At 43.8% G+C, this 288,358-nt stretch overlaps 2 protein-coding genes across 4 annotated transcripts; both read left to right on the top strand.

The window, feature by feature from the left end:
• The first annotated feature begins 12,378 nt into the window (after positions 1-12,378).
• On the top strand, positions 12,379-110,543 carry LOC128684418 (uncharacterized). Of its 3 annotated transcripts, none has more exons than XM_070093912.1 (4): positions 12,379-12,453; positions 35,199-35,408; positions 63,414-63,557; positions 105,068-110,543. In XM_070093912.1, exon 4 carries the CDS (start codon positions 108,996-108,998, stop codon positions 110,496-110,498), a length of 1,503 nt encoding a protein of 500 aa, XP_069950013.1. In that variant the 5' UTR covers positions 12,379-12,453; positions 35,199-35,408; positions 63,414-63,557; positions 105,068-108,995; the 3' UTR covers positions 110,499-110,543. The 3 variants fall into 3 exon arrangements, with proteins under 3 accessions (XP_069950013.1, XP_069950002.1, XP_069950023.1); XM_070093901.1 differs by having other exon boundaries at positions 63,414-63,564; XM_070093922.1 differs by having other exon boundaries at positions 63,303-63,564.
• A 48,906-nt stretch (positions 110,544-159,449) lies between these two features.
• On the top strand, positions 159,450-269,794 carry LOC128684245 (clumping factor B). The gene is made up of 3 exons (XM_053770421.2): positions 159,450-159,564; positions 222,723-222,814; positions 268,632-269,794. The coding sequence occupies exon 3, from the start codon at positions 268,655-268,657 to the stop codon at positions 269,792-269,794; it is 1,140 nt and encodes a 379-aa protein (XP_053626396.2). The 5' UTR covers positions 159,450-159,564; positions 222,723-222,814; positions 268,632-268,654.
• Positions 269,795-288,358: the final 18,564 nt, after the last annotated feature.

The raw sequence follows: 288,358 nt of genomic DNA, 5'->3' as shown, positions 1-288,358 counted from the left end.
CTACACACAGTAGAAACTGGTAGTTAGTACTACACACAGTAGAAACTGGTAGTTAGTACTACACACAGTAGAAACTGGTAGTTAGTACTACACACAGTAGAAACTGGTAGTTAGTACTACACACAGTAGAAACTGGCAGTTAGTACTACACACAGTAGAAACTGGTAGTTAGTACTACACACAGTAGAAACTGGTAGTACTACACACAGTAGAAACTGGCAGTTAGTACTACACACACACAGTAGAAACTGGTAGTTAGTACTACACACAGTAGAAACTGGTAGTTAGAACTACACACAGTAGAAACTGGTAGTTAGTACTACACACAGTAGAAACTTAGTACTACACACAGTAGTTAGTACTACACACAGTAGAAACTGGTAGTTAGTACTACACACAGTAGAAACTGGTAGTTAGTACTACACACAGTAGAAACTGGTAGTTAGTACTACACACAGTAGAAACTGGTAGTTAGTACTACACACAGTAGAAACTGGTAGTTAGTACTACACACAGTAGAAACTGGTAGTTAGTACTACACACAGTAGAAACTGGCAGTTAGTACTACACACAGTAGAAGGTGGCAGTTAGTACTACACACAGTAGAAACTGGTAGTTAGTACTACACACAGTAGAAACTGGTAGTTAGTACTACACACAGTAGAAACTGGTAGTTAGTACTACACACAGTAGAAACTGGTAGTTAGTACTACACACAGTAGAAACTGGTAGTTAGTACTACACACAGTAGAAACTGGTAGTTAGTACTACACACAGTAGAAACTGGCAGTTAGTACTACACACAGTAGAAACTGGTAGTTAGTACTACACACAGTAGAAACTGGTAGTTAGTACTACACACAGTAGAAACTGGTAGTTAGTACTACACACAGTAGAAACTGGTAGTAGAAACTGGTAGTTAGTACTACACACAGTAGAAACTGGTAGTTAGTACTACACACAGTAGAAACTGGTAGTTAGTACTACACACAGTAGAAACTGGTAGTTAGTACTACACACAGTAGAAACTGGCAGTTAGTACTACACACAGTAGAAACTGGTACTTAGTACTACACACAGTAGAAAGTTAGTACTACACACAGTAGAAACTGGTAGTTAGTTAGTACTACACACAGTAGAAACTGGTAGTTAGTACTACACACAGTAGAAACTGGCAGTTAGTACTACACACAGTAGAAACTGGTAGTTAGTACTACACACAGTAGAAACTGGTAGTTAGTTCTACACACAGTAGAAACTGGTAGTTAGTACTACACACAGTAGAAACTGGTAGTTAGTACTACACACAGTAGAAACTGGCAGTTAGTACTACACACAGTAGAAACTGGTAGTTAGTTCTACACACAGTAGAAACTGGTAGTTAGTACTACACACAGTAGAAACTGGTAGTTAGTACTACACACAGTAGAAACTGGTAGTTAGTACTACACACAGTAGAAACTGGTAGTTAGTACTACACACAGTAGAAACTGGTAGTTAGTACTACACACAGTAGAAACTGGTAGTTAGTACTACACACAGTAGAAACTGGTAGTTAGTACTACACACAGTAGAAACTGGCTAGTTAGTACTACACACAGTAGAAACTGGTAGTTAGTACTACACACAGTTAGTACTACACACAGTAGAAACTGGTAGTTAGTACTACACACAGTAGAAACTGGTAGTTAGTACTACACACAGTAGAAGGTGGCAGTTAGTACTACACACAGTAGAAACTGGTAGTTAGTACTACACACAGTAGAAGGTGGCAGTTAGTACTACACACAGTAGAAACTGGTAGTTAGTACTACACACAGTAGAAACTGGCAGTTAGTACTACACACAGTAGAAACTGGTAGTTAGTACTACACACAGTAGAAACTGGTAGTTAGTACTACACACAGTAGAAACTGGTAGTTAGTACTACACACAGTAGAAACTGGTAGTTAGTACTACACACAGTAGAAACTGGTAGTTAGTACTACACACAGTAGAAGGTGGCAGTTAGTACTACACACAGTAGAAACTGGTAGTTAGTACTACACACAGTAGAAACTGGTAGTTAGTACTACACACAGTAGAAACTGGTAGTTAGTACTACACACAGTAGAAGGTGGCAGTTAGTACTACACACAGTAGAAACTGGTAGTTAGTACTACACACAGTAGAAGGTGGCAGTTAGTACTACACACAGTAGAAACTGGTAGTTAGTACTACACACAGTAGTTAGTACTACACACAGTAGAAACTGGTAGTTAGTACTACACACAGTAGAAACTGGTAGTTAGTACTACACACAGTAGAAACTGGTAGTTAGTACTACACACAGTAGAAGCTGGTAGTTAGTACTACACACAGTAGAAACTGGTAGTTAGTACTACACACAGTAGAAACTGGTAGTTAGTTCTACACACAGTAGAAACTGGTAGTTAGTACTACACACAGTAGAAACTGGTAGTTAGTTCTACACACAGTAGAAGGTGGCAGTTAGTACTACACACAGTAGAAACTGGTAGTTAGTACTACACACAGTAGAAACTGGCAGTTAGTACTACAGACAGTAGAAACTGGTAGTTAGTTCTACACACAGTAGAAACTGGTAGTTAGTACTACACACAGTAGAAACTGGTAGTTAGTTCTACACACAGTAGTAAGTTAGTACTACACACAGTAGAAACTGGTAGTTAGTACTACACACAGTAGAAGGTAGAAACTGGTAGTTAGTTCTACACACAGTAGAAACTGGTAGTTAGTACTACACACAGTAGAAACTGGTAGTTAGTACTACACACAGTAGAAGCTGGTAGTTAGTACTACACACAGTAGAAACTGGTAGTTAGTACTACACACAGTAGAAACTGGTAGTTAGTACTACACACAGTAGAAACTGGTAGTTAGTACTACACACAGTAGAAACTGGTAGTTAGTACTACACACAGTAGAAACTGGCAGTTAGTACTACACACAGTAGAAACTGGTAGTTAGTACTACACACAGTAGAAACTGGTAGTTAGTACTACACACAGTAGAAACTGGTAGTTAGTACTACACACAGTAGAAACTGGTAGTTAGTACTACACACAGTAGAAACTGGTAGTTAGTACTACACACAGTAGAAACTGGTAGTTAGTACTACACACAGTAGAAACTGGTAGTTAGTACTACACACAGTAGAAACTGGTAGTTAGTACTACACACAGTAGAAACTGGTAGTTAGTACTACACACAGTAGAAACTGGTAGTTAGTACTACACACAGTAGAAACTGGTAGTTAGTACTACACACAGTAGAAACTGGTAGTTAGTACTACACACAGTAGAAACTGGTAGTTAGTACTACACACAGTAGAAACTGGTAGTTAGTACTACACACAGTAGAAACTGGTAGTTAGTTCTACACACAGTAGAAACTGGTAGTTAGTACTACACACAGTAGAAACTGGTAGTTAGTACTACACACAGTAGAAACTGGTAGTTAGTACTACACACAGTAGAAACTGGTAGTACTACACACAGTAGAAACTGGTAGTTAGTACTACACACAGTAGAAGCTGGTAGTTAGTACTACACACAATAGAAAGAGGCAGTTAGTACTACACACAGTAGAAACTGGTAGTTAGTACTACACACAGTAGAAACTGGTAGTTAGTACTACACACAGTAGAAACTGGTAGTTAGTACTACACACAGTAGAAACTGGTAGTTAGTACTACACACAGTAGAAACTGGTAGTTAGTACTACACACAGTAGAAACTGGCAGTTAGTACTACACACAGTAGAAGGTACACACAGTAGAAACAGTTAGTACTACACACAGTAGAAACTGGTAGTTAGTACTACACACAGTAGAAACTGGCAGTTAGTACTACACACAGTAGAAACTGGTACTTAGTACTACACACAGTAGAAGGTGGCAGTTAGTACTACACACAGTAGAAACTGGTAGTTAGTACTACACACAGTAGAAACTGGTAGTTAGTTCTACACACAGGAAACTAGTACTACACACAGTAGAAGCTGGTAGTTAGTACTACACACAGTAGAAGCTGGTAGTTAGTACTACACACAGTAGAAGCTGGTAGTTAGTACTACACACAGTAGAAGCTGGTAGTTAGTACTACACACAGTAGAAGCTGGTAGTTAGTACTACACACAGTAGAAGGTGGCAGTTAGTACTACACACAGTAGAAACTAGCAGTTAGTACTACACACAGTAGAAACTGGTAGTTAGTACTACACACAGTAGAAACTGGTAGTTAGTACTACACACAGTAGAAGGTGGCAGTTAGTACTACACACAGTAGAAACTAGCAGTTAGTACTACACACAGTAGAAACTGGTAGTTAGTACTACACACAGTAGAAGGTGGCAGTTAGTACTACACACAGTAGAAACTGGCAGTTAGTACTACACACAGTAGAAGATGGTAGTTAGTACTACACACAGTAGAAACTGGTAGTTAGTACTACACACAGTAGAAACTGGCAGTTAGTACTACACACAGTAGAAGGTGGCAGTTAGTACTACACACAGTAGAAACTGGTAGTTAGTACTACACACAGTAGAAACTGGTAGTTAGTACTACACACAGTAGAAGCTGGTAGTTAGTACTACACACAGTAGAAACTGGTAGTTAGTACTACACACAGTAGAAACTGGTAGTTAGTACTACACACAGTAGAAACTGGTAGTTAGTACTACACACAGTAGAAACTGGTAGTTAGTACTACACACAGCAGCAGCTGGTATTGCTACACATAGTAGCAGCTGGTATTGCTACACACAGTAGCAGTTGGTATTGCTACACACAGTAGCAGCTGGTATTGCTACACACAGCAGCAGCTGGTATTGCTACACACAGTAGCAGCTGGTATTGCTACACACAGCAGCAGCTGGTATTGCTACACATAGTAGCAGCTGGTATTGCTACACACAGTAGCAGTTGGTATTGCTACACACAGTAGCAGCTGGTATTGCTACACACAGCAGCAGCTGGTATTGCTACACACAGTAGCAGCTGGTATTGCTACACACAGTAGCAGCTGGTATTGCTACACACAGTAGCAGTTGGTATTGCTACACACAGTAGCAGCTGGTATTGCTACACACAGTAGCAGTTGGTATTGCTACACACAGTAGCAGCTGGTATTGCTACACACAGTAGCAGTTGGTATTGCTACACACAGTAGCAGTTGGTATTGCTACACACAGTAGCAGTTGGTATTGCTACACACAGTAGCAGTTGGTATTGCTACACACAGTAGCAGCTGGTATTGCTACACACAGTAGCAGCTGGCATTGCTACACACAGTAGCAGTTGGTATTGCTACACACAGTAGCAGTTGGTATTGCTACACACAGTAGCAGTTGGTATTGCTACACACAGTAGCAGCTGGTATTGCTACACACAGTAGCAGTTGGTACTGCTACACACAGTAGCAGCTGGTATTGCTACACACAGTAGCAGTTGGTATTGCTACACACAGAAGCAGTTGGTATTGCTACACACAGTAGCAGTTGGTATTGCTACACACAACAGCAGTTGGTATTGCTACACACAGTAGCAGCTGGTATTGCTACACACAGTAGCAGTTGGTACTGCTACACACATCAGCAGCTGGTATTGCTACACACATCAGCAGCTGGTATTGCTAAACACAGCAGCAGCTGGTATTGCTACACACAGTAGCAGCTGGTATTGCTACACACATCAGCAGTTGGTATTGCTACACACAGCAGCAGTTGGTATTGCTACACACAGTAGCAGCTGGTATTGCTACACACAGCAGCAGCTGGTATTGCTACACACAGTAGCAGCTGGTATTGCTACACACAGTAGCAGCTGGTATTGCTACACACAGTAGCAGCTGTTATTGCTACACACAGTAGCAGTTGGTATTGCTACACACAACAGCAGTTGGTATTGCTACACACAGTAGCAGCTGGTATTGCTACACACAGTAGCAGCTGGTATTGCTGCACACAACAGCAGTTGGTATTGCTACACACAGTAGCAGCTGGTATTGCTACACACAGTAGCAGCTGGTATTGCTACACACAGTAGCAGCTGGTATTGCTACACACAGTAGCAGCTGGTATTGCTACACACAACAGCAGCTGGTATTGCTACACACAGCAGCAGCTGGTATTGCTACACACAGCAGCAGCTGGTATTGCTACACACAGTAGCAGCTGGTATTGCTACACACAGCGGCAGTTGGTATTGCTACACACAGCAGCAGCTGGTATTGCTACACACAGTAGCAGCTGGTATTGCTACACACAGCAGCAGCTGGTATTGCTACACACAGCAGCAGCTGGTATTGCTACACACAGTAGCAGCTGGTATTGCTACACACAGTAGCAGCTGGTATTGCTACACACAGTAGCAGCTGTTATTGCTACACACAGTAGCAGCTGGTATTGCTACACACAGCAGCAGCTGGTATTGCTACACACAGTAGCAGCTGGTATTGCTACACACGGTAGCAGCTGGTATTGCTACACACAGTAGCAGCTGGTATTGCTACACACAACAGCAGCTGGTATTGCTACACACAGTAGCAGCTGGTATTACTACACACAGTAGCAGCTGGTATTGCTACACTCAGTAGCAGCTGGTATTGCTACACACAGTAGCAGCTGGTATTGCTACACACAACAGCAGTTGGTATTGCTAGACACAGTAGCAGTTGGTATTGGTACACACAGTAGCAGCTGGTATTGCTACACACAACAGCAGTTGGTATTGCTACACACAGTAGCAGCTGGTATTGCTACACACAGTAGCAGCTGGTATTGCTACACACAGTAGCAGCTGGTATTGCTACGCACAGTAGCAGCTGGTATTACTACACACAGTAGCAGCTGGTATTGCTACGCACAGTAGCAGCTGGTATTACTACACACAGTAGCAGCTGGTATTGCTGCACACAGCAGCAGCTGGTATTGCTACACACAGTAGCAGCTGGTATTGCTACACACAGTAGCAGCTGGTATTAGTACACACAGTAGCAGCTGGTATTGCTGCACACAGCAGCAGCTGGTATTGCTACACACAGTAGCAGCTGGTATTGCTACACACAGTAGCAGCTGGTATTGCTACACAGAGTAGCAGCTGGTATTGCTACACACAGTAGCAGCTGTTATTGCTACACACAGTAGCAGCTGGTATTGCTGCACACAGCAGCAGCTGGTAATGCTACACACAGCAGCAGCTGGTATTGCTACACACAGTAGCAGCTGTTATTGCTACACACAGTAGCAGCTGGTATTGCTACACACAGCAGCAGCTGGTATTGCTACACACAGCAGCAGCTGGTATTGCTACACACAGCACCAGCTGGTATTGTTGCACACAGAAGCAGCTGGTATTGCTACACACAGCAGCAGCTGGCATTGCTGCACACAGCAGCAGCTGGTATTGCTACACACAGCAGCAGCTGGTATTGTTGCACACAGAAGCAGCTGGTATTGCTACACACAGCACCAGCTGGTATTGTTACACACAGCAGCAGCTGGTATTGTTACACACAGCACCAGCTGGTATTGTTACACACAGCACCAGCTGGTATTGTTACACACAGCACCAGCTGGTATTGTTACACACAGCAGCAGCTGGTATTGCTACACACAGCAGCAGCTGGTATTGCTACACACAGCAGCAGCTGGTATTGGTACACACAGCACCAGCTGGTATTGCTACACACAGAAGCAGCTGGTATTGCTACACACAGCAGCAGCTGGTATTGCTACACACAGCAGCAGCTGGTATTGCTACACACAGCACCAGCTGGTATTGCTACACACAGAAGCAGCTGGTATTGCTACACACAGCAGCAGCTGGTATTGCTACACACAGCAGCAGCTGGTATTGCTACACACAGCAGCAGCTGGTATTGCTACACACAGCAGCAGCTGGTATTGCTACACACAGCAGCAGCTGGTATTGCTACACACAGCAGCAGCTGGTATTGCTACACACAGTAGCAGCTGGTATTGCTACACACAGCAGCAGCTGCTATTGCTACACACAGCAGCAGCTGGTATTGCTACACACAGCAGCAGCTGGTATTGCTACACACAGCAGCAGCTGGTATTGCTACACACAGCACCAGCTGGTATTGCTACACACAGAAGCAGCTGGTATTGCTACACACAGCAGCAGCTGGTATTGCTACACACAGCACCAGCTGGTATTGCTACACACAGAAGCAGCTGGTATTGCTACACACAGCAGCAGCTGGTATTGCTACACACAGCAGCAGCTGGTATTGCTACACACAGCAGCAGCTGGTATTGCTACACACAGCAGCAGCTGGTATTAATAATGTGTATGATTGCGGTTCGTGTTGTGATAATGTGCGTGAGTTTTCCACTTAGATTACCTGGAGATGATTTCTTGGGTCAGTGTCCTTCCCGGGAAACCACAGAGAACGCCTCCTGATGGATAGCCATATTAACCAGACTGTTAGTGCTAGCATCACGCACTCCGGCATATGCACCATAGCCTGGCTAATCAGGGCCATTCTCTGTACACCTCGAAGAGTTCTGCTGCATTCACCTGTTATGACCTGCTTGGTGTTTATTATATCATCACCACACTCACCAGCATCATCACACTCACCAGCATCATCACACTCACCAGCATCATCACACTCACCAGCATCATCACACTCACCAGCATCATCACATTCACCAGCATCATCACACTCACCAGCATCATCACACTCACCAGCATCATCACACTCACCAGCATCACCACACTCACCAGCATCATCACACTCACCAGCATCATCACACTCACCAGCATCATCACACTCACCAGCATCATCACACTCACCAGCATCATCACACTCACCAGCATCACCACACTCACCAGCATCACCACCCTCACCAGCATCATCACACTCACCAGCATCACCACACTCACCAGCATCATCACACTCACCAGCATCATCACACTCACCAGCATCATCACACTCACCAGCATCATCACACTCACCAGCATCATCACACTCACCAGCATCATCACACTCACCAGCATCATCACACTCACCAGCATCATCACACTCACCAGCATCATCACACTCACCAGCATCATCACACTCACCAGCATCACCACACTTACCAGCATCATCACACTCACCAGCATCATCACACTCACCAGCATCATCACACTCACCAGCATCACCACACTCACCAGCATCACCACACTTACCAGCATCATCACACTCACCAGCATCACCACCCTCACCAGCATCATAACACTCACCAGCATCATCACACTCACCAGCATCACCACACTCACCAGCATCATCACACTCACCAGCATCACCAGCATCACCACACTCACCAGCATCATCACACTCACCAGCATCACCACCCTCACCAGCATCATAACACTCACCAGCATCACCACCCTCACCAGCATCATCACACTCACCAGCATCATCACACTCACCAGCATCACCACCCTCACCAGCATCATCACACTCACCAGCATCATCACACTCACCAGCATCACCACACTCACCAGCATCACCACCCTCACCAGCATCATCACACTCACCAGCATCACCACACTCACCAGCATCACCACACTCACCAGCATCACCACACTCACCAGCATCATCACACTCACCAGCATCACCACATTCACCAGCATCACCACACTCACCAGCATCACCACACTCATCAGCATCATCACACTCACCAGCATCATCACACTCACCAGCATCACCACACTCACCAGCATCATCACACTCACCAGCATCATCACACTCACCAGCATCACCACACTCACCAGCATCACCACCCTCACCAGCATCATCACACTCACCAGCATCACCACACTCACCAGCATCACCACACTCACCAGCATCATCACACTCACCAGCATCACCACACTCACCAGCATCATCACACTCACCAGCATCACCACACTCACCAGCATCACCACACTCACCAGCATCACCACACTCACCAGCATCATCACACTCACCAGCATCACCACACTCACCAACATCACCACACTCACCAGCATCACCACACTCACCAGCATCATCACACTCACCAGCATCACCACACTCACCAGCATCATCACACTCACCAGCATCACCACACTCACCAGCATCACCACACTCACCAGCATCACCACACTCACCAGCATCATCACACTCACCAGCATCACCACACTCACCAGCATCATCACACTCACCAGCATCACCACACTCACCAGCATCACCACACTCACCAGCATCATCACACTCACCAGCATCACCACACTCACCAGCATCATCACACTCACCAGCATCACCACACTCACCAGCCTCATCACACTCACCAGCATCACCACACTCACCAGCATCACCACACTCACCAGCATCATCACACTCACCAGCATCATCACACTCACCAGCATCACCACACTCACCAGCATCATCACACTCACCAGCATCACCACACTCAGCAGCATCATCACACTCACCAGCATCATCACACTCACCAGCATCATCACACTCACCAGCATCATCACACTCACCAGCATCACCACACTCACCAGCATCATCACACTCACCAGCATCACCACACTCAGCAGCATCATCACACTCACCAGCATCACCACACTCACCAGCGTCTAGAACTGTCTGTTACAGTCGCTTCTAGCTAAGTCATCTTCCTGGCACCTCTTGCGTCACTAGCAGTTATCTTCCTGGCACCTCTTGCGTCACTAGCAGTCATCTTCCTGGCACCTCTTGCGTCACTAGCAGTCATCTTCCTGGCATCTCTTGAGTCACTAGCAGTCATCTTCCTGACACCTCTTGCGTCACTAGCAGTCATCTTCCTGGCACCTCTTGCGTCACTAGCAGTCATCTTCCTGGCATCTCTTGAGTCACTAGCAGTCATCTTCCTGACACCTCTTGCGTCACTGGCAGTCATCTTCCTGGCACCTCTTGAGTCACTAGCAGCTATCTTCCTGGCACCTCTTGAGTCACTAGCAGTCATCTTCCTGACACCTCTTGCGTCACTAGCAGTCATCTTCCTGGCACCTCTTGAGTCACTAGCAGTCATCTTCCTGACACCTCTTGCGTCACTAGCAGTCTTCTTCCTGGCTCCTCATGCGTCACTAGCAGTCATCTTCCTGGCACCTCATGCGTCACTAGCAGTCATCTTCCTGGCACCTCATGCGTCACTAGCAGTCATCTTCCTGGCACCTCATGCGTCACTAGCAGTCATCTTCCTGGCACCTCATGCGTCACTAGCAGTCATCTTCCTGGCACCTCATGCGTCACTAGCAGTCATCTTCCTGGCACCTCATGCGTCACTAGCAGTCATCTTCCTGGCACCTCATGCGTCACTAGCAGTCATCTACAGTGTGACGGGTGACACAGACGAGATAGGGATGCTGACAGTATCCAGCATCATCTGATGATCACAGAGTTTTAATCTCACAAAGGTCCCATACATATTCTCGCTCAGGAGACTTGAAGTGTTCATTATGTAGTGTACTGTCTCCTCTATGTATTTCTATAGTCTCCATACAGTATCCATATTTTGAGAACTAATTATTAGAGAAATGGACGTCGTGTTATTGGAATATTTAATTCCTTATCGTATTTTTTTTAACATTTACATAAAGTTATTCCCAAGTTTACCTGTATTATTATATTTATTTTTTTATTCAACTTTCTGAAAAGCTTTGCAAGGAACTTGTGTCACGAGAACAAAAATGCAGAATACCGTGACGGGAACAATACATAAATAACTCGCACGTAGGAGAGAGCAGCTTACCACGACGCCTCGGTCCGACTTAGAGCATTTACAAAGTCACATTCTGTAAACTTAGAAGGCCACTGAGTGTGACATTGTACATGATCCAAGTCGGTCGACGTGGTAAGCTCCTCGTCTCTCCTGTGTACGGGTTGTGTATTGTGTCGGGAGAATTATCTCATTGATAGTTGTTTACTGATAAGAATGAACTCCCCCTCCCCAATCCCAGGTGTTGTATTACCCCCTACAGGATCAGCACTTCTCCATGAATATAATAATACTGACAGCATTCTCTGTCACTCTGACAGCATTCCCTGCCACATTGACAGCATTCCCTGACAACTTTGCAGCATCCCGTAGCTGTCTGCCTGAGGATACGGGATGCTGTTCACCATCTCCAGATATACATTTTGCTCTGAGATGAGGGCGCATAATTCTCTGCTCTGTATCAGGGAATACTGACACGCTGACAGCATCCCCTTCCACACCGACAGCATCCCATAGCTATCTGCCTGAGGCTAGGGGATGCTGGACACCTTCTTAATATCCCTGAGATGAGGATGCAAGCATCACCGCATGCTCAGTTCCACCTTTTAATCTCTCTCCCTGCAGAAAAAATACACCTCTATCAGTTGGAATGAAGACGAAACTTATGCTTCAGGAAACGTCAAAGACCAGGTAGGCTACGGCTGATAAGTGGCATCTCCAAAAAAAGGGTTTGCTAAATGGGGGGGGGGGCGGGGTTATATGGGAAAAGTGTCTCTGGTTAGATGTGTGTCTGTCCATTAGTTTACAAACTCGCATCCCACCAAAGCTAAAGTTAAGCCTCCAGCCTGACAGGACATTGAGTCGTCTAGCGAGAAAAAATGAATGAATTATCAGCTCATTTTTTATATTATAGATATCGTGAGACAGTCCTAAATAACTGTTATTTATATTACTACCAGACGTCAGTAAACAAAAAACTTCATTCTTCCAAAGATCTTTTCACAAGAAATGTTGTCCGTCCTCTGGACATTCAGAATGTATCGCATAAACAGTAATTCTGAAATAAATAAATATTCTGTGGCTTCTCAGTTCAGAGATTCATACATTGTTTTAGGTGTGACTCAGAAAAGTGTCTCAGTGGGTAGCGCAGTTTGACTAAAGTAAAGTTTAACACCGTCAAGACACGAAGACACTCCAGACTTCTTAATCCTGAGTACATAATGCAGTCTGCAGCTGTGAGTAATGTAGTCTCTGAGAGACATGCTGCGTCACAGACACATAACTTGAGCAGCTCAAGAAGATGTGATGTAAATTTAATATCCTTCGCTGAAGCAGTTATCTAGGCAAGATTATTCCTACAGTCCAACTTTATCAAGAGGAACATGTGTACGACACAGGAGGTTCTCCAGCTCTCTCTCGGTTGTACAGGAGACCATCTTGTACTTGTGGTCCATCCTGTACTTGTGGTCCATCTTGTACTTGTGGTCCATCTTGTACTGTGGTCCATCTTGTACTTGTGGTCCATCTTGTACTTGTGAACCATCACGTCCGTGGTTCATCTTGTGCTTAAAGATGGTACCCAACATCAATCTCGAAGCTGCCTGTTGTGATCTGTAATCAGTGGAAATTTACCTTCTTTCACCTTCCCACAGGGTTAACTTGGCAAGTGCAACTCCTCCACTGTGCTAACATCTGTCACCCTCAGCTACAGTTCAGGACATACTTTACTGGAAATGTTTTACCATCACTGGCTTCTCTAGTTCTAATATAGAGAAAACTAAGAAGCGAGTTTATATAGTGGCAGTAGTCAGGAGGAGAGCCCCGGGGATGGTAGCACATCTTGTCGGTATCACCATACCATTTCTTAACTAAAAACTATTTCCTCAGTTCAAAGGACCAGTTGCATGAGAATATGTCTGTACTACACAGACAAGAAGATCAGAAACCGCATCCAATCATGGCAGGAAACCGTCACAACACAAAGTTTAATTCTCTACTCGGGAAATCCATCTGATCACTCTCACCAAATAATAGTGAGCAGTCCTATAACAGACATGAAAATGGAGGATGGGCAGTACAGTGAGTGATAACAAACACTCACAGAACGAGGACTCTACCACCTCGTAACTCTACTTCTGTACCACGTCGTAACACTCTACTTCTGTACCACGTCGTAACACTCTACTTCTGTACCACGTCGTAACACTCTACTTCTGTACCACGTCGTAACACTCTACTTCTGTACCACGTCGTAACATTCTACTTCTGTACCACGTCGTAACACTCTACTTCTGTACCACGTCGTAACACTCTACTTCTGTACCACGTCGTAACATTCTACTTCTGTACCACGTCGTAACACTCTACTTCTGTAGGCTGCTTGCCACTAATGTGAGTCAAAGTTGACAGCTGTAGTGATTCTGATGCTACAACTTGAACCATAAGTTCAACTTGTTCAGGCATAAGTTTAACTTGTTCACTAGTGAGTCTGATGTTCCAACTTCAGCAAGAGTTTGTCAAGATTCACTTTACTAAGGCTGCTAGAAGTGCTACACTAGCAGTGTGCGAAACATAGTAGACAATGGGAACTTCGGATGAATCTTCCCTGCTGGACACATCTTTCTCTAACATATAAAACTGTTGAACTATAGCTCACGGTCAGTTTAACTAAATTTTTCATATCCTTTCAAAAACTGATGGTTATATCTGGGTACATGTGGAAGAAGAGTCAGGTGAGTGGTTAACATCCCACCTGGAGTATACCTGGAGAGGTATACTCCAGGGGAACATAACCACAACTTTGTATTAAGAGGCGTCTGACTCTCCCTGGTTCCTAACATCATATTTATTTTTCCAGTATAATCTACCGTGTCCATAATTAATCTCACATTTGCTGTGTCTGCTTCGTAAGGTGAAGTCCAGGATGTTTCCTTAGTTCCCGACCGTCAGCAAAAATTTGTTAAGTTATACCATGAATTAAAGAAAGATCCTGGACTTCACCTTACGAAACAAAGTAAATATGATACTAATTATAGAAAACGTAGATTATAGGGGTTAAAATAATATATTATTAGATAACAGGGAACCTGACGTGCCCCAAAATGGTTTTGAAAACTGATAAGACACTAGTACAACATTTGAGATTCTACATTCTTCAGTTCAATACTGAACACATCGACTCCAGGCTGAGAGACTCATTACTTCGAATTCCTTCTCGTCTTCCACCGTTCTCAGTACTGGACTGAAGAAGCCTCTGAACAACGCCTCCCACTGAGTGTCACTTATTCTCCCGGCAAAAGACACAGTCGTATCATCGCCACTGTATAGAAGAAACAAGCAAGTTAACTCAGAAAGTTAATTTCGTTAATGCAAAATGCCCAGAATTATATTTACGTCAAGTGCTGAGGAAAGATCCCAGAAGATTATCATATAACTGTCTAAGTCTAAGAAACAGGAGATGCAAAATCATCGTTCTCAACCAATGTTTGGGGTACGGTAGCTCATCTGTGTAGCTGTGTCATCACCTGTGCTACAGTGCGTAGCTACTGCATGATCAAGACTCTTCAACATATTCCAACTTTATTCTCTGTGACAGACGAGGCTCTGGAACCACCTGTGAGGCTGAGAGTCTACCATCTGCTCTGTTGAGATGCGAGTTTGTAACAACTGGGGCTGTCAGGGATACGTCTGTCCTCAGGTGGGGAAGTGTTCACCCACAGGTTCACTAAATGGCTGGCAATGGCGTGTCTACCCACAGGTTCACTAAATGGCTGGCAATGGCGTGTCTACCCACAGGTTCACTAAATGGCTGGTTCATTTAAGAGAGCTTTGATATTTGTCATAGTCTTTTGCTCAGTATATGTAGCGATGCTCTCCCATTCCTCGGATCAAGCAAGACTGCCAACCATTCTCCACGCCCTTTATCACCTGATGGAGTGTGGTATACTGGACACCAAACTGATGGAGTGTTGCATACTGGACACCCAACTGATGGAGTGTGGTATACTGGACACCCACCTGATGGAGTGTTGCATACTGGACACCCAACTGATGGAGTGTGGTATACTGGACACCCACCTGATGGAGTGTTGCATACTGGACACCCAACTGATGGAGTGTGGTATACTGGACACCCACCTGATGGAGTGCGGTATACTGGACACACACCTGATGGAGTGTGGTATACTGGACACCCACCTGATGGAGTGTATTATACAGGACACACACCTCATGGAGTGTGGTATACTGGACACCCAACTGATGGAGTGTGGTATACTGGACACCCAACTGATGGAGTGAGGTATACTGGACACCTACCTCATGGAGTGTGGTATACTGGACACCCAACTGATGGAGTGTGGTATACTGGACACCCAACTGATGGAGTGTGGTATACTGGGCACCCAACTGATGGAGTGTGGTATACTGGACACCCACCTGACGGAGTGTGGTATACTGGACACGCACCTGATGGAGTGTGGTATATTGGACACCCACCTGATGGAGTGTGGTATACTGGACGCCCTCCTGATGGAGTGAGGTATACTGGACACCCACCTGATGGAGTGTGGTATACAGGGCAGCCACCTGATGGAGTGTATTATACAGGACACACACCTCATGGAGTGTGGTATACTGGACACCCAACTGATGGAGTGTGGTATACAGGACACCCAACTGATGGAGTGAGGTATACTGGACACCTACCTCATGGAGTGTGGTATACTGGACACCCAACTGATGGAGTGTGGTATACTGGACACCCAACTGATGGAGTGTGGTATACTGGGCACCCAACTGATGGAGTGTGGTATACTGGACACCCACCTGACGGAGTGTGGTATACTGGACACGCACCTGATGGAGTGTGGTATATTGGACACCCACCTGATGGAGTGTGGTATACTGGACGCCCTCCTGATGGAGTGAGGTATACTGGACACCCACCTGATGGAGTGTGGTATACAGGGCAGCCACCTGATGGAGTGTGGTATACTGGATACCCACATGATGGAGTGTGGTATACTGGACACCCACCTGACGGAGTGTTGAATACTGGACACCCACCTCATGGAGTGTGGTATACTGAACACCCACCTGACGGAGTGTGGTATACTGGACACCCACCTCATGGAGCGTGGTATTCTGGACACCCACCTGATGGAGTGTGGTATACTGGACACCAAGCTGACGGAGTATTGTATACTGGACACCCACCTGATGGAGTGTGGTATACTGGACACCCACCTGATGGAGTGTGCTATACTGAACGCCCACCTGATGGAGTGCTGTATACTGGACACCCACCTGATGGAGTGTGGTATACTGGACACCCTCCTGATGGAGTGCTGTATACTGAACACCCACCTAATGGAGTGTGGCATACTGGACACCCACCTGATGGAGAGTGGTATACTGGACACCCACCTGATGGAGTGTGGTACACTGGACACCCACCTCACGGAGTGTAGTATACTGGACACCCATCTGATGGAGTGTGGTATACAAGGCACACACCTGATGGAGTGTGGTATACAGGACACACAGCTGATGGAGAGTGGAATACTAGACACCCACCTGATGGAGTGTGGTATACTGGACGCCCACCTGATGGAGTGTGGTATACTGGTCACCCGCCTGATGGAGTGCGGTATACTGGACACCCACTTGATGGAGTGTGGTATACTGTGCACCCTCCTGATGGAGTGTGGTATACTGGGCACCCACCGGATGGAGTGTGGTATACTTGACACCCACCTGATGGAGTGTGGTATACTGGACACCCACCTGATGGAGTGTGGTATACTGTGCACCCTCATGATGGAGTGTGGCATACTGGACACTCACCTGATTGAGTGTGGTATACTGGACACCTACCTGACTGAGTGTGGTATACTGGACACCCACCTGACGGAGTTTGGTATACTGGACACCCACCTGATGGAGTGTGGTATACTGGACACCCAACTGATGGAGTGAGGTATACTGGACACCCATCTGTTGGAGTGTGGTATACTGCATACCTACCTGACGGAGTGTGGTATACTGGCCACCCACCTGATGGAGTGTGGTATACTGGACACCCACCTGATGGAGTGTGGTATACTAGACACCCACCTGATGGAGTGACATATACTGTACACCCACCTGACGGAGTGTGGTATACTGGACACCTGCAAGATGGAGTGTGGAATACTGGACACCAACCTGATGGAATGTAGTATACTGGACACCCACCTGATGGAGTGTGGTATACTGGACACCCACCTGATGGAGTGTGGTATAGTGGACACCCTCCTAATGGAGTGTGGTATACTGGACACCCACCTGATGGAGTGTGGTATACTGGACACCCACCTGATGGAGTGTGGTATACTGGACACCCACATGATGGAGTGTGGTATACTGGACACCCACCTGACGGAGTGTTGTATACTGGACACCCACCTGATGGAGTGTGGTATACTGGACACCCACCTGATGGAGTGTGGTATAGTGGACACCCTCCTAATGGAGTGTGGTATACTGGACACCCACCTGACTGTTGTATACTGGACACCCACCTGATGGAGTGTGGTATACTGGACACCCACATGATGATGTGATACTGTGATGGAGTGTATACTGGATGGAGTGTGGTATACTGGACCCACCTGATGGAGTGTTGTATACTGGACACCCACCTGATGGAGTGTGGTATACTGGACACCCACCTGATGGGGTGTGGTATACTGGTCACCCACCTGATGGAGTGTGGTATACTGGACACCCACCTGATGGAGTGTGGTATACTGCACACCCACCTGATGAGTGTGGTATACTGGACACCCACCTGATGGAGTGTGGTATACTGGACACCCACCTGATGAGTGTGGTATACTGGACACCCACCTGATGGAGTGTGGTATACTGGACACCCACCTGATGGAGTGTTGTATACTGGACACCCACCTGATGGAGTGTGGTATACTGGACACCCACCTGATGGAGTGTGGTATACTGAACTCCCACCTGATGGAGTGTTGTATACTGGACACCCACCTGATGGAGTGTGGTATGCTGGACACCCTTCAGATGGAGTGCGGTATACTGGACACCCACCTAATGGAGTGTGGCATACTGGACACCCACCTGATGGAGTGTAGTATACTGGACACCCACCTGATGGAGTGTGGTATACTGGACATCTACAAGATGGAGTGTTGTGTACTGGACACCCACCTGATGGAGTGTGGTATACTGGATACCCACCTGATGGAGTGTGGTATACTGGACACCCACCTGATGGAGAGTGGTATACTGGACACCCACCTGATCGAGTGTGGTATACTGGACACCCACCTGATGGAGTGTGGTATACTGTGCAACCACTTGATGGAGTGTGGTATACTGGACACCCACCTGATGGAGTGTGGTATACTGGGCAACCACTTCATGGAGTGTGGTATACTGGACACCCACCTGATGGAGTGTGGTATACTGTGCACCCTCCTGATGGAGTGTGGTATACTGGACACCCACCTGACGGAGTGTTGTATACTGGTCACCCACCTGATGGAGTGTGGTATACTGGACACCCACCTGATGGAGTGTGGTATACTGGACACCCACCTGATGGAGTGTGGTATACTGGACACCCACCTGATGGAGTGTGGTATACTAGACACTCACCTGATAGAGTGTGGTATACTGGACACCCACCTGATGGAGTGTGGTATACTGGACACCCACCTGATGGAGTGTGGTTTACTGGACACCCACCTGATGGAGTGTGGTATACTGGACACCCACCTGATGGAGTGTGGTTTACTGGACACCCACCTGATGGAGTGTGGTATACTGGACACCCACCTGATAGAGTGTGGTATACTGGACACCCACCTGATGGAGTGTGGTATACTGGACACCCACCTGATGGAGTGTGGTATACTGGACACCCACCTGATGGAGTGTGGTATACTGGACACCCACCTGATGGAGTGTGGTTTACTGGACACCCACCTGATGGAGTGTGGTATACTGGACACGCACCAAAGGTACAAGTACACTGGACATGTCCCCATTGTAGAACAACGCTGGACATGTATCTAGGGCAATACAACACTGGACATGCCACCAATGACATAGGGGACACGTACCTCCACTGGACATGCCACCAGTGACACAGGAGGCACGTACCACCACTGGACATGCCACCAATGACACAGGGGATACGTACCACCACTGGACGTGCCACCAGTGACAAAGGTGACACATAACACAACTGGATATGCCACCAGTGACACAGGGGACACGTACCACCACTGGACATGCCACCAGTGACATAGGGGACACGTACCTCCACTGGACATGCCACCCATGACACAGGGGACACGTACTGCCACTGGACATGCCACCAGTGACTCAGGGGACACGTACCGCCTCTGGACGTTCCACCAGTGACCCAGCGGACACGTACCACCACTGGACATGCCACCAGTGACATAGGGGACACGTACCTCCACTGGACATGCCACCCATGACACAGGGGACACGTACTGCCACTGGACATGCCATCAGTGACTCAGGGGACACGTACCGCCTCTGGACGTGCCACCAGTGACCCAGCGGACACGTACCACCACTAAACATGCCACCAGTGACACAGGGGACACGTACCTCCACTGGACATGCCACCAATGACACAGGGGACACGTACTGTCACTTGACATGCCACCAGTGACACAGGGGACACGTTCCGCCACTGGACATGCCATCAGTGACATAGGGGACACGTACCACTACTGGACATGCCACCAATGACACAGGGGACACGTACTGCCACTGGACATGTCACCAGTGACATAGGGACGCGTATCTCCACTGGAAATGCCACCAGTGGCACAGGGGACACGTACCACCACTGGACATGTCACCAGTGACACAGGGGACACGTACTGCCACTGGACATGCCACCAGTGACAAAGGGGACACGTACCACCACTGGACATGCCATCAGTGACACATGGGACACGTACCACCACTGGACATGCCACCAGTGACATAGGGGACACGTACAACCACTGAACATACCACCAGTGACACAAGGGACACGTACTGCCACTGGACATGTCACCAGTGACACAGGGGACACGTACATCCACTGGACATGCCACCACTGACACAGGGGACACGTACCACCACTGGACATGCCTCCAGGGACACAGGGGACACGTACTTCCATTGGACATGCCTCCATTGACACAGGGGACACGTACCACCACTGGACATGCCACCATTGACACAGGGGACACGTAGCACCACTAGACATGCCACCAGTGACACAGGGGACACGTACCACCACTGGACATGCCACCATTGACACTGGGCACACGTAGCACCACTAGACATGCCACCATTGACACTGGGGACACGTAGCACCACTAAACATGCCACCAGTGACACATGGGACACGTACCACCACTGGGCATGCCACCAGTGACACAGGGGACACGTACCGCCACTGGACATGCCACCAGTGACACAGAGGACACGTACCACCACCGGGCATGCCACCAGTGACACAGCGGACACGTACCACCACTGGACATGCCACCATTGACACAGGGGACACGTAACACCACTAGACATGCCACCAGTGACACAGGGGACACGTACCAACACTGGAAATGCCACCATTGACACTGGGCACACGTAGCACCACTAAACATGCCACCAGTGACACATGGGACACCTACCACCACTGGGCATGCCACCAGTGACACAGGGGACACGTACTGCCACTGGACATGCCACCAGTGACCAGGGGACACCTACCACCACTGGACATGCCACCAGTGACACAGGGGACACGTACCACCACTGGACATGCCCCCAGTGACACAGGGGACACGTACCACCACTGGACATGCCACCAGTGACACAGGGGACACGTACCACCACTGGACATGCCACCAGTGACATAGGGGACACGTACCTCCACTGGACATGCCACCCATGACACAGGGGACACGTACTGCCACTGGACATGCCACCAGTGACTCAGGGGACACGTACCGCCTCTGGACGTGCCACCAGTGACCCAGCGGACACGTACCACCACTAAACATGCCACCAGTGACACAGGGGACACGTACCTCCACTGGACATGCCACCAATGACACAGGGGACACGTACTGCCACTTGACATGCCACCAGTGACACAGGGGACACGTTCCGCCACTGGACATGCCATCAGTGACATAGGGGACACGTACCACTACTGGACATGCCACCAATGACACAGGGGACACGTACTGCCACTGGACATGTCACCAGTGACATAGGGACGCGTATCTCCACTGGAAATGCCACCAGTGGCACAGGGGACACGTACCACCACTGGACATGTCACCAGTGACACAGGGGACACGTACTGCCACTGGACATGCCACCAGTGACAAAGGGGACACGTACCACCACTGGACATGCCATCAGTGACACATGGGACACGTACCACCACAGGACATGCCACCAGTGACATAGGGGACACGTACAACCACTGAACATACCACCAGTGACACAGGGGACACGTACTGCCACTGGACATGTCACCAGTGACACAGGGGACACGTACATCCACTGGACATGCCACCACTGACACAGGGGACACGTACCACCACTGGACATGCCTCCAGGGACACAGGGGACACGTACTTCCATTGGACATGCCTCCATTGACACAGGGGACACGTACCACCACTGGACATGCCACCATTGACACAGGGGACACGTAGCACCACTAGACATGCCACCAGTGACACAGGGGACACGTACCACCACTGGACATGCCACCATTGACTCTGGGCACACGTAGCACCACTAGACATGCCACCATTGACACTGGGGATACGTAGCACCACTAAACATGCCACCAGTGACACATGGGACACGTACCACCACTGGGCATGCCACCAGTGACACAGGGGACACGTACCGCCACTGGACATGCCACCAGTGACACAGAGGACACGTACCACCACCGGGCATGCCACCAGTGACACAGCGGACACGTACCACCACTGGACATGCCACCATTGACACAGGGGACATGTAACACCACTAGACATGCCACCAGTGACACAGGGGACACGTACCACCACTGGACATGCCACCATTGACACTGGGCACACGTAGCACCACTAAACATGCCACCAGTGACACATGGGAAACCTACCACCACTGGGCATGCCACCAGTGACACAGGGGACACGTACTGCCACTGGACATTCCACCAGTGACCAGGGGACACCTACCACCACTGGACATGCCACCAGTGACACAGGGGACGCGTACCACCACTGGACATGCCCCCAGTGACACAGGGGACACGTACCACCACTGGACATGCAACCAGTGACACAGGGGACACGTACCACCACTGGACATGCCACCAGTGACACAGGGGACATGTACCACCACTGGACATGCCACCAGTGACACAGGGGACACGTACCACCTCTGGACATGCCACCAGTGACACAGGGGACATGAACCACCACTGGACATGCCACCAGTGACATAGGGGACACGTACCACCACTGGACATGCCACCAGTGACACAGGGGACACGTACTGCCACTGGACATGCCACCAGTGACACAGGGGACACGTACCACCACTGGACAAGCCACCAGTGACACAGGGGACACGTACCACCACTGGACAAGCCACCATTGACACAGGGGACACGTACCACCACTGGACATGCCACCAGTGACACAGGGGACACGTACCACCACTGGACATGCCGCCAGTGACACAGGGGACACGTACCACCACTGAACATGCCGCCAGTGACACAGGGGACACGTACCACCACTGGACATGCCACCAGTGACACAGGGAACACGTACCACCACTGGACATGCCATCAGTGACACAGGGGACACGTACCACCACTGAACATGCTACCAGTGACACAGGGGACACCTACTACCACAGGACATGCCACTAGTGACACAGGGGACACGTACCACCACTGAACATGCTACCAGTGACACAGGGGACACCTACCACCACAGGACATGCCACTAGTGACACAGGGGACACGTACCACCACTGAACATGCCACCAGTGACACAGGGGACACATAGCACCACTGGACATGCCACCAGTGACACAGGGGACACGTACCACCACTGGCCATGCCGCCAGTGACACAGGGGACACGTACCACCACTGGACATGCCTCCAGTGACACAGGGGACACGTACCACCACTGGACATGCCGCCAGTGACACAGGGGACACGTACCACCACTGGACATGCCACCAGTGACACAAGGAACACGTACCACCACTGGACATGCCGCCAGTTACACAGGGGACACGTACCACCACTGAACATCCCACCAGTGACACAGGGGACACGTACCACCACTGGACATGCCACCAGTGACACAGGGGACACGTACCACCACTGAACATGCCGCCAGTGACACAGGGGACACGTACCACCTCTGGACATGCCACCAGTGACACAGGGGACACGTACCACCACTGAACATGCCGCCAGTGACACAGGGGACACGTACCACCACTGAACATGCCACCAGTGACACAGGGGACACGTACCACCACTGAACATGCCAACAGTGAGACAGGGGACACGTACCACCACTGGACATGCCGCCAGTGACACAGGGGACACGTACCACCACTGGACATGCCGCCAGTGACACAGGGGACACGTACCACCACTGGACATGCCGCCAGTGACACAGGGGACATGTACCACCACTGAACATGCCCCCAGTGACACAGGGGACACGTACCACCACTGGACATGCCGCCAGTGACACAGGGGACACGTACCACCACTGGACATGCCGCCAGTGACACAGGGGACATGTACCACCACTGAACATGCCGCCAGTGACACAGGGGACACGTACCACCACTGGACATGCCACCAGTGACACAGGGGACATGTACCACCACTGAACATGCCGCCAGTGACACAGGGGACACGTACCACCACTGGACATGCCACCAGTGACACAGGGGACACGTACCACCACTGGACATGCCGCCAGTGACACAGGGGACACGTACCACCACTGGACATGCCACCAGTGACACAGGGGACACGTACCATCACTGGACATGCCGCCAGTGACACAGGGGACACGTACCACCACTGGACATGCCACCAGTGACACAGGGGACACGTACCACCACTGGACATGCCACCAGTGACACAGGGGACACGTACCACCACTCGACATGCCGCCAGTGACACAGGGGACACGTACCACCACTCGACATGCCGCCAGTGACACAGGGGACACGTACCACCACTCGACATGCCGCCAGTGACACAGGGGACACGTACCACCACTCGACATGCCGCCAGTGACACAGGGGACACGTACCACCACTGAACATGCCACCAGTGACACAGGGGACACGTACCACCACTGAACATCCCACCAGTGACACAGGGGACACGTACCACCACTGGACATGCCGCCAGTGACACAGGGGACACGTACCACCACTGGACATGCCGCCAGTGACACAGGGGACACGTACCACCACTGGACATGCCGCCAGTGACACAGGGGACACGTACCACCACTGAACATGCCTCCAGTGACACAGGGGACACGTACCACCACTGGACATGCCGCCAGTGACACAGGGGACACGTACCACCACTGGACATGCCACCAGTGACACAGGGGACACGTACCACCACTGGACATGCCGCCAGTGACACAGGGGACACGTACCACCACTGGACATGCCACCAGTGACACAGGGGACACGTACCACCACTGGACATGCCACCAGTGACACAGGGGACACGTACCACCACTGGACATGCCACCAGTGACACAGGGGATACGTACCATCAATGTCAACAATCTTTGTATCAAGGTAAGGCCAAACTTGACAGTATTTCTGGCTTCATAAATTAATTTTTAAATTCCTCACTCAAAATTCTACTAAATGAGCATTTTTTTAATTTTTGGTTTGATTAGCATGCTTCTTCTTATTTTGGTGAGGGGCTCTTGTTTCAAGGAACTGGAGCTACTTTCACACAGATATAAGGTGATAATTAACAGATCATCCAGTGTTGTAGTGCACTTACAGTTCTTAATGGAGTGTATCTTGATGCTGGGGTAGGTTTCTTGTTCCCAGGAGCTGGAGCCATCCCCTCTCCTTACTTGGATCATATCTGATCACCAAGTGGTTGTTGGTATAACTTGTAGACCAGGTTATATTTGTGGTATACTAAATTATAGTGTTGAGCTATTGATTTACTGACTGTGTTGAGGCTGTTTCACACACACACACACACACACACACACACACACACACACACACACACACACACACACACACACACACACACACACACACACACACAGGATCTGCTGTTAGGCACTAGGTGAGTACAGGATCTGCTGTTAGGCACTTGAATAGATGTAGCACGCACACACGCATACACACACACACACACATGCACACACACACACACACACACACACACACACACACACACACACACACACACACACTAGGTGAGTACAGGATCTGCTGTTAGGCACTTGAATAGATGTAGCACGCACACACACATACACACAAACATGCAAACATACACACATACACACACACACACACACACACACACACACACACACACACACACACACACACACACACACACACACACACACACTAGGTGAGTACAGGATCTGCTGTTAGGCACTTGAATAGATGTAGCACGCACACACACATACACACACACACACACATGCACACACACACACACACACACACAGGAGCTAGAACTCGACCCCTGCAACCACAAATAGGTGAGTACAAATAGGTGAGTACACACACACACACACACACACACTAGGTGAGTACATGATCTACTGTTAGGCACTTGAATAGCTGTAGCACGCACACACACATACACACACACACACACATGTACACACACACACACACACATGTACACACACACACACACATGTACACACACACACACACAGGCCACTGAGCTCAAGTACAGTAGCTAGTGAAACTGAAGAAATGAAAGCTGCAATGGAGGAAATCAAATTGAATGAGGGGATACACAGGGATATGCAGTGGGAGAATGACAGGGAGAGGTCAGTCTTTGTGTATGGGCTCCAGGAAGTTGAAGGGGAAACATATGAAGCAAGAAAACAAGGGAAAAAAAAAAGCAATTGAAAGCATCATGAAAAAAAAAAGAACCCGGCCAGTGAAAGTGACCTCAAGGCAGAATCGACTCGGAACAGGATACTGCAGGAGAAAGCACGATTAAGGGACATGCCGGCATACAGGAAGGTGTATCTCGACCACGACAGAACACAAGCAGAAAGGCAGAAACAGAGAGAGATGGTACAAAGGCGAAAGGAGGAAAGAGAGAGGATGGAGAAGACAGACAGGAGATCCCAGACACAGGAAGAAGATCAAATACAACCTCCCTCACAGCTTCCTATAGAAGCCTCCCAACCAGGTCAACCCCAGTGCAGCCAAACACTCTAAACCAAAACACCCATGACACATCCAATGCCCCCACCCACTACATTACAAACTCCACCCCCACAGCAACCACCCATAGTTCCTTATCAGGTCTCCCACTTCCCTAACCCCAATTCACCTCCCAGACCACGGTCTTAGAAAAGAAGTTGAAGGTGTGGTATACAAATGCAGATGGAATAACAAATAAGTATGAGGAGTGGCACGAAAGAATCAAGGAGACATCCCCAGACATAATAGCACTCACAGAAACAAAACTCACCAGAATAATAACAGATTCAGTCTTTCCACCCGGATATCAAATCCTCAGGAAAGACAGAGGGAGGAGAGGGGGAGGAGGAGTTGCACTGCTCATTAAAAACCAGTGGGGCTTTGAGAAAATGCATGGCACGGGTGAAAGGGACTACTTAGTAGGAACAATCCAGTCTGAGGGACATAAGGTGATAATTGCAGTAATGTACAACCCACCACAGAATTGCAGGAGACCAAGAGAAGAATACGATGAGAGCAACGGAGCCATGGTCGACACACTAGCCGAGGTGGCCAGGAGAGCACACATGGGGGGAGCAAAGTTACTAGTTATGGGTGATTTCAATCACATGGAGATTGACTGGGAAAACCTGGAGCCCCATCGGGGTCCCGAAACATGGAGAGCCAAGATGATGGATGTGGTACTGGAAAACCTCATGCATCAACATGTTAGAGACACTACCAGAGAGAGAGGAGAGGATGAACCAGCAAGACTAGACCTTGTATTCACCTTGAGTAGTTCAGACATCGAGGATATCTTGTATGAAAGGCCCCTGGGAGCTAGTGATCATGTGGTTCTGTGCTTCGACTACATAGTTGAGCTCCAAGTGGAGAGAGTAGCAGGAATAGGGTGGGAAAAAAACAAACTACAAAAGGGGAACTACTCAGGCATGAGGAACTTCCTTCAAAACATTCAGTGGGAGAGGGAACTGACAGGAAAACCAGTACAAGAAATGATGGACTATGTGGCAACAAAATGCAAGGAGGCAGAGGAGAGGTTTGTTCTCAAGGGAAACAGAAATAATGGGAAGAACAGAACGAGTCCTTGGTTCACCCAAAGGTGTAGGGAGGCAAAAACTAGGTGTACTAGAGAATGGAAAAGGTACAGAAGACAGAGAACTCAGGAAAATAAAGAGATTAGCCGAAGAGCCAGAAACGAATATGCACAGATGAGAAGGGAGGCTCAGCGACAATATGAAAATGACAGCATCGAAAGTCAAGACTGACCCGAAGCTGTTGTACAGCCACATCAGGAGGAAAACAACAGTCAAGGACCAGGTAATCAGACTGAGGAAGGGTGATGGGGAATTCACAAGAAACGACCGAGAGGTATGTGAGGAGCTCAACACGAGATTTAAAGAAGTATTTACAGTGGAAACCAGTAGGACTCCAGGAAATCAGAACAGGGGGGTACACCAGCAAGTGCTGGATGAGGTACATATAACCAAGGAGGAAGTGAAGAAGCTGCTATGCGAACTTGACACCTCAAAGGCGGTGGGACCAGACAACATCTCTCCGTGGGTCCTTAAAGAGGGAGCAGAGATATTGTGTGTGCCATTAACAAAGATCTTCAACACATCATTTGAAACTGGGCAACTCCCTGAGGTATGAAAGATGGCAAATGTAGTCCCAATTTTTAAAAAGGAAGACAGACATGAGGCACTAAACTACAGACCTGTATCACTAACGTGTATAGTATGCAAGGTCATGAAGAAGATCATCAGGAGGAGAGTGGTGGAGCACCTGGAAAGAAACAAGTGTATAATTGACAACCAGCACGGTTTCAGGGAAGGAAAATCCTGTGTCACAAACCTACTAGAGTTTTATGGCAAGGTGACAGAAGTAAGACAAGAGAGAGAGGGGTGGATCGACTGCATTTTTTTGGACTGCAAGAATGCCTTCGACACAGTCCCTCACAAGAGGTTACTGAAAAAGCTAGAGGATCAGGCACACATAACAGGAAAGGCACTGCAATGGATAAGAGAATACCTTACAGGGAGGCAACAACGAGTCATGGTACGTGATGAGGTGTCAAAATGGGCGCCTGTGACAAGCGGGGTTCCACAGGGGTCAGTCCTAGGACCTGTGCTGTTCTTGGTATATGTGAATGACATAACGGAAGGGATAGACTCAGAAGTGTCATTGTTTGCGGACGATGTGAAGTTAATGAGAAGAATCAAATCGTATGAGGATCAGGCAGGACTACAAAGAGACCTGGACAGGCTACAAGCCTGGTCCAGCAACTGGCTCCTTGAGTTTAACCCCGCCAAATGCAAAGTCATGAAGATTGGGGAAGGGCAAAGAAGACCACAGACACAATATAGTTTAGATGGCCAAAGTCTGCAAACCTCACTCAAGGAAAAAGATCTGGGGGTGAGTATAACATCGAGCATATCTCCTGAGGCGCACATCAATCAGATAACTGCTGCAGCATACGGCCGCCTGGCAAACCTACGGATAGCGTTCCGATACCTCAGTAAGGAGTCGTTCAAGACTCTGTATACCATTTACGTCAGGCCCACACTGGAGTATGCAGCACCAGTTTGGAATCCACACCTAGTCAAGCACGTCAAGAAATTAGAGAAAGTGCAAAGGTTTGCAACAAGACTAGTCCCAGAGCTACGGGGATTGTCCTACGAAGAAAGGTTGAGGGAAATCGGCCTGACGACACCGGAGGCCAGGAGGGTCAGGGGAGACATGATAACGACATATAAAATACTGCACGGAATAGACGAGGTGGACAAAGACGGGATGTTCCAGAGATGGAACACAGACACAAGAGGTCACAATTGGAAGTTGAAGACTCAGATGAATCAAAGGGATGTTAGGAAGTATTTCTTCAGTCATAGAGTAGTCAAGCCGTGGAATAGCCTAGAAAGTGAAGTAGTGGAGGCGGGAACCATACATAGTTTTAAGGCGAGGTATGATAAAGCTCATGGAGCAGGGAGAGAGAGGACCTAGTAGCAATCAGTGAAGAGGCGGGGCCAGGAGCTGTGACTCGACCCCTGCAACCACAAATAGGTGAGTACACATATACAGGATTTCACACCTTCCTGTGAAGTGACCCTTTTCTCCCCCGTCTCTCTCCCTCTCCTCCTCTTTCTTCCTCTCTCTCTCTCTCTCTCTCTCTCTCTCTCTCTCTCTCTCTCTCTCTCTCTCTCTCTATCTCATCCTCTCTCTCCTCTCTCTCTTCCTCTCTCTCTTCCTCTCTTCATCTCTCTCTTCCTCTCTCTCTTCCTCTCTCTCTTCCTCTCTCTCACTCTTCCTCTCTCTCTTCCTCTCTCTCTCTCTTCCTCTCTCTCTCTCTTCCTCTCTCTCTCTCTTCCTCTCTCTCTTCCTCTCCCTATCCTCTCTTCCTCTCTCTCTCTCTCTCTCTCTCTCTTCCTATCTCTCTTCCTCTCTTACTCTCTCTCGTCCTCTCTCTCTCTCTCTCTTCCTTTCTCTTCCTCTCTCTCTCTCTATCTCTCTCCCCCTTTTCCCTTCTTTCCCCCTCTCTCCTTCTACCCTCCCCTTCTCTCTCTTTCTCCCTCCCTCTCACTCTCTCCCCCTTTTCCTTTCTCTCTTTCTCTCTCTCTCACTAAAAAAAAATGGTTGGGACTCGTAGGAATCAGGGATCAGATGACAATGGTACTGGTAGGGAGGAATGGATGGAGGAGCAGTGGAAAAGGATGGAGCAAGAATGGGAGAGAAAATTAGGAGAGCTTTCTGAAAAAATGGAGAAAGAGCTCTCTGTGAAATGGGAGAAGAGGTTGGAGAAGGAGACGAAGAATTGGGAGGCACAAGTCGAAACTGCAGTAGCCAGGGTAAAGGTCCTAGAATTTGAGGTAAACAGGCTGAAGCAAGTCTCAGGGGCAGTGACCAGAGAAGACACACCATACGAAGCTGAGAGGCTGAACAGGAAGGAAGGAGATATGAATTATGCTAAGGTCGTATCAGCCTGCAAAGAAGGGCCAGGAAGTGGAAGGGAAGAGCAGCTGGGTGCAGATGGAGAGGGAGATAGGTCGAATGCTGAGGCACAACCATGCTACCAAGAGCCACTGGAAAAATCAAGGGAGAAAATGACCACATACAGACAGGAACCAGAGTCACAGAGGGAGAGGCAATGGGAGGAGGAAAGGGCAAAATCAGTGTTTATCCATGGGCTTCGGGAGAGAGAGGAAAGGACACACACTGAAAGATGGCAGAAAGAAAGAAAGGAGATTGAGAAAATCATCACGGAAATAGGGGGAGAAGACATGGACGAGATTGTAAATTTTCAGAGAATAGGGGAGAAACCGACTGATCAAGCTGATTCTCAGGACGGAAACAGTGCAGAGCAGGATCCTCCAAGAGAAACCATGGTTGAAAAGCTCAGAAGAGTACAAAAAGGTGTTCCTAGACAGAGACAGAACACAAACAGAGAGACAGCAGCTGAGGGACAGGACAAAAAAGCGAGCTAGGAAAGGAGTCAAGGATGGAACCATCAGAGGTCAGTCAGAGCAGAACAGAGCAGCAAGGGCAAGCACACACACAACTATCCTCAGAACCCCACGACCTATCACACCATCCCAACACACAATACAATCCATACCCACAGCTTCCACCCAACCCCCAACCATAGAATCCCACAGTATGCTACCAGGTCTCCCACCCCCACAGGCCCCCCAAACCACAGTGTTGGAAAGGAAACTGAAGGTATGGTACACAAACGCTGATGGAATAACAAACAAGTGGAAGGAGTGGCAAGAAAGAGTCAAAGAGGCATCACCAGACATCATAGCACTCACAGAAACAAAGCTTACAGGTATGATAACAGATGCCATCTTTCCAACGGGATACCAGATCCTGAGGAAAGACAGAAGGAACAGGGGGGGTGGAGGAGTGGCATTGCTGATCAAACACAGATGGAATTTTGATGAGCTGGAGAGAGGAGACAGCGGAGAAGAAAGTGATTACATAGCAGGAACCCTTCACTCTGGAGGTCCCAAGGTGATAATTGCAGTGATGTATAACCCACCACAGAACAGCAGGAGGCCAAGGCAAGAGTATGACGAGAACAATAGAGCGATGGTTGACACACTGGCTGCAGTGGCCAGAAGAGCTCATGCATGCAGGGCAAAGCTCCTGATCATGGGCGACTTTAACCACAAGGAGATCGAATGGGAGAACTTGGAGCCGCACGGGGGCCAAGATACATGGAGGGCTAAGATGATGAAGGTGGTACTGGAAAACTTCATGTACCAACACGTAAGGGACACTACAAGAGAGAGAGGAGAGGATGAACCAGCAAGACTGGACTTAGTATTCACCTTGAGTAGTGCAGATATTGAGGACATCACATATGAAAGACCCCTTGGTGCCAGCGATCATGTGGTTTTGAGCTTCGAATACACAGTAGAGCTACAAGTGGAGGGAGAAGCAGGAAGGCCAGGACAAATGAAGCCAAACTACAGGAAAGGGAACTACACAGGAATGAGGAACTTCCTGAATGAGGTTCAGTGGGACAGAGAACTGGCAGGGAAGCCAGTTAATGAGATGATGGAATATGTAGCAACAATGTGCAAGGAGGCTGAGGAGAGGTTTGTACCCAAGGGAAACAGGAATAATGAAAAAGCCAGGATGAGCCCATGGTTCACCCAAAGATGCAAGGAGGCAAAAACCAAGTGTGCTAGGGAATGGAAGAAATATAGAAGGCAAAGGACCCAGGAGAATAAGGAGAGCAGTCGTAGAGCCAGAAACGAATATGCACAGATAAGAAGGGAGGCCCAACGCCAATATAAAAACGACATAGCAGCAAAAGCCAAATCTGACCCGAAGCTGTTATACAGCCACATCAGGAAGAAAACAACAGTCAAGGACCGGGTAATCAGGCTAAGGAAGGAAGGAGGAGAGACAACAAGACATGACAGTGAAGTATGTGAGGAACTCAATAAGAGTTTCAAAGAAGTGTTCACAGAGGAGACAGAAGGGGCTCCAGGAAGACGGAGAGGTGGGGCACACCACCATGTGCTGGACACAGTGCACACAACCGAGGAAGAAGTGAAGAGGCTTCTGAGTGAGCTAGATACTTCAAAGGCAATGGGGCCAGATAACATCTCTCCATGGGTCCTGAAAGAGGGAGCAGAGGCGCTATGTGTACCTCTAACAACAATATTCAATACATCTATCGAAATGGAGATTGCCTGAGGCATGGAAGACAGCAAATGTAGTCCCAATCTTTAAAAAAAGAGACAGACACAAAGCACTAAACTAAAGACCAGTGTCACTGACATGTATAGCATACAAAGTCATGGAGAAGATTGTCAGGAGAAGAGTGGTGGGACACCTAGAAAGGAATGATCTCATCAACAGCAGCCAACATGGTTTCAGGAACGGGAAATCCTGTGTCACAAACCTACTGGAGTTCTATGACATGGTGACAGCAGTAAGACAAGAGAGAGAGGGGTGGGTGGATTGCATTTTGTTGGACTGCAAGAAGGCGTTTGACACAGTACCACACAAGAGATTAGTGCAAAAACTGGAGGACCAAGCAGGGATAACAGGGAAGGCACTGCAATGGATCAGGGAATACTTGCCAGGAAGACAACAGCGAGTAATGGTACGTGGCGAGGTGTCAGAGTGGGCACCTGTGACCAGCGGGGTCCCACAGGGGTCAGTCCTAGGACCAGTGCTGTTTCTGGTATTTGTGAACGACATGACGGAAGGAATAAACTCCGAGGTGTCCCTGTTTGCAGATGACGTGAAGTTGATGAGAAGAATTCATTCGATCGAAGACCAGGCAGAACTACAAAGGGATTTGGACAGGCTGCAGACCTGGTCCAGCAACTGGCTCCTGGAGTTTAACCCCACCAAGTGTAAAGTTATGAAGATTTGGGAAGGGCAAATAAGACTGCAGACGGAGTACAGTCTAGGGGGCCAGAGACTACAAATCTCACTCAAGGAAAAAGATCTTGGGGTGAGTATAACACCAGGCACATCTCCTGAAGCAAACCTCAGAACAGCATTCCGACATCTTAATAAGGAATCATTCAGGACCCTGTACACCGTGTACGTTAGGCCCATATTGGAGTATGCGGGACCAGTTTGGAACCCACACCTAGCCAAGCATGTAAAGAAACTAGAGAAAGTGCGAAGGATTGCAACAAGACTAGTCCCGGAGCTAAGGGGTATGTCCTACGAGGAGAGGTTAAGGGAAATCGACCTAACGACACTGGAGGACAGATGAAATATGATAACAGCATATAAAATACTGAAAGGAATCGACAAGGTGGACAGAGACAGTTCCAGAGATGGGACACAGCAACAAGGGGACACAGTTGGAAGTTGAAGACACAGATGTATCACAGGGATGTTAGGAAGTATTTCTTCAATCACAGAGTTGTCAGGAAGTGGAATAGTCAGGGAAGTGATGTAGTGGAGGCAGGATCCATACATAGCTTTAAGAAGAGGTATGATAAAGTTCATGGAGCAGGAAGAGTGACCTAGTAGCTACCAGTGAAGAGGCGGGACTAGGAGCTGCGACTCGACCTCTGCAACCACAACTAGGTGAGAACTAGGTGAGTACACACACACACACACACACACTAGGTGAGTACACACACACACACACACTAGGTGAGTACACACACACACACACTAGGTGAGTACACACACACACACTAACACTAACACCTCTCACTATCCCTCAGGGCTACAATAACAATTATACCTCTCACTATCCATCAGGGCTACAATAACACTAACACCTCTCATTATACATCAGGGCTACAATAACACACCTCTCACTATCCATCAGGGCTACAATAACACTAACACCTCTCATTATCCATCAGGGCTACAATAACACTAACGCCCCTCACTATCCCTCAGGGCTACACATGGTTGAAGGATAAAGCTGGCTCAGAGGACGGCAGGAAGCAGCAGGCTCGACTGAGAGAGCTTGGCCAGCTGGCAGAGAGGCTTGGCTGCAGCTTAACCCAGCTGTCAGTAGCTTGGAGTATCAAGAACGACAATCTGCACTGTGTCCTTATTGGAGCTGCTACCGTAGATCAACTACTGGAGAACATTAGTTCCCTCCAGGTAATGTTCATCGTCAGCCAGGTAATGTTCATTCTACAGGTAATATTCATCATCCAGGTAATGTTCATCAGCCAGGTAATGTTCATTCTCCAGGTAATGTTCATCATCCTCCAGGTAATGTTCATTCTCCAGGTAATGTTCATTCTCCAGGCAATGTTCATCATCCTCCAGTTAATGTTCATCCTCCAGGTATTATTCATCATCAGCCAGGTAATGTTCATCCTCCAGGTAATATTCATCATCCTCTCGGTAATGTTCATCCTCCAGGTAATATTCATCGTCCTCCAGGTAGTGTTCATCATCCATGTAGTGTTCATCATCCAGGTAATGTTCATCCTCTAGGTAATATTCATCATCCTCCAGGGAATGTTCATCCTCCAGGAAGTGTTCATAATCAAGGTAATGTTCATCCTTCAGGTAATATTCATCATCCTCCAGGTAATGTTCGTCCTCCAGGCAGTGTTCATCATCCTCCAGGTAGTGTTCATCATCCTTCAGGTAGTGTTCATCATCCTCCAGGTAATGTTCATCATTCTAGAGGCAATGTTTATACTCCAGGTAATGTTTATCACCTTCCAGGTAGTGTTTATCATCCTCCAGGTAATGTTCATCATCCTAGCGGCAATGTTTATAATCCAGGTAATGTTCATCATCCTCCAGGTAGTTTTCATCATCCTCCAGGTAGTGTTCATCATCCTCCATGTAGTGTTCATCATCCTCCATATAGTGTTCATCATCCTCCAGGTAATGTTCATCACCCTCCAGGTAATGTTCATCATCCTTCATGTAGTGTTCATCATCCTCCAGGCAATGTTCATCATCCTCCAGGTAATGTTCATCATCCTCCAGGTAGTGTTCATCATCTTTCAGGTAGTGTTCATCATCCTCCAGGTAATGTTCATCATCCTCCAGGTAATGTTCATCATTATCCAGGAAGTGTTCATCATCCTCCAAGTAGTGTTTATTCTCCAGGTAATGTTCATTATCCTTCAGGTAATGTTCATCATCTTCCAGGTAATGTTCATTATTCTCCAGGTAGCGTTCATCATCCTCCATGTAATGTTCATCATCCTCCAGGTAATGTTCATCATTCTTCATGTAATGTTCATCATCCTCCATGTAATGTTCGTCATCCTCCAGGCAGTGTTCATCATCCACCAGGTAGTGTTCATCATCCTCAAGGTAATGTTCATCATCCTCCATGTAATGTTCGTCATCCTCCAGGCAGTGTTCATCATCCTCCAGGTAATGTTCATCATCCTCCAGGTAATGTTCATCATTCCCAAGGTAATGTTCATCATCTTCCAGGAAGTGTTCATCATCCTCCAAGTAGTGTTCATTCTCCAGGTAGTGTTCATTATCCTCCAGGTAATATTCATCATCCTAGAGGTAATGTTCATCCTCCTCCAGGTAATGTTCATTTTCTAGGTAGTATTCATCGTCCTCCAGATAGTGCTCACCATTCTCCAGGTTATGTTCATCATCCTCCAGGTAATGTTCATCAACCTCCAGGTAATGTTCATCATACTCCAGGTAATGTTCATCATCTTCCAGGTAGTGTTCATCCTCGAGGTAGTGTTTATCCTGCAGGTAGTATTCACCATCCTCCAGGTAATGTTCATCATCTTCCAGGTAGTGTTCATCCTCGAGGTAGTGTTCATCATCCTCCACGTAGTGTTCGTCATCCTCAAGGTAGTGTTTATCCTCCAGGTAGTGTTCACCACCCTCCAGATAATGTTCATCATCTTCCAGGTAGTGTTCAAACTCCAGGAAGTGTTCATCATCCTCCAGGTAGTGTTCAGCCTCCAGGTAGTGTTCATTATCCTCCAAATAGTGTTCATCCTTCAGGTAGTGTTCATCATCCACCAGGTAATGTTCGTCATCCTCCAGTTAGTGTTCAAAATCCTCCAGGTAGCGTTCACCATCCTCCAGGTAGTGTTCATCATCCTCCAGGTAGTGTTCATCATCCTCCAGGTAGCGTTCATCATCCTCCAGGTAGTGTTCATCATCCTCCAGGTAGCGTTCATCATCCTAAAGGTAGTGTTCATCATCCTCCAGGTAGTGTTCATCATCCTCCAGGTAATGTTCATCATCCCCCAGGTAGTGTTCATCATCCTCCAGGTACTGTTCATCATCCTCCAGGTAATGTTCATCATTTCTTTAGTTACTAGAAGTTAATAACACTCTTCCATAGAACTGGGAAATAGTGAATAAGTCTTGGAGTGTCAGACTGAACCTCGTGTCATGGAGTGTCAGACTGAACCTCGTGTCCTGGAGTGTCAGACTGAACCTCGTGTCCTGGAGTGTCAGACTGAACCTCGTGTGCTGGAGTGTCAGACTGAACCTCGTGTCCTGGAGTGTCAGACTGAACCTCGTGTCCTGGAGTGTCAGACTGAACCTCGTGTCCTAGAGTGTCAGACTGAACCTCGTGTCCTGGAGTGTCAGACTGAACCTCGTGTGCTGGAGTGTCAGACTGAACCTCGTGTCCTGGAGTGTCAGACTGAACCTCGTGTCCTGGAGTGTCAGACTGAACCTCGTGTGCTGAAGTGTCAGACTGAACCTCGTGTCCTGGAGTGTCAGACTGAACCTCGTGTCCTGGAGTGACAGACTGAACCTCGTATGCTGGAGTGTCAGACTGAACCTCGTGTCCTGGAGTGTCAGACTGAACCTCGTGTGCTGGAGTGTCAGACTGAACCTCGTGTCCTGGAGTGTCAGACTGAACCTCGTGTGCTGGAGTGTCAGACTGAACCTCGTGTCCTGGAGTGTCAGACTGAACCTCGTGTCCTGGAGTGTCAGACTGAACCTCGTGTCCTGGAGTGTCAGACTGAACCTCGTGTGCTGGAGTGTCAGACTGAACCTCGTGTCCTGGAGTGTCAGACTGAACCTCGTGTGCTGGAGTGTCAGACTGAACCTCGTGTCCTGGAGTGTAAGACTGAACCTCGTGTCCTGGAGTGTCAGACTGAACCTCGTGTGCTGGAGTGCCAGACTGAACCACGTGTCCTGGAGTGTCAGACTGAACCTCGTGTGCTGGAGTGTCAGACTGAACCTCGTGTCCTGGAGTGTCAGACTGAACCTCGTGTGCTGGAGTGTCAGACTGAACCTCGTGTCCTGGAGTGTCAGACTGAGCCTCGTGTCCTGGAGTGTCAGACTGAACCTCGTGTCCTGGAGTGTCAGACTGAACCTCGTGTCCTGGAGTGTCAGACTGAACCTCGTGTCCTGGAGTGTCAGACTGAACCTCGTGTCTTGGAGTGTCAGACTGAACCTCGTGTCTTGGAGTGTCAGACTGAACCTCGTGTCTTGGAGTGTCAGACTGAACCTCGTGTCCTGGAGTGTCAGACTGAACCTCGTGTCCTGGAGTGTCAGACTGAACCTCGTGTCCTGGAGTGTCAGACTGAACCTCGTGTCCTGGAGTGTCAGACTGAACCTCGTGTCCTGGAGTGTCAGACTGAACCTCGTGTCCTGGAGTGTCAGACTGAACCTCGTGTCCTGGAGTGTCAGACTGAACCTCGTGTCCTGGAGTGTCAGACTGAACCTCGTGTCCTGGAGTGTCAGACTGAACCTCGTGTCCTGGAGTGTCAGACTGAACCTCGTGTCCTGGAGTGTCAGACTGAACCTCGTGTCCTGGAGTGTCAGACTGAACCTCGTGTCCTGGGGTGTCAGACTGAACCTCGTGTCCTGGAGTGTCAGACTGAACCTCGTGTTCTGGAGTGTCAGACTGAACCTCGTGTGCTGGAGTGTCAGACTGAACCTCGTGTCCTGGAGTGTCAGACTGAACCTCGTGTCCTGGAGTGTCAGACTGAACCTCGTGTCCTGGAGTGTCAGACTGAACCTCGTGTCATGGAGTGTCAGACTGAACCTCGTGTCCTGGAGTGTCAGACTGAACCTCGTGTGCTGGAGTGTCAGACTGAACCTCGTGTCCTGGAGTGTCAGACTGAACCTCGTGTCCTGGAGTGTCAGACTGAACCTCGTGTCCTGGAGTGTCAAACTGAACCTCGTGTTCTGGAGTGTCAGACTGAACCTCGTGTCCTGGAGTGTCAGACTGAACCTCGTGTCCTGGAGTGTCAGACTGAACCTCGTGTCCTGGAGTGTCAGACTGAACCTCGTGTCCTGGAGTGTCAGACTGAACCTCGTGTCCTGGAGTGTCAGACTGAACCTCGTGTCCTGGAGTGTCAGACTGAACCTCGTGTCCTGGAGTGTCAGACTGAACCTCGTGTCCTGGAGTGTCAGACTGAACCTCGTGTCCTGGAGTGTCAGACTGAACCTCGTGTTCTGGAGTGTCAGACTGAACCTCGTGTCCTGGAGTGTCAGACTGAACCTCGTGTCCTGGAGTGTCAGACTGAACCTCGTGTCCTGGAGTGTCAGACTGAACCTCGTATTCTGGAGTGTCAGACTGAACCTCGTGTGCTGGAGTGTCAGACTGAACCTCGTGTCCTGGAGTGTCAGACTGAACCTCGTGTCCTGGAGTGTCAGACTGAACCTCGTGCCCTGGAGTGTCAGACTGAACCTCGTGTCCTGGAGTGTCAGACTGAACCTCGTGTGCTGGAGTGTCAGACTGAACCACGTGTCCTGGAGTGTCAGACTGAACCTCGTGTGCTGGAGTGTCAGACTGAACCTCGTGTCCTGGAGTGTCAGACTGAACCTCGTGTCCTGGAGTGTCAGACTGAACCTCGTGTGCTGGAGTGTCAGACTGAACCTCGTGTTCTGGAGTGTCAGACTGAACCTCGTGTCCTGGAGTGTCAGACCGAACCTCGTGTCCTGGAGTGTCAGACTGAACCTCGAGTCCTGGAGTGTCAGACTGAACCTCGTGTGCTGGAGTGTCAGACTGAACCTCGTGTTCTGGAGTGTCAGACTGAACCTCGTGTGCTGGAGTGTCAGACTGAACCTCGTGTGCTGGAGTGTCAGACTGAACCTTGTGTCCTGGAGTGTCAGACTGAACCTCGTGTGCTGGAGTGTCAGACTGAACCTCGTGTCCTGGAGTGTCAGACTGAACCTCGTGTCCTGGAGTGTCAGACTGAACCTCGTGTCCTGGAGTGTCAGACTGAACCTCGTGTCCTGGAGTGTCAGACTGAACCTCGTGTCCTGGAGTGTCAGACTGAACCACGTGTCCTGGAGTGTCAGACTGAACCTCGTGTCCTGGAGTGTCAGACTGAACCTCGTGTCCTGGAGTGTCAGACTGAACCACGTGTCCTGGAGTGTCAGACTGAACCTCGTGTGCTGGAGTGTCAGACTGAACCTCGTGTGCTGGAGTGTCAGACTGAACCTCGTGTCCTGGAGTGTCAGACTGAACCTCGTGTCCTGGAGTGTCAGACTGAACCTCGTGTGCTGGAGTGTCAGACTGAACCTCGTGTTCTGGAGTGTCAGACTGAACCTCGTGTCCTGGAGTGTCAGACTGAACCTCGTGTCCTGGAGTGTCAGACTGAACCTCGTGTCCTGGAGTGTCAGACTGAACCTCGTGTCCTGGGGTGTCAGACTGAACCTCGTGTCCTGGAGTGTCAGACTGAACCTCGTGTCCTGGAGTGTCAGACTGAACCTCGTGTGCTGGAGTGTCAGACTGAACCTCGTGTCCTGGAGTGTCAGACTGAACCTCGTGTCCTGGAGTGTCAGACTGAACCTCGTGTGCTGGAGTGTCAGACTGAACCTCGTGTCCTGGAGTGTCAGACTGAACCTCGTGTCCTGGAGTGTCAGACTGAACCTCGTGTCCTGGAGTGTCAGACTGAACCTCGTGTGCTGGAGTGTCAGACTGAAACTCGTGTGCTGGAGTGTCAGACTGAACCTCGTGTCCTGGAGTGTCAGACTGAACCTCGTGTCCTGGAGTGTCAGACTGAACCTCGTGTCCTGGAGTGTCAGACTGAACCTCGTGTCCTGGAGTGCCAGACTGAACCTCGTGTCCTGGAGTGTCAGACTGAACCTCGTGTGCTGGAGTGTCAGACTGAACCTCGTGTCCTGGAGTGTCAGACTGAACCTCGTGTCCAGGAGTGTCAGACTGAACCTCGTGTCCTGGAGTGTCAGACTGAACCTCGTGTCCTGGAGTGTCAGACTGAACCTCGTGTGCTGGAGTGTCAGACTGAACCTCGTGTCCTGGAGTGTCAGACTGAACCTCGTGTGCTGGAGTGTCAGACTGAACCTCGTGTCCTGGAGTGTCAGACTGAACCTCGTGTCCTGGAGTGTCAGACTGAACCTCGTGTCCTGGAGTGTCAGTCTGAACCTCGTGTCCTGGAGTGTCAGACTGAACCTCGTGTCCTGGAGTGTCAGACTGAACCTCGTGTCCTGGAGTGTCAGACTGAACCTCGTGTCCTGGAGTGTCAGACTGAACCACGTGTCCTGGAGTGTCAGACTGAACCTCGTGTGCTGGAGTGTCAGACTGAACCTCGTGTGCTGAAGTGTCAGACTGAACCTCCTGTCCTGGAGTGTCAGACTGAACCTCGTGTCCTGGAGTGTCAGACTGAACCTCGTGTGCTGGAGTGTCAGACTGAACCTCGTGTCCTGGAGTGTCAAACTGAACCTCGTGTCCTGGAATGTCAGACTGAACCTCGTGTGCTGGAGTGTCAGACTGAACCTCGTGTCCTGGAGTGTCAGACTGAACCTCGTTTCCTGGAGTGTCAGACTGAACCTCGTGTCCTGGAGACACCACCTGTGGCGAAGTTTGAAGACGACCGGAAGAGTCATTTTCTACAACAATTCTGTTTCCTTGTTTTTTTCACTATTTTACCACATCAACAAATTTCCCTGAACCCAAATTTAATTTCAGTTCTTTTCAAGAAGACTTTTTTGTGTGTGATTTTGTTAATAGAGCAACGCTGGTATAAACATTGACTCAAAACTGAAACGTCCGTGTGTATGGTACTCCCTGATATTGCAAAGATAAAGCCTCTACATGTATAAACTTCTACATTAATAACAATAAAAACATCACGTAAATGTGAAGTGAAAGTAACAGGATTATTTTGCAGTGTCACAGTCATGTGTCACACTGTACATGTGTCACACTGTACATGTGTCACACTGTACATGTGTCACACTGTACATGTGTCACACTGTTTGTACATGTGTCACACTGTATATGTGTCACACTGTTTGTACATGTGTCACACTGTATATGTGTCACACTGTTTGTACATGTGTCACACTGTTTGTACATGTGTCACACTGTACATGTGTCACACTGTTTGTACATGTGTCACACTGTATATGTGTCACACTCTTTGTACATGTGTCACACTGTTTGTACATGTGTCACACTGTACATGTGTCACACTGTTTGTACATGTGTCACACTGTACATGTGTCACACTGTTTGTACATGTGTCACACTGTACATGTGTCACACTGTACATGTGTCACACTGTACATGTGTCACACTGTACATGTGTCACACTGTACATGTGTCACACTGTTTGTGTATGTGTCACACTGTTTGTATATGTGTCACACTGTACATGTGTCACACTATGTTTGTACATGTGTCACACTATGTTTGTACATGTGTCACAGTATGTTTGTACATGTGTCACAGTATGTTTATGCATGTGTCACAGTATGTTTGTACATGTGTCACACTATGTGTGTACATGTGTCACACTATGTTTGTACATGTGTCACACTATGTGTGTACATGTGTCACACTATGTATGTACATGTGTCACACTATGTGTGTACATGTGTCACACTGTCGTGTGGGGGTTCGGATGGAGATAAGATGGATTAAGTAAACACCTTGTTGGATGGTAACACTATATTGTCAGACTGTGGTAAAGGGAGATGGGAGCCAAGGCCTGCCTGCTCGCCTGTCTATGTCTATCCGTCGAGTGAGAAGGAGGCAGCTCGTCTCACTGAGTCATGCTGTATCCCGTGACGTCATACAGTCACTCGGCCTAGGGATCTTCTATATAAAGCACATGGATGGTACTATGATACGCTATACAACACATATAAGGAGATCATCAACTATGCTGACAGCTCGGTCATGTTACATATGTCGTCTCGACATACACTACTATGCTATAGGCTGAACAGGCAGGCGGTTCTGGGCTGATTCTATACAATAACAAATTCATATATAACTTAGAACTAATGGATGGTATCATAATGGATGTTAACATCATGAGTTTTACGTAATGGGTGTTAACATAATCACTATTAACGTAATGAGTTTCGACTTATAAGAACAAATCATTGTACATTATGGATGGAATTGATTGATCGATCTGTATTCATGCACTACGGATTCTGAGGAAATAAATATATATATATATACAAGGTGAAATTAACAGCAAAGGCATCTGGTGCATACTCAGATCATTACTGTCAAATTCTCAGAATACGGAGGGAACGTGAATACGAAAAAAAAAAATTCTGAAAATCTAATCAGTTAATAACAAACAGTTGACAATTTACTTCATCTCGGACATCTAGTTATACAGACTATGTACATTTAAACCCAATTCTGCGAGGGTGAGGTTTACATATGCAGAATGGTTATCATCTCTGGGAGGATCGAATTCCTCTGCAATGGCTAACACATGCCTTGACTGAGGGAGACTTGAACGAGTATCTACAAAAGATACTTGTGGGTTTCTCATTACTTGTCGAGTACGCAAGGAGTAACGACATTCAGGTTGGTTATCTGACTGAGTATTTGAGGTAGAGGGTACAGAGTCAAGAGGATTTTCAGCATCTGTCACATCAGTCTGGGTAGCAATATCATCAACATCGCATACTAACTTCATATGATCTAAATGCGATTCTTTGTACTTAACAGTACTAATTTCTCTACCTTATACTTATTGCCAGAGATATGTACTACAACTCGATAAGGGCCAACAAACTTTTGATCGAGCTTGGGCATTGTGGATGTTTTGTTGAAATTCGTCAGCATTATTCTTGAACCTACTTTAACTTTTGATGGCTTAGCACGACTATTAGTTACTCTAGTAAATTCTGCTGTTGATTTATGAAGTGTTTCACGGATTCTTCTAAAAACACTTTGAGCCATGCTGGTACGAGTTGCTACGAAATCATCAGGGTTGTAATTGGGTTTCGGAGTAGAATATAACAACTCATAGGGTAAACGCTTGTCTACACCATACAATGCATAATGTGGGGTATCACCTATGGAAGCATTGTAAGCAGAATTTATGACACATTGAACATCTGGTATAACTTCATCCCAAGTTTCACTATTGGGGTTGATAGTGGCTCTCAGGACATCAAGTACTTTCTTATTGGTTGTTTCAGCTAACCCATTGCTGGCAGGATGATGAGGAACAATGGTGGATTTAGAGATCTTGTATAAAGTACACAAATTTTCAAGAATCTCATTACAGAATTCACCTCCATTATCTGTTACTAAGGACTTAGGGGTGGTATGCCTGCAGATAATGCGTTCTTTAAACGCTTTAGCTACTGTCTCTGCAGTCTTATCTGCAATAGGAACTAACTCACAATATCTGGTGAAATGGTCTACTATAACACATAGATGTTTGTTGCCTTGGAGGGAACATTTAAAATTGGTTAACAAATCAAGGGCAACTCTTTCCCACGGTTCACTAGTGATTGGGTACACCTGGATTGGATTAGGACCATTGACATTTCCTTTATGTTTCATACAAACACTACATTTCTTATACTCTGAAATGTCAGTTGCCATACGTGGCCAAAAGTACTTCATTCTGCCTTGTTTCACAGAACGATCCATACCAGGGTGTGCAACACCTGGTGCATCATGAACTAGCTGTAGAGCTACGTTCACTAGTGACTGGAATTACTAACTGGTATACTCTTCTACTCGGCTGTTCGATACAGTAATTCTTGGTTCATTACAAAGTCACTAATGGGTGCTGGTGGCTTCACAGTCAGAATAAGATCTTCCTGGAGCAGGAATCGAATCACCAGAACACAAGGGATCGGTTCTTTCTTACTGGAGGAATGAACAATCTCGGTGGAGTGGATGACTCTCCCCGGTTGAAAAAATTAACGCTATAACACGCAATATGAGCAAGGGAGAACGAATTTACTATCTCTCACTACAAGCACAGGGGAAAAGAAATGAACACGGTGAACAATGCTGATATTCAACTGAGTCACACACAGTGACACGAGGTATCAGCTATAAAGAAACTTCACTTACAAACGTTAACAACGTGTGAAAGTACTCGAGAAATAACTTCTTACATAGCACGAATTACTGTCAACTAGGATGGGATCACCATCTGGAACACAAGGAACAACAACAGACACTCTAGTGAGAGTACTAGCCGCAACAGAGACGTCTTTTTGCATACGGCATGTGATATCAACAAGAGATGGCATTACTAGTTTCAAGTAATTGTTTTCCGACAAGGCATCCCCTGTGGAGAAACTACTACTCGAACTAGCAGACATTACAGAGATAGGCTGTGCACTCAAGGCAGTCTGAGTGTCCTCGGACACTTGAGCCAATACACTATCTTGCATATCTGAAGGTGTAGGTGGAACACAGATGGGAGTGACAGAATTACTAGTGCCTGACCGCTCGGCTACGTTAATAAGTAATTCACGGATCTATAGGAACTTAATCTGAACTTCACATTTCGCAGCAATTTAACAAATCTCAGATACAAGCTGTGAGAACAAACACATTGCTCAAGGGCTAGGTATTGTCTTTCAGTCAGTAAGGGAATGTTGGTACTGTGGACTGATTCATATTGACTTTGACTGGCATGATACACTAAGTGAACGTTCAAAAGTGACTGGGACATCTTCTCAGTGAACTTACTCAAGGGCATAAGGCAAAAAAAAATAGAAAGAATAAAAGAAAATGTAACTGAGGAACACACAACACAGTGAACTTAAATGGGAAGAAAATGCTTAACTATTCTGCATAAGTAATTAAAAAATTGACAGGACACACTGTAAGCAAGGAAACTCACACAAGAAAATACTGAAGTGAATAAACAACACTTTGAAAATCAAGAGAACTTTGTACTTTACTCAAATCTAATTTGCTCAACTTTACTTAAAATTGAATGAATGGCACAGTGAGTTGTCTTTACTCTCAGTGCAATAGAGAAATTCAACAACAAATGATGAATCAATCAAAAATGTTAAAATGGACTCAATAAATCTTGTGCAAAATTAAGAAAAACTGGGAAACAATTCACTAAAAAGAAAATAAAATGGCACACAAAGAATAAAATATTATGCACAGAAAAGAGCATAAGAAACTGCACTGAAATAAACTGTAGCAATATTGCAAATAACAATTACTAATCAAAAGTACTGCACAACACTACTTAAAATTTCTGAAAGAAAAATTTTAATGACAACAATGTTTGCACAAGAATTATTGCAAAATGAGTCAATGTGCAATAATAAAAAAATATTACACACAAGAAAATACAGTTTACAAGATTAAAAAAAAAATATATTAGCAAGGAATGAACTGAGTGAACACTTTAACTCTTAACTGCAGCTTAAGCAACACTTACTGAACAAGCAAAAGAACAATTTACTTTAAATGAACAACTTAAAAATTGCACTAAGAGTGAATTTGTTCAATGAAACATGAAAAATAATAGGTGCAAAACACATAACAAAAAGTTTGAACACTTACAGTGATGCAGAACACAACACTTACAGTGATGCAGAACACAACACTTACAGTGATGCAGAACACAACACTTACAGTGATGCAGAACACAACACTTACAGTGATGCAGAACACAACACTTACAGTGATGCAGAACACAACACTTACAGTGATGCAGAACACAACACTAACAGTGATGCAGAACACAACACTTACAGTGATGCAGAACACAACACTTACAGTGATGCAGAACACAACACTTACAGTGACGCAGAACACAACACTTACAGTGATGCAGAACACAACACTTACAGTGATGCAGAACACAACACTTACAGTGATGCAGAACACAACACTTACAGTGATGCAGAACACAACACTTACAGTGATGCAGAACACAACACATCAACATAAACACAATACTAGAATTTTCTTGCTATGAAACTTGAGGTGTGAAAAATTAGATAATAATTATCTTGCTTGCACAAAACAATGTCACTATTGTCTGTGGAAATAAGACAAATTAGACACTGGCTGAATGAAAAGAATTAACACAAAAATGTTCAGCACACAGAGAAAAATGAAATAAACTGGCAAGACTACACAAATGCTGGGATAAAAATATAACAGACAACACTGAGTTGTGATGCAGGATACAAGGTAATAAATTACTGAATTACTTCACTGCGATACTGAGAACACAAGGTGATTCTGAAGTGGAAACACAAATTCTATACTGCTTATATGTTGCACACAGCAAGGAAAAACACTAAGGTACTTACTTCAAGTGTATAAAAAAGAAACACAACACAACAGACATGAAATAATGCACGGAAATTAACACTGAATTAAGAAGAAAAAAAATATTGCAAACAGTATTTAATGAACATTGAGTCTAATCAAGAGTTACTGAATGTCACTAAGAAATCACTGGAAACACGAGAAGAAATGTCTCAATACTCGTAAATGTCTCTATGAAAAATATCATCACTGTAGCGACTTGGTGAAGGATGAGGTAGATGGAGGTGGATGGTGGCGGAGGATGTTTATGTCGTCTTGCGGCTGGCTGCTGTCCACACGTGATCGTAGAATTTTGCACTTAAATCGATGATAGACTCACACAGGAGGCTTTCAACGGTGGTGCCACTGACGAAGACACACTCTAGCTCTTGACCCCCTATGTGGTCCTTAAAATATGGTGCTAGTACCCGTAATAAGAGTACAATAACAATGGTAATGGTTTGGTGAGTGGGTTGAAGCAGGACTGAGGCCGGGCAGTGGTGAGGCACCGCGTGGTGAGTGGGCCTATGGGATGAACGGCGTAAGCCTCACTGGGGACACCCTCACTGGTGCGAAAACACTGAGCAGGCTGGCTTAAAACAAACCCACAAAATACCACAACACCACAGGGATGAAAAAGCACTCAGAATGGCTAGAACTTGAAGCACAGAGCGATGAAGACTGTACCCACATGGTTTGCTTGAGTACTGGGTTAGTCACCTCGGTTAGTCACCTGGGTTAGTTGCTGGCTGGCTTGGCTTAACCCTTCACACAGAATGGCTTGATAACTTCTCACGATGAGCACAGCAGGGGTGGAAAGCTGGTTTGGCAGGCAAAGGCTGGAATGGTGTAGGCTAGGCTGACTGACTCCCTCACCACAGACTGTCTACTGGCTTATTTTGCAAACTCGGGTCAACCCCTCGGGAGTGATGCAAATAAGCAGATAAACACTAATACAAAGAGACTGACCAGTGAATAATGTAGTGGCTGGTAGACGCTTGACTGAGGTAGCTGGCTGGCTTACTGGCTGGGGTAGGTCGGCCTACTGGCGACAGTCGTGCTGGTCGAAAGAAATCTCCGTACATCGGCGTAATTATCAATTTTACGCCCACACCGCTGTCACCAAATTGTCGTGTGGGGGTTCGGATGGAGATAAGATGGATAAGGTAAACACCTTGTTGGATGGTAACACTATATATATTGTCAGACTGTGGTAAAGGGAGATAGGAGCCCAAGCCTGCCTGCTCGCCTGTCTATGTCTATCCGTCGAGTGAGAAGGAGGCAGCTCGTCTCACTGACTCATGCTGTATCCCGTGACGTCATACAAGTAAACCAAGTCCTAACCGATATAAGCTGGGAAGATATACTAAGCAACACAGACCCCAACTTATGCCTAGAACAGATTAACTTGGTGGCACTCGATGTATGCACAAGACTTATTCCTCTAAGAAAAAGGAGGAGTAGATGTAAAATAGAAAGAGACAGGCGCTCTCTTTACAGGCGACGGAAAAGAATAACAGAGCGGCTAAAAGAGGTCAATCTATCTGAAATGCGTAGGGAGACACTGGTCAGAGAAATAGCAAACATCGAACTTAAGCTAAAGGAAACTTATAGGAGTCAGGAAACGCGGGAAGAACTAAAAGCCATAAATGAAATCGAAAGAAACCCAAAGTATTTCTTCTCCTATGCCAAATCAAAGTCGAGAACAACGTCCAGTATTGGGCCCTTACTTAAACAAGATAGGTCCTACACAGATGACAGCAAGGAAATGAGTGAGCTACTCAAGTCCCAATATGACTCAGTTTTTAGCAAGCCACTAACCAGACTGAGAGTCGAAGATCAAAATGAATTTTTTATGAGAGAGACACAGAATTTGGTTAACACAAGCCTATCTGATGTTATCCTGACGCCAAATGACTTCGAATAGGCGCTAAATGACATGCCCATGCACTCTGCCCCAGGGCCAGACTCATGGAACTCCGTGTTCATCAAGAACTGCAAGAAGCCCCTATCACGAGCCTTTACCATCCTATGGAGAGGGAGCATGGACACCGGGGTCGTCCCACAGTTACTAAAAACAACAGACATAGCCCCACTCCACAAAGGGGGCAGTAAAGCAACAGCAAAGAACTACAGACCGATAGCACTAACATCCCATATCATAAAAATCTTTGAAAGAGTCCTAAGAAGCAAGATCACCACCCATCTAGAAACCCATCAGTTACACAACCCAGGGCAACATGGGTTTAGAACAGGTCGCTCCTGTCTGTCTCAACTATTGGATCACTACGACAAGGTCCTAAATGCACTAGAAGACAAAAAGAATGCAGATATAATATATACAGACTTTGCAAAAGCCTTCGACAAGTGTGACCATGGCGTAATAGCGCACAAAATGCGTGCTAAAGGAATAACAGGAAAAGTCGGTCGATGGATCTATAATTTCCTCACTAACAGAACACAGAGAGTAGTAGTCAACAGAGTAAAGTCCGAGGCAGGCACGGTGAAAAGCTCTGTTCCACAAGGCACAGTACTCGCTCCCATCTTGTTCCTCATCCTCATATCTGACATAGACAAGGATGTCAGCCACAGCACCGTGTTTTCCTTTGCAGATGACACCCGAATCTGCATGACAGTGTCTTCCATTGCAGACACTGCAAGGCTCCAGGCAGATATCAACCAAATCTTTCAGTGGGCTGCAGAAAACAATATGAAGTTCAACGATGAGAAATTTCAATTACTCAGATATGGTAAACACGAGGAAATTAAATCTTGATCAGAGTACAAAACAAATTCTGGCCACAAAATAGAGCGAAACACCAACGTCAAAGACCTGGGAGTGATCATGTCGGAGGATCTCACCTTCAAGGACCATAACATTGTATCGATCGTATCTGCTAGAAAAATGACAGGATGGATAATGAGAACATTCAAAACGAGGGATGCCAAGCCCATGATGACACTCTTCAGGTCACTTGTTCTATCTAGGCTGGAATATTGCTGCACACTAACAGCACCTTTCAAGGCAGGTGAAATTGCTGACCTAGAAAATGTACAGAGAACCTTCACGGCGCGCATAACGGAGATAAAACACCTCAATTACTGGGAGCACTTGAGGTTCCTGAACCTGTATTCCCTGAAACGCAGGCAGGAGAGATACATGATTATATACACCTGGAAAATCCTAGAGGGACTAGTACCGAACTTGCTCACCAAAATCACTCACTACGAAAGCAAAAGACTTGGCAGACGATGCAACATCCCCCCAATGAAAAGCAGGGGTGTCACTAGCACGTTAAGAGACCATACAATAAGTGTCAGGGGCCCGAGACTGTTCAACTGCCTCCCAGCATACATAAGGGGGATTACTAACAGACCCCTGGCAGTCTTCAAGCTGGCACTGGACAAGCACCTAAAGTCGGTTCCTGACCAGCCGGGCTGTGGCTCGTTCGTTGGTTTGCGTGCAGCCTGCAGCAACAGCCTGGTTGATCAGGCTCTGATCCACCAGGAGGCCTGGTCACAGACCGGGCCGCGGGGGCGTTGACCCTCGGAACTCTCTCCAGGTAAACTCCAGTCACTGGGCCTAGGGATCTTCTATATAAAGCACATGGATGGTACAATGATACGCTATACAACACATATAAGGAGATCATCAACTATGCTGACAACACTATGTACATGTGTCACACTATGTACATGTGTCACACTATGTACATGTGTCACACTATGTACATGTGTCACACTATGTACATGTGTCACACTATGTACATGTGTCACACTATGTACATGTGTCACACTATGTACATGTGTCACACTATGTACATGTGTCATACTATGTTTGTACATGTGTCACATTATGTTTGTACATGTGTCACACTATGTTTGTACATGTGTCACACTATGTACATGTGTCCCACTATGTTTGTACATGTGTCACACTATGTACATGTGTCACACTATGTACATGTGTCACACTATGTACATATGTCACACTATGTACATGTGTCACAGGTGTCTCATACCATCCTCATATCAGCTATTAATTCTTTTTACCAGAATTTACAATTCAGTTAAAATCATCCTTGTCTTCGTATCACTTGCCAGACTAACTTATTTTTCTAAAAGTCTGATTGTCACCTATGCAATGTAGTATTACAATCTAATATTAAGTAAGAGATCTATCTAACTATCTAGTCTAAGTTTTCCCAAAATTCCACACATGATATGGCCTCTCAATCCTTAGTAATTTTTTTCTGTGTAATGGTTCCGGAGAGAAGAGAAAGCTGCCTCATTATACGTGGATAACACCAGGTTCTATAAATTACTAGAAGCATTAACAAGAACATTAGTTAGTCTAGCAGTTATTTATATGAAAGTTCATTTAGGTACATGTGCACATACGTTCAATTATCATACATCGTTGCATAGGTGTAAATTACTTACCAGAATAACCCATGAAAGGTCAGACAAAATGGCTTATATCCATTGTTACTATGCTCACAGTGTTCTCTTTACATCATTATCCACACAATGAGTAACTCGTCAGAAATTCCCTAAATGTATAAATCCGTGAGATTAGCTGTATTAGAGGGGTCAAGTGGACTGTATTGAAGAATGACACGTAAACTAAACACTGGATTTGATGTGACTGTCGAAGTCAGGATGATGGATAATGATACACATCACTCAGTATACATATGTATCTGTATGTTTAAGACCCGCATCAGGAGACATTTCTGTGTCCTGTGGAATGGTAAGCCATTTTAAGGTCTTGTTGACACAAAATGCGGCATCCATTAAGCAAAAACATCTCCAGAGAATACTTGATCAGCCTATTGAACCCCTTCTAACATGTAGGCTGTTTCTCGTTTTTATAACAGGTTGTCAGTGTATTCTAGTCCAGTTATCTTGTAAATTTAGGTGGCTTCTCAATAGCACTTTGGGATTACAAGTGGAGGAATACAAACCAAATAAATAAAAGTTAAATCTTAAAAAACAGAGGTGTCTCTGTTTAAATTCTTGGAATAATTAAGGAAATAATCTCCTACACAACTCTTGGAGTATATCTTATACTTTAGTATGCTAATTATACTTAATATGTACATATAAACATATTAATATACTGTACACTTTAATATTCTAAATATGTACCATTAGGTATGTTGATATGAGATTTACTCATTAATACAAGAATAATATTTGTGAGTGCATGTGTGTGTGTGTTCAGTAATGCTCTGTAAGACTCGGTTCGACTTAGGATGTTACTGACAAAAATAAGTCCCTAAATAAGCTAACTTCTCAACCATCAAGGCAATCAAACAGCTTGCTTGAACAATATGAAGACATATTCGCCAAACAGCAGTAATGCTCAAAGCAGTAATAAACAGCTTCAGGAAAGGAACAACGATACAAAAACAGTCCTAATTGGGGACCATCAGCAAATCCTTCCTGAGAGCATAAAACTCCCTTATTACTGAAACTGAGTCCAGCAGTTCCAAATTCCCGACTACGATAGTGCAACAGTGTGTAGATGCTAAAACAATGTATGTCGAGAGTTGAACTCAGTACCAGAGATACAGAGAGTCTCAGCACAACCTCTGTGAACAGAGTTGCACACAATTACGAGATGTATGTTCCAGCTCACCAAAGGAGACATACTCTTGTGAAAACAGTCTAAATAACAGTAACTGAGAAGAATGGTATTCTCTTAGGTAGAGCAAGAAACGAGATGTTTCCTCAACAACAGCAGTGAGAGAGGCTGAAGCAAGACCTGCAGATCCGACGTCAGGTGACTGGTAACAGCTTAGCTCTGACACCAACCCCCTCAAGGAAGGTTCCTTGATGTTGGTGAGGGGCTCTTGATTTAGGGAATTGGATCTGTGCTCCAGTTCCCCGAATTAAGCCTGAATGCCTTCCACATCCCCCCCCCCAGGCGCTGTATAATCCTCCGGGTTTAGCGCTTCCCCCTTGATTATAATAATAATAATCTGACACCAACCGTGAAACAAGCGGGCAGGTGGTTTGCAAGTTCTAGCAGCCAATCAAAACTCTCTGACAGTGAGCACAATGAGAGGTGTAGTTGTTACATCCTGCCTACATACATAAGCTAACAATATAAGTCAAATAATATAAAGCATGAAATTTTCATCTTAGCTATTAATCAAAATAGCAGCAAAATTATATTAAAAGACTATATATTCAAAATAGTTACTGTATCCTTTCTCTGAGGTCGCAATGTTTGGTCAGATAACTAGACACTGCAGTGGTGGGTCATCATATAACTAAGACCAGAGTCAGGAAACACTTGTCCTGTTTGCAGACTAATATAACACAAGAATACACACTGCAGTACTCTTAAATATGCTATAGAAATTATATACACTGTATTAAATATTATGGGAATGCATAGGAAAAATATTAAATCATTATTTAACTACACACAGAAACATTATCAACGTCACCTCAAAGGCTGGTTACTTGCTGCCAAATTCTCCGACTGACACTAATCTAACTTAAATCACCGTCGGACCTCCAGAGCGCTGTTTGCAAGTTAAATTAATAATAAGGATATTTCTCAGAAACTGTTGTGCAGATACACCTGGTCACTGGTGTCCATGCTGTCCCACCTGGAGATACACCTGGTCACTAGTGTCCAATTTGGTGACATCCACAAAAGTATCAAGAAGTAAAGCCGCCAAGACATGCTAACAGTTGTGACTTGATGGCACTGACATTCCTACACCAAAGATGCTGCTAAACTGAAGGAGGATATGATTGAAAAGTTACAAATGGAAGAATGGTCTTTACATTTCGATAGAAAGCGTATTGAGGAACATGAATATCAGGCATTAGCACTTAAATATGAAAGAACAGAAGTAAAACTGGATGCACTGCATTTGAAAGATGGCGAGGCTGAAGGAATGGCAAAAATTATTGATGAATATAACTTATGGAATGCAATGAAGATGATCACTGCTGATACAACAAACGTTAACACAGGGAAAAGAGAGTGGAACTGTTGTCAGACTACAACGAGTGTCCTCAGAGAAGGGGATTAGCAAACCACAATTCATCAGTTGTCAGCATCACGTTTTGGACAGGATTCTCTGTTTAGTAATGGATGAAAATCTTGATGTTAAAACCGGTTCTCCAAACATGGAGTATCCATTTGTATCCCAACTGGTGAAGAATTATGAGGAACTTAAGACACAGTTTGTTAATGGAACAGAAGAGATCCTCCATAACTCAGGATGGAGAGATAATAGGTCTTTGTACCATCTAACACGAGTGTTTAAAGTCGTTGAAGAAAAAAAATCACTTTCCTTTGATTAACTTTCAGAAAATTTCCGACATCAACAATGCCAGGTGGAATTTAAGAGTCATTCTAGTTATTCTTACAGTCATTCTTATACTTTTGAAGATGTGCAATATCATGTCTTACACCTGGACACATTATTGCTTTACTGATCAGATGTACCATGAAGATGACTTCAAGAATTTGTCTGAAATATTGAAACCTTACAAAAAAATTACTGAACTCATTGAAAAATCACTGGAAGCAGGAGCCGGCAGCAGTTAATATACCAAGAAGTAATCAGTGTTGAACGTGCAAAGTTATGCAGGAACTGTATGATGCCTGCACAAACAAAAACAAACTGCAACTTTGGTTTATTCTAAGCAATAAGTAGTAATATATGTACAAACATTTAACAATGATACTGTAAACTGTTTTACATGCAATATGCATACAAGTTACTTGTTTTCGTTATTTATTTTTTCCGTAGAGTACAAACTCTCAGGACTGTAGTGTACAAACTCTCAGAACTGTAGTGTACAAACTCTCAGAACTGTAGTGTACAAACTCTCAGAACTGTAGTGTACAAACTCTCAGGACTGTAGTGTACAAACTCTCAGAACTGTAGTGTACAAACTCTCAGAACTGTAGTGTACAAACTCTCAGAACTGTAGTGTACAAACTCTCAGAACTGTAGTGTACAAACTCTCAGAACTGTAGTGTACAAACTCTCAGAACTGTAGTGTACAAACTCTCAGAACTGTAGTGTACAAACTCTCAGAACTGTAGTGTACAAACTCTCAGAACTGTAGTGTACAAACTCTCAGAACTGTAGCCTACAAACTCTCAGAACTGTAGTGTACAAACTCTCAGAACTGTAGTGTACAAACTCTCAGAACTGTAGTGTACAAACTCTCAGGACTGTAGTGTACAAACTCTCAGAACTGTAGTGTACAAACTCTCAGAACTGTAGTGAACAAACTCTCAGAACTGTAGTGTACAAACTCTCAGAACTGTAGTGTACAAACTCTCAGAACTGTAGTGTACAAACTCTCAGAACTGTAGTGTACAAACTCTCAGAACTGTATTGTACAAACTCTCAGAACTGTAGTGAACAAACTCTCAGAACTGTAGTGTACAAACTCTCAGAACTGTAGTGTACAAACTCTCAGAACTGTAGTGTACAAACTCTCAGAACTGTAGTGTACAAACTCTCAGAACTGTAGTGAACAAACTCTCAGAACTGTAGTGTACAAACTCTCAGAACTGTAGTGTACAAACTCTCAGAACTGTAGTGTACAAACTCTCAGAACTGTAGTGTACAAACTCTCAGAACTGTAGTGTACAAACTCTCAGAACTGTAGTGTACAAACTCTCAGAACTGTAGTGAACAAACTCTCAGAACTGTAGTGTACAAACTCTCAGAACTGTAGTGTACAAACTCTCAGAACTGTAGTGTACAAACTCTCAGAACTGTAGTGTACAAACTCTCAGAACTGTAGTGTACAAACTCTCAGAACTGTAGTGTACAAACTCTCAGAACTGTAGTGTACAAACTCTCAGAACTGTAGTGAACAAACTCTCAGAACTGTAGTGTACAAACTCTCAGAACTGTAGTGTACAAACTCTCAGAACTGTAGTGTACAAACTCTCAGAACTGTAGTGTACAAACTCTCAGAACTGTAGTGTACAAACTCTCAGAACTGTAGTGTACAAACTCTCAGAACTGTAGTGTACAAACTCTCAGAACTGTAGTGTACAAACTCTCAGAACTGTAGTGTACAAACTCTCAGAACTGTAGTGTACAAACTCTCAGAACTGTAGTGTACAAACTCTCAGAACTGTAGTGTACAAACTCTCAGAACTGTAGTGTACAAACTCTCAGAACTGTAGTGTACAAACTCTCAGAACTGTAGTGTACAAACTCTCAGAACTGTAGTGTACAAACTCTCAGAACTGTAGTGTACAAACTCTCAGAACTGTAGTGTACAAACTCTCAGAACTGTAGTGTACAAACTCTCAGAACTGTAGCGTACAAACTCTCAGAGCTGTAGTGTACAAACTCTCAGACCTGTAGTGTACAAACTCTCAGAGCTGTAGTGTACAAACTCTCAGAACTGTAGTGTACAAACTCTCAGAACTGTAGTGTACAAACTCTCAGAACTGTAGTGTACAAACTCTCAGAACTGTAGTGTACAAACTCTCAGAACTGTAGTGTACAAACTCTCAGAACTGTAGTGTACAAACTCTCAGAACTGTAGTGTACAAACTCTCAGAACTGTAGTGTACAAACTCTCAGAACTGTAGTGTACAAACTCTCAGAACTGTAGTGTACAAACTCTCAGAACTGTAGTGTACAAACTCTCAGAACTGTAGTGTACAAACTCTCAGAACTGTAGTGAACAAACTCTCAGAACTGTAGTGTACAAACTCTCAGAACTGTAGTGTACAAACTCTCAGAACTGTAGTGTACAAACTCTCAGAACTGTAGTGTACAAACTCTCAGAACTGTAGTGTACAAACTCTCAGAACTGTAGTGTACAAACTCTCAGAACTGTAGTGTACAAACTCTCAGAACTGTAGTGTACAAACTCTCAGAACTGTAGTGTACAAACTCTCAGAACTGTAGTGAACAAACTCTCAGAACTGTAGTGTACAAACTCTCAGAACTGTAGTGTACAAACTCTCAGAACTGTAGTGTACAAACTCTCAGAACTGTAGTGTACAAACTCTCAGAACTGTAGTGTACAAACTCTCAGAACTGTAGTGTACAAACTCTCAGAACTGTAGTGTACAAACTCTCAGAACTGTAGTGTACAAACTCTCAGAACTGTAGTGTACAAACTCTCAGAACTGTAGTGAACAAACTCTCAGAACTGTAGTGTACAAACTCTCAGAACTGTAGTGTACAAACTCTCAGAACTGTAGTGTACAAACTCTCAGAACTGTAGTGTACAAACTCTCAGAACTGTAGCGTACAAACTCTCAGAGCTGTAGTGTACAAACTCTCAGACCTGTAGTGTACAAACTCTCAGAGCTGTAGTGTACAAACTCTCAGAACTGTAGTGTACAAACTCTCAGAACTGTAGTGTACAAACTCTCAGAACTGTAGTGTACAAACTCTCAGAACTGTAGTGTACAAACTCTCAGAACTGTAGTGTACAAACTCTCAGAACTGTCGTATACAAACTCTCAGAACTGTAGTGTACAAACTCTCAGAACTGTAGTGTACAAACTCTCAGAACTGTAGTGTACAAACTCTCAGAACTGTAGTGTACAAACTCTCAGAACTGTAGTGTACAAACTCTCAGAACTGTCGTATACAAACTCTCAGAACTGTAGTGTACAAACTCTCAGAACTGTAGTGTACAAACTCTCAGAACTGTAGTGTACAAACTCTCAGAACTGTCGTATACAAACTCTCAGAACTGTAGTGTACAAACTCTCAGAACTGTCGTATACAAACTCTCAGAACTGTAGTGTACAAACTCTCAGAACTGTCGTATACAAACTCTCAGAGCTGTAGTGTACAAACTCTCAGAACTGTAGTGTACAAACTCTCAGAACTGTAGTGTACAAACTCTCAGAACTGTAGTGTACAAACTCTCAGAACTGTAGTGTACAAACTCTCAGAACTGTAGTGTACAAACTCTCAGAACTGTCGTATACAAACTCTCAGAGCTGTAGTGTACAAACTCTCAGAACTGTAGCGTACAAACTCTCAGAACTGTCGTATACAAACTCTCAGAACTGTAGTGTACAAACTCTCAGAACTGTAGTGTACAAACTCTCAGAACTGTAGTGTACAAACTCTCAGAACTGTCGTATACAAACTCTCAGAACTGTAGTGTACAAACTCTCAGAACTGTAGTGTACAAACTCTCAGAACTGTAGTGTACAAACTCTCAGAACTGTAGCGTACAAACTCTCAGAACTGTAGTGTACAAACTCTCAGAACTGTGGTGTACAAACTCTCAGAACTGTAGTGTACAAACTCTCAGAACTGTAGTGTACAAACTCTCAGAACTGTAGTGTACAAACTCTCAGAACTGTAGTGTACAAACTCTCAGAACTGTCGTATACAAACTCTCAGAACTGTAGTGTACAAACTCTCAGAGCTGTAGTGTACAAACTCTCAGAACTGTCGTATACAAACTCTCAGAACTGTAGTGTACAAACTCTCAGAACTGTAGTGTACAAACTCTCAGGAGGAAACTACTTTAGCCAAGTATCAGATCAACCAGGCTGTGATGACCGCATGGGCCAGCAGGCCACCAACAGCCTGGTTGAGTACCAGATCAACCAGGCTGTAATGGCCGTGTGGGCCAGCAGGCCACCAACAGCCTGGTTGGACAGACTCTAGGGTTTACCTGGAGTTTACCTGGAGAAAGTTCCGGGGGTCAACGCCCCCCGGCCCGGTCTGTGACCAGGCCTCCTGGTGGATCACAGCCTGATCAACCAGGCTGTTGCTGCTGGCTGCACGCAAACCAACGTACGAGCCACAGCCCGGCTGGTCAGGAACCGACTTTAGGTGCTTGTCCAGTGCCAGCTTGACGACTGCCAGGGGTCTGTTGGTAATCCCCCTTATGTATGCTGGGAGGCAGTTGAACAGTTTCGGACCCCTGACACTTATTGTATGGTCTCTTAACGTGCTAGTGACACCCCTGCTTTTCATTGGGGGGATGTTGCATCGTCTGCCAAGTCTTTTGCTTTCGTTGTGAGTGATTTTCGTGTGCAAGTTCGGTACTAGTCCCTCTAGGATTTTCCAGGTGTATATAATCATGTATCTCTCCCGCCTGCGTTCCAGGGAATACAGGTTCAGGAACCTCAAGCGCTCCCAGTAATTGAGGTGTTTTATCTCCGTTATGCGCGCCGTGAAGGTTCTCTGTACATTTTCTAGGTCAGCAATTTCACCTGCCTTCAAAGGTGCTGTTAGTGTGCAGCAATATTCTAGCCTAGATAGAACAAGTGACCTGAAGAGTGACATCATGGGCTTGGTCTCCCTAGTTTTGAAGGTTCTCATTATCCATCCTGTCATTTTTCTGGCAGATGCGATTGATACAATGTTATGGTCCTTGAAGGTGAGATCCTCCGACATGATCACTCCCAGGTCTTTGACGTTGGTGTTTCGCTCTATTTTGTGGCTAGAATTTGTTTTGTACTCTGATGAAGATTTAATTTCCTCGTGTTTACCATATCTGAGTAATTGAAATTTCTCATCGTTGAACTTCATATTGTTTTCTGCAGCCCACTGAAAGATTTGGTTGATGTCCGCCTGGAGCCTTGCAGTGTCTGCAATGGAAGACACTGTCATGCAGATTCGGGTGTCATCTGCAAAGGAAGACACGGTGCTGTGGCTGACATCCTTGTCTATGTCGGATCTGAGGATGAGGAAGAAGATGGGAGCGAGTACTGTGCCTTGTGGAACAGAGCTTTTCACCGTAGCTGCCTCGGACTTTACTCTGTTGACGACTACTCTCTGTGTTCTGTTAGTGAGGAAATTATAGATCCATCGACCGACTTTTCCTGTTATTCCTTTAGCACGCATTTTGTGCGCTATTACGCCATTGTCACACTTGTCGAAGGCTTTTGCAAAGTCTGTATATATTACATCTGCATTCTTTTTGTCTTCTAGTGCATTTAGGACCTTGTCGTAGTGATCCAATAGTTGAGACAGACAGGAGCGACCTGTTCTAAACCCATGTTGCCCTGGGTTGTGGTGGCCCGGTGGTCTGGTGGCTAAAGCTCCCGCTTCACACACGGAGGGCCCGGGTTCGATTCCCGGCGGGTGGAAATTCCGACACGTTTCCTTACACCTATTGTCCTGTTCACCTAGCAGCAAATAGGTACCTGGGTGTTAGTCGACTGGTGTGGGTCGCATCCTAGGGGACAAGATTAAGGACCCCAATGGAAATAAGTTAGACAGTCCTCGATGACGCACTGACTTTCTTGGGTTATCCTGGGTGGCTAACCCTCCGGGGTTAAAAATCCGAACGAAATCTTATCTTATCTTATCTCTTAACTGATGGGTTTCAAGATGGGTGGTGATCTTGCTTCTTAGGACCCTTTCAAAGATTTTTATGATATGGGTTGTTAGTGCTATTGGTCTGTAGTTCTTTGCTGTTGCTTTACTGCCCCCTTTGTGGAGTGGGGCTATGTCTGTTGTTTTTAGTAACTGTGGGACGACCCCCGTGTCCATGCTCCCTCTCCATAAGATGGAAAAGGCTCGTGATAGGGGCTTCTTGCAGTTCTTGATGAACACGGAGTTCCATGAGTCTGGCCCTGGGGCAGAGTGCATGGGCATGTCATTTATCGCCTGTTCGAAGTCATTTGGCGTCAGGATAACATCGGATAGGCTTGTGTTAATCAAATTTTGTGGCTCTCTCATAAAAAATTCATTTTGATCTTCGACTCTCAGTCTGGTTAGCGGCTTGCTAAAAACTGAGTCATATTCGGACTTGAGTAGCTCACTCATTTCCTTGCTGTCATCTGTGTAGGACCCATCTTGTTTAAGTAGAGGCCCAATACTGGACGTTGTTCCCGACTTTGATTTGGCATAGGAGAAGAAATACTTTGGGTTTCTTTCGATTTCATTTATGGCTTTTAGTTCTTCCCGCGATTCGTGTCTCCTAAAGGATTCTTTTAGCTTAAGTTCGATGCTTGCTATTTCTCTGACCAGTGTCTCCCTACGCATTTCAGATATATTGACCTCTTTTAGCCGCTCTGTTATTCTTTTCCGTCGCCTGTAAAGAGAGCGCCTGTCTCTTTCTATTTTACATCTACTCCTCCTTTTTCTTAGAGGAATAAGCCTTGTGCATACATCGAGTGCCACCGAGTTAATCTGTTCTAGGCATAAGTTGGGGTCTGTGTTGCTTAGTATATCTTCCCAGCTTATATCGGTTAGGACTTGGTTTACTTGGTCCCACTTTATGTTTTTGTTATTGAAGTTGAATTTGGTGAATGCTCCCTCGTGACTAGTCTCATTTTGTCGGTCTGGGGCTCCACGCATACATGTCTGAACCTCAATTATGTTGTGATCTGAGTATATTGTTTTTGATATGGTGATATTTCTTATCAGATCATCATTGTTAGTGAAGATGAGGTCTTAAACTTGGTTACAGGTATGTTACAGGTAGAGTGTGATCCTGGTACAAGATATCAGGGACAGGTTCAGTGGTCCCTTAAACCATCCCTGGCTGTATGACCCTACGGGTTTAGTGCACCCGCGTGATTGCAACAATAACTCTGGCATCAGAATTGTATTGAATTTACTAATTCAAGTTTGGTTTCTGAATTTATCTAATGGATTCATATTATATCTTATGTTGTTCTCTCCTCTCCTTGGATCAAACCTCATTACCTTGTATTCCCAGGTCTTGTGTCACCCATACGGGTTGAGCGCTTCTCCGTGAGTACACTTATGCTTAAAACCGTTCATTAGTCAGGTCCTGTTTGACAGGTTTAGCGCTTGTCCGTGAACGTCACATTACTATACCCCTCATGGGCCGGGTGGGACTCGAACCCATGGCAAGTAAGTGATAAAACTCACAGGCCAGCTGGGCCAGCTGGGCCAGCTGGCTCTAGTAAGATTCATCCAACTAGATATATTTCTATACACCATAGGAAGGTTAGCATGGGCCACCACTATGACCACACAGCCAGGCTCCTGTGTGTGAGTCAGCTGTAAAAACCTACATTTGTGGTCGCAGTGGTAGCCCATGCTAACCTTCCTATGGTGTATAGAAATATACCCATTTGGATGAATCTTACTACAGCCAGCTGGCCCAGCTGGCCTGTGAGTTTTGTCACTTACTTTCCATGGGTTCGAGTCCCACCCGTTCCCTTAGTTGTTTACAGTCGTGTTATTGTAATTTCGTGAGTCCCAGAAGCTTAGCTCAACTAAACTTTAACCATTAATAGTTTAACTTCAAGTTAGAGTAATATACGCCCTCCCTGCTAGTGAGGGGCTCTTGATCCAGGGAAGTGGACCTGTTCTTTCCTTCCTTAAAAATGCCTCTCATTCCCCGGGTATTATATTACCCTCCGAATTTAGCGTTTCCCTCCCCCTCCTTCCCTTGGAATGAACCATAATTAAAACACTCCCAGCGCTGCCCATCCTACCATATATTGCTATGTTTATTATCACTGTGCAACTCCTCGCTAGTCAACCTTATAAAAATAAACTATATTCTTTATTCCGTTGATGGCGAGTGTAGTGCGCTTGCCAGGCTGATATTGTTGTTGCCTTCTACAGGTGGCAGTCAGGCTGAAACCGGAACTTCTGGCCCAACTGGAACGAATAGTGTCGTTCCTGTAACGAAGAGTCTAGTCCCCTGCCCACTTGACGCTGTTGTTGCTTCTGCAGGTAGCGCCCAAACTGAAGGCTGAACACCTGGCAGAGCTGGAGAGGATCCTGGACAACAAACCTGTGCGTCCTCCTGTAGTGTCGACGCTGGCGCAGAGATGACAGGAGCTAGCGGCGCAGGGGGTCGAGGAAGAGAGTGAGGAGGTAGTGTGTAAGTGTGTGAGAGAATTAATGATTATGTGTGAGTGGGAGAGAGGAAGGGAGTGAGAGAGGGGATAGGAGAGGAGAAGGGTGGGCAGCAGGGTCAAACTTTGCTGGGACTCCCTCTGATTGTGTCCATCACGTCACGAATAACTGCATGCACGCAATTGCGCACAAGCACGCTCATGCACACACAGCACATACGCACATAAACACACACACACACACACACACACACATTTTGTTAATGGTTACAACATTTAGAAAGACGTACACTGCAACACACTAATGGCTTGGTGTACACAGACACCTGGGACAGCATTGTGAGCACCTAACATACTTGAGGACCCCAGTAAACTTTGACCCGATGTGTACACCTTACCTTGGCGGTCACTGTGCTCTTCCCTCTAACATATAATGATTGAAATAACTGAAGTTACTCTTCTATGACCCCATACAGGCTTAGGGCTTCTCCATGAATATCTAAAAATATCCTTAATAGCCAGATATAGTTGTAAACTAGATGTAATGGAGTTAGTAGTGACCAGATGGTAAGGTTGATTCTAAACAGCTAGGTGCGCGAGGTGTTAGGTCAAGTGTGTGTGAGTTGGGAGGGAAGTTTGGTGTGTGTGTGTGTGTGTCTGTGGGATTTCTGCTCATAGCATCAATATTTTATACATATTTTATCTATTATCTATTCTGCTTTATCTCTATTATCTATTCTGCTTTTTTTCTATTAATTTTTAATAAGTGTATGAATCTGGTCACATGATTGATGACTGTCACTTAGATAGCACTGCTTTCTTGATTTTATTGATTGGTACTTGCCACTGTACCATTGTACCTCTGTGCCACACTGTACCTCTGTACAACACTGTACCACACCGCACATCTGTACCACATTGTACCATATTGTACCTCTGTACCACACTGTACCACATTGTACCTCTGTACCACACTGCACCGCACTGTCAGTGCTCCGGAGTACATTAAAGTACACATGTAAGTGTGCTCACTCAACCTCCTACAGAACACAGCTACACAGCCAACTGTACATTCATCATCCTGATGAATAACCCACGAACGTCTTTATGTACACACACTACTGTACGTACATGTCTTCGTCATGTACACACACTACTGTACGTACATGTCTTCGTCATGTACACACACTACTGTACGTACATGTCTTCGTCATGTACACACACTACTGTACATATGTCTACCGTCATGTACACACACTACTGAACGTACATATCTTCATGTACACACACTACTGTACGTACATGTCTTCTTCATGTACACACACTACTGTACACATGTCTACCGTCATGTACACACACTACTGTACACATGTCTACCGTCATGTACACACTACTGTACACATGTCTACCGTCATGTACACACACTACTATACACATGTCTACCGTCATGTACACACACTACTGTACACATGTCTACCGTCATGTACACACACTACTGTACACATGTCTTCGTCATGTACACACACTACTGTACACATGTCTACACACACTACTGTACGTACATGTGTTCGTCATGTACACACACTACTGTACACATGTCTACCGTCATGTACACACACTACTGTACACATGTCTACCGTCATGTACACACACTACTGTACACATGTCTACCGTCATGTACACACACTACTGTACACATGTCTACCGTCATGTACACACACTACTGTACACATGTCTTCGTCATGTACACACACTGTCTGTCTACCATCATGTACACACACTACTGTACACATGTCTACATGTACACACACTACTGTACACATGTCTACCGTCATGTACATACTGTACACATGTCTTCGTCATGTACACACACTACTGTACACATGTCTACCGTCATGTACACACACTACTGTACACATGTCTACCGTCATGTACACACACTACTGTACACATACCGTCATGTACACACACTACTGTACACATGTCTACCGTCACACATGTCTACCGTCATGTACACACACTACTGTACATGTCTACCGTCATGTCACACACTACTGTACACATGTCTACCGTCATGTACACACACTACTGTGCACATGTCTACCGTCATGTACACACACTACACACACACTACTGTACACATGTCTACCGTCATGTACACACACTACTGTACACATGTCTACCGTCACGTACACACACTACTGTACACATGTCACTACTGTGCACACTACCGTCATGTACACACACTACTGTACACATGTCTACCGTCATGTACACACACTACTGTGCACATCATGTACACACACTACTGTACACATGTCTACCGTCATGTACACACACTACTGTGCACATGTCTACACATGTACACACACACACACACTACTGTACACATGTCTACCGTCATGTACACACACTACTGTACACATGTCTACCGTCATGTACACACACTACTGTACACATGTCTACCGTCATGTACACACACTACTGTACACATGTCTACCGTCATGTACACACACTACTGTACACATGTCTACCGTCATGTACACACACTACTGTACACATGTCTACCGTCATGTACACACACTACTGTCTGTCTACCGTCATGTACACACAATACTGTACACATGTCTACCGTCATGTACACACACTACTGTACACATCATGTACACACACTACTGTACACATGTCTACACACACTACTGTGCACATGTCTACCGTCATGTACACACACTACTGTACACATGTCTTCGTCATGTACACACACTACTGTACACATGTCTACCGTCATGTACACACATGTCTACCGTCATGTACACACACTACTGTACACATGTCTTCGTCATGTACAGTACACACACTACTGTACACATGTCTACCGTCATATACACACACTACTGTACACATGTCTACCGTCATGTACACACACTACTGTACACATGTCTACCGTCATGTACACACACTACTGTACACCGTCATGTCACACACTACTGTACACATGTCTATCACACACTACTGTACACATGTCTACCGTCATGTACACACACTACTGTGCACATGTCTATGTACACACACTACTGTACCATGTCTTCGTCATGTACACACACTACTGTACACATGTCTACCGTCATGTCTTTCTATGTACACACACTACTGTACGTACATGTCTTCGTCATGTACACACACTACTGTACACACACTATGTACACACACTACTGTGCACATGTCTACCGTCATATACACACACTACTGTACACATGTCTACCGTCATGTACACACTACTGTACCGTCATGTACACACACTACTTCATGTCTACATACTGTACACATGTACATGTACACACACTACTGTACACATGTCTATGTACACACACTACTGTACATGTCTATCATGTACACACACTACTGTACACATGTCATGTACACACACTACTGAACGTGTTCGTCATGTACACACACTACTGTACTGTCATGTACACACACTATGTACACACACTACTGTGCACATGTCTACATGTACACACACTACTGTACACATTCTACCGGCATGTACACACACTACTGTGCACATGTCTACCGTCATGTACACACACTACTGTACACATGTCTACCGGCATGTACACACACTACTGTACACATGTCTACCGTCATGTACACACACTACTGTACACATGTCTACATGTACACACACTACTGTCTGTCTTCGTCATGTACACACACTACTGTCATGTATGTACACACACTACTGTACACATGTCTACCGTCATATACACACACTACTGTACACATGTCTACCGTCATGTACACACACTACTGTACACATGTCTACCGTCGTACATGTACACATGTCTACCGTCATGTACTACTGTACACATGTCTACACACACTACTGTCATGTACACACACTACTGTACACATGTCTTCATGTCACACATGTCTACCGTCATGTACACACACTACTGTACACATGTCTACCGTCATGTACACACACTACTGTACACATGTCTACCGTCATGTACACACACTACTGTACACATGTCTACCGTCATGTACACACACTACTGTACACATGTCTTCGTCATGTACACACACTACTGTACACATGTCTACCGTCATGTACACACACTACTGTACACATGTCTACCGTCATGTACACACATGTCTACCATCATGTACACACACTACTGTACACATGTCTACCGTCATGTACACACACTACTGTACACATGTCTACCGTCATGTACACACACTACTGTACACATGTCTACCGTCATGTACACACACTACTGTACACATGTCTACCGTCATGTACACACACTACTGTACACATGTCTTCGTCATGTACACACACTACTGTACACATGTCTACCGTCATGTACACACACTACTGTACACATGTCTACCGTCATGTACACACACTACTGTACACATGTCTACCGTCATGTACACACACTACTGTACACATGTCTTCGTCATGTACACACACTACTGTACACATGTCTACCGTCATGTACACACACTACTGTACACATGTCTTCGTCATGTACACACACTACTGTACGTACATGTGTTCGTCATGTACACACACTACTGTACACATGTCTACCGTCATATACACACACTACTGTACACATGTCTACCGTCATGTACACACACTACTGTGCACATGTCTACCGTCATGTACACACACTACTGTACACATGTCTACCGTCATGTACACACACTACTGTACACATGTCTACCGTCACTAAGTACAACCCAACTCGTCATAATTCTAAGTTCACATTTGCTGTTGAACGGAAGTTCACTAGTCAATATTCTTGGTATTCTGATCTAGACGAGAACTTTATGGTGCCACACTGCCTATTACAGTGTTCCTTCAATGTTTGAAGGAGTTTCCTAGTATGGGCCAGTAGGCCCATTATACTGCAAAATTACTTTTAAGTTCTTTCAAAAATCGGACTAGCATGGAAAAGCAGGCCTACGGCAGTGCTCCACTATTATTAATTTCTTTTAAGAAACTGCCCAGCATGGGCCAGTAGGCCTACTACAGTCTTATGCTCCCCATGCTGTCTTCGAGACATCTGCCTGGCATGGGTCAATAGGCCTACCTCAACGTTTCACATATCTTATTGCCTATTCTTAGTTTTTTTTTAAGAATCTTCCTAGCATGGGTCAGTAGGCCTACCTCAAGCACTAAACTCTTGTTATTTTTTAAAGGACCGTCATAGCATGAGCCATTAGGCCTACTACAGTGCTTCACTATTTTTATGTTCTTTGAATCCTTGTGATCGAAGGACCTTTCTAGCATGGGCCAGTAGGCCTACTGCACTGCTGTTCTAGCCTTACATTCTTTAATGGGCCTGCCTAGCAAAGGCCAGTAAGCCTATCACATTACAAAGTACTAGACTTTTCTTCTGCATTCCTAACAGCAGAGCAGCTAGGTACGACCGAACAACTACCTATGGCAGAGCAGCTAGCTACGACCGAACAACTACCTATGGCAGAGCAGCTAGCTACGACCGAACAACTACCTATGGCAGAGCAGCTAGCTACGACCGAACAGCTACCTATGGCAGAGCAGCTAGCTACGACCGAACAATTACCAATGGGACAGCAGCTAGCTACGACCGAACAACTACCTATGGCAGAGCAGCTAGCTACGACCGAACAACTACCTATGGCAGAGCAGCTAGCTACGACCGAACAACTACCTATGGCAGAGCAGCTAGCTACGACCGAACAACTACCTATGGCAGAGCAGCTAGCTACGACCGAACAACTACCTATGGCAGAGCAGCTAGCTACGACCGAACAACTACCTATGGCAGAGCAGCTAGCTACAACCGAACAACTACCTATGGCAGAGCAACTAGCTACGACCGAACAACTACCTATGGCAGAGCAGCTAGCTACGACCGAACAACTACCTATGGCAGAGCAGCTAGCTACGACCGAACAACTACCTATGGCAGAGCAGCTAGTTACGACCGAACAACTACCTATGGCAGAGCAGCTAGCTACGACCGAACAACTACCTATGGCACAGCAGCTAGCTACGACCGAACAACTACCTATGGCACAGCAGCTAGCTACGACCGAACAACTACCTATGGCAGAGCAGCTAGCTACGACCGAACAACTACCTATGGCAGAGCAGCTAGCTACGACTGAACAACTACCTATGGCAGAGCAGCTAGCTACGACAAAGAAGCTAGCTATGACAGAACAGTTAGCTATGGCAGGGCAGCTAGCAATGAGAGAACAGCTAACTATGGCACAGCAGCTAGGTATGGCAGAGTAGCTAGCTATGACAGAACAGCTAGCTATGACAGAACAAATAGCTACGGCAGAGCAGCTAGCTATGACATAATAGCTAGCTATGTCAGAGTAGCTAGCTATGACAGAACAGCTAGCTATGACAGAACAGCTAGCTATGACAGAGCAACTAGCTATGACAGAACAGCTAGCTATGGCGGAGCAGCTAGCTATGACAGAGCAGCTAGCTATGGCAGAGCAGCTAGCTATGACAGAACAGCTAGCTATGGCAGAGCAACTAGCTTTAGCAGAGCGGCTAGCTATGACAGAACAGCTAGCTGTGGCAGAGCAGCTAGCTATGACAGAACAGCTAGCTATGGCAGAGCAGCTAACTATGACAGAACAGCCAGCTATGACAGAACAGCTAGCTATGACAGAACAGCTAGCTATGGCAGAGCAGGTAGCTATGGCAAAGCAGCTAGCTATGGCAGAGCAGCTAGCTATGGCAGAGCAGCTAGCTATGACAGAGCAGCTAGCTATGACAGAGCAGCTAGCTATGGCAGAGCGGCTAGCTATGGCAGAGCAGCTATCTATGGCAGAGCAGCTAGCTATGACAGAACAGCTAGCTATGGCAGAGCTAGCTATGGCAGAGGAGCTAGCTATGACAAAACAGCTAGCTATGACAGAACAACTAGCTCCATTTCTTAGGATCAAATAAAGGGTCCAAGTCGGACCGAAACGTCGTCGTAAGCTTCTCTCTTTTATGTACCGGTTATTTGTGTATCGTGGTAGATGAAAGTGGCGATGTCTTCCCCTGGAGTTTTATATGCCCGAGGTAAACAAAAATTAATATATTATTAGACTCAGACAATGGTAAACTTTATTATTGTGGTAAAGAATAAATAAAATATTCGATAGTGTATTAGTGGTGATGGTGAAGGATGTTGGTGGTGGTGTATTAGTGGTGATGGTGAAGGATGTTGGTGGTGGTGTATTAGTAGTGATGGTGAAGGATGTTGGTGGTGGTGTATTAGTGGTGATGGTGAAGGATGTTGGTGGTGGTGTATTAGTGGTGATGGTGAAGGATGTTGGTGGTGGTGTATTAGTGGTGATGGTGAAGGATGTTGGTGGTGGTGTATTAGTGGTGATGGTGAAGGATGTTGGTGGTGGTGTATTAGTGGTGATGGTGAAGGATGTTGGTGGTGGTGTATTAGTGGTGATGGTGAAGGATGTTGGTGGTGGTGTATTAGTGGTGATGGTGAAGGATGTTGGTGGTGCTGTATTAGTTGATGGTGAAGGATGTTGGTGGTGGTGTATTAGTGGTGATGGTGAAGGATGTTGGTGGTGGTGTATTAGTGGTGATGGTGAAGGATGTTGGTGGTGGTGTATTAGTGGTGATGGTGAAGGATGTTGGTGGTGGTGTATTAGTGGTGATGGTGAAGGATGTTGGTGGTGGTGTATTGGTGGTGATGGTGAAGGATGTTGGTGGTGCTGTATTAGTGGTGATGGTGAAGGATGTTGGTGGTGGTGTATTAGTGGTGATGGTGAAGGATGTTGGTGGTGGTGTATTAGTGGTGATGGTGAAGGATGTTGGTGGTGGTGTATTAGTGGTGGTGATGGTGAAGGATGTTGGTGGTGGTGTATTAGTGGTGATGGTGAAGGATGTTGGTGGTGGTGTATTAGTGGTGATGGTGAAGGATGTTGGTGGTGGTGTATTAGTGGTGATGGTGAAGGATGTTGGTGGTGGTGTATTAGTGGTGATGGTGAAGGATGTTGGTGGTGGTGTATTAGTAGTGATGGTGAAGGATGTTGGTGGTGGTGTATTAGTGGTGATGGTGAAGGATGTTGGTGGTGGTGTATTAGTGGTGATGGTGAAGGATGTTGGTGGTGGTGTATTGGTGGTGAGGTGGTGATGGTGAAGGATGTTGGTGGTGGTGTATTAGTGGTGATGGTGAAGGATGTTGGTGGTGGTGTATTAGTGGTGATGGTGAAGGATGTTGGTGGTGGTGTATTAGTGGTGATGGTGAAGGATGTTGGTGGTGGTGTATTAGTGGTGATGGTGAAGGATGTTGGTGGTGGTGTATTAGTGGTGATGGTGAAGGATGTTGGTGGTGGTGTATTAGTGGTGATGGTGAAGGATGTTGGTGGTGGTGTATTAGTGGTGATGGTGAAGGATGTTGGTGGTGGTGTATTAGTGGTGATGGTGAAGGATGTTGGTGGTGGTGTATTAGTGGTGATGGTGAAGGATGTTGGTGGTGGTGTATTAGTGGTGATGGTGAAGGATGTTGGTGGTGGTGTATTAGTGGTGATGGTGAAGGATGTTGGTGGTGGTGTATTAGTGGTGATGGTGAAGGATGTTGGTGGTGGTGTATTAGTGGTGATGGTGAAGGATGTTGGTGGTGGTGTATTAGTGGTGATGGTGAAGGATGTTGGTGGTGGTGTATTAGTGGTGATGGTGAAGGATGTTGGTGGTGGTGTATTAGTGGTGATGGTGAAGGATGTTGGTGGTGGTGTATTAGTGGTGATGGTGAAGGATGTTGGTGGTGGTGTATTAGTGGTGATGGTGAAGGATGTTGGTGGTGGTGTATTAGTGGTGATGGTGAAGGATGTTGGTGGTGGTGTATTAGTGGTGATGGTGAAGGATGTTGGTGGTGGTGTATTAGTGGTGATGGTGAAGGATGTTGGTGGTGGTGTATTAGTGGTGATGGTGAAGGATGTTGGTGGTGGTGTATTAGTGGTGATGGTGAAGGATGTTGGTGGTGGTGTATTAGTGGTGATGGTGAAGGATGTTGGTGGTGGTGTATTAGTGGTGATGGTGAAGGATGTTGGTGGTGGTGTATTAGTGGTGATGGTGAAGGATGTTGGTGGTGGTGTATTAGTGGTGATGGTGAAGGATGTTGGTGGTGGTGTATTAGTGGTGATGGTGAAGGATGTTGGTGGTGGTGTATTAGTGGTGATGGTGAAGGATGTTGGTGGTGGTGTATTAGTGGTGATGGTGAAGGATGTTGGTGGTGGTGTATTAGTGTGATGGTGAAGGATGTTGTGGTGGTGTATGGTGAAGTGGTGGTGGTGTATGTGTGATGGTGAAGGATGTTGGTGGTGGTGTATTAGTGGTGATGGTGAAGGATGTTGGTGGTGGTGTATTAGTGGTGATGGTGAAGGATGTTGGTGGTGGTGTATTAGTGGTGATGGTGAAGGATGTTGGTGGTGGTGTATTAGTGGTGATGGTGAAGGATGTTGGTGGTGGTGTATTAGTGGTGATGGTGAAGGATGTTGGTGGTGGTGTATTAGTGGTGATGGTGAAGGATGTTGGTGGTGGTGTATTAGTGGTGATGGTGAAGGATGTTGGTGGTGGTGTATTAGTGGTGATGGTGAAGGATGTTGGTGGTGGTGTATTAGTGGTGATGGTGAAGGATGTTGGTGGTGGTGTATTAGTGGTGATGGTGAAGGATGTTGGTGGTGGTGTATTAGTAGTGATGGTGAAGGATGTTGGTGGTGGTGTATTAGTGGTGATGGTGAAGGATGTTGGTGGTGGTGTATTAGTGGTGATGGTGAAGGATGTTGGTGGTGGTGTATTAGTGGTGATGGTGAAGGATGTTGGTGGTGGTGTATTAGTGGTGATGGTGAAGGATGTTGGTGGTGGTGTATTAGTGGTGATGGTGAAGGATGTTGGTGGTGGTGTATTAGTGGTGATGGTGAAAGATTGTTATGACCATACCTGACCACACATGACCATCCATGACAATACCTGACCATACATGACCATACATGACAATACCTGACCACACATGACCATCCATGACAATACCTGACCACACATGACCATCCATGACAATACCTGACCATACATGACCATACATGACAATACCTGACCACACATGACCATCCATGACCATACCTGACCACACATGACCATCCATGACCATACCTGACCACACATGACCATCCATGACAATACCTGACCACACATGACCATCCATGACAATACCTGACCACACATGACCATCCATGACCATACCTGACCACACATGACCATCCATGACCATACCTGACCACACATGACCATCCATGACCATACCTGACCACACATGACCATCCATGACCATACCTGACCACACATGACCATCCATGACCATACCTGACCACACATGACCATCCATGACCATACCTGACCACACATGACCATCCATGACCATACCTGACCACACATGACCATCCATGACCATACCTGACCACACATGACCATCCATGACCATACCTGACCACACATGACCATCCATGACCATACCTGACCATCCATGACCATACCTGACCACACATGACCATCCATGACCATACCTGACCATACATGACCATACCTGACCATACATGACCATCCATGACCATACCTGACCACACATGACCATCCATGACCATACCTGACCATACATGACCATACCTGACCATACATGACCATCCATGACCATACCTGACCACACATGACCATCCATGACCATACCTGACCACACATGACCATCCATGACCATACCTGACCATCCATGACCATACCTGACCACACATGACCATCCATGACCATACCTGACCATACATGACCATACCTGACCATACATGACCATCCATGACCATACCTGACCACACATGACCATCCATGACCATACCTGACCATACATGACCATACCTGACCATACATGACCATCCATGACCATACCTGACCACACATGACCATCCATGACCATACCTGACCACACATGACCATCCATGACCATACCTGACCATCCATGACCATACCTGACCACACATGATCATCCATGACCATACCTGACCATACATGACCATACCTGACCATACATGACCATCCATGACCATACCTGACCACACATGACCATCCATGACCATACCTGACCATACATGACCATCCATGACCATACCTGACCACACATGACCATCCATGACCATACCTGACCATACATGACCATCCATGACCATACCTGACCACACATGACCATCCATGACCATACCTGACCATACATGACCATCCATGACCATACCTGACCACACATGACCATCCATGACCATACCTGACCATACATGACCATACATGACAATACCTGACCACACATGACCATCCATGACCATACCTGACCATACATGACCATCCATGACCATACCTGACCACACATGACCATCCATGACCATACCTGACCATACATGACCATACATGACAATACCTGACTATACATTCAGATCATAAGCAACTGCTACAATGAACCTCCAGTCTGACCTACCCTCAGGACCTCACCGGCCATGTTCATCTACCCTGTGACCTGATCTCACATAACAATCTCACGATGGTTCCTCTAATACACTGCATTCTGATCATCTAGGTCATTGGTGTCAGTCTGACCCAGCTTGTGTCAGTCATTGTTGTCAGTCTGACCTAGCTCGTGTCAGTCATTGTTGTCAGTCTGACCCAGCTTGTGTCAGTCATTGTTGTCAGTCTGACCCAGCTTGTGTCAGTCATTATTGTCAGTTTTACCCAGCTTGTGTCAGTCATTGTTGTCAGTCTGACCCAGTTCGTGTCAGTCATTGGTGTCAGTCTGACCCAGCTTGTGTCAGTCATTATTGTCAGTCTGACCCAGCTTGTGTCAGTCATTATTGTCAGTCTTACCCAGCTTGTGTCAGTCATTATTGTCAGTCTGACCCAGCTTGTGTCAGTCATTATTGTCAGTCTTACCCAGCTTGTGTCAGTCATTATTGTCAGTCTGACCCAGCTTGTGTCAGTCATTATTGTCAGTCTTACCCAGCTTGTGTCAGTCATTGGTGTCAGTCTGACCCAGCTTGTGTCAGTCATTATTGTCAGTCTGACCCAGCTCGTGTCAGTCATTGGTGTCAGTCTGACCCAGCTCATGTCAATACATTACAATACCTGGCCTCCTGCCATCAATAACAATGAAGAGGAAGGTATCCCAGCATTATGACCATACCTGCATACCTGGGCTACACTTATCACCCCAACGTTAAAATTTCATTTCAGGTACCTATTGGAAATACCTCGACTAATCCTCACACACAAACACAAACACACCCATGCAAACAAACACATTTATGGTAACTAGCATATCAAAAAACGTTGGACTCCAGAAAGAAGGACGACGAGCTAGGGAAACAGAGGAAGATGGGTCTCGAAAGGAAGAATGGATGAAAGAGCTCAGGGGAAGGATGGAACAAGAGTTGGAAAAGAAGAAAGATGAGCTTATCACTAAAATGGAGGAGAGGATGGATGCAGAGAACAAGAAGTGGGAGCTGCAAATCGAAGCTGCAAAGGCCATGATACAGAGCCTAAAAGATAAAATGAAAATGCTGAAGCAAGATATACAGGCAAAGAACAGAAGGGGCATGGCATCAGAAATGCCAATATCCTGCAAAAGGACCGAAGGAAAGGAAGGAGATAAGTCTTACATAGACGTCCTATCAGGCCACCAGGAGGCCCAGGAAATGTCGAGAAGTGAGAGTGGCATATTCATGGGTACAGGAACAGTGGTAAGTGAGGGAACCGTAAGTCAGGAGGGTTATAGGTCCCCTGCAGAGGTGCTATCAGGGCATAAGGTCCAGTGATAAGGAAAGCAGCAGTGGTGACGCTTAAGTGAGATCCAGAGATGTGGTGGGAAAAGCAATGAGGAGAGGAGAGGGAGAGGTCAATTTTTAATCACGGGCTTCAGGAGCCCAACAGGGAGAGAAGAAAGATATTGAAAATATTATCAAACAAACAGGAGAGGAGGACAAGACCGAACTAATAAATTTTCAGAAAATAGGGGGATACTCGAGATGAAAAGAATGACCAGAAAAATTACTTTTCAGGACAGGAAAACTGTGAAACGGGATCCTGCAGCAGAAACCACGACTAAAGTAAACAATAAAATACAAGTGGGTGTACCTCAACTGTAATAAAATGTGAGCAGAATGAGAGAGGAACAGGACAGGAAAAGGGACAGGAAAAGAAAAAGACTAGCAAGGGCACCCAGACTTGGAGGACCAGCAAACACGACCACCAGCAGAAGACCACAACCATATAAATTAATTAAAAATAAACCAAACTCCACACTCACAGCTCCCACCCCACCACAAAACAGCCTGTAATAAAGTTGGTAGAATTACCAACAATATGTAAAGTAAAAGGACACAAGTGCAACTAATGTGACATTTTTATTGTGGCAACGTTTCGCTCTCCAGGAGCTTTGTCAAGCCGTTACAAACAGTACATGGACACAGAGGGTATATATAGGCTTAGAGTGAGGTGCAATACTAGTGGTAGTAGTAGTAGTAGTAGTAGTACTACTACTACTACTACTACTACTACTACTGCTACAACTTATCTCGCTACTACTACTACTACTACTACTACTACTAGTATTGCACCTCACTCTGAGCCTATATATACCCTCTGTGTCCATGTATTGTTTGTAACGGCTTGATAAAGCTCCTGGAGAGCGAAACGTTGCCACAATAAAAATGTCACATTAGTTGCACTTGTGTCCTTTTACTTTACAAAACAGCCTTCCATAGTGTCTTCCCAAGTCTCTTACTCCCCCAGTCCCCCACAATACAATCTTGGAAAAGAAACTAAAGGTATGGCACACCAACAGAAATGGAATAACAAATAAGTGTGAGGAGTTGCATGAAAGAATCATGAAGGCATCCCCAGACATCATAGCACTCACGGAAACCAAACTAATAGAGATGATAACAGACAGGATCTTTCCAACTGCATATTAGATCCTGCGGTAATGTAGAGGGAACAGAGGTGGGAGAGGAGGAGTTGCACTGCTCATCAAAAATTAGTGGAGTTTTGAGGAGTTGGAAGGTGAAGGATGTTGGTGGTGGTGTATTAGTGGTGATGGTGAAGGATGTTGGTGGTGGTGTATTGGTGGTGATGGTGAAGGATGTTGGTGGTGGTGTATTAGTTGTGATGGTGAAGGATGTTGGTGGTGGTGTATTAGTGGTGATGGTGAAGGATGTTGGTGGTGGTGTATTGGTGGTGATGGTGAAGGATGTTGGTGGTGCTGTATTAGTGGTGATGGTGAAGGATGTTGGTGGTGGTGTATTAGTGGTGATGGTGAAGGATGTTGGTGGTGGTGTATTAGTGGTGATGGTGAAGGATGTTGGTGGTGGTGTATTAGTAGTGATGGTGAAGGATGTTGGTGGTGGTGTATTAGTAGTGATGGTGAAGGATGTTGGTGGTGGTGTATTAGTGGTGATGGTGAAGGATGTTGGTGGTGGTGTATTAGTAGTGATGGTGAAGGATGTTGGTGGTGGTGTATTAGTAGTGATGGTGAAGGATGTTGGTGGTGGTGTATTAGTGGTGATGGTGAAGGATGTTGGTGGTGGTGTATTAGTGGTGATGGTGAAGGATGTTGGTGGTGGTGTATTAGTGGTGATGGTGAAGGATGTTGGTGGTGGTGTATTGGTGGTGATGGTGAAGGATGTTGGTGGTGGTGTATTAGTGGTGATGGTGAAGGATGTTGGTGGTGGTGTATTAGTGGTGATGGTGAAGGATGTTGGTGGTGGTGTATCAGTGGTGATGGTGAAGGATGTTGGTGGTGGTGTATTAGTGGTGATGGTGAAGGATGTTGGTGGTGGTGTATTAGTGGTGATGGTGAAGGATGTTGGTGGTGGTGTATTAGTGGTGATGGTGAAGGATGTTGGTGGTGGTGTATTAGTAGTGATGTTGAAGGATGTTGGTGGTGGTGTATTAGTGGTGATGGTGAAGGATGTTGGTGGTGGTGTATTAGTGGTGATGGTGAAGGATGTTGGTGGTGGTGTATTAGTAGTGATGTTGAAGGATGTTGGTGGTGGTGTATTAGTGGTGATGGTGAAGGATGTTGGTGGTGGTGTATTAGTGGTGATGGTGAAGGATGTTGGTGGTGGTGTATTAGTGATGGTGAAGGATGTTGGTGGTGCTGTATTAGTGGTGATGGTGAAGGATGTTGGTGGTGGTGTATTAGTGGTGATGGTGAAGGATGTTGGTGGTGGTGTATTAGTAGTGATGTTGAAGGATGTTGGTGGTGGTGTATTAGTGGTGATGGTGAAGGATGTTGGTGGTGGTGTATTAGTAGTGATGGTGAAGGATGTTGGTGGTGGTGTATTAGTGGTGATGGTGAAGGATGTTGGTGGTGGTGTATTAGTGGTGATGGTGAAGGATGTTGGTGGTGCTGTATTAGTGGTGATGGTGAAGGATGTTGGTGGTGGTGTATTAGTGGTGATGGTGAAGGATGTTGGTGGTGCTGTATTAGTGGTGATGGTGAAGGATGTTGGTGGTGGTGTATTAGTGGTGATGGTGAAGGATGTTGGTGGTGGTGTATTAGTAGTGATGTTGAAGGATGTTGGTGGTGGTGTATTAGTGGTGATGGTGAAGGATGTTGGTGGTGGTGTATTAGTAGTGATGGTGAAGGATGTTGGTGGTGGTGTATTAGTGGTGATGGTGAAGGATGTTGGTGGTGGTGTATTAGTGGTGATGGTGAAGGATGTTGGTGGTGCTGTATTAGTGGTGATGGTGAAGGATGTTGGTGGTGGTGTATTAGTGGTGATGGTGAAGGATGTTATGGTGCTGTATTAGTAGTGATGGTGAAGGATGTTGGTGGTGGTGAATTAGTTGTGATGGTGAAGGATGTTGGTGGTTGTGTATTAGTGGTGATGGTGAAGGATGTTGGTGGTGGTGTATTAGTGGTGATGGTTGAGGATGTTGGTGGTGGTGTATTAGTGGTGATGGTGAAGGATGTTGTGGTGGTGTATTAGTGGTAATGGTGAAGGATGTTGGTGGTGGTGTATTAGTGGTGATGGTGAAGGATGTTGGTGGTGGTGTATTAGTGGTGATAGTGAAGGATGTTGGTGGTGGTGTATTAGTGGTGATGGTGAAGTATGTTGTGGTGGTGTGTTAGTGGTGATGGTGAAGGATGTTGGTGGTGGTGTATTAGTGGTGATGGTGGAGGATGTTGTGGTGGTGTATTAGTGGTGATGGTGAAGGATGTTGGTGGTGGTGTATTAGTGGTGATGGTGGAGTATGTTGTGGTGGTGTATTAGCGGTGATGGTGGAGGATGTTGTGGTGGTGTATTAGTGGTGATGGTGAAGGATGTTGTGGTGGTGTATTAGTGGTGATGGTGAAGGATGTTGTGGTGGTGTATTAGTGGTGATGGTGGAGGATGTTGTGGTGGTGTATTAGTGGTGATGGTGAAGGATGTTGGTGGTGGTGTATTAGTAGTGATGGTGAAGGATGTTGTGGTGGTGTATTAGTGGTGATGGTGAAGGATGTTGTGGTGGTGTATTAGTGGTGATGGTGAAAGATGTTGGTGGTGGTGTATTAGTGGTGATGGTGAAGGATGTTGTGGTGGTGTATTAGTGGTGATGGTGAAAGATGTTGGTGGTGGTGTATTAGTGGTGATGGTGAAGGATGTTGGTGGTGGTGTATTAGTAGTGATGGTGAAGGATGTTGTGGTGGTGTATTAGTGGTGATGGTGAAGGATGTTGTGGTGGTGTATTAGTGGTGATGGTGAAGGATGTTGGTGGTGGTGTATTAGTGGTGATGGTGAAGGATGTTGTGGTGGTGTATTAGTGGTGATGGTGAAAGATTGTTATGACCATACATGACCATACATGACCATACATGACCATCCATGACCATACCTGACCATACATAACCGTACATGACCATACCTGACTATACATTCAGATCATAAGCAACTGCTACAATGAACCTCCAGTCTGACCTACCCTCAGGACCTCACCGGCCATGTTCATCTACCCTGTGACCTGACCTCACATAACAATCTCACGATGGTTCCTCTGATACACTGCATTCTGATCATCTAGGTCATTGTTGTCAGTCTGATCCAGCTTGTGTCAGTCATTATTGTCAGTCTGACCCAGTTCGTGTCAGTCATTGTTGTCAGTCTGACCCAGCTTGTGTCAGTCATTGGTGTCAGTCTGACCCAGCTTGTGTCAGTCATTATTGTCAGTCTGACCCAGTTCGTGTCAGTCATTGGTGTCAGTCTGACCCAGCTTGTGTCAGTCATTGGTGTCAGTCTGACCCAGCTTGTGTCAGTCATTGTTGTCAGTCTGATCCAGCTTGTGTCAGTCATTATTGTCAGTCTGACCCAGTTCGTGTCAGTCATTGGTGTCAGTCTGACCCAGCTTGTGTCAGTCATTGGTGTCAGTCTGACCCAGCTTGTGTCAGTCATTGTTGTCAGTCTGACCCAGCTTGTGTCAGTCATTATTGTCAGTCTGACCCAGTTCGTGTCAGTCATTGGTGTCAGTCTGACCCAGCTTGTGTCAGTCATTGGTGTCAGTCTGACCCAGCTTGTGTCAGTCATTGGTGTCAGTCTGACCCAGCTCATGTCAATACATTACAATACCTGGCCTCCTGCCATCAATAACAATAAAGAGGAAGGTATCCCAGCATTATGACCATACCTGCATACCTGGGCTACACTTATCACCCCAACGTTAAAACTTCATTACAGGTACCTCTTGGAAATACCTCGACTAATCCTCACACACAAACACAAACACACCCATGCAAACAAACACATTTATGGTAACTAGCATATCAAAAAACGTTGGACTCCAGAAAGAAGGACGACGAGCTAGGGGAACTGAGAAAGATTGATCTGGAAAGGAAGAATGGATGGAATAGCTCAAGAGAAGGATGTAGCAAGAATGGAAAGAAAGCAAGATGAGGTTATCAATAAAATGGAGGAGAAGATGGATGCTGAGAGCAAGAAGTGGGAGCTGCAAGTTGAAGCTGCAGATGCCAGGATACAGAGCCTAGAAGATGGACTGAAAAGACTGAAACTGGATATACAGCCAAACAACAGAAGGGGCATGGCATCAGAAATGCCAATATCCTGCAAAAGGACCGAAGGAAAGGAAGGAGATAAGTCTTACATAGACGTCCTATCAGGCCACCAGGAGGCCCAGGAAATGTCGAGAAGTGAGAGTGGCATGTTCATGGGTACAGGAACAGTGGTAAGTGAGGGAACCGTAAGTCAGGAGGGTTATAGGTCCCCTGCAGAGGTGCTATCAGGCCATAAGGTCCAGTGATAAGGAAAGCAGCAGTGGTGACGCTTAAGTGAGATCCAGAGATGTGGAGGGAAAAGCAATGAGGAGAGGAGAGGGAGAGGTCAATTTTTAATCACGGGCTTCAGGAGCCCAACAGGGAGAGAAGAAAGATATTGAAAATATTATCAAACAAACAGGAGAGGAGGACAAGACCGAACTAATAAATTTTCAGAAAATAGGGGGATACTCGAGATGAAAATAATGACCAGAAAAATTACTTTTCAGGACAGGAAAACTGTGAAACGGGATCCTGCAGCAGAAACCACGACTAAAGTAAACAATAAAATACAAGTGGGTGTACCTCAACTGTAATAAAATGTGAGCAGAATGAGAGAGGAACAGGACAGGAAAAGGGACAGGAAAAGAAAAAGACTAGCAAGGGCACCCAGACTTGGAGGACCAGCAAACACGACCACCAGCAGAAGACCACAACCATATAAATTAATTAAAAATAAACCAAACTCCACACTCACAGCTCCCACCCCACCACAAAACAGCCTGTAATAAAGTTGGTAGAATTACCAACAATATGTAAAGTAAAAGGACACAAGTGCAACTAATGTGACATTTTTACTGTGGCAACGTTTCGCTCTCCAGGAGCTTTGTCAAGCCGTTACAAACAGTACATGGACACAGAGGGTATATATAGGCTTAGAGTGAGGTGCAATACTAGTGGTAGTAGTAGTAGTAGTAGTACTACTACTACTACTACTACTACTACTACTACTGCTACAACTTATCTCGCTACTACTACTACTACTACTACTAGTATTGCACCTCACTCTGAGCCTATATATACCCTCTGTGTCCATGTATTGTTTGTAACGGCTTGATAAAGCTCCTGGAGAGCGAAACGTTGCCACAATAAAAATGTCACATTAGTTGCACTTGTGTCCTTTTACTTTACAAAACAGCCTTCCATAGTGTCTTCCCAAGTCTCTTACTCCCCCAGTCCCCCACAATACAATCTTGGAAAAGAAACTAAAGGTATGGCACACCAACAGAAATGGAATAACAAATAAGTGTGAGGAGTTGCATGAAAGAATCATGAAGGCATCCCCAGACATCATAGCACTCACGGAAACCAAACTAATAGAGATGATAACAGACAGGATCTTTCCAACTGCATATTAGATCCTGCGGTAATGTAGAGGGAACAGAGGTGGGAGAGGAGGAGTTGCACTGCTCATAAAAAATTAGTGGAGTTTTGAGGAGTTGGAAGGTGAAGGATGTTGGTGGTGGTGTATTAGTGGTGATGGTGAAGGATGTTGGTGGTGGTGTATTGGTGGTGATGGTGAAGGATGTTGGTGGTGGTGTATTAGTGGTGATGGTGAAGGATGTTGGTGGTGGTGTATTAGTGGTGATGGTGAAGGATGTTGGTGGTGGTGTATTGGTGGTGATGGTGAAGGATGTTGGTGGTGGTGTATTAGTGGTGATGGTGAAGGATGTTGGTGGTGGTGTATCAGTGGTGATGGTGGAGGATGTTGGTGGTGGTGTATTAGTGGTGATGGTGAAGGATGTTGGTGGTGGTGTATTAGTGGTGATGGTGAAGGATGTTGGTGGTGGTGTATTAGTGGTGATGGTGAAGGATGTTGGTGGTGGTGTATTAGTGGTGATGGTGAAGGATGTTGGTGGTGGTGTATTAGTGGTGATGGTGAAGGATGTTGGTGGTGGTGTATTAGTAGTGATGGTGAAGGATGTTGGTGGTGGTGTATTAGTAGTGATGGTGAAGGATGTTGGTGGTGGTGTATTAGTAGTGATGGTGAAGGATGTTGGTGGTGGTGTATTAGTGGTGATGGTGAAGGATGTTGGTGGTGCTGTATTAGTGGTGATGGTGAAGGATGTTGGTGGTGGTGTATTAGTGGTGATGGTGAAGGATGTTGGTGGTGGTGTATTAGTGGTGATGGTGAAGGATGTTGGTGGTGGTGTATTAGTAGTGATGGTGAAGGATGTTGGTGGTGGTGTATTAGTAGTGATGGTGAAGGATGTTGGTGGTGGTGTATTAGTGGTGATGGTGAAGGATGTTGGTGGTGGTGTATTAGTAGTGATGGTGAAGGATGTTGGTGGTGGTGTATTAGTAGTGATGGTGAAGGATGTTGGTGGTGGTGTATTAGTGGTGATGGTGAAGGATGTTGGTGGTGGTGTATTAGTGGTGATGGTGAAGGATGTTGGTGGTGGTGTATTAGTGGTGATGGTGAAGGATGTTGGTGGTGGTGTATTGGTGGTGATGGTGAAGGATGTTGGTGGTGGTGTATTAGTGGTGATGGTGAAGGATGTTGGTGGTGGTGTATTAGTGGTGATGGTGAAGGATGTTGGTGGTGGTGTATCAGTGGTGATGGTGAAGGATGTTGGTGGTGGTGTATTAGTGGTGATGGTGAAGGATGTTGGTGGTGGTGTATTAGTGGTGATGGTGAAGGATGTTGGTGGTGGTGTATTAGTGGTGATGGTGAAGGATGTTGGTGGTGGTGTATTAGTAGTGATGTTGAAGGATGTTGGTGGTGGTGTATTAGTGGTGATGGTGAAGGATGTTGGTGGTGGTGTATTAGTGGTGATGGTGAAGGATGTTGGTGGTGGTGTATTAGTGGTGATGGTGAAGGATGTTGGTGGTGCTGTATTAGTGGTGATGGTGAAGGATGTTGGTGGTGGTGTATTAGTGGTGATGGTGAAGGATGTTGGTGGTGGTGTATTAGTAGTGATGTTGAAGGATGTTGGTGGTGGTGTATTAGTGGTGATGGTGAAGGATGTTGGTGGTGGTGTATTAGTAGTGATGGTGAAGGATGTTGGTGGTGGTGTATTAGTGGTGATGGTGAAGGATGTTGGTGGTGGTGTATTAGTGGTAATGGTGAAGGATGTTGGTGGTGCTGTATTAGTGGTGATGGTGAAGGATGTTGGTGGTGGTGTATTAGTGGTGATGGTGAAGGATGGTGGTGGTGGTGTATTCGTGGTGATGGTGAAGGATGTTGGTGGTGGTGTATTGGTGGTGAGTGGTGATGGTGAAGGATGTTGGTGGTGGTGTATTAGTAGTGATGTTGAAGGATGTTGGTGGTGGTGTATTAGTGGTGATGGTGAAGGATGTTGGTGGTGGTGTATTAGTAGTGATGGTGAAGGATGTTGGTGGTGGTGTATTAGTGGTGATGGTGAAGGATGTTGGTGGTGGTGTATTAGTGGTGATGGTGAAGGATGTTGGTGGTGCTATATTAGTGGTGATGGTGAAGGATGTTGGTGGTGGTGTATTAGTGGTGATGGTGAAGGATGTTATGGTGCTGTATTAGTAGTGATGGTGAAGGATGTTGGTGGTGGTGTATTAGTTGTGATGGTGAAGGATGTTGGTGGTTGTGTATTAGTGGTGATGGTGAAGGATGTTGGTGGTGGTGTATTAGTGGTGATGGTGAAGGATGTTGTGGTGGTGTATTAGTGGTGATGGTGAAGGATGTTGTGGTGGTGTATTAGTGGTAATGGTGAAGGATGTTGGTGGTGGTGTATTAGTGGTGATGGTGAAGGATGTTGGTGGTGGTGTATTAGTGGTGATAGTGAAGGATGTTGGTGGTGGTGTATTAGTGGTGATGGTGAAGTATGTTGGTGGTGGTGTATTAGTGGTGATGGTGGAGTATGTTGTGGTGGTGTATTAGCGGTGATGGTGGAGGATGTTGTGGTGGTGTATTAGTGGTGATGGTGAAGGATGTTGTGGTGGTGTATTAGTGGTGATGGTGAAGGATGTTGTGGTGGTTTATTAGTGGTGATGGTGGAGGATGTTGTGTTGGTGTATTAGTGGTGATGGTGGAGGATGTTGGTGGTGGTGTATTAGTGGTGATGGTGAAGGATGTTGGTGGTGGTGTATTAGTGGTGATGGTGAAGGATGTTGTGGTGGTGTATTAGTGGTGATGGTGAAGGATGTTGTGGTGGTTTATTAGTGGTGATGGTGGAGGATGTTGTGTTGGTGTATTAGTGGTGATGGTGGAGGATGTTGGTGGTGGTGTATTAGTGGTGATGGTGAAGGATGTTGGTGGTGGTGTATTAGTGGTGATGGTGAAGGATGTTGTGGTGGTGTATTAGTGGTGATGGTGAAGGATGTTGTGGTGGTGTATTAGTGGTGATGGTGAAGGATGTTGTGGTGGTTTATTAGTGGTGATGGTGAAGGATGTTGGTGGTGCTGTATTAGTGGTGATGGTGAAGGATGTTGTGGTGGTTTATTAATGGTGATGGTGAAGGATGTTGTGGTGGTTTATTAGTGGTGATGGTGAAGGATGTTGGTGGTGCTGTATTAGTGGTGATGGTGAAGGATGTTGTGGTGGTTTATTAGTGGTGATGGTGAAGGATGTTGTGGTGGTTTATTAGTGGTGATGGTGAAGGATGTTGTGGTGGTTTATTAGTGGTGATGGTGAAGGATGTTGTGGTGGTTTATTAGTGGTGATGGTGAAGGATGTTGGTGGTGCTGTATTAGTGGTGATGGTGAAGGATGTTGTGTTGGTTTATTAGTGGTGATGGTGAAGGATGTTGTGGTGGTTTATTAGTGGTGATGGTGAAGGATGTTGGTGGTGGTGTATTAGTGGTGATGGTGAAGGATGTTGGTGGTGGTGTATTAGTGGTGATGGTGAAGGATGTTGTGGTGGTTTATTAGTTGTGATGGTGAAGGATGTTGGTGGTGCTGTATTAGTGGTGATGGTGAAGGATGTTGTGGTGGTTTATTAGTGGTGATGGTGAAGGATGTTGTGGTGGTTTATTAGTGGTGATGGTGAAGGATGTTGGTGGTGGTGTATTAGTGGTGATGGTGAAGGATCTTGGTGGTGGTGTATTAGTGGTGATGGTGAAGGATGTTGTGGTGGTTTATTAGTGGTGATGGTGAAGGATGTTGGTGGTGGTGTATTAGTGGTGATGGTGAAGGATGTTGTGGTGGTGTATTAGTGGTGATGGTGAAGGATGTTGTGGTGGTTTATTAGTGGTGATGGTGAAGGATGTTGGTGGTGGTGTATTAGTGGTGATGGTGAAGGATGTTGGTGGTGCTGTATTAGTGGTGATGGTGAAGGATGTTGTGGTGGTTTATTAGTGGTGATGGTGAAGGATGTTGTGGTGGTGTATTAGTGGTGATGGTGAAGGATGTTGTGGTGGTTTATTAGTGGTGATGGTAAAGGATGTTGTGGTGGTGTATTAGTGGTGATGGTGAAGGATGTTGGTGGTGGTGTATTAGTAGTGATGGTGAAGGATGTTGGTGGTGGTGTATTAGCAGTGATGGTGAAGGATGTTGGTGGTGGTGTATTAGTGGTGATGGTGAAGGATGTTGGTGGTGGTGTATTAGTGGTGATGGTGAAGGATGTTGGTGGTGGTGTATTAGTAGTGATGGTGAAGGATGTTGGTGGTGGTGTATTAGTGGTGATGGTGAAGGATGTTGGTGGTGGTGTATTAGTGGTGATGGTGAAGGATGTTGGTGGTGGTGTATTAGTAGTGATGGTGAAGGATGTTGGTGGTGGTGTATCAGTGGTGATGGTGAAGGATGTTGGTGGTGGTGTATTAGTGGTGATGGTGAAGGATGTTGGTGGTGGTGTATTAGTGGTGATGGTGAAGGATGTTGGTGGTGGTGTATTAGTGGTGATGGTGAAGGATGTTGGTGGTGGTGTATTAGTAGTGATGGTGAAGGATGTTGGTGGTGGTGTATTAGTAGTGATGGTGAAGGATGTTGGTGGTGGTGTATTAGTGGTGATGGTGAAGGATGTTGGTGGTGGTGTATTAGTAGTGATGGTGAAGGATGTTGGTGGTGGTGTATTAGTAGTGATGGTGAAGGATGTTGGTGGTGGTGTATTAGTGGTGATGGTGAAGGATGTTGGTGGTGGTGTATTAGTAGTGATGGTGAAGGATGTTGGTGGTGGTGTATTAGTGGTGATGGTGAAGGATGTTGGTGGTGGTGTATTAGTGGTGATGGTGAAGGATGTTGGTGGTGGTGTATTAGTGGTGATGGTGAAGGATGTTGGTGGTGGTGTATTAGTGGTGATGGTGAAGGATGTTGGTGGTGGTGTATTAGTGGTGATGGTGAAGGATGTTGGTGGTGGTGTATTAGTGGTGATGGTGAAGGATGTTGGTGGTGGTGTATTAGTGGTGATGGTGAAGGATGTTGGTGGTGGTGTATTAGTAGTGATGGTGAAGGATGTTGGTGGTGGTGTATCAGTGGTGATGGTGAAGGATGTTGGTGGTGGTGTATTAGTGGTGATGGTGAAGGATGTTGGTGGTGGTGTATTAGTGGTGATGGTGAAGGATGTTGGTGGTGGTGTATTAGTGGTGATGGTGAAGGATGTTGGTGGTGGTGTATTAGTAGTGATGGTGAAGGATGTTGGTGGTGGTGTATTAGTAGTGATGGTGAAGGATGTTGGTGGTGGTGTATTAGTGGTGATGGTGAAGGATGTTGGTGGTGGTGTATTAGTAGTGATGGTGAAGGATGTTGGTGGTGGTGTATTAGTAGTGATGGTGAAGGATGTTGGTGGTGGTGTATTAGTGGTGATGGTGAAGGATGTTGGTGGTGGTGTATTAGTAGTGATGGTGAAGGATGTTGGTGGTGGTGTATTAGTGGTGATGGTGAAGGATGTTGGTGGTGGTGTATTAGTGGTGATGGTGAAGGATGTTGGTGGTGGTGTATAAGTGGTGATGGTGAAGGATGTTGGTGGTGGTGTATTAGTAGTGATGGTGAAGGATGTTGGTGGTGGTGTATCAGTGGTGATGGTGAAGGATGTTGGTGGTGGTGTATTAGTAGTGATGGTGAAAGATGTTGGTGGTGGTGTAATAGTGGTGATGGTGAAGGATGTTGGTGGTGGTGTATTAGTGGTGATGGTGAAGGATGTTGGTGGTGGTGTATTAGTGGTGATGGTGAAGGATGTTGGTGGTGGTGTATTAGTGGTGATGGTGAAGGATGTTGGTGGTGGTGTATTAGTGGTGATGGTGAAGGATGTTGGTGGTGGTGTATTAGTAGTGATGGTGAAGGATGTTGGTGGTGGTGTATTAGTGGTGATGGTGAAGGATGTTGGTGGTGGTGTATTAGTGGTGATGGTGAAGGATGTTGGTGGTGGTGTATTAGTAGTGATGGTGAAGGATGTTGGTGGTGGTGTATTAGTGGTGATGGTGAAGGATGTTGGTGGTGGTGTATTAGTGGTGATGGTGAAGGATGTTGGTGGTGGTGTATTAGTGGTGATGGTGAAGGATGTTGGTGGTGGTGTATTAGTGGTGATGGTGAAGGATGTTGGTGGTGGTGTATTAGTAGTGATGGTGAAGGATGTTGGTGGTGGTGTATTAGTAGTGATGGTGAAGGATGTTGGTGGTGGTGTATTAGTAGTGATGGTGAAGGATGTTGGTGGTGGTGTATTAGTGGTGATGGTGGAGGATGTTGGTGGTGGTGTATTAGTAGTGATGGTGAAGGATGTTGGTGGTGGTGTATTAGTGGTGATGGTGAAGGATGTTGGTGGTGGTGTATTAGTGGTGATGGTGAAGGATGTTGGTGGTGGTGTATTAGTGGTGATGGTGAAGGATGTTGGTGGTGGTGTATTAGTAGTGATGGTGAAGGATGTTGGTGGTGGTGTATTAGTGGTGATGGTGAAGGATGTTGGTGGTGGTGTATTAGTGGTGATGGTGAAGGATGTTGGTGGTGGTGTATTAGTGGTGATGGTGAAGGATGTTGGTGGTGGTGTATTAGTGGTGATGGTGAAGGATGTTGGTGGTGGTGTATTAGTAGTGATGGTGAAGGATGTTGGTGGTGGTGTATTAGTGGTGATGATGTTGGTGGTGGTGTATTAGTAGTGATGGTGAAGGATGTTGGTGGTGGTGTATTAGTAGTGATGGTGAAGGATGTTGGTGGTGGTGTATTAGTGGTGATGGTGAAGGATGTTGGTGGTGGTGTATTAGTGGTGATGGTGAAGGATGTTGGTGGTGGTGTATTAGTAGTGATGGTGAAGGATGTTGGTGGTGGTGTATTAGTAGTGATGGTGAAGGATGTTGGTGGTGGTGTATTAGTAGTGATGGTGAAGGATGTTGGTGGTGGTGTATTAGTGGTGATGGTGAAGGATGTTGGTGGTGGTGTATTAGTGGTGATGGTGAAGGATGTTGGTGGTGGTGTATTAGTGGTGATGGTGAAGGATGTTGGTGGTGGTGTATTAGTAGTGATGGTGAAGGATGTTGGTGGTGGTGTATTAGTGGTGATGGTGAAGGATGTTGGTGGTGGTGTATTAGTAGTGATGGTGAAGGATGTTGGTGGTGGTGTATTAGTAGTGATGGTGAAGGATGTTGGTGGTGGTGTATTAGTGGTGATGGTGAAGGATGTTGGTGGTGGTGTATTAGTAGTGATGGTGAAGGATGTTGGTGGTGGTGTATTAGTAGTGATGGTGAAGGATGTTGGTGGTGGTGTATTAGTAGTGATGGTGAAGGATGTTGGTGGTGGTGTATTAGTGGTGATGGTGAAGGATGTTGGTGGTGGTGTATTAGTGGTGATGGTGAAGGATGTTGGTGGTGGTGTATTAGTGGTGATGGTGAAGGATGTTGGTGGTGGTGTATTAGTGGTGATGGTGAAGGATGTTGGTGGTGGTGTATTAGTGGTGATGGTGAAGGATGTTGGTGGTGGTGTATTAGTGGTGATGGTGAAGGATGTTGGTGGTGGTGTATTAGTGGTGATGGTGAAGGATGTTGGTGGTGGTGTATTAGTGGTGATGGTGAAGGATGTTGGTGGTGGTGTATTAGTGGTGATGGTGAAGGATGTTGGTGGTGGTGTATTAGTGGTGATGGTGAAGGATGTTGGTGGTGGTGTATTAGTGGTGATGGTGAAGGATGTTGGTGGTGGTGTATTAGTGGTGATGGTGAAGGATGTTGGTGGTGGTGTATTAGTAGTGATGGTGAAGGATGTTGGTGGTGGTGTATTAGTGGTGATGGTGAAGGATGTTGGTGGTGGTGTATTAGTGGTGATGGTGAAGGATGTTGGTGGTGGTGTATTAGTGGTGATGGTGAAGGATGTTGGTGGTGGTGTATTAGTGGTGATGGTGAAGGATGTTGGTGGTGGTGTATTAGTGGTGATGGTGAAGGATGTTGGTGGTGGTGTATTAGTGGTGATGGTGAAGGATGTTGGTGGTGGTGTATTAGTGGTGATGGTGAAGGATGTTGGTGGTGGTGTATTAGTGGTGATGGTGAAGGATGTTGGTGGTGGTGTATTAGTGGTGATGGTGAAGGATGTTGGTGGTGGTGTATTAGTGGTGATGGTGAAGGATGTTGGTGGTGGTGTATTAGTGGTGATGGTGATGGTGATGGATGTTGGTGGTGGTGTATTAGTGGTGATGGTGAAGGATGTTGGTGGTGGTGTATTAGTGGTGATGGTGAAGGATGTTGGTGGTGGTGTATTAGTGGTGATGGTGAAGGATGTTGGTGGTGGTGTATTAGTGGTGATGGTGAAGGATGTTGGTGGTGGTGTATTAGTGGTGATGGTGAAGGATGTTGGTGGTGGTGTATTAGTGGTGATGGTGAAGGATGTTGGTGGTGGTGTATTAGTGGTGATGGTGAAGGATGTTGGTGGTGGTGTATTAGTGGTGATGGTGAAGGATGTTGGTGGTGGTGTATTAGTAGTGATGGTGAAGGATGTTGGTGGTGGTGTATTAGTAGTGATGGTGAAGGATGTTGGTGGTGGTGTATTAGTAGTGATGGTGAAGGATGTTGGTGGTGGTGTATTAGTGGTGATGGTGAAGGATGTTGGTGGTGGTGTATTAGTGGTGATGGTGAAAGATGTTGGTGGTGGTGTATTAGTAGTGATGGTGAAGGATGTTGGTGGTGGTGTATTAGTGGTGATGGTGAAGGATGTTGGTGGTGGTGTATTAGTGGTGATGGTGAAGGATGTTGGTGGTGGTGTATTAGTGGTGATGGTGAAGGATGTTGGTGGTGGTGTATTAGTGGTGATGGTGAAGGATGTTGGTGGTGGTGTATTAGTGGTGATGGTGAAGGATGTTGGTGGTGGTGTATTAGTGGTGATGGTGAAGGATGTTGGTGGTGGTGTATTAGTGGTGATGGTGAAGGATGTTGGTGGTGGTGTATTAGTAGTGATGGTGAAGGATGTTGGTGGTGGTGTATTGGTGGTGATGGTGAAGGATGTTGGTGGTGGTGTATTAGTGGTGATGGTGAAGGATGTTGGTGGTGGTGTATTAGTGGTGATGGTGAAGGATGTTGGTGGTGGTGTATTAGTGGTGATGGTGAAGGATGTTGGTGGTGGTGTATTAGTGGTGATGGTGAAGGATGTTGGTGGTGGTGTATTAGTGGTGATGGTGAAGGATGTTGGTGGTGGTGTATTAGTAGTGATGGTGAAGGATGTTGGTGGTGGTGTATTAGTAGTGATGGTGAAGGATGTTGGTGGTGGTGTATTGGTGGTGATGGTGAAGGATGTTGGTTGTGGTGTATTAGTGATGATGGTGAAGGATGTTGGTGGTGGTGTATTGGTGGTGATGGTGAAGGATGTTGGTGGTGGTGTATTGGTGGTGATGGTGAAGGATGTTGGTGGTGGTGTATTGGTGGTGATGGTGAAGGATGTTGGTGGTGGTGTATTAGTGGTGATGGTGAAGGATGTTGGTGGTGGTGTATTAGTGGTGATGGTGAAGGATGTTGGTGGTGGTGTATTAGTGGTGATGGTGAAAGATTGTTATGACCACACATGACCATCCATGACCATACCTGACCACACATGACCATCCATGACCATACCTGACCATACATGACCATCCATGACCATACCTGACCACACATGACCATCCATGACCATACCTGACCACACATGACCATCCATGACCATACCTGACCATACATGACCATCCATGACCATACCTGACCACACATGACCATCCATGACCATACCTGACCATACATGACCATCCATGACCATACCTGACCATACATGACCATCCATGACCATACCTGACCATACATAACCATACATGACCATACCTGACCATACATGACCATCCATGACCATACCTGACCATACATGACCATACCTGACTATACATTCAGATCATAAGCAACTGCTACAATGAACCTCGGGTCTGACCTACCCTCAGGACCTCACCGGCCATGTTCATCTACCCTGTGACCTGATCTCACATAACAATCTCACGATGGTTCCTCTAATACACTGCATTCTGATCATCTAGGTCATTGTTGTCAGTCTGACCCAGCTTGTGTCAGTCATCATTGTCAGTCTGACCCAGTTCGTGTCAGTCATTGGTGTCAGTCTGACCCAGTTCGTGTCAGTCATTGGTGTCAGTCTGACCCAGCTTGTGTCAGTCATTGTTGTCAGTCTGACCCAGCTTGTGTCAGTCATCATTGTCAGTCTGACCCAGTTCGTGTCAGTCATTGGTGTCAGTCTGACCCAGCTTGTGTCAGTCATTGTTGTCAGTCTGACCCAGCTTGTGTCAGTCATTGTTGTCAGTTTTACCCAGCTTGTGTCAGTCATTATTGTCAGTCTGACCCAGTTCGTGTCAGTCATTGTTGTCAGTCTGACCCAGCTTGTGTCAGTCATTATTGTCAGTTTTACCCAGCTTGTGTCAGTCATTGTTGTCAGTCTGACCCAGTTCGTGTCAGTCATTGGTGTCAGTCTGACCCAGCTTGTGTCAGTCATTACTGTCATTCTGACCCAGCTTGTGTCAGTCATTATTGTCAGTCTGACCCAGCTCGTGTCAGTCATTATTGTCAGTCTTACCCAGCTTGTGTCAGTCATTATTGTCAGTCTGACCCAGCTTGTGTCAGTCATTATTGTCAGTCTGACCCAGCTTGTGTCAGTCATTGTTGTCAGTCTGACCCAGTTCGTGTCAGTCATTGGTGTCAGTCTGACCCAGCTTGTGTCAGTCATTACTGTCAGTCTGACCCAGCTTGTGTCAGTCATTATTGTCAGTCTTACCCAGCTTGTGTCAGTCATTATTGTCAGTCTGACCCAGCTTGTGTCAGTCATTATTGTCAGTCTTACCCAGCTTGTGTCAGTCATTATTGTCAGTCTGACCCAGCTTGTGTCAGTCATTATTGTCAGTCTTACCCAGCTTGTGTCAGTCATTATTGTCAGTCTGACCCAGCTTGTGTCAGTCATTATTGTCAGTCTTACCCAGCTTGTGTCAGTCATTATTGTCAGTCTGACCCAGCTTGTGTCAGTCATTATTGCCAGTCTTACCCAGCTTGTGTCAGTCATTATTGTCAGTCTGACCCAGCTTGTGTCAGTCATTATTGTCAGTCTGACCCAGCTTGTGTCAGTCATTATTGTCAGTCTGACCCAGCTCGTGTCAGTCATTGGTGTCAGTCTGACCCAGCTCATGTCAATACATTACAATACCTGGCCTCCTGCCATCAATAACAATGAAGAGGAAGGTATCCCAGCATTATGACCATACCTGCATACCTGGGCTACACTTATCACCCCAACGTTAAAATTTCATTTCAGGTACCTATTGGAAATACCTCGACTAATCCTCACACACAAACACAAACACACCCATGCAAACAAACACATTTATGGTAACTAGCATATCAAAAAACGTTGGACTCCAGAAAGAAGGACGACGAGCTAGGGGAACTGAGAAAGATTGATCTGGAAAGGAAGAATGGATGGAAGAGCTCAAGAGATGGATGTAGCAAGAATGGAAAGAAAGCAAGATGAGGTTATCACTAAAATGGAGGAGAAGATGGATGCTGAGAGCAAGAAGTGGGGGCTGCAAGTTGAAGCTGCAGATGCCAGGATACAGAGCCTAGAAGATGGACTGAAAAGACTGAAACTGGATATACAGCCAAACAACAGAAGGGGCATGGCATCAGAAATGCCAATATCCTGCAAAAGGACCGAAGGAAAGGAAGGAGATAAGTCTTACATAGACGTCCTATCAGGCCACCAGGAGGCCCAGGAAATGTCGAGAAGTGAGAGTGGCATGTTCATGGGTACAGGAACAGTGGTAAGTGAGGGAACCGTAAGTCAGGAGGGTTATAGGTCCCCTGCAGAGGTGCTATCAGGCCATAAGGTCCAGTGATAAGGAAAGCAGCAGTGGTGACGCTTAAGTGAGATCCAGAGATGTGGTGGGAAAAGCAATGAGGAGAGGAGAGGGAGAGGTCAATTTTTAATCACGGGCTTCAGGAGCCCAACAGGGAGAGAAGAAAGATATTGAAAATATTATCAAACAAACAGGAGAGGAGGACAAGACCGAACTAATAAATTTTCAGAAAATAGGGGGATACTCGAGATGAAAATAATGACCAGAAAAATTACTTTTCAGGACAGGAAAACTGTGAAACGGGATCCTGCAGCAGAAACCACGACTAAAGTAAACAATAAAATACAAGTGGGTGTACCTCAACTGTAATAAAATGTGAGCAGAATGAGAGAGGAACAGGACACGAAAAGGGACAGGAAAAGAAAAAGACTAGCAAGGGCACCCAGACTTGGAAGACCAGCAAACACAACCACCAGCAGAAGACCACAACCATATAAATTAATTAAAAATAAACCAAACTCCACACTCACAGCTCCCACCCCACCACAAAACAGCCTGTAATAAAGTTGGTAGAATTACCGACAATATGTAAAGTAAAAGGACACAGGTGCAACTAATGTGACATTTTTATTGTGGCAACGTTTCGCTCTCCAGGAGCTTTGTCAAGCCGTTACAAACAGTACATGGACACAGAGGGTATATATAGGCTTAGAGTGAAGTGTAATACTAGTGGTAGTAGTAGTAGTAGTACTACTACTACTACTACAACTTATCTCGCTACTACTACTACTACTACTACTACTACTAGTATTGCACCTCACTCTGAGCCTATATATACCCTCTGTGTCCATGTATTGTTTGTAACGGCTTGATAAAGCTCCTGGAGAGCGAAACGTTGCCACAATAAAAATGTCACATTAGTTGCACTTGTGTCCTTTTACTTTACAAAACAGCCTTCCATAGTGTCTTCCCAAGTCTCTTACTCCCCCAGTCCCCCACAATACAATCTTGGAAAAGAAACTAAAGGTATGGCACACCAACAGAAATGGAATAACAAATAAGTGTGAGGAGTTGCATGAAAGAATCATGAAGGCATCCCCAGACATCATAGCACTCACGGAAACCAAACTAATAGAGATGATAACAGACAGGATCTTTCCAACTGCATATTAGATCCTGCGGTAATGTAGAGGGAACAGAGGTGGGAGAGGAGGAGTTGCACTGCTCATCAAAAATTAGTGGAGTTTTGAGGAGTTGGAAGGTGGAGACAGAAAGGAACCAAGGGACTACATTGCAGGACCATTTCAACCTGGGTGTCCCAAGGTGGTGATTGTGGATGTACAGCCCACCACAGAATAGCAGGAAGCCAAGATGAGAATATGATGAGAGCATCAGAGCAATGGTTGATGCACTAGCTGAGGTGGTCAGAAGGGCCCAGATGGGCAGGTCAGAGTTACTAGTTTTGCGTGATTTCAGTCTCAAGGAGATTGACTAAGAGAACCTAGATGGCTAAGATGATGGAGGTGCTACTGGAAAACCTCATGCAATAACATGTTAGGGACACTACCAGTGAGAGAAGAGAGGATGAACCAGTAAGGCTAGACCTCATGTTCAACACGAGCAGTTCAGACACTTGGGACATCATATATGAAAGGCCCCTCGAGCTAGTGATCATGTGGTCCTGAGCTTCAAATACATTGTGAAGTTAAAAGTGGAGAGTGAATCAGCTTGAGTAGGAAGGGAGAAGTCAGTCTACAAAAGATGGGACTAAACAAGCATGAGGAATTTCCTGCATGAGGTACAGTGGGAAAGAGAATTGGTGGGAAAAACAGTAACTGAAATGATGGAATACATGACCATAAAATGCAATGACACATGAGAGGTTCATACCCAAGGGCTACAGAAACAATGAGAAGACAAGACTGAACCCAAGGTTCACCCAAAAGGGTAGAGGGGCAAAAACTATATGTGCTAGAGAATATGGAAAAAGTATTGAAGACAAAGAACCCAGGAAAATAAGGAGATTAGTCGAAGAGCCAGAAACAAATATACATGGCTAAGGAGGGAGGCCCAGCGGTAATACGAGAATGACAGCATCAAAAGCCAGATCTGACCTAAAGCTGTTGTACAGCCACATCAGGAGGAAAACAACAGTCAACGACCAGGTAATTAGGCTGAGGAAGGAAAGAGAGGACATCACAAGAAACTACCAAAAAGTACGTAGGAGCTCAACATGAGATTTAAGGAAGTATTTTAAACAGAGACAGAAAGGACTCCAGCAAATCAGGATGGTAGGGTACACCAACAAATGCTGGGCATACTACCCACAACTGAGGAGATGAAGCAGCTGCTGAGTGAACTAAATATCTCAGAGGTAGTGGAACTGGACAATATCTTTCCATGGGTCCTGAGAGAGGGAGTAGAGGCGCTGTGTATGCCACTAAAACAATTTTGAACACATCTATCGAAATAGGCAGCTATCTGAAATGCTGAAGGCAGCAAATGTAGTCCCAGTTTTTAAGAAAGGAGACAGATAGGCAGCATTAAACAACAGAAAAGTGTCACTGACATGTAGAGTAAGCATTATTCCATTGGTGATGGTGTACCATAATTTCAGTTTCCTCCCAAACACTGTATTATGGGGGTTTGTGGAGTTTGGGGGAGTAGGAGACTTGGCAGGGTGCTATGGGATTCTACTGCATGCTATAGGGTGGGGACTGTGAGTGTGGAGTATGGTTTGTATTGGGATAGTATGTTTGGCTGTGGGGTTCTGTGGGTGTTTGCACTTGTTGCCCTGCCTGGCTCTGATTGTCCCATGTTGACTCTATCCTTGTTTCTCCTTCTAGCCTCTTTTGTTTCTGTTTGTCATGCCTCATTTTAAAGCTATGTATGGTTCCTGCCTCCACTACATTACTTGCTAGACTATTCCAATTCCTGACACCTCTATGACTGAAGAAGTACTTCCTAGCATCCCCTTGACTCGTCTGAGTCTTCAGCTTCCAGTTGTGACCCTTTGTTTCTGTGTCTCCTCTCTGGAACATTCTGTCTCTGCCCACCTTATCTATTCCACGCAGTATTTTGTATAATGTTATTATGTCTCCCCTGACCTTCCTGTCCTCCAGCATCGTCAGGCCGATTTCCCTCAACCTTTCTTCGTAGAACATTCCCATGAACTCAAGAACTAACCCTGTTGCAAACCTTTGCGCTTTCTCCAATTTCTTGACGTGTTTGACCAAGTGTGAGTTCCAAACTGGTGCTGCATACTCCAGTATGGGCCTGACATACACAGTGTACAAAGTCTTGAACGATTCCTTACTAAGGTAACGGAACCCTATTCTCAGGTTTGTCAGGCGTCCATATGCTGCAGCAGTTATCTGGTTGATGTGTGCTTCCGGAGACATGATCGGTGTTATGTTCACCCCAAGATCTTTCTCCTTGAGTGAGGTTTGCAGTCTTTGGTCACCTACCTTATACTCTGTCTGCGGTCTTTTTTGTCCTTCCACAATCTTCATGACTTTGCATTTGGCGAGGTTGAATTCGAGAAGCCAGTTGCTGGACCACGTGTTCAGCCTGTCAAGGTCTATTTGTAGTCCTGCCTGATTCTCATCTGATTTAATTCTCCTCATTAACTTCACATCATCTACGAACAGGGACACTTTTGAGTCTAACCCTTCCATCATGTCGTTCATATATACCAAAAATAGCACTGGCCCTAGGACTGACCCCTGTGGGACCCCGCTCTTCACAGGCACCCACTGTGATTCCTCATCATGTACCATGACTCATTGTTGTCTCCCTGTCAGGTATTCTCTGATCCATTGCAGTGCCCTTCCTGTTATATGTGCCTGATCCTCCAGCTTCTGCACTAATCTCATGTGAGGAACTGTGTCAAAGGCCTTCCTGCAGTCCAGGAAAATGCAATCAACCCACCCCGCTCTCTCGTTTGTTACTTCTGTTACCTTGTCATAAAACTCCAGAAGGTTTGTGACACAGGATTTGCCTTCCATGAACCCATGCTGGTTGTTGTTTATAATCTTGTTCCATTCCAGGTGCTCCATCACTCTCTTGATAATCTTCTCCATGACTTTGCATACTATACATGTCAGTGACACTGGTCTGTAGTTTAGTACCTCGTTTCTGTCTCCTTTCTTAAAAATGGGTACTACATTTGCTGTCTTCCATACCTCAGGTAGTTGCCCAGTTTCAAGGGATGTGTTGAAGAGTATGGTTAGTGGCACACACAGCATCTCTGCTCCTTCTCTAAGGACCCACAGGGAGATATCCGGTCCCATCACCTTTGAGGTATCAAGGTCACCTCCTCCTCCATTGTGTGTATGTCATCCAACACTTGTTGGTTTATTCCCTGATGGTGGTTTAGAAAGACACTTAAGCAAACACTATAACATATTTATTAGAAAACGTTTCGGTCCTGGGACCTTGATCACTTCTAGGTTAGAAGTGATCAAGGTCCCAGGACCGAAACGTTTTCTAATAAATATGTCATAGTGTTTGCTTACGTGTCTTTCTAAACCAACTTGTCGGTATTTATTACCAAGGTTTATACCATTCCCTGATGGTGTTACCCTCTGTGCTGTCTTCCCACAGCCCTTCCTGTCTCTACTGTAAATACTTCCTTAAATCTCGTGTTGAGCTCCTCTCAAACCTCATTCCTCTTTCCTCAGTCTGATCACCTGGTCTTTGACTGTTGTCTTCCTCCTGATGTTGTTACAAAAAGCGCGAATCTAAAAGCTTAGAGATCTCCAGTGAATACTAGAAAGGACTGCCCTTCTAGCATCCAGCCTGTTACTGGGTTTTCGTAACAAGTAGTCAGTATCCTTGTCCAATTATCCATTAAAATTCAGTATTATTCAATAGTGCTTCAGGATTACAACTGGTAGGCTACTAACTAGAGAAATTAAAATTTAATAAATTTATTAAGTCTAGAGGTATATTATCAAATTAAATTAAATTAAATTAATCACAGTAATCAAAATAATATCACTTCTCTCGAGTTCAATATTATTGTGATGAAAGCACATATCACATTTATAATTCTTAAGTACCGTCTGGTACATTAACATTTAATAAGATATTACAAATATGTACAAGTGTGTATGTGTGTAAGTGCTCTAAGTAGTTCACTATGTCTCAAGACTCAACTAGACTTAAACAAGTGACTGACAAAGTCCTCAAATAAACTAACTTCTTGACCGACTGGCAACCAGAACAGTCTGCTTGAACAATGAAAAGAATGCTAAGCCCAATAGCCATATAACAAGCGACTGCGACACAATCAGGATCAAGGAGATAATATAACGACACTAAGCAGGGACCATCAGCAGATCCTCCACAAAAGTTACAAAACTCCCATACTACTGAATCTAAGTTCAGCATAGGAAAAACCCTGACTGTGATTATACACAGATACCAGTACAAATTAGGTCATAAGCTATAGCTAAGGACCTGAGATACTCAGAGTGTCTATGAGACACACAACCTCAGTACAACGTCAAAAATCACTAAGTCTATACAATGTTCTGTGAACAGAGTTCTACAGAACTAACAAGAATAATGAGACAGACAATCTGTCCAACCACCAAGCGAGTCTAGAGCAGACTGAATACTTCAAGCGAGGTGAGGACACCCCCCCTCGATCACGTGATAGCTCCGTGGACAACTGCAGCTCAGAAGCCGGCAGTCTAACGAGCCACAAGCGATAATTACAGTAGTTAGACAATCAAGACTTGAACTGAGCACATAATAAGTTACATCCTACCTAACAAAGGAAACTACATCAAATAACAATATAAAGCAATACATTTACGATTTAGCTATTATCGCAAATATAAGCAATATAAAATTATATGAAAAGGTAATATACATTATATATATATACATAATAATCATTGTAACCCATTCAGGGGTTGCAACAATGTGGCTATACAGCAGTTTCGGGTCAGACTTGACTTTCGATGCTATGTTGTTTTCATACTGTTGCTGCGCCTCCCTCCTTACCTGTGCATACTCGTTTCTGGCTCTTCGACTAATCTCCCTATTATCCTGTGTTCTTTGCCTTCTTTGCTTTTTCCATTCTCTAGTGCACTTAGTTTTTGCTTCCCTGCACCTTCGGGTAAACCAGGGGCTCGTTCTGGTCTTCCCATTATTTCTGTTGCTCTTGGGAACAAACCTTCCCTCTACCTCCTTGCATTTTGTTGTTATGTATTCCATCATGTCGTTTACTGACTTTCCTACCAATTCTCTGTCCCACTGAACCTCCTGCAGGAAGTTCCTCAAACCTGTGTAATCCCCCCTCTTATAGTCTGGCTTTTCCCATTCAATACCTTTTACCCTCTCCACTTGTAACTCTACAATGTATTCAAAGCACAGAACCATGTGATCACTAGCTCCTAGGGGCCTCTCATATGTTTTGTCCTCAATGTCTGAACTGCTCAGGGTGAACACAAGGTCCAGGCTTGCTGGTTCATTCTCCCCACTCGCTCTGGTAGTGTCCTTAACATGTTGATGCAGGAGGTTTTCCAGTACTACATCCATCATCTTGGCTCTCCATGTTTCGGGACCCCTGTGTGGCTCCAGGTTTTCCCAATTGATCTCCCTGTGGCTGAAATCCCCCATAACCAGTAACTTTGCTCTGCTCGAGTGAGCTCTTCTTGCCACCTCAGCCAGTGTGTCCACCATTGCTCTGTTGCTCTCTTCATATTCCTCTCTTGGCCTCCTGCAGTTCTGTGGTGGATTATGCATCACTGCAATGACTACTTTATGTTCCCAGACTGAAGTGTGCCTACTATGTAGTTCCTTTCTCCAATCTCGTCCATGCCTCACATTTCCTCAAATTTCCATCGTTTTCTTAAGAGCAGTGCTTTCCCTCCTCCCTCTCTGCTCCTTCTATCTTTCCTCAGGATCTGATATCTTGGTGGGAAGATTGCATCTGTTATTGTCTCAGTGAGTTTCCTTTCTGTGACTGCTATGATGTCTGGGGACTTCTCATTGATTCTTTAATGCCACTCCTCATATTTATTCGTTATTCCATCTGCATTCATATACCAAACCTTCAACTTCTTTTCTAAAACTGTGGTCCTGGGAGAATATTGGGGTTAGGAGAGCAGAAGCCCTGGCAGGGGCCTATGGGAGGTTCCGGTGGGCGTGGGGGCAGAGTTCCCATAGGGGGTTGCTATAGGGGTGGGGTTTGTGTTTTGGGGGTGCAGGAAAGAGGGATCACTGTGTGACTGTTGGTTTAGATCATTATTTTTCTTGGGGTTGTCGTGGATGGAGTCCTTCTGTGGGTGTTTCTGGGGGAGGGTGTGCTCTTCTACCTGTGTCTGGGTTATTCTGCTCTTCTTGTCATTTCCTCCCATTCCTCCTTTCGTTTTTGTACTCTCTCTTTCAGTATCATCCTTTCCTCTTGTGTTCTGTCTCGATCGAGGTACATACTTTAGAACTCCAGTTTGTCTCTGTCACTAATCTCTTGTGGGGAACTGTGTCAAAGGCCTTCCTGCAGTCTAGGAAAACGCAATCTACCCACCCCTCTCTCTCGTGTCTTACTTCTGTTACATTGTCATAAATCTCCAGTAGGTTTGTGATACAAGATTTGCCTTCCATGAACCCATGCTAGTTTTCATTTATAATCTTGTTCCTTTCCAGGTGTTCGACCACTCTCCTCCTGATAATCTTCTCCATGACTTTGTACTCACCTGCTTGTGGTTGCAGGGGTCGAGTCCTAGCTCCTGGCCCCTCCTCTTCACCGGTTGCTACTAGGTCCTCTCTCTCCCCGCTCCATGAGCTTTATCATACCTCGTCTTAAAACTATGTATGGTTCCTGCCTCCACTACATCGCTTTCTAGGCTATTCCACTGCCTGACAACTCTGTGACTGAAGAAATACTTCCTAATATCTCTCTGACTCATCTGTGTCTTCAACTTCCAATTGTGACCTCTTGTTTCTGTGTCCCCTCCCTGGAACATCCTGTCTTTGTCCACCTTGTCTATTCCGTGCAGTATTTTATATGTCGTTATCATGTCTCCCCTGACCCTCCTGTCCTCTAGTGTCGTCAGGCAGATTTCCCTTAACCTTTCTTCATAAGACATTTCCCTTAGCTCTGGAACTAACCTTGTCGCAAACCTTTGCACTTTCTCGAGTTTCTTGACGTGCTTTATCAAGTGCGGGTTCCAAACAGGTGCTGCATACTCCAGTGTGGGCCTGTGTGTGTGTGTGTGTGTGTGTGTGTGTGTGTGTGTGTGTGTGTGTGTGTGTGTGTGTGTGTGTGTGTGTGTGTGTGTGTGAGCATGTTTGTGTTTGTGTGTGAGGATTAGTCGAGGTATTTCCAAGAGGTACCTGTAATGAAGTTTTAACGTTGGGGTGATAAGTGTAGCCCAGGTATGCAGGTATGGTCATAATGCTGGGATACCTTCCTCTTTATTGTTATTGATGGCAGGAGGCCAGGTATTGTAATGTATTGACATGAGCTGGGTCAGACTGACACCAATGACTGACACGAGCTGGGTCAGACTGACAACAATGACTGACACAAGCTGGGTCAGACTGACACCAATGACTGACACGAGCTGGGTCAGACTGACAACAATGACTGACACGAGCTGGGTCAGACTGACAACAATGACTGACACGAGCTGGGTCAGACTGACAACAATGACTGACACGAGCTGGGTCAGACTGACAACAATGATTGACACAAGCTGGGTCAGACTGACAACAATGACTGACACAAGCTGGGTCAGACTGACAACAATGACTGACACGAGCTGGGTCAGACTGACAACAATGACTGACACGAGCTGGGTCAGACTGACACCAATGACCTAGATGATCAGAATGCAGTGTATTAGAGGAACCATCGTGAGATTGTTATTTGAGGTCAGGCCGGTGAGAAGGTCCTGGGGGTAGGTCAGACTGGAGGTTCATTGAAGCAGTTGCTTATGATCTGTATGTATGGTCAGGTATGGTCATGTATGGTCAGGTATGGTCATGTATGGTCAGGTATGGTTAGGTATGGTCAGGTATGATTAGGTATGGTCATAACAATGACCATACCTGACGAAATATGTAATGTAAATTGGGGAAAGTCTTGATCTGAGGAAATGAAGTAGGACAAACTCTTGGAAAATTAAATTAAAATTTCATCTACCGAAATATAGGTCTTTCAAAAATAATTGATCCTAGGAAATGGTACTAACTACTCTGCCATTAGCTGCTCTGCCATAGTTAGCTGCTCTGCCATAGCTAGCCACTCTGCCATAGCTAGCCACTCTGCCATAGCTAGCCACTCTGCCATAGCTAGCTGCTCTGCCATAACTAGCTGCTCTGCCATAGCTAGCCACTCTGCCATAGCTAGACACACTGCCATAGCTAGCTGCTCTGCTGGTCACCAAACAGAAGAAAAGTCTACTACTATATACCTTTAATCTTTTATGAGTACCACCTTCCTAACATAGCGTCAGTACAACCTGCTTAGCATGGGCCAGTAGGCCTACTTCTATTCTTGTGTGAATATGATTTGTCTATCACAGGCTATAAGGCTTATTTCAATGCTCCTTTATTTTTATGCTCTCTTTTCTCACACTTCCAACCACTGTCAGCAACACAGTGCTGTCAGCACTACACTCAAGCACTATCAAGTCTCACTGTCAGCAACACAGTACTGTCAGCAGTTCACTCAAGCACTATCAAGCCTCACTGTCAGCAACACAGTACTGTCAGCACTACACTCAAGCACTATCAAGCCTCACTGTCAGCAACAGTACTGTCAGCACTACACTCAAGCACTATCAAGCCTCACTGTCAGCAACACAGTGCTGTCAGCACTTAAGACACTGACATTATCTTTGTGTTTCTTTTGTTTCGTCCAAGAAAACTTTATTTGTGTCTCATAGATTAAAGTTTCCTTAAATTAAATCCCTTAATGTCGGCAAAGGGTTCTTGATCCAAGAGTTGGAGCCTGTTTTTTCCTTCATTGGATCAAACCTTATCACATAACATTCTCCAGGCACTGTATAACCTTAACCAACTTAATACTTCCCCTCAGCATTATAATAAAGTATATTACAGTATTTGTATGACCCCTTTTGTATGATACCTTTTGAAAACAGTGGATAGTAAATAACTGAACTCTAGGTAGGTGATGTTAGAATTCCATTCTGTTAATTGTATTTTCTCTCTTTCTAGGAATCAGCTCCTAAAACTCCCTTCTGCGTGATCATGTAAGTCCGTCACATCCCTGTGCTCTACACCACTGATTTAATCAAAGTTACAACCTTCCACTGTACGGTGACCATCTAGAAAAACCTTCAAGTTTAAATAACCTCACATGTAGATGACCCTAGAGTTAAAAATACCCTATATTGTTGAAGGAACCCTGCAGTTCAACGAACGTTATTCACCACTGAAGGAACATTGCAGTTCAACGACCCTCACCACTGAAGGAACCTTGCAATTCAATGACCCTCTCCACTGAAAGAACCTTGCAGTTCAGCGTCCCTCTCCACTGAAGGAACCTTGCAGTTCAACGACCCTCTCCACAGAAAGAACTTTGCAGTTCAACGAGCCTCACTCACCACTACAACCATCAACAATAATAATTATCTCTGGGAAACTATAGCATTTTCTGTTTGAACTTTTTTGGGTAGTAGCCACGTATACAAGTGTCGACGTACTTTCAGGCAGTCATACATCTGGTTTATACAAACGTGGCTGTTATTGGAGCTGTGTCAAAATTTCGGACAGAATCTCGACTTTAAGTAGAATTATAATGAGGATATCAAGAAAGAGGTGAAGTTTTATCTTGGTGAAGCTCACTCAGTGGGCTTTATGGAGTTCCGAGAAGCTGGAGCACACAGCTTTAGTGGATGGATTAATGAGCGTCAACCACTCCTTCTGCTGGTGGATCCACACGGTTTTATTGCTTCTTCTTTCTTTTTAATACAATATTTATACCATGTTGGACGACCTCTTTCTGCTGAAGCAGTGTTGCTTGGTCTGACTGCCTCCTCTGGGGAAAAAAATGTATATCTTACTGAGGGAATTAGAGTGAACAAATGAAAGATTTAGCATTGTTTGGAGATCACTGGGCCACCATAATAGAAGGCACTGTGCCACCATAATGGAAGACACTGTGCCAACATAATGGAAGGCACTGTGCTAACATAATGGAAGGCACTGTGCCACCATAATGAAAGGCACTGTGTCAACATAATGAAAGACACTGTGCCAACATAATGGAAGGCACTGTGCCAAAATAATAGAAGGCACTGTGCCAACATAATGAAAGGCACTGTGCCATCATAATGGAAGGCGCTGTACCAACATAATGAAAGGCACTGTGCCAGCATAATGGAAGGCACTGTGCCAACATAGTGGAAGGCACTGTGCCAACATAGTGGAAGGCACTGTGCCAGCATAGTGGAAGGCACTGTGCCAACATAGTGGAAGGCACTGTGCCAACATAGTGGAAGGCACTGTGCCAGCATAGTGGAAGGCACTGTGCCAACATAGTGGAAGGCACTGTGCCAACATAGTGGAAGGCACTGTGCCAACATAGTGGAAGGCACTGTGCCAACATAGTGGAAGGCACTGTGCCAACATAGTGGAAGGCACTGTGCCAACATAGTGGAAGGCACTGTGCCAACATAGTGGAAGGCACTGTGCCAACATAGAGGGAGGCACTGTGCCAACATAGTGGAAGGCACTGTGCCAACATAGTGGAAGGCACTGTGCCAACATAGTGGAAGGCACTGTGCCAACATAGTGGAAGGCACTGTGCCAACATAGTGGAAGGCACTGTGCCAACAATAATAAGCGATACAAGCTTCTATAGATAAAACATATATTTAAAGGAGAGTTGTATCATAATGTTCCGTCAGCAGACATTGAATGGCCTCTATTACTCTTCTCTATATAATAACATTATATAATCTGTGTTTACAAATATTTCTTCCGCTCTAAGCATCTATATATTACGAATTAACACGCAGCTCTAAGTTTTAAGTCAGAAACTGGAGAGAAAGAATAAGGGCGAGGATTTAAAATAAGACTGGAAAAGCCGTCGCGTTTCCCTGCGGCCGTATTAAAAAGCCTTCCTTCTCTACAATGTGATATGGGAACACATTTTTGTCCTAAACGGGCTTGGCACTTTGTGCAAGTGTTGCAACACCTACGTCCACTCCATCCGTATTGCACTAAACACTTTCTATAATGTACAAGTTTCACTTTATGCTCAGAAAATTGTATTTGTTGACGTTGTGTGAGCAAACTGTCCTCCTCAAGGATGGCAGGTTTATGGTGTTACACTGGAACCCATAGGATTGTACCACCATAACAACATCATCCTCTACACTATTGTAATTAAATAACACTTCAAGACTCACTAAACGACACTGATATAATCATTCGTTTTCAAGTAATAATAATTATAATAATGTGACTATAAGAAGTCTCCTGCAACTCTTAGTTGACTCAGTAGTTTCCCAGACTATTGCTATTTTTATTCTGTTTTAATTCGTTAATTCATATTAACCTCTCTAACCTAATTTAATTTAACCTCACTTTAATTTAACCTATAATTTAACAAATATAACCAAACCAAGCCCAAGCCAAGACTAACCAAATCCATCAAAACAACCTGTTTAGAAAAACTGGCTTATACTTGTAACATAAAATGACTTATATAAGTAACAAACTGGCTTATACATGTAACAAACTGGCTAATATATGTAACACAAACTGGCTTATACATGTAACATAAAACTGGCTTATACATATAGCAAATTAATGGCTTGGGGAGGACAGATTGCTTTCATCTGGTTCACCTGCTAGACCCCTCAGTCAGTGTGTTGATCACAAGTAATAAGACGTGCAAACTGCCTCTCTTTTGGACAATATCTAACTGTTCCCGTAACTGCCTTGAATTTAGCAATGTTTATAAGGACTTCAAGGTTTAACAGAATGTAGTTAGAATAATCGTGTGATAAATTATATAACCTGCAGTCGAGCTGGGAAAGTTAACGATCCCATACTCGGGTCAATATAAAGGTTTGTTTTGGTAGTATCACATTGCTACGATCTTTGATATATTCTCCGGGGTCTTAGCCATGGTAGCATTAAACCAACCTTTTTGGTTTAGTTTTCTTTAAATGTACAGAAATCATAGAATTGTAATTATATAACGAGGTTAGGGACTGAATTGTTGCATTTGAAGTTTTAAGTTCAGTTCATTAAAAATAATTCTGTTTCGCCCCAACTCTGCCTCAGCCAACTTACGCTAAAACTCCTAAAAGACTGAACTCTGATGAACACTCAAAGGTTTTGGGAATAAATACGCAATATAGCGAATAATCCTTTACTGGGACCATATCTTGGACTATGGCTCAGTGTCACTATGTCTTGGGCTATGGCTCAGTGTCACTATGTCTTGGACTATGGCTCAGTGTCACTATGTCTTGGGCTATGGCTCAGTGTCACTATGTCTTGGACTATGGCTCAGTGTCACTATGTCTTGGACTATGGCTCAATGTCACTATGTCTTGGACTATGGCTCAATGTCACTATATCTTGGACTATGGCTCAGTGTCACTATGTCTTGGACTATGGCTCAGTGTCACTATGTCTTGGACTATGGCTCAGTGTCACTATGTCTTGGACTATGGCTCAGTGTCACTATGTCTTGGACTATGGCTCAGTGTCACTATGTCTTTGACTATGGCTCAGTGTCACTATGTCTTGGACTATGGCTCAGTGTCACTATGTCTTGGACTATGGCTCAGTGTCACTATGTCTTGGACTATGGCTCAGTGTCACTATGTCTTGGACTATGGCTCAGTGTCACTATGTCTTGGACTATGGCTCAGTGTCACTATGTCTTGGACTATGGCTCAGTGTCACTATGTCTTGGACTATGGCTCAGTGTCACTATGTCTTGGACTATGGCTCAGTGTCACTGTCTTGGACTATGGCTCAGTGTCACTATGTCTTGGGCTATGGCTCAGTGTCACTAAGGTTTGAGCTCAATCAAGCTCAGATCTTAGTGATATTTAACCTCAGTTAAAACTCTCTCAGCTTGCCGTCTTGCTCAGCGTGTGTACAGTATAGCTCTGTGGCCATGCTGCCTTCCTCAACACATCTCTACGCTGCCTTCCTCAACACCGCTCTACGCTGCCTTCCTCAACACCGCTCTACGCTGCCTTCCTCAACACCGCTCTACGCTGCCTTCCTCAACACCGCTCTACGCTGCCTTCCTCAACACCGCTCTACGCTGCCTTCCTCAACACATCTCTACGCTGCCTTCCTCAACACCGCTCTACGCTGCCTTCCTCAACACCGCTCTACGCTGCCTTCCTCAACACCGCTCTACGCTGCCTTCCTCAACACCGCTCTACGCTGCCTTCCTCAACATCGCTCTACGCTGCCTTCCTCAACACCGCTCTACGCTGCCTTCCTCAACACCGCTCTACGCTGCCTTCCTCAACACCGCTCTACGCTGCCTTCCTCAACACCGCTCTACGCTGCCTTCCTCAACACCGCTCTACGCTGCCTTCCTCAACACCGCTCTACGCTGCCTTCCTCAACACCGCTCTACGCTGCCTTCCTCAACATCGCTCTACGCTGCCTTCCTCACCCCCGCTCTACGCTGCCTTCCTCAACACCATTCTACGCTGCCTTCCTCACCCCCGCTCTACGCTGCCTTCCTCACCCCCGCTCTACGCTGCCTTCCTCACCCCCGCTCTACGCTGCCTTCCTCAACACCATTCTACGCTGCCTTCCTCACCACCGCTCTACGCTGCCTTCCTCACCCCCGCTCTACGCTGCCTTCTTCAACACCATTCTACGCTTCCTTCCTCACCACCGCTCTACGCTGCCTTCCTCACCCCCGCTCTACGCTGCCTTCCTCACCCCCGCTCTACGCTGCCTTCCTCACCCCCGCTCTACGCTGCCTTCCTCACCCCCGCTCTGCGCTGCCTTCCTCACCCCCGCTCTACGCTGCCTTCCTCAATCCCGCTCTACGCTGCCTTCCTCACCCCTGCTCTACGCTGCCTTCCTCACCCCCGCTCTACGCTGCCTTCCTCACCCCCGCTCTACGCTGCCTTCCTCACCCCCGCTCTACGCTGCCTTCCTCAACATCGCTCTACGCTGCCTTCCTCACCCCCGCTCTACGTTGCCTTCCTCACCCCCGCTCTACGCTGCCTTCCTCAACATCGCTCTACGCTGCCTTCCTCACCCCCGCTCTACGCTGCCTTCCTCACCCCCGCTCTACGCTGCCTTCCTCAACATCGCTCTACGCTGCCTTCCTCACCCCCGCTCTACTCTGCCTTCCTCACCCCCGCTCTACGCTGCCTTCCTCAACATCGCTCTACGCTGCCTTCCTCACCCCCGCTCTATGCTGCCTTCCTCACCCCCGCTCTGCGCTGCCTTCCTCACCCCCGCTCTACGCTGCCTTCCTCACCCCCGCTCTACGCTGCCTTCCTCAACACCAATCTACGCTGCCTTCCTCACCCCCGCTCTACGCTGCCTTCCTCACCCCCGCTCTACGCTGCCTTCCTCACCACCACTCTACAACAGTTCGGTCCCTACAACTTTGTACAGATTCGGAACTCTGACCATTTGATCTAAAATTACTATGCTCGACTGTAGTGCATTTAAGAATATATATATATACATATATATATATATATATATATATATATATATATATATATATATATATATATATATATATATATATATATATATATATATATATATATATATATATATATATATATATATATATATATATACATGTATATATATATATATATATATATATACATATATATATATATATATATATATATATATATATATATATATATATATATATATATATATATGCTATAGTGTATCAAAAATATGTTTACATATTTCAACTGATTTAAAGTCAAATTTCACTCATCATAATAGATAGTAGATCACATTATCCATTGTAATAATTCCTCTAGTAGCTTAAGAGTTAGTATACATAGACTTACTATCATTTAGTACTCAGAATATATTTCATTGCATGATTTACAGAATTCTGAATTAATTAGGTTATAGACTTTTGATGTTGGGCAGAAGTTGCTGCTTGTATTAGTTTACCCTGAGATTCTCAACATTCTGAAGAGAAAACGAGATGGGGGAAAAAAATGAGGATTTTACTATAGTTTACCCTAAGATTCTCAACAATTGTAAGAGGAAACGGGAATAATTTAGGGTAAGACCGAGAGTTTACTATAGTTTACCCTATGATTCTCTGTTTTCCCAGGGTAAACTAGGTTTTAATGTAGATAAAACCTGGGTTTTAATTAAAGTGCAACAAGAGATTCTTAAAACTACTAAGAGAAAACAAGGTTTTTATTAATAAGAGTAATTAAAGTCTATGGCTGCTGGTTTTTGGCAATTGGGTTATGGCAGCTGGTTTATGGCAGATGGTTCTTGGCAGCTGGTTTATGGCAACTGGTTTATGGCAGTTTGTTTATGGAAACTGGTTTATGACAGCTGGTTTATGGCAGTTGGTTTAATAGTTGTGTGTTACAGCCTCGTGAGAATAATACCTTAAAACTTTTGCTTTAATAATAATAATAATAATAATAATGAGAACTTAAAAAATACACAAAAGTTCCGCCAGTTTCTCTGCCTCCCAGGTCATAATTATTAACTTTATTGTCTTGGACTTACAAAACAATAACAACAGTCCCTCCTTAACACTGTCAAACTTGATTATATTCTCTCTTTGCTGCCACCAGTATCCTTAACTTATATATATATATATATATATATATATATATATATATATATATATATATATATATATATATATATATATATATATATATATATATATATATATATATATATATATGCGCAATAAGATCACAGTAAACAGGTGATATCAGAATATGCAAAACAACCACTGTGAAAGAATAGTGAAATTTCAAGCGCTTTCGTGACTTCTCACATTGTCAAGGAACTATATAAACAATATATCAAAGGCATATAAAGTGTCAAGACTACACCTCACCATCACATCCCACAACAAAGCAACACCTGACGTGCGACAACACCCGACTCTGTGAAATACACTTAATACTCTACCCAAGAATTAAGATTTATTATTTGTTTAATGTTTCATTAAATTTTTCCCAAATCCTATTAATTATAAATGGATCTAATTTATATAAACCAAAGGAAATATTCATATTATTGTCAAAACTGCTTTTTATGAAACAAGATTCAATTATATTCCTGTCGACCATGGACTTGCTTGATACTACTTTCTCAACTTTTTGAAAATCAATTGGTTGGTTAAAATCTCTTACATGAATAAATAGAGCATTGGAATCTTGTCCAGTTCTAATGCTATATTTATGTTGTTTTAATCTAAGTTCGAGATTTTTACCAGTTTGACCGTAATAAACTTTATCGCAAATTTTACAAGGAATCTTATAGACACATCCATCAGCATTTTGGGGGGAATTCTTTATCAAAAGTTTTTTTACTGTATCAAGATTTTTTAATACAACTTTAATATTAAAAGTCTTAGGAAGAGAAGGCATATCAACCAAGTTTTGATGGTAAGGGAGAACCAACATATTTTTAGTTGAATAAGACTGGATGTCCCTTTTTGGATTGTAAAAAGTATTTCTAGCAACTTTAAAAGATTTATCAATTACATTTCTTGGGTATTTTAAATCATTACCTATTTCATAAATTTTGGATATTTCTTCATCTATGAACTCAGAACTACAAATTCGTAAAGCTCTCAAAAACATTGATGAGAAAACAGACAGTTTGACTCTATCTTGATGCGAGGAATAATAGTGGACATAGGAACAGTTATTTGTAGGTTTTCTGTAAATTTTAAATTTGAATTCATTATTACCCTTAATAATTAAAACATCTAGAAAAGGCAATGAGTTATTTTCTTCAAACTCAACAGTAAAGTTTATAGAATGGGCTAAGCTATTTAATTTTCCAAGGAAATGGTGTATATCTACATTTTTGGGCATAAGACACAAAATATCATCAACATATCTGAACCATTTAGCTCTATTAGGGAGGATTGTGTTAAGCAACCTTGTTTCAAAAAATTCCATGTATAGGTTACTAAGAACAGGTGAAAGAGGATTTCCCATTGCCATACCAAACTTCTGAGTGTAAAACTTATCATTAAATACAAATTTTGCATCAACAATGCAAAGTTTAATAAGTTTAATGATAGTAGGAACTGGCAATGGTAAATCATAGTTAACGAGTTCTTCAGATAAGAAACTTAATAAATCATCAACAGGAACTTTCGTAAACAAAGAAGTAACATCAAAACTAACCATGTTAAAATCATTTAAGTCAGTCAAGGTACTTAATTTATCAACTAAATTTATGTTGTTTTTGGCATTAAAGTTAAAAAAAATTCCAACAAAGGGGCTCAAAATGTCGATGAGCCATTTAGAAAATTTATATGAACCTGACCCTATGGAGCTAATAATTGGTCTGACTGGATTCCCTGGTTTGTGTGTTTTTATTAGTCCATACATGTAAGGTAAAGATGGATTAGTGGAAGTAAATTGTTTGACTAATTCATCTTTGCCTTTCAGTAGAAGTTTTATTGTTTTATTAAGTAAAAGTTATATTGTTTCTTACCATGAAAATTTGGCTGATAAACCTTCTCTTCTTAAGACTTTCAATATCAAAGTTGTATTTAAAAATCTTGATAAAGATAAAAAAAAAAAACTTTTGATAAGGAATTCCAAGCACCATGAACCAGTCAACGCAGAGGTTTACACTATACCCTGTGGAGGCTGCGACAGGATTTACGTGGGTGAAACAGCACGAAACCTCGACACCCGCCTCAATGAACACATCTGTGCATGTAGGGACGATAACTTGAACAACGCCTACTTACAACACCGAAATTCCACCAATCATCTCATGAAATTCAAGGACGCCCAATTAGTGATCAAAGAAACTAATTTCCGCAGACGCAAGTGTCTTGAATCTTCACTAATAGCTGTTTCTAATACAATTAAACAAAACAAAGGCAGCTTCACCATCTCTGAAGTCTTAGCAAGAATCCTCCTGAAAACAGTAAACCCTGCCATCACATAGTCTCTCCTGTTAATACTACACAAGCACATTACAGAGGATTAACACTGAAACAGGTCTTCTCTAATCCAACCTCCTACACAAATATCTCTCTAACCTATTTTTATGCTACCCAAGTAATAGCTTTTATATCCTTTTACTCATGTGCAAGTTAATTGTTCTACCATATTGTATTACTACTGCTACTACCACTTATATCACTACTACTACTACCACCACTAGTATTACACCTCACTCTAAGCCTATATATACCCTCTGTGTCCATGTACTGTTTGTAACAGCTTGACAAAGCTCCTGGAGAGCGAAACGTTGCCACAATAAAATGTCACATTAGTTGCACTTGTTGTGGAAAATTAAATTTACCTGGATGTAACTCATAAGATACATACCAGTAAATGGTAACAAAGGTAATTATTCTTTATAAAGGTTACAGAGACGAGTAGGAATTTTAAGACAGGTCGCAAAAAATGTCCCCCTTTGATACCTACTACAATCTATCTCTCCACAAGTCACTCTGGGACCAATATTAATTTCAAATGAAATATACATCACCAGGAATTCTGGTAAAACATTAATATAAATATGTGGACTGTACATTAAATTTAAAAAAATGAATACATATACATTGAAGGAGAATTTATCTTAATACCACTCACCAATAAGTCTGGAGATTACAAAAACCCATGCCTAAATTATGAAGAAAATACTGGCCAGAATTTCAACATAAATATAGACATCGACTCAGCTGTGGTAATATCCTGTTTCCATCTAATTACAGAGTCCTGTCCATTCGCCTAATTCTCACATTGTGCAGGACTGCAATTCCAACAATTTCGGCTCCTATTTGAGAGGTTTAAAGTCCAATATAACCTCTATATAACGTGTGTCTCGGTCAATTCAAAACAATGGCAACTCTTCCCCAGCGACGCTCACCCATTTCGCTGGTTCTTTATTAATTTACAAATTAATTTTTATTACCTACAATATATTCCATCAATTTACATACAAAATACACTGTATTTTTGGAAAATATACAGTATTTTCCACACTTGTGTCCTATTACTTTACATAAAGAATTCCCTTCATAATGCTGACGGATGTGTCTATAAGAGTCCTTGTAAAATTTGGGATAAAGTTTATTATGGTGAAACTGGTAAAAGTCTCGAACTAAGATTAAAGCAACATAAATATAGCATTAGAACTGGACAAGCTTCTAATGCTCTATTTATTCATGTGAGAGATTTTAACTATTCAACTGATTTTCAAAAGTCTGAGAAAGTAGTATCAAGCAAGTCCATGGTCGACAGGAATATAATTGAATCTTGTTTCATAAAAAGCAGTTTTGAAAATAATATGAATATTTCCTTTGGTTTATATAAATTAGATTCATTTATAATTAATGAAATTTGGGAAGAATTTAATGAAACATTAAACAAATAATAAATCTTAATTCTTAAGGTAGAGTATTAGGTGTGTTTCACAGAGTCGGGTGTTGTCGTACATCAGGTGTTGCTTTGTTGTGGGATGTGATGGTGAGGTGTAGTCTTGACACTTTATATGCCTTCCTTTGATGTATTGTTTTTATAGTTCCTTGATAATGTGAGAAGTCACGAAAGTGACTTCTCACATTATCATATATATATATATATATATATATATATATATATATATATATATATATATATATATATATATATATATATATATATATATATATATATATATATATATATATATATATGTATATATATATATATATATATATATATATATATATATATATAGTTTGTTTAACCTAACTTTAAATATATTTTAATGAATTTGGGTGATTGTAAAAATGTTCAGAACTTCAGTGTTGTAAATGTGCGGAGGCATTGTAACGTACTGTAACATACAGTAACAGTAACATACTGTAACATACAGTAACAGTAACATACTGTAACATACAGTAACAGTAACATACTGTAACATACAGTAACAGTAACATACTGTAACATACAGTAACAGTAACATACTGTAACATACAGTAACTAACATACAGTAATAATAACAGTAACATACAGTAACTAACATACAGTAATAATAACAGTAACATACTGTAATAATAACAGTAACATCAGTAACAGTGACATACAGTAACAGTATTATACTGTAACATACAGTAACAGTAACATACTGTAACATACAGTAACAGTAACATACTGTAACATACAGTAACAGTAACATACTGTAACATACAGTAACAGTAACATACTGTAACATACAGTAACTAACATACAGTAATAATAACAGTAACATACTGTAACATACAGTAACAGTAACATACTGTAACATACAGTAACAGTAACATGCAGTAACATGCAGTAATAATAACAGTAACATACAGTAACAGTAACATACTGAAATATACAGTAACAGTAACATACTGTAATAATAACAGTAACATCAGTAACAGTGACATACAGTAACAGTATTATACTGTAACATACAGTAACAGTAACATACTGTAACATACAGTAACAGTAACATACTGTAACATACAGTAACAGTAACATACAGTAATATACAGAAACAGTAACATACAGTAACATACTGTAACATACAGTAACAGTAATATACAGAAACAGTAACATGCAGTAACATACTGTAACATACAGTAACATACTGTAACATACAGTAACAGTAACATACAGTAATATACAGAAACAGTAACATACAGTAACATACTGTAACATACAGTAACAGTAATATACAGAAACAGTAACATACAGTAACATACAGTAACATACTGTAACATACAGTAACAGTAACATACTGTAACATACAGTAACAGTAACATACTGTAACATACAGTAACAGTAACATACAGTAACTTACTGTAACATACAGTAACAGTAATATACAGAAACAGTAACATACAGTAACATACTGTAACATACAGTAACAGTAACTTACTGTAACATACAGTAACAGTAACATACAGTAACTTACTGTAACATACAGTAACAGTAATATACAGAAACAGTAACATACAGTAACTTACTGTAACATACAGTAACAGTAATATACAGAAACAGTAACATACAGTAACATACTGTAACATACAGTAACATAGTGTAACATACAGTAACAGTAACATACAGTAACTTACTGTAACATACAGTAACAGTAATATACAGAAACAGTAACATACAGTAACATACTGTAACATACAGTAACAGTAACATACAGTAATATACAGAAACAGTAACATACAGTAACATACTGTAACATACAGTAACAGTAATATACAGAAACAGTAACATACAGTAACATACTGTAACATACAGTAACAGTAATATACAGAAACAGTAACATACTGTAACATACAGTAACAGTAACATACTGTAACAGTTTTCTTAAGTAATTTACAGATGGAAATTCTGACGTTTGTAATATTTACCCAGAATTCAGCTTTTGTTTATGTTCATAAAGGTTAAGTTTAATAAAGGTGTGCACCATTAACATATAATTACCTGCAGTGAGTACACTACAGGTATGTGACACGTCTGGTAGCCACGTGTGTCAAGGGGAGAAATAGAACGTAAAATTAGTACGTTTTTCATGTGTGGTGTTATAACGGGTTCATTAAGGTATAGAGTGCATTAACAACCCTCCATACCAGTGACACGTCTGCTAATAACAGGTGTTAGTTAAGGTCTCAGGAAAGTCGTCAACACAAACACTGGCTCCACATGGGTGTCCACTTGTAATCTCTGAGTTGGTAAATAACCTCACAACTCTAAGATGGACTTAACTCACATTGGCTACTGGAAACACCTCTTTTAAGAATGTACTTATCTGCAACACACACATCAATGTACAGACATGTGCACTGAAACCTGTCCTCACATTGTACATAACAATGTCTTCTGGCTAATGTTCTCCGCTTTAAAAATACCACCCGCTACCACATATTGTTCTTATATATATATATATATATATATATATATATATATATATATATATATATATATATATATATATATATATATATTACAAATTTTATATGTTGCAGTTTTGGTGTTAGTGTGTGAAAGGGCTCTTTGATGATTTTGATAAATTTTATCAAATACTGTAACCACTATATAGCAATAACAAGTTGACTTTGACTCATTTCCTGTAAAATATATTTATTCTCAGCACACACGAACTGTTGCTGTTGCTGCTACTGCTGCTGTAGCTGCTGCAGCTGCTGTTTCTGCTGCTGCTGCTGCTGTTGCTGTTGCTGCTGCTGCTGCTGCTGCTACTGCTGCTGCTGCTGCTGCTGCTGCTGCTGCTGCTACTACTGCTGCTGCTGCTGCTGCTGCTGCTGCTGCTGCTGCTGCTGCTGCTGCTGCTGCTGCAACTGCTGTTTCTGCTGCTGCTGCTGCTGCTGTTGCTGTTGCTGCAGCTGCTGTTGCTGCTGCTGCTACTGCTGCTGCTGCTGCTGCAGCTGCTGCTGCTGCTGCTGCTGCTGCTGCTGCAGCTGCTGTTTCTGCTGCTGCAGCTGCTGCTGCTGTGCTCTCTATACTGATACACTCTAGCAAATTTAAATACTGTTTAAGAAATATTAGTTATTACACTGCAGTCTGTCTACTGTTGCTATATTGATATTTTGTTCTCGAAATATAATAATTCCCTTGTAGGCTTTCTGCTGTTGTTCAAGCAGGTTGTCTGCTGTTGTTTAAGCAGGCTGCCTAATGTTGTTTAAGCAGTCTGTCTGCTGTTGTTTAAGCAGTCTGTCTGCTATTGTTTTAAGCAGGCTGTCTGCTGTTGTTTAACCAGTAAACTGTATCGTTAATTTCAACGCTGCTGCGATCCCTTCTTTAACTCCCCTTGTGTACTGTTAATTAAATGTAAAAAACACAAGTCAGTAAGATGACTCTTACCATAGCCACAATGTCCTGTATTTTGTACAAATCTTTAAGATTTCTGGTGTTTTGTTGCTGTTCTGACCACTTTTGTTCACGTGTTGTTCAGCTAGCTCTAGGTCTACCGTATGTCACCATGGTCGACACAGTATGTCACCATGGTCGACACAGTATGTCACCATGGTTGACACAGTATGTCACCATGGTTGACACAGTATGTCACCATGGTTGACACAGTATGTCACCATGGTGGACACAGTATGTCACCATGGTTGACACAGTATGTCACCATGGTTGACACAGTATGTCACCATGGTTGACACAGTATGTCACCATGGTTGACACAGTATGTCACCATGGTCGACACAGTATGTCACCATGGTCGACACAGTATGTCACCATGGTTGACACAGTATGTCACCATGGTTGACACAGTATGTCACCATGGTCGACACAGTATGTCACCATGGTCGACACAGTATGTCACCATGGTCGACACAGTATGTCACCATGGTTGACACAGTATGTCACCATGGTTGACACAGTATGTCACCATGGTCGACACAGTATGTCACCATGGTCGACACAGTATGTCACCATGGTTGACACAATATTAGACCATCTTAACACTGTCCTGGGTGATGTGTGTCAGTCACCGGAGTTCTGACGACTTTCACCACGTTTGTGATACAAACGACCATTACATCAAATGCCCTGTGTGTCCCCCACGGGTTTAACGCTTCCATATGGAAAAAAATTGTATATGTACACACACACACACACATTATATATATATATATATATATATATATATATATATATATATATATATATATATATATATATATATATATATATATATATATATATATATATATATATATATATAAATACGGTGGCGCTGTTTTTACAGTAATGTTTCGCATTACTAAGTTACTCGGAGTAAAGTTAAGCTAAGTTAGCAAGATTATGGGTGTAAGTTATACTATATAATTATTTAGTGAAATTATAAGAACGTTGCTTAACTCTGGTCACCGAACTGGAAGGTAATTGTAGTCAACTGTTGGTTCCCCTGGATGACCTCAACATCCACCTACAACCATCCACCTACAACCATCCACCTACAACTATCCACCTACAACCATCCACCTACAACCATCCACCTACAACCATCCACCTACAACCATCCACCTACAACCATCCACCTACAACCATCTACCTACAAACATCTACCTACAACCATCCACCTACAACCATCCACCTACAACCATCCACCTACAACCATCCACCTACAACCATCCACCTACAAACATCTACCTACAACCATCCACCTACAACCATCCACCTACAACCATCCACCTACAACCATCCACCTACAACCATCCACCTACAAACATCCACCTACAAACATCTACCTACAACCATCCACCTACAACCATCCACCTACAACCATCCACCTACAACCATCCACCTACAAACATCTACCTACAACCATCCACCTACAACCATCCACCTACAACCATCCACCTACAACCATCCACCTACAACCATCCACCTACAACCATCCACCTACAAACATACATCCACCTACACCATCCACCTACAACCATCCACCTACCTACAACCATCCACCTACAACCATCCACCTACAACCATCCACCTACAACCATCCACCTACAACCATCCACCTACAAACATCTACCTACAACCATCCACCTACAACCATCCACCTACAACCATCCACCTACAACCATCCACCTACAACCATCCACCTACAAACATCCACCTACAACCATCCACCTACAACCATCCACCTACAAACATCTACCTGCAACCATCCACCTACAACCATCCACCTACAACCATCCACCTACAACCATCCACCTACAACCATCCACCTACAACCAACCCCCTACAACCATCCACCAACAACCATCCACCTACAACCATCCACCTACAACCATCCACCTACAACCATCCACCTACAACCATCAACCTACAACCATCCACCTACAACCATCCACCTACAACCATCCACCTACAACCATCTACCTACAACCATCCACCTACAACCCTCCACCTACAACCATCCACCTACAACCATCCACCTACCACCATCTACCTACAACCATCCACCTACAACCATCCACCTACAACCATCCACCTACAACCATCCACTTACAACCATCCACCTACAACCATCCACCTACAACCATCTACCTACAACCATCCACCTACAACCATCCACCTACAACCATCCACCTACAACCATCCACCTACAACCATCCACCTACAACCATCTACCTACAACCATCCACCTACAACCATCCACCTACAACCATCCACCTACAACCATCCACCTACAACCATCCACCTACAACCATCCACCTACAACCATCTACCTACAACCATCCACCTACAACCATCCACCTACAACCATCCACCTACAACCATCCACCTACAACCATCCACCTACAACCATCCACCTACAACCATCTACCTACAACCATCCACCTAAAACCATCCACCTACAACCATCCACCTACAACCATCCACCTACAACCATCCACCTACAACCATCCACCTACAACCATCTACCTACAACCATCCACCTACAACCATCCACCTACAACCATCCACCTACAACCATCCACCTACAACCATCCACCTACAACCATCCACCTACAACCATGTACCTACAACCATCCACCTACAACCATCCACCTACAACCATCCACCTACAACCATCCACCTACAACCATCCACCTACAACCATCCACCTACAACCATCTACCTACAACCATCCACCTACAACCATCCACCTACAACCATCCACCTACAACCATCCACCTACAACCATCCACCTACAACCATCCACCTACAACCATCTACCTACAACCATCCACCTACAACCATCCACCTACAAACATCCACCTACAACCATCCACCTACAACCATCCACCTACAACCATCCACCTACAACCATCTACCTACAACCATCCACCTACAACCATCCACCTACAACCATCCACCTACAACCATCCACCTACAACCATCCACCTACAACCATCCACCTACAACCATCCACCTACAACCATCCACCTACAACCATCCACCTACAACCATCCACCTACAACCATCCACCTACAACCATCCACCTACAACCATCCACCTACAACCATCCACCTACAACCATCCACCTACAACCATCCACCTACAACACTCCTCACGTATATAATAAAGTGATCCTGGATGGGAACGTCTTGGCTTGGTATCAGATTCTCTTTCACTTCCTACTCAGACTTGGAAGATTTAGGTCGCTAGTGTTGAAACTCGCAGGTGGTGTTTGCATAGCTCTCAGTGATTCACAAACTTCTTGCTACATCTTAGGTTTAAATATAGTGAAACAATGTGATTATTAAGAATATTCTTAAATATATATATATATATATATATATATATATATATATATATATATATATATATATATATATATATATATATATATATATATATATATATATATATGTGTGTGTATGTGTGTACTCACTTAGTTGTGGTTGCAGGGGTCGATTCACAGCTCCTGGCTCCGTGTGTGTGTGTGTGTACACGCTACTGGTATTACAACAGTACCAGAAAATATCTTTAAGGCCTAATGTATCACCTATATCTATCTACCACCTATCTACCTGCATCTATCTACCACCTATCTACCTGCATTTATCTACCACCTATCTACCTGCATTTATCTACCACCTATCTACCTGCAGCTGTTTACTGTAGAGCTCTGGTAGTGTATTGCTCACTCCTTGTTGAAGTTGTTGAGATGAAATTATCACATTAATTTATATGAAATTATTAAATATATATATATATATATATATATATATATATATATATATATATATATATATATATATATATATATATATATATATATATATATATATATATATATATATATATATATATATATATATATATATATATATATATATATATATATATATATATATGCGTCAAAGTGTAGTGGCCACTTGTGACTAACAAAGTTGTTGGTGTTGTTAGAAAGGCCAAATACTAAGAGACTATATTTTATGATTTCCGTCTAAGACCTTCTTGACTGCAGGAAATTAAAGTAATTAGATGAGCAGAGGAACCTCTGGGTGACGTCTGTGTGTGGGGGGGGAAGAAAGTCAAGTCTGTTTAACACGAGGGGATGAATTAGAGTGGGATACCCTAAGGTATACCTCGAGTTTCCTTTTAGGTTTTCTCTTTGACATTTTTTTAATGTGTTTTGTTTCGATTATGGTTAGTTTTCGTTTTGTAAAGGAATTAATTATATAGGATGACTCTCGTGTCCATGTCCCACACATGTTCTGTCTTCCTCACACCTTAGTTGCAGTTAATGTTCTACCAATCTCAGTTTTGTCAAAGGATTTAATAGACACTTGGTTACTCATCAATTTGTTGGTTAATTGGGCTTAAAGTCTATCGATTATATTAGGGCCTGGTCTCAGACCGAGTCGGGGGGGGCATTGACCCCCGAAACCCTTTTCAGGTAAACTCCAGGTAAACTGGGTTATTTAAGCATGTCATCTCTCCACTACCAGTCAACAATATATTAATCCTTAATATAGGGTGATATAGCAGCAGTTTATTCATAGTTTTGAATGTAGACGCTGTTGTGTGTACGTCTTCTCTAGTTATAAGATGTGCAGTTATTATTTGTTAAACATTGGTTAGAATTATAACTTCATTTTTAAAAGTAATGGAACAGTGAGACAATGTAAGATCTCTGTCACGTGACCAAAACAACGTTTGCTAATCAATCTTACTTAACACTTGTCTTGTTTACTAAACAATCTTACTTAACACTTGTCTTGTTTACTAAACAATCTTACCTAACACTTGTGTATGCTCCAAGACAGTGAAACATACTCAAGGTGTGGACGTACTTGAGCCTCGTAGAGGATCCAGCAACCATTGTCATCAAGCAGACGCCTGGTACGTCAAAGTTCTGTAAACTTCCTGGTTCCTTCGTTCACAAGATTTACAACGTGGTTTTTCATGGTCAATTTAGAGTCAAATTTCACCCCAAGGATATCAACTTCATCCCCGAGTACCAACACTTTCCCATTATTCTTACCATTGCTCCAGCATTACCATCATGGTGCCCATAGACTCTCCCCCCCCCCTCTCTCTCTCTCTCTCTCTCTCTCTCTCTCTCTCTCTCTCTCCCTCTCTCAAATGTATCTCAAATGGTATCTTGAAATATAGTCTCTTTTTAATATATATATATATATATATATATATATATATATATATATATATATATATATATATATATATATATATATATATATATATATATATATATATATATATATATATATATTACACTGTAATAATTAATCTTTTATTTCACAATATAAAATATACCAAGAAAATCATTGTTTATTATAGCCTTGTAATTGGTCTCATGGATACCGGTGAAGAGTTCTTGATCCGAACAACTGGAGGTTCTATTATTAACTGTGGTGGTTGACAACTGGTGATCATACTGGCTGCTCTGTGACCCCTGCGGGTTAGCGCTCTTACCCCCATGATCAGATTTAGAGATTTCACCACCTAAGTGGCTAGTTTATTGTGCACCCCATATCCATCCTGTGGACGGTAGCGCGAGAGCATATGGATACACAAAAGGCCTAGGAACTAGGCCCCAAAGGGTTAACAGGAATACATATGGATTTATATCTACATATCTATAGTTCACTTATCTGTTACAAGCAAATTTAGGAAATTTGCTTAGTATATCTGGTATCTTATTTTCATTAATAAGATATCTTGACATGTTACATAGGTTATTATACTGTCTGTCTCTGTATTCCTCAATAAGTGGACAATTAAGCACATAGTGTTCAAGAGAGTGACCATATGTCTGATCACATAATTTACATTTAGTTTGATCATCATTTGTGTGTCTCGCAAACTGCCAGAAGTACTTGTAACCAAGCCTAAGCCTGGCCACTACAACATCAGTCAGTACTTGTAACCAAGCCTAAGCCTGGCCACTACAACATCAGTCAGTACTTGTAACCAAGCCTAAGCCTGGCCACTACAACATCAGTCAGTACTTGTAACCAAGCCTAAGCCTGGCCACTACAACATCAGTCAGTACTTGTAACCAAGCCTAAGCCTGGCCACTACAACATCAGTCAGTACTTGTAACCAAGCCTAAGTCTGGCCACTACAACATCAGTCAGTACTTGTAACCAAGCCTAAGCCTGGCCACTACAACATCAGTCAGTACTTGTAACCAAGCCTAAGCCTGGCCACTACAACATCAGTCAGTACTTGTAACCAAGCCTAAGCCTGGCCACTACAACATCAGTCAGTACTTGCAACCAAGCCTAAGTCTGGCCACTACAACATCAGTCAGTACTTGTAACCAAGCCTAAGTCTGACCACTACAACATCAGTCAGTACTTGTAACCAAGCCTAAGTCTGGCCACTACAACATCAGTCAGTACTTGTAACCAAGCCTAAGCCTGGCCACTACAACATCAGTCAGTACTTGTAACCAAGCCTAAGCCTGGCCACTACAACATCAGTCAGTACTTGTAACCAAGCCTAAGTCTGGCCACTACAACATCAGTCAGTACTTGTAACCAAGCCTAAGCCTGGCCACTACAACATCAGTCAGTACTTGTAACCAAGCCTAAGCCTGGCCACTACAACATCAGTCAGTACTTGTAACCAAGCCTAAGTCTGGCCACTACAACATCAGTCAGTACTTGTAACCAAGCCTAAGTCTGGCCACTACAACATCAGTCAGTACTTGTAACCAAGCCTAAGCCTGGCCACTACAACATCAGTCAGTACTTGTAACCAAGCCTAAGTCTGGCCACTACAACATCAGTCAGTACTTGTAACCAAGCCTAAGCCTGGCCACTACAACATCAGTCAGAACTTGTAACAAAGCCTAAGTCTGGCCACTACAACATCAGTCAGTACTTGTAACCAAGCCTAAGTCTGGCCACTACAACATCAGTCAGTACTTGTAACCAAGCCTAAGTCTGGCCACTACAACATCAGTCAGTACTTGTAACCAAGCCTAAGTCTGGCCACTGCAACATCAGTCAGTACTTGTAACCAAGCCTAAGTCTGGCCACTACAACATCAGTCAGTACTTGTAACCAAGCCTAAGTCTGGCCACTACAACATCAGTCAGTACTTGTAACCAAGCCTAAGCCTGGCCACTACAACATCAGTCAGTACTTGTAACCAAGCCTAAGTCTGGCCACTACAACATCAGTCAGTACTTGTAACCAAGCCTAAGCCTGGCCACTACAACATCAGTCAGAACTTGTAACAAAGCCTAAGTCTGGCCACTACAACATCAGTCAGTACTTGTAACCAAGCCTAAGTCTGGCCACTACAACATCAGTCAGTACTTGTAACCAAGCCTAAGTCTGGCCACTACAACATCAGTCAGTACTTGTAACCAAGCCTAAGTCTGGCCACTACAACATCAGTCAGTACTTGTAACCAAGCCTAAGTCTGGCCACTACAACATCAGTCAGTACTTGTAACCAAGCCTAAGCCTGGCCACTACAACATCAATCAGTACTTGTAACCAAGCCTAAGCCTGGCCACTACAACATCAGTCAGTCTGTTCACATTGCAAGTTGCTCCATAAACATACTTATCTACGTTCATGTTATCATAGTGGGTTATAGATCTACTCAGGCTTCTAACTGCATTCCTATAACAATCATTTTCATTATTTACTTCTCTCCTAATATTATTCCTAATGCTAGACACAGTTATATCAAAGTTATATTCTACATTCTCCTTCTGGGTACTCTTCTTGGCTAACATATCAACTTTATCATGAAGGAGTAATCCAATGTGTGATGGGATCCATAGCAATTGTACATTAATTCCTTTGTCCCTAATTTTTTAGTATCTGTACCTGGCTTCCCCAATAAGCATGTTGAGTGTACTGACAACTACATGTTTCTCCCTTGATGAGGGATACCAGAAAGGTATCCCTCCTCTACCTCAGCGATACCGGAAATGGATCCCCTATACCTCAGTGATACCAGAATGATATCCCTTCTCTACCTCAGGGATACCGGAAATGGATTCCCCTAAACCTCAGTGATACCAGAAAGGTATTCCCCTTTACTCCGTTGATACCAGAAAGGTATCCTCCTCTGCCTCAGCGATACCAGAAAGGTATCCCCCTTTACCCCGTTGATACCAGAAAGGTATCCTTTCATATTCAGTGATAACGAGAAGATATCCTTCTCTACATTAGTGATACCAGAAAGGTATTCCCTCAAACTCAATGATACCAGAAAGGTATCCCCTCAAATTCAGTGATACCAAAAAGGTATCCTCCTTTACCTCATAGATACCAGAAAGATGTCCTCTCAAGTTAAATGATACCAGAAAGGTGTCCCCTCAAGTTCAATGATACCAGAAAGGTATCCCCCTCTACCTAAGTGATACCTAATTCCCTCTACCTCAGTGATACCAGAAAGACATATCCCTCTACCTCAGTGATGCCAGAAAGATATATCCCTCTACCTCAGCGTTGCCAGAAAGGTATCCCCTCTACCTCAGTGATACTAGAAAGATATATCCCTCTACCTCAGTGATGCCAGAAAGGTATCCCCTCTATCTCAGTGATACTAGAAAGATATATCCCTCTACCTCAGCGTTGCCAGAAAGGTATCCCCTCTACCTCAGTGATACTAGAAAGATATATCCCTCTACCTCAGTGATACCAGAAAGATATATTCCTCTACCTCAGTGATGCCAGAAAGGTATCCCCTCTATCTCAGTGATACCAGAAAGATATATCCCTCTACCTCAGTGATGCCAGAAAGGTATCCCCTCTACCTCAGTGGTACCAGAAAGGTATCCCCCTCTACCTTAGTGATACCAGAAAGATATATCCCTGTTACAGTGGTACCAGAAAGGTATACTCTCTACCTCATTGATACCAGAAAGGTATCCCCTCAAATTCAGTGATTCCAGAAAGGTATCCCCCTCTACCTCAGTGATACTAGAAAGGTATATATATATGCAAACAATCGCAGACGTGCGATCTTAACTATGCAGGACAAGCCACCGGGGGGTGAAAATCTTTAGCTCAAGTACTTTCACACTTCTCAGTGCGTCATCAGGAGCTGTGCAATGTTGCAAGGGAGCAACCAAAGCAGGGAGAGAGATCTCAGAGTAGCGTAGGTGTCACTGGCCACGGTTACCCTTAGACTGTGTTAGTGGTCGGTGCCAACCCCACCTTACCATCATCCTCCCACTACCCATATGGAGTAGGAGGGTTTCTTATAATTTCCTACTTGACATCTCAGAAACCCTCCTACCCCACAAGGGTAGTGGGAGGATGATGGTAAGGTGGGGTTGGCACCGACCACTAACACAGTCTAAGGGTAACCGTGGCCAGTGACACCTACGCTACTCTGAGATCTCTCTCCCTGCTTTGGTTGCTCCCTTGCAACATTGCACAGCTCCTGATGATGCACTGAGAAGTGTGAAAGTACTTGAGCTAAAGATTTTCACCCCCGTGGCTTGTCCTGCATATATATATATATATATATATATATATATATATATATATATATATATATATATATATATATATATATATATATATATATATATATATATATATATATATATATATATATGCAAGGAATTCGCGAGAGCATGCGAAATATACACAAACACTGATCTCTGGCTGAAGGAGACTCGAACCTACGAACCTTAGGACAAGGTACGCGTACCTTGTCCTAAGGTTCGTAGGTTCGAGTCTCCTTCAGCCAGAGATCAGTGTTTATATATATATATATATATATATATATATATATATATATATATATATATATATATATATATATATATATATATATATATATATATATATATATATATGCATTGTCTGTGTACAAGAAGTACACAGACAACGTACTTTATGTGGTCCAGGTTGGTTTCCTCGGCTGTTACGCTGGCAGTATTCTTCAGCTTGATGCTGTTGTCCTGCCGCTGTCTGTGGACACTCAAAGTACCGACAAATTTGGGATTTAGCTTATACATACCAGGATTTTGAGCTGAATTTTGCAACATGACTTTGCATCCTTGTGCTACCTCACTCTCCTTAGCAATAACATTACCAGTAGACATAAACTTATCTGTTACCTTCTTAGGATTTTCTCACACTCTCACAAAGATGATCTGAGAAGTCCCCATCTTACTGACGTTGAAATTATAAGTATCTTAGGCAGGTCGAGGCGGAACACACAGAATTTCGAAAGACAAACACTCTGCAGGTATGTAAATGGGTTTAGGTCCTCTCTCGAGAGGAATATAGTGAGAAATAAGTGGGATGAAACCCATGGGTTCACTGTCTACCACCACATGGTGAGCACTGTTGTGAGAAATTATGTGGGTTGATTTCACAGGTACAGTCCTGAATTAACATATCAGACACATAACTGAGGAGTACTCCGGCACAGCTAGAGCAGATTACACTTACTGATACTAGTTGTACCTGAGAGACAGGTGGGATTCTAGCAACAGTTGGTCACTGTCCCTCCTTGGACGCCCACCTGACCACCTCACAAACCCACACATCTTAAATTAACAACCCTCAATAATCACTAGAAAAAAAAATTTAAGCCAGTAATACCGGCAAATTATGTGTAAATTGTATAAAACTTATTAAGTATAATTATTGCAACGTAAGTGTTCGTAAAAATTAAGACACTTACCCTACTATTACTTGAGCTAAATATCTTGGAAAAATACACACAGAAACGGTATTATCACACAAATGTGATCCTTTATTGACAACGTTTCGCCCACACAGTGGACTTTATCAAGTCACAAACAGATCTAACGCTTCCCTACAAACAGGCAACTAATACTGGCCAAAAAATAGTTACCCACCTGTAGTGAAAATTAATACACTTGAAGGTGGACATGTGGTGGACACTTCCTGGTCTCAGACGACGCCCAGACTAGCTTTTTTATTGTAATAAAGTTGGTAGAATTACCGACAATATGTAAAGTAAAAGGACACAAGTGCAACTAATGTGACATTTATTGTGGCAACGTTTCGCTCTCCAGGAGCTTTATCAAGCCATTACAAACAATACATGGACACAGAGGGTATATATAAAGGCTCAGAGTGAGGTGCAATACAAGTGAGGTAACATTTCGATGTTCACTAGTGGTAGTAGTAGTAATAGTAGTAGTGGTAGTGGTAGTGACAAAAGTAATACAATATGGTAGAGCAATTAATTCGTACATGAGTAAAAGGATATAAAAGCTATTACTTGGGTAACATAAAAAATAGGTTGGACAAATATAGACTGGAAAGAGGCAGCTTGTTTCAGTGTTCATTCTCTGTAATGTGCATTTTTGTAGTATAACAGGAGAGACTATGTGATGGCAGGGTTTACCGTTTTCAGGATTCTTGCTAAGACTTCGGAGATGGTGAAGCTGCCGTTGTTTTGTTTAATTGTATTCGAAACAGCGATCAGTGCTGATTCGAGGCACTTGCGTCTGCGGAAATTAGTTTCTTTGATCACTAATTGGGCGTCTCTGAATTTCTTGAGATGATTGGTGGAATTTTGGTGTTGTACACAGGCGTTGTTCAACTTATCGTTCCTACATGCGTAAATGTGTTCATTGAGGCGGGTGTCGAGGTTTCTTGCTGTTTCACCTACGTAAATCTTGTCACAGCCTCCACAGGGTATAGTGTAAACTCCTGCATTGACTAGTTCGTGGTGCTTGGATTTTGTCCTGGTTAGATCCTTTATTGAAGTGCTAGAAGCGATGGCGACTCTGGTGTTAGCTTGTGAAAGTACTTTTGAGACGTTCAGTACAACCTGGCTGTTGGGAAGAATTATAACTTTGTAGGGAGTGGTGTTGATGCGTGGAGAATTAATGATCTGGTAGTCAGTAAATGTGGGGCTGATAGTGCTGTCCTGGGAGACAGTAATGGTGAAGCTGGAGGTGCTGTCCTGGGAGACAGTAATGGTGAAGCTGGAGGTGCTGTCCTGGGAGACAGTAATGGTGAAGCTGGAGGTGCTGTCCTGGGAGACAGAAATGGTGAAGCTGGAGGTGCTGTCCTGGGAGACAGTAATGGTGAAGCTGGAGATGCTGTCCTGGGAGACAGTAATGGTGAAGTTGGAGATGCTGTCCTGGGAGACAGTAATGGTGAAGCTGGAGGTGCTGTCCTGGGAGACAGTAATGGTGAAGCTGGAGGTGCTGTCCTGGGAGACAGTAATGGTGAAGCTGGAGATTTTGTCCAGGTAGTCGGGAATTATACGCAGGAAGGAATGCATATAAATGACCTCATAGGGGACAGGAGCCGTAGTGGGGAAACAAGTGTAGTCAAAGATAAGATAAAACCAATATTGCAAACAAGAAATACAACAGGAAATAGCAAACAAGAGGACTCCACTAGCAATAGTGTGGATATATTACCAAAAACAACTGGTGGGAGCTCCATTGTTGGTGCTAGGGAAGATAGGAATAAGACAGGTAAACATGCACCAACAGGGAATACAGTCACAGAAACCCAAGGCAAACGGAAACCAAGCCTCTGCACATACTATGCACTTGGTATTTACCTGGAGTTTACCTGGAGAGAGTTTCGGGGGTCAACGCCCCCGCGGCCCGGTCTGTGACCAGGCCTCCTGGTGGATCAGCGCCTGATCAACCAGGCTGTTGCTGCTGGCTGCACGCAAACCAACGTACGAGCCACAGCCCGGCTGATCAGGAACTGACTTTAGGTGCTTGTCCAGTGCCAGCTTGAAGACTGCCAGGGGTCTGTTGGTAATCCCCCTTATGTGTGCTGGGAGGCAGTTGAACAGTCTCGGGCCCCTGACACTTATTGTATGGTCTCTTAACGTGCTAGTGACACCCCTGCTTTTCATTGGGGGGATGGTGCATCGTCTGCCAAGTCTTTTGCTTTCGTAGTGAGTGATTTTCGTGTGCAAGTTCGGTACTAGTCCCTCTAGGATTTTCCAGGTGTATATAATCATGTATCTCTCCCTCCTGCGTTCCAGGGAATACAGGTTTAGAAACCTCAAGCGCTCCCAGTAATTGAGGTGTTTTATCTCCATTATGCGCGCCGTGAAAGTTCTCTGTACATTTTCTAGGTCGGCAATTTCACCTGCCTTGAAAGGTGCTGTTAGAGTGCAGCAATATTCCAGCCTAGATAGAACAAGTGACCTGAAGAGTGTCATCATGGGCTTGGCCTCCCTAGTTCTGAAGGTTCTCATTATCCATCCTGTCATTTTTCTAGCAGATGCGATTGATACAATGTTATGGTCCTTGAAGTTGAGATCCTCCGACATAATCACTCCCAGGTCTTTGACGTTGGTGTTTCGCTCTATTTTGTGGCCAGAATTTGTTTTGTACTCTGATGAAGATTTAATTTCCTCATGTTTACCATATCTGAGTAATTGAAATTTCTCATCGTTGAACTTCATATTGTTTTCTGCAGCCCACTGAAAGATTTGGTTGATGTCCGCCTGGAGCCTTGCAGTGTCTGCAATGGAAGACACTGTCATGCAGATTCGGGTGTCATCTGCAGACATGGGAAATCTGGAAAAACAGATGGAACGTGCAACTATGACCACCCTAGAAAATGCCGTGCCCATATGACAATAGGAAAATGCAATGGAAATATAAACACATATGCAGTGTAATGTGATCCTTTATTGACAACGTTTCACCCACACAGTGGGCTTTTTCAAGTCACACACAGATCTGTGTGTGACTTGAAAAAGCCCACTGTGTGGGTGAAACGTTGTCAATAAAGGATCACATTATACTGCATTTGTGTTTATATTTCCACTGTGTCGGTATTTGATACCATTTATTTCCAGGAAAATGCAAACTCCCTTCCTGTAAGCTTTTTCACCCTGAAATGTGTACCTCTTCAGTACAGGAAAGACTGTGCTATAACTTAAATTGCCAGGCACACCATCTAAAGGGGACAAAAAGATACAAAACATCCAGGCCATGGGAAAACCTGGGTAGCCACAGCCACTCAAGAGGGAGAGGTTTTTTAGTGCCAGGAAGGAAAAAAACTGGCAGGAAATGGCAGAAATCGTACACCAAATCCAGTCATTCCTGGAGTGGAACCACAGTCGATGGCCTCCACTCCAAACCAACAGATACAGATACTAATGCCGGAAAAAAAATCCCCCCCCCAGTACCAACAATACCACCAGTCCGATGACATTCTTCTTTGCAAATATACAGGGTCTAAAGCCAGCAACAAACAACAAAATACCTTTCATCCGTGGACTGCTTGCAGAGGCAAAGGCAATGTTCGCGGCTTTCACTGAGACCCACATAAAGGATCACTTAGACAACGAAATATGGATCCAAGGTTACAACCTATACAGATGTGACAGAGTGAACAGGCAAAAGGAGGGGGGTTGGCCTGTACATTGCAGAGTCACTTGTTTGCACACAACTGCTTAATGCCTCAAATGATGTAGTGGAAGTTTTAGCAGTAAAGGTCGAGAACCAAAACCTAGTCATTTTGGTAGTCTACAAGCCTCCGGATGCAACATCCCAGCAATTCCAGGAACAGCTGTTAAAAATTGACCACTGTCTGGAAAATCTTCCAGCTCCTGCACCCAACATCTTTCTCCTGGGGGATTTCAACTTAAGGCACCTAAAATGGAGGAATATAGCAAATAATATTGTTGCAGTAATAACACCAGGAGGCAGCTCTGATGAAAACTCACACTCACGCGAGCTTTTAAATCTCTGCACAAAATTCAATTTAAACCAGCAAATAATAGAGCCTACTAGAATGGAGAATACACTAGACCTCATCTTCACTAACAATGATGATCTGATAAGAAATGTCACCATATCAAAAACAATATACTCAGATCACAACATAATTGAGGTTCAGACATGTATGCGTGGAGCCCCAGACCGACAAAATGAGATTAGTCACGAGGGAGCATTCACCAAATTCAACTTCAATAACAAAAACATAAAGTGGGACCAAGTAAACCAAGTCCTAACCGATATAAGCTGGGAAGATATACTAAGCAACACAGACCCCAACTAATGCCTAGAACAGATTAACTTGGTGGCACTCGATGTATGCACAAGACTTATTCCTCTAAGAAAAAGGAGGAGTAGATGTAAAATAGAAAGAGACAGGCGCTCTCTTTACAGGCGACGGAAAAGAATAACAGAGCGGCTAAAAGAGGTCAATCTATCTGAAATGCGTAGGGAGACACTGGTCAGAGAAATAGCAAACATCGAACTTAAGCCAAAGGAATCTTATAGGAGTCAGGAATCGCGGGAAGAACTAAAAGCCATAAATGAAATCGAAAGAAACCCAAAGTATTTTTTCTCCTATGCCAAATCAAAGTCGAGAACAACATCCAGTATTGGGCCCTTACTTAAACAAGATGGGTCCTACACAGATGACAGCAAGGAAATGAGTGAGCTACTCAAGTCCCAATATGACTCAGTTTTTAGCAAGCCACTAACCAGACTGAGAGTCGAAGATCAAAATTAATTTTTTATGAAAGAGCCACAGAATTTGGTTAACACAAGCCTATCTGATGTTATCCTGACGCCAAATGACTTCGAACAGGCGATAAATGACCTGCCCATGCACTCTGCCCCAGGGCCAGACTCATGGAACCCCGTGTTCATCAAGAACTGCAAGAAGCCCCTATCACGAGCCTTTACCATCCTATGGAGAGGGAGCATGGACACGGGGGTCGTCCCACAGTTACTAAAAACAACAGACATAGCCCCACTTCACAAAGGGGGCAGTAAAGCTACAGCAAAGAACTACAGACCGATAGCACTAACATCCCATATCATAAAAATCTTTGAAAGAGTCCTAAGAAGCAAGATCACCACCCATCTAGAAACCCATCAGTTACACAACCCAGGGCAACATGGGTTTAGAACAGGTCGCTCCTGTCTGTCTCAACTATTGGATCACTACGACAAGGCCCTAGATGCACTAGAAGACAAAAAGAATGCAGATGTAATATATACAGACTTTGCAAAAGCCTTCGACAAGTGTGACCATGGCGTAATAGCGCACAAAATGCGTGCTAAGGGAATAACAGGAAAAGTCGGTCGATGGATCTATAATTTCCTCACTAACAGAACACAGAGAGTAGTAGTCAACAGAGTAAAGTCCGAGGCAGGCACGGTGAAAAGCTCTGTACCACAAGGCACAGTACTCGCTCCCATCTTATTCCTCATCCTCATATCTGACATAGACAAGGATGTCAGCCACAGCACCGTGTCTTCCTTTGCAGATGACACCCTAATCTGCGTGACAGTGTCTTCCATTGCCGACACTGCAAGGCTCCATGCGGACATCAACCAAATCTTTCAGTGGGCTGCAGAAAACAATATGAAGTTCAACGATGAGAAATTTCAATTACTCAGATATGGTAAACACGAGGAAATTAAATCTTCATCAGAGTACAAAACAAATTCTGGCCACAAAATAGAGCGAAACACCAACGTCAAAGACCTGGGAGTGATCATGTCGGAGGATCTCACCTTCAAGGACCATAACATTGTATCGATCGCATCTGCTAGAAAAATGACAGGATGGATAATGAGAACCTTCAAAACGAGGGATGCCAAGCCCATGATGACACTCTTCAGGTCACTTGTTCTATCTAGGCTGGAATATTGCTGCACACTAACAGCACCTTTCAAGGCAGGTGAAATTGCTGACCTAGAAAATGTACAGAGAACCTTCACGGCGCGCATAACGAAGATAAAACACCTCTAATTACCAGGCATAATGAGGGCAAATTCCTAGGCCTATACCTCGACAACAACCTGAATTTCAGCACCCATATCCAACACATAACCAAAAAAGTATCCAAAACGGTTGGGATCCTCTCCAAGATACGATACTACGTGCCGCAAACTGCCCTTCTCACACTATACCATTCACTTATATATCCATACCTCACCTATGCTATCTGTGCTTGGGGAACAACTGCAGCAACACACCTAAAGCCAATAATAACCCAACAAAAAGCTGCAGTAAGAATAATCACTAAATTCCAGCCCTGGCAACACCCCCCCCCCCACTCTTCATAGATCTAAACTTACTCCCTGTTCAGTACATCCACACTTGCTACTGTGCAATCTACATCTACAGGACCTTAAATTCCAATATTAACCTTGACCTAAAACGCTTTCTTGATAGTTGTGACAGAACCCACAGGCACAACACCAGACACAAACGGTGGCCCGGTGGCCTGGTGGCTAAAGCTCCCGCTTCACACACGGAGGGCCCGGGTTCGATTCCCGGCGGGTGGAAACATTTCGACACGTTTCCTTACGCCTGTTGTCCTGTTCACCTAGCAGCAAATAGGTACCTGGGTGTTAGTCGACTGGTGTGGGTCGCATCCTGGGGGACAAGATTAAGGACCCCAATGGAAATAAGTTAGACAGTCCTCGATGACGCACTGACTTTCTTGGGTTATCCTGGGTGGCTAACCCTCCGGGGTTAAAAATCCGAACGAAATCTTATCTTATCTTATCATCTCTATTACATTCTCCGTGTCCGACTAAACCTTTACAAAAATTCAATGTATGTCAAAGGCCCTAAAATCTGGAACACCCTACCTAAAACTCTAGAACTGCAGACACATTCATCACCTTCAAAACTACCATCAGAAAACATCTTATCTCCCAGATACACCCTGTCAACTAACTACACGAATACCACCTGGTGGTTCACACTTACACTCACCCATTTGACCATAAACAGAAATATCAATCTCAATCTCAAAATAATGAATCTTAACTAGTCATAAGTAGGCCTGTGATACTCCAATACTGAAACTATGTATAGTGCCAAAACAAAAGCATTCACATTGCTAAACTCACAAACTAGTATTTAGTCACTTAGCCATAATATCAACTTATCTCATAATTCTGTAACATTTTAAACTTAAGATTTAATATAAGTCTGCCCGAAATGCCTAGCCATGCTAGGTGTTCTAGTGGTACACTCTGTAATTATTATTTTACTACATGTAAACCACACAATAACCAAATTCTGTAAACTCAGCATTGTAATACTTATAGAGAATAAACTTTGAATTTGAATTGAATTTGAATTGAATGTTGGTTCTTCTGTGACTTGACATTTTCTAAGTCACATCAACATTACACATCTGTACTACGTTCTATAAACACTATTATATCATTGTTATTGTTACCAAATTTACAGGAAAATTATCAAAATTTTTCACAACTATTAAGAACTTTGAGAAGACAATGAACTTGATCAGGATACTGTCGAAGCTACCTCATCCTCCAACCATGACCATGTGCTACCATGTGCTACCATGTGCTGCCGTGTGCTACCATGTGCTGCCATGTGCTACCATGTGTTGCCATGTGCTGCCATGCACTGTCATGTGTTGCCATGCACTGCATTGTGCTGGAACATTCAGAAGATTCTCCTGGGATAACTGCGCCTACAAACTGGTCTGCTTGTACTTCGCCTTCAACTCTCACTGGGAAAGGAAATCTGACGAGGTCCACCAGTGTGGTGTTCTTCCTCATGGTGAAATATCTACTACAAGTATTCACGACAAGAACTTAGAGTTTACCACGTTGTAGAGTATGTAGGGATGGTTGAAGGGACACGCCCTTGACTCTGCACGCATCGCTGTCAACTAGCACGTTGTCTCCTTTAAGAGTTTTGTTCACAAACACTGTAACTGGAGCGAGCGAGTTAGCTGAATAAGTGACGTCATTCTTTGTACAGCTTGTAACTTTATTAACTGAAGCCATAACATGAGTCAGATAGTCACCTGTATCCCACCCTTAACTGTTCTCTGTTGGTCACGTGGAGAAGAGTAACGAACTGTTTTGTTGAGTTGGTCAGGACAAGAGTCCAACTTCTTGGAGAATCTGCTGCTATGGAAACTCTCGGTTTCAAAGGTTTTCAAAGGTACTCAGAGACTGAGTAGCAAATGGTGGAACCTATACGCATTCCCCAGAAAGGTACATCAACACTATCAAAATTCGCTTTCCGGTCAGGTGGATCAAGGTGAATGTTGAGGTCTGCCACGGTCTTGAAACCATTAAGATCCCTAGGGAAGACGGTGTTATCAACCACTTGGAATTTTGCCAATAGTTTCTTTCTCTGAACCTCAGACTGAATTGTGGTCCTTTCCCTGTGACACCACTGAGAGTTCGAATGTCTGACTGCTGGGTCAACATGGCTGCAGGTGACGGCTCGGTCAACATGGTTGCAGGTGGCGACTCAGTCAACATGGTTGCAGGTGACGCCTCAGTCAACATGGCTGCAGGTGGCGGCTCCGTCAACATGGCTGCAGGTGACGGCTCAGTCAACATGGCTGCAGGTGGCGGCTCAGTCATCATGGTTGCAGGTGACGCCTCAGTCAACATGGCTGCAGGTGGCGGCTCAGTCAACATGGCTGCAGGTGGCGGCTCAGTCATCATGGTTGCAAGTGACGCCTCAGTCAACATGGCTGCAGGTGGCGGCTCAGTCATCATGGTTGCAGGTGGCGGCTCAGTCATCATGGTTACAGGTGGCGGCTCAGTCATCATGGTTGCAGGTGACGCCTCAGTCAACATGGCTGCAGGTGGCGGCTCAGTCATCATGGTTGCAGGTGGCGGCTCAGTCATCATGGTTGCAGGTAGCGGCTCAGTCATCATGGTTGCAGGTGACGCCTCAGTCAACATGGCTGCAGGTGGCGGCTCAGTCATCATGGTTGCAGGTGACGGCTCGGTCAACATGGCTGCAGGTGACGGCTCGGTCAACATGGCTGCAGGTGACGGCTCGGTCAACATGGCTGCAGGTGACGGCTCGGTCAACATGCCTGCAGGTGACGACTCGGTCAACATGGCTGCAGGTGACGGCTCGGTCAACATGGCTGCAGGTGACGGCTCGGACAACATGGCTGCAGGTGACGGCTCGGTCAACATGGCTGCAGGTGACGGCTCGGTCAACATGGCTGCAGGTGACGGCTCGGTCAACATGGCTGCAGGTGACGGCTCGGTCAACATGGCTGCAGGTGATGGCTCGGTCAACATGGCTGCAGGTGACGGCTCGGTCAACATGGCTGCAGGTGACGGCTCGGTCAACATGGTTGCAGGTGACGGCTCGGTCAACATGGCTGCAGGTGACGCCTCAGTCAACATGGCTGCAGGTGACGGCTCGGTCAACATGGTTGCAGGTGACGGCTCGGTCAACATGGCTGCAGGTGACGGCTCGGACAACATGGCTGCAGGTGACGGCTCGGTCAACATGGCTGCAGGTGACGGCTCGGACAACATGGCTGCAGGTGACGGCTCGGTCAACATGGCTGCAGGTGACGGCTCGGTCAACATGGCTGCAGGTGACGGCTCGGACAACATGGCTGCAGGTGACGGCTCGGTCAACATGGCTGCAGGTGACGGCTCGGTCAACATGGCTGCAGGTTTGTAGATGAATGGTTCAGAGAACCGACATGTTGATAAATTAGACACATGTGCAACTCTTGGGTATCTTTATTGAGGAAACGTTTCGCCACACAGTGGCTTCATCAGTCCATACAAAGGAGAATCTTGAAGAACAGGAGGAGAATGAGGTAATCAGTCCCTCAACCTTGAGTCGATGTGGTCAGTCCATCAATCTTGAATAGAATACGGCATACGTGCTGAGAAGGAGCTTATAAACCGTTGGCAGGAGAGGTGCAGCAGTCATAGGTCGTGTAACATTTGTTCAATGTTGAAGTAGGTCGTCCCCAAGAATTAGGCAAGCGAAGAATTCCCAAGTATTAAGATCCCAACAAGTTGCAGTGTCTGACAGGTTTGTAGATGAATGGTTCAGAGAACCGACATGTTGATAAATTAGACACATGTGCAACTCTTGGGTATCTTTATTGAGGAAACGTTTATAAGCTCCTTCTCAGCACGTATGCCGTATTCTATTCAAGATTGAGGGACTGATTACCTCATTCTCTTCCTGTTCTTCAAGATTCTCCTTTGTATGGACTGATGAAGCCACTGTGTGGCGAAACGTTTCCTCAATAAAGATACCCAAGAGTTGCACATGTGTCTAATTTATCAACATGGCTGCAGGTGACGGCTCGGTCAACATGGCTGCAGGCAAGTCAGTGTCATGGAAGAGACTCTACTGGACTATATTTACTGCTGTACCTGAATCAAAGAAGAATTTGACCGGTTCGTTAAGTAACTGGGACTTTACTAACGGTTGGGTAGTGTTGTCATAACCAACATGGAGACACGAGAGTTCATCCATGTTGCTAGAGTCGTGGCTGTTAGTGTTTTTGTTGTGTACGAACCCTGTCACCACTGAAAAAAAAAGAAAAAATGACAGGATGGATAATGAGAACCTTCAAAACTAGGGAGGCCAAGCCCATGATGACACTCTTCAGGTCACTTGTTCTATCTAGGCTGGAATATTGCTGCACACTAACAGCACCTTTCAAGGCAGGTGAAATTTCTGACCTAGAAAATGTACAGAGAACTTTCACGGCGCGCATAACGGAGATAAAACACCTCAATTACTGGGAGCGCTTGAGGTTCCTAAACCTGTATTCCCTGGAACGCAGGAGGGAGAGATACATGATTATATACACCTGGAAAATCCTAGAGGGACTAGTACCGAACTTGCACACGAAAATCACTCACTACGAAAGCAAAAGACTTGGCAGACGAATTGGATCTGTGCTCCAGTTCCCTAAATTAAGCCTGAATGCCTTCCACATCCCCCCAGGCGCTGTATAATCCTCCGGGTTTAGCGCTTTCCCCTTGATTATAATAATAATAATAATCCTTCTCTCTCTTCTCTGGCTGTTTCTTCGTTATTTAGATTCTGTTTTGGGAGATTATAATTTCGGTGGTGAGATGAAATATTCGTCTCTTAACTCTGTGTAACAGTGTTCACAGAGCATAGTTCAGACTTATTGATTTTTGACATTGTACTGAGGTTGTGTGTCGTACTGACACTAAGTTACTCCAGGTCCTGTGTCGTACTGGCGCTAAGTTACTCCAGGTACTGTGTCGTACTGACACTAAGTTACTCCAGGTCCTGTGTCGTACTGTCACTAAGTTACTCCAGGTCCTGTGTCGTACTGACACTAAGTTACTCCAGGTCCTGTGTCGTGCTGACACTAAGTTACTCCAGGTCCTGTGTCGTACTGACACTAAGTTACTCCAGGTCCTGTGTCGTGCTGACACTAAGTTACTCCAGGTCCTGTGTCGTACTGACACTAAGTTACTCCAGGTCCTGTGTCGTACTGACACTAAGTTACTCCAGGTCCTGTGTCGTACTGACACTAAGTTACTCCAGGTCCTGTGTCGTACTGACACTAAGTTACTCCAGGTCCTGTGTCGTACTGACACTAAGTTACTCCAGGTCCTGTGTCGTACTGACACTAAGTTACTCCAGGTCCTGTGTCGTACTGACACTAAGTTACTCCAGGTCCTGTGTCGTACTGACACTAAGTTACTCCAGGTCCTGTGTCGTACTGACACTAAGTTACTCCAGGTCCTGTGTCGTACTGACACTAAGTTGCTCCAGGTCCTGTGTCGTACTGACACTAAGTTACTCCAGGTCCTGTGTCGTACTGACACTAAGTTACTCCAGGTCCTGTGTCGTACTGACACTAAGTTACTCCAGGTCCTGTGTCGTACTGACACTAAGTTACTCCAGGTCCTGTGTCGTACTGACACTAAGTTACTCCAGGTCCTGAGTTATAACTACTGGCTTATTTTGTCTGGTATCTGCGCACTGTCGTAGTCGGGGAGTTGGTTATGCTGAACTTAGATTCAGTATTAAGAGAGTTTTATGCCTTTTATGGAGGATCTGCAGAAGATCCCCAGTTAGGGTCCTTATTTTGTCTCCTTGTTCCTGACGCTGTGCTGCTGTTTATGTTGCTGTTCCTGACGCTGTGCTGCTGTTTATGTTGCTGTTCCTGATGCTGTGTTGCTGTTTGCTACTGTTCCTGACGCTGTGCTGCTGTTTATGTTGCTGTTCCTGACGCTGTGCTGCTGCTTATGTTGCTGTTCCTGATGCTGTGCTGCTGCTTATGTTGCTGTTCCTGACGCTGTGCTGCTGTTTATGTTGCTGTTCCTGACGCTGTGCTGCTGCTTATGTTGCTGTTCCTGACGCTGTGTTGCTGCTTGTTATATTGCTGTTCCTGACGCTGTGTTGCTGCTTGTTATATTGCTGTTCCTGACGCTGTGTTGCTGCTTGTTATATTGCTGTTCCTGACGCTGTGTTGCTGCTTGTTATATTGCTGTTCCTGACGCTGTGTTGCTGCTTGTTATATTGCTGTTCCTGACGCTGTGTTGCTGCTTGTTATATTGCTGTTCCTGACGCTGTGTTGCTGCTTGTTATATTGCTGTTCCTGACGCTGTGTTGCTGCTTGTTATATTGCTGTTCCTGACGCTGTGCTGCTACTTGTTATATTGCTGTTCCTTACGCTGTGTTGCTGCTTGTTATATTGCTGTTCCTGACGCTGTGTTGCTGCTTGTTATATTGCTGTTCCTGACGCTGTGTTGCTGCTTGTTATATTGCTGTTCCTGACGCTGTGTTGCTGCTTGTTATATTGCTGTTCCTGACGCTGTGCTGCTACTTGTTATATTGCTGTTCCTGACGCTGTGTTGCTGCTCGTTATATTGCTGTTCCTGACGCTGTGTTGCTGTTTGTTATATTGCTGTTCCTGACGCTGTGTTGCTGCTTGTTATATTGCTGTTCCTGACGCTGCCTCAGCACTGGTGAACACTCCTCCAGATGGATCGAAAAAACTGGAACCGACCTCCGCATGAATCAGATACATGATCTATGTCAAGTAAGGCAACAGCCAACAGCAGCACTTCTCCGCTCCATGGAATATTACCCCATTCCAAACTACCATTCCTCCATTTCCCCCCAAACTACTTCTTAAATCACAACCAAAACTTCGCCTTGAAGCCAAACATGAGGCCTTAAGCTGTATTGATAACTTAGTCACACAGCACACACTCTCGCAAATTATTTACGTTGATGGTCCTGTTCACCAATCCACTGGTGCAGCTGGTAGTGCTGCTGTTGTCGTACACTGGTGCAGCTGGTAGTGCTGCTGTTGTCGTACACTAGTGCAGCTGGTAGTGCTGCTGTTGTCGTACACTGGTGCAGCTGGTAGTGCTGCTGTTGTCGTACACTAGTGCAGCTGGTAGTGCTGCTGTTGTCGTACACTAGTGCAGCTGGTAGTGCTGCTGTTGTCGTACACTAGTGCAGCTGGTAGTGCTGCTGTTGTCGTACACTAGTGCAGCTGGTAGTGCTGCTGTTGTCGTACAGAGTGATGGTTCTCTTAAAGAAATTGGAGCACGCATCAGACAGAACTGTTTGCCATACTCCTTGCACTGAAATGCATCCATGTATCAAAGATTGACAGTTTAATTGTAACTGATTCTCTGTCATCCATAAATGCTCTCAACTCATTAAGCATAAATTGTGGCATGCTTGTGTCAGAAGCCAGACACAGGTATGGTAGGATTGTGGACAGTGGAGTCAGAGTGCACATGCTGTGGATTCCATCTCACATTGGTCTTCAGATGCATGATAGAACTGATAAATTGGCTAAGCTGTATGCTTTCAAAGAGGGAGTAGATTACAATCTTGGCTTGTCAGGTAGTAGTTTGAGAACAATAATACGAAAATAACTTCAAATGAACTTTATTAACTTAAGACTTAGGGAGATTGACACAAGTCAGTCCATCTATCATCATTCCATCATACAGGAGGAGCCACATGTCTATGGTGCATCCAACAAGATAAGCAGACTCTTGGATGTCACTACCGCCCGGCTCCGGCTGGGTTACAAGTATCTTTGGCAGGTTAAATCACCACCACCAGATGTAGACCAAACGAAATGTAAACTTTGCCAGATGGATTATTGTCACACCTTGCGTCATTATGTACTGGAGTGTGATCAAATTAATGAATTTAGAAACAACTCACTCAGAAATGCTCAAGAAATGGTTAAGTATTTTATCCACAGTGGTATATTACAGACCATTCTGGAGAAATACCCTGACTTTGCTAGCTGTAAATAAAGCATTACCACATGTGTGCATGTGTGTACTCACCTATTTGTACTCACCTATTTGTGGTTGCAGGGGTCGAGTCCTAGCTGTGTGTGTGTGTGTGTGTGTGTGTGTGTGTGTGTGTGTGTGTGTGTGTGTGTGTGTGTGTGTGTGTGTTTGTGTGTGTGTGTGTTTGTGTGTGTGTTTGTGTGTGTGTGTGTGTGTGTGTGTGTGTGTGTGTGTGTGTGTGTGTGTGTGTTTGCGTGTATGTGTGTGTGTGTGTGTATGTGTGTGCACTCACCTAGTTGAACATAAGAACATAAGAACGAAGGAACACTGCAGAAGGCCTACTGGCCCATGCGAGGCAGGTCCAAGTCCCTACCGGCTTAAGCCAATGCACCCAACCTAGTCAGGTCAGGTCACATTGACTCAAGGGAGGAACACGGCAACCGACCCGTTAGCACAAGCTATCAGGTCTAACTCACACCCACCCACATCTACTCATGTATTTATCCAACCTATTTTTAAAGCTACACAACGTTCTGGCCTCTATAACGGTACTTGGGAGTTTGTTCCACTCATCCACAACTCTATTACCAAACCAGTACTTTCCTATATCCCTCCTGAATCTGAATTTTTCCAACTTAAAACCATTGCTGCGAGTCCTGTCTAGGCTAGATATTATCAGCACACTATTTACATCCCCTTTATTTATTCCTGTCTTCCACTTATAAACCTCAATCATATCCCCCCTAATTCTACGTCTTTCTAGAGAGTGCAGTTTCAGGGCCCTTAGTCTATCCTCATAGGGAAGGTTTCTGATACATGGGATCATCTTTGTCATCCTCCTTTGTACATTTTCCAGAGAATTTATATCCATTCTGTAATACGGTGACCAAAACTGTGCAGCATAATCTAAATGAGGCCTAACCAAGGATGTATAGAGTTGAAGAACAACCTGAGGACTCCTATTATTTATGCTTCTTGATATGAAGCCAAGGATTCTATTAGCTTTATTGCGAACACTTATGCACTGTTGTCTTGGTTTCAGATTACTGCTAACCAGAACTCCTAAATCTTTTTCGCAATCCGTAATATTAAGATCTACATTATTTAGTTTATATGTGGCATGGTTATTGTCCTGTCCAACATTTAGAACTTTGCATTTGTCTATATTAAACTGCATCTGCCACTTCTCCGACCACTGCATCAGTCTATTCAAATCTTCCTGGAGTGCTCGAATGTCCTCGTCAGAATGAATTCGACGGCCTATTTTGGTGTCATCGGCAAACTTGCCGATGTCGCTCTTTATGCCCTCATCTATGTCGTTTATGTAGATTGTGAACAGCAGGGGGCCCAACACTGACCCCTGTGGAACACCGCTCGTGACGCTTCCCCACTCTGATTTCTCCCCATTTATGCAAACTCTCTGCTGCCTATTTGTCAACCATGCCTCTATCCAGGAAAAAATTTCTCCTCCTATTCCATGTGCTTTAATTTTCCTCAATAGTCTCTGATGTGGGACCCTGTCAAAAGCCTTACTGAAGTCCATATACACAATATCATATTCGTTACCATGATCTACCTCCTCAAATACCTTAGTGAAAAAAGTTAATAAATTCGTAAGGCAGGAACGTCCCTTTGTAAAACCATGCTGAGATTCGTTGATTAATTTATGCTTTTCAAGGTGGCTACGAACTGCCTCGGCAATTATTGATTCCATAAATTTTCCCACTATGGAGGTTAGGCTTATTGGTCTATAGTTCGAAGCTAAGGACCTGTCACCTGTTTTGAAAATAGGTATCACATTTGCCATTTTCCACTTATCTGGCACCATGCCAGTTTGTAGTGATATGTTGAAAAGATTAGCCAAAGGTGTGCTAAGCTCCTCTTTACATTCCTTTAGAACCCTTGCATACAGTTCATCAGGGCCTGGGGATTTGTTAGGTTTTAATTTATCTATTTGCCTAAGGACCATGTCACTTGTGACCCTAATAGTGCACAGTTTATTATCGTCCTGTTCTACATAATTTATCATTACTGGAATATCACTGGTATCCTCCTGTGTAAAAACTGAGAGGAAGTATGTGTTAAAAATTCTACACATTTCCTTATCACTGTCAGTGAGCTGACCCGAGGAACTTTTGAGTGGGCCTATCTTGTCCCTGATCTTACTTCTGTATACCTGAAAGAATCCTTTTGGGTTAGTCTTCGATTCTCTTGCAACTTTAACCTCATAATCTCTTTTTGCTTTTCTAATTCCCTTTTTTATTTCTCTCTTTAACTGAATATATCGATTTCTTAATTGCCCCTCTCCTCTTTTGATTTGCCTATATATGCCTCTCTTTTGACCAATCAGATATTTTAATCTATTGTTCATCCATTTAGGATCATTTTTGTTTGATCTGATTTCCCTATTTGGAACATAATTTGACTGAGCAGCTAGAACTATGCCCTGGAAAGCATCATATCGGCAACCATCACCACCTACCTGACCCCTAGTCAGGTCATTCCAGTTCAGCCCACCTAAGTAATTTTTCAGTCCTATGAAATCAGCCAAGCGAAAGTCAGGGACGGAGACTTGATTGCCATTATTAGGGGAATTCCATGATATGTTAAAACTGAGTGATTTGTGATCACTCTCCCCAAGCTCATCATTAACCTCAAGATTATTAATTAGTGTTTCCCTACTGGCAAGAACCAAGTCAAGGAGGTTATTTCCCCTAGTTGGCTCTGTCACAAACTGTTTTAAAAAACAATCCTGGATCGTATCAAGAAAGTCACCCGACTCTAAATTTCCTGTCAAATTGCTCCAGTCAATCTGTCTATAGTTGAAATCTCCCATTAGCACAACATTTTCGTATGTAGATGCCTTACGAATTTCGTCCCATAGAAGTTTACTGCACTCCCTATCAAGATTTGGGGCCCTGTAAATCACACCCAAAATTAGTTTTTCTCGGCCCTCGAGAAGCTGTAACCAAACAGATTCAGTGGCTGACGCTTCTAATTTAATATCTTGTCTAACACAACAATTTAAATTGTCTCTGACATACATCGCTACTCCACCACCTTTCCTGTTGACCCTGTCAGTGTGGAATAATTTATAGCCTTGTATGTGACATTCAGATGGCATCTCTCTATCTTTCAGATTGAGCCAGGTCTCTGTTATAGCAATAATATCTATGTTTCCTGCACTTGCAATTAATCTTAGCTCATCTATCTTATTTCTAACACTCCTGCTATTAGTATAGTAAACCTTAAGGGAGCTAGTCCCTTGCTGCCCTCTGCTGTCCCCCTTTGTTTTCTGACCTGTTCTATTGTCTTTATTTATAACTTCATGCTGAATGCCTTTTATACATTTACTGTTTCCAACCCTAGTGTTGCAACCTGCTTGTTTCCCACACACACCCATAAGGGCACAGAAGACCACAGACCGAGTATAGGCTAGGTGGCCAAAGTTGAGATTGCAGGGGTCGAGTCCAAGCTCCTGTGTGTGTGTGTGTGTGTACTCACCTATTTGTACTCACCTATTTGTGGTTGCAGGGGTCGAGTCTTAGCTCCTGGCCCCGCCTCTTCACCGGTTGCTACTGGGCCCTCACTCTCCCCACTCCATGAGCTTTATCAAACCTCGTCTTAAAACTGTGTATGGTTCCTGCCTCCACTACGTCATTTTCTAGGCTATTCCACTGCCTTACAACTCTATGACTGAAGAAATACTTCCTAATATCTCTCTGACTCATTTGTGTCTTCAACTTCCAATTGTGGCCTCTTGTTTCTGTGTCCCCTCCCTGGAACATCCTGTCTTTGTCCACCTTGTCTATTCCACGCAGTATTTTATATGTCGTTATCATGTCTCCCCTGACCCTCCTGTCCTCCAGTGTCGTCAGGCCGATTTCCCTTAATCTTTCTTCATAGGACATTCCCCTTAGCTCTGGAACTAACCTTGTCGCAAACCTTTGTACTTTCTCTAGTTTCTTGACGTGCTTTATCAAGTGCGGGTTCCAAACAGGTGCTGCATACTCCAGTATGGGCCTGACATACACGGTGTACAGTGTCTTGAACGATTCCTTACTAAGGTATCGGAATGCTGTTCTCAGGTTTGCCAGGCGCCCATATGCTGCAGCAGTTATCTGGTTGATGTGTGCTTCCGGAGACATGCTCGGTGTTATACTCACCCCAAGATCTTTCTCCTTGAGTGAGGTTTGCAGTCTTTGGCCACCTAGCCTATACTCGGTCTGTGGTCTTCTGTGCCCTTCCCCTATCTTCATGACTTTGCATTTGGCAGGATTAAATTCGAGAAGCCATTTGCTGGACCAGGTGTCCAGTCTGTCCAGGTCTCTTTGAAGTCCTGCCTGGTCCTCATCAGATTTAATTCTCCTCATTAACTTCACATCATCTGCAAACATGGACACTTCTGAGTCTAACCCTTCCATCATGTCGTTCACATATACCAAAAATAGCACTGGTCCTAGGACCGACCCCTGTGGGACCCCGCTCGTCACAGGTGCCCACTGTGATACATCATTACGTACCATGACTCGTTGTTGTCTCCCTGTCAGGTATTCTCTGATCCATTGCAGTGCCCTTCCTGTTATATGCGCCTGATGCTCTAGTTTCTGCACTAATCTCTTGTGAGGAACTGTGTCAAAGGTCTTTTTGCAGTCCAAGAAGATGCAATCAACCCACCCCTCTCTCTCGTGTCTTACTTCTGTTATTTTATCATAAAACTCCAGAAGGTTTTTGACACAGGATTTGCCTTCCATGAATCCGTGCTGGTTGGCATTTATACTCTTGTTCCGTTCCAGGTGCTCCACCACTCTCCTCCTGATAATCTTCTCCATAATTTTGCATACTATACACGTCAATGACACAGGTCTATAGTTTAGTGCCTCTTTTCTGTCTCCTTTTTTAAAAATGGGAACTACATTTGCCATCTTCCATACCTCAGGTAGTTGCCCAGTTTGCAGGGACGTGTTGAAGATTGTGGTAAGTGGCACGCACAACATATCTGCTCCCTCTCTAAAGACCCACGGGGAGATGTTGTCCGGTCCCATTGCCTTTGAGGTATCGATGTCCCTTAGCAGTTTCTTCACCTCCTCCTCATCTGTATGTATGTCGTCCAACACTTGTTGGTGTATTCCTTGCTGGTGTCCCCATCTGGTCTGTCCCCCCAGAGTCCTTCCTGACTCTACTGTAAATACTTCCTTAAATCTCGTGTTGAGCTCCTCACATACCTCTTGATCGTTTCTTGTGAGTTCTCCACCTTCTTTCCTCAGCCTTATCACCTGGTCCTTGACTGTTGTCTTCCTCCTAATGTGGCTATACAGCAGTTTCGGGTCAGATTTGACTTTCGATGCTATGTCGTTTTCATACTGTCGCTGGGCCTCCCTCCTTATCTGTGCATACTCGTTTCTGGCTCTTCTACTAATCTCCTTGTTTTCCTGGGTCCTATGCCTCCTGTACCTTTTCCATTCTCTGTTGCACTTAGTTTTTGCCTCCCCACACCTTCGGGTAAACCAAGGACTCGTTTTGGTCTTCCTATTATTTCTGTTTCCCTTGGGAACAAAACTTTCCTCTGCCTCCTTGCACTTTATTGCCACATATTCCATCATCTCGTTTACTGATTTTCCTACCATTTCTCTGTCCCACTGAACCTCCTGCAGGAAGTTTCTCATACCTGTGTAGTCCCCCCTTTTATAGTTTGGCCTGACCCCTTCAGTTCCTGTTACCTTCTCCACTTGTAACTCAACTATATAGTCAAAACTCAGAACCACATGATCGCTAGCTCCAAGGGGGCTCTCGTAAGTGATGTCCTCAATGTCTGAACTGCTCAGGGTGAACACAAGATCCAGTCTTGCTGGCTCATCCTCCCCTCTCTCTCTGGTTGTGTCCCTGACATGTTGATGCATGAGGTTTTCAAGTACCACATCCATCATCTTGGCTCTCCATGTTTCGGGACCCCCATGTGGCTCCAGGTTTCCCCAGTCGATCTCCCTGTGGTTGAAATCGCCCATTACCAGTAACTTTGCTCTGCTCGAGTGAGCTCTTCTTGCCACCTCAGCCAGTGTGTCCACCATCACCCTGTTGTTTTCTTCGTACTCCTCTCTTGGCCTCCTGCAGTTCTGTGGTGGGTTATACATCACTCCAATGACTACTTTATGTTCTCCGGACTGAATTGTACCTACAATGTAGTCTCTTTCTCCAATCATGTCCATGCCTTCCATTTCCTCAAATCCCCATCGGTGTTTTATGAGCAGTGCAACCCCTCCTCCCCCTCTACTCCTTCTATCTTTCCTCAGGATCTGATATCCCATTGGGAAGATTGTGTCTGTTATTGTCTCAGCGAGTTTTCTTTCTGTGACTGCTATGATGTCTGGGGATTTTTCACTGATTCTTTCGTTCCACTCCTCATGTTCATTCGTTATTCCATCCGCGTTTGCGTACCAAACTTTCAGTTTCTTTTCTATCATTGTGGTCATGCAAGAATATTGGGGTTGGGGGAGCGAGAGCCTTGGTGGGGGCCTATATGGGGCTGTGGTGTAGGTGGGGTTTGTGATGATGGGGGTGGGGTCAGAATGCCCATAAGGGACAGCTGTTGGGGTGAGGTTTGTGATATGGGGGTTGGTGGCAGAGGGAACAGTGAGTGGGTTGTAGTATAGGTTGCTCAGTTGCGTTGGGAATGTCGTGGTTGGAGTCTTTTGGTGGGAGATTCTGTGGGGTGTGTTTGCTCTTCCTCCTGTGTCTGGGTGTTAGTTTTTTAGTTTAATATGTTTATTATGCACCCCATACCCATCCAACTGTGTCTGGGTCCTGCTCATCTTCGTCATTGCCTCTGTGTGTGTGTGTGTGTGTGTGTGTGTGTGTGTGTGTGTGTGTGTGTGTGTGTGTGTGTGTGTGTGTGTGTGTGTGTGTGTGTGTTTATGTGTGTGTGTGGTGTGTATGAATTTGTATATGTGTGTGTACTCACCTAATTGTACTCACCTAATTGTGGTTGCAGGGGTCGATACTCAGCTCCTGGCCCCGCCTCTTCACTGATCGCTACTGGATCCTCTCTCTCTCTGCTTACCTGGAGTTTACCTGGAGAGAGTTCCGGGGGTCAACGCCCCCGCGGCCCGGTCTGTGACCAGGCCTCCTGGTGGATCAGAGCCTGATCAACCAGGCTGTTGCTGCTGGCTGCACGCAAACCAACGTACGAGCCACAGCCCGGCTGATCCGGAACTGACTTTAGGTGCTTGTCCAGTGCCAGCTTGAAGACTGCCAGGGGTCTGTTGGTAATCCCCCTTATGTGTGCTGGGAGGCAGTTGAACAGTCTCGGGCCCCTGACACTTATTGTATGGTCTCTTAACGTGCTAGTGACACCCCTGCTTTTCATTCCTGAGCTTTGTCATACCTCTTCTTAAAACTATGTATGGTTCCTGCCTCCACTACTTCACTTGCTAGGCTATTCCACTTGTGTGTGTGTGTGTGTGTGTGTGTGTGTGACTCAACAATCAGTATTTGCACCAATAACTCACTACAGTTGTGACCGGGTGTGGAAGTGTGAATTGCTCATTACTCTAAAATTTGTTCATGATTGTAGCCATGTATAAACGTAAGTAACCATTCTTACAGTATTCATTACCTTTGTAACTTGTGAGTTCATTACCTTGTACCTAGTTCAGCCATCAAAACTTTGGGGCCCAGTCCCTGGACCCATTACGTACCTCTGTAATCTGTAAATACCTTTGTAACTTGTCATGATTGTGACTAGACCTACCTGGAGTTCATTACCTTTGTAAATTGTGAGTTCATTACCTTTGTAAATTGTGAATTCATTACCTTTGTAACTTGCTCAGCTATCAAAACTTTGGAGTCCAGTCCCTGGACCCATTATGTACCTCTGTAATCTTTTGACTACCGCCCACAGGATGGGTATGTGTTGGCTACCGCCCACAGGATGGGTATGGGGTGCATAATAAACATATTAAACTTGAAAAACTTGACGCTGTGTTGCTACTTGTTATATTGCTGTTCCTAACGCTGTGTTGCTACTTGTTATCTTGCTGTTCCTGACGCTGTGTTGCTGCTTGTTATATTGCTGTTCCTGACGCTGTGTTGCTGCTTGTTATATTGCTGTTCCTGACGCTGTGTTGCTGCTTGTTATATTGCTGTTCCTGACGCTGTGTTGCTGCTTGTTATATTGCTGTTCCTGACGCTGTGTTGCTGCTTGTTATATTGCTGTTCCTGACGCTGTGTTGCTGCTTGTTATATTGCTGTTCCTGACGCTGTGTTGCTGCTCGTTATATTGCTGTTCCTGACGCTGTGTTGCTGCTTGTTATATTGCTGCTCCTGACGCTGTGTTGCTGCTTGTTATATTGCTGCTCCTGACGCTGTGTTGCTGCTTGTTATATTGCTGTTCCTGACGCTGTGTTGCTGCTTGTTATATTGTTGTTCCTGACGCTGTGTTGCTGCTTGTTATATTGCTGTTCCTGACGCTGTGTTGCTGCTTGTTATATTGCTGTTCCTGACGCTGTGTTGCTACTTGTTATATTGCTGTTCCTAACGCTGTGTTGCTACTTGTTATATTGCTGTTCCTGACGCTGTGTTGCTGCTTGTTATATTGCTGTTCCTGACGCTGTGTTGCTGCTTGTTATATTGCTGTTCCTGACGCTGTGTTGCTGCTTGTTATATTGCTGTTCCTGACGCTGTGTTGCTGCTCGTTATATTGCTGTTCCTGACGCTGTGTTGCTGCTTGTTATATTGCTGCTCCTGACGCTGTGTTGCTGCTTGTTATATTGCTGCTCCTGACGCTGTGTTGCTGCTTGTTATATTGCTGTTCCTGACGCTGTGTTGCTGCTTGTTATATTGCTGTTCCTGACGCTGTGTTGCTGCTTGTTATATTGCTGTTCCTGACGCTGTGTTGCTGCTTGTTATATTGCTGTTCCTGACGCTGTGTTGCTGCTCGTTATATTGCTGTTCCTGACGCTGTGTTGCTGATTGTTATATTGCTGTTCCTGACGCTGTGTTGCTGCTCGTTATATTGCTGTTCCTGACGCTGTGTTGCTGCTTGTTATATTGCTGTTCCTGACGCTGTGTTACTGCTTGTTATATTGCTGTTCCTGACGCTGTGTTGCTACTTGTTATATTGCTGCTCCTGACGCTGTGCTGCTGCTTGTTATATTGCTGTTCCTGACGCTGTGCTGCTGCTTGTTATATTGCTGTTCCTGACGCTGTGTTGCTGCTTGTTATATTGCTGTTCCTGACGCTGTGTTGCTGCTTGTTATATTGCTGTTCCTGACGCTGTGTTGCTACTTGTTATATTGCTGTTCCTAACGCTGTGTTGCTACTTGTTATATTGCTGTTCCTGACGCTGTGTTGCTGCTTGTTATATTGCTGTTCCTGACGCTGTGTTGCTGCTTGTTATATTGCTGTTCCTGACGCTGTGTTGCTGCTTGTTATATTGCTGTTCCTGACGCTGTGTTGCTGCTCGTTATATTGCTGTTCCTGACGCTGTGTTGCTGCTCGTTATATTGCTGTTCCTGACTCTGTGTTGCTGCTTGTTATATTGCTGTTCCTGACGCTGTGTTGCTGCTTGTTATATTGCTGTTCCTGACGCTGTGTTGCTGCTCGTTATATTGCTGTTCCTGACTCTGTGTTGCTGCTTGTTATATTGCTGTTCCTGACGCTGTGTTGCTGCTTGTTATATTGCTGTTCCTGACGCTGTGTTGCTACTTGTTATATTGCTGCTCCTGACGCTGTGCTGCTGCTTGTTATATTGCTGTTCCTGACGCTGTGCTGCTGCTTGTTATATTGCTCTTCCTGACGCTGTTCAAGCAAGCTATTTTGATTGCCTGGTTGGTCAAGAAGTTAGATTATTCAAGGTTTAGTCAGTCACTGTTTAAATCGAGTCTTATTGAGACATAAACAACTTTGAGCACATACACACATTCTCACACTCAGGCCTGGTGGCCCGGTGGCCCGGTGGCCCGGTGGCCTGGTGGAGGTGGCCCGGTGGCCTGGTGGCTAAAGCTCCCGCTTCACACACGGAGGGCCCGGGTTCGATTCCCGGCGGGTGGAAACATTTCGACACGTTTCCTTACACCTGTTGTCCTGTTCACCTCTCCCGCTTCACACACGGAGGGCCCGGGTTCGATTCCCGGCGGGTGGACACGTTTCCTTACACCTGTTGTCCTGTTCACCTAGCAGCAAATAGGTACCTGGGTGTTAGTCGACTGGTGTGGGTCGCATCCTGGGGGACAAGATTAAGGACCCCAATGGAAATAAGTTAGACAGTCCTCGATGACGCACTGACTTTCTTGGGTTATCCTGGGTGGCTAACCCCCCGGGGTTAAAAATCCGAACGAAATCTTATCTTATCTTATCTTATGCTTGTATATACCCTGCATGCCAGTATGTCCATCATTACTCTCACCTAAACCTGGATAAAGCCTGATACTACAGATGTCTATGCCATTCCAGGTTACACAGCCATACACAACTGTAGGCCAGACCAACAAGGGGGTGGCACTGCTATATACTACTCAGACCAACTAGAATGTATCACTAATACTTGCACAAGGGATGAACATGGGGAATATATAATAGCTAAATTCAAATCCAAATACCTACAAAAACCTCTCACAGTGATAAACATCTACAGAGTTCCACAATCAAACATTAGCCGAATTATTCAAATTCAAATTCAAATTCAAAGTTTATTCTCTATAAGGATTACAATGCTGAGTTTACAGAATTTGGTTATTGTGTGGTTTACATGTAGTAAAATAATAATTACAGAGTGTACCACTAGAACACCTAGCATGGCTAGGCATTTCGGGCAGACTTATATTAAATCTTAAATTTAAAATATTACAAATTATGAGGTAAGTTGGTATTATGGCTAAGTGACTTAATACTAGTTTGTGAGTTTAGCAATGTGAATGCTTTTGTTTTGGCACTATACATAGTTTCAGTATTGGAGTATCACAGGCCAACTTGTGACTAGTTAAGATTCATTATTTTAAGATTGAGATTAATATTTCTGTTTATGGTCAAATGGGTGAGTGTAAGTGTGAACCACCAGGTGGTATTCGTGTAGTTAGTTGACAGGGTGTATCAGGGAGATAAGATGTTTTCTAATGGTAGTTTTGAAGGTGATGAATGTGTCTGCAGTTTTGGAATTTTCAGGTAGGGTGTTCCAGATTTTAGGGCCTTTGACATACATTGAATTTTTGTAAAGGTTTAGTCGGACACGGAGAATGTCATAGAGATGTTTGTGTCTGGTATTGTGCCTGTGGGTTCTGTCGCAACTATCAAGAAAGCGTTTTAGGTCAAGGTTAATATTGGAATTTAAGGTCCTGTAGATGTAGATTGCACAGTAGTAAGTGTGGATGTACTGAACAGGGAGTAAGTTTAGATCTATGAAGAGTGGGGGGGTGTGTTGCCAGGGATGGGATTTAGTGATTATTCTTACTGCGGCTTTTTGTTGGGTTATTATTGGCTTTAGGTGTGTTGCTGCAGTTGATCCCCATGCACAAATAGCATAGGTGAGGTATGGATATATAAGTGAATGGTATAGTGTTAGAAGGGCAGTTTGCGGCACGTAGTACCGTATCTTGGAGAGGATCCCAACCGTTTTGGATACTTTTTTGGTTATGTGTTGGATATGGGTGCTGAAATTCAGGTTGTTGTCGAGGTATAGGCCTAGGAATTTGCCCTCATTATGTCTGGTAATTAGAGTGTTGTCGATCTTAATGTTAATTTGCGCAACTCCTGCTCTGCTACCAAACAAAATATAATAGGTTTTGTCAGTGTTAAGCATAAGTTTATTGGCTGTCATCCAAGTCGATATTTTGATCAGCTCCTCGTTAACAATGGTGTTGAGGGTGGCAAGATTAGGGTGAGAGATGACATAAGTCGTGTCGTCAGCAAAGAGAATGGGTTTCAGGTGTTGGGATATGTTTGGAAGATCATTGATGTATATGAGGAAGAGCAGGGGACCAAGGACACTTCCCTGCAGAACTCCAGTATCAAGTGGCCGTGTTGGTGATGCTGTGTCTTTAATGGTGACATACTGCTACCTATTAATAAGGTAAGATGACTCAAGAAATCGTAATGACACGATTGCAAACAAACCATACCCCCGGCCGGAATTGAACCCGCGTGTCATTACGATTTCTTGAGTCATGTTGACGGCAGTGAAGGGACTTGAGCTAGAGTTCGTCACGGCCACGCTAGCTGGAGATTCGTCTGTAAAAACTTGCATTTGTGGTCACAGTGGTGCCTGTGCTAACCTTCCTATGGTGTAGAAATATACCTAGTTGGATGAATCTTATTGTGGCTAGCTGGTCTAGTGGCTAACGCGACGGGCTGGAGTTTTGAGACTCTATGACCGCGGGTTCAATCCCGGCCGGGGGTATGGTGGGTTAAGAAGGTAAGATTTGAAATATGGAAGCGCATGGCCTCTTATACCATAATGGTCAAGTTTGTGGAGTAGGATGCCATGGTCTACTGTGTCAAAAGCTTTTCTTAGGCCAATAAAAATTCCTAGTGGATATTCCTTATTTTCCAATGCTGTGTAAAGCAGATCTAGCATTTTTATGATTGCATCGTTAGTGCTTTTATATTTCCTGAATCCAAATTGGCAGGGGTTGAGTATGTTTTGTGCCGTTATAAATGAATATAGTCTCCTGTGCACGAGTTTCTCAAAGATTTTGGATAGCAATGGTAAGTTTGATATTGGCCTATAGTTGTTTAAATCTGTAGGGTCACCACCTTTATGTACTGGTGTAACCCTTGCCGTCTTGAGTAGTTTCGGGAAGGTGCTAGTTTCTAGTGACTTGTTAAAAAGTAATGAGATAGCATGCGAGGGGACATGGGCCGCTCTCTTGTACAATAATGGTGGGACATGAGACAGATTCCCTGAGTTATTTTTAAGTGACTTTATAATCTCGGTGACTTCCATGGGCTCAGTTGGAGCAAGATAGAAGGAATTTGGGAAATTCCCATCTAGGTAGTCCCCGGCATGGGCATTGGTGTGTGGGATTTTATTGGCGAGATTAGAACCTATGGTTGAGAAGAAGTCGTTTATCTTATTAGCTGTGTCAGTGGGATGCAGTGGTGTTTCATTAGGTTTAGTTAGGGCAATATTCTTGGTTTTTTCAGTTTTTGGGTCCCTAGAATCTGAGAGTGTTTTCCAGGTCTTTTTTTATATCTCCTCTTGTGTCAGTGAATCTACTGGAGTAGTATAGTTGTTTGGCTTTCTTTATTACTTTGGTGAGGACTGATGAATAGTGTTTAAGAATATCTTTGTGTATTAAGCCCTGTCTATATTGCTTTTAATGGATCACCTATCACAAAACTCACAGAGGGAAAATTCTTAGGAATCCACCTTGATAATAGACTCAAATTTCAAACACATATACAACAAATTTCCAAAAAAATTTCCAAGACCGTAGGCATACTATCGAAGATACGGTACTATGTTCCACAGTCAGCCCTCCTGGCCCTATATCACTCACTTATTTACCCCTATCTCACCTATGGAATTTGTGCATGGGGCTCAACAACAATATACCATCTCAGACCACTAATCACCCAACAAAAGGCTGCAGTCAGAATGATAACAAATTCTCACTACAGACAGCATTTTACTCAATAGTTTGACTCATCAACACATGAGTAAATATTTGCACCAATAACTCATTACAGTTGTGACCGGGTGTGGAAGTGTGAATTGCTCATTACTCTATAATTTGTTCATGATTGTAGCCAAAGTATAAACGTAAGTAACCATTCTACAGAATTCATTACCTTTGTAACTTGTGAGCTCATTACCTTTGTACCTAGTTCAGCTATCAAAACTTTGGGGGCCCAGTCCCTGGACCCATTACGTACCTCTGTAATCTGTAAATACCTTTGTAACTTGTCATGATTGTGACCAGACTTACCTGGAGTTCATTACCTTTGTAAATTGTGAGTTCATTACCTTTGTAAATTGTGAGTTCATTACCTTTGTAAATTGTGAGTTCATTACCTTTGTAAATTGTGAGTTCATTACCTTTGTAAATTGTGAGTTCATTACCTCTGTAACTTGCTCAGCTATCAAAACTTTGGAGTCCAGTCCCTGGACCAATTATGTACCTCTGTAATCTTTTGACTACCGCCCACAGGATGGGTATGGGGTGCATAATAAACATATTAAAACTACAGACAGCACACTCCACCAATATTCAAAACTCTAAACCTACTCACCATACAAAACATCCATACTTATTACTGCACCTATTACATACATAGAACACTTAACTCTGATATTAACCCTCCCCTCAAACATCTCCTTGCCAACCTCAACAGAACACATGACCATAACACAAGACACAGATCACTCTTTGATGTTCCTCGTGTCCATCTCACACTATGCAAAAACTCAATGCACATAAAAGGCCCTAAAATCTGGAATTCATTACCTGTGAATATAAAAGAAACACTGTCTGTTTATAAATTCAAGTCTCTTCTTAAAAATCACTTACTCACCCACAACTAAATAAATAATGAATAATTGTATCTCATAAATGTCAACCTGTGACCCAATCAAACTTTGTTAATATTTAATTTTATTACCTAACATAATACTCCATTCTAGTGATTACACAGCAACACAGTAAATGACCATATGACCTGTCTTTGTAATACTCATTTGTACTAAATTGTTATCTGTTTTACAATAATGTTTTACCACTGAATATATCATTGCTTAGTTAATCTTAAGTTAATTTTAAGCCTGCCCATAATGCTCACATACAAGGGGCTTTGGCATGTTGCACTGTAATAACTGTATTCCTTTGTACATCACTGTATCATGTTCAAATTAATTAATAAATAAAAATAAATAAATAAATAAATGATGGCAAAACTGGTTTATAAACCAGTGTTAGTAAGAACACTGGTTGATAGTATAACACTAGTTGATAATAACACAGTTGAACACGTTATAATAACAGTCATAATAAGGGTTATAATAAGGTAATAATAAGGTTATAATAAGCTTAATAATAATGATTGGAAAACTGGTTTATAAACCAGTGTTAGTAAGAACACTGGTTGATAGTATAACACTAGTTGATAATAACACAGTTGAACACGTTATAATAACAGTCATAATAAGGGTTATAATAAGGTAATAATAAGGTTATAATAAGCTTAATAATAATGATTGGAAAACTGGTTTATAAACCAGTGTTAGTAAGAACACTGGTTGATAGTAGAACACTAGTTGATAATAACACAGTTGAACACGTTATAATAACAGTTATAATAAAGGTTATAATAAGGTGATAATAAGGTTATAATAAGGTTAATAATAAGGTTGGCGGGTAAGGTTTATAAAACAAAATGTCGGGTAGATGGTTTAGTGGAGACCTCTGGCGGCCGCCACAACACTCACTCATAATGGCTTGTTTGTTTACCTCTGACAGATACTCAACATCAACCAGCTTTTACCGCAAATTTCTCCATTGATTGAGATGGAGGTGAGGTGTGTGAGCTAAGGTAGGTTATGGGTGGTGTGGGCGTGGGTGTGAGGGTGGTGGGTGTGGGTGGGAAGGATGGAAATAAGGCAGAAAGTGGCGGCCATTGAATGTGTCCCGCCCGGCGCTAACACCTCATACATATTTGTTGTTCCTGGGCGAGGGTAGGCCTTGGGTAGGCCTAGGGTAGGTCTGGGGTAAGCCTAGGGTAGGTCTGGGGTGGGTGGAGGTGGGTGTGGGGTAGGGGGGTGCTCCAGTAAGGTAAGAAAGGAGGGTAGTTAAGGGAGGCGTGGGCAGCACCCCATACTAACACTTGACTTCATGATGCTCCACAGCGGCTCTTGATCCAGGGCACTGGAGCCACCCACTCGCCTTCCTCGCATCAAGCAACAATTCCCCAGTCCCTCCCACCACCCACTGCCACCTAAGTGGCTGACAGGGGTAGAAAAGTGACACTTTAAGCAGGTCTTATTCATTCTTTAGTATATTAATAGTGAAGCACTAAACCCGTAGGGGCAGTGATTGGTAATCAGGTCTGATCCAAGGAAGGGGAGTAGATCAGGTTCCTTAAATCTTCATGTACTGGTGGGTGGCTCTGTATGTACTGGTGGGTGGCATTGTATGGGCTGGAGGGTGGCACTGTATGTACTGGTGGGTGGCACTATATGTACTGGTGGGTGGCACTGTATGTACTGGTGGGTGGCATTGTACTGGTGGGTGGCACTATATGTACTGGTGGGTGGCACTGTACTGGTGGGTGGCACTGTATGTACTGGTGGGTGGTACTGTACTGGTGGGTGGCACTGTATGTACTGGTGGGTGACACTATGTACTGGTGGGTGGCACTGTATGTACTGGTGGGTGGTACTGTATGTACTGGTGGGTGACACTATGTACTGGTGGGTGGCACTGTATGTACTGGTGGGTGGCACTGTACTGGTGGGTGGCACTATGTACCAGTGGGTGGCATTGTATGTACTGGTGGGTGGTACTGTATGTACTGGTGGGTGGCACTGTATGTACTGGTGAGTGGCACTGTATGTACTGGTGGGTGGTACTGTATGTGCTGGAGTGACACTGTATGTGCTGGAGTGGCACTGTGTGTGCTGGTGGGTGGCACTGTATGTACTGTTGGGTGGCACTGTATGTGCTGGTGGGTGGCACTATGTATTGATGGGTGGAACTGTATGGGCTGGTGGGTGGCACTGTATGTGTTGGTGGGTGGTATTGTATGTACTGGTGGGTGGCACTGTATGTGTTGGTGGGTGGTATTGTATGTACTGGTGGGTGGCACTGTATGTACTGGTGCATAGCACTGTATGTACTGGTGGGTGGCACTGTATGTTTTGGTGGGTGGTATTGTGTGTACTGGTGGGTGGCACTGTGTATACTGGTGGGTGGCACTGTATATACTGGTGGATGGTACTGTATGTAGTGGTGGGTAGTACTGTATTTACTGGTGTGTAGCACTGTATGTACTAGTGGGTGGCACTGTGTATACTGGTGGGTGGCACTGTATATACTGGTGGGCAGTACTGTATGTACTGATGGTGGCACTACAGCATTGTTGGTACTGGTGGTGGCACAACAGTGTTGCTGGTACTGGTGGTGGCACAACAGTGTTGCTGGTACTGGTACAACACAGTGTTGCTGGTACTGGTGGTGGCACAACAGTGTTGCTGGTACTGGTGGTGGCACAACAGTGTTGCACGTACTGGTGGTGGCACAAAAGTGTTGCTGGTACTGGTGGTGGCACAACAGTGTTGCTGGTACTGGTGGTGGCACAACACAGTGTTGCTGGTACTGGTGGTGGCACAACACAGTGTTGCTGGTACTGGTGGTGGCACAACACAGTGTTGCTGGTACTGGTGGTGGCACAACACAGTGTTGCTGGTACTGGTGGTGGCACAACAGTGTTGCTGGTACTAGTGGTGGCACAACAGTGTTGCTGGTACTGGTGGTGGCACAACACAGTGTTGCTGGTACTGGGGCAGTGGTGTACTTGCTTTGTTTCTTAATCTGTTTTTAGCACATTTATTTTTGAAGTGAAGTTTGTATAATTAGTTTATTACAAGTTGGATAACTATGAGTGGATAAACATTAAATGGGCACGATGGTAGTTTGGGATTTAGCTGACCAGGTTTGATCCCATAGTTGAAAAGATATTTACTCATTGATTTAGAAGAGCTTCATGTGGTTTACTTAGTGTAATTTCTTTTATCTTAAATTTTTGTAATGAAATATGTTTTTTGTCAATGGTTCCAAGGATGCCGCTGGCCGATCTTGGGTTATTTACTCTCTCTTATGACCAGTTTAGTTTTTAAATTGCGATATTTGTTATGAAGGCATTGAATGTTATTAATAAATATATTGAGTAAGTTTATCTAGGTACAGGTATATATGAGTACTGTTACACAGATTTAGTGACTATTATTATCATACATAGTGACATGTAAATTACCCTCCTGGGTAACCCAAAAAAGTCAGAGTGACTCATTTCCATTGCTATCTTTTTAATATCTTATTATTTAAAGCCTAACTATAAGGCACAGTAGAGGTCAGTTATGATTATAACCTTAAAAACTAAAGCAACTAAGTAACCCAACTGTGTGATAGTCACTTTAAGTAGATAAGAGATACAGTAGGAATAAAGTGAACTGAGTTATTTACATGAATAATTAATAGAGAGGATCAGTTTACAATATTAAGTACACGTCGGCCATCACTAATCTGGCATCATTGGGACCTGTAGTGTGCCGGATTAGTGAGTTTGCCGGATTAGAGAGTAGTTAGATTATAATACGTTTAATTAACCTATCAACAGAGACACTTTCTGCTACATTTTCCTCATTTTCATCACTGCTTTCTCCTCCATTGTCGTGCTGCTGTGGATTTACAACCATCTGCACAATTTCTGAGTCAGTATAATGATGAAATTTGAAATTATGCTAGCCGAAATTAGTGCCGGATTACTGATAGAACCGGGTAACTGATTGCCAGATTAGCGATGGCTGACCTGTATTTATTTATTTTATTTTTTATTTTTATTTAGTAATTTGAGCATACATACAGAGGTACAAAAAATACAGGTAAGAGCAGCATGCCAAAGCCACTTGTATGCATAGCATTACGGGCTGGCTTAAAATTAGCTTAAGATTAACTAAGCAATGATGTAATCAGTGATAAAACATTATTGTAAACAGATAACAATAAAGCACAAATGAGTATTACAAAGACAGGTCATATGGTTGCATGCATTGCTGTACATTCAGTTGAATGGAGTATTCTGTTAGGTAGTGTATTTAAAAAATAACAAAGTTAGATTGGGTCTTAGGTTTAACATTTATGTGATATAATTGTGAGAAACATTTAAGATATACAATTTATAAGGTTCAGTTATTCAGTATTTATTTGGTTTTGGGTGAGTAAGTGATCTTTGACAAGAGACTTGAATTTATTAACAGGTAGTGTTTCTTTTATATTTATAGGTAATGAATTCCAGATTTTAGGGCCTTTTATGTGCATTGAATTTTTGCATAGTGTGAGATGGACACGAGGAACATCAAAGAGTGATCTGTGCCTTGTGTTATGGTCATGTGTTCTGTTGAGGTTGGCAAGGAGATGTTTGAGGGGAGGGTTAATATCAGAGTTAAGTGTTCTATGTATGTAATAGGTGCAGTAATAAGTATGGATGTTTTGTATGGTGAGTAGGTTTAGTGTTTTGAATATTGGTGGAGTGTGCTGCCTGTAGTGGGAATTTGTTATCATTCTGACTGCAGCCTTTTGTTGGGTAATTAGTGGTCTGAGATGGTTAATTGTTGTTGAGCCCCATGCACAAATTCCATAGGTGAGATAGGGGTAAATAAGAGAGTGATATAGGGCCAGGAGGGCTGACTGTGGAACATAGTACTGTATCTTCGATAGTATGCCTACGGTCTTGGAAATTTTCTTAGAAATTTGTTGTATATGTGTATGAAATTTGAGTCTATTATCAAGGTGGATTCCTAAGAATTTTCCCTCTGTTAGCTTTGTGATAGGTGATCCATTTATCATTATGTTAAGAGGGACATCTGTAGCTCTGTTACCAAACTGAATGAAGTAGGTTTTGTCAATGTTTAGTGTAAGTTTGTTAGTCCTCATCCAGGTAGATATTTTCTGTAATTCAGTATTTACAGTATTGGCTAGCATGACTGGGCTCGGGTGAGAGAAGACGTATGTAGTGTCATCTGCAAATAGTGTGGGTTTGAGTAATTGCGAAGCATTTGGTAGGTCATTTATGTATAGGAGAAAGAGAAGAGGGCCAAGGACACTTCCCTGTGGGACACCAACTGTAATTGGTTGTGCAGAACAGTTTGCCCCATTTGTGTACACATATTGGCTTCTGTTGCTGGGGTATGACTTGAGGTAGTTGAGGGAGTGCCCTCTTATACCATAGTGTGACAATGTTACGTGGAGCAAGTCATGGTCAACTGTATCAAAAGCTTTATGTAAGTCAATGAAGATCCCCAGTGGGACTTCTTTTTTCTCTATTGCAGTGTATATATGTTCTAGCATGTGTATAATAGCATCATTAGTATTTTTATTAGGCCTGAATCCAAATTGGCAGGGGTTGAATATGTTTTGGGAGATGAGGTAGGAGTAGATTCATTTATGAATTAATTTTTCGAAGATTTTTGAGAGAGGGTGTAGGTTGGATATTGGCCTATAGTTATTCAACTCTGTTTGGTCTCCTCCTTTATGGATCGGGGTGACCCTTGCTATTTTGAGAACTGTAGGGAAGGTGGAGGATTCAATGGATTTGTTAAAGAGTGTTGCAATGATTGATGATAGCACTTGCGACACTTTTTTGTATATAAAGGGTGGTAAGGTATTTAAATCTCCTGCCCTGTTTTTTATTTTTTTATTTTTTTATTATCACACTGGCCGATTCCCACCAAGGCAGGGTGGCCCGAAAAAGAAAAACTTTCACCGTCATTCACTCCATCACTGTCTTGCCAGAAGGGTGCTTTACACTACAGTTTTTAAACTGCAACATTAACACCCCTCCTTCAGAGTGCAGGCACTGTACTTCCCATCTCCAGGACTCAAGTCCGGCCTGCCGGTTTCCCTGAACCCCTTCATAAATGTTACTTTGCTCACACTCCAACAGCACGTCAAGTATTAAAAACCATTTGTCTCCATTCACTCCTATCAAACACGCTCACGCATGCCTGCTGGAAGTTCAAGCCCCTCGCACACAAAACCTCCTTTACCCCCTCTCTCCAACCTTTCCTAGGCCGACCCCTACCCCGCCTTCCTTCCACTACAGACTTATACACTCTTGAAGTCATTCTGTTTCGCTCCATTCTCTCTACATGTCCGAACCACCTCAACAACCCTTCCTCAGCCCTCTGGACAACAGTTTTGGTAATCCCGCACCTCCTCCTAACTTCCAAACTACGAATTCTCTGCATTATATTCACACCACACTGCCCTCAGACATGACATCTCCACTGCCTCCAGCCTTCTCCTCGCTGCAACATTCATCACCCATGCTTCACACCCATATAAGAGCGTTGGTAAAACTATACTCTCATACATTCCCCTCTTTGCCTCCAAGGACAAAGTTCTTTGTCTCCACAGACTCCTAAGTGCACCACTCACTCTTTTCCCCTCATCAATTCTATGATTCACCTCATCTTTCATAGACCCATCCGCTGACACGTCCACTCCCAAATATCTGAATACATTCACCTCCTCCATACTCTCTCCCTCCAATCTGATATTCAATCTTTCATCACCTAATCTTTTTGTTATCCTCATAACCTTACTCTTTCCTGTATTCACCTTTAATTTTCTTCTTTTGCACACCCTACCAAATTCATCCACCAATCTCTGCAACTTCTCTTCAGAATCTCCCAAGAGCACAGTGTCATCAGCAAAGAGCAGCTGTGACAACTCCCACTTTGTGTGTGATTCTTTATCTTTTAACTCCACGCCTCTTGCCAAGACCCTCGCATTTACTTCTCTTACAACCCCATCTATAAATATATTAAACAACCACGGTGACATCACACATCCTTGTCTAAGGCCTACTTTTACTAGGAAATAATTTCCCTCTTTCCTACATACTCTAACTTGAGCCTCACTATCCTCGTAAAAACTCTTCACTGCCTTCAGTAACCTACCTCCTACACCATACACTTGCAACATCTGCCACATTGCCCCCTATCCACCCTGTCATACGCCTTTTCCAAATCCATAAATGCCACAAAGACCTCTTTAGCCTTATCTAATTTTTTTTTTTTTTTTTTATCATCACACTGGCCGATTCCCACCAAGGCAGGGTGGCCCGAAAAAGAAAAACTTTCACCATCATTCACTCCATCACTGTCTTGCCAGAAGGGTGCTTTACACTACAGTTTTTAAACTGCAACATTAACACCCCTCCTTCAGAGTGCAGGCACTGTACTTCCCATCTCCAGGACTCAAGTCCGGCCTGCCGGTTTCCCTGAATCCCTTCATAAATGTTACTTTGCTCACACTCCAACAGCACGTCAAGTATTAAAAACCATTTGTCTCCATTCACTCCTATCAAACACGCTCACGCATGCCTGCTGGAAGTCCAAGCCCCTCGCACACAAAACCTCCTTTACCCCCTCCCTCCAACCCTTCCTAGGCCGACCCCTACCCCGCCTTCCTTCCACTACAGACTGATACACTCTTGAAGTCATTCTGTTTCGCTCCATTCTCTCTACATGTCCGAACCACCTCAACAACCCTTCCTCAGCCCTCTGGACAACAGTTTTGGTAATCCCGCACCTCCTCCTAACTTCCAAACTACGAATTCTCTGCATTATATTCACACCACACATTGCCCTCAGACATGACATCTCCACTGCCTCCAGCCTTCTCCTTGCTGCAACATTCATCACCCACGCTTCACACCCATATAAGAGCGTTGGTAAAACTATACTCTCATACATTCCCCTCTTTGCCTCCAAGGACAAAGTTCTTTGTCTCCACAGACTCCTAAGTGCACCACTCACTCTTTTTCCCTCATCAATTCTATGATTCACCTCATCTTTCATAGACCCATCCGCTGACACGTCCACTCCCAAATATCTGAATACGTTCACCTCCTCCATACTCTCTCCCTCCAATCTGATATTCAATCTTTCATCATCTAATCTTTTTGTTATCCTCATAACCTTACTCTTTCCTGTATTCACCTTTAATTTTCTTCTTTTGCACAGCCTACCAAATTCATCCACCAATCTCTGCAGCTTCTCTTTAGAATCTCCCAAGAGCACAGTGTCATCAGCAAAGAGCAGCTGTGACAACTCCCACTTTGTGTGTGATTCTTTATCTTTTAACTCCACGCCTCTTGCCAAGACCCTCGCATTTACTTCTCTTACAACCCCATCTATAAATATATTAAACAACCACGGTGACATCACACATCCTTGTCTAAGGCCTACTTTTACTGGGAAAAAATTTCCCTCTTTCCTAAATACTGTTCACTTATATGTTTCACTGTAAACACCTGGTCCACACACCCCCTACCTTTCCTAAAGCCTCCTTGTTCATCTGCTATCCTATTCTCCATCTTACTCTTAATTCTCTCAACAATAACTCTACCATACACTTTACCAGGTATACTCAGCAGACTTATCCCCCTATAATTTTTGCACTCTCTTTTATCCCCTTTGCCTTTATACAAAGGAACTATGCATGCTCTCTGCCAATCCCTAGGTACCTTACCCTCTTCCATACATTTATTAAATAATTGCACCAACCACTCGAAAACTATATCCCCACCTGCGTTGATAATAAGGGAGACTTCGTATGGGTTAGTCGGAGCTAGGAACAGTGTGTTCAGGTAGTTGCCAGTGAGGTAGTCATTTGGTGGGGTATCTGAGCTTGGGATTTTATTGGCAAGGAGAAGAAATCTTTGAGTCTGTTTGCTGTTTCTGTTGGTGGGAGTTGGGGTTCATCTGATTTTGCTAATTTTATTTTGCTATTTCATGATATCTTTTTTGTTCCTAGAATTTCTGATAGGGTTTTCCAGGTCTTTTTTATATCACCTCATAAGTTGGATAATCTGTTCTCATAATACAATTTTTTTGCCCTTCTTATCAGGCTGGTTAGGATTGACAAGTAACGTTTTGTTTGGTCTCTGGTTATGTGACCCATTCTGTACTTTTATCATATCTGTGTTTTGTATTTATGGATTTGAGAATGCTGGGTGTTAGCCAGGGACTGTTCAGTCTCTTAGCTGTCATCTGTTTAGTTTTTTTAGGGCAGTGCTTGTTATAGAGGTATTGGGTCTTTTTTAGAAAATTATTAATACATTCGTCAATATCTGTATAGATTTCTAGCTCAGTGTGCCAGTCAATGTTTGTTACTGCTGTTGTGAAGTTATTAATGGCTGCCTCATTGTGAAGTCTGAATGTGACTTTAGTAGTGTCTTGGGGTAATTTACCAAGAGTTATGAGGAAAGTAGGGTAGTGGTCTGTGGTATTATCTGTAATTATGCCTGATTTTAAAGGGGGATATGGTGTTGGTCAAGATGTGGTCTAGTAGGGAAACACTAGTCTCTGTAACTCTTGTAGGTTTTGTTACTGTTGGTAGCAACATGCAGTTACTCATTGTGTTTGTGAATTCAGTAACGTGTGGGTCCTGGTCTTGCAGGAATGTACATGAATGTACATGAATGTTAGCTATACAATAAACCACTCTCCTCCCTTTCTGTAGCTTGATTCATTAGATACCTTTTAGCTCTCTTCCTGAACTGGCTTATGCTGTGACAGGCTTTGAGATGTGCAGGCAGTGCATACCACTCTTATTGCTGTACAATAAAAGTTGTTTGAAGCCTGACTATATGTGAGTACCACAAAATTGTGTTCACTTTCCCTAATGGTGAAGTTATTTGCTGACAACTCAGTTACTGAACCTAAATTAGCTTTTATTAGTTTAAGGTGGTAATTGTTTTATAAACAGAAATACAAGTCTTGTTGTATATACAATACATGGACAATAATCTGAAGACCCATTAGATGCATAACATTTCTGGCAAAACTTGTAACTATTTTCTGCTTAAAATCTATTTAACTTTGATTGTTTTTAAGGGTCTGATACTCAGTATTAACCCTTAAATGGTCCAAATGTATGTATACGTTTTTTCAACGTCTGAAAGTATGTAAAAAAATGTAGATCTTCTTTCTTGTTTTACCTTTGAAAACATGTAAAAAAAACTTTTACCTACATTTTTTTTTGTTATATTTGAAAATATGTAAAAAAAAGTAGATCTACTTTTGTAGCACTATGAATTTGAACGTCGATCTGTTTGGACCGTTTAAGGGTCAATAAGAAATTAGAAACGGATACAAGTTACAGCATAATTCATAAAATAACAGAGGAAAAAATTGTAACAGGGTAAATGATATTGGTTAATTCAATATCAATAACTACAAAATAACAATGAGATATAAGTTGACTGAAGATTATTTCTGAAGTTGAGGATATTAGTGCAAACAAAGATAATAGTATGTTAAATTATCAGTACAACAGCTATGTATGAGAGTAGGGAGTGTAACACATCATACAGTTTATGAGAGTAGGGAGTGCAACACATCATACAATACAGTGGACCCCTGGTTAACGATATTTTTTCATTCCAGAAGTATGTTCAGGTGCCAGTACTGACTGAATTTATTCCCATAAGGAATATTGTGAAGTAGATTAGTCCATTTCAGACCCCCAAACACACACGTACAAACGCACTTACATAAATACACTTACATAATTGGTCGCATTGGGAGGTGATCGTTAAGCGGGGGTCAACTGTATATGAGAGTAGGGAGTGCAACACATCATACAGTATATGAGAGTAGGGAGTGCAACACATCATACAATATATGAGAGTAGGGAGTGCAACACATCATACAGTATATGAGAGTAGGGAATGCAACACATCATACAATATATGGGAGTTGAAAGGAAAAAAAAGCAAAGCAAGTAGTAAAGTGATGGAACTGGGTGAAAACAAGAAGGTTTCCAGGTTTGTTTGACATGCGTAGCTCATTGCTATCTCAAGTCTCGTTAAGGTAAGAAGTTGCTTTTTAACAGGATCTTTCGAGTGGTTGGCAGAGAGGGAACCTTTGGAATCTTCAGGCAGAGAGTTCCAGATTTTAGGACCTTCTATGTGCAATGAGTTTTTACTTACATTAAGTCGAGCATGGGAGACATTGAGGAAGTGTTTGTGTCTTGTATTATGAGTTCTGTTACAGTTATGGAGGAAGAGTCTCAGAGTAGGGTTTGTATTTGAATTGTCTTTTATATATACAATAAACTTTCTGAATAGCTGCACCCTTGAGGATTTAAGGGTGCTGTTATTTTGAATTTTCTGTTTTTAGAAAGTTTTTGCTTCGTTAACCTTTTCAGGGTCGAGACCTCTGATTACAAACTTGCTCTCAGGGTGAAGCCTCTTGCTCTCAAACTTGCTCTCAGGGTCAAGACTTCTGTTCTCAGACTTGCTCTCAGGGTCAAGCCGCCTGCTGTCAGACTTGCTCTCAGGGTCGAGATTCCTGCTCTCAAACTTGCTCTCAGGGTCAAGACTCCTGTTCTCAAACTTGCTCTCAGGGTTGAGCCTCCTGCTCTCAAACTTACTCTCAGGGTCAAACCACCTGCTCTCAAACTTGCTCTCAGGGCAAAGCCTCCTGTTCTCAGAGTCGAGACCCCTGCTCTCAACTTGCTCTCAGGGTCAAGATTCCTGCTCTCAAACTTGTTCTCAGGGCCGAGCCTCCTGGTCTCAAACTTGCTGTCAGGGTTGAGCCTCCTGCTCTCAAACTTACTCTCAGGGTCAAACCACCTGCTCTCAAACTTGCTCTCAAGGCAAAGCCTCCTGTTCTCCGAGTCGAGACCCCTGCTCTCAACTTGCTCTCAGGGTCAAGATTCCTGCTCTCAAACTTGTTCTCAGGGTCGAGCCTCCTGATCTCAAACTTGCTGTCAGGGTCGAGACTCCTGCTCTCAAACTTGCTCTCAGGGTCAAGATTCCTGCTCTCAAACTTGTTCTCAGGGTTGAGCCTCCTGCTCTCAGGGTTGAGCCTCCTGCTCTCAGGGTCGAGCCTCCTGCTGTCAGACTAGCTCTCAGGGTCGAGACTCCTGCTCTCAAACTTGCTCTCAGGGTCAAGATTCCTGCTCTCAAACTTGTTCTCAGGGTTGAGCCTCCTGCTCTCAGGGTCGAGCCTCCTGCTGTCAGACTAGCTCTCAGGGTCGAGCCTCCTGCTGTCAGACTTGCTCTCATGGTTGAGACTTCTGCTCTCAAACTTGCTCTTGGGGTCGAGACCCTTGCTCTCAAACTTACTGTCAGTGTCGGAGAATTTAGAAAGAAAGGTTTTTATTTTTTCTTATGAAATGATAGAGTATCTTTTTTCCAAGGTAATGAAACCAAAAATTTTATGGAAAACTTAGGAAATTAAGCTCTCACAAAGTTAGCGGTCTTGGTGATATTTACGCATTGGCGATTTTTCCCACTTTGAGCCCTATTTTGGGCCAATTCCATTGTTCCAGTCAACCAAACTCATAGCTATTTTGCTGGAACTTTTTTATTCTATTGATTGAATACAAGAAACTGCTTATTTACCTATTTCAAGTACCTAATAATGTGATCAGTAATTGGTAATTTGGCCAATTTCACACAAAAACCAAGAAAGGCTGATTTCAAAATAGGGTCCAGAATAAACAATACAGTGGACCCCCGGTTAACGATTTTAATCCGTGCAAGAGGGGTAATTGTTATGCGAAATAATCGCTATGTGAATGAATTTTCCCCATAAGAAATAATGGAAATCAAATTAATCCGTGCAAGACACCCAAAAGTATGAAAAAAAAAATTTTACCACATGAAATATACATTTTCCCACACACAAAGAGAAGGATACATGCACAATAGTAGAGTAGTACATGCACAGTATATATTGTGCATGTACTACTCTACTAAATGAAGAATAAATGACACTTACCTTTATTGAAGATGCAGCAATGACTGATGAGACACTGTGTCCTGGGAGTGCCTTTTCCTCCTGAGTACTGTAGGTCCTGTTTGGCATTTTCTTCCAGAACAGGCCTTATCACACTGTGTATGCCACTACGATTCTTAAATCTCTCAAACCAACCTTTGCTGGCTTTAAATTCACCAATATGAGCACTAGTTCCAGGCATTTTTCCCTGTTCACCTGGGTGTTAGTCGACTTGTGTGGGTTGCATCCTGGGAGACAAGATTAAGGACCCCAATGGAAATAAGTTAGACAGTCTTCGATGACACTGACTTTTTTGGGTTATCCTGGGTGGCAAATCCTCTGGGGTTAATTGTTTCTTGGTATTCTCAATAAGCCACACCAACAACGGTGCTACAGCAGCAGCAGCAGCTGACAGTGCAGCAGCAGCAGCAGCTGACAGTGCAGCAGCAGCAGCAGCTGTACCACCAATAGTAGCGATGGTTGATTGGGGTTTATTATACAACCTGGCCAGCTCGGAGACATGCACTCCACTTTCATACTTATCAATGATCTTTTTCTTCATCTCTATTGTAATTCTCACCCTTATTGCTGTAGGGTTGGCACTAGAAGCTTTCTTGGGGCCCATGGTCACTTATTTTCCAGAAAAAGCACCGAAAACACTGTAATAATACGAAATATTCCGATTGTATGCTTGGATGTTACCGCGGAGGCTGGCTGGTAAACAATGCCACCGGCGGAACATGTGAGCGTGGCTCAGGCCGCACACTGGACGCGTCTCGGACGAAAATCGGTAAGCGGGTTTTTAAGCGGTATGTGAGGCAAAATTTTTGCAATTAAAGTAAGCGGTATGCGAAATAATCGCTATGTGATGCCATCGTTATGCGGGGGTCCACTGTACAGACATTTCTGGCACTAAAATAACACTTCCTCTGTTCATTAGTCATGTCTCCAAGCCCCGCTTGCTTTCCATTTTGAATTTTTATTCACACAAAAATAGAAGATTTGATGTTGTTCAGACTACTGCATTATTGTAATGTTGTAATTGTATAAATAATAGCGTATTCTTGAACGCATATTAGACCCACCAGTTGACTTGTATTGGATGTATGACATGATTCGTTTACTCTTGAACATCGGCAAAATTCTAACATTTCTGCTACTTTGAGCTCAGTTTCACGCTACTTTCAGTCCTGAAACCAATATAAATTATCATTGTTTCTGTAATATATCTTCCATTCTATCAAATGAAACCAATCGTAGAAACCAAACAAAAATACACTGCGAAGTCACTGTTTTAAACCAAAATGCAGTCACAGTTTTTTCCTCATGCACTGCATGCTGCAGTTTTTTTTTTCTTTCCTAAGGTGCACACTTACCACATAGACCCATTCTCTCATATCTAGGCCCAAAGTTACCACACAGCTTATCTGAGTGAGCTGAGCTCATGGTGTCACATTTCATTACTGACACTGGCTTCAGTGCCGTGATATAAAGGGACTGACACCGAAAGGGTTAAATATCATACAGTGTTAACAATCAGATATTATATTCTGTCATTAATACACTTCCACTTCTGCCCTGTTCTAGTTTATCATATCAAGTTTGTCACTAAATTTTAATGTTTGTTTTTTCTACACTTGCAAGTTCAAGAAACATTTCTTTAGGCTATTAACAGCAAAAGTAAACTGGCCGTGTATACTGTAGCAAACTATCAGTATGGAGTTCCCATTCAGAATGATGAAAGTAAATAAGTACAGTGGACCCTCGACCAACGATATTAATCCGTTCCAGAGTGCTTGTCCTTAGGCGAATTTATCGTTTGTTGAATTAATTTTTCCCATAAGAAATAATGGAAATCCAATTAATCCGTTCCAGACACCCAAAAGTATGAAATTTTCTTTTTTCACATGAAATATACATTTTCCTACACAGAGAAACAAGGATACATGCACAATAAATACTGTACTAAATGAAGAATATGTGATGCTTACCATTATTGAAGATATAGTGATGAGTGATGAGATGGGAGGAGGGGAGATGGAGGTGTATTATTGTTTGGAAGGGGAATCCCCTTCCATAAGGACTTTAGGTACCAAGTCCTTTTCTGGGGTTACTTCCCTTCTTTTTTAATGCCACTGGGAACAACTTGAGGGTCACTGGACCTCTGTTGCACCAAAAATCTGTCCATAGAGCTCTGTACCTCGCATTCCAATCATAGAGAATGTCCTAGTGACTTGTGCCTTACTATTTGCTCTCCACATCACACACAGATTAGCCTTGACATTGTTTTTCTTGAACACACTAGAAGTATCAGAGTGATACACGAGTAGAGGCTTCACTTCACAATCCCCACTAGCATTACTACACAACATGAGAGTTACCTGTCTTTCATAGGCTTGTGTCCTGGCAGTGCTTTTTCCTCCTGTGTAATGTAGGTCCTGTTTGGCATTTTCTTCCAAAACAGGCCAGTTTCGTCACAATTAAACACTTGTTCGGGTTTTAATTTTTCAGTGTCTATGTACTCCTTGAATTCCTGCACATATTCTTCAGCTGCTTTTTGGTCTGAACTGGCAGCCTCACCATGCCTTACCACAGTGTATGCCACTACGATTCTATAATCTCTCAAACCAACCTTTGCTGGCCTTAAATTCAATAACATCACTAGTTGCAGGCATTTTTTTAATTAAATCATCATGCAATTGCCTTACCTTTTCACATATGATTGATTGAGAGATACTATCTCCCGATATCTGTTTTTCGTTTATCCACAACTTCTTTGAGTACTTGAAATCTCTGTTTCGAAAACATACTTGCACCTTTCGCAACAACAGCTTCCTTGATTGCCTTTCTGTTGGCCAAGATAGTAGCGATGGTTGATTGGGGTTTGTTATACAACCTGGCCAGCTCGGAGACATGCACTCCACTCTCATACTTTGTGATTATCTCCTTCATTTCTATTGTAATTCTCACCTTTTTTACCACAGGGTTGGCACTAGAAACTTTCTTGGGCCCTTGGTGGTTTATTTAGCAGTTACAAGCACTAAAAACACTGGAATAATACAAAATATACCGAATGTATGCATGTAAACACTGTAAACACTGGCACACTAACTGAAGGCAGGGCAGCTAAGGCGCGCTCAGGCCAGACGGACACATGGACGCATTCGGGACGAATGTTGTTAGTTGAGTTTTTCATCGTTGGTCGGCCAAAATTTTTATGCTAAAATGCTTCGTTAGACGATTTTATCGTTAGACGATTTTATCATTAGACGATGCCTTCGTTGGTCGGGGGTCCACTGTATTGACATGTTGCCGAGTTCTGTCGCTGCTCAAGTGTGCTGCTATTTAGGGTGCCACTATTTTCACAATTTACTGTAGTATGCACAGTTGTATGAATGAAAGTTTTTGTATGTTGTTTACATTTAAACTTTTGAAGAGTTGGGGCTTGTGTTTTCTGGCAGTAGACTGAGTGATCGTCTGTACGGCAGCTTTTTGTTGAATTATTATTGGCTTTGGGTGATTTACTGTAATTGATTCCCAGGCACAAATACCATAGGTGAGGTAAGGGTAGGTTAGAGAGTAGTACAAGGTACAGTGGAACCCTGGTTTTTGTCTGGTCTGGTCAGTTTTCGACCACTGTTTTTTGGCAAAGTTTTCCCTGTTTTCGTACATCCACTTGGAAATTGTCCATGCTGGACACATCCACCTGCCCGTGGAACACAGCCGCTCATACGTTCGTGACTCTGTCTGCCTTTGTTACTCGTTCAGTGAGCATTACTCCGCTCATTCATCCAAAACAAGACCTTCATCTGGAACAGCAACAGACCTTATAATGCATTTAATTTGGCCAAAATTCTCACATTGTTAGTAACACCAGTGCTAAAGCACCATTAGTTTTTTCAGTTTCAAGTTTTACTAGGCCAAATAAAATGCAATTTTCAATCATTTTCTTATTCACTGGTTAACACTAATTACTACATTTTGCAATGAAAATATCCTGATTACAAGCACTCTGAAGGAAGGGTGTTAATGTTGCAGTTTTATAACTGTAGTTATAAAACTGCAACGTTATACAGTGGAACCTTAACTTACGAGTGTCCCAATGTACGATTTTTTTTTTTTTTTTAAGATACAAAAATAAGCATGAAAGTCACTACGGTAGAGGACACTGAAAAAGTACAGGAAGACATAAACAGGGATTTCCAGTGGGCAGTGGAGAGCAACATGACATTCAATAGTGATACGTTCCAGCTGCTTAGGTATGGAAAGAATGAAGAACTGGTTTAATAGCAAATAATGAACAAACAAAACACTCACCACTCACAAGGTTAGGCAGATGAACTCTGACGACTTGTGATGACAATGACGATGATGATGGTGATGACAGTTAGCCATGCAGTTACTGATGGCAGTCGAATGGAGGTGATTTGGAGTGTAACTGCATGGCACGATGAGTCTACTGTGTGGATTCTAACTCTTCACTGCCAGTGTCACTGCCGACATTGCTAGAGTCAGAGTTAGAAATGGAGTCAGAATCTGCCACGGGTTGAGGTTCAGGCGAGGCAGTAGGGGTAGCGGCAAGGGAAGTGGCAGGCTTCCTTGTGAAGAACATTGTGATGAGCAACTGAGACTTCATCCTATTCATACCTACAAACAGAGTTTTGTAGGGGAATTCGTGAAAGTGGAGGGGTAGCTGTACTCTTACCTTACCAACAGACACCAATATGTCTCTATCAAGGGAACAACCTCATCAACAAGACCTGCTGACATAGGCATTCCACAGGGAAGTGTCCTTGGCCCTCTGTTTTTCCTTTTATACATAAACAATCTTCCTAATGTATCACAGCAACTTAGACCTGTTTTCTTTGCCGATGAAACAACTTTTGTCCTCAACAACACTGTTAACGAAGAACTCTTCAAAATATCAACCTGGATGAGCACCAATAAATTCATGCTTAACATTGATGTTCTTCTACATGATGTATGGGAACACAGCAACAAATGTCCACCTAAACATTATGATTAGCAATTCTCCCATTGCTAAAGGAAATGCAGGAAAATTTCTAGGTCTGCTCCTTGACAGAAACTTGAAATTCAACACCCATATTGAACACATTACAAAAAAAAAAAAAAAATAAATAAAAAGCTTCAAAAATAGTTGGCATTCTAAGATACGTTACTATGCACCTCAAACAGCACTACTTACATTATACTACACACTAATTTATTATCCATACCTCACCTATCATCTATGCCTGTGTCATCATTTGTGGTTGTCTCAGACTCCCTTAGTGCTTTACAGGCTATACAAAAATTTGATACACCTCACCCCTTAGTCCTCCGTATCCAACTTTGGCTACGCCGCATCTTTACCAAGCATAAAGATATTGTTTTTTGTTGGGTCCCTGGTCATGTTGACGTACAGGGCAATGAACAGGCAGACACTGCTGCGCGGTCAGCAGTACATGACCTACCAGTTTCTTATAGAGGTATTCCATTTACGGACTATTTTGCTGCAATATCTTCCCACCTTCACACCCGTTGGCAACAACGTTGGTCTACTATGCTCGGCAACAAACTTCAGTCTATTAAACCGAGTATAGGTTACTGGCCGTCTTCTTATCACCAGTGTCGAGGTTGGGAGACTACTCTCTCCCGTCTTCGCATTGGCCATACTCGTCTTACTCATGGATATCTCATGGAGAGGCGTCTTGCTCCTCTCTGTGAGAATTGCCAAGCTCCGTTGTCAGTCAGCCACATTCTGTTGGACTGCCCACTTTATCAACGAGCACGCAGAATTTACCTCTGTCGTCGTCTTCGCTCCGCTGCTCTCTCTTTACCTTCCCTTCTCGCTGATGGACCCACCTTTCATCCGGACTCTCTCATTGACTTTTTGACAACGACTGACTTACTTCACAAATTCTGATACCTTCAGCCCTTTCTACTTCAATCTCTTGCTACCCTCTACCCCCATACTATCCCCTGCCCTGCTGTTTTCTGTAACCTGCTGATCATCCCCCCTCCCTTCTGCCATCCAATTCCCTTGCTTCCTTCCCTACCCTGCAGCGCTGTATAGCCCTTGTGGCTTAGCACTTCTTTTTGATTATAATTAATAATAATAACCTCACCTATGCTATTTGTGCCTGGGGACCCACAACAGCTAATCACCGTAAGTCAATAACAAGTCAACAAAAAGCGACAGTATGAATGATGACAGTCTACTGCCAGACAACAACACCTTCCAATCTTCAAAGATCTAAACCTACTTACTATTCATAACACTGACTTATACTACATATACAGAACAATAAATTCTAATATCAATCCTGACCTGAAATGCTTTCTTGATAGTTTCAACAAAGCCCATAGGCGTAATACTAGACATAAAAACCTGCATGACATTCCCTGTGTCTGGCTTAATCTTTATAAAAACTCAATGTGCATAAAAGGAGCCAAAATCTGGAACTTCCTACCTGAAAACTCCAGCTTATCCAAGACCAACTTCTACTCATAATACTTAGACATGAAATAAAGGAATGTAAAGTGATAGGCCATCAAACTGGGAAGAAATCAGTGGTACTAAAGTTCAACTCTAGCTCACAACAAAGTTAACTGTTAAGAACATCTATTAATATGAAAACGAGTGTTTATGTCAACGAGTGCCTGACAAAAATAAGACAAAAATCTCCTTTACAGACTACGAAAACTACGACATGACCACAAAATTTACCAGTGCTTTGCAAGGGATGGCAAAATTTCAGTCAAGAAGAAATCAGCAGGCAAGATATACTTCATTTCTACCATACATGATCTAAAACAATTCCTAAGTAAAGCTGGCCTAACTAAGTTAGAATAAAAATGCAGTTTGTACCCAGTTCCACAAGTAGTGTTACAAGACCCTAAAATTTTTTTCAGCCATTTTTTTTTTTGTAAAACCTAATTCTCATTTCCATATTGTTACTCTGACAGCAGTGATTCTAAGCTGTCCAATCACTACTTTATATTTTACATTCTTGTTAAACGCCAAGTTCACCATCTTGTTTGCCTAAAAAGATATACATTTCTGTTTTTTTTATACATTTGCAATTATCTTTTGCAATCATCCATTAATTAACCCTTAAATTGTTCAAACATAGATCTACGTTTGCGCACGTAGTGCTCCGACCTTGATTTTCTCCATACGAAAGCATGTAAAAAAAAACGTAGATCTATGTTTGGAGTGCTACGCAAGTGAACATAGATCTATGTTTGGACAGTTTAAGGGTTAACTACTATATTTTTATTTTCTAGTGTGTGCAATTTATAAAAATTAGTGCAATACAATCCAAAGTACTACTGTTTTGAAACCCCCCTTTTTTGTTTACAGTCTAGCATTAGCGCAAACACTGTTAGTTACTATTGATATTCCAAGTTTTAATAGTTCGTTATTTTTTTTATTACTAATCATACAATTTGTTTGTGGTGTTATTACTTGCCTAAATTTTGTGCACTAAGTCAAATCTTATTATTTAAATTTTATTTAAGACCTTTTTTTACTATCTTTTAACTTTATACTTTTTGTATTATTATTACTTGTTTAATATCTGTGCAATCTGTAGAACAGTTCTTCTGCTGCCTACACTTTGTACTGCTTGTATAAGCTCTCATATTACCTCCAGTGCAACATTAATAGTTATCTTTATACTATTTACACATTGTTAAACTTGCATTAGCCATATGATTGCAAACATCAATCCTGACATTAACCTTTTATTAAATGACACACATGATCCTAACAACAATTGCCTTTATTACACTGCTAGTCAGGCAAAGACACTACTCAGTGCCAACAATAACATAACATTATTCAATTATAATGTCACATCACTAAGCAAGCACTATAATGACCTCCAGACACTACTGAATTCTAAATGTCAGTATGTACATCATTACTCTCACTGAAACATGGCTAAAACATGATGTTACAAACATCTATTCCATACCTGGCTACACAGCCATACACAATTGTAGGCCAGATCAATTAGGAGGTGGAACAGCTATATACTATTCTGATGAACTAGAGTGTATAAATTCTACTTGCACAAGGGACGAACATGCTGAACATACCTTTGCTAAATTTAAATCCAAAGACCTTACAAAACTAACAGTCAGAGCCATTTATAGAGTTCCTCACGCCAATATTTACTCTTTTAGTGAAAAACTAAGAAACATAATAACCAGTGCTGAAATGAATAACCACCACCTTCAATATAAATCTCATCCATGACCATGACCCACAAGTGACTGAATTCACAAACATTATGAACAGCTGTTTACTTCTACCAACAATCATAAAACCAACAAGAATCACTGACACAAATGCCTCATTATTAGACCATATTTGGACAAACACTGTATCCCCGTTAAAAGCAGGCATAATCACTGATAACACCATTGACCACTATCCCATCTTTCTCATAACCAACTTGTGTAAAGTGCCCCAGGACACAACTACGATCACATTCTGACTACATGACGAGTCATCTGTTAATAACTTTATTTCAGCATTTAGTGACATTGACTGGCAAAACGAGCTAGCAGACAACTTAGATACTGATGAATGTGTTAATATTTTTTTTACAAAAAACCCAAAACCTCTATAACATGCATTACCCAATAAAAACTAAGCAGATCACAGCAGAGAGACTAAACAGCCCCTGGCTTACAAACAGCATCCTCAAATCTAGTGATAAAAAACATCTATACAAAAAACAGTACAGAATGGGTATAATAACAAAGGTTCTCACAAAACGTTACTCGTCAGTACAGTGGACCCCCGCATAGCGACCTTAATCCGTGCAAGAGGGCTCATTGTTATGCGAAATGATCGGTATGCGAATGAATTTTCCCCATAAGAAATAATGGAAATCAAATTAATCCGTGCAAGACACCCAAAACTATGAAAAAAAAAAATTTTACCACATGAAATGTTAATTTTAATACACACAAACTGAAAAAGGCATGCACAATTACATGACACTTACTTTTATTGAAGATCTGGTGATGATTGATGGGATGGGAGGAGGGGAGAGAGAGTGTTAGTGTTTAGAAGGGGAATCCCCTTCCATTAAGACTTGAGGTGTCGAGTCCTTTTCTGGGGTTAATTCCCTTCTTCTTTTAATGCCACTAGGACCAGCTTCAGAGTCACTGGACTTCTTTCGCACAACATATCTGTCCATAGTGGCCTGTACCTCTCGTTCCTTTATGACTTCCCTAAAGTGTTTCACAACATTGTCAGTGTAATAATCACCAGCACGGCTTGCAATAGCTTTGTGAGGGTGATTTTCATCCATGAAGGTTTGCACTTCAAGCCACTTTGCACAGATTTCCTTAATCTTTGTAGTAGGCAATTTCTTCAATTTCTCTCTCCCCTCCTTCGAACCAGTTTCCTCAGGTCTGGCCTCTTGCTGTTGAAGTTGATCTATCAGCTCATCAGTGGTTAGTTCTTCATTGTCCTCCTCCACCAACTCTTCCACATCATCCCCACTAACCTCCAACCCCAAGGACTTTTCCAATGCCACAATGGATTCCTCAACTGGCATAATCCTCTCAGGGTTAGCCTCAAACCCTTCAAAATCCCTTTTGTCTACACATTCTGGCCACAGTTTCTTCCAAGCAGAGTTCAAGGTCTTCTTAGTCACTCCCTCCCAAGCCTTACCTATAAGGTTTACACAATTGAGGATATTAAAGTGCTCTCTCCAAAACTCTCTTAGAGTCAGTTGAGTTTCTGAGGTCACTACAAAGCACATTTCAAACAGAGCTTTTGTGTACAGTTTTTTTGAAGTTTGCAATAACCTGCTGGTCCATGGGCTGCAGGAGAGGAGTGGTATTAGGAGGCAAAAACTTCACCTTAATGAATTTCATGTCCCCATAAAGTCGCTCTGCCATGTCTGTAGGATGACCAGGGGCATTGTCTAACACCAGGAGGCACTTAAGTTCTAATTTCTTTTCAGTTAGGTAATCTTTCACATTGGGGGCAAATGCATGGTGTAACCAGTCATAGAAAAAGTCCCTAGTGACCCATGCCTTACTGTTTGCCCTCCACAGCACACACAAATTCTCCTTGAGGACATTCTTTTGCCTGAACGGTCTGGGAGTTTCAGAGTGATACACTAATAAAGGCTTCACTTTGCAATCACCAGTAGCATTGGAACACATCAACAAAGTAAGCCTGTCTTTCATAGGCTTATGTCCTGGGAGTGCCTTTTCCTCCTCAGTAATGTAGGTCCTGCTTGGCATTTTCTTCCAAAACAGGCCTGTTTCATCACAATTAAACACTTGTTCAGGTTTCAGTCCTTCACTGTCTATGTACTCCTTGGATTCCTGCACATATTTTTCAGCTGCTTTGTGGTCCAAACTGGCAGCCTCACCATGCCTTATCACACTATGTATGCCACTACGCATCTTAAATCTCTCAAACCAACCTTTGCTGGCCTTAAACTCACTCACATCATCACTAGTTGCAGGCATTTTTTTAATTAAATCCTCATGCAACTTCCTAGCCTTTTCGCTTATGATCGCTTGAGAGACGCTATCTCCTGCTACCTGTTTTTCATTTATCCACACCAATAAGAGTCTCTCAACATCTTCCATCACTTGCGATCTCTGTTTCGAAAACACAGTTAAACCTTTGGCAAGAACAGCTTCCTTGATTGCCTTTCTGTTGCCCACAATAGTAGCGATGGTTGATTTGGGTTTCTTGTACAACCTGGCCAGGTCGGCGACATGCACTCCACTTTCATACTTATCAATGATCTCTTTCTTCATCTCTATAGTAATTCTCACCCTTATTCCTGTAGGGTTGGCACTAGAAGCTTTCTTGGGGCCCATGGTCACTTATTTTCCAGATAAAATCACCAAAAACACTGTAATAATACGAAATGTTCCGATGGTATGCTTGGATGTTACCGCGGAGGCTGGCTGGTAAACAATGCCACTGGCGGCACATGTGAGGCTGGCTAAGGGCGCACATTGGACGCGTCTCGGACGAAGAGCGGTGAGCGGGTTTTTGAGCGGTATGCGAGGCAAAATTTTTGCGATAAAAGCGAGCGGTATGCGGATTGAACGTTATGCGATGCGTACAGTATGCGGGGGGGTCCACTGTACAGTACATCATAATGTAAATTATACCATTGTAATACCAAATTTCATTGTCTTAAATAGTACTAAACTGTAATACATTATATTGTAAATTGTTTTAAAGTGTTAAATTGTAATACTGTAATCTTTATTAACTAATTCAATAGTGTAGTAAGTCTCTAGTAGACTTATCAAAACCATGTAGCATTACCTAATAGAATAAACAATTCTACTGTACTCACTGTAACTCGTCTAATGACCATTTGAACTACGTATTATTGCCTTACTAATCTAAAGTTTATCTCTAAGTTTGCCCGATATGCTCTGCATACAGAGGGGCTTTTGGCATGTACACCCAACTATTATATTCCTCTGTACAACCATGTAATTTGTCAAAATAAACATCTTAATCTTTATCTGCCAGTTGCTTTAAAGCTACTGAGGGAAAAAAACCTCTCTTCCCTAATATATCCTAGCAACAATTAAAGATGATGTGTTAACCCTTTCAGGGTCCAAGGCCCAAATCTGGAGTCACGCACCAGTGTCCAAGAATTTAAAAAAAAAAAATTTGTTATTTTTTCTTATGAAATCGTAGAGAATCTTTTTGTGAAGGTAATAAAACAAAAAGTACGAAATTTGGTGGAAAATTGACGAAATTATGCTCTCGTGAATTTTGATGTGTCAGCTATATTTACGAATCGGCGATTTTGCCGACTTTGACTCCCATTTTAGGCCAATTACATTATTCCAATCAACCAAATTCTTAGCTATTTCACTAGTATTACTTCTATCGATTGAGCACAAGAAATCGCCAAGTCAACTGTTTCAACTACAAAATACGTAAAGTGATCGGAAATTGTTAACCCTTTGACTGTCGCGGCCGTATATATACGTTTGTGAGGTACCGTGTTTGACGTATATATACTCATAAATTCTAGCGGCTTCAAATCAGGCAGGAGAAAGCTAGTAGGCCCACATGTAAGAGAATGGGTCTGTGTGGTCAGTGTGCACCACATAAAAAAAATCCTGGAGCACGCAGTGCATAATGAGAAAAAAAAAACTCCGACCATTTTTTTTAATTAAAATGCCGACTTTGTGGTCTATTTTCGTATAGTATTTGTGGTTGTATTCTCGTTTTCATGGTCTCATTTGATAGAATGGAAACTATATTATAGAAATGGAGGTGATTTTGATTAATTTTACAATAAAAAGAACCTGGAAATGGAGCACAAAGTACAGGAAATGTTTGATTTTTGCCAATGTTCAAAAGTAAACAAATGATGTCATTGTCCAATAAATTTCCAAATAGCCATTCTAATACGCAGTCATGAATGGGTTGATGTAATTTTTACAGTTATTACAGTATTGCAGTAGTCTGCATAACAGTAAATCTTCTATTTTTTGTTTGAATAAAATTTCAAAATAAAAAGCAAGAGTAATATCACAGGGACCTGGAGACATGACTGATGAACAAAGAAAATCTTATTTTAGAGCCAGGAATGTCTGCATTGTTCATTCTGGACCTTATTTTGAAATTGTCGCATTTTTTAATTTTCGTGAAATTGGCCAAATTGCAAATTTCTGACCATGTTATTGGGTAGTTGAAATCGGTAAATGGGCAGTTTCTTGTGCTCAATCGATAGAAAAAATAGAGTTCTGAAGAAATAGTTATGAGTTTGGTTGACTGGAATTAGCCGAAAATAGGGCTCAAATTGGGCGAAATTGCCGATTTTTAAATATCGCCGAAGTCGCTAACTTCGCGAGAGCGTAATTCCGTCAGTTTTCCATCAAATTTCGTTTTTTTGGTGTCTTTACAATCGGGAAAAGATTCTCTATCATTTCATAAGAAAAAATAATTTTTTTTTTTTCGAATATTTTGCGACACCAGGAGCAACTTCAGGATTGGGCCCTTCGACAGTCAAAGGGTTAATTTGGCCAATTTAACACAAAGTTCAAAATATTCCAATTTCAAAATAGGGTCCAGAATAAACAATGTAGGCATTCCTGGCACTAAACTAACATTTCCTCTGTTCATTAGTTATGTTTTGAGGCTTTACAAATAAATTCCATTTTGATTTTTTATTCACATAATGAATTTTTATTCACACCAAAAAATAGAAGATTTACTGTTATGCAATACTGTAATAATTGTATAAATATCATCACCATATTTGTGAATGTATATTAGACCCACCAGCTGACGTGTATTAGACGTATGAGGTCGTTTGTTTACTCTTGAATATCGGCAAAAATTTAACATTTCCGCTACTTTGAGCTCAGTTTCAAGCCATTTCCAGTGCTAAAACCAATCAAAATCATCTCTATTTCTGTAATATGTCTTACATTCTATCAAATAAGACCAAGAAATCGCAAATACAACTATAAAAAACATACGAAAAAACACTGCAAAGTTGCTGTTTTAATCGAAAAATCATGATTTAAGTTTTTTTCTCTCATACACAGTGTGCTACAGGATCTGTTTTATGTGGTGCACACATACCACATAGATGTATTCTCTCATATCTAGGCCCAAATGTACCACTCACAGTTTATCAGAGTGAGCTGAGCTCATGGCGTAGATCTACGGTTTGGACACTCACCGTAAAGCCGTAGATCTACGGGACGGACCCTGAAAGGGTTAAATATGTTAAAAATGTGTTAAATATGCTAGATGATTCTCTCAACCACATACATGTTAAAAGATATATATTCTTATTCTCATTACTTGTCATCATAATTCAACTTTAACCCCTTCAGGGTCCAAGTCCCAAATCTGAAGTGGTGCCCCAGTGTCCAAGAATTTTCAAAAAAAAAATTTGTTATTTTTTCTTATGAAATGGTAAAGAATCTTTTTGTGAAGGTAATAAAACAAAAAGTACAAAATTTGATGGAAAATTGACGAAATTATGCTCTCGTGAATTTTGATGTGTCAGCGATATTTACGAATCGGCGATTTTGCCAACTTTGACTCCCAATTTAGGCCAATTACATTATTCCAGTCAACCAAATTCTTAGCTATTTCACTAGTATTACTTCTATTCTATCGATTGAGCACAAGAAATCGCAAAGTCAACTGTTTCAACTACAAATTAAAGTGATCGGAAATTGTTAATTTGGCCAATTTAACACAAAGTTCAAAATATTCCAATTTCAAAATAGGGTCCAGAATAAACAATGTAGGTATTCCTGGAACTAAACTAACATTTCCTCTGTTCATTAGTTACGTTTTGAGGCTTTACAAATAAATTCCATTTTGATTTTTTATTCACATAATGAATTTTTATTCACACCAAAAAATAGAAGATTTACTGTTATGCAATACTGTAATAATTGTATAAATATCATCACCATATTTGTGAATGTATATTAGACCCACCAGCTGACGTGTATTAGACGTATGAGGTCGTTTGTTTATTCTTGAATATCGGCAAAAATTTAACATTTCCGCTACTTTGAGCTCAGTTTCAAGCCATTTCCAGTGCTAAAACCAATCAAAATCATCTCTATTTCTGTAATATGTCTTCAATTCTATCAAATGAGACCAAGAAATCGCAAATACAACTATAAAAAACATACAAAAAAACACTGCAAAGTCGCTGTTTTAATCGAAAAATCATGATTTCAGTTTTTTTTCTCTCATACACAGTGTGCTGCAGGATCTGTTTTATGTGGTGCACACATACCACATAGATGCATTCTCTCATATCTAGGCCCAAATGTACCACTCACAGTTTATCAGAGTGAGCTGAGCTCATGACGTAGATCTACGGTTTGGACCCTGAACGTTAAGCCGTAGATCTACAGGACGGACCCTGAAAGGGTTAAAGAAATGGATGTCTGCTTGTTCTTCTATTTGTAATGCCTAAATCTGTTGTTTGTATAACTTCAATATCTGTAAATACAAGCAAATATTAATTATTGCCATTGTAGTCTTAAGTCAGTTAAGCTCGCCTGAAATACTCTGCATAACCTGGGGCTTTCTGCATGCACAACTAAATGTTCCCCATCTCAGTACAAACACTGTATCATATGAAAATAAATTTTTTACTTTGACCAACAGTGTGGAAATGCCAGGAAAGTACTTCATTTGTACCAAATTCTTCATAGGTTGATGATGGTAAGAGTGGAAGTCTGCCAAACTGTCTTATAACAAATAATTCCACTGAACATTACTTTCAGTTGGTCTTTGATGACACACTGATGAACATTATTGTTACGTAAACAAATAACTATTATAAGTACATACAAGGTGGTCAACTCATGTTTCACAGCCATCAAAACTTCCACAATGGAAGAACACAGCTGTTGCAGAGATGTATCTGTTCTCTGAAACACTATGTACTGTACAGTGGACCCCCTGCATACCGTACGCATCGCATAACGTTCAATCCGCATACCGCTCGCTTTTATCGCAAAAATTTTGCCTCGCATACCGCTCAAAAACCCGCTCACCGCTCTTCGTCCGAGACGTGTCCAATGTGCGCCCTTAGCCAGCCTCACATGTGCCGCCAGTGGCATTGTTTACCAGCCAGCCTCCGCGGTAACATCCAAGCATACAATCGGAACATTTCGTATTATTACAGTGTTTTTGGTGATTTTATCTGGAAAATAAGTGACCATGGGCCCCAAGAAAGCTTCTAGTGCCAACCCTACAGGAATAAGGGTGAGAATTACTATAGAGATGAAGAAAGAGATCATTGATAAGTATGAAAGTGGAGTGCATGTCGCCGACCTGGCCAGGTTGTACAAGAAACCCAAATCAACCATAGCTACTATTGTGGGCAACAGAAAGGCAATCAAGGAAGCTGTTCTTGCCAAAGGTTTAACTGTGTTTTCGAAACAGAGATCGCAAGTGATGGAAGATGTTGAGAGACTCTTATTGGTGTGGATAAATGAAAAACAGGTAGCAGGAGATAGCGTCTCTCAAGCGATCATAAGCAAAAAGGCTAGGAAGTTGCATGAGGATTTAATTAAAAAAATGCCTGCAACTACTGATGATGTGAGTGAATTTAAGGCCAGCAAAGGTTGGTTTGAGAGATTTAAGATGCGTAGTGGCATACATAGTGTGATAAGGCATGGTGAGGCTGCCAGTTTGGACCACAAAGCAGCTGAAAAATATGTGCAGGAATTCAAGGAGTACATAGACAGTGAAGGACTGAAACCTGAACAAGTGTTTAATTGTGATGAAACAGGCCTGTTTTGGAAGAAAATGCCAAGCAGGACCTACATTACTGAGGAGGAAAAGGCACTCCCAGGACATAAGCCTATGAAAGACAGGCTTACTTTGTTGATGTGTTCCAATGCTACTGGTGATTGCAAAGTGAAGCCTTTATTAGTGTATCACTCTGAAACTCCCAGACCGTTCAGGCAAAAGAATGTCCTCAAGGAGAATTTGTGTGTGCTGTGGAGGGCAAACAGTAAGGCATGGGTCACTAGGGACTTTTTCTATGACTGGTTACACCATGCATTTGCCCCCAATGTGAAAGATTACCTAACTGAAAAGAAATTAGAACTTAAGTGCCTCCTGGTGTTAGACAATGCCCCTGGTCATCCTACAGACATGGCAGAGCGACTTTATGGGGACATGAAATTCATTAAGGTGAAGTTTTTGCCTCCTAATACCACTCCTCTCCTGCAGCCCATGGACCAGCAGGTTATTGCAAACTTCAAAAAAACTGTACACAAAAGCTCTGTTTGAAAGGTGCTTTGTAGTGACCTCAGAAACTCAACTGACTCTAAGAGAGTTTTGGAGAGAGCACTTTAATATCCTCAATTGTGTAAACCTTATAGGTAAGGCTTGGAAGGGAGTGACTAAGAAGACCTTGAACTCTGCTTGGAAGAAACTGTGGCCAGAATGTGTAGACAAAAGGGATTTTGAAGGGTTTGAGGCTAACCCTGAGAGGATTATGCTAGTTGAGGAATCCATTGTGGCATTGGGAAAGTCCTTGGGGTTGGAGGTTAGTGGGGATGATGTGGAAGAGTTGGTGGAGGAGGACAATGAAGAACTAACCACTGATGAGCTGATAGATCAACTTCAACAGCAAGAGGCCAGACCTGAGGAAACTGGTTCGAAGGAGGGGAGAGAGAAATTGAAGAAATTGCCTACTACAAAGATTAAGGAAATCTGTGCAAAGTGGCTTGAAGTGCAAACCTTCTTGGATGAAAATCACCCTCACACAGCTATTGCAAGCCGTGCTGGTGATTATTACACTGACAATGTTGTGAAACACTTTAGGGAAGTCATAAAGGAACGAGAGGTACAGGCCACTATGGACAGATATGTTGTGCGAAAGAAGTCCAGTGACTCTGAAGCTGGTCCTAGTGGCATTAAAAGAAGAAGGGAATTAACCCCAGAAAAGGACTCGACACCTCAAGTCTTAATGGAAGGGGATTCCCCTTCTAAACACTAACACTCTCTCTCCCCTCCTCCCATCCCATCAATCATCACCAGATCTTCAATAAAAGTAAGTGTCATGTAATTGTGCATGCCTTTTTCAGTTTGTGTGTATTAAAATTAACATTTCAAGTGGTAAAATTTTTTTTTTTTTCATAGTTTTGGGTGTCTTGCACGGATTAATTTGATTTCCATTATTTCTTATGGGGAAAATTCATTCGCATACCGATCATTTCGCATAACAATGAGCCCTCTTGCACGGATTAAGGTCGCTATGCGGGGGTCCACTGTACTGACGAGTAACGTTTTGTGAGAACCTTTGTTATTATACCCATTCTGTACTGTTTTTTGTATAGATGTTTTTTATCACTAGATTTGAGGATGCTGTTTGTAAGCCAGGGGCTGTTTAGTCTCTCTGCTGTGATCTGCTTAGTTTTTATTGGGTAATGCATGTTATAGAGGTTTTGGGTTTTTTGTAAAAAAAATATTAACACATTCATCAGTATCTAAGTTGTCTGCTAGCTCGTTTTGCCAGTCAATGTCACTAAATGCTGAAATAAAGTTATTAACAGATGACTCGTCATGTAGTCAGAATGTGATCGTAGTTGTGTCCTGGGGCACTTTACACAAGTTGGTTATGAGAAAGATGGGATAGTGGTCAATGGTGTTATCAGTGATTATGCCTGCTTTTAACGGGGATACAGTGTTTGTCCAAATATGGTCTAATAATGAGGCATTTGTGTCAGTGATTCTTGTTGGTTTTATGATTGTTGGTAGAAGTAAACAGCTGTTCATAATGTTTGTGAATTCAGTCACTTGTGGGTCATGGTCATGGATGAGATTTATATTGAAGGTGGTGGTTATTCATTTCAGCACTGGTTATTATGTTTCTTAGTTTTTCACTAAAAGAGTAAATATTGGCGTGAGGAACTCTATAAATGGCTCTGACTGTTAGTTTTGTAAGGTCTTTGGATTTAAATTTAGCAAAGGTATGTTCAGCATGTTCGTCCCTTGTGCAAGTAGAATTTATACACTCTAGTTCATCAGAATAGTATATAGCTGTTCCACCTCCTAATTGATCTGGCCTACAATTGTGTATGGCTGTGTAGCCAGGTATGGAATAGATGTTTGTAACATCATGTTTTAGCCATGTTTCAGTGAGAGTAATGATGTACATACTGACATTTAGAATTCAGTAGTGTCTGGAGGTCATTATAGTGCTTGCTTAGTGATGTGACATTATAATTGAATAATGTTATGTTATTGTTAGCACTGAGTAGTGTCTTTGCCTGACTAGCAGTGTAATAAAGGCAATTGTTGTTAGGATCATGTGTGTCATTTAATAAAAGGTTAATGTCAGGATTGATGTTTGCAATCATATGGCTAATGCAAGTTTAACAATGTGTAAATAGTATAAAGATAACTATTAATGTTGCACTGGAGGTAATATGAGAGCTTATACAAGCAGTACAAAGTGTAGGCAGCAGAAGAACTGTTCTACAGATTGCACAGATATTAAACAAGTAATAATAATACAAAAAGTATAAAGTTAAAAGATAGTAAAAAAAGGTCTTAAATAAAATTTAAATAGTAAGATTTGACTTAGTGCACAAAATTTAGGCAAGTAATAACACCACAAACAAATTGTATGATTAGTAATAAAAAAAATAATGAACTATTAAAACTTGGAATATCAATAGTAACTAACAGTGTTTGCACTAATGCTAGACTGTAAACAAAAAAGGGGGGTTTCAAAACAGTAGTACTTTGGATTGTATTGCACTAATTTTTATAAATTGCACACACTAGAAAATAAAAATATAGTAGTTAACCCTTAAACTGTCCAAACATAGATCTATGTTCACTTGCGTAGCACTCCAAACATAGATCTACGTTTTTTTTTTACATGCTTTCGTATGGAGAAAATCAAGGTCGGAGCACTACGTGCGCAAACGTAGATCTACGTTTGAACAATTTAAGGGTTAATTAATGGATGATTGCAAAAGATAATTGCAAATGTATAAAAAAACAGAAATGTATATCTTTTTAGGCAAACAAGATGGTGAACTTGGCGTTTAACAAGAATGTAAAATATAAAGTAGTGATTGGACAGCTTAGAATCACTGCTGTCAGAGTAACAATATGGAAATGAGAATTAGGTTTTACAAAAAAAAAAAATGGCTGAAAAAAATTTTAGGGTCTTGTAACACTACTTGTGGAACTGGGTACAAACTGCATTTTTATTCTAACTTAGTTAGGCCAGCTTTACTTAGGAATTGTTTTAGATCATGTATGGTAGAAATGAAGTATATCTTGCCTGCTGATTTCTTCTTGACTGAAATTTTGCCATCCCTTGCAAAGCACTGGTAAATTTTGTGGTCATGTCGTAGCTTTCGTAGTCTGTAAAGGAGATTTTTGTCTTATTTTTGTCAGGCACTCGTTGACATAAACACTCGTTTTCATATTAATAGATGTTCTTAACAGTTAACTTTGTTGTGAGCTAGAGTTGAACTTTAGTACCACTGATTTCTTCCCAGTTTGATGGCCTATCACTTTACATTCCTTTATTTCATGTCTAAGTATTATGAGTAGAAGTTGGTCTTGGATAAGCTGGAGTTTTCAGGTAGGAAGTTCCAGATTTTGGCTCCTTTTATGCACATTGAGTTTTTATAAAGATTAAGCCAGACACAGGGAATGTCATGCAGGTTTTTATGTCTAGTATTACGCCTATGGGCTTTGTTGAAACTATCAAGAAAGCATTTCAGGTCAGGATTGATATTAGAATTTATTGTTCTGTATATGTAGTATGAGTCAGTGTTATGAATAGTAAGTAGGTTTAGATCTTTGAAGATTGGAAGGTGTTGTTGTCTGGCAGTAGACTGTCATCATTCATACTGTCGCTTTTTGTTGACTTGTTATTGACTTACGGTGATTAGCTGTTGTGGGTCCCCAGGCACAAATAGCATAGGTGAGGTATGGATAATAAATTAGTGTGTAGTATAATGTAAGTAGTGCTGTTTGAGGTGCATAGTAACGTATCTTAGAATGCCAACTATTTTTGAAGCTTTTTATTTATTTATTTTTTTTGTAATGTGTTCAATATGGGTGTTGAATTTCAAGTTGCTGTCAAGGAGCAGACCTAGAAATTTTCCTGCATTTTCTTTAGCAATGGGAGAATTGCTAATCATAATGTTTAGGTGGACATTTGTTGCTGTGTTCCCATACATCATGTAGAAGAACATCAATGTTAAGCATGAATTTATTGGTGCTCATCCAGGTTGATATTTTGAAGAGTTCTTCGTTAACAGTGTTGTTGAGGACAAAAGTTGTTTCATCGGCAAAGAAAACAGGTCTAAGTTGCTGTGATACATTAGGAAGATTGTTTATGTATAAAAGGAAAAACAGAGGGCCAAGGACACTTCCCTGTGGAATGCCTATGTCAGCAGGTCTTGTTGATGAGGTTGTTCCCTTGATAGAGACATATTGGTGTCTGTTGGTAAGGTAAGAGTACAGCTACCCCTCCACTTTCACGAATTCCCCTACAAAACTCTGTTTGTAGGTATGAATAGGATGAAGTCTCAGTTGCTCATCACAATGTTCTTCACAAGGAAGCCTGCCACTTCCCTTGCCGCTACCCCTACTGCCTCGCCTGAACCTCAACCCGTGGCAGATTCTGACTCCATTTCTAACTCTGACTCTAGCAATGTCGGCAGTGACACTGGCAGTGAAGAGTTAGAATCCACACAGTAGACTCATCGTGCCATGCAGTTACACTCCAAATCACCTCCATTCGACTGCCATCAGTAACTGCATGGCTAACTGTCATCACCATCATCATCGTCATTGTCATCACAAGTCGTCAGAGTTCATCTGCCTAACCTTGTGAGTGGTGAGTGTTTTGTTTGTTCATTATTTGCTATTAAACCATAACAAGTGCTGTACCAGTGTGAAGGAAGACCAGTGATGATAGTTGTGTCAAGGTGTGTACTAGTGTGGAGGAGGACCCATGATGGTACAGTTGTGTACCAGTGTGAAGGAAGACCCATGATGGTACAGTTGTGTCAAGGTGTGTACCAGTGTGAAGGAAGACCCATGATGGTACAGTTGTGTCAAGGTGTGTACCAGTGTGAAGGAAGACCCATGATGGTACAGTTGTGTACCAGTGTGAATGAAGACCCATGATGGTACAGTTGTCAAGGTGTGTACCAGTGTGAAGGAAGACTCATGATGGTACAGTTGTGTCAAGGTGTGTACCAGTGTGAAGGAAGACCCATGATGGTACAGTTGTCAAGGTGTGTACCAGTGTGAAGGAGGACCCATGATGGTACAGTTGTCAAGGTGTGTACCAGTGTGAAGGAAGACCCATGATGGTACAGTTGTCAAGGTGTGTACCAGTGTGAAGGAAGACCCATGATGGTACAGTTGTCAAGGTGTGTACCAGTGTGAAGGAAGACCCATGATGGTACAGTTGTCAAGGTGTGTACCAGTGTGAAGGAGGACCCATGATGGTACAGTTATGTCAAGGTGTGTACCAGTGTGAAGGAAGACCCATGATGGTACAGTTATGTCAAGGTGTGTCACTCCTTAAAACATAGAAACAAGTCATTGTTTGACTGTATTAGGTTATCATAGGTTAATATTTATGTTACATATTTTATGTTTGAGAGAATATCCTGAACTATAACAATTAATGTATACTTAAAATTGTACTCTTGTTCACTTAGCTACCTCACGTTTTGTACATTTAAAAGACAAACTCCTACTCAGTAACCTGTGTGTAGTTGTTAAGTAGTGTGTAAGCATTAGTATTAGTCTGCCAGAAGTAGTGTAAGCATTAGTATTAGTCTGCCAGAAGTAGTGTAAGCATTAGTATTAGTCTGCCAGAAGTAGTGTAAGCATTAGTATTAGTCTGCCAGAAGTAGTGTAAGCATTAGTATTAGTCTGCCAGAAGTAGTGTAAGCATTAGTATTAGTCTGCCAGAAGTAGTGTAAGCATTAGTATTAGTCTGCCAGAAGTGCTCTGCATGTTAGTGGCTCTCTTGTGTTTAACACTATTACATGTAAACTACATTTTATATACTAGTGCAGAAATGGAGAAATATGTAGTGTGTAATGTAATTCATCAGCATCTGAGTGCATACCTGGAAAGTGTACTTATAAACAGTAGCACCATTAATAGGGCAAACAAACCGAGTTTATTGACATCTTTAAGACTGAAAAAAAAAACGTTGAATTTCGAATGTGTAAAAAAAAAAAATATGAAATTTCATGGTCGCGATGCCTGCTGTCAAACTTGCTTTCAGGGTCGCTACCCCTGCTGTCAAACTTGCTTTCAGGGTCGCTACCCCTGCTGTCAAACTTGCTTTCAGGGTCGCAACCCCTGCTCTCAAACTTGCTCTGAGTGTTGAGACTCCTGCTCTCAAACTTGCTGTCAGTGTTGAGACTCCTGCTCTCAAACTTGCTGTCAGTGTTGAGATTCCTGCTCTCAAACTTTCTCTCAGGCTTGAGACTCCTGCTCTCACACTTGCTCTCAGGGTTGAGCCTCCTGCTCTCACACTTGCTCTCAGGGTTGAGCCTCCTGCTCTCACACTTGCTCTCAGGGTTGAGCCTCCTGCTCTCACACTTGCTCTCAGGGTTGAGCCTTCTGCTCTCGCATTTAGTCTCAGGGTTGAGCCTTCTGCTCTCACTTTTATTTATTTATTTTATTTATTTCCAATTTGTGCACACATACAGAGGTACAAAAAAAATACAGATAAGAGCAGTATGCCAAAGCCACTTATACTATGCATAGCATTACGGGCTGGCTTAAAATTAACTTAAGATTAACTAAGCAATGATTATTATTATTATTATAATCAAAAAGAAGCGCTAAGCCACAAGGACTATACAGCGCTGCTACTAAGCAATGATGAAATCAGTGATAAAACATTAATGTAAACAGATAACTATAAAGCACAAGTGAGTATTACAAAGACAGGTCATATGGTTGCATTCAGTTAGGTAGTGATTCTGTTAGGTAGTGTATTTAAAAAATAATAAAGTTAGATTGGGTTTTAGGTTTAACATTTATGTGATATAATTGTGAGAAACATTTAAGATATACAATTTATAATGTTCAGTTATTCAGTATTTATTTGGTTTTGGGTGAGTAAGTAATCTTTGAGAAGAAACTTGAATTTATAAACAGGTTGTGTTTCTTTTATATTTACAGGTAATGAATTCCAGATTTTAGGGCCTTTTATGTGCATTGAGTTTTTGCATAGTGTGAGATGGACACGAGGAACATCAAAGAGTGATCTGTGCCTTGTGTTATGGTCATGTGTTCTGTTGAGGTTGGCAAGGAGATGTTTGAGGGTTGAGCCTTCTGCTCTCGCATTTAGTCTCAGGGTTGAGCCTCCTGCTCTCACACCTGCTCTCAGGGTTGCAAAAACTTTCAAAATAAAATTTTTTTATTTTTTCTTATGAAATTGTAGAGAATCTTCTGAAGGTAAAACAAAAAGTAAAACATTTGATGGAAAACCGATTAAATTACGCCATCGGGAATTTTTCTGTTTCATCCATATTTACGCATCAGTGATTTTTCCCAATTTGAGTCTGATTTTAGGCCAATTCCTTTGTTTCAGTTCACCAAATTCTTAACTATTTTGCTAATATCTTCCATTCTATCAAGTGAGCACAAGAAATCACCCAATCATCTTTCTAAACTACCCGATAAAGTTATCGGAAATTGGTAATTTGGGGAATGTTACATAAAATTAAAAAAAAAAAAATGGCAGTGTCAAGATAGTCCATAATAAACAATGCAGACATTTCTGGCACCAAAATGACATTTTCTCTGTTCATCAGTCATATCTCCAGACTCCTCTTACATTATGCTTCCTTTCCATTTTGAATTTTTACTCACACAAAAAATAGAAGATTAACTGTTATGCAGACTACTACATTATTGTAATACAGTGGAACCTTTACTTAGGAGTTTATTCTGTTTCAGGAGCTAGCTCGTAACTCAATTTACTCGTATATCAAATTAATTTTCCTCATTTAAATTAATTGCAAAACCATTAATTCGTTCCTGCACTCTGGAGAGACGAGAAAAAATACAGTGGACCCCTGCATAACGATATTAATCCGTTCATGAGAGCTCATTGTATGCGAATGAATTTTCCCCATAAGAAATAATGGAAATCAAATTAATCTGTGCAAGACACCCCAAAGTATGAAAAAAAAGCATTTTTACCACATGAAATATTAATTTTAATACACACAAACTGAAAAAGGCATGCACAATTACATGACACTTACCTTTATTGAAGATCTGGTGATGATTGATGGGATGGGATGGGATGGGAGGAGGAGAGAGTCTTAGTGTTTAGAAGGGGAATCCCCTTCCATTAAGACTTGAGGTGTCAAGTCCTTTTCTGGGGTTACTTCCCTTCTTCTTTTAATGCCACTAGGACCAGCTTCAGAGTCACTGGACTTCTGTCGCACAACGTATCTGTCCATAGTGGCCTGTACCTCTCGTTCCTTTATGACTTCCCTAAAGTGTTTCACAACATTGTCAGTGTAATAGTCACCAGCACGGCTTGCAATAGCTGTGTGAGGGTGATTTTCATCCATAAAGGTTTGCACTTTCAGCCACATTGCACAGATTTCCTTAATCTTTGTAGTAGGCAACTTCTTCAATTTCTCTCTCCCCTCCTCCGAACCAGTTTCCTCAGGTCTGGCCTCTTGCTGTTGAAGTTGATTTAGCAGCTCATCAGTGGTTAGTTCTTCATTGCCCTCCTCCACCAACTCTTCCACATCATCCCCACTAACCTCCAACCCCAAGGACTTTCCCAATGCCACAATGGATTCCTCAGCTGGCATAGGATTCTCAGGGTTAGCCTGAAACCCTTCAAAATCCCTTTGGTCTACACATTCTGGCCACAGTTTCTTCCAAGCAGAGTTCAAGGTCCTCTTAGTCACCCCCTCCCAAGCCTTACCTATAAGGTTTACACAATTGAGGATATTAAAGTGCTCTCTCCAAAACTCTCTTAGAGTCAGTTGAGTTTCTGAGGTCACTACAAAGCACCTTTCAAACAGAGCTTTTGTGTACAGTTTTTTGAAGTTTGCAATAACCTGCTGGTCCATGGGCTGCAGGAGAGGAGTGGTATTAGGAGGCATAAACTTCACCTTAATGAAGCTCATGTCCCCATAAAGTCGCTCTGCCACATCTGTAGGATGACCAGGGGCATTGTCTAACACCAGGAGGCACTTAAGGTCTAATTTCTTTTCAGTTAGGTAATCTTTCACATTGGGGGCAAATGCATGGTGTAACCAGTCATAGAAAAAGTCCCTAGTGACCCATGCCTTACTGTTTGCCCTCCACAGCACACCCAAATTAGCCTTGAGGATATTCTTTTGCCTGAACGCTCTGGGAGTTTCTGAGTGATACACTAACAAAGGCTTCACTTTGCAATCACATTGGAACACATCAACAGAGTAAACCTGTCTTTCATAGGCTTATGTCCTGGGAGTGCCTTTTCCTCCTCAGTAATGTAGGTCCTGCTTGGCATTTTCTTCCAAAATAGGCCTGTTTCATCACAATTAAACACTTGTTCAGGTTTCAGTCCTTCACTTTCTATGTACTCCTTGAATTCCTGCACATATTTTTCAGCTGCTTTGTGGTCCGAACTGGCAGCCTCACCATGTCTTATCACACTATGTATGCCACTACGCTTCTTAAATCTCTCAAACCAACCTTTTCTGGCCTTAAATTCACTCACATCATCACTAGTTGCAGGCATTTTTTTAATTAAATCCTGATGCAACTTCCTAGCCTTTTCACTTATGATCACTTGAGAGATGCTATCTCCTGCTGTCTGTTTTTCATTTATCCACACCAATAAGAGTCTCTCAACATCTTCCATCACTTGCGATCTTTGTTTCGAAAACACAGTTAAACCTTTGGCAAGAACAGCTTCTTTGATTGCCTTTTTGTTGCCCACAATAGTAGCGATGGTTGACTGGGGTTTATTATACAACCTGGCCAGCTCGGAGACACGCACTCCACTTTCATACTTATCAATGATCTCTTTCTTCATCTCTATAGTAATTCTCACCCTTATTCCTGTAGGGTTGGCACTAGAAGCTTTCTTGGGGCCCATGGTCACTTATTTTGTAGATAAAATCACCAAAAACACTGTAATAATACGAAATATTCCGATTGTATGCTTGGATGTTACCGCGGAGGCTGGCTGGTAAACAATGCCACCGGCGGAACATGTGAGGGTGGCTAAGGCCGCACATTAGACGCGTCTCGGACGAGCAGCGTTGAGCGGTTTTTTTAGCGGTATGCGAGGCAAAATCTTAGCGATAAAACGTATCGGTATGCGGATTTAACGTTATGTAAGGCCAACGGTATGCGGGGGTCCACTGTATTATTATTATTATTGCTGTTATTAGTATAATAAAAAAGAAGTGCTAAACCCAGAAGGGTCTTGAATAGCTATAGATAGAATGAAGGCATACGAAAAGAATATTTTTCTGCAGTTAAGTAACTGGTGTTTGACTAGAGAAAACGTAATTCGTCCGACACTCCTACAAACCGCTTGGTTAACAAATGTCATATTTACGTTGATTTTTATACTATGGGTGTACGTATCATGTTTATGTGTTATGTGGATGGATTAATGGAAATATCTATATTAACATAATGTACGACATTTAATGCGCCCAAGAGATTATTATTATGGCAACTGCAAGAGTAGAGAGACTCTTAGTGATTTTAACCCTTTGAGGGTCGACTGGCCCTCTCCCAGACTTGTTCTCACAGTCGAAAAATGTTAAAAAAAAAAAAAATTCTTATGGAATGATATTTTTTTTTTCTGAACTTTATAGGCTAAAAAAAATTTTTTTGCATGAAATTGACATCACCGGTCACCCGGTAATCATTTATTTTGTTTTTTCTACTTTTTTCTATTATTTTTTGATATTTTTTCTTTTCAAGTAACTTTCATAGCCTGTGAGACCAATATGAGCACTATTTTGTATATATTTACTCTTTCTATACTACACAATAACTGCACAAACACTGTTGTCATTATATTGTTTACAAAACTTGTTTACACAAATGAACAATATAAAATGTTGTTTATTACTATTTTTCTAAATTTTATGTACACATATACAGTCACTGACATGTTCCTAGAACTCTGAAACACTGTGTCATGCACAATGGTGTTTTACACTCCTCACATATAAAACAAGTGTGTCTGCATTTTTGTGGCCTTTTTTTGTATGTACACAGACAAAACACCTCTTCAGAGCCTTTTTCTTCAGAGCAGTAGCAGGCAGTTGTATTAGGAAGTGATCACCAGGGAGTGATCACCTGCAAACTGATCATCAACTACCCTCAGACGAGAGGGTAGTTGATGATCAGTTTGCAGGCGTTGTTCTATTGCAGGTGTTGTTACTTGGTACTTGAATAATATTTGTCTGATGACAGACAAACAAGACTGACCATATGGTGGTTTGTTTCTGGTATTCAACTTGTACACATTATAAGCATTCAGCATGTAAATGTCCACAAGATGAAAAAAGAGTTTTATGTATCGCTTATAACTCTTGCGAACACAATCAGCAAACTCAATTTGCATATCACATTTGTCCACTGAGCGCATATTAACCCTTTCAGGGTCGAGAGGACCTCTCCTAAACTCGTTCTCAGGGCCGAAAATTTTTTGGAAAAAAGAAATAATTTTTTTCTTATGAAATGATAATCTTTTCCCGATCATAATGACACCAAAAGTATGAAATTTGATGGAAAACTTATGAAATTATGCTTTCGTGAAGTTAGCAGTCTCGACAGTGTTTGCGCATTGGCGATTTCGCCCACTTTGAACCCTATTTTCAGCGAATTCCTTTGTACTAGTCGACAGAAATCATATGTATTTCGCTAGAACAAAATTTTTTTCTATCGAATGAGTACAAGAAACCACCCATTTGCCAATTTCAACTGTCCAATAAAGTGGTTAGAAATTGGCAATTTTGCCAATTTCACAGATGCCAATTTCCAAATAGGGTCCAGAATAAACAAAAAATAAAAGATTTACTGTTATGCAGACTACTGCATTAGTGTAGAAATGGTGTAAATAATATCAGCGCACTTGTGAGAGAATATTAGACTCACCAGTTGACATTGGACGCCTGGCATGATTTGTTTACTTTTGAACTTTGGTAAAAATTGAACATTTCTGCTACTTTGAGCTCAATTTCAAGGTACTTTTCATTGTGAAACCAATCAAAATCATCTCAATTTCTGTAATATGTCTTCCATTCTATAAAATGAGACCAGGAAAACTAGAATACAACCATAAATACCATACGAAAATATAGTGCAAAGTCGCTATTTTAATCCAAAAACATGGTCAAAGTTTTTTTTTTCTCATTACGCACTGTGTGCTGCAGGATTTTTTTTATACTGCACACACTAACCATATAGACCCATTCTTTCATATGTAGGCATACCAGCTTTCTCTCACCAGATTTGAAGGTGCTAGAATTTAGGCGTTCTAGTATGTCAACCCTGGTGCCTAAGCCGTACTAGTACGTCGGAAACCCTGAAAGGGTTAAGGGTGTAGTCCATCACAGCTGCAGGTTTTAGAATGGGTTCATTGGTCTCTCTATGCTGCCTGCCAGTGTCTGTCATTTCATTTCAGTGAACTGATGACAATAGTGTGACTTCTCATTTTTCATGCCACTGAAATGCCATGATGTCATTGGCAGCAAACGCCTGCACCTCACCTCTATGAGTGCCTGCCTCGAACCTGGGCACATGTTTACGATTTGCGCACACTGTACCACACACATCTGTCATATTCACTCGCAAAAAGTCACTGAGTGAGGGGCTTGTGTACCAGTTATCAGTATATAATACTATATGCCCCTTACTAAGATATGGTTCCATCATTGTTCTAACCACATCACCAGAGGGACCCAATAACTTCATGGTATCTTGCACTGTATTACTTCCAGTGTACATATATCCATTACAAGACCACTGTAGCAATCACTAAGTACAAACAATTTTATACCATAGCGTTTCCTCTTGCTTGGTATATACTGCTTGAATGACAATCTGCCTTTGAACAAAATCAAAGACTCGTCAATAACAAGCTTCCTGAAGGGATGAAAATGCATATTGAATTTCTGTTTCAGATACATAAACACATTTCTAATCTTATATAACCTGTCTTTTCTGTCAGGCCTGATTTTGTCTGAGAAGTGTAGCATACATAACAGTAGCACAAATCAATTCACTGGTATTATATCACTGAAAGCTGGGGTTGCAATGCGGCGGTCTGTTGACCAGTATGATTTCACACTGTGCTTATACACATGTGGCATAAGCATTATAGTGGCAAACAAAAGATACATCTCAGCCACAGTTGTCTCCTTCCACTGGTGTAGTCGTGATCTTGGTGAAAATATTGTGTTTGCCATGGTGTACTCTTAGTGTCTGTTGCTTTCCCTGACAATCATTTCCATCAGGGGTTCGTCAAAGAATAACTCGAAACATTCTAGTTCAGTGGCATTGTTCCCAAGTGTACAACATGGCCGTATTCCACTTTGGCTTTCATCAAACTGATGGGGATTGGGAACATAATTGGCAGCTTCCTCCCAATCCCAGTTGCAGTCTGCTGGTGCACACTGGATATTGACAGGTGGTTGTGGAGGTTAGTGTGGTGGGTGGGTGGCTAAGGGTGGTCTTTGTTGTAGCTGAATGGCATGGGTAACAGCATGGGCCTCTGCTGGTGCCTCATGGCTGGCACCACCACCACTACCACCATCACCATCTTCTGACACCTGCACATTTTTGGTCCCCATTGTAACAATATCATCTTCATTTTCAATATCTGTTCCTGTTGTACGGCCACAAGATGTACCCCTTACCCTTGGAACAGCATATGGAACTACCAGAGCACATGTAGTGTCGTATATACTGACGCTTCACTGGAGAATATTCTGCTTCACTCTCACTCTCATTATCACTATCATCACCACTGCTTATATCTATGTCCTGAGCACTGGAAAATACGAGTTTCCTCTTTCGTTCTGGTGCAACTGAATGTGAACAAGACGGCCCAGCACCAGATGTGGAAGGTTGAGGGTCGTCTGGATTTTCGTCACCATTACCACTATTATGTTCATTATTCTCAGTCGCAAACTCCTCAAAACCCTGGAAATCATCTTCACTGACACTTCCATCTGTATTTGAACTGTCACTTGGGAACAAAAGAGTCCCAATTCGCCGAGGAGTGAGGAGCTTCTTACTGCGAGGCATGGTGGACAAGGTGAACTAAAATGGCGTTCCCACAGTGGGTGCCCAAATTTTTTTCCTTCTGCGCACGCTGACCACACAGACCCATTCTCTCACATGTAGGCCTACCAGCTTTCTTCCGCTTGATTTGAAGGCGCTAGAATTTATGCCTACAAGTACATGACTGACCCTGGCTGCAATGACGTACTAGTATGTGACCGACCCTCAAAGGGTTAATGTGTATCTGCACACCAACGCAGTGTGAGAGCATATTTAGGTACAGGTACACATAAGTATAATTATCAGAGTACATATAAAATATGCAGTAACTTCAAAACACTTGAAATTTTGGAAAATTTCCAGACACAGAGATAGGTATGTGCTCACAGAGAATGTAGAGAAACTGGGTGGGGCACACCATATTAGAAAGACCGCCTTCCGTATAGCAAGTTTTAGTTATAATTTGAAATCGCCATATTAGCAGAACGCTGTAAGGTGAAACACCATAAAGTGAGGCCTTGCTGTACGTTTCAGTGATACAAGATTTCATGTTGGGAGCCATCTTGAAGGACACCTCATATTTATATCTCGGGGAGCTGCTGTAGTAGTGGTTATAACAGCTACTGTAGTAATGGTAATAACAGCTACTGTAGTGGTAATAACAGCTGCTGTAGTAGTGGTTATAACAGCTATTGTAGTGGTAATAACAGCTGCTGTAGTGGTGGTAATAACAGCTGCTGTAGTAGTGGTTATAACAGCTATTGTAGTAGTGGTAATAACAGCTGCTGTAGTAGTGGTTATAACAGCTGCTGTAGTAGTGGTTATAACAGCTGCTGTAGTAGTGGTTATAACAGCTGCTGTAGTAGTGGTAATAACTTCTGTAGTAGTGGTTATAACAGCTGCTGTAGTAGTGGTAATAACTTCTGTAGTAGTGGTTATAACAGCTGCTGTAGTAGTGGTAATAACTTCTGTAGTAGTGGTTGTAACAACTGCTGTAGTAGTGGTAATAGCTACTGCAAGAGTTGCAGCAGAGAGCAACTGTTAACCGAGGTAATTCTACAAGGGTTGAAGTCTGTGAAAATCGGTAATTGTGTGTACTGCAGATGGTGAAATTAGGATCTTTGGAAATTAACTATTATGGGAAATTATATAACTTTGTGGTTGTTGGAGCTTGAAAATGTTGCCGTAATGGTATTGCCTATTTATGTTTTGGAATTATTAATATTAATTGTGTCACCATTTTCACTTAACGACGGAGTTCCATTCCTAAGACCACGTTGGTAAACGAATTCGATGCTAAGTGAGGAGCATATGTACTGTAATGGTAGTGGGTTTGTGTCAACCATCTTTGATATTGTTTTAATGTTACCTTTGCACCATTTATAACATGTCAGGTGTACAGTGGACCCCCGGTTAACAATATTTTTTCACTCCAGAAGTATGTTCAGGTGCCAGTACTGACCGAATTTGTTCCCATAAGGAATATTGTGAAGTAGATTAGTCCATTTCAGACCCCCAAACATACACGTACAAACACACTTACATAAATACACTTACATAATTGGTCGCATTCGGAGGTGATCGTTATGCGGGGGTCCACTGTATTTTTAAATGTTTATACAGTAGTGTACTGTATATTGTAATAAACAGAATAGAGAAAATCAACTCTGTTATACATTTAGGTATGCATACTGGTCAGAGAGCTCATCATAAGTCCGAGTTATCGATAAACAAGTAAGTCGCTAAATGAGGAGGCTGTAATATGTTGAGGTTAATAATGTTTCACCTTGAATATAATAATACTTTGAGGTTAATAACACAAATAATCTGTACTAGTTTATTACAAGAGACTAATAACTGGTATATAGTTGACCTGCCAGAGTTTGACATCACTAATTTACAAGTTTTTATTATATGACATATTACTGTGTACTTTTATCTTTAAGACTATGTTACGTGTATTTGATTCCAGCGGTGACCACAGCCTGGTCCCAGGCCAGTGGTGACCACAGCCTGGTCAGTGGTGACCACAGCCTGGTCCCAGGCCAGTGGTGACCACAGCCTGGTCAGTGGTGACCACAGCCTTTTCCCAGGCCAGTGGTGACCACAGCCTGGTCAGTGGTAACCACAGCCTGGTCCCAGGCCAGTGGTGACCACAGCCTGGTCCCAGGTCAGTGGTGATCACAGCCTGGTCCCTGGCCAGTGGTGACCACAGCCTGGTCCCTGGCCAGTGGTGACCACAGCCTGGTCCCTGGTCAGTGGTGACCACAGCCTGGTCCCTGGTCAGTGGTGACCACAGCCTGGTCCCAGGTCAGTGGTGACCACAGCCTGGTCCCTGGCCAGTGGTGACCACAGCCTGGTCCCAGGCCAGTGGTGACTACAGCCTGGTCCCAGGTCAGTGGTGACTACAGCCTGGTCCCAGGGCAGTGGTGACTACAGCCTGGTCCCAGGGCAGTGGTGACTACAGCCTGGTCCCAGGCCAGTGGTGACTACAGCCTGGTCCCAGGCCAGTGGTGACTACAGCCTGGTCCCAGGCCAGTGGTGACTACAGCCTGGTCCCAGGCCAGTGGTGACTACAGCCTGGTCCCAGGTCAGTGGTGACTACAGCCTGGTCCCAGGCCAGTGGTGACTACAGCCTGGTCCCAGGCCAGTGGTGACTACAGCCTGGTCCCAGGCCAGTGGTGACTACAGCCTGGTCCCAGGCCAGTGGTGACTACAGCCTGGTCCCAGGCCAGTGGTGACTACAGCCTGGTCCCAGGCCAGTGGTGACTACAGCCTGGTCCCAGGCCAGTGGTGACTACAGCCTGGTCCCAGGCCAGTGGTGACTACAGCCTGGTCCCAGGCCAGTGGTGACTACAGCCTGGTCCCAGGCCAGTGGAGACTACAGCCTGGTCCCTGGCCAGTGGTGACTACAGCCTGGTCCCTGGCCAGTGGTGACCATAGCCTGGTCCCTGGTCAGTGGTGACCACAGCCTGGTCCCAGGCCAGTGGTTACCACAGCCTCATCCCAGGCCAGTGGTGACTATAGCCTGGTCCCTGGCCAGTGGTGACCATAGCCTGGTCCCTGGCCAGTGGTGACCATAGCCTGGTCCCTGGCCAGTGGTGACCATAGCCTGGTCCCTGGCCAGTGGTGACCATTGCCTGGTCCCTGGCCAGTGGTGACTACAGCCTGGTCCCTGGCCAGTGGTGACCATAGCCTGGTCCCCGGCCAGTGGTGACTACAGCCTGGTCCCTGGCCAGTGGTGACTACAGCCTGGTCCCTGGCCAGTGGTGACCATAGCCTGGTCCCTGGTCAGGGTGACTACAGCCTGGTCCCTGGCCAGTGGTGATCACAGCCTGGTCCCTGGCCAGTGGTGATCACAGCCTGGTCCCTGGCCAGTGGTGACCACAGCCTGGTCCCAGGTCAGTGGTGACCACAGCCTGGTCCCAGGTCAGTGGTGACCACAGCCTGGTCCCAGGTCAGTGGTGACCACAGCCTGGTCCCAGGTCAGTGGTGACTACAGCCTGGTCCCAGGCCAGTGGTGACCACAGCCTGGTCCCAGGTCAGTGGTGACCACAGCCTGGTCCCAGGTCAGTGGTGACCACAGCCTGGTCCCAGGTCAGTGACCACAGCCTGGTCCCAGGTCAGTGGTGACCACAGCCTGGTCCCAGGTCAGTGGTGACCACAGCCTGGTCCCAGGTCAGTGGTGACCACAGCCTGGTCCCAGGCCAGTGGTGACCACAGCCTGGTCCCAGGTCAGTGGTGACCACAGCCTGGTCCCAGGTCAGTGGTGACCACAGCCTGGTCCCAGGTCAGTGGTGACCACAGCCTGGTCCCAGGTCAGTGGTGACTACAGCCTGGTCCCAGGCCAGTGGTGACCACAGCCTGGTCCCAGGTCAGTGGTGACCACAGCCTGGTCCCAGGTCAGTGGTGACCACAGCCTGGTCCCAGGTCAGTGGTGACCACAGCCTGGTCCCAGGTCAGTGGTGACCACAGCCTGGTCCCAGGTCAGTGGTGACCACAGCCTGGTCCCAGGTCAGTGGTGACCACAGCCTGGTCCCAGGTCAGTGGTGACCACAGCCTGGTCCCAGGTCAGTGGTGACCACAGCCTGGTCCCAGGCCAGTGGTGACCACAGCCTGGTCCCAGGTCAGTGGTGACCACAGCCTGGTCCCAGGTCAGTGGTGACCACAGCCTGGTCCCAGGTCAGTGGTGACCACAGCCTGGTCCCAGGTCAGTGGTGACTACAGCCTGGTTCCAGGCCAGTGGTGACCACAGTCTGGTCCCTGGTCAGTGATGACCACAGCCTGGTCCCAGGCCAGTGGTGACCACAGCCTGGTCCCAGGTCAGTGGTGACCACAGCCTGGTCCCAGGCCAGTGGTGACCACAGCCTGGTCCCAGGTCAGTGGTGACCACAGCCTGGTCACTGGTGACCACAGCCTGGTCCCAGGCCAGTGGTGATCACAGCCTGGTCCCTGGCCAGTGGTGACCACAGCCTGGTCCCTGGCCAGTGGTGACCACAGCCTGGTCCCAGGTCAGTGGTGATCACAGCCTGGTCCCTGGCCAGTGGTGACCACAGCCTGGTCCCTGGCCAGTGGTGACCACAGCCTGGTCCCTGGTCAGTGGTGACCACAGCCTGGTCCCAGGTCAGTGGTGACCACAGCCTGGTTCCTGGCCAGTGGTGATCACAGCCTGGTCCCTGGCCAGTGGTGATCACAGCCTGGTCCCTGGCCAGTGGTGATCACAGCCTGGTCCCTGGCCAGTGGTGACCACAGCCTGGCGCCTGGCCAGTGTTGACCACAGCCTGGTCCCAGGTCAGTGGTGACCACAGCCTGGTCCCAGGTCAGTGGTGACCACAGCCTGGTCCCAGGTCAGTGGTGACCACAACCTGGTCCCAGGTCAGTGGTGACCACAGCCTGGTCCCAGGTCAGTGGTGACCACAGCCTGGTCCCAGGTCAGTGGTGACCACAGCCTGGTCCCAGGTCAGTGGTGACCACAGCCTGGTCCCAGGTCAGTGGTGACCACAGCCTGGTCCCAGGTCAGTGGTGACCACAGCCTGGTCCCAGGTCAGTGGTGACCACAGCCTGGTCCCAGGTCAGTGGTGACCACAGCCTGGTCCCAGGTCAGTGGTGACCACAGCCTGGTCCCAGGTCAGTGGTGACCACAGCCTGGTCCCAGGCCAGTGGTGACCACAGCCTGGTCCCAGGTCAGTGGTGACCACAGCCTGGTCCCAGGTCAGTGGTGACCACAGCCTGCTCCCAGGTCAGTGGTGACCACAGCCTGGTCCCAGGTCAGTGGTGACCACAGCCTGGTCCCAGGTCAGTGGTGACTACAGCCTGGTTCCAGGCCAGTGGTGACCACAGCCTGGTCCCAGGTCAGTGGTGACCACAGCCTGGTTCCTGGCCAGTGGTGACCACAGCCTGGTCAGAGTCCAGTGGTGACTACAGCCTGGTCCCAGGTCAGTGGTGACTACAGCCTGGTCCCAGGTCAGTGGTGACTACAGCCTGGTCCCAGGCCAGTGGTGACTACAGCCTGGTCCCAGGCCAGTGGTGACTACAGCCTGGTCCCAGGCCAGTGGTGACTACAGCCTGGTCCCAGGCCAGTGGTGACTACAGCCTGGTCCCAGGTCAGTGGTGACTACAGCCTGGTCCCAGGCCAGTGGTGACTACAGCCTGGTCCCAGGCCAGTGGTGACTACAGCCTGGTCCCAGGCCAGTGGTGACTACAGCCTGGTCCCAGGCCAGTGGTGACTACAGCCTGGTCCCAGGCCAGTGGTGACTACAGCCTGGTCCCAGGCCAGTGGTGACTACAGCCTGGTCCCAGGCCAGTGGTGACTACAGCCTGGTCCCAGGTCAGTGGTGACTACAGCCTGGTCCCTGGCCAGTGGTGACTACAGCCTGGTCCCTGGCCAGTGGTGACTACAGCCTGGTCCCTGGCCAGTGGTGACTACAGCCTGGTCCCAGGTCAGTGGTGACTACAGCCTGGTCCCAGGCCAATGGTGACTACAGCCTGGTCCCAGGCCAGTGGTGACTACAGCCTGGTCCCAGGCCAGTGGTGACTACAGCCTGGTCCCAGGCCAGTGGTGACTACAGCCTGGTCCCAGGCCAGTGGTGACTACAGCCTGGTCCCAGGCCAGTGGTGACTACAGCCTGGTCCCAGGCCAGTGGTGACTACAGTCTGGTCCCAGGCCAGTGGTGACCATAGCCTGGTCCCAGGTCAGTGGTGACCACAGCCTGGTCCCAGGTCAGTGGTGACTACAGCCTGGTCCCTGGCCAGTGGTGACCACAGCCGGGTCCCTGGCCAGTGGTGACCACAGCCTGGTCCCTGGCCAGTGGTGACCACAGCCTGGTCCCTGGCCAGTGGTGACCATAGCCTGGTCCCTGGCCAGTGGTGACCATAGCCTGGTCCCTGGCCAGTGGTGACCATAGCCTGGTCCCTGGCCAGTGGTGACCACAGCCTGGTCCCAGGCCAGTGGTGACCACAGCCTGGTCCCAGGCCAGTGGTGACCACAGCCTGGTCCCAGGCCAGTGGTGACCACAGCCTGGTCCCAGGTCAGTGGTGACCACAGCCTGGTCCCAGGCCAGTGGTTACCACAGCCTCGTCCCAGGCCAGTGGTGACTATAGCCTGGTCCCTGGCCAGTGGTGACCATAGCCTGGTCCCTGGCCAGTGGTGACCATAGCCTGGTCCCTGGCCAGTGGTGACCATAGCCTGGTCCCTGGCCAGTGGTGACCACAACCTGGTCCCAGGCCAGTGGTGACCACAACCTGGTCCCAGGCCAGTGGTGACCACAGCCTGGTCCCAGGTCAGTGGTGACCACAGCCTGGTCCCAGGTAAGTGGTGACCACAGCCTGGTCCCAGGCCAGTGGCGGCCATAGCCTGGTCCCAGGCCAGTGGTGACCATAGCCTGGTCCCAGGCCAGTGGTGACCACAGTCTGGTCCCAGGTGAGTGGTGACCACAGCCTGGTCCCAGGCCAGTGGTGACTACAGCCTGGTCCCAGGCCAGTGGTGATCACAGCCTGGTCCCAGGCCAGTGGTGACCACAGCCTGGTCCCGGGCCAGTGGTGACCACAGCCTGGTCCCGGGCCAGTGACCACAGCCTGGTCCTGGGCCAGTGACCACAGCCTGGTCCCGGGCCAGTGGTGACCACAGCCTGGTCCCTGGCCAGTGGTGACTACAGCCTGGTCCCAGGTCAGTGGTGACCACAGCCTGGTCTCAGGCCAGTGGTCACCTCAGCCTGGTCTCAGGCCAGTGGTGACCACAGCCTGGTCTCAGGCCAGTGGTGACCACAGCCTGGTCTCAGGCCAGTGGTCACCTCAGCCTGGTCTCAGGCCAGTGGTCACCTCAGCCTGGTCCCTGGCTTGGTCTCCTGGCTGATTGCTAGATTAATCTGACACTAGGTGTTCTTTTGACTTGGTGCATGATCTGTTAACACTCTCACTGTCTCGTATAGATCTGTCTTAACACACTCACTGTCTCGTATAGATCTGTCTTAACACTCTCACTGTCTCGTATAGATCTGTCTTAACACTCTCACTGTCTCATATAGATCTGTCTTAACACACTCACTGTCTCGTATAGATCTGTCTTAACACTCTCACTGTCTCGTATAGATCTGTCTTAACACTCTCACTGTCTCATATAGATCTGTCTTATCACTCTCACTGTCTCATATAGATCTGTCTTATCACTCTCACTGTCTTATATAGATCTGTCTTATCACTCTCACTATCTCATATAGATCTGTCTTATCACTCTCACTGTCTCATATAGATCTGTCTTATCACTCTCACTGTCTTATATAGATCTGTCTTATCACTCTCACTGTCTCGTATAGATCTGTCTTAACACTCTCACTGTATCAAATAGATCTGTCTTAACACACTCATTGTCTCTTATAGATCTGTCTTAACACTCTCACTGTCTCATATAGATCTGTCTTATCTCACTCATTGTCTCATATAGATCTGTCTTATCTCACTCACTGTCTCATATAGATCTGTCTTAACACCTTGAGGGTCCAGAGCAACAATCTGAAGTGTCCACAGGGTCCAAAAATTTTCAAAAAAAAATTTTTGTACTTTTTTCCTTATGAAATGGTAGAGAATGTTTTGCCGAAGTAATAAAACAAAAAGTATGAAATTCGGTGGAAATTTGATGAAATTGTTATCGGAAATTTTGCTGTGTCAGCGATATTTACGGATCAGCGATTTTGTCCACTTTGATTCCTCTTTTAGGCCAATTACGTTGTTCCAGATGACCAAATTCTTAGCTATTTTGCTAGCATATCCTCCATTTTATAGATTGAACACAAGACATCGCCCGGTCAGTTATTTCAGCTACTCAATAAAGTGATCAGAAATTTTTATTCACACACACACACACACACACACACACACACACACACACACACACACACACACACACACACACACACACACACACACACACACACACACACAAAAAAAAAAAAAAAAAAAAAAAAAAATAGAGGATTTACTGATACGCAGACTACTGCATTATTGTATAAATAATGTAAGCGCATTTGTAAATGCATATTAGACAGACTGCTTGGACGTGTACTGGACAAGGGACGTGATTCTTTACTCTGGAATATTGGTAAAAATTTGAATATTTCTGCCAGTTTGAGCTCAGTTTCACACTACTTTCATTCTATCAGATGATACCAAGAAATCATCTGAAAATACACCATAAATCTACTATTTTATACCAAAAATCCAGTCTATTTTACCATTATGCACTGCATAGGGCAGGACCTTTTTTTTTTATATGGTGCACACTGCATTGACCCATTCTCTCATATCTATGACAAAATTTACCGCTCACACCTTAGGTGAGTAAACTGAGCTCATGGCGTAGTTCTACGGCACTAACCCTCAAGGAGGTTAACCCTCTCTTTGTCTCTCACATATATCTGTCATAACCTTCTCACTGTCTCTCAGACAGATCTGTCTTAACTCTCACTGTCTTTCACATAGATCTGTCATAACCCTCTCAGTGTCTCTCACATACATCTGTCTTAACACTGTGTCTTAACAGTGTGACTTTGTCAATGGTCCAAGTCGGACCGAAACGTCGTCGTAAGCTTCTCTCTTTTATGTGCGGGTTATTTGTGTATCGTTCCAGTCACGGTATTGTGCCTTTTTGTTATTTACTCACTGTCTCTCAGACAGATCTGTCTTAACACTGTCTCTCAGACAGATCTGTCTTAACACTCACTGTGGGTTGGAGATAGGGAGGCAGGTGAACCTTAGGATGGGTATAACTTGATTGCATTTTTTATTTCGCCACCGAAGTGGTTAGTTTATTGTGCACCTCGTATCCATCCTGTGGACGGTAGTGCAAGACCATATTGTGCACCTCGTATCCATCCTGTGCACGGTAGTGCAAGACCATATTGTGCACCTCGTATCCATCCTGTGGACGGTAGTGCAAGACCATATTGTGCACCTCGTATCCATCCTGTGGACGGTAGTGCAAGACCATATTGTGCACCTCGTATCCATCCTGTGGACGGTAGTGCAAGACCATATTGTGCACCTCGTATCCATCCTGTGGACGGTAGTGCAAGACCATATTGTGCACCTCGTATCCATCCTGTGGACGGTAGTGCAAGACCATATTGTGCACCTCGTATCCATCCTGTGGACGGTAGTGCAAGACCATATTGTGCACCTCGTATCCATCCTGTGGACGGTAGTGCAAGACCATATTGTGCACCTCGTATCCATCCTGTGGACGGTAGTGCAAGACCATATTGTGCACCTCGTATCCATCCTGTGGACGGTAGTGCAAGACCATATTGTGCACCTCGTATCCATCCTGTGGACGGTAGTGCAAGGTCATATTGTGCACCTCGTATCCATCCTGTGGACGGTAGTGCAAGACCATATTGTGCACCTCGTATCCATCCTGTGGACGGTAGTGCAAGACCATATTGTGCACCTCGTATCCATCCTGTGCACGGTAGTGCAAGACCATATTGTGCACCTCGTATCTATCCTGTGGACGGTAGTGCAAGACCATATTGTGCACCTCGTATCTATCCTGTGGACGGTAGTGCAAGACCATATTGTGCACCTCGTATCCATCCTGTGGACGGTAGTGCAAGACCATATTGTGCACCTCGTATCCATCCTGTGGACGGTAGTGCAAGACCATATTGTGCACCTCGTATCCATCCTGTGGACGGTAGTGCAAGACCATATTGTGCACCTCGTATCCATCCTGTGCACGGTAGTGCAAGACCATATTGTGCACCTCGTATCCATCCAGTGGACGGTAGTGCAAGACCATATTGTGCACCTCGTATCCATCCTGTGGACGGTAGTGCAAGACCATATTGTGCACCTCGTATCCATCCTGTGCACGGTAGTGCAAGACCATATTGTGCACCTCGTATCCATCCTGTGCACGGTAGTGCAAGACCATATTGTGCACCTCGTATCTATCCTGTGCACGGTAGTGCAAGACCATATTGTGCACCTCGTATCTATCCTGTGCACGGTAGTGCAAGACCATATTGTGCACCTCGTATCCATCCTGTGCACGGTAGTGCAAGACCATATTGTGCACCTCGTATCCATCCAGTGGACGGTAGTGCAAGACCATATTGTGCACCTCGTATCCATCCAGTGGACGGTAGTGCAAGACCATATTGTGCACCTCGTATCCATCCTGTGGACGGTAGTGCAAGACCATATTGTGCACCTCGTATCCATCCTGTGGACGGTAGTGCAAGACCATATTGTGCACCTCGTATCCATCCTGTGGACGGCAGTGCAAGACCATATTGTGCACCTCGTATCCATCCTGTGGACGGTAGTGCAAGACCATATTGTGCACCTCGTATCTATCCTGTGGACGGTAGTGCAAGACCATATTGTGCACCTCGTATCTATCCTGTGGACGGTAGTGCAAGACCATATTGTGCACCTCGTATCCATCCTGTGGACGGTAGTGCAAGACCATATTGTGCACCTCGTATCCATCCTGTGGACGGCAGTGCAAGACCATATTGTGCACCTCGTATCCATCCTGTGGACGGCAGTGCAAGACCATATTGTGCACCTCGTATCCATCCTGTGGACGGTAGTGCAAGACCATATTGTGCACCTCGTATCCATCCTGTGGACGGTAGTGCAAGACCATATTGTGCACCTCGTATCTATCCTGTGGACGGTAGTGCAAGACCATATTGTGCACCTCGTATCCATCCTGTGGACGGTAGTGCAAGACCATATTGTGCACCTCGTATCCATCCTGTGGACGGTAGTGCAAGACCATATTGTGCACCTCGTATCCATCCTGTGGACGGTAGTGCAAGACCATATTGTGCACCTCGTATCCATCCTGTGGACGGTAGTGCAAGACCATATTGTGCACCTCGTATCTATCCTGTGGACGGTAGTGCAAGACCATATTGTGTTCCTCGTATCCATCCTGTGGACGGTAGTGCAAGACCATATTGTGCACCTCGTATCTATCCTGTGGACGGTAGTGCAAGACCATATTGTGCACCTCGTATCTATCCTGTGGACGGTAGTGCAAGACCATATTGTGTTCCTCGTATCCATCCTGTGGACGGTAGTGCAAGACCATATTGTGCACCTCGTATCCATCCTGTGGACGGTAGTGCAAGACCATATTGTGCACCTCGTATCCATCCTATGGACGGTAGTGCAAGACCATATTGTGCACCTCGTATCCATCCTATGGACGGTAGTGCAAGACCATATTGTGCACCTCGTATCCATCCTGTGGACGGTAGTGCAAGACCATATTGTGCACCTCGTATCCATCCTGTGCACGGTAGTGCAAGACCATATTGTGCACCTCGTATCCATCCTGTGGACGGTAGTGCAAGACGATATTGAAACAAAACACCAATGAACTATGCCCAAAAAGGCCTAAGAACTATGCCTCAAAAGGCCTAAGAACTATGCCCCAAAATGCTTAAGAACTAGGCCCAAAAAGGCTTAACTATGCCCCAAAAGGCCTAAGAACTATGCCCCAAAAGGCTTAAGAACTAGGCCCCAAAAAGGCCTAAGAACTAGGCCCCAAAAGGCTTAAGAAGTAGGCCCCAAAAGACCTAGGAACTAGGCACCAAAAGGCCTAGGAACTATGCCCCTAAAGGCTTAAGAACTAGGCCCCAAAAGGCCTAAGAACTAGGCCCCAAAAGGCCTAAGAACTAGGCCCCAAAAGGCCTAATTAGGTCCCAAAAGGCCTAAGAACTAGGCCCCAGAAGACCTAAGAAGGCACATTCGATTTAAGTTTACAGTTGAGTTATCTGTTACAAGCAGATTTAAGTTTACAGTTGAGTTATCTGTTACAAGCAGATTTATGTTTACAGTTCAGTTATCTGTTACAAGCAGATTTAAGTTTACAGTTCAGTTATCTGTTACAAGCAGATTTAAGTTTACAGTTGAGTTATCTGTTACAAGCAGATTTATGTTTACAGTTCAGTTATCTGTTACAAGCAGATTTAAGTTTACAGTTGAGTTATCTGTTACAAGCAGATTTAAGTTTACAGTTCAGTTATCTGTTACAAGCAGATTTAAGTTTACAGTTGAGTTATCTGTTACAAGCAGACTTATGTTTACAGTTCAGTTATCTGTTACAAGCAGATTTATGTTTACAGTTCAGTTATCTGTTACAAGCAGATTTAGGAAATTTGGTGAACATGTCTGGTATCACTGGAGCGCAGGCGAGAAAGATACAAAATAATATACACTTGGAAAGTCCTAGAGGGATTAGTACCAAATCTGCATACAGAAATACAGAAATCATTCTTTATGAAAGCAAAAGACTGGACAGGAGATACAACATACGCCCAATGAAATGTAGGGGTGCCACGAGTACACTGAGACAACACAATAAGTGTCAGGGGTCCATGACTGTTCAACTGCCTTCCAGCATACTTAAGGGGGATTACCAGTAGACCCCTGGCTGTCTTCAAGAAGGCACTGGACAGGCACCTAAAGTCAGTACCTGATTTGCCGGGCTGTGGTTCATATGTTGGTTTATGTGCGACCAGCAGTAACAGCCTGGTTGAATAGGCCCTGATCCACCACGAGGCCTGGTCATGGAAAGGGCCGCAGGGGCATTGACCCTTGGAACACCCTCCAGGAAGGAAGACTCTAGGAGGTAAACTCTAGGGTGGGTGAGGGATAGGGAGGAAGGTAAACCATGGATGGATAGGGAAGTGTAAGTAAACCTTGGGATCAGTAGACGGTAGGTAAACCTTGGGACGGGTAGGAGAGACGAGGGAAGGTAAGTAAACTTTAGAATAAGTTGGGTAGAATAGAGGGGTAAACCCTACGATGAATAGAGGAGGAGGAGGAGGAGGGTGTGAAAACCCTTAGATAGATAGGGAAGTTTACGGGGGGGGGGGGTGTTCCAGGGGGTCAATGTCCCTGTGGTCGGGTCCATGACCAGATCTCATGGTGGATCAGAGCCTGATCAACCAGGCTGTTGCTGCCGGCTGCATGCAATTCTCCATACGAACCACATCTCAGTTGCTCAGGCACTGACTTAGGTGTCTGTCCAGCTCCTTTTGAAGAGAGCCAAGAATCTATTGGTAATCCCTCTTATGTACGCTGGGAGGCAGTTGAACGGTCTGGGGTCCCGGACACTTACTGTGTTATCTATTAGTGTACTAATGGCGCCCCTGCTTTTCATTAGGGAGATGTTGCACTGCCTGCCAAGACTTGCTTTCATATACAGAGATTTCTGCATGCAGGTCAGGGACTACCTCCTCTAGGATTTTCATGGTGTAAATTATGATGCATCTTTCTTACCTGCATTCCAAGGAGTGCAGGTTAAGGGACTTTAAACGTTCTCAGTAACTGAGGTGCTTTATTGTACTTATACTTTAAACGTTCTCAGTAACTGAGGTGCTTTATTGTACTTATACTTTAAACGTTCTCAGTAACTGAGGTGCTTTATTGTACTTATACATGCAGTGAACGTTCTCCGTATTTTCTCCAGCTTTGCAATTTCACCTGCCACGAAAGGGCCGTTTGTGTACAGCAATATTCCAGCCTAAAGAGAAGTGATTTAAAGAGAATCATTATTGGCTTGGCGTCTCTGGTTTTGAACGTTTTCATTATTCATCCTATCATTTTTCTAGCAGATGTGGTAGATACATTATTGTGAGCTTTCTAGGCGAGATCCTCTGACATTATCACTCCCAGATCTCTCACATTAGTTTTTCGCTGTATTGTGTGGTTGAAATTTGTTCTATACTCCGATCTAGTTTTTATTTCCTCAAGTTTTACATAATGAGGCAGTTGAAAATTGTCTTCATTGACCTTCATATTGTTTAATTAAAAACTTTGTTTATGTCCACTTGGAGATTTGCAGCGTCCTCAGTGGATGGCACTCATGCAAATTCAAGTATCGTCAGTAAAAGAAGAAACATCTGTGTCAGATATGAGGGTGAGGAAAAGTATGGGAGTGAAGTACTATACCTTGTGGAACACAACTTTTTACTGTAGCCGCTTCTGTCTTTACTCAGTTATATTTGTTAGGAATTTATGGATTCATCTACACACTTCTTGTTATTTTTTTTATCATGCATTTGTGTTCTATTAAATCCTGGTCGCATTTGTCGAAGACTTTCGCAAAGTTTGTGTATACTACATCTGCATTTTGATTGTTCTCCAGTATAATCAAGACCATATCATAGTTGTCCAGTAGTTGTGACAGGCAGGAACGACCTGCTTTAACCTAAGCTGCCCTGGGTTGTGCAGTTGTTGGGAATTAAAGTGGGTGGCGATCTTGCTTCTCAGAACTCTTTCCAAGATGTTTATTTGGGATGTTAGTGCTGTCGGTCTGTAATTCTTTGCAATTGTTTAACTGTCACCTTTGTGGAGTGGGGCTTTTTTTTTGCGGGGGGAGGGGGGGGTGATAATTCCCCTATGTGTATGCTCCCTCACCATAAATATGTAAGGCAGGTGAAAGGTTTCTTGCGGTTCTTGATGTAGACAGAGTTCCAGGAGTCTGGTCCTGGTACAGAGTGCATGGCCATGTTGTTAATACCTTTCTCAGTCTGGGTTGTATCTCAAATTCTGGGAGGAGGACGTGGTAAACCCTAGGATGGGTAGGTAAACCCTAGGATGGGTAGGTAAACCCTAGGATGGGTAGGTAAACCCTAGGATGGGTAGGTAAGGGTAGGTAAAAACTAGGTTGGGTAAGGAATGATGGGGTAAACAATAGGATGGATAGGAGGGGATAAGGACTGGTAAAGCCTAAGATGGTGATCAGGGTAGCTTTGCCTTGGGATGATAGAGAGGATAGGTAAACTCTGGGATGGGTAGGAGGATGGGGGTAAGTAAATCATAGGTTAAGGAACTGTAAAGCATAAATGGGTAGACTCAGGAAGCCAAGTAAACTCTTGGCTGGGTAAGATAAACAATAGGATGGAGAGGATAGGTAGGACCTAGGACGGGTGGGATAAACACTAGGATAGAGGATAGGTAGGACCTAGGATGGGTAGGATAAACATTAGGATAGCATAGGTAGGACCTAGGATGGGTAGGATAAACACCAGGATAGAGGATAGGTAGGATCTAGGATGGGTAGGATAAACACTAGGATAGTGTAGGTAGGACCTAAGATGGATAGGATAAACACTAGGATAGATAAGATCTAGGTTTGAGTAGGATAAACATTAGGATAGCATAGGACCCAGGATGGGTAGGATAAACACTATGATAGAGAGGATATGTGGGACCTATGATGGGTAGGATAAACACTAGGATAGCATAGGTAGGACCCAGGATGGGTAGGATAAACAATAGGATAGAGAGGATAGGTAGGATCTAGGATGGGTAGGATGAACACTAGGATAGAGAGGATAGGACTTAGGATAGGGAGGGGGAGAACCCCATATGAAAAGAGGATAGTTAAGCTCTAGGATGGGTAGGAGAGGGTAGGTTAATCCTAGGATGAGGTAGGTTTATCCTAGGATGAAGAGAGTAGGTTAATCCTAGGATGAGGATGGTATGTTAATCCTAGGATGAGGATGGTAGGTTACTCCTAGGAGGAAGGTAGGTTAATCCTAGCTTGAGGTAGGATAAACCTGGGATGAGGTGGGTTAATCCTAGGACAGGGTAGGTTAATCCTAGGATGAGGAAGATAGGTTAATCCTAGGATGAAGGTAGGTTAATCCTAGGATGAGGAAGGTAGGTTAATCCTAGGATGAAGAGGGCAGGTTAATCTTAGAATAAAGAGGGTAGGTTAATCCTAGCGTGATCAGGGTAGATTATTCTACAATGAGGATGGTCTGTTAATCCTAGGATGAGGAGGGTAGGTTAATCCCAGGATTAGGTAGGTTAATCCTAGGATGAGGAAGGTAGGTTAATCCTAGGATGAGGAAGGTAGGTTAATCCTAGGATGAGGAAGGTAGGTTAATCCTAGGTTGGAAAGGAAAGGGAGGGTAGGTTAATCCTAGGATGAGGGTAGGTTAATCCTACAGTGAGGATGGTAGATTAATCTTGTAATGAGGATGGTCTGTTAATCCTAGGATGAGGAGGGTGGGTTAATCCTAGGATGAGGTAGGTTAATCCTAGGATGGTAAAGGAGGGCAGGTTAATCCTAGGATGTGGAGGGTGGGTTAATCCTAGGATGAGGAAGGTAGGTTAATCCCAGGATGAGGTAGGTTAATCCTAGGATGGTAAAGGAGGGCAGGTTAATCCTAGGATGAGGATGGTATTTTAATCCTAGGATGAGGATGGTATTTTAATCCTAGGATAAGGAGAGGAGGTAAGGTAGAAAGTTGTTTTATTATTCCCAGGATGTAGAGTGGTGCTTGCCCTGGTGAGGTGATCAATAACTGTGTACTGGCTCTCTTTCTCTCTCTCTCAATCTCTCTTTCTGTCTGTCTCTGTCTGCCTCTCTCTCTCTCCTACCTTTATTTTCAGCATAAGAGCTGTTATTTTCCTGGACTCATTTTAAAACCATTTTTTATTGTTTTGAGACATACAAAGAGGGAACAGGATGAAATTGGAGCCGTCTGTGGGCCAGCGATTTTTTTTTTTTTTTGGGTCTGACCAGAAGACCCCTGGCTGTCTTCAAGAGAGAGCTGAACAGAAACCTATAGTGCCTGACCAGCTAGGCTATGGGTTAAGATCTGGTCATGGGCGAGGCTGCGGGGGCGCTGACCCCCCGGAACACCCTCCAGGTTTACTCCAGGTATGCTGTACAAACGTGTTCCAGACTTAAATCACCCTGGGATTAATGATCTCAGATGAAGTGATGTTCTGGAGGTTACAGTCACAGTGTAGTTCCTGCTGGCTGCCCGTCTTGTGGTGTACAACCTGTCTCTTTTTTTTTTTTCTTTCCACAAGTGTAGTAGTACCTTGACAATATTGTGTATGTACATAACATTAAGGCCACACTCATCCCTCTAGTGTTGAAGACTGCTGAAATGACAGATCTGTCCAGGTGAGAAACGAGTCGTCTTGCTCTGCCCTCTGTTCTGTCAAGATGTAGATAAGACGGGGGTGGGTGGAGGCAGTCCAAGAAAGTGGAGCATACTTAATTAAGGTGTGAGTGCACTTGTGCCTTGTTCAGAATCTTGCAGCCTCGACTGTTGACCAGATGCAAGATACATCTTAATGCTCTTAGCTTCCTGGCCACTTTGTTTGCAAGATTTGCAACGTGGTTCTTCATAGTCAGTTTGGAATCAGATTTCACCCCAAGGATGTCAACTTCGTTCCTGGGTACCAACACACACCCGTTCATTCTTACCACTGCTCCAGCATTGTCTTCATGGTGCCAAGAGTCCATCATCATTTGTATTTTCTCAGTAGCAAAGGTGATCTGCCGCCATTTTCCCCAGGCTGACATAGCTGTAAGCTGATGATTGATGTAACTTAGAGCAGCTGACATTTTCTGTTGGATAAGCAAATGTCAGAGTACAGTCATTTGCATATGCATGAGATTCTGAGATGAAGTAAGAAGGTCATTGAAGTAGACATTCCATAACAATGGCCCAAGTACACTTCCCTGTGGCACACTTACACAAATAGTGTGTCTTGTCGACTCTGTCCCGTTGAGCAGGCATAGTGTAGAGCCTGTATTTCCCAGTGCTTGCAGTTTTGCCAAGAGTCCCTGGTGCCATACTCGGTCGAAAGCACCAGCAATGTCCAGTACTACACAGCTGATCTTGGATTCATCCAGTGACTGGTGCCACATAATGGAGAGGTTTAACAGCAGATCTGCATCAGAGTGACCTTTTCTGAAGCCATATTGACGGTCAAAAAACGCTGACATCTGCCGTGAGATTATTGTCTCAAGAATTTTGCCAGTGATTGGCACGAGTGACACTGGACTGGAGTTGCTGATTTCTGCTCTGCTCTTCTTTTTGTGAACAGGGACTACATTTTCCTCGTTCCATAGAGAAGGTTATTTACACTGTACTAGGCAGTGCTGATTGATACGAGTTAGAGTTGATGTTATCTGGTCTACACATGTACTCAGCAGCCATGGTCTCAACTGGTATACACATGTACTCTGCAGTCATGGTCTCAACTGGTATGCACATGTACTCTGCAGTCATGGTCTCAATTGGTATGCACACGTACTCTGCAGTCATGGTCTCAACTGGTATACACATATACTCTGCAGTCATGGTCTCAACTGGTATGCACATGTACTCAACAGTCATGATCTCAACTTATCTGAGTGTATAGCCTCTTCTTGTTCCAGGGATTTAAAGAGAAGATACACTTCATCCTGCCTTATTGTCACCACTGACAACTTTGGTAGAGTTCTTACGGTTAGCCTTACTGGATCAGGAACTTGCATCTGGACAACAAAGTGTTCAGCAGTGAGGTCAGCTTCCTCTTGACTGCTAGTAGAGACGGTAGCATCCTGCCGATTTAGTGGTGGAATGATTTCATCAGGTGAATAAATAGCCTTGTTGGTCGTTGACCAAGAACCACCAGGTTTTGGAGTCCATTCTTCCTGATGCCAGTTTTGTTTTTGCATCAGCCTCCCATCTAGGGATGGACCAGTTATAGACTTGTCCTATTTGTCAACGTTCTTATGTTATATAGTGGGATGCCTTCTGTACCTTCTCCAAGTCTTATACTTAACAGTAACATACAAGACAACGATAACCCAACCAAGATTAATCTGTAGACTTCGTCTCTTTATCTTCCCCTCTCCCCTTTCCCCCCCGACCTACTTTGCATGTCTTACACTGTCTTCAGCTTTACCTCACCTCATCTGTCGTTATTGTAGCCAAGTGTTTGTTGACTTTTATAATTGATGTTCCAGGGATATTATTGATGTTTCAGGGATATGATTTGTGTTTCAGGGATATTATTGATGAATTCAGGGAAATTGATGTATTCAGGGATATAATTGATGCATTCAGGGATATAATTGATGTATATAGGATATAGTTGATGTATATTGTCGTGTGGGAACTTAATGGAGATATGGGAGTAAGAAATACACTCGTTGATCGGTTTGTAAGACGTATATTGGCAGAGTGTTGGGATGGGGGGGCAGCCTACCTGTTGAGTTGTATGCCTGGGGACGACGTGAGAGCGAGGCCTGCCATACCCTGTTCACACGGGCATAGCTTGGTGACGTCACAAACTAGCCACTGAGCCTAGCTGAAGGAATCACACACACACACACATATATATATATATTATATATATATATATATATATTATATATATATATATATATATATATATATATATATATATATATATATATATATATATATATATATATATATATATATATATATATATATATATATATATATTATAGGAATTCAGTAACACTACTGACAATATAATTGACGTACATAGGATATAATTGATGTACATAGTATATAATTGATGTATATAGGATATAATTGATGTATATAGGATATAATTGATGTATGTCTTTGATGTATATGCCTGGAGTCTACCTGGAGGGCATTCCGGGGATCAACGCCCCCGCGGCCCGGTGCACGACCAGGCCTCCCGGTGGATCAGGACCTGATCAACCAGGCCGTTATATAAGATATAATTAATGTATATAGGGTACTCAGGAAGAAAGAAGACGTAATAATGGACTCGAGATGGATAAATTTAGCTTTATAAAGGAGATAGGAAGACACAACATGATGAGTGGAAATAATTGCTAGTGATGGAAGGTTATACCTCGGAGAAATACACGAGTGAGAGGGATGTACCTAGCATGGGCCAGTAGGCTTACTCTACAGCTTGCTTTCCATGTTTAGCCTGTCGATGATGCTGGGGTCAGCGCCCCCTACATCTCAGTCCCAGGACTGACTTGGTTGACAGCCGGATGTGGTAACAAGTGTATAAAACGCCCCTTTTTTTTCTATATTGCAGGTTGGTGATGGAAGTAGAGGGGTAGAGGCAGCCAAGGATAGAACCGAGAAGTAGAGGCCAAGAGTAGAGCAGAGATGGTTGACACACGTGTTGTGAGTACTGCATTTATGTTGTAGGGTATGCTGAGTCATGTCCAAGTGCACTCGTGTATGCTGAGTCATGTCCAAGTGCACTCATGTATGCTGAGTCATGTCCACGTGCACTCATGTATGCTGAGTCATGTCCAAGTGCACACATGTATGCTGAGTCATGTCCACACTCGTGCACTCATGTATGCTGAGTCATGTCCAAGTGCACTCATGTATGCTGAGTCATGTCCAAGTGCACTCATGTATGCTGAGTCATGTCCACGTGCACTCATGTATGCTGAGTCATGTCCAAGTGCACTCATGTATGCTGAGTCATGTCCAAGTGCACTCATGTATGCTGAGTCATGTCCAAGTGCACTCGTGTATGCTGAGTCATGTCCAAGTGCACTCATGTATGCTGAGTCATGTCCAAGTGCACTCATGTATGCTGAGTCATGTCCAAGTGCACTCATGTATGCTGAGTCATGTCCAAGTGCACTCGTGTATGCTGAGTCATCTCCATCAAGTACACTCATGTATGCTGAGTCATCTCCATCAAGTACACTCATGTATGCTGAGTCATCTCCAAGTACACTCATGTATGCTGTCATCACCATCAAGTACACTCATGTATGCTGTCATCACCATCAAGTACACTCATGTATGCTGTCATCACCATCAAGTACACTCATGTATGCTGTCATCACCATCAAGTACACTCATGTATGCTGTCATCACCATCAAGTACACTCATGTATGCTGTCATCACCATCAAGTACACTCATGTATGCTGTCATCACCATCAAGTACACTCATGTATGCTGTCATCACCATCAAGTACACTCATGTATGCTGTCATCACCATCAAGTACACTCATGTATGCTGTCATCACCATCAAGTACACTCATGTATGCTGTCATCACCATCAAGTACACTCATGTATGCTGTCATCACCATCAAGTACACTCATGTATGCTGTCATCACCATCAAGTACACTCATGTATGCTGTCATCACCATCAAGTACACTCATGTATGCTGTCATCACCATCAAGTACACTCATGTATGCTGTCATCACCATCAAGTACACTCATGTATGCTGTCATCAAGTACACTCATGTATGCTGAGTCATCAAGTACACTCATGTATGCTGAGTCAAGTACACTCATGTATGCTGAGTCATCAAGTACACTCATGCTGAGTCATCAAGTACACTCATGCTGAGTCATCAAGTACACTCATGTATGCTGAGTCATCAAGTACACTCATGTATGCTGAGTCATCAAGTACACTCATGTATGCTGAGTCATCAAGTACACTCATGTATGCTGAGTCATCAAGTACACTCATCCTTCAGAGTGCAAGCACTCCACTCATCCTTCAGAGTGCAGGCACGCCACTCATCCTTCAGAGTGCAGGCACTCCACTCATCCTTCAGAGCGCAGGCACTCCACTCATCCTTCAGAGTGCAGGCACTACACTCATCCTTCAGAGTGCAGGCACTCCACTCATCCTTCAGAGGGCAGGCACTCCACTCATCCTTCAGACCGCAGGCACTCCACTCATCCTTCAGAGAGCAGGCACTCCACTCATCCTTCAGAGTGCAGGCACTCCACTCATCCTTCAGAGTGCAGGCACTCCACTCATCCTTCAGAGTGCAGGCACTCCACTCATCCTTCAGAGTGCAGGCACTCCACTCATCCTTCAGAGTGCAGGCACTCCACTCATCCTTCAGAGTGCAGGCACTCCACTCATCCTTCAGAGCGCAGGCACTCCACTCATCCTTCAGAGTGCAGGCACTCCACTCATCCTTCAGAGTGCAGGCACGCCACTCATCCTTCAGAGTGCAGGCATGCCAGTCATCCTTCAGAGTGCAGGCACGCCACTCATCCTTCAGAGTGCAGGCACTCCACTCATCCTTCAGAGCGCAGGCACTCCACTCATCCTTCAGAGCGCAGGCACTCCACTCATCCTTCAGAGTGCAGGCACTCCACTCATCCTTCAGAGTGCAGGCACTCCACTCATCCTTCAGAGTGCAGGCACTCCACTCATCCTTCAGAGTGCAGGCACTCCACTCATCCTTCAGAATGCAGGCACTCCACTCACCCTTCAGAGTGCAGGCACTCCACTCATCCTTCAGAGTGCAGGCACTCCACTCATCCTTCAGAGTGCAGGCACTCCACTCATCCTTCAGAGTGCAGGCACTCCACTCATCCTTCAGAGGGCAGACTCATCCTTCAGAGTGCAGGCACTCCACTCATCCTTCAGAGTGCAGGCACTCCACTCATCCTTCAGAGCGCAGGCACTCCACTCATCCTTCAGAGCGCAGGCACTCCACTCATCCTTCAGAGCGCAGGCACTCCACTCATCCTTCAGAGTGCAGGCACTCCACTCATCCTTCAGAGTGCAGGCACTCCACTCATCCTTCAGAGCGCAGGCACTCCACTCATCCTTCAGAGCGCAGGCACTCCACTCATCCTTCAGAGCGCAGGCACTCCACTCATCCTTCAGAGTGCAGGCACTCCACTCATCCTTCAGAGTGCAGGCACTCCACTCATCCTTCAGAGCGCAGGCACTCCACTCATCCTTCAGAGCGCAGGCACTCCACTCATCCTTCAGACCGCAGGCACTCCACTCATCCTTCAGACCGCAGGCACTCCACTCATCCTTCAGAGCGCAGGCACTCCACTCATCCTTCAGAGCGCAGGCACTCCACTCATCCTTCAGAGTGCAGGCACTCCACTCATCCTTCAGAGTGCAGGCACTCCACTCATCCTTCAGAGTGCAGGCACTCCACTCATCCTTCCGAGTGCAGGCACTCCACTCATCCTTCAGAGTGCAGGCACTCCACTCATCCTTCAGAGTGCAGGCGGCACTACTTACCACCTCCAAGACTCCAAGTCCTCCTAACCAATTTCTGTGAATTCTTCCATTATTAATGTCACCTCTCTCACACCAGCAGCACTTACTCACCAGAATTACTTGCCTCCACTCATTTCAAACTGCTTTCACAAACCTGTTGGATGTCCAAGCCTATAGCACTCAAATCCCGTTTTATTTTCTCTCTCCAGTCTTTCCTGAGATGGGCCCTTCCCTTTCTTGCACTTTGCCCATCTTTATACACCTTCTGTTGAGGTTGGTAAGGAGACGTTTGAGGGGAGGGTTTATATCCGAGTTAAGTGTTCTATGTATGTAGTAGGTACAATAATAAGTATGGATGTTTTGTATGGTGAGTAGGTTTAGAGTTATCCTATTTCGTGCCATCCTCGCTCAACAACACTTCCTCATTCGTCTCACAAATACTCTTGGTAACTCAGACCTTGTAATCTTCAAGCTTATTCATAATATTCACCTCACTTGTTGCCCTCAGAGTTTAAATGCGTGTTTCACACCCATGTACTAGTGTTGGTATCACTATAAAATACACATTTTGTTTTTAACCTGCGTGGATAACAATGTTCTTTGTGTGCACAGATGTCTCAGTGCACCTCTCATCCTTCTCTCCCTCCCGTCCTTAGTTCTGTGGCTCGTCTAGTCTTTTATAGACGCATCTACTGACTAGTTAATTCCTGAACACAATCACTTCATTTGTTCTGTTATTCACTCATTGTTATTGGTTATTTGTTATTTATATCACCTTGCTCTTTTCTGTGTTCATGCTTAATTTATATGTGGGCCGGTGGGCCAGCAGCAGCAACACCCTGGTTGAACACTAGACAATCCTGGCCTAGGGCCGGGCTGCGGGGGAAGGAAAACTCAGGAAACCCGTAAAAGTTATGTTAAAGGTAAAGGTATTTCTCTTACACAGCATTCCAGATTGCTGCTTCAAGTGTTCCATTGTCTCAGAGAACTATATTATCTGCAACACAACACCAACAATAATAACTGTGATAGCTGTGTGCATCAGTTTGTTTAACTTTGAATGACACACCTCTGCCCAACACCACACTTTTGTCTGCCATCTCTTACAAGCCCATCTAGAAATATGTTAAACAACCATCATGACTTGATACTTATCATTCTGAAGGCTAATTTTACTGCAATATAATCCCCGTGTTTCCTGCATGCTGCTGCTGAATGTTGTTGGTGCTGCTGCTGGTGCTGCATGCTGCTGCTGCATGCTGCTGCCGCATGCTGCTGCTGCATGCTGCTGCCGCATGCTGCTGCTGCATGCTGCTGGTGCTCCTGCTGCTGTTAGTGCTCCTGCTGGTGCGGCTGCATGCTGCTGCAGCTGCTAGTGCTGGTGCTGCTGCTGGTGCTGTATGCTGCTGCATTCTGCTGCTACATTCTGCTGTATGTTGCTGCTGCTGATGCTGCTTTTGCTGCATGCTACTGGTGGTGGTAATGCTGCTACATGCTGCTGCATGCCGCTGCTGCTGCATGCTTTTGCTCCATGCTGCTGCTGCATTCTGATGCTGCATGCTGTTGCTCCATGCTGCTGCTGCATTCTGATGCTGCATGCTGCTGCTGCTGCATTCTGCTGATGGTGCTGCTACTGGTGGTGGTGCTGCTGGTGTTGCTGCCGCTGCTGAAACTGCTGCAGCTGGTGTTGCTGCTCCTGCTGCTGTTGGTGATGCTGCTGCTGCTTCTGCTGCTGTTGGTGATGCTCCTGCTGCTGGTGCATGCTGCTGCTGCTTCTGCTGCTGTTGGTGATGCTGCTCCTTCTGCTGGTGCATGCTGCTGCTGCTTCTGCTGCTGTTGGTGCTGCTGCTGCTGGTGGTGGTGCTGCTGGTGGTGGTGCTCTTGCTGGTGGTGGTGCTGCTGTTGGTGCTGCTGTTGCTGGTGGTGGTGGTGCTGCTGCTGGTGGTGGTGCTCTTGCTGGTGGTGGTGCTGTTGCTCCTGCTGCTGGTGGTGCTGCTGGTGGTGGTGCTGCTGGTGGTGGTGGTGCTCTTGCTGTTGGTGGTGGTGCTGCTGTTGGTGCTGCTGTTGCTCCTGCTGGTGGTGGTGGTGCTGCTGCTCCTCCTCCTGGTCCTCCTCCTGCTGGTCCTCCTCCTGCTGGTCCTCCTCCTCCTGGTCCTCCTCCTGCTGGTCCTCCTCCTCCTGGTCCTCCTCCTCCTGGTCCTCCTCCTCCTCCTGGTCCTCCTCCTCCTCCTGGTCCTCCTCCTCCTGGTCCTCCTCCTCCTGGTCCTCCTCCTCCTCCTGGTCCTCCTCCTCCTCCTGGTCCTCCTCCTCCTGGTCCTCCTCCTCCTGGTGGTCCTCCTCCTCCTGGTCCTCCTCCTGCTGGTCCTCCTCCTCCTCCTGGTCCTCCTCCTCCTCCTGGTCCTCCTCCTCCTCCTCCTGGTCCTCCTCCTCCTCCTGGTCCTCCTCCTCCTCCTGGTCCTCCTCCTCCTCCTGGTCCTCCTCCTGGTCCTCCTCCTCCTCCTGGTCATCCTCCTCCTCCTGATCCTCCTCCTCCTGGTCCTCTTCCTCCTCCTGGTCCTCCTCCTCCTCCTGGTCCTCCTCCTATTCCTGGTCCTCCTCCTCCTTGTCCTCCTCCTCCTGGTCCTCCTCCTCCTCCTGGTCCTCCTCCTCCTCCTGGTCCTCCTCCTCCTGGTCCTCCTCCTCCTCCTCCTCCTCCTCCTGGTCCTCCTCCTCCTCCTCCTGGTCCTCCTCCTCCTCCTGGTCCTCCTCCTGGTCCTCCTCCTCCTGGTGGTCCTCCTCCTCCTCCTGGTCCTCCTCCTGGTCCTCCTCCTCGTGGTCCTCCTCCTCCTGGTCCTCCTCCTCCTGGTCCTCCTCCTCCTCCTGGTCCTCCTCCTCCTGGTCCTCCTCCTCCTCCTCCTCCTGGTCCTCCTCCTCCTCCTCCTCCTCCTCCTCCTCCTCCTGGTCCTCCTCCTCCTCCTCCTCCTGGTCCTCCTCCTCCTCCTGGTCCTCCTCCTCCTCCTGGTCCTCCTCCTCCTGGTCCTCCTCCTCCTGGTCCTCCTCCTCCTGGTCCTCCTCCTGGTCTTCCTCCTCCAGGTTCTCCTCCTCCTCCTGGTCCTCCTCCTCCTCCTGGTCCTCCTCCTCCTGGTCCTCCTCCTCCTCCTGGTCCTCCTCCTCCTGGTCCTCCTCCTCCTGGTCCTCCTCCTCCTCCTCCTCCTCCTCCTCCTGGTCCTCCTCCTGGTCCTCCTCCTCCTCCTGGTCCTCCTCCTCCTGATCCTCCTCCTCTTGGTCCTCTTCCTCCTCTTGGTCCTCTTCCTCCTCTTGGTCCTCCTCCTCCTCCTGGTCCTCCTCCTCCTCCTGGTCCTCCTCCTCCTGGTCCTCCTCCTCCTCCTCCTGGTCCTCCTCCTCCTCCTCCTCCTCCTCCTCCTGGTCCTCCTCCTCCTCCTGGTCCTCCTCCTCCTCCTGGTCCTCCTCCTCCTCCTCCTGGTCCTCCTCCTCCTCCTGGTCCTCCTCCTCCTGGTCCTCCTGGTCCTCCTGGTCCTCCTCCTGGCCCTCCTGGTCCTCCTCCTCCTCCTCCTGGTCTTCCTCCTACTCCTGGTCTTCCTCCTCCTCCTGGTCCTCCTCCTGATCTTCCTCCTCCTCCTGGTCCTCCTCCTCCTCCTCCTCCTCCTCCTCCTCCTGGTCCTCCTCCTCCTCCTGGTCCTCCTCCTCCTGGTCCTCCTCCTCCTCCTGGTCCTCCTCCTCCTGGTCCTCCTCCTCCTCCTGGTCCTCCTCCTCCTCCTGGTCCTCCTCCTCCTGGTCCTCCTCCTCCTCCTGGTTCTCCTCCTCCTCCTCCTCCTCCTCCTCCTCCTCCTCCTGGTCCTCCTCCTCCTCCTGGTCCTCCTCCTCCTCCTCGTCCTCCTCCTGGTCCTCCTCCTCCTCCTCCTGGTCCTTCTCTGGTCCTCCCTCCTCCTCCTCCTCCTGGTCCTCCTCCTCCTCCTGGTCCTCCTCCTCCTCCTGGTCCTCCTCCTCCTCCTGGTCCTCCTCCTCCTGGTCCTCCTCCTCCTCCTCCTCCTCCTCCTCCTCCTCCTCCTCCTCCTCCTCCTCCTCCTCCTGGTCCTACTCCTCCTGGTCCTCCTCCTCTTCCTGGTCCTCCTCCTCCTCCTGATCGTCCTCCTCCTCCTCCTCCTGATCGTCCTCCTCCTCCTCCTCCTCCTCCTCCTCCTCTTCCTTCTCCTCCTCCTCCTTCTCCTCCTCCTCCTCCTGGTCCTCCTCCTCCTGGTCCTCCTCCTCCTGGTCCTCCTCGTCCTCGTCCTCCTGGTCCTCCTCCTCCTCCTCCTCCTGGTCCTCCTCCTGGTCCTCCTCCTCCTGGTCCTCCTCCTCCTCCTCCTGGTTCTCCTCCTCCTGGTCCTCCTCCTCCTCCTCCTCCTCCTTCTCCTCCTTCTCTTGGCCCTCCTCCTCCTGGTCCTCCTCCTCCTCCTAGTCCTCCTCCTCCTGGTCCTTCTCCTCCTCCTGGTCCTCCTCCTCCTCCTGGTCCTCCTCCTCCTGGTCCTCCTCCTCCTCCTGGTCCTTCTCCTCCTCCTGGTCCTCCTCCTGGTCCTGATCCTCCTCCTGGTCCTGATCCTCCTCCTGGTCCTCCTCCTCCTCCTGGTCCTCCTCCTGGTCCTCCTGGTCCTCCTCCTCCTGGTCCTCCTCCTCCTCCTCTTCCTGGTCCTCCTCCTCCTCCTCCTCCTGGTCCTCCTCCTCCTCCTCCTCCTGGTCCTCCTCCTCCTCCTGGTCCTCTTCCTCCTTCTCCTCCTGGTCCTCCTCCTCCAGGTCCTCCTCTTCCTGGTCCTCCTCCTCCTCCTGGTCCTCCTCCTGGTCCTCCTACTCCTGGTCCTCCTCCTCCTGGTCCTCCTCCTCCTGGTCCTCCTCCTCCTGCTGGTCCTCCTCCTCCTCCTGGTCCTCCTCCTCCTGGTCCTCCTCCTCCTGGTTCTCCTCCTCTTCCTGGTCCTCTTCCTCCTCCTGGTCCTCCTCCTCCTCCTGGTCCTCCTCCTCCTCCTGGTCCTCCTCCTCCTCCTGGTCTTCCTCCTCCTGGTCCTCCTCCTGGTCCTCCTCCTGGTCCTCCTCCTCCTGGTCGTCCTCCTCCTCCTGATCCTCCTCCTCCTGGTCTTCTTCCTCCTCCTTTTCCTCCTCCTCCTCCTGGTCCTCCTATTCCTGGTCCTCCTCCTTCTTGTCCTCCTCCTGGTCCTCCTCCTCCTCCTCCTCCTCCTCCTGGTCCTCCTCCTCCTCCTCCTCCTCCTCCTCCTCCTGGTCCTCCTCCTGGTCCTCCTCCTCCTGGTCCTCCTCCTCCTGGTCCTCCTCCTCCTCCTGGTCCTCCTCCTCCTCCTGGTCCTCCTGGTCCTCCTCCTGGTCCTCCTCCTCCTGGTCCTCCTCCTCCTGGTCCTCCTCCTCCTCCTGGTCCTTCTCCTTCTCCTGGTCCTCCTCCTCCTCCTGGTCCTCTTCCTCCTCCTCCTCCTGGTCCTCCTTCTGGTCCTCCTCCTCTTCCTCCTCTTCCTTCTCCTCCTCCTGGTCCTCCTCCTGGTCCTCCTCCTCCTGGTCCTCCTCCTCCAGGTTCTCCTCCTCCTCCTCCTCCTGGTCCTCCTCCTTTTCCTGGTCCTTCTCCTCCTCTTGGTCCTCCTCCTGCTGGTCCTCCTCCTCCTCCTGGTCCTCCTCCTCCTCCTGGTCCTCCTCCTCCTCCTGGTCCTCCTCCTGGTCCTCCTCCTGGTCCTCCTCCTGGTCCTCCTCCTGGTCCTCCTCCTCCTCCTGGTCCTCCTCCTCCTCCTGGTCGTCCTCCTCCTCCTGGTCCTCCTCCTCCTCCTGATCCTCCTCCTCCTGGTCCTCTTCCTCCTCCAGGTCCTCCTCCCCCTGGTCCTCCTCCTCCTCCTGGTCCTCCTCCTCCTCCTGGTCCTCCTCCTCCTGGTCCTCCTCCTCCTGGTCCTCCTCCTCCTCCTGGTCCTCCTCCTCCTCCTCCTCCTGGTCCTCCTCCTCCTCCTCCTGGTCCTCCTCCTCCTCCTCCTGGTCCTCCTCCTCCTCCTGGTCCTCCTCCTCCTCCTGGTCCTCCTTCTGGTCCTCCTCCTCCTCCTCCTCCTCCTCTTCCTCCTCTTCCTTCTCCTCCTCCTCCTCCTCCTCCTCCTGGTGGTCCTCTCCAGCTCTTCCTCCTCCTCCTGGTGGTCCTCTCCAGCTCTTCCTCCTCCTCCTGGTGGTCCTCTCCAGCTCTTCCTCCTCCTCCTCCTCCTCCTCCTCCTCCTCCTCCTGGTCCTCCTCCTCCTTCCTGGTCCTCCTCCTCCTCCTAGTGGTCCTCTCCAGCTATTCCTCCTCCTCCTGGTCCTCCTCCTTCTGGTCCTCCTCCTCCTCCTGGTCCTCCTCCTCCTCCTCCTCCTCCTCCTCCTCCTTATCCTCATCCTCCTCCTCCTGGTCCTCCTCCTCCTGGTCCTCCTCCTCCTCCTGGTCCTCCTCCTCCTCCTGGTCCTACTCCTCCTGGTCCTCCTCCTCCTCCTGGTCCTCCTCCTCTTCCTGGTCCTCCTCCTCCTCCTGATCGTCCTCCTCCTGATCGTCCTTCTCCTCCTCCTCCTTTTCCTCCTCCTCCTCTTCCTTCTCCTCCTCCTCCTCTTCCTTCTCCTCCTCCTCCTTCTCCTCCTCCTCCTCCTGGTCCCCCTCCTCCTGGTCCTCCTCGTCCTCCTCCTCCTGGTCCTACTCCTCCTCCTCCTGGTCCTCCTGGTCCTCCTTCTCCTGGTCCTTCTCCTCCTGGTCCTCCTCCTCCTCCTCCTCCTCCTCCTCCTCCTGGTTCTCCTCCTCCTGGTCCTCCTCCTCCTCCTCCTCCTTCTCTTGGCCCTCCTCCTCCTCCTGGTCCTCCTCCTGGTCCTCCTCCTCCTCCTCCTGGTCCTCCTCCTCCTGGTCCTCCTCCTCCTCCTGGTCCTCCTCCTCCTGGTCCTCCTCCTCCCGGTCCTCCTCCTCCTCCTGGTCTTCCTCCTCCTCCTGGTCCTCCTGGTCCTCCTCCTCCTGGTCCTCCTGGTCGTCCTCCTGGTCCTCCTCCTCCTCCTGGTCCTCCTCCTCCTGGTCCTCCTTTTCCTGGTCCTCCTCCTGGTCCTCCTCCTCCTCCTGGTCCTCCTCCGCCTCCTGGTCCTCCTCCTCCTCCTGGTTCTCCTCCTCCTGGTCCTCCTCCTCCTCCTGGTCCTCCTCCTCCTCCTTGTCCTTCTCCTCCTCTTGGTCCTCCTCCTCCTCCTCCTGGTCCTCCTCCTCATGGTCCTCCTCCTACTTCTCCTGGTCCTCCTCCTCCTCCTGGTCCTCCTCCTCCTCCTGGTCCTCCTCCTCCTCCTGGTCCTGCTCCTCCTCCTGGTCCTCCTCCTCCTCATGAAAGACATTGTTACAACACTGTCAGACACAACATATGAAAGGGGACCAGAAGCTACAGCTCCCACACACCTTGGAAAGCAAACTGGGGTAGTTACAAGCACTCGGTAATAAAAGAAATACTACACTTGGGAGACTTGTTGGAGTAGAGTGTCAGTGGCCTCCATTCCTGAACAGTTGTTAGTATCGGTAAATAAAGCCCCATATATACCATCAGTACGACAATATTTGTAAATATACCGGATTTACAGTCATCAACGAACAGGTAAATACTTCATCAGTGGATTGCTCACAGAGTCGAGTGTAATGTTTGCGGCTTTCACAGAGACCCACACAAAAGATCACTTTGACAACGAAATGTGGATGCCAGGATGCAACTTACTGAGATACGACAGTAAGAACAGGCGACAAGGGGGGAGATTGGCCTGTACGTCACCGAGTCGCTAATTTGCTGGGAATTACTAAACACCACAAATGATGTAACTGAAGTTTTGGCAGTGAAAAATGAAAACCAGAACCTTGTCATTATTGTTGTATATGAACCACCAAATATGCAACTTTTGAAAAATCCAAAATTGACTACTGTCTAGAAAATCTTCCAGTTCCAGCGCCAAATATCTTGTAGCTGGTGATTTCAGTGTAAGATATTTAGATTGGAAGAAAATTATAGCGGACACAACAGCAGGAGGAAGCAGCAGCTCAGATGAAAATTCACACACAAATGAGCTATTAAATCTCTTCAACAAATTCACTTTAAACCAACAAATAATTGCGCCAACAGGACTGAAAATTACACTTGACCTTATTTTTACTAATAATGATGATCTAGTACGAAATATAACAGTATCAAAGACAATTCTGATCACAACAAATTCGAAGTTCAGACTTGTATACGCAGGCAACATGACATCAGTTATGAGAAGCTTTCACCAAATTCAGTTTCAGTAACTATTATACATATATGGCAAGTCACTGTCTCCCTCAATTATACATATATAACAGTCACTATGTCTCCCTCAAGCATACATATATGTCACCAGTTACCATTGTCTCTCAAGTATACATTTATGGCACCAGTTGCCAATGTCTCTCTCAAGTATACATTTATGGCAACAGTCACCAACAGCGCCCCAAGTCACTGTCCTGGCACCTCTGCTGTTTCTCATCCTCATAGCAGACATAGATAAAAACACCCGGCACACTTTTGTATCATCATTTGCTGATGACACTAAAGTAAGCATGAAAGTCAGTACGGTAGAGGACACTGAAAAAGTACAGGAAGACATAAACAGGGTTTTCCAGTGGGTAGTGGAGAACAACATGACGATGAGTGGTAAGTTCCAGCTGCTTAGGTATGGTAAGAATGAAGAACTCAAAAGGAACACTATATACAAAACTCAAGAGGGTCACCAAATAAAACGTAAGGAACACGTAAAAGACCTAGGGATAATTATGTCAGCTGACCTTTCTTTTAAAGACATAAGACAAAGATCACGACAGCCAGGAAGATGACGAGGTGGATATTGAGAACTTTCGTAACAAGGAAAATAATGCCGATGGTGACACTCTTCAAATCACTAGTGCTCCCTCACTTAGAATATTGCTCAGTGCTGACGGCCCCGTTCAGAGCAGTTGAAATATCGGAGCTGGAACAAATACAGAGACCATTTACGGCTCACAATGAGCCAGTAAAGCTCTCAAACTACTGGGAACGCCTTCAAGTTTTGAACATGTACTCATTGGAGCGGAGGAGAGAGAGATACATGATAATATATTCCTGGAAAGTACTCGAGGGCCTGGTCCCAAATCTGCACACCGCCATAACATACTGGAGTGAGGGATGTGAAAGGAAGTGTAAAATAAACCCAGTGAGGAGTAGGGGTGCGGTGGGGACAATAAAGGAACACTGTATTAACATGCGGGGTCCCAGACTATTCAACATCTTACCAAAAGATATCAGAAACACGGCTGGGACAAGTGTAGAAGCCTTCAAGAGGAAACGGGACACGTATCTTCACCAGGTGCCAGATCAACCAGGCTGTGATGGACATGAGGGGTAGTGGGCCTCCAGCAGCAACAGCCTGGTTGACCAGGCAAGCACCAGACGAGCCTGGCCCATGGCCGGGCTCAGAAAGTAAATAAACTCTCGACACTTAGAAGGTAAAGTTATATCTCCCTCAAGTATACATATATGGCAACAGTCACCATTGTCTCCCACAGGTATACATATATCGCAAGTCACCATTGTCTCCCTCAAATATACATATATGGCAGCAGTCACATAAGAACATAAAGAAGGAACACTGCAGCAGGCCTACTGGCCCATGCGAGGCAGGTCCAAGTCTCCTACCGGCTTAAGCCAATGCCCCAACCTAGTCAGGTCAGGTCACATTCACCTAAGGAAGGAACACGGCAACTGACCTAGTAGCACAAGCTAATCAGGTCCAACTCAAACCCACCCACACCCACTCATGTATTTATCTAACTTATTTTTAAAATTACACAACGTTTTAGCCTCTATAACTGTACTCGGGAGTTTGTTCCACTCATCCACAACTGTATTATCAAACGAATGCTGTCTTATATCCTTCCTGAATCTGAATTTTTCCAACTTAAAACCATTGCTGCGAGTCCTGTCTAGGCTAGATATTTTCAGCACGCTATTTACATCCCCTTTATTTATTCCTGTCTTCCATTTATACACCTCAATCATATCCCCCCTAGTTCTACGCCTTTCTAGAGAGTGCAGAGTCAGGGCCCTCAGTCTATCCTCGTAGGAAAGATTTCTGATACATGGGATCAACTTTGTCATCCTCCTTTGTACGTTTTCCAGAGCATTAATGTCCTTTCTGTAATACGGTGACCAAAACTGTGCAGCATAATCTAAATGAGGCCTAATCAAGGATATATAGAGTTGAAGAACAACCTGAGGACTCCTATTATTTATGCTTCTTGATATGAAGCCAAGGATTCTGTTAGCCTTTATCCAGGAAAAAATTTCTCCTCCTATTCCATGTGCCTTAATTTTCCTCAATAGTCTCTGATGTGGGACCCTGTCAAAAGCCTTACTGAAGTCCATATACACAATATCATATTAATTACCATAATCTGCCTCCTCAGATTCCTTAGTGAAAAAAAGTTAATAAATTCGTAAGGCAGGAACGCCCCTTTGTAAAACCATGCTGAGATTCGTTGATTAATTTATGCTTTTCAAGATGGCTATGAACTGCCTTGGCAATTATTGATATCATAAATTTTCTCACTATGGAGGTTAGGCTTATTGGTCTATAGTTCGAAGCTAAGGACCTGTCACCTATTTTGAAAATAGGTATCACATTTGCCATTTTCCACTTATCTGGCACCATGCCAGTTTGTAGTGATATGTTGAAAAGATTAGCCAAAGGTGTGCTAAGCTCCTCTTTACATTCATTTAGAACCCTTGCATACAGTTCATCAGGGCCTGGGGATTTGTTAGGTTTTAATTTATCTATTTGCCTAAGGACCATGTCACTTGTGACCGTAATCGTGCACAGTTTATTATCATCCTGTAATACAAAATTTATTATTTCTGAAATATCGCTAGTATCTTTCTATGTAAAAACTGAGGAAGTATGACTTAAGAAATCGTAATGACACGATTGCAAATAAACCATACCCCCGGCCGGGATTGAACCCGCGGTCATAGAGTCTCAAAACTCCAGCCCGTCGCGCTAGCCACTAGACCAGCTAGCCACAATAAGATTCATCCAACTAGGTATATTTCTACACCATAGGAAAGTTAGCACAGGCACCTCTGTGACCACAAATGCAAGTTTTTACAGACGAATCTCCAGCTAGCGTGGCCGTGACGAACTCTAGCTCAAGTCCCTTCACTGTTTACGGCAGTGAAGGGACTTGAGCTAGAGTTCGTCACGGCCACGCTAGCTGGAGATTCGTCTGTAAAAACTTGCATTTGTGGTCACAGAGGTGCCTGTGCTAACTTTCCTATGGTGTAGAAATATACCTAGTTGGATGAATCTTATTGTGGCTAGCTGGTCTAGTGGCTAGCGCGACGGGCTGGAGTTTTGAGACTCTATGACCGCGGGTTCAATCCCGGCCGGGGGTATGGTTTTTCTGAGGAAGTATGTTTTAAAAATTCTACACATTTCCTTATCACTGTCAGTGAGCTGACCCGAGGAACTTTTGAGTGGGCCTATCTTGTCCCTGATCTTACTTCTGTATACCTGAAAGAATCCTTTTGGTTTAGTCTTCAATTCTCTTGCAACTTTAACCTCATAATCTCTTTTTGCTTTTCTTATTCCCTTTTATATTTCTATCTTTAACTGAATATATTTATTTCTTAATTGCCCATCTCCTCTTTTGATTTGCCTATATATGCCTCTCTTTTGACCAGTGAGATGTTTTAATCTATTGTTCATCCATTTAGGATCATTTTTGTTTGATCTGATTTCCCTATTTGGAAGATAAGTTGTCTGAGCAGCTAGAACTATGCCCTGGAAAACGTCATATCGACAATCATCACCACGTACCTGACCCATAGGTCACTCCAGTTCAGCCCACCCAAGTAATTTTTCAGTCCTATGAAATCAACCAAGCAGAAGTCAGGGACAGAGACTTGATTGCCATTATGAGGAGAATTCCATGATATATTAAAACTGAGTGATTTGTGATCACTTTCCCCAAGCTTATCATTAACCTCAATATTATTAATTAGCATTTTCCTGCTGGCAAGAACCAAGTCAAGAAGCTTATTTCCTCTAGTTGGTTCTGTCACAAACTTTTAAAAAAATCCTGAATTGTATCAAGAAAGTCAGTTGACTCTAAATTCCTTGTCAAATTGCTCCAGTCAATCTGTCTATAGTTGAAATCTCCCATTAGCACAACATTTTCGTATGTAGATGCCTTACGAATTTCGTCCTATAGAAGTTTACTGTACTCCCTATCAAGATTTGGGGCCCTGTAAATCACACCCAAAATTAGTTTTTCACTACCCTCGAGAAACTGTAACCAAACAGATTCAGTGGCTAATGCTTCTAATTTTGTATTTTGTCTAACACAACAATTTAAATTGTCTCTGACATACATCGCTACTCCACCACCCTTCCTGTTGACCCTGTCAGTGTGGAATAATTTATAGCCTTGTATGTGACATTTGGAAGGCATCTCTCTATCTTTCAGATTGAGCCAGGTCTCTGTTACAGCAATAATATCTATGTTTCCTGCACTTGCAATTAATCTTAGTTCATCTATCTTATTTCTTACACTCCTGCTATTAGTATAGTAAACCTTAAGGGAGCTAGTCCCTTGCTGCCCTCTGCTGTCTCCCTTTGTTTGCTGACCTGATCTATTGTCTTTATTTATAACTTCATGATGAATGTCTTTTATACATTTACCGTTTTCAACCCTAGTGTTGCTACCTGTCTGTTTCCCACACACACCCATCCCTCTATTTTCTATTAGTTTAAAATCCTAAGCATTTCAGCAAAGGCCCTCTCGATCGAGTTTGCAAGAGCTACCACCCCAGCCCCAGAGAGATGTACCCCATCCCTTGCATACATATCATGTTTGCCATAAAAGTTGTTCCAGTTGTCAATGAATGGGATTGCAAGTTCCTTGCAGTATCTGTCTAGCCAGCAATTTACACCAATTGCCCTAGACAACCATTCATTGCCCACTCCCCTTCTAGGCAAGATGCTACATATGATTGGGATCCCTTCCTTATGCTTAATTAAATCTATAGCTGACCTGTACTTATCTAGCAGCTCTTCTCTCCTACCCTTCCCAATATCATTTCCACCAGCACTGAGACAGATAATAGGCTTGTTCCCATTACCTAACATGATATTATCCAGCCTGTTGACTAGGTCACTAACACCAGCTCCAGGGAAGCACACACTATATCTTACCTTCTTACTCCTATTACAGAAAGCACGGTCCATATATCTTACCTGTGAGTTACCAACCACAAGTATTGGCTTACCTCTATTTGCAAAGGAAGTAGTACCTTTACCTTCACTGACCACTGAAGTACACTAATCCTGAAGAACAGAGAAGCGATTTTCCTACCTTCAAATCTTCTCTCTTAACTTTCCTTATTTTGATGGTTTTCCCATTACTGGGAACCACTTGCCACTTGTAGCAGGTGCTGGACTGCACCTTCCTGCTGGTAGCCTTATTCCCCTCCACTATTCCAGCCACCGTACACCCACTCCCAAACCCATTGAGGTGAACCTTCAGCCTCCTAATTTCCTCCTGGAGAAGCAAGACTTCCTCCTTCAACTCTCCAACCTCAAATTTTAAAACTGCAAAAGCAAGCCATGGCTTTGTAACCGTCCACACTAATCCCCAAAGCAGCTCAGGGCCTGTGACCTCACGTGACGACTGACCACTGACCTCAAGTATACATATATGGATGGCAGCAGTCACCGTTACCTGGAGTCTACCTGGAGGTTATTCCGGGGATCAACGCCCCTCGGCCCGGTCCACGACCAGGCCTCCCGGTGGATCAGGGCCTGCTCAACCAGGCTGTTACTGCTGGCCGCACGCAGTCCAACGTACGAGCCACAGTCCGGCTGATCCGGCACTGATTTTAGGTATCTGTCCAGCTCTCTCTTGAAGGCAGCCAGGGGTTTATTGGTAATTCCCCTTATGCTTGATGGGAGGCTGTTGAACAGTCTTGTATATGTAAGTATACATATATGTCAAGTCACCATTGACTTCCTCAAGTATACATATATAGCAACAGTCACCATGGTTGACACAATGTGCTCAGTTTTTGTATGTACGAGTCTCCGTCTTGTGGCAGTTATTATGGAAGTCTGTCTCCGTGTGTGTGTGTGTGTGTGTGTGTGTGTGTGTGTGTGTGTGTGTGTGTGTGTGTAGTACCTAGTTGTTGCAGGGGTCGACTTATAGCTCCTGGCCCCACCTCTTTACTGGTCGCTGCTAGGTTCACTCCCTGCTCAATGAGCTTGATCGTATCTCTTCTTAAAGCTGTGTATGGATCCTGCTTCCACTACTCTCTCCAGATTGTTCCACTTCCTGACAGCTTCATGACTGATGAAATACTTTCTAACATCCCTGTGACTTAACTGAGTTTTCAGCTTCCAGTTATGACCTCCATATTGCTGTGTCACATCTCAGAGACATTCTATTCCTATCCATCTTGTCAATTCCTCTCAGTATTTTTTGTCCCAGGCGGACATCAACCAAATCTTTCAGTGGGCTGCAGAAAACAATATGAAGTTCAACGATGAGAAATTTCAATTACTCAGATATGGTAAACACGAGGAAATTAAATCTTCACCAGAGTACAAAACAAATTCTGGCCACAAAATAGAGCGAAACACCTACGTCAAAGACCTGGGAGTGATCATGTCGGAGGATCTCACCTTCAAGGACCATAACATTGTATCGATCGCATCTGCTAGAAAAATGACAGGATGGATAATGAGAACCTTCAAAACGAGGGATGCCAAGCCCATGATGACACTCTTCAGGTCACTTGTTCTATCTAGGCTGGAATATTGCTGCACACTAACAGCACCTTTCAAGGCAGGTGAAATTGCTGACCTAGAAAATGTACAGAGAACCTTCACGGCGCGCATAACGGAGATAAAACACCTCAATTACTGGGAGCGCTTGAGATTACTGAACCTGTATTCCCTGGAACGCAGGCGGGAGAGATACATGATTATATACACCTGGAAAATCCTAGAGGGACTAGTACCGAACTTGCACACGAAAATCACTCACTACGAAAGCAAAAGACTTGGCAGACGATGCAACATCCCCCCAGTGAAAAGCAGGGGTGTCACTAGCACGTTAAGAGACCATACAATAAGTGTCAGGGGCCCGAGACTGTTCAACTGCCTCCCAGCATACATAAGGGGGATTACCAACAGACCCCTGGCAGTCTTCAAGCTGGCACTGGACAAGCACCTAAAGTCGGTTCCTGATCAGCCGGGCTGTGGCTCGTACGTTGGTTTGCGTGCAGCCAGCAGTAACAGCCTGGTTGATCAGGCTCTGATCCACCAGGAGGCCTGGTCACAGACCGGGCCGCGGGGGCGTTGACCCCCGGAACTCTCTCCAGGTAACTCCAGGTATACCTCCTGTTGTTCGGTTGAATTCCCTTAACCTCTCCTCGTAGGTCATACCTCTCACCTCCTAGGCTCTGCTCCGTCTGCGGTCTTCTTTGTCCTTCCTCAAACTTTATGACTTTGCACTTGGTGGGGTTAAACTCAAGGAGCCATTTGTCAGACCAGGCTTGAAGCCTGTCCAGATATCCTTGTAGGCTTTCTTGATCCTTGACCACTTTTATTCTTCTCATCAGCTTCACATCGTGTACAGACAGTGACACCTGTGAGTCTAACCCTTCTGTCACGTCATTCACGTTTACTAGAAACAGCACTGGACCTAGGACTGACCCTTGTGGAACCCCAGTCAACACATGTACCCACTCTGACACCTCGTCAAGTACCAACACACGTTGTTTCCTTCCTGTCAGGAGGTATTCTCTGATCCATTGCAGTACTCTCCCTGCTATTCCTGCTTGCTCTTCTATCTTTTCAACCCGGTCTATTGAGTCGTACTGTATGGAAAGCCTTCTTACAGTCCAAGAATATGCAGTCTTCCCAGAGAGGGAGAGAGAGAGAGAGAGAGAGGGCGGGAGAGAGGGGGGGAGAGGGAGGGGGAACTCAAACGTATACATAAGTACAACCATATTTGTATTATTAATCGCGTGTGTTCGTTTGTAAGTACAATGTACGTGTGTGTGTGTGTGTGTGTGTGTGTGTGTGTGTGTGTGTGTGTGTGTGTGTGTGTGTGTGTGTGTGTGTGTGCTCGTGCGTGTGTGTGTTCAGGTAAAATATACGTATATAAGTACAGCTATGTGCGTCTTATGACGTTGCTTATGTACGTGTAAATCCGTTTAGGTACTGTAATATAATAATAATAATATTAGTAACTGTAACAATGTTAGTAATACTACTACTACTACTACTACTACTACAACTACTACTACTACTACTACTACTAATAATAATAATAATAAAAGAGGTTAACTGGAATCCTTTATGGTCGTTGACCTGAGGTGATGTATTAAGATATTGTTTACACTAAAAAGCTCTTGATCGAAGGAATTGGAGCAATCCTCCCACTCCTCGGATCAACCCTGGCTTCCTGTTCTTCCCCAGGACCCTGTATAACCCTTAAGAGTTTGCCGTAATGATTATTAGTGGTGGTTTTATGCAACAATTTAGTTTGTTGTGGCGAGTGTTGGCAACCTTGGTGGAGGCTGCTGCCTGAGGCTTGATGATTCATGGTTCTGCTGCCGGCCTCATTATATACAGTTTTAGTGACTCTTACCTATTTTAAACGGGTATACAGGGCATATAGGGCATATGTATGAATATTATGGAATTTTAAGTGAGGAGAAATAGGTAGAGGTGAAGCAAATGTGGTTAAATAAAGTGTTTATTATAGCAGTGACATGTCCTGTGGTTTTCTTGTTTCGGGGGAACTTAGGTATTTTTGATGAATGTTGAGTTAAGTTGTGGTGGTGAAGATGGTACGAGAGAAGGCCTGAGCTTGCTACCACCTGCAGCTCATAAGACTGCCATCCCCACGAGCCCCTTTGGGGCGGGGCAGATGGCAGACCAGAGGCCTAGCTTCTCCCTACGAGCTCCGTGAGGGCAGGGACTGTGGCTAGGCCTGGGGACACTTGGTCCCAAAGATGAGGAGGTACTTGTACCTCCTCCCATGGGAGACTTAAGTCTCGAGACACTCCCTAGATAGGGAGCCAAGGCCGGGTCACCACTACTTGGAAAAGACCCGGGCCGGGAGAATACCGGCGAATAAAAAAAAAAATTGTACGAGAGTAGAGTGCAAACAAGACCTCTAACCTCAACAGAACACATGACCATAACACAAGACACAGATCACTCTCTGATGTTCCTCGTGTCCATCTCACGCTATGTAAAAACTCAATGCACATAAAAGGCCCTAAAATCTGGAATTCATTACCTGTGAATATAAAAGAAACACTGTTTATAAATTCAAGTCTCTTCTCAAAAATCACTTACTCATCCACAACTTAATAAATACTGAATAATTGTATCTCATATATGTATCTCATTATTGTAGTATTGTATCATTATTGTTTTTGTAATACTCATTTGTGCTTGTTATCTGTTTACAATAATGTTTTACCACTGAATATATCATTGCTTAGTAAATCTTAAGTTAATTTTAAGCCTGCCCATAATGCTCACATACAAGGGGCTTTGGCATGTTGCACTGTAATAACTGTATTCCTTTGTACATTCCTTTGTATCATGTTCAAATTAATTAATAAATAAATAAATAAATAAAAAAGTACGTGTTTATAAGAGTAATATTGTAAGGTTGGCAGCGCTGCGGTACTCCTGGGCTGCCGGAGACCAGGAAAACTCTCACCTCTCTCACACTACCACTTATTTCATATTTTGACTGGTGATCCTGCCACTTATTTCATATTTTGAATGGTGATCCTGCCACTTATTTTGACTGGTGATCCTGCCACTTATTTTGACTGGTGATCCTGCCATTTATTTTGACTGGTGATCCTGGCAGTTATTTTGACTGGTGATCCTGCCAGTTATTTCATATTTTGACTGGTTATCCTGCCAGTTATTTCATATTTTGACTGGTTATCCTGCCAGTTATTTTGACTGGTGATCCTGGCACTTATTTTGACTGGTGATCCTGCCAGTTATTTTGACTGGTGATCCTAGCAGTTATTGACTGGTGATCCTAGCAGTTATTTTGACTTATCCTTGCAGTTATTTTGACTGATCCTGCCAGTTATTTTGACTGGTGATCCTGCCAGTTATTTCATATTTTGACTGGTGATCCTGGCACTTATTTTGACTGGTGATCCTGCCAGTTATTTTGACTGGTGATCCTGCCAGTTATTTCATATTTTGAATGGTGATCCTGGCACTTATTTTGACTGGTGATCCTGCCAGTTATTTTGACTGGTGATCCTGGCAGTTTTTTTCTATTTTGACTGGTGACCCTGACAATTATTTTGACTGGTGATCCTGGCAGTTATTTTGACTGGTGATCCTGGCAGTTATTTTGACTGGTGATCCTGGCAGTTTTTTTCTATTTTGACTGGTGACCCTGACAATTATTTTGACTGGTGATCCTGCCAGTTATTTTGACTGGTGATCCTGCCAGTTATTTCATATTTTGAATGGTGATCCTGGCACTTATTTTGACTGGTGATCCTGCCAGTTATTTTGACTGGTGATCCTGGCAGTTTTTTTCTATTTTGACTGGTGACCCTGACAATTATTTTGACTGGTGATCCTGGCAGTTATTTTGACTGGTGATCCTGGCAGTTATTTTGACTGGTGATCCTAGCAGTTATTGACTGGTGATCCTAGCAGTTATTTTGACATCCTTGCAGTTATTTTGACTTATCCTTGCAGTTATTTTGACTTATCCTTGCAGTTATTTTAACTGATCCTGCGATTTTTTTGACTGGTGACTCTGGCAGCTATTTTGACGTGATCCTCGCAGTTATTTTGATTGGTGATCCTCGCAGTTATTTTGGCTGGTTACCCTAGCAGTTATTTTGACTGGTGATACTGGCAGCTATTTTGTCTGGTGATCTTGGTATTTATTTTGACTGGTGATCTTGGTAGTTATTTTGACCTGTGATCTTGGCAGCTAAAATATTTTGACTAGTGATTCTAACGATAGGTATTATAAGGCAGTTTAAATAGAAAAATAAGTTTTAACCAGGTGTTACTAGGAATTAGCTAGATATTAATTAGCTGTTAAGTAGGTGTCAACGGATTAAAAGGTGTTAACTAGACGTTAACTAGACATTAGATATTAATTAGGTGTTAAGTAGAAATTAAGTAGGTGTTGAATAGATTTCAACACGTATTTAAACTAGACATTAACTAGATGTTAAGTAGGAATTAATTAGGTGTCGACAACTGTTTTCTTGGTGTCAACGGGAATTAGGTGTTAACTAGGAATTAACTAGGTGTTTGTAGTTAGTGTGGTTGCTGTTAGAGTAAGACTCCCGTGTCCGCTGGTCTGGTATCTCTGGTTTCAGTTATCCAGGGTTCACCCCAGGTCTGGTACCCCTGGTTTCAGTTATCCTATTTCAACTACCCAATAAAATGATCAGAAATAGGTAATTTGGCCACTTTCATGAAAAATTCAACAATTGCCAATATGAAAATAGGGTCCAGAATAAACTAATGTAGACATTCCTGGCACTGAAAATTTTTCTCTGTTCATTAGTCATGTCCCCAGGCTCCTTTTATATTAAGCTTGCTTTCCATTTTGAATTTTTTTTCACACAAAAAATAGATTTACTGTTATGCAGACTTCCAAATTATTATAATAATTGTATAAATAATGTCAGTGGATTCCTAAATGCATATTAGAGTGGCCAGTTGGACGCATATTGGTCAGGTGATGTTATTTGTGTACTCTGGAATATAGGCAAAAATCGAACATTTCTGCTACTTTGAGCTCAATTTCAAGCTACTTTCAGTCCTGAAACTGACCAAAATCATCTCTATTTCTGTAATATATCTTCCATTCTGCCAAATGAGACCAAAAAAACGTGAATACAACCATGAGTCATACAAAAATACATTGCCAGGTCGCTGTTTTAAACCAAAAAACACAGTCGCAGTTTATTTTTTCTCATGCACTGTGTGCTTCAGGTTTTTTTTTTGTGTGGTGCACAAAAAAAAAAAAAATGGGTCTTACTGCATAGACCCATTCTTCTGAAATTCATCTGAAACCACTGCCAATGGCCAGGAGTCAAGGCAACAAAAGAAGATACAGTAACCAACCAAGGACTCACAACATCAAAGGTGAGAGAAGCATTACTACAAGTAAAACATCTACCGCCAGCCAGAAGGGCACAACCCTCACCACCCACCACCACAACACTCGCCAAACAACAACAAACATGGCTACCACCACAAACATCCAAGATAATTCCTTTCATGGATTTGATAATACGAACATTACTGACCTAGAAATAGCTAAACTTGTTAGCATCCAGAATAAAAGAATCATTATGTTAACCTGGGAAATGCAGGAACTTAAAACCTCCAATGATATCCAGGAGATTAAGGAACTACAAACATCCAATACAGTGGAACCTCGGTTTTTGTTTACCTCCGTTTTCGTCTATTTTGGTTATCGATGGCTTTTTTCGTCAAAATATTGTATGTATTTGTTCCTCACCTCAAATTTTGTCTGCTGTGCCAAATGTGTCTGCCTGCCGCACGCACACAAAGCCTCCCACACATGCATTCTGAGTCAGTGTGGCATTGTTTCTCGGTTAGTGAACATTACCCTGCACATTCATATGAAACATATCGTAATAATCTGTTGTTTTCTGGAGTACGTGTGGTCGATCTTGCCAGGATGTACGGGAAATCTTCACCAACAATCAGTTCCATCCTGGCAAAGAAAGAAGAAATCAAGGAAGCTGATGCTGCAAAAGGGGTGAGTGTGCTAACGAAATAGAATGTCGGATTTATCGAATGTCGATGCCATTGAATGTCGGGGGTCCACTGTATTAATATGTGAGAAGTGAGTGGCAGGGTGTTTATTGAATGAAACCAGAATGGCACACCATCATCTAACTTGGCACTTAAAGCAAGAGGCTTACGACTCCTCTTTTTATCACATCTAACCTTAGATGCCATCGTCAATGAGAGCCAACCAGTTAACGAAAGAGTAAACGAGAGAGAGAACGAGATACAGAGTTGAGACGATGTAAGAACACAAACTGAACAGGTAGTGGACGATCACTTGGTCAGGCGGAATAAATGCGTATTAATGTGTGTCTACTTTTAGTTCATTCACGTACGTTTGTAAGAGTTTGTAAAACATTTACCTCAATATTTTTTTATTACATAATAATAATTACCTCACAATACAAATACTCTTACATTGTGTAAAAGTTGTACAAGTTAGTACATAATAAACAAACAGCAACACAACATTTTTTAGATTGAATGAGGATACTATTATTATTATTGTTATTATTATCATAATAAAAAGCACTAAACCCACAAGGGTCGTGAATTGTTATACATAGAGTGAAGGCATACGAAAAGAATATTTTTTCTGCAGTTATCCCCCAGTTTGACTAGAGAAAACGTAATTCTTCCGACACTACCTACACAGCTGCTTTGTAAACAAATCTCATATTTACGTCAATTTTTATTCTGAGTGTATGTATCATGTTTATATGCTATGTAACGGGTTTCATATGTAATTTTGAGGAAAATAGCATAGATGGATTAATGAAAATGCCTATATTAATGTAAAATAAGACATTTAGTGTGCCCAAGAGTGATTATTATTACGTAGTATTGGCGTCATAAGCAGAGAGACTCTTAGCGGTTTTAATGTGTATCTGCACACCAGCACAGTGTGTAAGTATATTTAGGTACAGGTACACAAAAGTATAATTATCAGAGTACATATAAAATACGCAGTAACTTTAAAACACTTGAAATTTTGGAAAGTTTCTTGACATAATAGATGTGGTCACAGGGAATGTAAACAAATCGGGTGGGGCGCACCGTATTTGAAAGACCACTTGCCGTATTGCAAATTTTGGTCATAATTTGACATCGTAATTTGACATCGCCGTATTAGCGGAGCGCTGTAAGGCAAAACGCCGTAAAGCGGGGCCCTACTGTACATAGTTTTAATAGTTCATTATATTTTACTATGTATTACTATTTCAATGTATGTTTATTAGGTTTTACAATCTTCTAGAACACTATACACATTCACCATAATTGTTCAATCACCCCCTTTTTACAGATATTAACATTACCACTTATCACCCTACTGCAGTTCATTATCATTTAACCCTTTCAGAGTCGACAGGCCCTCTCCCAGACTTGTTCTCAGGGTCGAAAAATTTTCAAAAAATAAAAAACAATTATTATTTTTTCTTTAGTTTTTTTTTTAAATCTTATAGGCTAAACAAAAAAATTTTACCATCAATTCTTGCCAAGATATGGAGGCGTGAAGTTGACAGAAAATGACCGGCATATGGTAACACTGCCGACTGCCGGTCACCCGGTTTTAGCTTATTTAGTTTTTTTGGTATTTTCTATTATTTTTTTTATTTATTTTTTCAAGTGACTTTTATGGCCTGTGAGACCAATATGAACAAGAAAGCTTCTAGTGCCAACCATGTGGTAAAAAGGGTGAGAATTAGTATGGAAATTAAGAAAGATTTTGAAGGTTTTGGGGCTAACCCTCAGAAGCCTATGCCAATTGTGGAATCCATTGTGCCTACTTCAAAAATTAAAGAAATGTGTGCAAAGTGGGTTGAACTGCAAACCTTTATGGATGAAAATCACCCTAACACAGCTATTGCAAGCCGTGCTGGTGACTATTACAATGACAATGTTGTGGCCCATTTTAGACAAATCTTAAAGGAACGGGAGGTACAGACCTCTTTGGACAGATTTGTTGTGCAACAGAGGTCCACTGACTCTCAAGCTGGTCCTAGGGAAGTAACCCCGGAAAAGGACTTGCTACCTCAAGTTCTAATGAAAGGGGATTCCTCTTCTAAACATTAACAACTTCGACACTCTCCCCTCCTCCCATCCCATCAATCATCACCAGATCTTCATTAAAGGTAAGGGTCATGTATTCTATTGTTAGTAGAGTACTACTAACTGTGCATGTTTTCTTCAGTTTGTGTGCATTAAACTTAATATTTCATGTGGTAAAACTTTTTTTTCATAGTACTTTTGGGTGTCTTGCACGGATTAATTTGATTTCCATTATTTCTTATGGGGAAAATTAATTTGCCTTCCAGTAATTTTGGCATACGATGAGCTTTCAGGAATGGATTAATATTGTATACCGGGGGTCCACTGTACTCATAAATTCTAGCAGCTTCAGATTAACCCGTAAACGGTCCAAGCAGATCTACATTCACATGTGTAGTGCTACAAAAGTAGATCTACGTTTTTTTTACATATTTTCAAATGTAACAAAAAAAAAAGTAGATCAAAGTTTTTTTACACATTTTCAAATGTAAAAAAACAAAAAGATCATCTACATATTTACATGCTTTCAAATGTTGAAAAAACGTATATATACGTTTGGACCGTTTACGGGTTAAGCAGGAGAAAGCTGGTAGGCCCACATGTGAGAGAATGGGTCTGTGTGGTCAGTGTGTACCATATAAAAAAAATCCTGCAGCACGCAGTGCATAATAAAAAAAAAGCTCTGACCGTTTTTTTTTTATTAAAACACCGATTTTGTGGTCTATTTTCGTATAGTATTTATGGTTGTATTCTCATTTTCTTGGTCTCATTTGATAGAATGGAAAACACATTATAGAAAGAGAGGTGATTTTGATTGGTTTTACTATGAAAAGAATCTTGAAATGAACCTTGAAATGTTTGATTTTTGCCGATGTTCAAAAGGAAACAAATGATGTCATTGTCCAATAAATGTCCAAGTAGCCATTCAAATATGTAGTCATAAATGGGTTGACATTATTTATACAATAATTACAATATTGCGGTAGTCTGCATAACAGTAAATCTTCTATTTTTTGTTTGAATAAAAATTCAAAATGGAAAGTAAGAGTAATATCAGAGGGGCCTGGAGACGTGACTGATGAACAAAGAAAATGTTATTTTAGAGCCAGGAATGTCTGCATTGTTCATTCTGGACCCTATTTTGAAATTGTCATTTTTTAAATTTTTGTGAAATTGGCCAAATTGCCAATTTCTGACCACTTTATTGGGTAGTTGAAATCGGTAAATGGGCAGTTTCTTGTACTCAATCGATAGAACAAATGGAGTTCTAAAGAAATAGTTATGAGTTTGGTCGACTGGAACAATGGAATTAGCCGAAAATAGGGCTCAAGGAGTTCTAAAGAAATAGTTATGAGTTTAGTCGACTGGAACAATGGAATTAGCCGAAAATAGGGCTCAAATGGGGGAAATCGCCGATTTGTTAATATCGCCGAGGTCACTAACTTCGCGAGAGCGTAATCCCACAAGTTTTCCATCAAATTTCGAACTTTTGGTGACATTACCATCGGGAAAAGATTCTCTATCATTTCATAAGAATATATATATATGTATATATATGTATATATATATATAAATAATATATATATATATTATATATATAATACATATTATATATATATATTATATATTTTATTATTTTATTATCACACTGGCCGATTCCCACCAAGGCAGGGTGGCCCGAAAAAGAAAAACTTTCACCATCATTCACTCCATCACTGTCTTGCCAGAAGGGTGCTTTACACTACAGTTTTTAAACTGCAACATTAACACCCCTCCTTCAGAGTGCAGGCACTGTACTTCCCATCTCCAGGACTCAAGTCCGGCCTGCCGGTTTCCCTGAATCCCTTCATAAATGTTACTTTGCTCACACTCCAACAGCATGTCAAGTATTAAAAACCATTTGTCTCCATTCACTCCTATCAAATACGCTCACGCATGCCTGCTGGAAGTCCAAGCCCCTCGCACACAAAACCTCCTTTACCCCCTCCCTCCAACCCTTCCTAGGCCGACCCCTACCCCGCCTTCCTTCCACTACAGACTGATACACTCTTGAAGTCATTCTGTTTCGCTCCATTCTCTCTACATGTCCGAACCACCTCAACAACCCTTCCTCAGCCCTCTGGACAACAGTTTTGGTAATCCCGCACCTCCTCCTAACTTCCAAACTACGAATTCTCTGCATTATATTCACACCACACATTGCCCTCAGACATGACATCTCCACTGCCTCCAGCCTTCTCCTCGCTGCAACATTCATCACCCACGCTTCACACCCATATAAGAGCGTTGGTAAAACTATACTCTCATACATTCCCCTCTTTGCCTCCAAGGACAAAGTTCTTTGTCTCCACAGACTCCTAAGTGCACCACTCACTCTTTTTCCCTCATCAATTCTATGATTCACCTCATCTTTCATAGACCCATCCGCTGACACGTCCACTCCCAAATATCTGAATACTTTCACCTCCTCCATACTCTCTCCCTCCAATCTGATATTCAATCTTTCATCACCTAATCTTTTTGTTATCCTCATAACCTTACTCTTTCCTGTATTCACCTTTAATTTTCTTCTTTTGCACACCCTACCAAATTCATCCACCAATCTCTGCAGCTTCTCTTCAGAATCTCCCAAAAGCACAGTGTCATCAGCAAAGAGCAGCTGTGACAACTCCCACTTTGTGTGTGATTCTTTATCTTTTAACTCCACGCCTCTTGCCAAGACCCTCGCATTTACTTCTCTTACAACCCCATCTATAAATATATTAAACAACCACGGTGACATCACACATCCTTGTCTAAGGCCTACTTTTACTGGGAAAAAATTTCCCTCTTTCCTACATACTCTAACTTGAGCCTCACTATCCTCGTAAAAACTCTTCACTGCTTTCAGTAACCTACCTCCTACACCATACACTTGCAACATCTGCCACATTGCCCCCCTATCCACCCTGTCATACGCCTTTTCCAAATCCATAAATGCCACAAAGACCTCTTTAGCCTTATCTAAATACTGTTCACTTATATGTTTCACTGTAAACACCTGGTCCACACACCCCCTACCTTTCCTAAAGCCTCCTTGTTCATCTGCTATCCTATTCTCCGTCTTACTCTTAATTCTTTCAATTATAACTCTACCATACACTTTACCAGGTACACTCAACAGACTTATCCCCCTATAATTTTTGCACTCTCTTTTATCCCCTTTGCCTTTATACAAAGGAACTATGCATGCTCTCTGAAATCACTAGGTACCTTACCCTCTTCCATACATTTATTAAATAATTGCACCAACCACTCCAAAACTATATCCCCACCTGCTTTTAACATTTCTATCTTTATCCCATCAATCCCGGCTGCCTTACCCCCTTTCATTTTACCTACTGCCTCACGAACTTCCCCCACACTCACAACTGGCTCTTCCTCACTCCTACAAGATGTTATTCCTCCTTGCCCTATACACGAAATCACAGCTTCCCTATCTTCATCAACATTTAACAATTCCTCAAAATATTCCCTCCATCTTCCCAATACCTCTAACTCTCCATTTAATAACTCTCCTCTCCTATTTTTAACTGACAAATCCATTTGTTCTCTAGGCTTTCTTAACTTGTTAATCTCACTCCAAAACTTTTTCTTATTTTCAACAAAATTTGTTGATAACATCTCACCCACTCTCTCATTTGCTCTCTTTTTACATTGCTTCACCACTCTCTTAACCTCTCTCTTTTTCTCCATATACTCTTCCCTCCTTGCATCACTTCTACTTTGTAAAAACTTCTCATATGCTAACTTTTTCTCCTTTACTACTCTCTTTACATCATCATTCCACCAATCGCTCCTCTTCCCTCCTGCACCCACTTTCCTGTAACCACAAACTTCTGCTGAACACTCTAACACTACATTTTTAAACCTACCCCATACCTCTTCGACCCCATTGCCTATGCTCTCATTAGCCCATCTATCCTCCAATAGCTGTTTATATCTTACCCTAACTGCCTCCTCTTTTAGTTTATAAACCTTCACCTCTCTCTTCCCTGATGCTTCTATTCTCCTTGTATCCCATCTACCTTTTACTCTCAGTGTAGCTACAACTAGAAAGTGATCTGATATATCTGTGGCCCCTCTATAAACATGTACATCCTGAAGTCTACTCAACAGTCTTTTATCTACCAATACATAATCCAACAAACTACTGTCATTTCGCCCTACATCATATCGTGTATACTTATTTATCCTCTTTTTCTTAAAATATGTATTACCTATAACTAAACCCCTTTCTATACAAAGTTCAATCAAAGGGCTCCCATTATCATTTACACCTGGCACCCCAAACTTACCTACCACACCCTCTCTAAAAGTTTCTCCTACTTTAGCATTCAGGTCCCCTACCACAATTACTCTCTCACTTGGTTCAAAGGCTCCTATACATTCACTTAACATCTCCCAAAATCTCTCTCTCTCCTCTGCATTCCTCTCTTCTCCAGGTGCATACACGCTTATTATGACCCACTTCTCGCATCCAACCTTTACTTTAATCCCCATAATTCTTGAATTTACACATTCATATTCTCTTTTCTCCTTCCATAACTGATCATTTAACATTACTGCTACCCCTTCCTTTGCTCTAACTCTCTCAGATACTCCAGATTTAATCCCATTTATTTCCCCCCACTGAAACTCTCCTATCCCCTTCAGCTTTGTTTCGCTTAGGGCCAGGACATCCAACTTCTTTTCATTCATAACATCAGCAATCATCTGTTTCTTGTCATCCGCACTACATCCACGCACATTTAAGCATCCCAGTTTTATAAAGTTTTTCTTCTTCTCTTTTTTAGTAAATGTATACAGGAGAAGGGGTTACTAGCCCATTGCTCCCGGCATTTTAGTCGCCTCATACGACACGCATGGCTTACGGAGGAAAGATTCTTTTCCACTTCCCCATGGACAATAGAAGAAATAAAAAAGAACAAGAGCTATTTAGAAAAAGGAGAAAAACCTAGATGTCTGTATATATATATATATATATATATATATATATATATATATATATATATATATATATATATATATATGCATGTGTGTGTCTGTGAAGTGTGACCAAAGTGTAAGTAGGAGTAGCAAGATATCTCTGTTATCTAGCATGTTTATGAGACAGAAAAAGAAACCAGCAATCCTACCATCATGCAAAACAGTTACAGGTTTTTGTTTCACAGTCATCTGGCAGGACGGTAGTACTTCCCTGGGTGGTTGCTGTCTACCAACCTACTACCTACATATATATATATATATATATATATATATATATATATTATATATATTATATATATATATATATATATATTATATATATTATATATATTATATATATTATATATATTATATATATTATATATATATATATATATATATATATATATATATATATATATATATATATATATATATATATATATATATATATATATATATATATATATATAATTTTTTTTTTTTTTTAATTTTTTGCGACACCAGGAGACACCTCAGGATTTGGGGTTGCGACAGTCAAGGGGTTAAGGAAGACACAGTAGACATCTACACACTACCAGGGTGCACAGCAATCCACAACTGCAGGCCAGAACAAATTGGGGGAGGTATTGCCATCTATTATTCTAATGAACTATCAAGTAGCAACACTATATCCTTGGTTAGGTAAGACACATATGCAACAGTTAGGTATCTTTATTTCGAAACGTTTCGCCTACACAGTAGGCTTCTTCAGTCGAGTACAGAAAAGTTGATAGAAGCAGAAGAGACTTGAAGACGATGTAATCAGTCCATCACCCTTGAAGTTTTAAGGTGGTCAGTCCCTCAATCTGGAGAAGAGTTTTGTTCCATAGTCTGAAACAATATGGAGTTGAAGTGATATAGCGCCAGGAGGCGAGACGTAGGTCACTAGTAGAGGTAAGAACGTAGACGTTGGGAGGTCAGGTCCTTCTCAAATCCAGCCATTCTCACTAGTAGAGGTTGTCGAAGTTGATTTCAGGTCTGTACCAAGATACCATTGTGTTTCAGACTATGGAACAATACTCTTCTCCAGACTGAGGGACTGACCACCTCAAAACTTCAAGGGTGATGGACTGATTACATCGTCTTCAAGTCTCTTCTGCTTCTATCAACTTTTCTGTACTCGACTGAAGAAGCCTACTGTGTAGGCGAAATGTTTCGAAATAAAGGTACCTAACTGTTGCAAATGTGTCTTGCCTAACAACCTGTCGGTATTTTATACCATTTTAATGTTCACTATATCCTTTAATGATGAGTATGGTGAATATTTATTCGCAGACTTCTCTGTGAAAAATTAAAAAAAAAAAAAACTGTTGCAGTTGGGGCCATATTCAAGATGCCTGATGCTAATTTCCCAGCTTTTAGTGATAAACTAAAAACACTGATTACAGATACACTGATTACAGCAAGAGACTTCAACATCAACCTTGGCCTTACAGATGACCAACCTGTTACTGACTTCATTAACAATATGAACAATACACTACTCATACCAGCAATTATGAAACCAACAAGATTAACCGAGATGAGTGCATCCATAATTGACCATATATGGACAAACATACTCATCCCCCTTACAGCGGGATAATTACGGACAACACTACAGTAGGACCCCACTTATTCACAGGTTAGGTTCCGGGCTACTGCCGGAAAGCAGAACTCCATTTTTTCCTTTTATAAATTTATATAAATGCCAGATAAGTTTACACTAACATATACTTGTATTAAGTTAAAAATAGAACTAGGCATTAAAAAGTAAAATGGAAATATAAACACACATGCAGTATAACGTGATCCTTTATTGACAACGTTTTGCCCACACAGTGGGCTGTTTCAAGTCACAAACAGATCTACCAGGGTGGAAGGTACGCGAGTATTTATAGTCAGGTTCAGAATGCTGGGTCAGGTGGAGAATGCTGCATCTGATGATCTACCGAGTGGGGTTATAGAATCTAAAATCTTGGGTAGCTTGGAAGGGAGATTGGATAAGTTTGTGAGCAGACCTTCTGCAGTGTTCCTCCATTCCTATGTTCTTATGTGGGATAGTGATGAAGAAAAGCTCAACCAGGCTCGACCTGGTTGAGCTTGTCTTGGAGAGCTTGAACGTTGAAGCATCTGGGAATTATGAGGAGAATGTCTTCAACATAATGGAGCCAGGTGACAGACGAAGGAATAATGTTGGAGAAATGCTCGGCTTCCAGATGTTCCATGTATAGGTTCGCTAGGACAGCACTGAGTGGCGAACATCTGGAAGCCGAGCATTTCTCCAACATTATTCCTTCGTCTGTCACCTGGCTCTGTTATGTTGACGACATTCTCCTCATGACTCCCAGACACTTCAACGTTCAAGCTCTCCAAGACAAGCTCAACCAGGTTGAGCCCTCGAAACAGTTCACACTTGAAGAAGAAGTTGACAACACTCTTCCTTTCCTTGATGTTCTTCTCTGCAAAGCTGACCATGAACTTCGTTTTAAAGTCTATCGAAAACCCACCAACCAAAACGATCTTCTCCACTTCTCTCACCATGACACCAAAACTAAACGTGGTGTAATTATAGGCTTTTTCCTGCGTGCACTCAGAATCTGCAGCAATGAGTTCCTTGAGGAAGAATGCACTATAATTGAACAAGTATTTTCCAAACTTCACTATCCTCGTTACTTCATCAGAGACTGCAGACGACGGGCATTAAACATCTTCAACACACCCAGAGAAGACACTGCCGAGAAGAGATACATAGTCCTCCCCATGAACTCCATTGAAAAACACGTTTCCAACATCTTTTCCAATACCTCATTCCAAGTATACACAGTGGACCCCCGCATAACGATTACCTCCAAATGTGACCAGTTATGTAAGTGTATTTATGTAAGTGCGTTTATACGTGTATGTTTTGGGGTCTGAAATGGACTAATCTACTTCACAATATTTCTTATGGGAACAAATTCGCTCAGTACTGGCACCTGAACATACTTCTGGAGTGAAAAAATATCGTTAACCGGGGGTCCACTGTACCTCCACAAGCACGACCATCAAGGACATTACCAGTAATAGACAGGACAAGCTTCCATCCTCTGCAGGGGTATACATAATCCCTTGTAATGACTGCAGCAAATTATACGTGGGCAAAACATCAAGAGACCTCCAAACACGTATTTCAGAACACCAATATGCAAGAAGGTCTGATGATACAAGAAATGCCTGTGTACAACACCGTAATTCATACAACCATTTAACCCTTTGGGGGTCGACAGGTCCTCTCAGAGACTTGTTCTTAGGATCAGCCAAATTAAAAAAAAAAAAAATTTCTTATGAAAAGTTAGAGAATCTTTTCCCGATCATAATGACACCAAAAGTATGAAATTTGATGGAAAACTTACGGAATTATGCTCTCTCGAAGTTAGCGGTCTCGACGATGTTTACGCATCAGCGATTTTGCTCAATTTGAGCCCTATTTTCAGCCAATTCCAGTGTACTAGTCGACAAAAATCATAACTATTTCACTAGAACTCCATTTTTTCTATCGAATGAGTGCAAGAAACCACCCATTTACTGATTTCAACTATCGAATAAAGTGGTCAGAATTTATCAATTTTGCCAATTTCACACAAATTTCAAAAGATACCAATTTCCGAATAGGGTCCAGAATAAACAAGAAAGACATTCCTGGCACTAAAATAACAAGTTCTCTGTTCGTTAGTCACATCCCCAGGCCCCTCTTATATTTCTTTGGCTTTCCACTTTGAATTTTTATTCTTACCAAAAAAAAAAAAAAGTAAGATTTACTGTTATGCAGACTATTGCATTAGTGTAGAAATGGTATAAATAATATCAGCGCACTTGTGAAAGAATATTAGACTCGCCAGTTGATGTGTATTGGATGTTTGACATGATTTGTTTTCTTTTGAACTTTGGTAAAAATCGAACATCTCTGCTACTTTGAGCTCAATTTCAAGGTACTTTTCATTGTAAAACCAGTCAAAATCATCTCAATTTCTGTAATATGTCTTCAATTCTATAAAATGAGACCAAGAAAACTAGAATACAACAATAAATACCCTACGAAAATACAGTGCAAAGTCGCTGTTTTAATCCAAAAACACGGTCAAAGTTTTTTTTTCTCATTACGCACTGTGTGCTGCAGGATTTTTTTTATACTGCGCACACTGACCACTTAGACCCATTCTTTCATATGTAGGCCTACCAGCTTTCTCTCACTAGATTTGAGGGCATTAGAATTTAGGCGTACTAGTACGTCAAAAATCCTGGGTCATAAGACGTACTATTTTTATTTTATTATCACACTGGCCGATTCCCACCAAGGCAGGATGGCCCGAAAAAGAAAAACTTTCACCATCATTCACTCCATCACTGTCTTGCCAGAAGGGTGCTTTACACTACAGTTTTTAAACTGCAACATTAACACCCCTCCTTCAGAGTGCAGGCACTGTACTTCCCATCTCCAGGACTCAAGTCCGGCCTGCCGGTTTCCCTGAAATCCTTCATAAATGTTACTTTGCTCACACTCCAACAGCACGTCAAGTATTAAAAACCATTTGTCTCCATTCACTCCTATCAAACACGCTCACGCATGCCTGCTGGAAGTCCAAGCCCCTCGCACACAAAACCTCCTTTACCCCCTCCCTCCAACCTTTCCTAGGCCGACCCCTACCCCGCCTTCCTTCCACTACAGACTGATACACTCTTGAAGTCACTCTGTTTCGCTCCACTCTCTCTACATGTCCGAACCACCTCAACAACCCTTCCTCAGCCCTCTGGACAACAGTTTTGGTAATCCCGCACCTCCTCCTAACTTCCAAACTACGAATTCTCTGCATTATATTCACACCACACATTGCCCTCAGACATGACATCGCCACTGCCTCCAGCCTTCTCCTCGCTGCAACATTCATCACCCATGCTTCACACCCATATAAGAGCGTTGGTAAAACTATACTCTCATACATTCCCCTCTTTGCCTCCAAGGACAAAGTTCTTTGTCTCCACAGACTCTTAAGTGCACCACTCACCCTTTTCCCCTCATCAATTCTATGATTCACCTCATCTTTCATAGACCCATCCGCTGACACGTCCACTCCCAAATTTCTGAATACATTCACCTCCTCCATACTCTCTCCCTCCAATCTGATATCCAATCTTTCATCACCTAATCTTTGTTATCCTCATAACCTTACTCTTTCCTGTATTCACTTTTAATTTTCTTCTTTTGCACGTACTAGTACGTCCGAAACCCCCAAAGGGTTAATAAACTTCAGAAACTCAAGACTTATCGCCAGAGAAGACAACACTCAATACCGAAGAATCCTGGAATCATTGCTTAACTCTATATCCAACAACTTCAACCAGAACAGCGGCTTCTATAACATAGCTGAACCACTTGCCAAGAAACTTCATCGCTATCCCACATAAGAACATAGGAATGGAGGAACACTGCAGAAGGTCTGCTCACAAACTTATCCTTCCAAGCTACCCAAGATTTTAGAATCTATAACCCCACTCGGTAGATCATCATATGCAGCATTCCCCACCTGACCACAGCATTCTGAACCTGACTATAAATACTCGCATACCTTCCACCCAGGTCGATCTGTTTGTGACTTGAAAAAGCTTACTGTGTGGGCAAAACATTGTCAATAAAGGATCACATTATACTGCATATGTGCAGTATAATGTGCAGTATACTGCATGTATTTCCATTGTGTCGGTATTTTATACCATTTATTTCCATAAAGTAAAATATACTCGTAAAAGTAAAATGCTATACAGTACACTCGATATTTACCTTAAATTATTTGTAGTCTTAACCCTTAAATGGTCCAAGCGTATATATACGTTTTTTCAACATCTGAAAGTATGTAAAAAAAATGTAGATCTTCTTTTTTGTTTTACATTTGAAAACGTGTAAAAAAACTTTTATCTACATTTTTTTTGGTTATATTTGAAAATATGTAAAAAAAAGTAGATCTACTTTTGTAGCACTACGAATTTGACCGTCGATCTGTTTGGACCGTTTAAGGGTTAATGAAGGGCAAAAGGTGAGTATTATTTACTCTAAGAAGTCAGGTGTGGTAGCCCTCCTGGCCACCCCACCCACACATACTATACTACGATGCTTAACCCTTTCAGGGTCAAGAGACCCTCTCCTAAACTTGTTCTCAGGGTTGAAAATTTTTCGGAAAAAAAAATTATTTTTTCTTATGAAAAGATAGAGAATCTCTCCCCGATCATAATGACACCAAAATTATGAAATTTGATGGAAAACTTATGGAATTATGCTCTCGCGAAGTTAGCGGTCTCGACGATGCTTACGCATCAGCGATTTCCCCCACTTTGAGCCCTATTTTCGGTCAATTCCAGTGTATTAATCGACAGAAATCATAAGTATTTCGCTAGAACTCCATTTTTTCTATCGAATGAGTGCAAGAAACCACCCATTTACTGATTTCAACTATCCAATAAAGTGGTCAGAAATTAGCAATTTTGCCAATTTCACACAAATTTCAAAAGATGCCAATTTCCAAATAGGGTCCAGAATAAACAAGACAGACATTCCTGGCACTAAAATAACATTTCCTCTGTTCATTGGTCATGTCCGCAGGCCCCTTTTACATTTCTTTTGCTTTCCACTTTGAATTTTTATTCTCACAAAAAAAAAAAAAATAGATTTACTGTTATGCAGACTACTGCATTAATGTAGAAATGGTATAAATAATATCAGCGCACTTGTGAAAGAATATTAGACTCACCAGTTGATGTGTATTGGATGCGTGGCATGATTTGTTTACATTTGAACTATGGCAAAAATTGAACATTTCTGCTGCTTTGAGCTCAATTTCAAGGTACTTTTCATTGTGAAACCAATCAAAATCATCTCGATTTCTGTAATATGTCTTCCATCCTATAAAATGAAACCAGGAAAACTAGAATACAACCATAAATACCATAGGAAAATACAGTGCAAAGTCGCTGTTTTAAACCAAAAACACGGTCAAAGTATTTGTTCTCATTATGCACTGTGTGCTGCAGGCAACTCAGGCCTGTCGCACCAATTTTGAAGGAATCAAAAATAAAACGATCTATATTTGGAGCCCACCGCATGTGAACGTATATCTGTGTGTGGACAGTTTAAGGGTTAAGAAAGCTTTTGATACAGTAGATCACAGCATCCTACTCCTCATGCTTGATCATTACGGTATAAGAGGCCACGCACATGCATTTTTCAAGTCATTCCTTACATCTGTCAGTGACACAACCTCCTCAACAAGACCCCTGGACACTGGTGTACCACAAAGTAGCATTCTTGGCCCCCTCTTTTTCCTTTTCTACATCAGTGATCTTCCAAGCGTATCACAACAACTTAAGTCTATTTTCTTTGCTAATGACATGACTTTTGTCATCTCCCACCCAAATCTAGCCTCGCTCAATGCTATTGTTAATGAAGAACTCGCAAAAATAGCAACCTGGTTGGTTGACCGTCAGTAAACTTACACATAATATAGACGAAACCTTTCACATTTTGTTTGGAGTAGAGCAAGTGAGGACCAATTAAACATTATGCTTAACAGCACTCTTATTGCTAAACTTAATGAGGGAAAATTACTGGGTCTACACCTTGATAGCAACCTGAAATTCATCACTCATATCCAACACAACAAAAAAAGTTTCTAAAACAGTTGGCATTCTCTCAGAGATATGTTACTATGTACCACAAACACCACTACTTACACTACTTACTCAATTGTAATAATGTATTATTATATATTATAGCAAAACTAATTCTTCTCTACCTAACTTATTAAAGCTACATAACTTGAACTAATAGAATATCCAATTTACTTGTATTCATTGTAACTCACGTAATGACCATATGTACAAATTACAGCAGTGTATTGCCCTATTAATCTTAAGTTAGTCTTCAATTTGCACGAAATGCTCTGCATATAAAGGGACTTTTGGCATGTTCATCCAGTTGTTACACTCCTCTGTACAAACTTGTATCATGCTAAAATAAAAATATTATACTATTCACTGATCTACTCATACCTCACCTATTCTATTTATGCTGGGGGATCCACAACGAAAAACCACCTAAAATCAATAATAACACAAAAAGCCGCAATACGAATGATCACACACTTCACTGCTAGACCCCATTCTTCCCACTCTTCAAAGACCTAAACCTACTCACTATACAAAACATTCACTCGTACTATTGTACAACCTACATTTACAGAACAATCAATTTCAATATAAATCCTGACCTGAAACACTTCCATGAGAGTTACAATAAGACTCATGGACACAACACTATCACATTCCCCCGTGTCCGGCTAATTTTTTTCAATAACTCATTGTATGTAAAAGTTCCCAAAATCTGGAACTCTGCCAGAAATCTCCAGAACCACTGGTTCAGCATTTTTAAAACTACAGTTAAAAAACACATTTTTCTCCTTAACCTATCCCAGCCCATCATAAATACTTATGTAAAAACTATACATGCATTTGCTCAATATCATGAACATAGGTAAAACTCTCTCATCAATATAATCAGTATATACTTACTCTCAATATCTGTATTCATCTCAGATGTTAATCTCTCCATTGTGTCCACTTAAGGATAATTATAAAAATTGTATATCTTCTCTACAAGACTTATTAACCTAATAGAATACTCAGTTCTCTTGTATTCATTGTAACTCATCTAATGGCCATATGTACTATTATTGCCTTATTAATCTTAATTTTGCCTGGATTGTTCTTTGGCATGTACACCCAATTATTATATACCTTTGTATAAACATGTATCATGTCAAAATAAAATATTATTATTATTATTATTATTATTATTATTATTATTATTATTATTATTGTCATATCTAGGCCAAATTTACTGCTCACAGCTTATGTGAGTGACCTGAGCTTATGGTGTCATACTATGGGACGACACTGGCCTCAAAGCTGTGATGTAACGGGGCTGACACTGAATTTAACCCCTTGACTGTCGCAACCCCCAATCCTGAGGTGTCTCCTGGTGCCGCAAAATTAAAAAAAAAAAATTCTTTTGAAATTATAGAGAATCTTTTCCCGATTGTAGTGACACCAAAAAAAAACGAAATTTGGTGGAAAACTGACGGAATTATGCTCTCGCGAAGTTAGCGACCTCGGCGATATTTACAGATCGGCAATTTCGCCCATTTTGAGCCCTATTTTCGGCTAATTCCATTGTTCCAGTCGACCAAACTCATAGCTATTTCTTTAGAACTCCATTTTTTTTATCGATTGAGTACAAGAAACTGCCCATTTACTGATTTCAACTACCCAATAATGTGGTCAGAAATTTGCAATTTGGCCAATTTCACGAAAATTAAAAAATATGACAATTTCAAAATAAGGTCCAGAATGAACAATGCTCTAAAATAACATTTTCTTTGTTCATCAGTCATGTCTCCAGGCCCCTCTGATATTACTCTTGCTTTCCATTTTGAATTTTTATTCAAACAAAAAATAGAAGACTTACTATTATGCAGACTACTGCAATACTGTAATAATTGTATAAATAACATCAACCCATTCATGACTGCATGTTAGAATGGCTAGTTGGACATTTATTGGACAATGACATCATTTGTTTGCTTTTGAACATTGGCAAAAATCAAACATTTCCCCTACTTTGAGCTCCATTTCCAGGTTCTTTTTATAGTAAAATCAATCAAAATCACCTCTATTTCTATAATATGTTTTCCATTCTATCAAATGTGACCAAGAAAACGAGAATATAACCATAAATACTATACGAAAATAGACCACAACATCAGCATTTTAATTTTTCTCATTATGCACTGCTTGCTCCAGGATTTTTTTTATATGGTGCACACAGACCCATTCTCTCACATGTGGGCCTACCAGCTTTCTCCTGCTTGATTTGAAGCCGCTAGAATTTTTTTTTTTTTATTATCACACTGGCCGATTCCCACCAAGGCAGGGTGGCCCGAAAAAAAAAAACTTTCACCATCATTCACTCCATCACTGTCTTGCCAGAAGGGTGCTTTACACTACAGTTTTTAAACTGCAACATAACACCCCTCCTTCAGAGTGCAGGTACTGTACTTCCCATCTCCAGGACTCAAGTCCGGCCTGCCAGTTTCCCTGAACCCCTTCATAAATGTTACTTTGCTCACACTCCAACAGCACGTCAAGTATTAAAAACCATTTGTCTCCATTCACTCCTATCAAACACGCTCACGCATGCCTGCTGTAAGTCCAAGCCCCTCGCACACAAAACCTCCTTTACCTCCTCCCTTCAACCTTTCCTAGGCCGACCCCTACTCTGCCTTCCTTCCACTACAGACTGATACACTCTTGAAGTCACTCTGTTTCGCTCCATTCTCTCTACATGTCCAAACCACCTCAACAACCCTTCCTCAGCCCTCTGGACAACAGTTTTGGTAATCCCGCACCTCCTCCTAACTTCCAAACTACGAATTTTCTGCATTATATTCACACCACACATTGCCCTCAGACATGACATCGCCACTGCCTCCAGCCTTCTCCTCGCTGCAACATTCATCACCCATGCTTCACACCCATATAAGAGCGTTGGTAAAACTATACTCTCATACATTCCCCTCTTTGCCTCCAAGGACAAAGTTCTTTGTCTCCACAGAGTCCTAAGTGCACCACTCACCCTTTTCCCCTCATCAATTCTGTGATTCACCTCATCTTTCATAGACCCATCCGCTGACACGTCCACTCCCAAATATCTGAACACATTCACCTCCTCCATACTCTCTCCCTCCAATCTGATATCCAATCTTTCATCACCTAATCTTTTTGTTATCCTCATAACCTTACTCTTTCCTGTATTCACTTTTAATTTTCTTCTTTTGCACACCCTACCAAATTCATCCACCAATCTCTGCAACTTCTCTTCAGAATCTCCCAAGAGCACAGTGTCATCAGCAAAGAGCAACTGTGACAACTCCCACTTTGTGTGATTCTTTATGTTTTAACTCCACGCCTCTTGCCAAGACCCTCGCATTTACTTCTCTTGAAACCCCATCTATAAATATATTAAACAACCACGGTGACATCACACATCCTTGTCTAAGGCCTACTTCTACTGGGAAATAATTTCCCTCTTTCCTACATACTCTAACTTGAGCCTCACTATCCTCGTAAAAACTCTTCACTGCTTTCAGTAACCTACCTCCTACACCATACACCTGCAACATCCGCCACATTGCCCCCCTATCCACCCTGTCATACTCCTTTTCCAAATCCATAAATGCCACAAAGACCTCTTTAGCCTTATCTAAATACTGTTCACTTATATGTTTCACTGTAAACACCTGGTCCACACACCCCCTACCTTTCCTAAAGCCTCCTTGTTCATCTGCTATCCTATTCTCCGTCTTACTTTTAATTCTTTCAGTAATAACTCTACCATACACTTTACCAGGTATACTCAACAGACTTATCCCCTTTTGTCCCCTTTGCCTTTATACACAGGGACTATGCATGCTCTCTGCCAATCCCTAGGTACCTTACCCTCTTCCATACATTTATTAAATAATTGCACCAACCACTCCAAAACTATATCCCCACCTGCTAGAATTTATGAGTATATATACATCAAACACGGTACCTCGTAAGATGTATATATATGGCCGCGACAGCCAAAGGGTTAATATCGGCTTTTATTTACTAACACATATTTAATAAATATTTACTAAATTATTTAACAAATATTCTGGAACTGTGTTTTATTTATATGAATACAACTACATTTTTAAATTCAGTAATAATACTTTTTTGTATTAAATATTATATTTATGAAATATAACATTTGAATAGCTACCGATCAGGATTTTTCATGTCCAACATGTACTTAAAATTAACTGGTAATCGTGTACATAAATTTAACTGGTAAATATTTTCTTATATGAATGTTGCCAATTTTGACTAAAGAAAAAATCCCACCTGGTTTGGTATTTTAGTGGGCATTTTCAAGTGGGATTCTTAAAAGCCCAGGTTAAGAAAAAGTGGCTTACCTAGTCCTGTGCCAACCCTGATACACATGTAGAGGTGTGTAGAGGGTCGACAGGCCCTCTCAGAGACTTGCTCTCAGGGTTGCCCAAATTTAAAAAAAAAAAAAATCCAATGAAAAGAAAGAGAATATTTTCCCGATCATAATGACACCAAAAGTATGAAATTTGATGGAAAACTTACGGAATTATGCTCTCTCGAAGTTAGCGGTCTCGATGATGTTTACGCATTGGCGATTTTGCCCACTTTGAGCCCTGTTTTCGGCCAATTCCACTGTACTTGCGACAAACATCATAACTATTTCGCTAGAACTCCATTTTTTCTATCGAATGAGTACAAGAAACCACCAATTTACCGATTTCAACTATCCAATACAGTGGTCAGAATTTCGCAATTTTGCCAATTTCACACAAATTTCAAAAGATGCCAATTTCCGAATAGGGTCCAGAATAAACAAGAAAGATATTCATGGCACTAAAATAACATTTTCTCTGTTCATTAGTCACGTCCCCAGGCCCCTCTTACATTTCTTTTGCTTTCCACTTTGAATTTTTATTCTCACAAAAAAATAGAAGATTTACTGTTATGCAGACTACTGCATTAGTGTTGAAATGGTATAAATAATATCAGCACATTTATGAAAGAATATTAGACTCACCAGTTGAGGTGTATTGGACGCATAGCATGATTTGTTTACTTTTGAACTTTGGTAAAAATCGAACATTTCTGCTATTTTGAGCTTAATTTCAGGGTACTTTTCTTTGTAAAACCAGTCAAAATCATCTCAATTTCTGTAGTATGTCTTCCATTCTATCAAATGAGACCAGGAAAACTAGAATACAACAATAAATACCATACGAAAATACAGTGCAAAATCGCTGTTTTAATCCAAAAATTCGGTCAAAGTTTTTTTTTTCTCATTACGCACTGTGTGCTGCAGGATTTTTTTTATACCGCGCACACTGACCACATAGACCCATTCTTTCATATGTAGGCCTACCAGCTTTCTCTCACTAGATTTGAGGGCACTAGAATTTAGGCGTACTAGTACGTCAAAAACCCTGGTGCGTAAGCCGTACTAGTACGGCCGAAACTCTGAAAGGGTTAAGATGTTGAAATGCTGTTCTGAGGTTTGCTAGGCACCCATGTGCTGCAACAGTTATTTGGTTGATGTGCGCTTCAGGAGATGTGCCTGGTGTTATACTCACCCCAAGATCTTTTTCCTTGAGTGAGGTTTGTAGTCTCTGGCCCCCTGGACTGTACTCTGTCTGTGGTCTTCTTTGCTCTCCCCCAATGTTCATGACTTTGCACTTAGTGGGGTTGAACTCCAGGAGCCAATTGCTGGACCAGGTCTGTGGCCTGTCCAGATCCCTTTGTAGTTCTGCCTGGTCTTCGATCGAATGAATTCTTCTCGTCAACTTCACGTCATCTGCAAACAGGGACACTTCGGAGTCTATTCCTTCCGTCATGTCGTTCACATATACGAGAAACAGCACTGGTCCTAGGACTGACCCCTGTGGGACCCCGCTGGTCACAGGTGCCCACTCCGACACCTCGCCACGTACCATGACTTGCTGCTGTCTTCCTGACAAGTATTCCCTGATCCATTGTAGTGCCTTCTCTGTTATCCCTGCTTGGTCCTCCAGTTTTTGCACAAATCTCTTGTGTTGTGTGGAACTGTGTCAAACACCTTCTTGCAGTCCAAGAAAATGCAATCCACCCACCCTCTCTTGTCTTACTGCTGTCACCATGCCATAGAACTCCAGTAGGTTTGTGACACAGGATTTCCCATCCCTGAAACCATGTTGGCTGCTGTTGATGAGATAATTCCTTTCTAGGTGTTCTACCACTCTTCTCCTGATAATCTTCTCCATGACTTTGCATACTATACATGTCAGTGACACTGGTCTGCAATTTAGTGCTTCATGTCTGTCTTTTTTTTTAAAGATTGGGACTACATTTGCTGTCTTCCATGCCTCAGGCAATCTCCATTTTGATAGATGTATTGAATATTATTGTTAGGGGGGCACACAGCGCCTCTGCTCCCTCTCCTAGGACCCATGGAGAGATGTTATCCGGCCCCATTGCCTTTGAGGTATCTCGCTCACTCAGAAGCCTCTTCACTTCTTCCCCGGTTGTGTGTACTGTGTCCAGCACTTGGTTGTGTGCCGCACCTCTCCGTCCTTCTGGAGCCCCTTCTGTCTCCTCTGTGAACACTTCTTTGAATCTCTTGTTGAGTTCCTCATATACTTCACGGTCATTTCTTGTTGTCTCTCCTCCTCCTTTCCTTAGCCTGATTACCTGGTCCTTGACTGTTGTTTTCCTCCTGATGTGGCTGTATAACAGCTTTGGGTCCAATTTGGCTTTTGCTGCTGTGTCGTTTTCATATTGTCATTGGGCCTCCCTTCTTATCTGTGCATATTCATTTCTGGCTCTACGACTGCTCTCCTTATTCTCCTGGGTCCTTTGCCTTCTATATTTCTTCCATTCCCTAGCACACTTGGTTTTTGCCTCCCTGCACCTTTGGGTGAACCATGGGCTCATCCTGGCTTTTTCATTAATCCTGTTACCCTTGGGTACAAACCTCTCCACAGCCTCCTTGCACTTTGTTGCTACATATTCCATCATCTCATTAACTGGCTTCTCTGCCAGTTCTCTGTCCCACTGAACCGTTCAGGAAGTTCCTCATTCCTGTGTAGTCCCCTTTCTTGTAGTTTGGCTTCATTCGTCCTTGCCTTCCTGTGTGTGTGTGTGTGTGTGTGTGTGTGTGTGTGTGTGTGTACACAAAATGGTGTGTAGGTGCACGTGTGCACACCCAAATGTGTATATAAGTACGTTTTCAAATATACACTGTCCTATAAAGATTTGTGTTGGTGTATACATTCTTGACTACATGGAGATGTGTATAATTAATCCTCTTGATTGTGATTGCAGGGTGTGTGAAGTAGAGTACAAGTATGGATCAGCAGAGTACGAGTGAGGACGAGAAGGTACCGGCATGGCCGGACGAGCCCTTGACGGACCCTCTGGCTGATCCTCTGGGGCTCGATGATGGCCCCCAGGAGCAACCGGAGCCAGATTGCTCTTCTCGCACCCACGGTGAGGACGGCCACTCCTCCAACCACCCATCGGACAATGCGTTGGACAGAGTGGACCGGGTGTCACCGCATGCCAATGTGGAGGCTGCACCGCAGGAGATGATCACAGTTGACGATGTTAGGTTCAGTGAAAATTCGTGTGACTCTGAGAAAGTGGATGAGGATCAGTCAGTGAAGGACGGATGTAGTAGGGATGGACATGGTGAACAGCTCATGGAAAATGAGTGTGTCGATTTTTGCGAGAGTGATATTGGTGCAGATAGTGCAAGAACTCCCCCGCCCGATTCTCACAGAGACGACAGTGAAGGTAGAAACGAGGACGGCAGTCGGCCGGGCAGTAAAGCCGAGAGTAGCTGTGAAAACAATGACGTTAGTAGTCCGCTGCGGGCGGAAGAAAACAGTGCAGACAGTAATTATGATGGTGGAGGTGGTGGGGAGAACAGTGACAGTGGAAAGTGTAAAAGTGAGAAGGTAGCAGAGAGCCACGATGGCAGTCAGGACGGTGGTATGGACTCTGACAGAGAACGTTTAGGTGGCAGTGATGCTGGCGATGATGACACTGATAATAAAACTAGAAGGTTAAGAGCAAAACGACGACACATTAGTGGAAGCTCTGATGTCATTGCTCCACCACCCAAAATCAAGCGCAAGTGTCGTAAAAATATATCAGACGATGATGAGGAGTGGGACAGAGACAGGGAGAGGAGGAGGAGAGACGATTCTAAATCCTCCGATGATGAAGGCGATGACTCCGATTCCGACGAGGATTCGAGACGGCGCAAAATCCGGCGGCGCAGTGGAGCCGTCACTGGACTGAGTGCCAAGCCAAAAGTGAAAAACCTCCGACGCAACATCCGAGACATCATCAGCGACGACAAGCTGGAGGATGACACACTGACGGCACAGAAGGAAGAACAGCTGCGTCTTCAACGATTGCAAGAGAAGAGAGTCGCTCTCAGAGAATACTTGGAGCAACAGCAGGTTAGTTCAGGTCAATGATACTTTTTTACTTGTTTTTTATCCCTTCATTAAACAAAATTGTGCTGCACATCTGTTTTATATCAGTAAGTTGATAGTAACCATCCAGGGAGGTACAACCATCGTGGGAGGTACAACCATCCTGGGAGGCACAACCATCCTGGGAGGTACAACCATCCTGGGAGGTACAACCATCCTGGGAGGTACAACCATCCTGGGAGGTACAACCATCCTGGGAGGTACAACCATCCTGGGAGGTACAACCATCCTGGGAGGTACAACCATCCTGGGAGGTACAACCATCCTGGGAGGTACAACCATCCTGGGAGGTACAACCATCCTGGGAGGTACAACCATCCTGGGAGGTACTACCATCCTGGGAGGTACTACCATCCTGGGAGGTACTACCATCCTGGGAGGTACAACCATCCAGGGAGGTACAACCATCCTGGGAGGTACAACCATCCTGGGAGGTACAACCATCCTGGGAGGTACAACCATCCTGGGAGGTACAACCATCCTGGGAGGTACAACCATCCTGGGAGGTACAACCATCCTGGGAGGTACAACCATCCTGGGAGGTACAACCATCCTGGGAGGTACAACCATCCTGGGAGGTACAACCATCCTGGGAGGTACAACCATCCTGGGAGGTACTCCTGGGAGGTACAACCATCCTGGGAGGTACAACCATCCTGGGAGGTACAACCATCCTGGGAGGTAAAACCAACCTGGGAGGTACAACCATCCTGGGAGGAACAACCATCCTGGGAGGTACTACCATCCTGGGAGGTACAACCATCCAGGGAGGTACAACCATCCTGGGAGGTACAACCATCCTGGGAGGTACAACCATCCTGGGAGGTACAGCCATCCTGGGAGGTACAGCCATCCTGGGAGGTACAACCATCCTGGGAGGTACAACCATCCTGGGAGGTACAACCATCCTGGGAGGTACAACCATCCTGGGAGGTACAACCATCCTGGGAGGTACAACCATCCTGGGAGGTACAACCATCCTGGGAGGTACAACCATCCTGGGAGGTACAACCATCCTGGGAGGTACAACCATCCTGGGAGGTACAACCATCCTGGGAGGTACAACCATCCTGGGAGGTACTACCATCCTGGGAGGTACAACCATCCTGGGAGGTACAACCATCCTGGGAGGTACAACCATCCTGGGAGGTACAACCATCCTGGGAGGTACAACCATCCTGGGAGGAACTACCATCCTGGGAGGTACAACCATCCTGGGAGGTACAACCATCCTGGGAGGTACAACCATCCTGGGAGGTACAGCCATCCTGGGAGGTACAGCCATCCTGGGAGGTACAACCATCCTGGGAGGTACAACCATCCTGGGAGGTACTACCATCCTGGGAGGTACTACCATCCTGGGAGGTACAACCATCCTGGGAGGTACAACCATCCTGGGAGGTACAATCATCCTGGGAGGTACAACCATCCTGGGAGGTACTACCATCCTGGGAGGTACAACCATCCTGGGAGGTACAACCATCCTGGGAGGTACAACCATCCTGGGAGGTACTACCATCCTGGGAGGTACAACCATCCTGGGAGGTACAACCATCCTGGGAGGTACTACCATCCTGGGAGGTACTACCATCCTGGGAGGTACTACCATCCTGGGAGGTACTACCATCCTCTGAGGTACTACCATCCTGGGAGGTACTACCATCCTGGGAGGTACTACCATCCTGGGAGGTACTACCATCCAGGGAGGTACTACCATTCAGGGAGGTACAACCATCCTGGGAGGTACTACCATCCTGGGAGGTACTACCATCCAGGGAGGTACAACCATCCTGGGAGGTACAACCATCCTGGGAGGTACTGCCATCCTGGGAGGTACAACCATCCTGGGAGGTACTACCATCCTGGGAGGTACTACCATCCTGGGAGGTACTACCATCCTGGGAGGTACTACCATCCTGGGAGGTACTGCCATCCTGGGAGGTAGCACCATCCTGGGAGGTACTGCCATCCTGGGAGGTACTGCCATCCTGGGAGGTACTACCATCCTGGGAGGTACTGCCATCCTGGGAGATACTGCCATCCTGGGAGATACTGCCATCCTGGGAGATACTGCCATCCTGGGAGGTACTGCCATCCAGGGAGGTACTGCCATCCAGGGAGGTACTGCCATCCAGGGAAGTACTGCCATCCAGGGAAGTACTGCCATCCAGGGAGGTACTGCCATCCAGGGAGATACTGCCATCCTGGGAGGTACAACCATCCTGGGAGGTACTACCATCTAGGGAGGTACTACCTACCTTTTGAAGTACTCAGGGTGTTGGTGATCTTAAAGTACTTAGGATGGTGGTGAAATACTCAGGGTGGTGATCTTGAAGTACTCAGGGTGGTGAAGTACTCAGGGAGGTTATTAAGTACTCAGGTTGGTGGTGAAGTACTCAGGGTGGTGGTGAAGCACTCAGGGTGATGGTGAAGTACTCAGGGTGATGGTGAAGTACTCAGGGTGGTGGTGAAGCACTCAGGGTGGTGGTGAAGTACTCAGGGTGATGGTGAAGTACTCAGGGTGGTGGTGAAGCACTCAGGGTGGTGGTGAAGTACTCAGGGTGGTGGTGAAGTACTCAGGATGGTGGTGAAGTTCTAAGTGTGATGATCTTGAAGTACTCACGGTGGTAAAGTACTCAGCATGGTGAAGTACTCAGGGTGATGGTGAGGTATTCAGGGTGGTGGTGAGGTATTCAGGGTGGTGGTGAGGTACTCAGGGTGGTGGTGAAGTACTCAGGGTGGTGGTGAAATTTTCAGGGTGTGGTGATCTTGAAGTACTCAGGGTGGTGGTGAAGTACTCGGGGTGGTGAAGTATTCAGGGTGGTGGTGGAGTACTCAGGGTGGTGGTGAAGTACTCAGGGTGGTGGTGAAGTACTCAGGGTGGTGGTGAAGTACTCAGGGTGGTGTTGAACTACTCTGGGTGGTGGTGAAGTTCTCAGGGTGGTGGTGAAGTACTCAGGGTGGTGTTGAACTACTCAGGATGGTGTTGAAGTACTCAGGGTGGTGGTGAAGTTCTCAGGGTGGTGGTGAAGTACTCTGGGTGATGTTGAACTACTCAGGGTAGTGGTGAAGTACTCAGGGTGGTGTTGAACTACTCATGGTGGTGGTGAAGTACTCTGGGTGGTGGTGAAGTATTCAGGGTGGTAGTGCTGTATAGTCCTTGTGGCTTAGCGCTTCTTTTTGATTATAATAATAATCAGGGTGGTAGTGAAATACTTAGGGTGGTGTTGAACTACTCAGGGTGGTGGTGAAGTACTCAGGGTGATGTTGAACTACTCAGGGTAATGGTGAAGTACTCAGGATGGTGTTGAACTACTCAGGGTGGTGGTGAAGTACTCAGGGTGGTGTTGAACTACTCAGGGTGGTGATGAAGTACTCAGGGTGGTGTTGAACTACTCAGGAGGGTGGTGAAGTACTCAGGGTGGTGTTGAACTACTCAGGGTGGTGGTGAAGTACTCAGGGTGGTGTTGAACTACTCAGGGTGGTGGTGAAGTACTCAGGGTGGTGTTGAACTACTCAGGGTGGTGGTGAAGTGCTCAGGTTGGTGAACTACTCAGGGTGATGGTAATCTTCAGATACAGGCACTATCAAGTATTCGTGAATATATAACCCTTGCATTGTCGAGACTCCTGCTCTCAAACTTGCTCTCAGTGTCGAAGAATTTAAAGACTGAATTATTTTTTCCCGTGTGATGATAGAGAATCTTTTCCAGATGGTAAGGACACCAAAAGTACGAAATTTGATGAAAAATTTACGGAATTACACTTGTGAAATTAGAGGTCTCAGCAATATATACGCATTGGTGATTTCACCCATTTTGAGCCCTATTTTTGGCCAATTCCTTTGTTTTAGTTGACCAAACTTGTAGCTATTTCGCTGGAACCCCATTTGTTCTATCAATTGGGTACAAAAAACCGCCTATTTACCGATTTCAACTACCCAAAAAAGTGGTCAGAAATTGATTATTTGGCCATTTTCTTATAAATTTCAGACGATGCCAATTTCAAAATAGGCTCCTGAATAAACAATGCAGACATTCCTGGCATTAAAATAACATTTTCTCTGTTCACTAGTCACGTCTCTAGGCCCCTCTTATATTACTCTTGCTTTCTATTTTGAATTTTTATTCACACAAGAAATAGAAGATTTACTGTTATGCAGAATATTGCATTATAAGAAGAACATAAGAACATAAGAACGAAGGAACACTGCAGAAGGCCTACTGGCCCATGCGAGGCAGGTCCAAGTCCCTACCGGCTTAAGCCAATGCACCCAACCTAGTCAGGTCAGGTCACATTGACTTAAGGGAGGAACACGGCAACCGACCTGTTAGCACAAGCTATCAGGTCCAACTCACACCCACCCACATCTACTCATGTATTTATCCAACCTATTTTTAAAGCTACACAACGTTCTGGCCTCTATAACGGTACTTGGGAGTTTGTTCCACTCATCCACAACTCTATTACCAAACCAGTACTTTCCTATATCCCTCCTGAATCTGAATTTTTCCAACTTAAAACCATTGCTGCGAGTCCTGTCTAGGCTAGATATTTTCAGCACACTATTTACATCCCCTTTATTTATTCCTGTCTTCCACTTATAAACCTCAATCATATCCCCCCTAATTCTACGTCTTTCTAGAGAGTGCAGTTTCAGGGCCCTTAGTCTATCCTCATAGGGAAGGTTTCTGATACATGGGATCATCTTTGTCATCCTCCTTTGTACATTTTCCAGAGAATTTATATCCATTCTGTAATACGGTGACCAAAACTGTGCAGCATAATCTAAATGAGGCCTAACCAAGGATGTATAGAGTTGAAGAACAACCTGAGGACTCCTATTATTTATGCTTCTTGATATGAAGCCAAGGATTCTATTAGCTTTATTGCGAACACTTATGCACTGTTGTCTTGGTTTCAGATTACTGCTAACCAGAACTCCTAAATCTTTTTCGCAATCCGTAATATTAAGATCTACATTATTTAGTTTATATGTGGCATGGTTATTGTCCTGTCCAACATTTAGAACTTTGCATTTGTCTATATTAAACTGCATCTGCCACTTCGTAACTGCGTATTAGACTGGCCAGTTGGACACGTAATGGATGGTGACGTCATTTGTTTACTCCTGAACATTGGCAAAAATCATTTACGCTACTCTGAGTTCAATTTCAAGGTACTTTTTATCGTGAAACCAATCAGAACCATCTCAATTTCTGTAAAATAACTTCTATTCTATCAAATGAGGCTAAAAAATGAGAATACAACCATAAATACGATGCGAAAATACACCTCAAAGTCTGCGTTTTCAACCAGAAACAGTCAGAATTTTTTTTTTTTCATTGTGCCCTGCGTGCTGGAGGATTTTTTTATACTGCACACACTGACCACACAGACCCATTCTCTCACCTGTAGGTCTACCAGCTTTCTCCCGCTGAATTTGAAGCTACTAGAATTTTGGCGTGACTAACGAAATCGTAATGACACGATTGCAAACAAACCATACCATGGGCGGGGATAGAACCCGCGATCAGAGTCTCAAAACTCCTGACCGTCGTGTTAGCCACTGGACCAGCTAGCCACAATAAGATTCGTCCAACTAGGTATATTTCTACACCATAGGAAGGTTAGCATAGGCACCACTGTGACCCCAAATGCAAGTTTTTACAGACGAATCTTCAGCTAGCGTGGCCGTGATGAACTCTAGCTCAAGTCCCCTCAAAGCCGTTAACATGACTTACGAAATCATAATGACACTAGTCCAGTGGCTAACGCGACGGTCTGGAGTTTTGAGACTCTGATCGCGGGTTCTATCCCCGCCCGTGGTATGGTTAATTTTGGCGTAATACTATGGCGCCAACACTGGTTTGCAAGCTGTAGTACTATGGCACTGACAGTGAAAGGGTTAATATTATATATATGTGAAGTCATTCAAGATGTCAATTAGCAGAGAAATTTGTATATACACTGAAAAATGTTTACAGTAGACCGTCAATTAACCCTTTGAGGGTCAGTCCCGTAGTTGTATGGTTTTGAAGCCGTAGTTCTATGCCGTGAGCTCAGCTCACTCAGATAAGCTGTGAGCCATAAATTTGAGCCTAGATATGAGAGAATGGGTCTATGCAGTAAGTGTGCGCCATATAAAAAAAATTCCTGCAGCAAGCAGTTCATAATGGGGGAAAAACTGTGACTGTATTTTTGGTTTAAAACAGTGACTTTATGGTGTTTTTTTTTTTTTTTTGGTTTCTTGGTCTCATATAATAGAATGGAAGTTATATTACATAAATAGAGATTATTCTGATTGGTTTCATGGGTGAAAGTATCATCAAATTGAACTCAAATCAGTGGAAATGTTTGATTTTTGCTGATATTCAAGAGTATACAAAATACATCACTCATCCATAACACGTTAACCTGGTCAGTCTGATGTGTGTCCACAAATGCACTGACATTATTTATACAATTAATACAATAATGCCGTAGTCTGCGTAACAGTAATTCTTTCATTTTTTGTGTGAATAAAAATTCAAAATGGAAAGCAAGGGTAATATAGGAGAGGCCAGAGAATGTGTCTAATAAGATAGGAAATGTTGTTTTAGTGCCAGGAATGTCTACGTTGTTTATTCTGGACCCTATTTTGAAATAGCCAATTTTTTATTTGTGAAATTGGCCAAATTACCAATTTCTGATCACTTTATTGGATAGTTGAATTAGGTAAATTTGCAGTTTCTTGTACTCATTCGATAGAACTGAAGGAATTTGAGTAAAATAGCTATGAGTTTGGTCGATTGGAACAAAATAATTGCCAAAAATAGGGCTCAGACTGGACGAAATTGCCGATGCGTAATATCACCGAGACAGCTAGCTTTGTGAAAACCTAACTCCGTAAGTTTAACATCAAATTTCATTCTTTTTGTTTTATTACCTTAGGAAAAAGATTATCATTTCATTTTATTTATTTTTATTTTTAAATTCTCTGGCCCTGAGAGCAAGTTTCAGATCAGGGGGTCCGACCCTCAAGGGGTTAACACGGTAGTTATGGTCCTGAAAATTGTGTGCAAGAAAAAATCGTGTAAAGCAGGCTGAGAAACTTGTAGGAAAAATAAGGTTACAGTGGAACCTCTGTTATTGAACTTAATTGGTTCCAGATGTTGGGTCGACAGTCAAACCAATTTTTCCCATAAAAAATAGTGTAAATAGAATTAATCCTTTCCAGGCTAAAAATGACAATATAATAATTTATTAATAATGTACTAACTACTACATAAAACTGTGTATAAAATTATACCGTACACAGAAACCGTAAAAATGAATACTAATGAAAATTTAACTGAAATACTGTACAGTAGATGACAATTTACCTGCCTCTTACTTATCAGAGGAGAGCTAATGGCAAAATTCTAGCAGCTTCAGATCTTGTGGGAGAAAGCTGTAGGCCTACATGTGAGAGAATGGGTCTGCATGGTCAGTGGGCACAGGATAAAAAAAATCCTGCAGCATGCAGGGCATAGTGAGGAAAAAATAATTGCGACCTTTTTAGGTTTAAAACAGCGACTTTGTGGTGTATTTCCATATGGTATTTATGGTTGTATTCTCATTTTTTTGGTCTCATTTGATAGAATGGAGGATATATTACAGAAATGAAGATGCTTTTCAATGGTTTACAGATTAACCGTAGCTTGAAATTAAGCTCAAAGTAGCGGAAATGTTCAATTTTTGCCTATGTTCAAGAGTGAACAGATCATGTCATACATCCAATACACATCAACTGGTGGGTCTAATATGCACTTATGAATGTGCTGATATTATTTATACAATTATTACAATTATGCAGTACAATAGGGCCCCACTTATATGACAGGTTAGGTTCCAGGCTACTACCGGAAAGCAGATTTTGCCGGAAAGCAGAACGACATTTTTTCCACTTATAAATGTATATAAATGCCAGATGACAAGTTTACACTAACATATAATAAGTTAGCAATAGAACTTAGGCATTAAAAAACAATAAAAAGTAAAATACTCACACAGTACACTCATTATTTACCTCAAAATATTCGTAGTCTTAATGTAGGGCAAAAGGTGAGTAGCATTTACTATAAAAAGTTAGGTGTGGTAGCCCTCCTGGCCACCCCCACCCACACATAATATACTCCGACGATGCTTAACCCCTTCAGGGTCCAAGGCCAAAATCTGAAGTGGTGCCCCAGTGTCTTAAGAATTTTCCAAAAAAAAAATTTGTTATTTTTTCTTATGAAATGGTAGAGAATCTTTTTGTGAAGGTAATAAAACAAAAAGTACGAAATTTGATGGAAAATTGACGAAATTGTGCTCTCGCAAATTTTGATGTGTCAGCGATATTTACGAATCGGCGATATTGCCAACTTTGACTTCCATTTTAGGCCAATTGCATCATTCCAGTCGACCAAATTCTTAGCTATTTTACTAGTATTACTTCTATTCTATCGACTTAGCACAAGAAATCGCCAAGTCAACTGTTTCAGCTACAAAATAAAGTGATCGGAAATTGGTAATTTGGCCAATTTAACACAAAGTTCAAAATATCCCAATTTCAAAATAGCGTCCAGAATAAACAATGTAGGCATTCCTGGCACTAAACTAACATTTCCTCGGTTCATTAGTTAGGTTTTGAGGCTTTACAAATAAATCCCATTTTGATTTTTTATTCACATAATGAATTTTTATTCACACCAAAAAATAGAAGATTTACTGTTATGCAATATTGTAATAATTGTATAAATATCATCACCACATTTGTGAATGTATATTAGACCCACCAGCTGGCATGTATTAGACGTGTGAGGTCATTTGTTTACTCTTGAACATCGACAAAAATTTAATACTTCCGCTACTTTGAGCTCAGTTTCAAGCCATTTCCAATGCTAAAACCAATCAAAATCATCTCTATTTCTGTAATATGTCTTCCATTCTATCAAATAAGACCAAGAAATTGCAAATACAACTATAAAAAACATACGAAAAAACACTGCAAAGTTGCTGTTTTAATCGAAAATCTTGGTTTCAGTTTTTTATCTCATTATACACAGTGTGCTGCAGGATTTGTTTTATGTGGTGCACACATACCACATAGATGTATTCTCTCATATCTAGGCCCAAGTGTACCACTCACAGTTTATCAAAGTGAGCTGAGCTCATGACGTAGATCTACGGTTTGGACCCTGAACACAAAGCCGTAGATCTACGGGACGGACCCTGAAAGGGTTAAATAGTGATAAAATGCATATACAGTACAGGTCTCCCTCAACATTCGCGAGGGTTAGGGGATCAAGAGCCTCGCGAATGTTGAAAAAACGTGAATGTTTGGTGCCCCAATATATTGTTGGGAAATATAATACAATACTGCTTCCTTAACTTGCTGAACCATGAACAATCATAAAATATATGAAAACGTCGTAAATTGTACTAAATATATACATGTTATGCTTTAATAACATGTATGTTATTAAATACCACAGACTCCACCACTGCCTCCACCACTTCCTCAACCACTGCGAGTCCCTACTACCCTCCCACCGACCCTGCAACTGGCAGCCAGCCCTCCCACCACTCAGTGTGGTGAGTGTTTTGTTTGTTCATTATTTGCTATTAAACTACAGTATAAATAATGTAAACCCATTCATGACTGCATATTGGAATGGCTATTCGGACAGGTATTGGACGGTGACATCATGTGTTTACTCTTGAACACAGCAAAGAATCAAACATTTCTGCTACTGCTAATAATAACAATAATAATAATAATAGTAATAATAATAATAATAATAGTAATAATAATAATAATAATAATAATAATAATAATAATACGATATAATTGAAGAAGGAAATTGTACAAAAATACGAGGGAGTGGTTGACACATCGTCAGTGTGACTTTGTTTATGCTGGAGTGAGCATTAGTCTCCCTGCTCTTCCAAACATTTCACAATAATTCAGCGGTTGAGGCAGTGGTATTTAATAACATATATGTTATAAATAATAATAGTACATATTATTAATAACATGTATTATTATTATTAATAACATGTATGTTATTAAATACCACTGCCTCAACCGCTGCCTCAACCACTGCCTCAATCGCTGCCTCAACAGCTGCCTCAACCACTGCCTCAATCGCTGCCTCAACAGCTGCCTCAACCACTGCCTCAATCGCTGCCTCAACAGCTGCCTCAACCACTGCCTCAATCGCTGCCTCAACCACTGCCTCAATTGCTGCCTCAACCACTGCCTCAATCGCTGCCTCAACAGCTGCCTCAACAGTTGCCTCAACAGCTGCCTCAACCACTGCCTCTACCACTCCAGTCGCACTCAATCTACAAGCACCAAACACAATGAATTATTGTGAAATGTTTGGAAGAGCAGGGAGACTAATGCTCACTCCAGCATAAACAAAGCCACACTGACAATGCGTCAACCACTCCTTCGTATTTTTGTACAACTTCCTTCTTCAGTTATATCGTATTTATTATTATTATTATTATTATTATTATTATTATTATTATTATTATTATTATTATTATTATTACTATTGTTATTATTAGCAGTAGCAGAAATGTTTGATTCTTTGCTGTGTTCAAGAGTAAACACATGATGTCACCGTCCAATACCTGTCCGAATAGCCATTCCAATATGCAGTCATGAATGGGTTTACATTATTTATACTGTAGTTTAATAGCAAATAATAAACAAACAAAACACTCACCACACTGAGTGGTGGGAGGGCTGGCTGCCAGTTGCGGGGGTCGGTGGGAGGGTAGTAGGGACTAGCAGGTGGCGGGAAACTTGAATATGATTTGGCGGCTGGGAATTTGGTGGCTGGGAATTTGGCAGTTGGGAATTCGCGAATGTGTGAAGCCCACGAAAGCTGAAAACGTGAATGTTGAGGGAGACCTGTACACTCATTACTTACCTTAAAATATTTGTAGTCTTAATGTTGGGTGAAAAGTGAAAAGTATTTATTTGTAGAAAGGGGTGTGGTAGGTAGGGTAGTGTAGGGAAGCCAGCCTCGCCACCCCACCCACTATGTAAAGAAACAGACGATGCATCTGGTTGTGGTTCATAAACATTCATACAAACACCTTACATTGTGTAAAAGTTGTCTCCACAGTGGTACACTAGAATAAATAAAGACCAACACTTCCATTCTCATGTAATTTTTAGAAGGAATGATGCTCTGACATTATTATTATACAAGTTATTATTGTAAGTTGTTATAATCATAATTAAAAAGAAGCACTAAACCCACAAGGGTCGTGAATTGGTATATATAGAGTGAAGGCATACGAAAGGAATATTTATCTACAGTTATACCCCGGTGTTTGACTAGAGAAAACATAATTCTACCGACACTCCTGCAGAGCTGCTTTATAAACAAATCTCATATTTGTCCATTTTTGTTCTGTTTATATACTATGTAACATGTTTCTTATATAATTTTGAAGGAAATATCATAGCTGGATTAATGAAAATGTCTTTATTAACATAAAATAAGACATTTAATGTGCCCAAGAGAGATTATTATTACCTAGTATGACTATCACGTCATGAGTAGGGAGACTCTTAGTGCTTTTAATGTGTACCTACACGCCAGCACAGTGTGTAAGTATATTTAGGTACTGGTACACATACGCATAATTATCAGAGTACTACACATAAAATATGCAATAACTTTAAAACACTTGAAATGTGCTCACAAAGAATGTAAACAAACCAGGTGGGACGTGCCGTATTTGAAAGACCACTTGCCGTATAGCAAATATTGGTCATAATTTGAAATCGCTGTATTAGCGGAACACCTTAATGCAAAACACTGTAAAGCGGGACCCTACTGTACAGTGGAACCTCCACTAATGAGTTTAATCAGTTTTATGACCTTGCTTGCATCTGGATTTGCTCATTTGCTGAGTCAATTTTCCTCGTTTAAATTAACTGAAATGGAATTAATTCATTCCAGTGGAGTTCTAGGCACCATAAAGTACTTCAATAATTTCCCTAATATCAACTCTATTGCTTATTTATCTATTACTATTCATCTAATATGACATAATAAATACGTAATATAGAGAACATAGAAACCTGATATATTCTCTAGAATGAATAAAATATGTTATTATGTGACAAGTGGAGGCAGCCATAACTGCTCCAGTATTGTTTTGGTAAACACTGCCACCTGGTGACAGCCTTTTGAAGCCATCTTATTATTATAATTATTATTATATAGTACATTATTATTATACATGTATTATTGTTATATGTATTATTATATAGTGGACCCCCAGTTTACGATATTATTTCATTCCAGAAGTATGTTCAAGTGCCATTACTGAACGAATTTGTTCCCATAAGGAATATTGTGAATTAGATTAGTCCATTTCAGACCCCCAAACATACATGTACAAACGCACTTACATAAATACACTTACATAATTGGTCGCATTGGGAGCTGATCGTAAAGCGGGGGTCCACTGTATTATTATTATTATACGTACAGGTCTCCCTCAACATTCGTGAGGGTTAGGGGATCAAGAGGCTCGCGAATGTTGAAAAATCGCGAATGTTTGGTGCCCCAATATATTGTAGGGAAATCTAATACAATACTGCTACCTTAACCTATTGAACTATGTGCAGTCGTAAAACAAATGAAAACATCGTAAAATATGTATTATATATACATACATGCTCCTCCCACTCATATATTTGTCCAATCTCTTTTTAAAGCTACACAAGGTCCAATCGAAGCTAAAATCTTGGGTAGTTTCAAATTTAGGCTGGATAAATACATGAGTGAGAGGGGTTGGATTTGAGTGGGACTTGGACGCGAGTAAATAGAATTATCAAAGCTTATTGCTTGGGTAGTGTTTATTCTGTTAGTGGGTTGGATTTGTGAAGGACATGCCAAGTATAGGCTAACAGGCCTGCTGCAGTGTCCCTCATTTCTTATGTTGATGAGTCGAACAGTCTGTCTAGTATGGTTATAAGAACATACGAACATAAGAAAGGAGGAACACCACAGTAGGCCTGCTGGCCCACACTAGGCAGGTCCTTCAAAATCCATCACATTAACAGAATATTTTCCCAACTCAGTTTTCAATGCTACCCAAGCTGAAGCCTTGGGTAGTTTGAAATTTAAGTTGGATAAGTACACGAGTGAAAAGGGTTGAATTTGAGTGGGACTTGCACGTGAGTAAATAGAATTGTCACTGCTAATTGCTTGGGTAGCATTTATTCTGCAGTGTTCTTCCTTTTTTATGTTCTTATTGCTTGAGTAGCATTGAAAATTGGGGTGGGCAAATATTCTGCTATTGGGATGGATTGTGAAGGACTTGCCTACTATGGGCCAACAGTCCTATTGAATATCAAAAGGGCATACAATACTGACAGGTTGATAGGTAAGACACATGAGCAATAGTTAGGCAGCTTTATTTCAAAATGCTTTGCCTACCCAGTAGGCTTCTTCAGTCGAGTACAATAAATAGACAGGAGCAGTAGAGATGACGATGTAATCAGTCCATCACCCTTGAAGTAGATTTGAGGTTAGTCCCTCAGCCTGGAGTAGAGTTCTGTTCCATAGTCTGAAACAATCTGAAGAAATAAGCACGTATGTATAATGTTCGCCAAGACCGTAGTCCTGGCACGGGTCTCAATCTTGCGATGACCTGTCTCTGGCTCCCGAGGGAGAAAGGTTTCTATAATGATGCGACATATGCTGCTCAAGCACTCTTCTGGTCAGTTCATCTGCTGCATCTCATAAGCGACAACACCGTATGTACACCTAACTGTGGACACTAGAGAGGAGGAGGATATGTCGTTACCACGGGCAACAGCTTGTCTGGTTCGTTGACTGCGGCTACACTAGTGTACCATGGAGTTATCTCTGGGTCCTCTTCGGGAGGGGATATCAGTGCTAGTTGCCTGCAGAGTGTCTCAGTAACCTCACACTCCAGAAGATAGTGTGTTAGGGGGGGGGGCTGGACAACGTGCTGGCAGTACTGGCACATCTCCTCAGCCTTATTTACCATCATCTTGGCTGTGGGAAAGCCCAAACGAAGCCGATGGATGGTGGTACACTGCGTTCTGGACCAGCTTCTATCATATGGAGGGGGTTCTCCCTGAGTCACTGCTCGGTACCAGTGTTGAGATGGGGTATCACCTAAGACCTCCCCCATAAGTTTCATTGCTCTGGCAGCCACCAATTTGGTCTGTCATAGGCTGATGGGGACAGTAATCCCAACATGTGGATGCTCTGTGGCTGCCTTGGCTGCATCATCTGCCACCTCATTTCCCCGGATGCCAGCATGGCTGGGGATCCAGTTCAATGTCGATCTGTTACCCTGAACTTCTAAGGCTGTCGTCATGCTCAGGACTGATGTGATGAGGTGAACATTGTCCTGTGGTTGAGGATGGGAGAGGGCATTGATTGCAGAGGTGGAGTCAACATGTATGACAGGTCAGAGTCGATGTCGTAGGGCATGTGACAATGCCTGCTGAATTGCCACCAGCTCAGCTTAAAGGATCGTGCAGTGGTCAGGGAGTCGCCAGCCTTGTGTGTGACCATTGTGGTACAGTCCAGCTGCTGCTTTCTTCCTGTCAGGGTCGACAGAACCACCTGTGAAATGCACTGCATGTGTGTGTCCCTTTGCCAGTGCCATGCTTGTCTCAGCATGATTGCTGAGGGTGTCTTGACTACAGAGACGCTTAGAGATAGGTAGTTGCATGACACAAACATCGGTCAGATCTGGGCGCCAGGGAGGCGGTGGGTGATACCCAGCAACAGGAAGGTCACAACTCTTCTCAAGGAGTAGTTGTATAGGCAGCAGCTTCCACCCAGCAGCACAAAACTAACGAATCCAGTAGTCCGTGAAGAGAGTTGGATCTTGTGTCATGGTTGTCAATATCCGTCTTCTCAGTGGGGTACCTTGCTGCTGGTGCAGAATTGTGGCTACTTTGCAGGCGTTTATGTATCTTACTCTGTCAGCCATGGAAGGAAGCCGGGCCTCAGATCTGAGACATACTGTGTTGGTCCAGATGGGGGCCCCAAGCATAGTTCTTATTGCCTGGTTTTGTACAACCTCCACCCTTTGCCTGCTCTGCGGGAAGAGTTGAGCAAATGTTGGTGCACCATAGTCAGTGAGCAAGCGTATAGCTTGTATATAGTACAAGCGAAATACATCTTTGCTTGCCCCTGCACGATGCCTCGTCACAGCTCTCATGGTGTTGAGTCTGAGTAGAGCACGGGACTTGACATACTCGGCCTGTTTCTGAAAGGTCAGCTTTTTATCAATGTAGATTCCCAAGTGTAGGTAGGAGCCTGTCCACTCAAGTTCTATATCCTGAATACGTAATCTATTCACAGGATCTGGTCCCTTGAACATCATTGCAAGAGATTTCTCAGCCGAGAACTTGAGGCCTAGTTCCTTGCAAGACTGTGTAATTATGTCCAAAGCTCTCTGGGCCTGTCACTCCAAACTGCCTTTCCCATTCACTATGAGTGCAAGATCATCAGCATAGCTGAGGAGCTGCATACCACTATGAAAGGGAAGGGTCACAAGTTCCTGCATAAGGACGTTAAACAGGGTAGGATTGAGCACATCTCCTTGTGATGTGCCATTTTCTAGGGTTTTAAAGGAAGAGTAGTGTCCCTGAAAGCTGACACAGGCCTGCCTGTCCCTAAGGTAGGACTCTATCCAGGCCAGGAGGCGTCCTTTGATCCCCTTCCGAGCTAGTATTGCTAGAATTGCTGTGAGGCTGGCTAGCTCAAATGCCTTCTCAAGGTCGAGGTAGACGACGATACTGGGTTTTTTGTTACTATCAGCAATCTGGCTTAGTAGGGTGATTATGCACTCTGTTGTACCCACTCCTTTGGTGAAGCCAAATATGTGATGATGAGGGGGTCCAAGTTTCCATAGGAGGCAGTTTAACACCATTCTCTCAGCAGTCTTGGCTAAGCAGCTGGTCAGCGATATGGGTCTCATACTGCCTGGGTCCTTGGGCTTTGGAATTGGTGTAATGGTAACCTTCTTCCAAGCTGCTAGGAGTGTCCCGGCCCTCCATGACTTGTTTATGACGTCTAGTATAGCCTCCCATCCGCTCTGCCCAGCCCGTGCAATCATGGAGTACGTAACACCATCGATGCCCGGGGCAGTGTCACCTGTGTTCTTAAGAACATAAGAACATAAAGAAGGAATGCTGCAAAAGGCCTACTAATCCATGCAGAGCAGGTCTGTGGCGCCCCTCCCCCCAGATTAGCTCAGTGACCCATCCAGTCTAGTCACCTCCACTCAAGGAAGGAGCATGGCACCAGACCCAGCAGCACAAGCTAATCAGGTCCAACTCACACCCACCCACACCCACTCATATATTTATCTAACCTATTTTTAAAACTACACAACATTTTAGCCTCAATAACTGTACTTGGGAGTTTGTTCCACTCATCCACAACTCAATTACCAAACCAATGCTTTCCTATATCCTTCCTGAATCTGAATTTTTCCAGCTTGAAACCATTGCTGCGAGTCCTGTCTTGGCTGGAAATTTTCAGCACGCTATTTACATACCCTTTATTTATTCCTGTTTTCCATTTATACACCTCGATCACATCCCCCCTAATTCTACGCCTTTCAAGAGAGTGCAGATTCAGGACCCTCAGTCTATCCTCGTAGGGAAGATTTCTGATACATGGGACCATCATTGTCATCCTCCTCTGTACGTTTTCCAGAGCATTTATATCCATTCTGTAATACGGTGACCAGAATTGAGCAGCATAGTCTAAATGAGGCCTAACAAAGGATATATAGAGTTGAAAAACAACCTGAGGACTTCTGTTATTTATACTTCTAGATATGAAGCCAAGAATTCTGTTAGCTTTATTGCGAACACTAATGCACTGTTGTCTTGGTTTTAGATTACTGCTAACCAGAACTCCTAAATCCTTTTCACAATCAGTATTAAGATCTACATTATTTAGTTTATATGTTGCATGGTTTTTTCCTGTCCAACATTTAGAACTTTGCATTTGTCTATATTAAACTGCATCTGCCACTTCTCCGACCATTGCATCAGCCTATTCAAATCATCCAGGAGTGCTCTAGTGTCCTCATTAGAATGAATTGGATGACCTATTTTGGTGTCATCAGCAAATTTACTTACGTCACTATTTATTCCCTCATCTACATGTATGTTGTTTATGTAAATTGTGAACAACAACGGGCCCAACACTGACCCCTGAGGAACACCGCTTGTGATGTGCCCCCATTCTGATTTCTCCCCATTTATGCAAACATTCTGCTGCCTATTTGTCAGCCATGCCTCTATTCAGGAAAAAATTTCTCCTCTTATTCTGTGTGCCTTAAGTTTCTCAATAGCTTCTGATGTGGAACTCTATCGAAAGCCTTACTGAAATCCATATACACAATATCATATTCATTACCATGATCTACCTCCTCAAACACCTTAGTAAAAATTAAACCAAATTTCAAAGGAATGCCCCTTTGTAAAACCGTGTTGATATTCATTAATCAATCTGTGCCTATCAAGATGGCTACGAATTGCTTTGGCAATTATTGATTCCATAAATTTCCCCACTATGGAGTTCAGGCTTATTGGTCTATACTTCGAAGCCAAGGACCTGTCACCTGCCTTGTAAATAGGTATTACATTTGCCATTTTCCACTTACCAGGCACTATGCCAGTGTGTAGTGATATGTTAAAAAGATTAGCCAAAGGTATGCTAAGTTCCTCTTTACATTCCTTTAACCCTTTCAGGGTTTCGGACGTACTAGTACGGCTTACACATCAGGTTTTTTGACGTACTAGTACGTCTAAATTCTAGCGCCCTCAAATCTAGTGAGAGAAAGCTGGTAGGCTTACATATGAAAGAATGGGTCTATGTGGTCAGTGTGCGCAGTATAAAAAAAATCCTGCAGCACACAGTGCGTAATGAGAAAGAAAAAACTTTGACCATTTTTTTGGATTAAAACAGCGACTTTGCACTGTATTTTCGTATGGTATTTATTGTTGTATTCTAGTTTTCCTGGTCTCATTTTATAGAATGGAAGACATACTACAGAAATTGAGATGATTTTGGCTGGTTTTACAATGAAAATTACCTTGAAATTGAGCTCAAAGTAACAGATATGTTCGATTTTTACCAAGGTTCAAAAGTAAACAAATCATGCTACGCGTCCAATACACGTCAACTGGTGAGTCTAATATTCTTTTACAAGTGCGCCAGTATTATTTATACCAATTCTACACTAATGCAGTAGTCTGCATAACAGTAAATCTACTATTTTTTGTGAGAATAAAAATTCAAAGTGGAAAGCAGAAGAATGTAAGAGGGGCATGAGGATGTGACTAATGAACAGAGGAAATGTTATTTTAGTGCCAGGAATGTCTTTCTTGTTTATTCTGGACCCTATTTGGAAATTGGCATCTTTTGAAATTTGTGTGAAATTGGCAAAATTGCTAAATTCTGACCACTGTATTGGATAGTTGAAATCGGTAAATGGG

The sequence above is a fragment of the Cherax quadricarinatus genome, chromosome 4 (genome assembly GCF_038502225.1).
Source record: "Cherax quadricarinatus isolate ZL_2023a chromosome 4, ASM3850222v1, whole genome shotgun sequence".
NCBI classification, from domain to species: domain Eukaryota; kingdom Metazoa; phylum Arthropoda; class Malacostraca; order Decapoda; family Parastacidae; genus Cherax; species Cherax quadricarinatus.
The sequence above is the reverse complement of the archived record's forward strand: the minus strand, read 5'-3'. Positions and strand labels throughout refer to the sequence as shown.

What these genes read in the sequence shown, in the direction of transcription:
- LOC128684418 (XM_070093912.1), top strand. Translation starts at nt 108,996, where the DNA reads ATGCTGCCTTCCTCAACACATCTCTACGCTGCCTTCCTCAACACCGCT.
- LOC128684245 (XM_053770421.2), top strand. Translation starts at nt 268,655, where the DNA reads ATGGATCAGCAGAGTACGAGTGAGGACGAGAAGGTACCGGCATGGCCG.